Source organism: Pantherophis guttatus, chromosome 3 (assembly GCF_059756535.1).
Source record: "Pantherophis guttatus breed Tessera chromosome 3, ASM5975653v1, whole genome shotgun sequence".
Classification (NCBI taxonomy): Eukaryota; Metazoa; Chordata; class Lepidosauria; order Squamata; family Colubridae; genus Pantherophis; species Pantherophis guttatus.
Window position 1 is genome coordinate 155,155,421 of NC_142065.1, and position 288,358 is coordinate 155,443,778.

Here is a 288,358-nt window from a genome sequence, read left to right on the forward strand (position 1 = left end):
TAACCGGGAGCATTTCACCCCTGCTTAGATACATATAAATACACACACAGGCATACAAACAATATGCAGCAATTTTAATATTTGAATTTGAAAAAAAATTATGTTTAAAATGATCTATTATTATTAATTAATTAAATTCATTGGCTGGGCCACCTCACTGCGAGATGACTCTTGATCTCTTGTCCATTGTACGGATGGGTATGGTTTAAAATGTAAAATAAAAGTTTATCACACAGCATTACTGTAAACCTAATTTACAATTAATGTATGAATGACTAGTAGAAGTCCCCTGGCTCTTCAATTGTTCAATTAAATGCCAAGGGGAGACAAAATGAAATGACACCTTCCACTGAATGTGTTCAGATGAGGAAGTGTGGATAGGCAGAGCTTGCAGAGACTGATGAAGATATGGCTAAGTGAAAACAAAAGACCATCACGAAAGGATCAGGCCTAAAACTTTCATTCAGAGAAATTGTAAAGCTGAACACAAACATCCTGCGGGTAAGTAAAAAGAGGGTTTTTTTTAAAGAAGAGGTGGGGGAAGGAAGCCTATTTCAGCATAGTTTTACATGAGTTCATCTTCCCTTTGGCCATTCCTTAGGAGTTATCAGCCCACTACATAGCTACAAATAATTCACTTTTTATCATCTTAACAATCAACCAGCCTTCAGTTCATTGAACAAGTTTTTGATCCTTCATAATAAGCACTCTCCCTTTACAATAAGCTCTTTATACTAGATTTTTAATGGCATAGATTCAGATGCAGCAACTGATAATCATGGGTTTAGCAGGGACAAAGGGTCCATTTTTAATGTAAACTCTGTGCGATGTGATTTTATCTGAACTAGAAGACAGACACTTTCAATTTTTCAAGGCACGGCAGAGACTGAGTCACATGACAACTATGTACCATTTCCTAATTTGTGATGTTTTTTTCCTATGAAAATTCTTTCCCAGAGTGTAGAAGGTCTCATTCTGAATCTGATAACCACAGAGCAGCTGCTGTTTACAATGCTTTAAAGAGATTATCTCCAACTGATCTTCTTTCTCCACAGAAGCACTGTTGGGGGTAAACTTGGCAATGCCATTGGAGAGTAATAATGTAAAACAAACATCACAATCATACAATGAATCCATTAAAAAGAACGTTGATTGTATCCTTATTTAGTGATAAGCAACAATTTCTTTTTAATGGAAAAGAATTCAGTATTAAACAGAGAGGCACTGATTAGTCATGCATACTGCCCAAAATGGAATTGTTTCCTTTGTCAATAATTATGTGTACTAAAACAAGCCTCTATGTAAAAAGGAAAGCAAGAGAGATGGAGAGAGCACAGGAAATGTGATCTCTGGCAACTTTCCAACTCGTTCCCCCAACTACTCACACTTAACTAATAATGGCTTTGAAATGTTCCCTTGTTTTATTCTCCGGAAACTGGAATGAAAATTCAATAATCAAGCTCACCAGTAAAACAATCTAATGGTACCATCTTTAATGGATGGTGGTCTTCATGGTGCATCAGACTTGTAGTCCCAGTTTAAGTGTACTATTTTAATCATGATCAGAGCCAGTGGTTAGAGTGTAGTATTGCAGGCTACTTCTGCTGCCTGCCGGCTGCCCGCAATTTGGCAGTTCAAATCTCACCAGGCTCAAGGTTGACTCAGCCTTCCATCCATCCCAGGTGGGTAAAATAACGAACCAGATAGTTGGGGACAATATGCTGACTCTGTAAACCGCTTAGAGAGGGCTGTAAAGCACTGTGAAGCGGTATGTAAGTGCTATTGCTATTGCTATGATGTAATTGAGATGCTACCTTCTAGATTTCTATCATCAGAGTTCATTTCTGTGGGATGAGCAACATGAGGCCCATCATAGATATCCTATCTGAATTAATAGAAATTCTTGTTGAGCTGTTCTGTTTGCTTAAATTTCTGGAACTAAAGTATCATCAAGAAAAACACTCTTGCTTCCAATGTCTCATTTGTTTAAAGATGTCAAGCTTAATAAATTCGAATTCCACATCCACACTTGTCTGTTTCTATTAGTCACTTAGTTGGATAATGAATTATGCAACATTTTGCTCAAATGCTCTTCTGATATGAAAATCAAAATTAGGAGCAGGCATGCACATACCACTTAAATAGATATGTCCTGTAAGGCCACCTGATTGGAGGCAGATATACCAGAGACTATCATTGCTAATACTTTCATTCTCACGCACAGGAAATTCTCGAAAGTATGTGAAGAATAAAAAGCTGCATTTCAATTCCTTACATTTCATAAAAAGTTGAGTTAGGAAACAGGGAATCTGCTGAATTCTAATGTCTGTGAAATCTAAATACATTCTCCACTCCAGTTCTTTCCTTCCCTTGAGTTCAGCTACAGGAACATATGAAGACAGCCCTAAGGCAGAGGTGGGTTTCAGCAGGTTCTGACCAGTTCTGGAGAACCGGTAGCGGAAATTTTGAGTAGTTCGGAGAACTGTCCCCATCTATTCTCTGCCTCCCAAGTCCCAGCTGATTGGGAGGAAATGGGAATTTTGCAGTATCCTTCACCTAAAGTGGGGTGGGAATAGAGATTTTACAGTAACCTTCCCCTGCCATGCCCACCAAGCCACGCCCACCAAGCCATGCCACACCCACCAAGCCACACCCACAGAACCGGTAGTAAAAAAATTTGAAACCCACCACTGCCCTAAGCTATGTCTTTTTGAGGAACAATATTATGGACTGCTGAAGGATGCAACTGTTCTGTGATCAAAAGAAACTGTTGGCTTCTTAGGACAGAAGCCAGTGTAAAAAGAAAGAGTGCAAAAAAAGCAACAAAGATGATTAGGGAGTGGGAGGCTGAAACATAGATGAACGGTTGCAGGAACTGGATATGTCTAGTCTAATGCAGAGATGATCTAGAGGTGACATAATAGCAGTTTTCCAGTACTTGAGAGGCTGTCACAGAGAAGACGGGGTCAACTATTCTCCAAAGCACTTGAGGGCAGGATAAGAAGTAATGGATGGAAACTTATCAAGGACAGATCCAATCTAGAGCTAAGGGGAAAAAATCCTGACAGTGAGAACAATTAATTAGGGAACAACTTGTCTCCAGAAGTTGTACTGGGAAGTTTTTAAGAAGAGATTGGACAGCAAATTGTCAGGAAAGGATAAGATCTGCTACTTGAGCAGGGGTCAGACTACAAAGTATTCCTTACAACTCTATTATTCTGCAAGAGAATCTGTTCCTGCTGCTACTCCTGCTAAATAGATTACCTGCCTGATCTTCTCAGTATGCTCCCAGCCTCCTTCCTCAACTCCACTGCCAATCCTGTTCCAACATATTGCCGACTAGCTTCCCCCCCCCCACATCCCAGAACTCGTGTGAAGCATGTGCATAAGAACATGAATTTTGTTTTCTTTACAGAAAGTAGCGGCTAATTTCCCAAATAGCAACTAAGTCCTTTATTTTGGGTTGCTGTCTAAATGAAAGTGTATCCAAAATTTAATGGACATTAAACTTCAAAATTCAAGGTTCATTAAACCTAACTCTGTTAATCCAAGGCTTACTGCAGCTCCTTATTTTGATTTTCTTAAATTTTCGTCTGATGGGTTTGGTTGAAAGGGAAATGAATTTTTAGTATATAGTTTAAAAATCTCATTAAGGGATACATAAGTAACCAACACCAACCATAGCTATGTTTCAGCACTGAAAACCAGAAAAAATTCCAAAACAGAATTTAATCAATCCAAAACTTGTGAGTTTTGTCCATCTTGAAATCACAACTGATTTTTATTTCTGCTATTATTTCCATCTTGAATTTATAACTGGTTTTAATTCAGCCAATTGTCCTGTAGAGAAATCATCTTACCTAAGTGGGGCTACAAAGTAGTGATAATAGCAAGAGATGGTCGGAGGGGAGATTGCAAATTGGAAAGAAAGATTTATTTGAAAATACATTCATGCATTGAATCTTTCCTGTGTACTCGTGATTTTTTTCTCTGTTCTTGGTGTAATTTCATGGCTTGTTTTCCTTTGAGAGAAGCAACATTTGAATAAAGAAGAAGAAAGAAACTCTTATCAGATCCATAGGATGGTTGCTGATCTATGTAGATAAGATAGATAGATAATTCTATTTCTATACCGCCCCTCTCCCAAAGGACTTGGGGAGGTGCACAGCCAAGTAAAAAACACAATACAAATCCCAATTAAATTTAAAAATTATTAAAATTATTACATTTACGGCCAAGATTCGTTAAAAACCCAAAAATTTAAAACTCCGAATTTAAAACTCCTTTACAAAGATAGCCCTGCCTGTCGGAAGAGCTTAGAAGAGCTGTGATGGCTTAGAAGATATTACAGTCTATGAAGTTATGTTAAGTGCTTTCTGCTCATCTGCCATTGTGACAAAGCTTTCCCTTCCCATTTTCTCAGCTGGAAATAATGGAATAATAACTATTATATATCTGATAAAAAGTTTCAAGAGCTTTGGAAAGCATAAAACAATTCCCCACAACAATTGAGGAAACAGAATCCATTCCACAAAAGTGCATTTATCTTCCTTTTCAATTTTTTTTAATGCATCAAGTGTGTGTGTAATGATGAAACAAAGATCAAAGACTTTGAATCATATGTGTGTTTTTATCGTTTTACTCCTTTATAAATTCAAAGTTGCATCTTTTGCAGAAACCTCAGAACAAAACTTTGATTTAACAGACCAATCAAAGAGGAGCGTGTCCATTAAATCCAGATTACCATGAAACTTGAATAGATACCTTCTGTGTCAATTTGCATAATCTGCATAATTACATCACTTGCACAAATGATATCATTTGCAGCAGTGATGGGATTCAAATTTTTTTACTATTGGTTCAGTGGGCGTGGCTTGGTGGGTGTGGCATGGCTTGGTGGGCATGGTTTGGTAGGCATGGCAGGGGAAGGTTACTGCAAAATCCCCATTTCCTCCCGATCAGATGGGACTTGGGAGGCAGAGAATAGATGGGGGCGGGGTCAGCCAGAGGTGGTACTTACTGGTTCTCCAAACTACTCAAAATTTCCGCTACCGGTTCTCCAGAACTGGTCAGAACTTGCTGAGTACCACCTCTGATTTGCAGTAAAGTCTCCATTCCATTAAATGGGGGGTGTAATCTGAATAAAATGTATCCAAGGTCCATTAAATCCAGGTTTTACTGTTAAAGCAAAATTATACCAGTGAATATTGTAGTTCACAGGTGAATCCTCAATGCTATAGGTTTCATTAAAAAAGATAGTTTTCAATAAATACTTCAAAATGTAGCTGCATACACACATACACATATATTGAAGCTCATCATTTGATTTCTTTTCTTTAAAAAAATATTGTCATTTACTTCTGAAACTGCCAAGGATGTACCTAGTAAGTATAGTAGTCAAGGATGAGAAGAATAAAACTGTTTTCGCCAGTGTCTGGGGAGATTCTCAGTCATCCAGGTCAGGGGTGGGTTCCAACCGGCATTACTACCAGTTCTCTTCGTGCACGTGCTTTGCAAACCAGGCCAAACTGGGAGGAACCCACCACTGATCCAGGTCATGGTTGTCCCAAAGGTGCTTTTTCACAAGGCAACTGGACTTCATTTTTCACTTCTCAACCAAGAAGCTGCATCAATTCTGACTGAATGGTGGAAGGATTTGTATTCCTTACAGTCATCTGGTCGTTAGCACTCTTTCTGAGAGTTGTTGAGGCCATTTGGAGGTTTATCTGTGCCCTCAGGATCTCCTGAACAGTGCAAATGGATGTGGAACTTTCTTGGAACTACTGAAAGGACTATGTTACAAAGGGCTGTCCTGTCACCATCAATGGATACTTTTAAAACCTGCAGTTATGGTACTATATTTTTTTCTTTTAGCTTCATAGGAAATTGGTTTTTCACTGTCCTTTCACTCTCTGAATGGTTAGCTGCTCGCGAAATCTATTTTCAGAAGCTCTTCTATTTCCTGCAATCAACTGCTGTCTCTTTTATTATGATGAAACAAATTATCACCATCTTATGGTTAAGGGGTGGGAGAAGAAACCGAGAAACCCAGGTCCTAATCACCCTCAACCACAGAAGTTGACTGGGGTGGCTTTGAGCCAGACACTTTTTCTTCAGCCTGTCTCATGTCATAGGACTGTAATGGTGAGGAAGGACAGGAGGAAGGAGAACTATGTACAATATATTGCTTTGAACTCCCATATGTAAGATGGGATATAAATCAGTATCAACTTCAATATCAAGTCATTCTGGGAAATGGATGGTCTCTAAATATGATAAACACATAAATACATGTATAGATAAATTTCCTTTCTTGTGTCCTTCATTCTTTATTTGAATGATTGAACTAGGCAGACCTGCAAGTATCTGAATGTGACTATCCCCTTTGTATGGTTAGGATGAACTATACCATTTTTTGCTCAACTAGGGGCTTTCAGATATATTTCACTTCAATTTTTCCTCCAACTTAACTGAAGCTTACACAAATTCTTACTTGTAAAAATTCTGAATAATTAAAAAAAAAACAGACACCAGATTCACTAGAATGTCACTAGAAGTGTCATTAGGTATCACTATGTAAGGAAACTACCTGAATAAAACATGGGATTGCAAGCTAAGTTCCATAGAAAATATATTTCTGAGCTCTGGAGCATACCTGGGGTTCAGGTTTGGGGGGGTGGGACATGCTGAATACTTAGGTAAATCAGTAGTGTCACATATGTGAGTCCTTCCTTCATTAGGGTTTACAAGTCAGGTAAAATCACACACAGAGTGATTTCAAGCTATTTTATTTTGCCTTTGTTTCATAGGATGAAAACAAGACACAGGCAATTTATACCTGGTTTTTTTTTTTTTTGGTTTTTGGTTTTTGGTTTTTTACTTAAATGGCATCTTGTTTTAGGAAATCTGATGACAGGTTTTATAAAACACATTTGAAAACCAAGGATCAAACCAAGAATTTTGTAGCTACTGTATCAGGGATGGGTTGCCCCCAGTTCGCACCGGTTCTATAGAACCTGTAGTAAAACCAGCAGGAGGCTCCGCCCACTGACCCCGATGTCATCAGAACGCGCACGGCCCCATTGCAAACCGGTAGTAAAGGTAAGTAGAACCCACCCCTGTACTGTATGCAATTTAATTCATTGAATCCAACCCAGGGCAGAAGTATAATTCTGTAGTTATGTGGTTTATTATTAAATAATTATGGGGCTGATATTAGACCATGCAAATAACTGCCCTGGCATTATGAATTGATTATAAATACTAATGTGTAGTATTTAGTATTTATACTAAATGTGTACACAAAAAGTGCTTGAGATTACAAACTGACCATCCTATTCTGGAATTAAGGCAGGCCAAAAATCTAACCTATAACACTGAAGTAAAAGTTGTAACTAAACTGCACTGTTTTAATTAGGATTATACTTATGTTACAAACCACACCATTTTATCATGGCACTTACACCAAGTTGGGAGGAAGTTTCAGCTCCCTTTAAATGTAACATGACTTGATCTGGGCTGGTAAGCAACTGCAAAGCTTATAAGCAGCAGCTTATGTTAGGAAATTCTAGCATTTTTCGGCAAATATTCTGAGCATTCTGCCAATACACTACAAATATTAGTAATCCATAAATATTAATGTCCGTGTTTATATTTTATAACGTTGACCTTTGCACAGGACAATTCCAGTGTATTTTCGGGATCTTTATAGCATTTGCATCCCACTGTTTAGCATTCTCTTCACTTCCATTTATGTGTCAATAAAACATGGACCAATTAAGGAAAACTCAGTCTGTTCTATGTACAGTACATGTACTTGGAAGAAAGGTTTATTAAGTTCAATAAAACATTTTCTCAAACAAAACTAGATAGTCTTAAAAGCTTATTTCACAACAAAAATCCTAAACACAGTGGGAGTCAGTATGATTCACAATCTATTGTGCTACCAGGATTTGGGAAGGGGAGGGAAGGATCCATGGATTTGGTTTTTGTTTTTTGTTTTTTGTTTTTATGAAACATATGGATAGAGTTTTAGTATCTTAGATTTATAGCATTTATTAGCTAAAAAAATGGGAAGATTTATTTAAAATCTGCCTAACCATATGTCAGCTGCTTTCAACTTCCCAAGCTGTCTTTCAAAAATGGATGATTTGTATTTTACTGCTATTTTATTTCCCAGTAATAAGCAAAATTAGTTTAAGAGAAAATCTAATAAAAAAACAATTGTGAGACATTGATTTTCCTTGAGCTTTCTGCAATGTACTCAGCTTATAATCAGTTTTGTTGCAAACCCCAGAGGAAAACAGGCAATTATTATTATGTTCCCAGTTCATGATTTCTATGAAAAATTCATATTTTGTTTATGTATTGAAATACAGCTTAAGACTATTAGAATTATTGCCTGACGGATAAAGATACACACTTCAGCCTATGTTATAATACCCTCTCAGGCATAAAGCCCACTTTGGCCAAGTTACTATAATCCAGTTTTATCTAATTCAGAGGTTATTATTAAGGGTAAAGTAAAGAGAAAATAGAGAAACAAGTACATATAGTCCTCATCTTATGACCACCACAATTTGGGGTCAGAACTTTCATCACAAAGCAAAACAGTTGTTAAGTGAGTTGCAGCCCATTTTATGACCTTTTCTGCTGCAGATGTTCAATGAATTAGCATGGTCACTAAGTGACTCCTGCAGTTGTTAAGTGAATAAGGCTTCCCCCATTGACTTTGCTTGTTAGAAGCCTCCTGTGAAGGTCACAGATGGTGATCATGTGATCCCAGGACAGTACAACTGTTGTAAAAAAAACATATCAGTAGCCAATTGCCTGAATTTTAATCACATGACTGTGGGAATGTTGCAATGGTTGTAAGAGCAATAACCAGTCATAAGTCACTTTTCTCAGTGCTGTCAGAACTTCAAAGAGTCTTTAATGAATGGTTGTAAGTTGAGGCCCACTTGTATGTTTCTTTAAGGAAATGCAACTTATAAAAATTGTAAACGGCATCAATAGATAGACTACATTTTTTGAGCCTATCAAGGGAAAGTTGGATATATTCTTGTTTGATTTTGTAGATATGATTCTGGAGTTAACAAACTGGAATTAAACTTTGCTCCTGGAGAGGAGCATAGAAACAGATTGACTTCTCATCTCAGTTCCAGTGAATCATGTAAGAGTTAAGTATGTGCAGAGATAGAAATCACAAGACTTCATGCATCCTTTTCCCTCCCTCCAGGTACATTTACAGCAATGGGCTAAGGAGAAAGACTGGCATTCACTAATACCAGTTTCAGAAATGGCATAGCTAAAATGCCTCCATTTTTGCTGGTTGGCATTTGGGCATTCTGCTGTGACAAAAACGACTTCTCACTTGGAGAGTTCACCCAAGCATTAACATCACCAGCAGATGCTGTGTTCTGACCTAGGCTTCCTTTAACTCCCTTGACACGCTGCCAAGACCTAATTGGCGATTAGCTTTGCAAGGTCACATGAAGCACAGAGTCAAAACGGAGCTGCAGAATTTAAACTGACCAGAACAAATAACATTGCTTCCTGCAAAGTCTCATGTGCCTTTCCTCCTCCTTTATGTCTTATGAGAGGGGCTAATCATCTCCAAGCCCTACTCCTGAGTCGTCCCTTTTGTTTTAACTGTTCTTGCCTTCTGGCAGCTCTGCGCATGCTCGCACTGGGAACAGGCTCCCCCTGTTCCTCTGCCTCACTGATGTCCAACTCTGGAGGCTCCGGAGTCTGCACATAACTCCCAGATAGCTCTGGCCCCATCTCTGCCTCTGACGCAGAGCCCTCATCCAAACCTTCCCTGACTTCAGGACTGGTCCATGTTCCTCCCCAGCCTCCTCACTGTTTGACTCTGCTGCAGCTCTGCAGGCTGCCAGTGGACCACAACAAGCTGATAGAGAAGTGTATCCCATTCCCTCCAGACAGCCACATTCAGGATTTAGGACTGTGTTCTTGTTTTTTTATTTTATTTCATGATGGTATTCTGTCCTTCACAGAGTATAAAACTAATGAAAAATTAATTCTTCCATCTGGCAATGCACTTAGTACCCTCTCTCTAGTTTTTCTTGAATGAAGTTTTTCCTGAGATCTAGAGGGCATCCATTCTGCTGTTGTTTAAAAGAGCCACAAAGACCTGGTTCTTCACGCAGGTTTCAACATGGGAGAGGGAGATCCTTCACTTCATTATCCTTGTCATCTTTTATCTTTATCTTTTTATGTCTTCTTGTAATTTCCCACTTTGATTGATGCAGGCCATCTGGAGTCATTGAGAGTTGGTTGGTATATATCAGTGTTGGCGAACCATTTCCGCACCGAATGCTGAAACAGGAGCACGTGCACGTGCGGGGGAGCTCCGGAAGCCAGAAGAGAAGTTCCCTGGTGTGCATGCGCACCGGGGAGCTGCTCTTCCAGTTTGCTGCACTCCAACACTCACGGAGATCAGCTGGCCAGCACACATGTGCGCACTAGAACCCAGAAGAACAATGGCTGATGTGCCTAGAGAGATGGCTCTGTGTGCCACTTCCGGCACGCATGCCTTAGGTTCGCCATCACTGGTATATATCAGGAGTGAAATCCAGCAGGTTCTGACAGGTTCTGGAGAACTGGTAGCGGAAATTTTGAACAGTTCGGAGAACCGATAGTGGAAATTTTGAGCAGTTCAGAGAACTGGCAAATACCACCTCTGGCTGGCCCCAGAGTGGGGTGGGAATGGAGATTTTGCAGTATCCTTCCCCTGCCACGCCCACCAAGCCAGCCCACCAAGCCACACCACACCCACCAAGCCACGCTCACAGGACTGGTAGTAAAAAAATCTGGATTTCACCACTGGTATATATGTTTCCCAACTCCCAACAGCTTTGGACACTTGCAGATAAACAATATTCAAAGCCGAAACAAAAAGTATAAGTAGATTAAAGGATAGGAAGAGACATGGGGAAAACCACATGGGAATTAAAAAGAAAAACGAAAAACCCTTGAGCTCAAAGGGAGACTTTACTCACCCTTGGTGAAGAGCCAGATCTTCAAGGTCCTTCAAAACACTAGCAGTGTGGGGACCTTCTGGACCTTGGAGGAACCTTTTTCCAAAAGGCACATGCTGCTACAGAGAAGTACTGTTTCCAGGGTCCTGAGATATGGCATTGTTCAATCGAAGAAATCTAGAGTGTCCAAACCCTTCCAGATCCAATAATATAAAAGTTAAGGAGATACTGCATTTCATTCTTAAACACACCAGATTCACACTGGAGGGCTATATTGGAAGGGCAACAAGGAACCTAAAAGATTGTTCTGTACAAATGGAGATGTACTCTTTCCAGTTGGGAGTGACTCTTTTAAAACTTAGCTGTTTGTCATCAGACTCCAGGATCACATGTGGTGGACATGCGTAGAAGCAAGGAGATATTGGACTAAGATACACACGTGGTTGGAAAAAATGATAAAGAGACATTTTGATTTTAAACCAGAGGCATTTTTATTAGGGATCTTACCAGACATTCAATAAAGAATTGCAATATTTAATTGTGAATATTTTAACAGCAGCTAGAATTGTATTTGCTAAAAACTGGAAAGGAAAGAAGATATCTACTGATGAAGAAATTATTAAGAAAATGTTGGACTGTGCTGAAATGAGTAAATTGATATTTGAAATAAGAGAACAGGAAGATAAACAATATTATTTGATATGGGATTTATTTTATCAATGGATAGATAATAAAACATGGAGATGAAATATGATATCTGAAATGAAATTAAGATAAAACGTGTAAAAACTTGTTTTTTTAAGGGGAAAAGAACATGTGTCATATATTGATATTTTGAAGATTTTGTGAGCATGAAAGTTTTAACCGACTGAAACACTGTCTGTAATTGTTTGAAACGATGATGCTTTTATGTTGTTTTTGTTTGAAAATAAAAAAAAATTCAAAAAAAGGAACTTAAAAGATTGTTCTGTACAAATGGAGATGTACTCTTTCCAATTGGGGTGACTCTTTTAAAACCTTAGCTGTGCACCAAACAGAAGCCCACTTTATCAGAGATTAGCTTTAAGGCAAGAAAGATAAATAAGGACTCTTGGATAAAGAAAGTGTTCTGATATTTGAGCATTCTGAGTTAGTCCAGATGAGCATTTCTCTTGCCAAAGATTTGAAAAGCAGTTGCAAGGTACTTACAGGCCTTACCTTGTTTGATTTTGATTTAGCTGCCACTGTGAGTCTCAAAGACATTCAGTAAATACCAAGAGTTTTGTCTTTGCATAGTTAATCTTTCATTCTTTATTCTTAATGTAACTCGGGAGTGATCCTAGGGCATGTCTGAAACATGGAATGACATCACCAGCATATAGCAGTCTGGATTTAAACAGATGATCTAACTGTTCAGATAGGCAAATAAAGAATTGATACAGATGTTAATCATTAGTGATGCAATGTATAAGCCTGCCTTATTCGTACATAAATAAGAACTGCTTTTCCTCTCATTTAGATGGCTATAAACTGAAATAAAGGGATTTGGGTTTTTTTGTAAGTCAAGTCAACTAGTCAAGTGTTGGATTTGCTGCAGGTTCAGCAAGCTCCAGGGAGAATTATTGAAGACATCTAAGGACCATTTTGACACTATGTTATTTTTGCAATTGACTTTTATTTGGAAATATATGTCTTGTTCCTTAAATGGCTTTGAGTGTTTGCAAAGATACAATAAGAGTATTTATCAACATGTGCTGTTAGGGAAAAAAAGGAAATACTGGAAACTCACAAATATGGGGCCTACTCTTCTAGCCAGGATCATCAGTATCTTCTCCCTCTATACATGAATCTATTTTATTGACAAATGGCAGAACTCAATGACTTTGGCCAATCTTGCAAATCTGATTAATATTAGCTGAGCACCAACAAATCTGATTAATATTAGATGGTAGAGAAGCAAAAAAATATCAGGATCATAGGATAGCTTGGGAACTATTTTTTTAAAAAGAATTCTTGGGAAAAGAAATGGCAACACACATCCATGGTGTTGCCACAAAAAAATAGATGGAGGATATGAGGAGCTGAGCTTGACTTGAGCAGAGCTTTAGTTTTTAAGGACACAGATCATTTCAACCAGGCAATCACCATCAATCCCTGCTCTGCTTTAGAAATCGGCATGAGTAGGTTTTTGAAATTGCCTATTAGGGAAATGTGTTCTAATTCTGACAGGAAAAGAGAAAGTGTTTTGCAAATTTCAGAAGCTCTGAATTTCCTCTGAGTAGAAAAAAAAAATACATCTGTGACTGACCAAGTCAACCTTCTGCCTTCCTGAAAATTTAATGCACCTCCCAGGATTTAATGTCACTGGAATGATGGACCTATTAAAGACAACACATCCCTTTGTCACCTTTTAACCACATCAGTGCAAGAACAGCAACTTCCACCCATGAGTTTTTCTCCACAATTTTCTTTTTCAAAAAAGAAATAATTTCCAAGGCAAATATTCATTAGAATTAGCGGGGGTGGGGATATATGGAACTAACTCTGCCTAGCACTATATTATTGGGATAGAACTTGCATACGGCCATCACCAATTCCAGATGTGAGGTTTCTGATTCTGGCAGAGTTTGATATTGTAAAATGCTCTTTTTGATAAAACAACAGCAAAAGAAACTATTCTTTTGAAGGTTTCCTCTGGATCCAAGGCATTTGCTATCGAAGAACAAGGACCAGATGGGGCTCTTTTTCAAGATGTTAAAATAGCAACATGCAGTTTTGCAATTAACAGGAAGGATAGAAAGAGGAAATGACTCTTGCATACCAGATGTACTAAACAAAGATAGCTGTTGAAAACCAGTGCCACTTTCTCCTTCTGGTTCTCCTCCTTCTTCCATCTCACCCTCTAAAATTGGGCCAAGGTTCTGACCCTGAGGTATTCAATAACTTGTTAGAGCTTTGTCTCCTACTGTTGTGATAACACCAGCAGAGGAGCGCCCATAATTTGACAGATGCCCAACCCCAAAGAATAGCGATAGCAACAGCAGCTGCATTTAGTCTTATATACTGTACCACCCCATAGTGCTTTACCGCACTCTCTGGATTGTTTACAATGTAGAAATATTATTTGCATATTGCCCGCAACAATCTGGGTTCTCATTTTACCGATCTTGGACGGATGGAAAGCTGAGTTAACTTTGAGCCCCATGAGGATCATACTCCGGGCTATGGAGAGAGTTTAGCTGCAAGGCTGCTCTTTAACCACTGTGCCACCAGGGTTCTGATTTAGAAAAGAAACACCGTTTACATTAGGAACTTACCACATTAGCTCCATTAGGCTTTGCTTTTTATCACATGGCAGTGCCTGCACTGGCAATACTGTTTATATTGGTGGCTCTTTGACAAAAGAGATGAGAAGGCACAAAGGAAAAGATAAAGTTTTCCTTTGTCCAAGCGTGTCCAACTCTAGGGGCAGTACTCATCTCTGTTTCTTAACCAAGGGAGCCAGCATTGTCTGAAGAAACTTCTCTAGTTATGTGGCCAGCATGGCTGTACACTGAGCCATGGAATGCTGGTACCTTCTCACTGAAGTGGTACCTATTTATCTACTCGCATTTGCATGTTTTCGAGCAGCTGGGTTGACAGGAGCTGGGACAAGTAATGGGAACTCATCCCAACACACAGCACTTGGGTCTTCAACCTGGGCTGTCAGCTTTCCAGCTGACAAGCTCAGTATCTTTAACTGCTGAACCATCACATCCCTATAATGGTTTGCCCCCAGTTCGGACTGGTGGGTTGCCCCTGGTTCAGACCAGTTCGCAAGAACCGGTAGTAAAACCAGCGGTAGGCTCCACCCACTGCCCCAGATGTCGTCATAGGCAATCTGCGCATGCACAGAAGCTTTCTTTCAATAGCGCAATCCCGTTGCGAACCTGTAGTAAAGGTAAGTAGAACCCACCCCTGCCCTATAGGATGATGCAAACCAAAATACTGAGACAGTGTCATTGAGCCTTTAGCTATCCAAATGCCTGTTCCATCAAATGTCACTTCTAGCAATGACTGACATGGTTGTAAGTTGCCTCCCTTGGTCTGAGCGACTCTGTGAAGGCTTTCATGAGCCAGCGTCTGATGGGGTATGCACTGTATCTTAGAATAATGGATAGAATGCAAGCAGTCTCAGAGGTTACCTATCACAAAATGCTCCAAAGCCTGAAATTCCTGAAAAGGAATGCTTTATGTATAATTCATTATAGCCAACCTCCACATCATGATTAATAGTCTACTATAACTAACTGTGTCTTACAGGAGCATGGAGTACAAGCCTACATTGTTTATATGGTGTAGGATCCAATCTGGTTTGGTCACCAGGATCAGAGGTTGAATCTTCCAAGTTTATATATTTATATAAGCTTATATGTTTATATACTGTTCCTGCTGTTCTCAGGGTGAAATAATCAAAAAGTGGCAGCCTTGACCATGTCTATGCAATAAAAAAAACTCAAACATCTCACTGAAAGGCTCTACAATTGGAAATGTAGAAGCAGAGGAAAATTAGATGTGCTTCAGCTCTTACATTGTGCTGCCCAAGTACTCTTTACAAACTGGCCAAATCAAGGGATTGCTTGCAGGCACATCAATGGTGTAGCAGATTAATTGATGGGTGTAAGACATGGGTGGAACATGTAACATTGCAGCTTTCCATATAACTGATGATGGCTTGCTGGGAGGAACCTCAGAAGTCATACGGCATGCAGGCAGGGGATTGTAAGTAAACAAGGCCTCCTCAAAATATGTAGTTCTCCTGTGTAGACTTTTACACAACAAAAACAATGATACAATCCAGGAATATTTCAGTTTCCCACAGTGCTAAATGTGAGCCCACAATCTACAAGCAACAATGGGATCATAGTGATCTACCAGTATGTTTCTCAGTGGGCAACATCCATGGATGACAGGTCATGGAAATACTCAGTGTTAAGAAGGAAGGAATCCATCAAGTTCAATTTATGTAGATTTGAAGCAGACTAGCATTTTCAACCATCAAACTACTCTCTGTGACCACTACTGTCTTATCCAGGTCAAATTAGTTGATCAACAATCAGATTGTGACTGCTACTCATTTCTTGGAGGATTGCTTTCCTGAAACAGGATATCATATGTCCTGCAGAAGTTGGCAATCCAACAGATATCAGTCTATACTATTAGCTCTCTCTTAAATCAGCACCCAAGTCCACGTAGGACATCCCACTGCCTCCAGGGAATGGCTTCATGCTGGTTAGTGAGCATTAGTCTGCTTCCAACCTGTGTTAAAGAACTTCAGCTTGCAGTCATAGATGATACTGTGAAAGGCCACAGATGTATTATCCTGAATTTGCTGCAACTGTAGCTTTTTAATCTGTCTCTTCTTCCACCACTAATTCCATAAAACATGTTGATCTCTGCATTCAGAGTTACAGTCACGGTGGCAAATGGCCAATTTAAAGTTCTGTTATCTGTTCCCAACTTGCCTGATGACTTTAGGACATGCTAAGTAGAACACCGGTAGGCACATGGAGTTTGATATCAACAAGGAGCATGCGTTCACAATGAATGTTATCACCTACTGTCAGTAGAATGGCAGTCTAATTTATGGTATTAAATAAACATGCTCTTTGGTTTTCAGGCCCTTCTTCATTATGCAGTTAATACCACAACTACGCACGGCACTGATATAGCACATGACTGAGACCCTCATTGTTAGGGAGTTCATGCTGTTCCCAGCAGCATCTTCCTCTGTGAGAATGCTATCATTTTGACCAAGAAATAGTTGTCACTTCTGATTGCCACCAGCTAAAAATCAAATGTGTCAACAATCCAAGTGTTGACTCCATTTAGAAATACTAGGTTGATTCTGCAAGCATCCAGAAGCACAGGTTTAGCTCCAAGGGGCAAATTGCATGCTGTCATACTACTGTATGGTAGGGTTGATTTTATTTCTCAGCAGCTGCTCAAGTAGTTCTCATGAAGATTAATCAAGCTGAGTGTGAGAGACAGAGGTATATCCTCACAACCTAGGAAAGTATTCAAAAGCACTGCTCAGTGAACTCACTGAAGCATGCCAGTACAACTATTAAGAATTACAGCTGGCACACTGCACATGGCTCCAGAAACATGGGGACAGTTGAGGAACTGATATAAGAAATTGTTGGCAAATTGCTGACATAAGAAATGATTTATGTTTTCTACATGCTTACAAAGCTCAGAAAATAGGATTCACCATTTGACATATTGCAGCCAAGTCTTAGAATACAAAGAACAAGAATGCAAAGCAACGTTCTGCATATGTGGCAATGCACCCATAGGTAATTTGGAGAGTATGTCCAGTTAGCCATGTAAGGATGCCCTGCTAAAGGCTTTTGTTCCTTTGAGACAATCTGTATTGTATTGGCATGCAGGAAGTGATATGTCTGTGTGTTACTGTCATCAACAAGTGACTTCTTTATCCAAGGAAATTATACCAAGAATGCATGAAGAGGGCTCTACTTTAGGGCAGACTGGTATGGTGCAGGTTGTATATGGAATGGATATACAGGGGTCAAAAGGGGAAAATGCCACTGTTTGGAAGATTTCATGCTGGAATCTACACCGTCATGGTACATGGATAAACTACCTGGCCAGGAAGGACTCTAGCCACTGATTTGAATGAAAGGGTGAGCTTTATTCATTTTATGCAGCTGTGGGATGAGACAAAAATATAGGCAGGTACATGAAAAACAAACCAAGACCTCACATGTAAAGAGAGTTTGCATGCTGTAGTAAAATGGGGCCCAGAACCCACCCAGTGTTCTGCTGTGGCACATATGAAGATCATATGGAGACAACATTGCATTTGAACGAACATCTGTTTTATTCAAAAGAAGGTTGCATTGTGTTGATGCAACATTGTTAACATGCCACTATGGTCATATGACAGGAGACCCAAAGAAGAAGCAGGGAATTGGTTCAGGGAGATGGCAAACTCTTTTCTTGAAACAAGTTGTCAATTAAGACATTCCCATTCCACTGAGGAGCTCAGGGAAGAAAACAGTTGTTTTGGGGAATAAAATCTGCAGTGATATAGTTGCCAAGATCCCCAGTTATGGTAGGCCTGAAAGCAACAGTAAAGATACAATACTCCTATGCAGAATTTGTTTGTAAGTAAAATGGGCTGTAAATCTGGGGTGGTTCTTGGAAGCAGTTAAGAACATGCTTATGAATCCTTCCAGCTGCTGCTGGTAGAGATTAAGTCAGGGGTCTCCAACCTTGGCAACTTTAAGCCTGTCGGACTTCAATTTACTTCAGCTTTGCTGAAGTAAATTCTGGGAATTTACTTCTGGGAGTTAAAGTCCACCAGGCTTAAAGTTGCCAAGGTTGGAGACCCCTAGATTAAGTGATGGTGAACTGAGAGGAATTGGTGGCAACCTGTCCTGTAATGGTGAGTCCATGTAGTGTAAATATCTGTGAGAGTATAACATTAATATTATTAGTCCCTGAGAAGTCCTACATTGTATGAAGGTAATGATGCTTGCTCAGACACAGATACATTCCCAAGGAACATTTCTTGCAGAATTTCTGTGGTCACATACAGTATATCCTTCCTTTGGTCCCCCCACTGCTGTCTGACTTGTTCAACAGCTACAGAATGAACTGTATGTCATTCTATATGCTCAGCCACAAACTGTCAGGAGGTCTGTGATCCAACCATTGCAAAAGGCATTTAACTTGTTGGAAGAAATATCCTTCTGAGTTCTGCTCCAAGTGGGGAAAAAGACACTGGAAACATGGAGACTGCTTGGAAAGATGGTTTAATGGTAGACAGGATCACATGGCTTGAGTTCCTGAACAGAAAAAGGGGCAGATACAGCGATTCACCAGGTTTTATGCTCTCTCTGACTTTGAACTTCCTGGGGCCCTGAAAGAGTATCCTGATTGGTTGTCAGACTCCCAAGGGGTGGGGGTCTTAGCTAGCCTTGCTGGCTGATGTAATTTTCCCAGATCACATGTGGTGAGTTTCTGCTGCTATTGTGTTGCAGATGGGTCCTATTGTGTTGTGATCATCCATTGACAAAGATTGAGTTTCTACCTCTGACCCATTAACAAAGGGTGGGGGTGGGGGCAAGAAGGTGGGAGCTGCTTTAAAACATGCTTCTCCATTTCTCATCCAGGGAAACATAATATTCTGCCTTTTTTAATATTTCCTAAAATATTTCATTCTTCCAGGATAGGGGTGGGTGCTAACTTCCTACAATTAGTGGATGGTGTCATTGCAGTGCTAGCTGGGAAATTGGGGACATGAATACCAGATCTCTTGCTTGGAAAAGAAAGTGAGAAATGTCAGGCTATATTGCAATGGAATTGGTCAACTCGCCACAGCCAACTTGCCGCAGCCAACAAGCTACTGCCAGCTCACCGGCACCAACTCATAGGTGCCATCTCGCCACAGGACAACTTGACAGCGCAACACAGCAGGGACAACTCACCATGGGAGCCAGATGAGCAGGTGAGCAAACAGGTATTGCAATGCTCTCGGTAACCAGTTGACAGAACCACAAGAGAGGGATGAATGGAAGATAGGGAAAAGGCAGAACTAAAGTTTGCCAACTTCCCTTGCCAGTTGCCATAACTGCAGTCCAGACCCCAACTTAAAATAATGTCATTGTCTGTGCCCAGGAAAGTGGACTTCCTCTATAATTGTGGCTGTCCTATGAGACTGATATTTTCTCTCAAGTGTATATAGTTTTCATAAAGCTTTAAAAAAAACGTCAATCTGCCAACAGGCCCTGTTTTGGATGCTTATTTATTCTCCTTGTTATTTTTTTGTTGTTTTTGATCCTATATATTTTATCTTCCATAAACACAGATGTTTAGAGCCTGCAGTAATTCATTTCCTTCTGCAGTAACAGAGGGCAAATGCCACACGAGCCATTATTCTGAAAGAGTCTGCCTTTAGGGAGAAATAGAAACAGAATCTATGGCCCACATTCTTCCAAGCTGCTTTTTTTATGAGCAAGCCAGAGGCCAAAGGATTATTTCATTCATTTAGAGACTTCCCTTCTTGGAAACCCACAAAATTCTATCTCCATTTTCTCCTGAAAATGCCCTCTTGATGTTACAGCTCAGGTGACAAGATTATGCTCAGAAGCTAACCAAAGGCAAAAGGATAATAAATAGATAGGGCAGCAGTAGGTCTACATAGCTACATAGCTAAAAAGAATGTATCTTTACTTTTCTTAAATTAGCATCACCTTAATTCTCTTAGCTCTTTTTGTTTTGTATAGATTTTAAACTAATTTTACATGTTATACACTACCTATATCGATTCTACATAGGAACAATATTCTACAATCTTTATGGCGGAAAACACTGTTGGGAAATAGCTATTTAAATTATGAATCAGTTAAATATTAGACTTTATAATGAAGTATTTTGGGAGTGACAAATTCTAGATGGAAATGTTGATTGATTTAGAAACAATTAAGAGAGGAGGAAAATACTCTTTGTCAAGATTATGGATATTAATTGCCATTTAAAAGAGGTACAATATAGACTCGATGTAATGGGTCTTAGAAATGAGGAATATATATGAAATATTGATTGTTAAAATGACAAAGATTTGGAATGATGTCTATTTAGAAATAATTGTTTAGAATTTAGGATGACATAGTAGAATGTTTAAAATCTAAATGTTTAGAATAAGATTTTTTTTCTTTTTTTTTAAAAGAGGTAAATGGATAAAATTTGGAACAAAATTGGTTGAGGGAATGTGAGTAATTGTATTTACTTTATACCGGATCAAATCCTTGCTCTAAAAAGATGTATTTTATGTTTCATGTTTTAAAAAATAAAAAAAACTTTTCAAAAAAAAATATTCTACAATCTTTAAAATGTTGAATGGTATTTATGTATTTTTTTCTTATTTGATTTATATGCCGCCCTTCTCCGGAGACTCAGGGCGGCTTACAATACGCTAAGCAATAGCCTTCATCCTTTTGTATATTTATACAAAGTCAGCTTATTGCCCCCACAACTGGGTCCTCAATTTACCTACCTTAGAAAGGATGGAAGGCTGAGTCAACCTTGAGCCTGGCAAGATTCGAACCTGCAGTAATTGCAGGCAGCTGGTCTTAAAAACAGGGTGCTTTAGACCACTGTACTACCAAGGCTCTTCTATTATATTGTACTATTAAATGACCAAAATAAATACAAAAGTAAGCCAATCCTAATGTGTTATCTGTCTAGATTTACTTTTGTGATAGAAGTGGCATACAAAGTGATGGACAACAAACAAGAAACAAACTAATGGTCTATTCAGTACTCGTTACAAAGAGGTGTGGTGGCTCAGTGGCTTAATGATGCTGGAAAGAGTCTTTGCTCTGGCGGTTCGAGTCCTAGCACTGCGTAGCAGGGTGAGCTCCTGTCAGTTGCCTCAGCTTCTGTCCACCTCATGTTCTATACAAGTAGATAGATAGATTCCACTTCAGTGGGGAGATGAGCTGTTGCTCTTTGCAGTCAGTCAGAATTAGTCAGATTCCTGATGGCTCTGAGCCTTCCCTGTTGCACTGTCTGTTTGCGAGGCACCTCCGGGAAGAGGAGGGGGCTTGGGTAATACTGCAGGAAGAGCCTCTCATCTTTCTCTCTGGTATGAAGGCAGCTTGCCTTCCTGTGGCACACCTTGGGAAGCCTGCAAGCAAACAGGACTGGTACCTTGGCAAGCTAAACTACTACTCAGCACTTGCATGGTGGTCTCCTGGCTACTGTAACACCACCATATGTTAATCATCATCATCATCATCATCATCATCGTACCAAGTGTAAGATGGTTGTGTTGGTACCTCCTCTGGCTGCACAGTGCAGTGCATTCTTGTTGCTCCAATCCTATTGGTAAAAAATAAAAGTGAAGGGACCCAAATTCTGCCATCCCAACAAATTCCATTGAGTGGGGGATGTTGTACTCATCTTCCAATCTATGATGGGCAGATCTCTTGTGATCATGGTTCAGCTCAGGGGGATAAGAGGGAAGAGGGAAGGGCCTTGAGGGAGAGAAGCAAAAGCTCCTACCACAGCAACAGTCAGATAAAAGAGGACTGAGTCTGGGGCAGGAATGTAACCTAAGTAAACATGTCAGACAAGACTTTTCCCTTCTCTCCCCCCCTCCCCAGTTCTCATGAAAATAACAGGAAAGAGAGGGAGCGCACTTGCAAGTTTCTTACTTATTTACCTAATTATATAACTGCCCATCTCATGAGAAGGGATTCTGGGCTGCATATAATAATACTATTGTTTTGCAATAAAAGCTATACTGCTATACTAAGCATTGGATACTTAGTCTGATCTACCTCCAGGGGCTGACGGTGGGAAATTCTGAATTGGCCATCAATAGCTAAATTTGGCTTTCATGGAAGCACTGATATGGGTGCTGGTGTCTGGGGAACAGAATAGGTCATGCAAGTTTTGTCAGTGGATGAGCCATCTACTGAAGTTATGTATCCAAACTTCCATGTGGTTTCTCCCCCCCACCTCCATCCTAATCAATGCTGCATACCTTTGAATGGCCCAAGGAGGAGGAGGTCTTCAATTATGGTTTCCAAATCAGTAACAGAGTTGGAAGGGACCTTGGAGGTCATCTAGTCCAACCCTCTGCTCATGCAGGAGACCTGTACTAGGGTTCGAACCACCGAACTGCCAACCTTTCTGATTGACAAGCTCAGTGTCTTAGCCACTGAGCCACCTAGTTTGTACAGCAGTACAAATGTTGCAAGTTTCTTGGCACTGGGTGGCAGAATGAATGATGGGAAACCAAGAGCTGTTGGATGCTACAAACCACCCATTTTTAGAGCCATGTTAGTATTGCCACGACAGATGTGATACAGCTTATGATAAAATAGGCATTTTTCATGATTGTGCCCAGATCTTGCATTAGGGCATATCAAATTTTCCAACTTTCGATTTCCAAATATTAAGGTTGCTCAAACGTTGTGACATACCCTGTGGATTGTAAAGATATTTTGATTACTTTAATATAATTTAGATGTGCTTGGTAAGTAACTTACCATATCATAACTTTTTAACATTTTGTTTCATTTGTAACCCACCCTTTTCCTGTACTCCAATTAGAGTGCCTTCGTTTTTGTGGCATTGCAAAGCTTGGTAATCTCCTGGGTTGTGTTGTGGTCCACCAGCAGCCTGCAGAACTGGCAGCGGAGTCGAACAGTGATGAGGCTGAGGAAGAACATGGGGCAGTCCTGGAGGCTGGGGAAGGCCCAGATGAGGGCTCTGCATCAGAGGCAGACATGGGGCCAGGGCCATCGGGGAGTGAGGTGCAGACTCCAGAGCTTCCAGAGATTGATAGCAGTGAGGCAAAGGAACAGGAGGAGCCTGTTCCTAATGCATGCATGAGAAGAGCTGCCAGAAGGCAAGAGCAGCTAAAGCAGAGGACAACTCGGGAGTAGGGCCAAGAGATGATTGGCCCCTCCAATATGGCTTAAAACAGACCAGCAATGGTGTTTGGGCTTTGCTGGAAAACAATGTTGGTAGCTCTGTCTTCTTCTTCGTCTACGTCTTGTATTTATTTTTGTATCTGTGACTTCTGAACGTTTGCCAAGAAAGGCCTTTGGAAGTTTGCCTAATTGGACCAAGGTTTGCGATAGGACTGAGGAATTTGTGTTGGGAGGAATTTGTTTTTAGTTGAACGACGCTGGGAATGAAGTCATTCTCAGCTGTTCGAATAAAGTTTGTTTCTTTTTTCACTGACTGATTTTCCTACTACTTACGTGGGCCTGGGTCACAACAGGTTGTAGCTCTGCTGCTATGCATTCAAAATGACTGAGATATCTAAATTGGAGTTCTTATTGAACTTTGGCTTTGCTCCAGAGTTCAGAGAGAGTAAAGGTTTCTCCTGCCTCTATATCAAGGGTGTCAAACTCAATTTCATTGAGGGCTGCATCAGGGCTGTAGTTGACCTTGGGGGTTGGGGATGGGCGGGGGGTGGGGTGGCCAACAGGGTAGATGTGGCCAACTGGGTGGGCATGGCCAGCTTGACACCACTCCCTAAACTGCTGGCATGTTTTCTCTTCGCACTGGGTAGACCAGGCTGAAGCCCTGCTGGCCCGATGTTTTCTCTTCACATTGGGTAGACCGGGACAAAGCGAAGCGAATAGACTGGGCTGACACAGCACAGGCTGGCCTCTTACATTTTCCAGGACAGCCCCACAGGCTGGATCTGACCACATTGCAGGCCAGATCCAGCCCATGGCCCTTTAGTTTGACACCCCTGCTCTATGTGATCCCATGGAACAACAGCTCTTGTAATGAAGCCTGGTTTTGGAACAAGAACAGGATGACTGTGTAACATAGAGCAGAACTGCAACAGCAAATGACAGGCAAATGGATTCGAAGATGAGGCAGCAGAAAAAATTAGTTCAACTGCGGTCATGGGAAATTGAAGGGAGTAAGTGCATATCAGGAAAAGCAAACAATGACCACAGTGTTCCTGTTCTCGAAAATTCCTCAGTGAAATGGCTGTTTAATAACATTTCCATAATCCAATTCTCCTGATATTCTTTTCTTATTAGCCATAGCAATGGTTAGATTTCCTTAACTATTCCTCCTCTGCATAGGGTGCCCCATATAGTAGCAAGTCTGCAGATCAAAACAGTGGAACAAAGCATGAGCAGCAGAGATATTCCCAAAGAATCACCTCTGGCCACTGAGCTTGTCGACTGGCAGCCAGATGCAGTAGGCCTGGGGACTGTGCAATCATCCAGTTGATGGAACCACAGGAGATTGACATCAGTAACTTGCACACAACGAATGTGGAAATTGCAGAACAGCAGTGAAGGTAGCCAGTACTGAAGAAATAAAGGAGAAATATGTGGTTTTCTATGGTGTGACTAGAGTTAACTATAAAAAGGAAGGAAGCAAGGAAGCTGGGAAGCAAAGAAGGAAGAGAGAGGAGAGGAGAGGAGGGGGGAGGAGAGGGGAGGGAGGAGAGAGGAGGGGAGACCAGAGGAGAGGAGGGGAGGGGAGGGGAGGGGAGGAGAGATAGTAAAGTGTTGAGAAAATGATTCCTCAATCTAATCCTCATACAGGCAACTCCAAAAACCAGTAGATTGGGTAGTGGCCATGGGAAGGGATGGGTCCTGAAGTTCAGCTTAACAACCAATTACAGATCTTCAGCATTGCTATGTAGATTGCGTAATCTTTGGATAAGGCTCAATGCACATTAGCACACCATATGATGACCGCATATTGGAATTCACTCTGGGAGAAGATAGACAGTTTATCATTGAATTGGTGCCAGGGTGTCTCAGTCATGGACTGATTTCAGGGCGCAGGTGGGGACATGCAGGCGTGTCATTTCCAAGAGGTTGCAGGAGTGTCTTTGCATTGGGGATGGTAACCGTGTGAATGTGTCCCAAGGATCAAACTGCATCTTTACATAAAGGCATCAGCAAGAAGCACAGTATCTGTAGATATATATCATAGCAGGTGAATTAGAGCTGATAAAGTTGAGAGACATTTTGACTCTCCACGGTAGCCCAAACCAACATCTTGGCCCAATCCTTCAAGTCAACATGTGCTGAACTTACCGGAGGAGACCTCACAGGACTGGTGTTTTAGTACAAAAGAAATGTCTATTTGGTCTTTCTGGTCTCCCGCCTTTTACAGGGAGGCAATGACGCGATCTTGAACTCTGTACTTTTACAAGAGGCGGGAGCCCTTTTCACGTCATCGCGAGCAGGGATTCACTTAATCCAGGAAGCCTGCCTCGCTCTGTTGAGGATCCCTCCTCGCCACTCGACTGAACGGGCCCCACACTTGCCCCAAAGTCTTAACACGCGCGATCCTCCTCCCCCCCCCCCCCCCATTTTTTTAAAAGGTAGCTGTCGACTTCGCATCCCGGGGTCTGGGATTTCTCCCGACCCCTAATCCCCCTACCCCATAAAGAGAAAGTCTCGGTCCCCTTCCCTTCCCCTCTCCTCCCCTCCCGTGTTTACATTCACGCATTTCGCTCGGCTCTTCCTGGTTTGCGCTGCAAATCGTCTGCAGGAGCCCCACCCACCCCTCGGTGCTCCGAGAGCTCCGCGCACCCGGGTCGGCGCGAAGGTGCTTCGGGAGGGAAGGAGCGGAGGGAAGCGGGACCGAGGGCAGCTCCCGGTTCTGGAAAGAGCAGCCCCCCGAGGCCGTCTCTAAGCGCGGGCTAGTGGCGGCAAGCGAGGACATCTGTCATTGTGACGGGCCAGCAGCTGCAAGCACGCGCTCCCCGCGGGAGCCCTTAGATCACAAAGCGCCTCTCACCTGCACGGCCAGGGAGAAGAAATCTCGCTCTCGCTCTTTCCCTCTTTCTCTCTCTTTCTCTCCTTTTCTCCTTCTCCCTCCTCTCTCTCTCTCCCGCCCCCCCTCTCCTTCTCTCTCTCTCTCCTTTTCTCTCTCTCCCTCTCCTTCCCTCTCTCTTTCTCTCTCTCTCTCTCTCCCTCTTCTTCCCTCCCTCTCTCTCTCTCTCCCTCTCTTTCTGGACTGACGAGGCAAGGCAGGTCACGCTTCGAGAGGCGTGAAGGAAAAGGAAGAAGTGGCTTCCTCTGACTGACAACATTTATTGATCGGCAACGTCGGGCAAGCAAGTTGCGGGGAGCCGATCGGCGGGAGATCGCCCCTCAGCCTCGTTTCTTCCGGTAGGCTCCAAAACCTGACCCGCCAAGCTAGCCTGACCTTCCACTTCCCAAAGCACCCCCACCCCTCTCTCCCTCCCTCCCTCCCTCCCTCGAGATTTCCTTCATTGTGTGGCTGAGCTGCGTGGAGGGGAGTCCCCCTCGGTCTCCACCCCCGCTCTTCTGCTTCTCTGCTTTGGCTGGTGGATGCTGAAGATCCCCCCTTCCCTGGAGCAGGCGAGGCCCAATCGAAAAGAAAAGGCAGGGTGGGGGACACCAAGCCTTCCAGCACGCGGGAACATCTTGGGTGCGTTCCGACAACCTTCCTCGGGTTTTGTCCCAGGTTGGTTGTCTCCTCGGTGGGAGTTGCCGGAGGATTTAGAGAAGGAGGCGGAGGGAAGGAGGGAGGCGACGAAGCTGGGGTGGGGGGGGGGAAGACGGTCGATTGTGACAGGCTGCTGAACATCTGGTGCAGCGTTGGCATTAACTGGGATGAGTCTCGGATTAATCAGTCTCCCACGCGTGAAATCGCATATCTCAATATTGTGATCTGGCTTGCGGAAACGGGGAGGAAGCCTTCCCCGTTGTGTAGCCCGTTACTGAAACAATCATAGGCAGAGAAGGCAAGTGTATTGTCTCTTTCCCTCTTGGCCTAAAGGTGCAATAAAGGTTGGTACTTTGCTCTTCTGTGTATGCTTTGGGGCATGGTACTGTGGCATCCCCTCCCTTTTCATCTCACTCTACAGCTAATGTCAGATAACTTGGCCTTGGTAGGAGTACAGTGGTACCAAACATTATGGTTGCATTCACTGCAACACCAAACCAGGTCAAGTGAATGGCTCAATGCTGCATTCACATACCCTAAACTTGGTTGGTGCTGCCATCAAATTTTGTTTGTAGGGGGCATAGCATTTTGCAAAAATCCAGCTGTTTATGGCTCGGTGTAATTCAAGAATGGGTTAATTCAAGAATCAATGTTTAGGTTGGCCATTCAACCTGAGAGTGCCTTGTGTGTACTAGCAGTATGACATCTTGACTTAAAATTGTTAGTAAAGAATTATAGGTGGAAAGACCTTCCAAGTATGTTCATCATGTGGTGGATGGAGCTGAGCAAGGCTTTTCCTATGGCCTAAGTTGAATTAGAGCTCCTCTAACAGTAAGGACTGTAATAATGTAATTGTAAATAACATTTTGTTCCGAAGAAGTGATTCAATCAGCAGAGAAGAGAATTCAGAAGCTGGACAGGGAGGAAGTAGCCCTGATATTATTTTTGCTGCTGATTGCAGTCAAGAAATGAAGAGTCTTATAACTGAGTTGCTTGAATGAATGAATGAATGAATGAATGAATGAATGAATGAATGAATGAATTGAGGGATGGATGAATGAAAATAAACTCTGTGCCCAGCCTGGTGAGATTTCTTCTTACTCAAATGGCAACATTAGAACAATGTGTGTCTGCTTGCAAAGTTGGCATTTCATGATTTCGTGAAAATAAAAGCTGGAAATAATCTTCAGCCAAATTTCATCAAACAGAAAAAAAATTGTTTTGACAGGTGTCATGCAATTGAACCAGAAAAGAGGAATTAAGTCTTTTCCGTTCCTTTTTCCACCACCATTGCTACAAGATCTTTTTTGCTTTGCTTTGGAGTTACAGCTTCCTGTTCTCAAAAGAAAACAACTTAGTAATGCTTCTAACTCAGTAACTTTCTCTAATTCCTCAGTCAGGAGTTCCAGCTATCATTTTTAGCCAATGTGGCAGTGATGCATATTCCTGAAAGAAAAGAACCTTAAACCTGAAGTGCATTAACTTGCAGGCCCTGCAATGCACTGACCGATCTTTATGACTATGCTGGTTTGGAAATCTCTGCTGGTACAAACTTAGCAGTAAATTGGCTTTTCCAAAACACACCTGTGTTGCAGGTATAAATCTGTTCATCAGCAAATTACAAAGTGCTGGTTATGTTTTTTAAAGCTGTGCATGGCTTCTTTCTATGTAGGCTTCCGTACAGTTGCTACTTATTTGTCTTGCCAGAGTTTGGGGTCAAGCCATTTCTGCTGCTGTCAGAGGTTTCTGGAATGCTTTCCCTTGAAGGGATTTACCATTTTGTTGGATTTTTAAAAGGCCACAAACCACATCTTTAAAAAAAAAAAAAACAGGCTCTTACTTAGGCAATTTTTTTTTTTTAATGTAGTATTCTCTAATTTGAACTTTGGTTTTATTACTGCAAACCACTAAGACATTATAATAGTTAGTGGCTTAAAATGTCTTCAGGTGAATTCCTGGATACTTGATGAATGTATTGATTTAGGTATTTTGGCAATAAATGGAAATGTCTTGTGCCTTTTTCTCAGATGTCTGCTGTCACAGTGTCACCTACAGTCTTGGGAGTTCTACTCACATATTAATTACCTTTGATTCTGTTTAACTTTTTAAGATCAGCCAAGGTCAGCAGTCTGCCAGAGTAGACCAATTGATGGTGTAAGAAATAAAATTAACTGATTAAACAAATATGATCAGGCTTTTCATCTTAACTCCTGTACATCCTGATTGGGTTCAAATATCCCATTATGTCATGATTTGCCAATTATTAACAGCAACTTGCACAAAACATTAAACTTAACTCATGGCTTATGGACATAATGCAAGGGGCCAACCTTTCCTTCTGACATGAGAGTCAAAATTATTGGGGTGTTTTGGGAAGGGGGAAAGTGGCAGCAAGAGGAGTAGTGACATTAGAGTCAAGGGTGAAATTCAGCAGGTTCTGACAGGTTCTGGAGAACCAGTAGCAGAAATGTTGAGTAGTTTGGAAAACTGGCAAATACCACCTCTGGCTGTCTCCAGAGTGGGGTGGGAATGGAGGTTTTGCAATATCCTTCCCCCAGGAGTGGGTAGGGAATGGGGATTTTGCAATATCCTTTCCCTGCCACGCCCACCAAGCCACGCTCACCAAGCCACACCACGCCCACCAAGCCACGCCTACAGAACCGGTAGTAAAAAAAAAATGAATTCCACCACTGATTAGAGTGGGACTGTGATTTGCATGGTTTTCAAAGGGGAGTGGTCCTTTTTCAAAACAGCATTCAGACTACTTTAGGATTTACATTAGTTTTTGTATTCAGTGTACACTTTTTATATGAAGGCAGCCAGACACATGAAAAGATAGAAGTGGAATGCTTTTTAGAATAGTGAAAAATCCTCATTTATGATCCATTTGAGCGGTTCAAGACATTGTACAGGTCCTATTCGTGTCTTATGCTTTTTTTTTCTTTCATTCAATTAACTGCTGGGACAAGTTCTTACAGTTTTCTTGACAAGTTTTTTTTCAAGTGGTTTGCCATTGCCTCCTTCCTAGGGCTGAGAGAAAATATGAAGATCACCCAGCTGGTTTTGTGGTTAAGGCAGGACAAAAATTCACGGTCTCCTTGTTTCTAGCCTGATGTCCTAACCGTTACACCAAATCGGCTCTCTCTGTCTTATAAATAGGATACTGTAACTCACATAAGAGCAGCTTTGGGGAACTTAGACATTGTTCATATGTGTGAATATCAGTTCCCAGAATTCACAGCAATAATCATGTTAACTAGGGAATTCTGGGACTTGGCAGCTTGGAGGGTGTTTAGGTAGGGAAGGCTATCTAAGAGCCATGATTCCAGCTCTACATTCTTGTGCAAGCTGTTCCTTCCCTTGGTCTCCTATCTTGAACTGAATTTCTGTTCAAATTGTCTTGAATGTTAGTAGTAGTTTGCAACTGATTGGGGGAGAAAAACAGTTTACTAGTGTTCAAGGAAACATGACTAGTAATTCCACAGCAAACAGAATACACTGAGCTAAAACTCTTACATGTATTCCAGTGTCCTGTTCAGACATATTGATAATCTAAATAATTATAACAATATAAATTGATCACACTTATGTAGGGAGGCATGGATAAGGCTTGGAAAAAACCACCCAGGAGCCATTAAGATAACAACAGGAGCAGGAACATGTCCTAAACCCAGGAGGTAGGAAAGTATTTGAAAGGGACATAGACTGGTTCCCCACTAACCATAGTGGTATAAAGAGGGAGGGAACAGAGGTAGATTTATAGATTCTATTATTACAGTCTATCTCAATAAAGTATATTTCTGGTTTTCCTGTGGAGTCAGTTTCTTGATCAGGTCTAACCCATAGGGATGATGACTTGTATTTTAAGTCATTTGTTTAGTTTTTCTTCTGCTGCTACATATTTGTTGTATGACTGGCTGTTGTTTCACATAGCTGTCATTATCTACAAAATGCAATACTGTGTAATTCTCTTCTTTAAGGTGTCAGAATAAGTGAAGTTGAAATAAATGCAGAGTAGATGTGCTGGCCTTTTCTAAAAACATAAAGAAAAGGTTATTTTACTGTATTCACTGTATTACTTAATAAACTTTTAATGAACTAATATCTACTTTAGCATACATATACTGCATTATCCAGAAACAAAATTGTCAGATATAAATGCCTTATTCTCCAATGTGTAAATAGTGTACAGACAGGGTATCAGGGGTTAACTTATTCTTCACTTCTTAATGTATTCATAATTCACCACTCCCACATATAGCTCCACCCATTGTATATATAAGGAGCTACCCACACCATTTCCCTTGCTTCTATCTGTGAATATTCAGTGAATATAGAATGCCTAATGTAAATAAAAGAATATATAGTTAAATCTTTAACTCTTGTCGATCTTATTGAGTCTGATCCTGAAAATATTGCAACAAACTGGTAGCAGAGGATGGTTAATTGACTCAATAAAAGGCTTTAAAATGTCTAAGAAAGATAGGCCCAACACCAGGGCCTACAGCAAAGAAATGGAAACGGAACAAGAAATAATCAACGAATCCACGAATGCAATTTCGAGAGAATCCGAAGAATACACCACTGAAGACGAAGAAATAATTGATGACCAGGAGGAAATCGAAATAGAAAATAACGAACTCAGGTCAGAGATATTAAAACTATTGAAAAGCCAGAAGAATGATGAAAGCCTCATCGCGGACCTCCAAGATATGCTAAAGAACAGCGGAGCAGCGAGAGAGAAAAACATCACCAATGAAAAACCCAAAGATCCAAAAATAGTGAGTAATATGACTGCGGAGAAAATCATTACAAAGAAGAAAAACGATGATCCCGCGCAAAAATTTGAATGGCGGCCATCTTGGTTTCAACCGGCCTCCAAGATGAACGAAGCAGAGCCAATCAGCAAGCTCAATTCAAAATTTCTGGCGCGAAAAATATTATCGGACAACGAAAACGAAAAGGAAGATTCAAACACCTCAGAAGAATCAGAACCAGAAAGCGAGGAAGATCCAACAAAACACCAAATAAAATCAGCGATGAAAACGCTCTTTGCTGCATTTGGACCAAAACTGAAAATTACTAAAAAGACACCAAAAAAGCGAACGAGCAAGCCGATGCCTCAAGACCTGCCCGCTCCCATCCTGACTACTAGAGCGCTGACGCCGGAACCCAGAGAGCCCTGCCGATACCGCCCCACGCCGCAGACCGAAGCAAGCACCAACGCTTTCAATAGAAGAGGAAGAACAGCCACCGTCGCCAGAACCCCCAAAGTCGAACCAGAGACCGACTCATCTGAAGAAGAGCAGAGCGAGCAAGCCGCAGTGAGGAGAACCTTCCACGACGCCGCCGAAGAAGAAATGAGCATCGCGCATGCGCGAAACTACGCTGACGATCCGGGAAGACATGAACAGGAGAGAAGATCATGCAGACTCGTAGCGAGCATCCCCACGCCGTTTTGCAATTTTCTGCATTTACGAGACCACGGACTACCTCAGGTTGTAAGTAATGGACCCAATAATGTCGGAAATTTACCCAGTGACTTCCCAAAACTAAGGGTTGATGGCATTAATTTACAAGAATGGTATCAACAGCTCCAGGTTGTCTTTATGAAGGAAAACTTACTGTTTTTTATCACTAGTCCCCCAAAAAGACCTTGGACACTAAAAATAGATTGTTTACACCATAGAGCTTTTTTCTTAATAATATCTAGTGTGTCTCCTGCAATGTATCACAGCATTAAGCCAAATTTGACTGTTTCAGAAATTATTCAATGCATGTTTAATTTGTTTCACAGTGACAGTGTAGCCACCACCACAAGGATATCTAAAGACTTCTTTTCATCTAGGATAAAACCAGGGGTTTCCATAAGTGAACATTTAATATCTTTGAACAAAATAAGAGCTGAACTGCATTTGAGGGGGGAGGTGATTTCAGACCAAACAATGAAAAGTGTCATTATTAACTCACTTGACCCATCATGGGACAATTTTATGTCACATTTAGACACAATCAATCTAGGGTATTTATCCATAGAAAGCCTATCTAACAAATTGATAACAGAAGATAATTCTAGAAGAAATCGTTCTAACAATCACACAGAACATAAACCATATAGGAAAGTAGCTTTCCAAGAAAAATATAGTGGAACATTTAAATGTCACAATTGTGGGTCCAGGGAACACAATAGAAGAGATTGCCCAAAATTCTTAAAAGAAAGATATAGATCAGAATACAGAAACAAATACGATTATAGACAACCTTCCATAGAAAGGCATAGATATAGGAGCCCACCAAATCACAGAGAGAATAGAGGGGGCAGAGACAATTCAAAGGATAGAAAGTCTGGTTCACTGAATGGATTAAATAAACAAGACAACACTAACACACAACAAAGTGAGAACAATAATTGGCTTATTGATTCTGGAGCAACTAATCACACCACTAATAACAAAAGTATATTGTCTTCATTTACAGAAGATAAATTTGTAATTAAGGTAGCTAACCAAGAAAAGGTTCAAGTATTAGGTAGAGGAAATGTAACCTTGCCTGGTTTAGGAAAAATAGAGGGGGTATTACTAATACCTGAAATACCTCATAACATATTAAGTGCCATAAAACTAAGCAGAGATTCTGACATTAACATCGTCTTTTCAAAAGGAAAGGCAACTTTGGAAAAGAATAAAATAAATGTAGGCACTGTGGTGACTAAAGGAGGACTACCTTACCTAATAACGAAAGAAAAATGGTTACATAACATTGATTCAAATATGGAAGACTGTATTGAAATAGATGATGAGAATGTTAGCAACAGTGACAATGATGAATGTAAAATATCTCATGATCACACAGATGCACACAACGATAAGAAGCCAAAGATAGGTAAACCAATTCATGATGAGTGTGCTCACATATTGCATAGGAAGTTAGGACATGCCAGTTTTCCTGTAGTGCAAAAAATGACTGAACACGCAGAAGGTGTTAAAATAAAGAATTGTGAAAATTATCTGGAATGCTCAGTATGTAAATCTACAAAACTAAAAACTAGTCCCAGGCCAAGAAAATCTACCAGATCAACTAACAAAATTTTTGATTTAGTACACATGGACTTAGTTGGTCCATTAACTCCATCAATCACTTATAGGAAACGTTACTTCCTGACAATAGTGGACGATTATAGCCGCTATGGATTTGTTTACACATTAAAACACAAAGATGAAACATTTCAAAAATTTAAAGAATTTTACAAACGCATAGAAACACAACACAACATCAAAATAAAACAAATTATGACAGACAGAGGATGCGAATTCATGTCTAAAGAATTCTCACAATGGTTAAAAGACAAAGGAATGTTACATTACACATCTAGTCCATTTTCTCCGTTCCAAAACGGGATTGCAGAGAGAAAAAATTCCACATTACAAACCATGATTAGATGCACATTGGAAGATGCTGGCTTAAGCAAACAATTCTGGTCAGAAGCCTTACATTATTCAAATTACACACAAAATAGAACATGGTCCAGCATTATAAATAAGACACCATATGAAGTGATGTATGATAGAAAACCAAAATTAGCACACATGCATATATTTGGAGTCACAGCAGACGTACACATACCTAAACAATTAAGAAGAAAGGGAGAAAATGTGTCCAGGAGACTCAGATTTATGGGATATGAGACTGGCACTAAAGGATACAGATTCATTGATAGTAACAACAAATTTATAGTCTCCAGAACAGCTGTGTTCCATGAACAAGCTAACTGGTCTAAATTACATCTTAATGAGATATTCCCAAATAAACATGAAGATACAAAATCTCATGAGAAAGGGACTATAGAAAAACAAAATATCAACAAATATAAAAACAAAACCAAAACTTGGACAAATAGCCAACTCAAAATAAAGACAGATACACTAACAAAAAAGGAAGCAAGATATTTGCATGATAACGATAGTAAACCCGAGAAAATCATTAGAAACACCAGAAATCAAATGCCAAATAAATACAAGGATTATGTAATGCACATGAATGGTGAACCAACAACACCCAATACATACGAGGAAGTGTTAAAACTTCCTCACGAAGAAAAAGAAAAATGGGAATTAGCAATGAAGAAAGAGATGGAAAGTTTACAAGGACTAAATGTATTTACACCTGCATCTGCACCTAAAGATAAGACAATTATTGGTACCAGATGGATATATAAAATTAAGAATTTAGAGGGAGGAAATACTCTATACAAAGCTAGATTGGTTGCACAGGGTTATGCACAGAAATATCCAGAGGACTATACTGACACGTATTCCCCCACTGTAAGAACAGAGAGTGTCAAAACAGCTCTAGTGATAGCTTCAGCACTCAATCTAGATGTATTCCAATATGACATACAGACTGCGTACCTACACGCAAAATTAGATAAAGAAATATACGTGAGGGCACCTCATAGTCCATACACAAACAAAAATGAGACTTGGTTGTTAAACAAGAGTTTATACGGGCTAAAACAATCTGGTAAACGGTGGTATGATTGTTTAGTAAAAGTACTTAAGACCATGGACTTCAACGCTACCACTGCTGATAATTGTTTCTTTGTCAAGAGGGGTGATGATTACATTGAATTTGTATTGATTTATGTGGATGACATTTTATACATAGGAAAACATAAAGAAAGAAGAGAAACTTTTGTAACTAAACTAAATGAACATTTCTCATTGAAATCTTTAGGCAAGGTAAACAAATACCTTGGTGTCCAAATTAATAAGACAAAAAGGGGATTCAAACTTACCCAGAGAGATAAGATCATAGATCTTTTAAATAAATGCAACTTAAACAATGCCAAACCTTGTGATACCCCTATGCAAACTGACTTTCTAAGGAATTCTGATGAATCTTCTCCCGAGTTCAAGGACAATACATTCTATAGATCAATCATAGGTTCACTCCTTTACATATCTAATTGGACTAGACCGGACATCGCTTTACCACTCAATTTATTATCTAGGCATGTCAGCAAACCAACAATGTACCACTGGGAAGCTGTTAAAAGAATTTTAAGATATTTAAAAAGTACACTAGACTTTTGTTTAATGTTAGAACCTAATGATATTAAAGAACCAAAGCTTACGTGTTATGCAGATGCAGATTGGGCTGGAGACACCTCATGCAGAAAAAGCACATCCGGTTATGTATTCCTCTTAAATGACTGTCCAGTTTACTGGTACACTGGTAAACAAGAACTAGTAGCTACTTCAACAACAGAAGCGGAATATGTTTGTTTATCCAAAGCCGCAAATAATCTTGTATGGTTTAATGATTTAATTTCAGATGTCTGGAAAAAACCTGCTCTGCCTTTTGTTATGCATGAAGACAATAAAGCAGCCATTGAAATATCTAGATCTGATGCCATTGGACAAAGATCCAGACATATAGATATAAAATTTAAACATGTGAGACAATTATCTCAGGATGGATTTATTAAAGCAGTGCATTGCGACACTTCAGAACAATTAGCTGATATATTAACGAAGCCTTTACCTTCTAAACAGCATAAATACTTAACCTCAAAGTTGTATGTTTTGTATTGTCCTGAATCTGAATGTAACTGGTGTTGTATAACGAATCGGCATTTAGAGGGGGATTTGTCAGATATAAATGCCTTATTCTCCAATGTGTAAATAGTGTACAGACAGGGTATCAGGGGTTAACTTATTCTTCACTTCTTAATGTATTCATAATTCACCACTCCCACATATAGCTCCACCCATTGTATATATAAGGAGCTACCCACACCATTTCCCTTGCTTCTATCTGTGAATATTCAGTGAATATAGAATGCCTAATGTAAATAAAAGAATATATAGTTAAATCTTTAACTCTTGTCGATCTTATTGAGTCTGATCCTGAAAATATTGCAACAAAAATAATTATTTAATGAGAAGAAATTAAATTCTAAAAGGAGCTTAAGAAAGAAACTACCTGCAAGATGTTCAGATAGAACTAAACAGTAACTATTCATATAACAACGTTGAATATATCACAGATATTCATAAAAGAATGAGACCAAATTGAATAATTTGTTGTGATCTTATCCTGCTTTGAAATATATATACATTAGTTTTATTTCTCTTGCATGTGAACATAGATTATATTAATATCAGTATTTGATTCATTCATTACATGCAATCAAGTTGGTGTCAACTCTTAGTAACCACATAGATAGATTTTCTCCATTATGATCTATCTCTACTCTTATCCTTCAAGCCTTCCAACAGTTCACTCATCACCACTGTAACTGAGCCCACCCACCTTGCTGCTGGTTTTGTCCTATTCTTTTTTCCTTTAAGGAAAGGAACTTCCACAATACATTATTGTCCAAAATACAATAATTTGAGCCTGGTCATTACACCAAACTCTGGGTTGATTAGTTCAATGATCCATTTGTTTGTTTTCTTGGGTGTTCAGTAGTGTTTTATAACACAATTCAGTAGTGTTCTATAATACAAAAGTTCTAACACTATAAATACTTTCCTATCCTACTTCTTCAAAGTCCATTTGTCACTTCTATATTGTCATGGGGAAATACCATTTGCTTGCTTGCACTACATACATCTTTGTAGGTATATGGACAGAAGATGGCCTTTGAGTATCTTTCTGAAGGTCTGCATAGCTGCTCTACCAAGTATTAGTCTGTGGAATATTTCTTGTCTGATTGTTCCTTCACTATTTTGGTTGATCCCAAAATGCAGAAACTATCTACCACTTTGATATCTTCCTTGTCAATTTTAATTATTAACAATTAAATATTAACAGAGGGAGAACAAAGAACCCAATTTATATCACAGTTAAAAATAGTTTCTGTGGTTTAGTGATTTAATTGTTTAAACTCTCCTCCCCTCCAGTCTGATTTATGTAGGTGTGTGTCAATTAGGATTTTTATAAAAATCATTAAGGTTACCAGATCTGAACTGCCAAAATAAAGGCAAATATAGATAGATTCCAAGAGATCCAAGAAAACACCAAAGTCTTTGTGGCCAATTTGTGGCTGTCTGGATTTCTATAGTCCACAATTTTATCTTAAGCATGGAGTAGGCATTAAAAAAAATTAACCTCATTCTGTAGGCATATTGTAGTGGAATTTTTTTTTTACAAAAAATAAACTATAACATAAAACAATTGATAGCAATCTCACATGTTTTTATATATTGTAGGCCATACTCTCTTGAGTTTATTTTTTGTTTTATCTTGTAATTTTGCACATATAAAACATCTGTTCTCTTGATGAATAGAAAAATTGGATATACATTGGAGAGAGGAAGCAATTGCAGAGCTGATTAAGGTCAATCATAGAAATCACATTGAAAGTATCACTTATGCTGCAATATATGTCAGATGAATACAGTGGTTTAATAACTAGCTAGGATTAAATCTCTGGCTGATCTCAATGACACTTATTTCTAAGTAGACATAGAGGATTTTAATGTAGAAAAGATCACTTGTACAATTATACAACTGGCCCAAAAATACTTTTCTAATTCATTACTTTATTACTATTAAATTCAGTCTGATAATTCATTTTTAAATATCTGAAATACCATCCATCAGAGAAATGAAAGTGAATTGCTGTTCCAAATACATTAGAATAAGAAAAAAGTTCAGATCACCAAATAATAACTAAACCAAAGAATTTATGACCGAAAGAAACAATTATTTTCCTATCAAATTATGCTGCCACATTTGGATTATAAATCTATTTTTCTTTTTTTGCAAAGTCTCATATTGACAGGTGGTGTTGTATAAATAGCTATAATAATTGAATAATCAACTATGTGAAAAAATGACTTTTGTTTTTACAGTCTGTTTTAATTTGATAGACAAGCAATTGTTTTTCTTTCATTTTCTCCCAAGAGAAGAAAATGCCCGTGAGACAAGCAGTCAGTGAGAAATTGATCCACCTTTGTGTCCTTTTATGACAATGTTTTGTTTCATTATACAGTTATCTGTCCTGGAGTCTGCAGCCTCTTGAACTTCCTGCATTTCATTTAATTCCAAGGAAAAATAATAAAATTCCAGGGAACTCATACAAGATGTATGAGTTTTAGATCAGGAAGTTTGCTGCAAAATGATGAGAGAGGTAACATCTGTGCTCTCTTCCACTTTCAAAGCTGCAGTGAGCTCAAAAACTTAAAATCTAAACATATTCAAAAGTGCCTTGAAAGTGGGGTAGAACAACCGAAGTAATTTTCATTCAGGCTGTTGTATAAACCTTTGGAGCAAGGCTTCTTTTCAATGATAGCTTAACCAGAGCAACTTCAAGGGCTGATTTTCAAACCAACATCATGATATTGCTTCTAAAAGTAAACAATTATATTGCTTCACTTTGTTCACAGATTTTTTTTTTAACAGATACTAAAGGGGATACTGTATGTCATTCCCCTCCTTGTTTGAGAGGTGCAAAGGAGGATGTGCTGCTCATTTTCTGTGGCAGGGGTCTCCAAACATGGCAACTTTAGGTAAAGGTAAAGATTCCCCTCACACATATGTGCTAATCGTTCCTGACTCTAGGGGGCGGTGCTCATCTCCGTTTGCAACTCCCCATGACTGGCTGGAGAATGTTGGGAGTTTGAAGTTCACAAGTCTTAAAGTTGCCAAGTTTGGAGAGCCCTGTCCTACAGTATGGATCACGTCAGCTTTTGATGAGCCATTTTGGAGAGCACATCCTTATGCCATCTCCAGCATGGCTCCTACCAGAGCCCAAAGCAGTTTTCGCTGAAGTACAACACCATTCAGAAGTCTCTTCAAACATTGATAAATGACACACAAGGTTCATGTTTGGAGGCAACATGAATTCCTTCATCAGAGCAAATTGCATTTCTTCTTTGCTTCAGCTGAAAGAATCATGTTGCCTTTGGGATATAATTTTTTTTAATTGAAGCAATTCAAGGTCCTCTTGCTAAAGTTTAATTTTCAAAGGGAATTAATTGAGAAATCAAAAGATAGCTTTCAGCCCAGCCTCACCTCTAACCAAAGTCCGTATGGCCCAGCTACATGCTTGTTTTTCTGCTCAAAACAAAAACAAAACAAAAACAAAACAATAACACAGTAGCTAAAGTTATTAAGGCTTCTAATTGAATTACCTTGTTGGCATATCTGAAAGCTGACTTATCTTTATTGCTTCCCATTTTAAAATTCTGTAAGACCTACCTAGCTAATAATGATAAAAGTATCCTAAAGTAATAATCTGAAATAAGATAGAAGAGTGTTTTAAACATTTTCTGCACACCCCTTTTGAGGCAGAGAAATATGCATTACTGGCTTACTGTATATAGTATCTGGAAGATAGCTGTGGAAAAATATTGTGATTCTTTGAAAATAATGGGCTAATAAAGCAAGCTGTCCTTGACCATGAATTCTGTTGTTCAACTTTCAAAATGGCCATTTTAAAATTGCTTCAAAATGATAAACAGTGGGCTATCAGAACTCCCATCATCCCATTTTAAAGAGCTGACTGAACAATCATCATTAAAAGCATTTGAACAGTACTTGGAAGAATGGGGATGAGATCATTAATAAAAGATGGGCATTCATACTATGGATCTGGCACACAAAGTGGCTTCTAGCCTTTTCCTGGCTACAATTCCTTAACACAGAGTATTCTTTCAGAAGCTTGCTTCATCTATTACCTGAGTACTACAACAACATAAATATATTTTCTTCTAATCATATCTGAATATTACTCTAAATTTTTTTTCTTAGCATTGCAAGACTCAAAATAAACCACTAGTCACATTGATATGTCATGCTAAGCTTGATCAATGAGGCTTGATTTCTTGATCCTGTACAAGTGGCTATGTAAACAAATCAAGAATTATGGCTAGATTTTTTTTTAATTTGATTTATATGCCGCCCTTTTCTGGAGACTCAGGGCGGCTTACAATGTGCTCAGCAATAGCCTTCATCCTTTTGTATATTTATACAAAGTCAGCTTATTGCCCCCACAACTGGGTCCTCAATTTACCTACCTTAGAAAGGATGGAAGGCTGAGTCAACTTTGAGCCTTGGCGAAATTCGAACCTGCAGTAATTGCAGGCAGCTGGTCTTAATAACCAGCTTAATAACAGGGTGCCTTAGACCACTGTACTACCAAGGCTCTTTGGGAGTTATGGCTTGTTTTTGGCTTCTAACTCTTTTCCATCTCTTAACTTGCTTTAGGAGGAAATAAAGCAGAGTTGCCAGTCTACATATTGTACTTATCAACTAAATAATGTTTTTTTCATGATTCATCCACCCATTCCCACTGAGGAGGCAAAATAAGGAGCACACACCAAATAGCATGCATCACAACATGATGCTCTGGGCATATGACAGGAACATGTTATTCTTCTTAATAACTGTATATTCATGTTTATATGAATCAATGTTATACCAGTGAGTACAATCTCTTCTCAGAAAATATACTGAGCTACACATTACCTCCCAAACTTCGACTCTTCTTTGCAAGGTTTGCTGTATTTTTCAAAAGAACGTTAAGGCATTATCAAATGTCTTTGTGTAACTGCAGGCAAAAGTGGTGAGGCTGTTCCTTGTGTTAAGAACTTGCAAGGATTGCAGAAGAGAATGGCAGAGGGAAAAAGAGAGCCTGTCAGTGTGATTGTAGTTTGTCAGGGTAATATAGCCTTCCCGGCCCATCATATTTGAGATTTACAATGGGTAGTGTGGACTGGAAATGCTGGGAGTTGCAATTCAGCATAACTGAAAGGCCCCAGATGCACAGGCTATATTAAGATGTTATCCAGCTGCCAATCAGCTACAGACAAGAAAATTACAACATATTTTGGAATGCACAACACCCTAGAACCACAGTTACAGTACATGATTGAGAGGGTGGACTACAACAATTATCAGAATAAAAAAAAAGCTGCTAAAGTCCACTCTGACATAATTATAAAAAGTTTGATTCTCTGCCAATTGGTCTCTTAATATCACTTCTTACATACAAGGTAAACGTGTGTGTGGCAAACAGCTTTGTATAGCTTCAAATAGCTGGGGATTAGGAATCAGATTATGGATCAAAGTTCCAAGTAATAGATCCATCGCAAGCAAAACTCCGAGGCAGGTGGATTCTTCAAAGAATAGCTTTTTTTGGAATTATCAAATTGGCACATATCTGGTAAAAACCAACTCTGAAGAGCCCCTTGATTTTCACCTAATTAAAAGTAAAAAAAAAAATTCCCCAACCCCAAACAATTAGTCAAATGGCCCAATCAATGCAGCTTCTGCTGGCCTGGTGACATCAGTCCTCTTTCCTCCAGCCAGGTGTGAGAATGTCCTTGGTTCCCAGGTGAAAGAATTTTATTTTGACTACACAAACCCCAGCTATCTCTAATTCCCCCCTCCCTATCCCTTGCTCCAGTGTAGCAGCACTGAAGCTCCAAGATGGCTTCAGTCAGGTCAGCTTCAAGATTGACATTATGACCATGGCTTTGGCCACCATTTTGGTCCCAATGTCAGTAGTGAATGGAGGGGGCTTGTCTCTTCTTTGCAATCTTTTAGCTAAAAATACCTGCTGTGCTAACTACTTGTTAAAACAAAATGGAAGGCAGCCATAAGGGTATCTGCGGGGTGTTTCAAAAAAAAAAGACAAGGTAACAGTTCTGCAATGAAAGTCCCCATCCTTTTTAAAAAAGTCATTGCACACACAATGAATTTTAAGAAGGACTTTTATCACAAGGCCACCATCTTGAGTTGTTCCACACACCCACACACTACAATGTCTCTATTGTTGCTTTATATTTTGCTTTATTAGTAGCTGGCAAGTGGAATCTCCATACTATGTCAGATAATAACCTTGGTGGTTTTAAGACTGGTATTTACCTTTGAGTAAGTTGAAAAACCAGGATGTTCGTTGCAAGTTGTTTATTCCTCCCTGATATGATTTTATTGCAGTTGCCTCCAACTAATTGAATAAAAAAATTCTTAAGCGGTCAATCATGGTATTTCTCTGTGCTTGGTTATTAGTTATTATTTCTAATAAATGATATTTCAGTCTCCATGTTAGCTAGTGAGATACAGATATCTTTCAGGGAATAGAAATACTTGTTTAATGTAACATAGTTCATAAATGGGCAGACTGGATTTTAACTATTTGCTCATTTTCGCTTAGAAGTTTTACAGAATAAATTTTTTAATTACCTTGTAAGTAAAAATGTGGACCTGTGGTGATTTGTGACAAAGTTTGTTTCTAAAATTCATTCATAGATTAGATAAGCTGTTGAAGATTTTGTTTAGTTTTATGTATTATTTGAACTTCAATTACTACATCTGTGTTCTACAGACAAGCTTATCAATCAAGATCAATAAATATAATTGTATCAAAGGAACAGACCTCTGAACAAGGTTGTACTCAAATGGTATATTTATTAAAATAAGGACCACTCAATACAGTGGATTTATTTCCAATAAATGATTGTAGGACATCAAACTACATGTTCTGATCTACTCTGTAAACAGGAAAAAAATGTTATATTTTACACATCCTTTCTTTGCCCGATACCCACACTAGTTTGTATATAGCCCTTTCCATACTTGAAATATGTTTGCTATCTGGAATGTGTTGTCTTTCAAACAACGATTTGCACAGCTAAAGAGCAAGGTTGAAAACATGTTGACTTATTTGAAATTTCTTTGTTGGCCATTTTCAATCGCACATTTTTTAAAAAAAATATACAACTCATTGTAAATAATGTACAAAAATTACAGTGTGGCATCAATAAATTATTGTTGTCATCAAACAAACAGAAACAGCCACCTATTAGACAGATCAAGTGATTAATCCTTCAGTGAGGTTCGTGTGATTGCTGCATTTTAAAATTGTCATCGAAGTCCAGATTCTGTGTGCTTTTAAGTTTAATACTCTTTTCTTCCCCCCAAAAATTGGACCAATTATTTCCATTTCACTTGCTGCTTCCTTTTGTATTTACAGCCTCAAAAGCTATCATTTTTATGTTTTTCCAATGTGATCTGCAGCCGTGCAATATGAAATATTATGAAACGAGCCAACCAAACCGTTGCAAATAAGATTAACCAACAGTCGCAAATATTCTGTTCATTATTATGTTGGCTTCATGTCTGGTTCATCTTCAGTCTCAGGGCTCTAGCAAGTATGCTAATAATCTCCATCTGGCTTTATTTCGCCAACGTCTCTTCCATCATCTGATATCTTTCTTGTATTGCTGTAGGTGTGAAGGTTTCTGCACGAGTCAAAGCACAAAGGAGTATCCTTTTCTTCCCCAATCCTAAAACCTTTCATTCTCATCCTGTACTCGATCATTTAATTGCAATGGGAAAAGCAGAGCATAGTATTGTTTGCCCTTTATTACTTTAAGGTAAAAGAAATACCATGTATTATTTTTTTCATTCTTCTTCATCAAGTATGGTATGTGCAAACGAATTCCTGCCAGGTTTTGGGATTATAACTCTATAACCTTCAGAAAGCAGCCGTCAGGAGATTATGAAAATTGCCATCCCAAATAATCAGAAGTTAGTTGGTAGCCTATGCATAAACCTTTAGTGACTTAGGCAGGCTAATTTTGCTCATTTTTCATGATACCCAGTTCATGAACATGATTTGCCTTTCTCTTTGACCATATTGGGCTTTTGGAATAATATTCACTTTTAATTTACGTACAAAATATATTCCTTTGTATCCAGAAGCCTTCCAATTACTTCCAACAAACATACCATAATCTTGTACCTATCTATTCTCTTCCTATTTGGTAGACTTGAGTCAAACTCTATATTAAAAAATATTAAAGACAAGAATAACAATGAAACTATGATGTTCCACTGAGTAGAAATAAATAAAAGAATGTGAATCTGTGAAAAAGGGATAGATGTGTCATAAAACATCTGAAATGAAGAAAGGATTGAACAGGAAAGATAAGAGAATGTTGTTATTTTGTTACTAAAATGTTGATTAAGGCACAGCTATGGTAGGAATTTTCAGGAAATTCTGAAGAATGGAAGAGATATATAGTGTCATCAGGCTATTTGGCAAGCATTTGATGATAATAAGATGGTTTCTTTTTATACTTTATATTTATTTTCTACAGAAAACAAATGTACATCATTGGCAGAGGCTCAATAATAGTAACTTGAGAAGGATCTTGGAGTTCTAGTAGACAATCACTTGAATATGAGCCAACAGTATGCTGCAGCTGCCAAAAAAGCCAACAGCTGCATTAACAGATGGATAGAATCAAGATCATGTGAAGTGTTAATACCACTTTATAATGCTTTGGTAAGACCAAACTTGGAATATTGCATCCCGTTTGGGCTCCACAATATACAAAGATGTTGAGACTCTACAAAGAGTGTCGAGAAGAACAACAAAGATGATTAGGGGATTGGAAGTTAAAACATATGAAGAACAGTTGCAGGAATTGTGTAAAGAAGGGCTAGGGGTGACATGATAGCAGAGTTCCAATATTTGAGGGGCTCCCACAAGGAAGAGGGGAGTAAATCTACCCTTCAAAGCATCCGAAGATAGGACAAGAATCAATGGATATAAACTAATCAAGGAAGGAACCAGCCTAGAACTAAGGAGAAATTTCCTGACAGTTAGAGCAATTAATCAATGGAACGAGTTGCTTCCAGAAGTTGTGGGTGATCCAACACTGGATATTTTTAAGAACAGATTGGACAATTGTCTGAAATGGTATAGACTTTCCTGCTTGAGCTGGAGGTTGGACTAGAAGACCTCCAAGCTCCCTTTCAACTCTGTTATTCTGTTAAATTCAGATTTCCATTCAATAATAGACTTCATACACTGTATATGGAACTCTTGGCTAGAATTCGGACTGAATTGTATTGAAAATGGAGCGGCATTGAGATATTGTGCCTTTAAAAAAAAAACAGGACTGTTTATTCCATTTGTGGTAAACCCTGTAGCATGTCAAAATAAAACACTCATGCAAAGTTTGTCTGCTCTCCAAAATGTGATCACTTAATTATTCATGTGAACAGAATGTTTGAAGAGAATGTGTAGCAGCTTGTAGCAGAATTGCTTAAAAGAATGTTTTAGCAAGTTTTATTAATGTGATCGCTTCTTGACTTGCATTTGGTGTGGCCTTGTTTGGGATACCAGGGGAAAAAGATCACGGCAGTTGTCAGTGTTTGAGAAAATTTCTGCTTAAGCCCACCTGCTAGAACGTAATATTGTAAGCGGAAAAAACATTTTTCAGCACCAAACTAGCAGAATAGGGTTGCAGGACTAGAAGGCCTGATCAGAGAAAGAACTTGAACACAAAGAGAGAGCAACTGAAGTAGAACACTTCTCAGTACAGATAGTCCTCAGCTTATATCCATAATTGGGATTTGAATGTCCGTTGCTAGGCAATGGAATTGTTAAATGAGTTGTTTCTGATCAGCGAATCACTGAGCTGTTAAGTAAATCATGCTGTTTTTAAGGAAATTTGACTTCTTCTCTTGACTTTGATTGCCAGAAGGAAATGACCACCCTGGACATTGCAACCATCGTAAATATATGCTGGTTGCCAAGCTCCAAAATTTTGATCTCATGACCGAGGGGATTCTGCAATTATTGTTAAGTGCGAAGACTGCTTCTAAGACACTTTTTTCAGTGCTGTTGTGACTTCAAATGGTCACTAAGCGAATGGTTGTAGGTCAAGGATTAACTTTTATATACAATTGATCAGAGAAGGGCCATATGGTTTAGATTAGGATTATAACTATTTTTCTATGGGAAACTTTAAGTTGTGGACATTGACTATGTGATGGCATTAGAGTACATTGTGTCTGAAATATATAAAGTACTTGTTAAAAAGGATAAGGTACATCTTTTCATTTATGTATTTATACCAGATAAATAAAAGGTATGGTTTAATGAATTCTAAAAGGAGACCGAAATATTTGAGCTGGTTTTTGACCTGACTGATAAGGTTTATTTCTTAAATAGATGCATGCTGAGCATTATTCTGCTGATAATTTTAAAATTTCAAAAAATAATGTCACTCTTCTTGACAGTTAAGACTTGACTGAATAGAAAGTTGAACAAGAACTAAAGAACACATGATCCAGAAGTTATTTGGAGGAAAACAGAATTAGGAAGTCATTTGTTTCATTTTCTAATCTAGGACATGTTTATTATACATATATAAGCATCTCAGGTCATACAAAAGAGCAAAATTATCTCAGCAGGAATGTTCAGTCTACTTTATGTAATATGGATGAAATAAAAAGCTTTTCTGGATTCCTGAAACTTATCAACATCAAGCACAAGAATAACTGATTAGACAAAATTATTTTCAGAAGTTGACAATCAGAATTGAATTGTTTAGATAATACAAGTGATGGTGCTTTAAGGTCATTGGCTGTCTCAATTTTCTCTTTTTTCCTCATCCTGAGTATTTGAGAAAGAAATTTGCAAGAACTGCTGCTAGCCCCATAGCCAGCAATTTGGTCAATTAAAAAAAAGAATTGGTTGGCTCTATGGAAAGGAATATAGTGGCCTTGAATGTACATTTTGAAGTTATTTGTATCCTAATCAGTGGTGGGTTTCAAAAATTTTTTACTACAGTTCTGTGGGCGTGGCATGTCTTGGTAGGCATGGCAGGGGAAGGATACTGTAAAATCTCCATTCCCACCTCACTCCGGGGAAAAGATACTGAAAAATCTCCATTCCCTCCCCAATCCAGGAGAAGGTTACTGCAAAATCCCCATTTCCTCCCGATCAGCTGGGACTTGGGAGGCAGAGAATAGATGGAGGTGGGGCCAGTCATAATTTTTACTACCGGTTCTCCGAACTACTCAAAATTTCCGCTATCGGTTCTCCAGAACTGGTCAGAACCTGCTGAAACCCACCTCTGATCCTAATCCATAAATTTTCATGCTGAATACATCTGATACTATAAGAGGACCTCATCAAATCTTATTGGATATGGAGTTGGAATTAGTTTGAAAGAAAAATCTAACTTTGACATATAGGAAAGACACCACTCAGCCATATCTTTCCAAATGCTGATTTTTTAGTTCTGTTATTCTTCATTCCTAGCCAGTGTTATCTAAAGGTTGCATATTTCCCCACTTCTCTTAGGAAGAAATGTGAGTATTCAGCCTATTTTCTTGTCTAGTTTTTTTTTTTTTTTTTTTTTTATGAAATGGGTAGAGAAATTGCCGTGGGGAATTTGAAAAATTGTATGTCTTTTCAAAGTCAGATGTTTGTCCTGCATTTACCCAAATAATATTATGTTGTGATTTGTTTTGTGATTTGATTAGAACCAATCCATCTATAAAAAATGTACATGATGGGAAGTGCTACAGAATTATAAAATGTTAATTATCTAGTAATGAAATCAGATGTTCCCAAACCATATGAATATAAATAACACAGAAAGTAAAGTCTTCATTTTCCCTCTGGAGAATTCTAGCTTTTAGAGAACATCTCCTTTAGCACTGATTTCTCATTAGTATCTTTGTTTTATGCGGAGCGATATGTGTGAGGATCTATAAGTTATAACCATTAATTGGTTATAGTTTGTAATTCTACATGAAACTGGTCAGTTAGACATGGATCCCTATAGTTGTTATCTCTTTAGCTACTAATCTTTTGAGATTTTCATTGCAACCAGCTTTATTTGAATATTATTTATTTATTTATTTATTTATTTATTTATTTATTTATTTATTTATTTATTTATTTATTGTTTAAATTTGTATACCGCCCTTCTCCCGAAGGACTCAGGGTGGTGAACAGCCAAAATTAAAATACATACAATATAAAGTTTAAAATAATTTAAAACAGAATTAAATCGAATTGGCTTCCCAAAAATTAAAACCCATTACCTTTAAAATAACCCATTAAAATTTTAAGCCAGCCCAGCTTGCTGAAATAGGAAGGTCTTCAAAGCTCGACGGAAGGTCCGGAGGTCCGGGATCAGTCGTATTCCTGGGGGTAGCTCGTTCCAGAGGGCGGGTGCCTCCACAGAGAAGGCTCTCCCCCTGGGGGTCGTCAGTCGACATTGCTTGACCAATGGCACCTGAGGAGGCTCTCTCTGTGGGAGCGAATTGGCCGGTGGGAGGTTATCGGTGGCAGAAGGTGGTCTCATAAATAACCGGGCCCTAAGCCATGGAGCACTTTAAAGATGAGAACCAATACCTTGAAGCGCACCCGGAAGACCACCGGAAGCCAGCCAATATTATCGGATGATGCTCCAGGATTTAGTATTCCAGAGGAAAATAATAGCTCTCCATGAAATTAAAGTCTGAAAGGTTTATTATGAAAATTTTAGCTCTCTTATCTTGATGTTTTTCTTCTCAGCCACTCTCCTTCCCTGCCCAGCCCACATGGAGTATTTGCTAGTGGAAGCCCATAATTCTAGTTTTGGGAGTCTTGGTTAAGGAAATGCTAATCATAGCATGGTTTGTCCTTTGTTGATTTAAAGAAGACAATAAACATGTCACCACTGCCACAAACGTGACAAAAAAATTATGATGGTGCAAGCATGATTGAGCTGAGTCATCCTGTTTGGTCTAGTGATTAAGGCACCAGGCTAGAAATCAGGAGGCTATGAGTATGAAAGCCAATTTAACTCTCAGGGCTGTTGTGGGAAAAAAGGAGGAGGAAGAAATATCCGGTATGTTTGCCCCCTTGAATTACTAATAATAATAATAATAATAATAATAATAATAATAATAATAATAATAATAATAATAATAAAATAAGGCAGGATTTTTTTTAAAAAAATCTAAAAATACACTGGGCCAAAATAGAGGCCACAGAAGTAAAATGTCAATATTATGCAAATTAATATATTAGATGCTGATCTGGTCAGAGCTGAATTACTTATGTAACCCTTCTTAAAGCTGTTTATCTATGATTGCATGCATTTATATGTAAAGTTCAGATTTAATGCTACTTTAAGTTCAAATGGAACTTAAGGTATATAATTGTACTTAACTACAACTGATTTTGATAATTCTGTTTATTCAGGTTGAATCTAGATTTCAAGAACATTGTTGTGTGTTTCTTCTTGAGCCATCATGAAACAATGGGCAAATGCTGGAACTGAGCAATGGAATGATGATTTAGACTGATTTAAGATCAATATCTGTCTGTTTAATTAGAATTTTAGCAGTGTACTTTATTAATATGAATAAGTACTTAAAAACTTTGGGTAGCTATGAAAAGGAAAGACCTTGTGTAAAGGTTAATTTAATCTCAAAATTCACAAGGAATATGCAATGGTTCTGCAACTGGAAAATTTATCTGAAGAGAAAATGAATGTCACACATTTTAGCAGAAGTAAAATGTTTTTCTCCGTGTGTCAATTCTCTTGAGGAGACTGTAATTTTGAAAAAAAAAAATCCAGCTTCTAAAATGTCCGATTGAAAAGTTATTTAGTATGTTATATATTTTGTCGAATAACTCAATTGATAACATGTATTTCTTCACAAAAGTTTACATAATAAACTGGCCATTAGCTTTAGCTGATAGCAAAACTAATCCTAATTTTAAAAGATATATTCAAATAGGTAAAATTAAGACATATTCTACCCTGGAGAAAACCTTTCAGATCAGACTGCTACCTACAAATTACCTACACCTTTCATTATCTCCAGTGGGCATACTAGCTAGAGATGATTGATAGTTCATTATAGCTGGAGGCTTGGGACCAGTTTGGGAAAGTCTGCTTTAGCCAAGTAAACATTAGCTTTTTATGTTAGGAATGGAAATATGACCATAAATAGAAATGGCTGGAGTTTATAAAGGATTTAAACATTATGACTGGGCTCTGTCTTTTTCTCAAATTAATGCTAGTAGCTCTAACAATTCAATTATTATTGTTTTTTGTTTACAGTCTTGACAGTTTGCAAAATCTCTTGAAATCAACTCTCCAAAACTAGATTCCCATGAAAGGGAAGGGGGAGATGATCTTGCTGTATCCCATGCTTGACTTGAACACAGGGCTCCTTAAATCCTCCTCTCTTAGCCCAATCTATTACATAGGATTCTTATGGGGATTAAATTAAGATCCCCTTCACCCAGGTAAATTGACTTGACCTCACTGGTGGAAAGGATATATAAATAAATAACTTTAAGTTTCAGTTACATCGGAAAGCCTTTTCCTTTATTAAAATTCATAGTATTGTTGGGGGTTTTTTTTAACAAAAAACATTGAGTAGATTCATGCTCATTGGACTCTCAAATGTATGGATGGGATTATAAGAGAAGACAAAACTACTTTTTAAATTTGCTGATTGACAGTTGCAAAAATAAATAAAAAATAAACAACTTTTTGGAATGGAAAATCATGTATTTTGTGTATGAGAGATTACACTGCCACACAATCCATACAATGTGCAATGGAAAACTAATTTTCCAAAATTACTAAACCATTCAAAAGAATTTTATCCATAACATAAATCACAGATGGGCAGTTTGCAGCCCTTGATTAAATTTTATGTTGAGCTGATTTAAGAAGTCGTCCACACGCAAAGCGTTCAGATGTTTTTTTTTTTGTTTTTTTTTTAATTGATTTATATGCCACCCTTCTCCGGAGACTCAGGGCGGCTTAAAATGTGTTAAGCAATAGCCTTCATACTTTTGTATATTTATACAAAGTCAGCTTATTGCCCCCACAAACTGGCTCCTAAATTTACCTACCTTAGAAAGGTGGTTTAACAGATAATTTCAATATAGAAAAAGGAACAAGGCAAGGTTGTCTCTGTTATTGTTTATTTTGACACTGGAAATTTTACTAAATAAAATACGTGGGACAGATATAATAAAGGGAATTAGAATTAGACAGCATGAGTACAAGCTACGAGCATTTGCAGATGACCTGGTGGTTAATTTAGCCCAACCAGTACAATCGATTACAGCCTTGATGGATATAATCTGCTCATATGGACAAGTATCTGGTTTTAAAATAAATACAACTAAAACAAAGATAATAGCTAAAAATATGGTCAGAAGCCAGAAAGAAGAGATAGAAAGGTTAACAGGATTTGAAATAGTTAAGAAGGTTAAATATTTAGGGGTTTATATTATAATTGCAAATATGAAATTTTATCATAATTATGAACCGTTATGGCAAAAAATACAGAAAGAGATGGATAATTGGAAAAAATTACAACTGTCTTTGCTGGGTAGGATAGCCGCTGTAAAAATGAATATCTTACCAAAATTTTTATTCCTTTTTCAAATGATACCTATACTTAAAAAAGATGAAAATTTGAAGGAATGGCAGAAGGGCATAAACAAGTTTGTGTGGGCAGGGAAGAAACTGAGAGTTAATCAAAAGATAATGCAAGACATCCGAGAAAGAGGTGGTCTTAAAATGCCTAACTTAAGATTGTATTATGAAGCCGCTGCCCTCTCAGCAATTACAGATTGGATAAATTTAACGGAGGAAAAGATATTGAATATTGAGGGATATGGTCTGGTCTACGGCTGGCATGCTTATCTATTGTATGACAAGAAAGTAGATAAGACTTTTAAAAGTCATTTATTAAGAAATGCTCTATTGCGTGTCTGGAAAAAGTATAAATATAAATTAAATGATAAGTTACCAATATGGACAGTACCCAGACATGCGATAGAGAACATAAATTTGGAGCAAAAGCAAGATAAGATTACATATAAGGAACTCCTTTATAAGGAAGGAGTCAGATTACAATTAAAATCTATGGAGCAATTAAGAGAAGAAGGAATTATTAGGACTTGGTTTCAGTATGGTCAGCTGCAGGCCAGATGGAGAGAAGATCAAAAAATTGGTATTTTGCAGCAGGATGAGAATTTGAAAAGCAAATAAGAGATAAAGGTCAAATGCATATAAAAAGGTTGTATAATGTATTAGTGGAAATAGACTCAGAAACAGAGCTAGTCAAGGATTGTATGATAAAATGGGCACAAAACATAAGTGAACGAATAATGATGGAAACATGGGAAAAGATATGGGTTAGAAATGTAAGATTCACACAAGCTCAAAATCTAAGAGAGAACTTTTATAAAATGTTTTATAGATGGCATTTAGACCCAAAAAAACTAGCCTGTATGTACCCAAATTTACAACCTAAGTGTTGGCGATGTGAGTGTAAAGATGCTACATATTTTCATATATGGTGGACATGTAAAAAATTAAGGCTTTTTGGATAAAAATATGGTGGATTATTCAAAATATTTTAAGGAAAAAAATTAAATTTACACCACAGTTTTTTCTGCTGGGAATAGTTACGGATTGTACTGTAATAGAGACTAAGTTGGTTTTGAATTTAATAACAGCTGCCAGGTTACTGGTGGCACAGTATTGGAAGAAGGAAGATCCACCCACCATTGAGGAATGGACACTAAAAGTCGTGCATTTGGCAGAAATGGCAAAAATTTCATCATACCTTAAAGACCATTCAAATGAAAGATATATATCGGAATGGAGAAGATGGATTGACTATATACAAAAAAAGTATCTAAACAAGAAGATACATATAGCTTATGAATGAAATAATATTTAAGTAGTGTATGTTTATAGTTTTTTGAGTTATAAGGAGTTACAGACATAGGGAGAATATGAATGCAATAATTTGTTAGCATATTTTAGCTTTATGTTTGTGAATGCTATACCCTGTGCTTGTTCTGGGAAGTCTAGGGACGGGGGTGGGGGGGAAGGAGGGGAAGGGGGGTGGGAGGCAGGGGGTGGGAGGGGTTGAGGGGGGAAGGGTGGGGGGGAGAAAATGTTTGTATTTCCTATAAAACTTTTCAATAAAAAAAAAGGATGGAAGGCTGGTGAGATTTGAACTTACAAGTAATTGCAGACAACTGGTGTTAATCACAATGCTATCAGTCTGCTAAGCCACCAGGCCCAAATGGACAGATGTTGATCTGTCCATTTCTAGGCAAGTGGGTATCATAAAGAGAACATGATTGTGGGGATGGAAAGAATATCAGATGGGATGGAATTATAATGTAACCCAACCTATTTCTTGGTTTTTGCCTCTGCTACAATAGCTTGCTTTATTTCCTCCCATCAATTCCATGTAGACTTCACTAGATCAACCATAATGGAATGCAACCCATAGAAAAAGAAAAGTTGTTAGCTTATTGAAAAGGATGGATATGAATTGAAATGACTACGTTTAAGATATTTTTATTTATAGAAATTTTAATGATACTTTTGTTAAACTTGCCTCATCCTTTTAGGCATAAATGTCCTTCTTGAACAATCATTGATATGGATGTTATTACAGTTCAGTTCAGGACCTATGGGGGTTTTTTTAACGTATGAATTCTTTATACATCAGGCCTCATTTCCCCAGACCAGATTTCATAATTTTAGTTCATTCTAGGGCATGGTTTGACGCTAAGTAGAACTGGATTTACTTAGTCTAAATATCACTACCATAGCATCACAAGTATGACTCCCTGAGTCCTCAGGGAGAAGGGCGGTATACAAATTTAACAATAAATTTTAGGCTGTATATTCTGGGCTTCAGTTCTCTTCTCATGAGTATAGATGTTTTATGTGGGGTTTTCATGGTGGGTTGGGTTGTGAAAAATCATGAATATGGTTCATGAAGACTATAATTCTACAAATTTTAGGGAGAGACTTGTATGCCAACTCTCTCATGGTTGCCAATTGTTTTTCCTGTGAGACATACAAGTATGTACAGTATGTTGAGTGTAAGATGGAGAAAATGAGGCTGAAGGAGAATGGGTGTGTAGCAGGGGTGTGTTCTACTTACCTCTGCTACTGGTTTGCAGGAGGAGTGTGCACGCACGCTTCTGCACATGCACAGATTATTCATGATGATGTCTGGGTGGGTGGGCAGACCCTCCCGCCGCCGTTACTACCAGTTTGCAAGAACCAAACTGAACCGGGAGCAGCCCACCACTGGTGTGTAGGTACAGTCCTTTTTCAAAGTTGAAGTTGGAACTGTATTACATTTGTATATACTGTAATACATTTGTTCATGAAATGCTAATTGTGAGGAGATTATTTGAGTATTATCTCCTCACACAATTAACATTTCATAAACAAATGTAATACCATTCCAACTTCAGCTCTGAAAAAGAACTGTACCTACACATCCATTCTCTTTCAGCCTCACTTTCTCTGTCTTACACCCAACTTACTGTACATCATATATAAAACAGTATTCAAAGTGCAGACCAAAAAACTGGCTGATATTATTTGTCCTTAAGATTAGAAACAAGCTTGAATTTTAAGAGAATGACTTGTGATAGTGTCAGAAAGTGTTAATGCAGTGACTTGGCTAAATTCCAAATTGATAATTAAGTTCTTCCTATCTAAAATACTTCCTACAGAATGAGATGAAAAAAATATGTCATTATTTGCTGTCCTGGATAAAAGGTAACTCCTCCAGTCTCAGACTTCTGAGGAGAGGAACACCTCTGAGGGACAAACTATTCCCCCCAACTACTCTTAAAAGCAATCAAATGACCCAAAACTGGTTTTTTTCAACATTTGCCCATTTCATTGCAAATTTGAGTGGTGCAATCTTAAAATGGGGAGCAGGGCAAAAATTAATTTGCTGAGATCCATATGCAACCTGTGGTTCTATTCCTGGGTTAATTGACCAAGGAAATCTGATTGTCTTTTTTTTTTTTTCTATGATTTAATACTGTGGTAAGAAGAACATTTGTGTGCAAAACCCGAAACCCTACCAATGCTGCTAAAGTTGAACTATAGTTGTCAGCAACTCAACCAATATGGCTACTAATGGCTAGTAATGAGGGATGTTCTCGGTTCTGCTCAGAACATCTGGAAAGTTATAAGCTTCACTGGTCTGGTTTATATGCACATTCTCTTTTCAAGAAAGCTCAGAGCAGTATGTGAAGAAAATTAGATGATTTTGAAAGACAGTGCACTTACACATCTAAGAGAAACATGTTCCTTCTTTAATACCAAACATGTTTACAGAATCTGATCCAGTTTCTCTCACACACAAGTAATACATGACTTTGTGAGCAGACAGCAGCAAATTGTACTCACCAGATTTGGCAAGTGGTAATGTTTCTGCTGACTATTGAACCAGCCAATGTAAATTACAGAATGTAGAACATGGTCAGCAGGAGAAGCTGAGGCAGGAAATTACTGAATCCAGATGGAAAACAATGTGGGTGAGATGTGCCAGCTGGCATATACAGCATGATCCCCAAGAGCTTTGTCCGAATGTCAGTCTCTGCATGGTGTACTTTAAAAAAAAATAGAACATATAGTCTGTAGATGTCTGCTAAATTCTAGCTGGAGACTGCAGGGAATCATGTGTTGTGCTTAGTACGTGCACAAATGCAAATCAGTTTGACATGTGTCCTATGGTACGACAGCATTGGGCATATTATGTACAATGTCCTCATTAAAGATATGATGATGATGATAATAACATTTTCCCAGCTTGATTACTGCATCATTCATTTCACTCGCTGACTGGTTGCCACTTGAAATTAAACATTCATAAGGTGATGTCAAACAATTTGAGAAAATGCATGTTACATATGTTGTATTTTTTACTAACTTTTAAATGCTACTTTTATGCGGTTTTTCAATTTTTGATAATTCATCCCAACAGCCCTTTCTGTATTGCTACATCTGTCTGCATTATTTAACTATAGCCTTCCTTAGTTGCTGCAACATGTCCCACTCGCAGTATTTCCAAATCTTTGGCATTTATGAGTTGAACTAATACCTATAGTTTGTCAAGAAAAACATAAAATTAAAGTACATTTTCTAGGATAACTGCAATTATTCTAAGAAGCCCCTGCTGTTAACTTTGAAACTATATAATAAGTCCAGAGCTCTTTCCTCTAATTGCAGCCTACTTAGTTACTCGCCATTACTGTATGGGAAATATTTTTCTTGACACCGACTATGTGGGCTTTTATTTGAACCTCACAATTCATATATAGATTATATTTCATGGCTTGCCCAGCCAATTATAGAATAACAGAATAAGAGAGTTGGAAGGGGGTCTTCTAGTACAATATTCTGCTCAAGCAGGAGACCCTATCCCATTCTGGACAAATGTTTGCCCTGTCTCTTCTTGCAAACCTCAACTGTTGGAGCACCCACAATTTCTGAAGGCAAGCCATTCCAGATGTTAATTCTTACTCTCAGGAAAATTATCCTTAATTCTAGGTTGCTTCCCTCTTTCATTGGTTTCCATCATTGCTTCTTGTCCTGCATTCAGATGCCTTTGGAGAATAGATTGACCCTCTGTTCTTTGTGGCAGCCCCTGAGATATTGGAACACTGCTATCATGTCACCCCTAATCATTCTTTTCACTAGATTAGACATGCAATTCCTGCAACTGTTCTTCATATGTTTTAGCCTCCAACCCCTTAATCACCTTTGTTGCACTTCTCCACACTCTGTCTAAAGTCTTTTTAATATTGTGGTGACCAAAACTGGATGCAATATTCCAAATGTGGTCTTACCAAGGCATTATAATGTGGTACTAACATTTCATGTGATCTTGATTCTATCCTATTAATAAAGCCTAGGACTGCTTTAACTTTGCAGCTGCAGCACACTGCTGGCTCATATTCAAGTGATTGTCCAGTTACTACTATTGAGCCAGGTATTACCTATTCTATACTTGTGCATTTGGTTTTGCTTGTCTAAATGTAAAATCTTACTTCTCCCTACATTGAATTCCATCTTGTTAGGCAGGATGGGCAATAAAGTAGCAAAGGAAAGTCTGTTTTATAGAGTTGTCGTTATTGCTTTCTTGGGTAGCATCAGTTAGTTTTGGGAATCTTCTCTGGTATTATTTATCTCTCCACAAACAAATTGCAGTTGGTACAATCATCCAAAATGTACAGATTTATGTGCAGATGAGTGAAATAAAAACCTGTGGATTCCTTCTCCCGGAGTTACTCATGACCCTTGCTAAGAAGTGAGAATTGAAGTCCATAAATCTGGAAGATACGTAGATCCCAGGAGGCTGATTTGGGCTATTGATCTTAATCCTCTGCTCAAGGCTCAATACAATTAAATTGTCTTCACAGCCTGGAATTGTCTCTCTGTGTACCCAGACTTAATTTTTATCTTGTCTTTCACATTCATTGCTCACTCAAAATGCTGGTTGTATTCTTAATCTGAATATGATTATTTTTTAATCTCACCACATTTGAAACTCCTCCCTTGCCTTTATAGCTAACCAAAACCACCCCTCATTATTTTGCCAACATCATAATTGCTCATATCCTGGCTCAACTAATTTGGGGAATTTCCCTTCACGATATAACAATTCTTATTCAACTTTTAGCTCTCAGTAATAAATTAACCTTTTTTCACTCTGCTATCAATTAAGCAAATTGGAGAATCCTTTCTCAGCTCAAAAGCAAAAAAGTTATTCCTTTGACCTTTGATAGACATCCAGACAAAATGTACCATTGGAATGTCTTAATTTTATAGAAATTACCTACTGAATACTGATGAGCAACATTTTTAGTCCTCTTAGCTTCCTAAAATTCTACAGGCTTGCCTTGCTTGAAATTTACTTTACATCAGTGGTGAAATCTGAACTGGTTTGCTACCAGTCCGCTGGCCGCGCATACATGCTCTTAAGACCTTTTTATTTCACCAGGCTGGTCTGGCCTAACCTTTCCCATTCTTTTTTAATGTAAATTTTAATGTAAATTTTAATTTGTTCTTAACCTGGGGTTTTAAATTTGTCTTGGGCTAAATTGATTTAATTCGATTTTATTTCTGCTCTTAATTTTTGTATTTTATGTGTTTTATTCTGTGCCTGTTCACTGCCCTGAGTCCTTCGGGAGTAGGGCGGTATACAAATTAAATAAAATGAAATGAAAATGAATGAATGCTGTGCGCCAAATGCAAGCTGTGCTGCATGCGCATGCACAGTGCACACCAAACACGCGCTGTGCTGCATGTGCATGCACAGTGCGCACCAAAGTGTGCTGTGCACATGCATGCACAGTACACAGCAAAAGGAGGCTTGGGAAGGTAAGTAGAACAGCGCCACATGCTCAGTACGAGCCAAAAGGAGGCTTGGGAAGGTAAATAGAACAGTGAGGGGGGATCAGCTGGGCTGCCCGGTTTAGCTTTGCTAGAAAGCAGGAAATCTGAACTCAAACCAGAGCAAACAGGTAGCATTTCACCCCTGCTTCACACCTGTGGAGTTTGATTATTTTTCATTCCCATAAATAAGGTATTTTTTTTTAAGTATGTTATCATCCAGATGTCTGCATTTATTTCTCTGAATTTTGTTATTAGGCTTCACAGACAGACAGACAGACACATAGAGAGAGATGTGTGTATGTGAGAGAGAGAAAGAATTATAACTTAATTAGACTCAACCAGGTGAACAGGACTGTTTTTGGATTTGAGTAAAAATCTCTTTTTTCTTTCCTCATTCTTTCTTTAATTATGAACTTTAAAATATAAAGGGAGATAAAAAATCACAAAATTGTAAAAGAAAGGATTTGAATCAAAATCTCAATATCGATTATATTTCTCAAGTTTTGTATTTCTCTGACACCAGCCACTACCACAAGTTGCTTTTTTAAATTGTGCATTGATGTAGTTTAAAGAAAAACCTAAGACTCATAGCCAATTCTTTATGCATATCTAAAACAGCATATCTCAAAATACAAATAACAGATATCAGCTTATAACAATGTCAAACAAAACATACAATAACTTTCTGTACCAGTCACAGGTACTAGGATCTCAGCTATGGGTGGCATATAAATTTAATGAATAAATAAATAGATATTTAATACTGACAGAGATAAATTATTTGCCATTTCTCTTCCATCTCCATAAAAGGACTGTTTAGTAAGTGCTTGATTAAAGAGATCTTGGATGGAACTTATAAAACCTAAATGCACGCATGTAAAATCCTAGTTGTCATTTATCCATGAGCAAAATAGATTTGTATAAAATCCCTTTTACATATATGATATGCATAAAATACATAGAAAAAGCATGTGTAAAAACCCATTCTCTTTTGTGGCCTGTATAGGATAGGCATGTGTAAAATCCCATTCAAATTTAACATACATTCTGTTTTAATGCATCTCTTCTATCCCATTGCTCTGGTAAATCAAGGGTTTACTGCATACAGAATATTTTTATTAAATAGCTGCATTCCACTGCAGAAATGGCAATTATCCATTCCTGCTTCAGATTTATTATTCATACAAATATGTATTGAATTAAATGCGTTAAACCACTGAATAATTAGCCATTGCAACACTGATAGAAACCAAGATGCCATCCTGCCTTTGGTTCAACTCCATCTTATCCGAGTTGAATGTTATATCGTTGTTTTGCAATACACATTGTTCAGGACCATTGTTCATTTTGCTGATTTTATTCCCATTGCAGGGTTTGTATTGGCCAATTTAAGTTATTGAGACTAGTGTTTCATGCAGTTGGTCCTTTTCCCTGTTTATCCAAGCTACCACCTTGTTCTGACCTGATTTATAAACACAATTAACAAGACTTTAAAAAAAATTCCAGTTCTCTTTTTACAGATTTCGCTATTCCATTTCTTTGCATATTAGGACTGAAGTCCACAGTTATGAAATTCTCTTCTCCTCTGATCTGGCTCCCTGCATCTTTAGATGTAGATGTATTAAAGATGTGAAAGCTTATTTCATAAAGCAGACTGATTGATAAAAGCCATTGTGAACCCTTCTTGAAATGGAGAGTATTAAAGTTAGCTTTTATTGTTGAAAAGTTATGAGCAAGATTAGATGGCAGGAAATTGCATTTAGTGTTGTGAGTCTTTTTTACCATATAGTGGATGTTGATTTCATTGCTCTTTGATAATTTTAAGGATTATTTGTTTTTACTTATTATTTTGATTGAAGATGGATTATACCAGTGGGTGGGGGAATGTTATAAATATTATTTTTGTTCGTTTGTCTTGAGAATTAACGAAAGAGCCAGTGGTTCTCAGACCAGAAGGGGCAATTCTGTACATTCTCAATAACCATTCAACTTCAAGATCTCCAAGAACTGCACAAACAGTGCATTAATTCATGGGGAGAGCAGAACATTAAAAAAAAAAAAAAAAGGAACTGTAGACTCAAGCCACCATGAGCTTTACAACTGGCAGCAGGCAATGAACTGTTTCATATGGTTTCATTCTTGTCAGCAGTAAAAGATTCTTATTTAACTGAGCCGTATCTGTGAAACCTGCCGTATCTTTTTCTAGGAAACGGGTTGTGTGAAAGAACAACTCTGTAATTTATTACCAAGCTGTGAATAAATAAATAAACCTTACAATGCGGAAATTTAGATGTAGCATTATCATCTAGCAATTTATTTATTTATTTGAAATATTTATATGGCCACCTACATTATATGAAACAACTATTGGCACCTAACAAACACAGCTTAATAATAATTAAAAACAAGTTTGAGACTCGTAACACGCTATCAGTGTCATAACAATACTCTCTTAAATCATCATTTCAGCCGTTATGCAGGATGAAGGCCTGTTCCGCATGTTTCCAACCAATATGGTCCAGAGCTTTCTTTTACATGCATATATACCGGGCTCACCTCCCATCTTCCCCAATGCCTGAGAGAAGAGGCAAGTCTGAACCTCTCTGTTTCAGGGTGGAACAGGGGTGGTATTCACTTACCTTCACTATCGGTTTGCAAAAGTGAGAGTGTGCGCAGAGCATCAAAAACGGGACATGATGACATCCGGATGGGTGGGCAGAGCCTCCCACAGGCACCACTACCGGTTCGCCCAAATCGGATAAAACCAAATGAATACCACCACTGGGGTGGAGGCTATTCTGTGGAAAAGGCTTTGAAAATAATAATCAGGATATCGATAGCTTTGAAAATATTCTTGGGAAAGGCAGTCTATAACTTGGTACAATGCCTACTCTTAAAAATCCTGGTTGAGGATGCAACACCTTTTTGGTGTGCAAATGGATTTTCTCCCTCGACAGAGAGGAGACAGATTTTAATTCTCATACTTAACTGAGAGGGTTGAAATCTTCTTAAGAAGCCTCCCTCATCTCTGTCCATTATGCCATGAAGTGGAATTTATCTATCATGTATGTGCCAGTTAGACCACATCATGTAAATTGCAACAGTTACTGAATAGTAAGTATACGTATATCAGGGATATCTAAAAGGGTTTATTTATTCCAGTCCCTCATAGAAATAGACCACAACTAGAGCATATTGGAAGGATATATGGTCAATGTTCATTGCAACAAAGTACTTATCATTCACAGGCAGTCTGTTTCACTGTCCAAATATTATTTAAAACACTCTAATTGCTTCTTATAAAAGCTCTTTCTTAAAAGTTTAGTACAGAGTTGTTTTACTTGGTTTGAATCATGGCTTCCTATTAATAATAATGGACACAGAATATTTTATAGGCTGCACCTGACCTTCTACAGATGTGTCCCAAGCCCCACCAATCATTTCCCACTGAGCCCTTTAAATATTCCTTCTCTATCTTACATTGTGTTTTAACCCTGCTAATGCATGACTGATATATTTCAATTGACTTTCTGAAGGTTAAGCCAAATTAATGAACGTTATAGCAGGTTTTCTATTAGAATTTCCCAACCCGGTGTCATCATTTCCCAGAACTCACCAGTCTTTATGTCAACTCTGAAGTTAGCCTGGCTGAGGCCATCTTGGAGGCTTCAGTGTTGCCACAATGGTGCTGAGGGATAGGGAGGGGGAGTAGAGATAGCTGGGGTTTTTGTAGCCAAAACAAAATAGTTCCCCTGTGAATCAAGGACATTCCCACAGGTGGCTGAAGAGAGGAGGAGTGATGCTACCTAGCAACCAGAGAGCGCCTTGATTGGCCCATGTGACTGATTGTGTGGGAAAGGGGGGGGCTTTTAATTAGGTGAAAACCGCGGGAACCAGAGTCAGTTTTCACCAGCCTGTGCCAATATGATATATCCAATAAACCTGTTCTTTGAGGAAACTGCTTGCCTTGGAGTTCTGTTTGCTATGAGTGTATTACTTGGAACCCTGACACTTTATCCTAATGGAGTAGAAAATTCTGGAAGATGAATTCCCCAAATGTCCCCAGTGATGATGATGGTCAGGGGAGCATTAAATTGCAGAAGGCTTTATTTAGAACAACAGAAGAAGCAATGCTTTCAATTCAGTGATCTATATTGTTTATTTCATTGTTTATCTTCTTCGGCCTTTTTAACAGGCTAAACAAAATGAAAATCCCACAACTGCATGAAACCAATCTTTTCAATTTCCAATTAATGAAAGCTAGCAATAGGAGTCTTACTTCTGTTTTCAAACATGTCATAAGCTTATGCAGTTAACTGAAAAATCGAGGGATGGTCTGTGTTTTGTGTTTTAAAAGATTTTGTCAAAACAGTGTTGAAAAGCTTCAAAACCACGTGCCTTTGGAGTAAGGCATGTAGAACAAACTGGTTTGTCTGAATCACACTGAGAAAAGGGAAGTGTAGCCAGGAGGTGTGCCTTTGCATAGATAGCAAGCAATTAAATGTTCTCATCCAAGACAGCAAACAGGAACTCGTGTGGTTAGTTTGAGTCTGACTTTCTGTAAAAAGTCAAACTTTAAAAACACAGCCTGCAACAAGTGTAATATGTCTGATGCCAGTGCCATTAAGACCATTTGAAATAATCTGCTAATTTATATAGAAATAAATGACCAGGAAATGATGTGATGGTAAATACAATGAAAGCCATGATAGGTTTATCATAACAAAAGTATGGCTTTATATATTGTATAGTTCCGAACATTAGGACATTTTGTGGTCTTCAAACATTGCTGAAACGCGGATGACTGTGTTTGGGAAAACTTAAGTGATAGAATTGTATTAGGCAATTCGTTTTATTTCCAGATTACTGGAAATAGGTTCGTTTTATTTCCAGATTCCAAAACTACTGATTTGCATCAATACCAGTGTAGTTTAATATACTAACAAAGTGGAAGTGCTCTAGATATTAATATATTGGTAGCAGCAACAATTGATATCTATTATCCTTTAATAGAGTATACTATGGATGGATATACAATTTATTACCTGATACTTGCACCAGGATTTGCATACCTGGTGAAATATGGTGAAATATAAAATTTGTTACTACCGGTTCTGTGGGTGTGGCTTGGTGGGGGGTAATGTGACTGGGTGGACGTGGCCAACTTTTTTTTTTTTACTTTTAAAACCATTTTTTCTACAACCTCTTTGGCCGAAGAGGTTGTAAAAAAATGCTTTTAAAAGCCTTTGACGATCAGGCAACTCAGCTGGGATCGTCAGAGGCTTTTAAAAGCATTTTTCTACAACCTCTTCAGCCGAGTTGTAGAAAAATGCTTTTAAATTTTTTTTAAAAAAGCCTCTGATGATTGCGCTGGGCAGGGGGGCAGGCAGGGATGTTTGCTACCAGTTCTCTGAATCACCTGCTGCCATCGCTACCGGATCGAGCGATCCAGTCCAAACTGGGAACATTTCACCCCTGCCTGAATGGGTCATCAAAAGTTCAAAACCGATTCCAGTGGAATTGGTTCACATGCTTTGTAGTTGTTATTATTGTTATATCTCTATTTTATTTTAGTCAAATACTTATTTTAATAAGTTTTACAGACAGAAATGACAAAATAAAAATAAGGAAACAAGTATATGAAGTAAAAGCTACAAAAGCAAACAAAAAAGAGGAAAAAAGGGAAAGCTTCCATATATGTCAGATACGTCAAACAGATTTCTCAATCTACCTGGGGGAAAGAGTAGTTAATGATTTTCTAACGTTCCAAAATGTGTTTAAAATCTATGCCACAGAAAAAAAACACTGAGTCATTTTTTTGATGAATAGATAAAGTTGCCATTTCAAAAATGAGTAAGTCATTTCATATGCCGGTCAAGAAATGCAATGAAATTGTTGGGATAGAGAGGTACAAATAATCCTGCGATGCGCTGCAAATTGTCCTTCAAATGTACTCTGTTTTGTTTTTGCTGCAAAACGCAATTAGTCTTAACAACAGATTGGGTTAAATTCATTTGGGGAAAATGATGGCATTTCAGACTTGCTTTCATATTTCATGCCAGTTTACCCGAAATGTGTGTTTGGCCTCTGCTGATTTGCATGATTGTGGATAGAACTGTAAAATGTGGTAACTGCACAGTATTGTGGTTCAGTGACAAGAACAGATGAAGGAAGTGAACAGGGCGGTTAAACTGGTTTCAAACAGACCAGGTGGCAATCCTACTATAAAAATATTTTTCTTATCTCTCCCCTATGTGACTGATTGTAGCAACCAACAACCAACCCCTCTGTAATTAAAGGGGGGGGAAAGAAAGTACATGAGCAGAAGGGCAAATGAATCACATTATCCAAACATATTAAAAGTATTTCATTCTTCATATATGTTAATTAGAGATAAACTTTGAGTGCGAGTGTAGAGACAAGCATCTTTGTTCCATTAAATGATGATTGAAAATGCTGCCTTTCTCTGAAAAAAAAAAAAGAACCTTCAATCCTGCAGGTTAAGCATCTGCAGCTAAACCCAGGGTTATGTCTGTTATGAGTTCTAATAATACACTTCTGCATTAATTGTACAGGGGCTCTTCTTTGCATTGTGGACCTGCAGAGGTGGTACTATTATCTTTCTTGAACTTTCTTGTCCGCCTCCCACCCCCATTTGCATATATCAGGAGGCACATCTGCATTGTGGCAGGAGCATGGAAATATGGAGCAAGCATCTCTGTACACATCCCCCTCCCAGTGCATAAAGAACACAAGGATAAAGATAGGTTCACAAGAACGTGATGGCACAAGGGGTCCTATTCTCTCAGTACAATTGTTAATAGCACAAAGATGGCATCTATCTGGAGCTACTTTAACAATGAACAGAGTAGAAATGATAAAAGGTTAGTACAGGTCCTCGACTTACGACCACAATTGAGCCCAACATTTATGTTATTAAATGAGATAAGTGAGTTTTGCCCCATTTTATGCCCTTTCTTGCCACAGTTGTTAAGTGAGTCACCACAGTTGATAAGTTAGCGACCTGGTTGTTAAGTGCATCTGGCTTTCCCGTTGACTTTGCTGGTCAGAAGGTCACAAAACATGACCCTGGGATGCAGCAAAGGTCATAAATATGAACCAGTTGCCAAGCACCTGAATTTTGATCACATGATCATGGGGATGCTACAAAGGTCATAACTATGAAAAACAGTCATTTTTCAGTGCCATTGTAACTTTGAACAGTCACCAACTGTTGTACGTTGAGGACTACCTGTATTGTACAATAACTAGTAAAAAAGGTGGAATGTAACCCTTTCTCCAAGTTCCAGGAAAATGGTAAAATTTCATAGGCTCACTGTGTAGTGAGAAAACTGAATTTATTTGATATAACCAGGGAAAGCTTCCCAAATCTTAACTTGGACACAATTCTAAAACATGGTTCAGCTTTATTAACTCTTGTCTATAACTCCTTAAGGGAAGTGGTGGCTCAGTGGCTAAGATGCTGAGCTTGTCAGTCAAAAGGTCAGCAGTTCAGCGGTTCGAATCCCTAGTGCCGCGTAACGGGTGAGTTCCCGTTACTTATCCCAGCTTCTGCCAACCTAGCAGTTCAAAAGCACGTAAAAAATGTAAGTAGAAAAAAAGGGACCACCTTTGGTGGGAAGCTAACAACGTTCCGTGTGCCTTTGGCATTTAGTCATGCCGGCCACATGACCACAGAGACATCTTCAGACAGCGTTGGCTCTTCAGCTTTGAAACAGAGTAGGGAACGACTAGCACATATGTGCGAGGGGAACCTTTATCTTTACCTTTATAACTCCTTATGCTTAGCATGTGTTTGGAATCAAAATCGATCTTACTTTTGTTGTGGCTCATTAATATGAATTCATAAAGCTATTATAAATTGGACAATGTTCAGTTTGGACTCCAGCCCTAGCTAACTTTACATTGGATGCAAACTAAGTACATTATGTCATTTTCAAACATCTTAATAAATTGTAGTTAGTGTTGAACTGAAAATGCTTGTTCAATCAATAGTTGGAACCATTGAACCTTGAATCCATATTTGCAAGAAAGGAAATGCACAAAGAAAGACTGAAATGTTTTTAATGGCTAAGAATTGCGTTTAAAGACTTTGAGGTACAAGGTGCTCAGAAAATTATAGTCATGGATGGATATGACTTTTTTGGTTGAGGTATGATTTTATTTGGATTGGGGTTTTTTAATGGTTTTGGCCATAGCAAGAGACAATTTCTAGTTGATTTTGGGTTATTTCAAAAAATGTAACCAAGCTTAGATCATGTTCATACTTGGATTGGAAAACCTCAAAGAAACCTGAATTCTGTAGACTAGCCTGGCAAGTTTAAACAAACATAGAAGATAATAACGGTTATAAATAAAAGAAGATAATAAAAAAAACACTTCTATGGGGCTGACAAGGAAACAATGTGGACATGTCCATGAAATCATCAGCTTACAAAGTTGACTCAAGTGAAATGTTATCTTTAAGTTAATTTTGTGTGGGTATGTGATCGGATGGACCTGACTTTCAGTTTTCAGGTTCATGCCACCAGACTGACTATCAGGGCACAGAAGAGGAGATAAAATTAATTTATCTCTGTGCTAATGGATCCATCTTTGAGTAAAGAGAAAATCTAGGAAGGAATGAGAAGAGGGATAGACAAAGTTGATCTACTGAAAGGAAAGTAGAGCCATCTATGATCTGAACCTTGGGACATCCTCCCTCTGTGCTAGACCTTGGAACAGGTCACATAACTTGTCTGAATCTTTAAATTGGTTGGTTGCCTTTGCACCTGCAGAACAATTCATCTGTTTTTAACTCGTTGGCGTTATCTGAATTAATGGGGAAATAGTTTTTTTTCCACCAAAAATAAAATAATGTAATTTGTTATTAATAAATCTTCATTAAAAATTAAAATTCTTTCTGTGGTTTTAGACAGGCTAATGTTTATGACACTATTAAATGCTTCATTTGAATAAAAGAACATTTAAAAGTGATGTGTTTGACTGTTAGAATCCTTACTCTAAGGATTCCTTTATTAATCTTTGATTTTCATGTTAACAATGGAGCAGCTTGTGATGCTGTTAGCATCAGTGCAGAATTATTTCTGCAGAATTCTGTGTTTTGAAATCATCTGATAAATAGCTGGGGTGTCTTGGATGAAGTTCTTAATATTTTTAATGGGCATACAATGCAAATTTATACTTTAGACATTGTTCAGCTTTGGTAATGAAACTCACCACTGATATTTCTCTGTTCTCTCTGCATTTTGCTATACTCTACAAATGCTTCCTCGTGTATTAGGAAAATGTGCAAAATAAAAGTAGGTTTAAAAATGTCCAATTTCAATTATCACATCTTTCAATCATAGTACTGCCATGACCAAAATGGAATGGAATTTGCTTCTATTGCCCTGGCGCTAAACACATTGTTATAGGTAGAAATTGGCAGTATGATAGCATTAGCACTTAGACTTATATACTGCTTCACAGTGCTTTATAGCCCTCTCTCTAAGCGGTTTACAGAGTCAGCATATTGGCCCCAATAATCTGGGTCCTCATTTTACTGCCCTCGGAAGGATGGAAGGTTGAGTCAATCTTGAGCTGATGCGAATTGAACAGCCAAACTGCAGGCAGGCAGCAGGCAGCAGAATTAGCCTGCAGTACCGCATTCTAATCACTGTGCCACCACAGCTCATGATGTCAGGTAGTCATAATTTGCGATCTCCTGTCTGCTTCCCCATTGACTTTGGTTGTGGGAAGCCTGCAGTGAAGGTTGGAAATGGTGATCATGTGACCAAGGGATGTTGAGATGTTGAGATTGAGATCTAGTCACCATGGCCCCTACTGTGACCATGGGGATATTGTGACCACCGCAATTATTTATTTATTTATTTATTTTATTCAATTTGTATACCGCCCTTCTCCTAGTGGACTCAGGGCGGTGCACAGCCAGAACTAAAACACATAACAATACAAAATTTAAAATTATTAAAAGAATTATATACTTTGGCCCAAATTTAAAACAATTCGAATTAAAACCCATTGACAGATTTATTTATTTATTTATTTATTTATTTATTGCAATTTATAATTATAAGGACTGTTCTAAGCTCCACGTTTTCAGCACCGTCATAACTTCAAATAATTGTTGAATGAATGGCGCTAAGCGAGGAATACTTTATAATATCTGGGATGGGAGTTTTTATTGTTCCTTTGTTCAGGCTGCGAGGATGGTATATGTGTTTTTATAATTACTTTAAGCCTATTTCATAGCATGCCTTCCCAGTTTTCCCTTTTCAGGGTGGCAATTTTTTTCATTGAATTTTTGGAAACAGTGCTTCGAATTCATTTTTAAAAAAACCTGTAAGCCACCCAAAAAGCCAAGTCCTTTTGTAGTCAGGCAGTCTTGAAATCCAATGGTTAAATAAAGAAATTGTTGGGCTCAACTTTCATTTGTTTTTGCACTTGTTTGCTCTATCCAGTCTTTTGAGTGCCACCCATTTTTCTCCTTCACCTTCCTCAGGCCTACTATCAAAAATATACTAGATACTTCTTGATAAAAATATGAATCTCTAGAAAGAATCAGATATACTTTTTGAAATTCACTGAGGAAAACAGTGAAAGTTTTCTGGCAAAAGTTAAATATGAGCAATAATTAAATATGAGCAAAGTTGGCCATCATACTTCGTGTATTGCCAACCACTCTCATTTATTGATATTTTAATAGCTCTCTTGAATACTACAAAGACAGAAAATTAACTGCTTAATGTTTTCTTGTCTGCCAACTGCCAGACTTTGCTTACTATTTATTAATTGGTCAGCTGGATCATTCATATGCCAGATTTTGAAAAAATGTAGGGCACTTGATAATTCTTCCTGATAATTAGAAATTTCATAAAATGCACAGATATTGATGGATTTAAAACCACTCTCGCCATGGTTTTAAAATCATTTAATAACTGTGCATTTTATCAAACTTCAGTATCATTGAGCAAGTTAATGAAGAAATAGCTGAGAACATTCAGAAAGATTGTATGCACTATCTCGAAATACAGGTAGTCCTCAATTTACGACCACAATTGAGCCCAACATTTCAATTGCTAAGTGAAATGTTTCTTAACTGAGTTTGTCCCATTTTACGAACTTTCTTGCCACAGTTGTTAAGTGAATCACTGCAGTTACTCAGTTAATAGCACGATTGTTAAATGAATCTGGCTTCCTCATTGACTTTGCTTATCCAAATATAGCAAAATGTGATCACATGACCCCAGGACAGAGGTGGGTTTCAGCAGTTTCTGACCAGTTCTGGAGAACCGGTTGCGGAAATTTTGAGTATTTCAGAGAACTGGTAGTAAAAATTCTGACTGGCCCTACCCCCATCTATTCTCTGCCTCCCAAGTCCCGGCTGATTGGGAGGAAATGGGGATTTTGCAGTAACCTTCCCCTGGAGTGGGGTGCGAATGGAGATTTTACAGTATCCTTCCTCTGCCATGCCCACCAAACCACACCCACAGAACCGGTAGTAAAAAAATTTGAAACCTACCACTGCCCCCAGGACACTGCAACCATCATAAATATGAGTTGGTTACCAAGAGTCTGAATTTTGATCACACTACCATGGGGATGCTACATCAGTGTGTGAAAAATAGTCATAAATAACTTTTTCAGTCACTTAAAAAATTGTTGTAATTCAAAGACTACCTGTGTAAGACAAACCATGTGGCACAACCACCCTTTAGTTACATGAAACAATATTCATTCTTTCTCCCTCCCTCCCTCCCTCCCTCCCTCCCTCCCTCCCTCCTTCCCTCTCTCTCTCTCTCTCTCTCTCTCTCTCTCTCCCTCCCTCTCTCTCGCTCTTTGTGTGCTTGTATATGCATGCGGGCCAGAAACTGCACCTGTATGATTTCTTCCAGTCTCATTCAATTTTATGAAAAGTATTTTCTTTTCTTTTTCTTTTTTTGAGGAAAATAAATGTCAGGTGAAATTCCCATGGGTAGATTATGAGGTTCTTACATTTACCATAGTTACTGTGAAACAAAAAGAAAACCAAAACTTCATGATTTCTTGACACCTTTCATCACAATCTAAATTAAAAGTTTAAAAACACTCTGAAAATAAAAATTTAAAAAATGGAAAGCTTGTCTTAGTTTGGTACAGGTTTTGGTTCACCTTCAATACATTTCTAATATTTTTTGTCATGACAATGCGTCATTTTAAAATATGTGTCCTTGTGTGTAGAGAGCTTTACATTATTGGATTAAAAAGAGGAACATGAAACTGTTGTCAAACATGAAACGCCTCTCATTCTTCTGTAGGTGTTCACTGGATAAATACATTCCTGTACTTTTTTCTACATGGATGAAATTTATCTCCTGTACTCTTCAAAACCAAGTTGTTCACACCAAGGTATAAAGAGATATTGTTGGCTTTTATTGGATCAGTTTAATTTACTGCCATAATGATCAGTATCAGGCATATCAATTGTTAGATTTATCAGTGATCTACAGTTTGGAGAGGTTTTGCCTCAGAAGCATGCTTTGCAAATAACTTGGGACTAACCTCTTAAGCACTACAATTTGCTTTGGTCACTATACCTAAATTTAATTTAATAAGGCAGCATCACAGTATGCTGCCTTATACCAAAGGAGGACATTGATCTCAAAATTGATTGCAATGACTGGGGGAGAGATGGGGGAAAGCATTTTAAGTTGCAGCAGTTTTTCCTAAGCCTCCCCATGTATACTTGAGACTGAGCCTGGAGCATAGTATGAACTATAAAAACATAAAACTACATTTTCCATAATAGTATATATAGACTTAGAGGGGGTATAAATTTTAGGACAATATAGTTGTCTAATTCACACTTAAATCATTGTGATGCTTCTAACCAACTTTTAAAAAATTATTCTTCTATTGTAGCTCTGGAAGGAACGTAGAAATCATCATGGGGAATCAAGTTCGAAAACAGGATCAAATTACTGAGAAGGCAAAGGTAAGGAAAAGCATTATCCTTGCAAGTAGGTCAGTGTTTGGAAATACAGCTCTTTCATTACACGTTATGACATGATTTGTAGGTGAAGCTTTATCATTATGACACCGTGAAGATTGTATTTCCCCAAATCAAATAATAGCTACAAGCTCAAGGATCTCCTTGGATTTCAGATTACCACAATTTTTTCCTATTTTTTAGTATTAAACCATCTGCAATCAAATATACACAAAATTACAAATTTCACCTTACATGAAGAAAGGTAAAAAGCATAATGCATAAAAAAAAATAAAAAGACAAAAACAATAGCAATTACACACATAGTCCAAGTTCGCCTGATTTTATAGATGTATTGAAAGGGTCAAGGCCAATTTTGGGGATTATGGTGTTCCAGGGGGCAGGCACCGCAACATAAAAGACATGCATCTGGAATTCTATATGAAGGGACCCCCAAAAGTGTGATCCTACTGGAAGACTTAATGGGATAGGCACAAACAACTATAGAGAGGCGGTCCCTACAAATAACCTGACTCCATGAAATAGAGGATTTAATAGTGATAACCATCACCTTGAATTCCACCTGGAAGCATGCTGGGAGCCAATACAGCTCACAAAGCAGAGGTATGACATGGGAGTTCTGAGGTTCCTATAACTTCCTGTGCTGCTGCATTCTGGACCAGCTGCATCATCTGAATAGTTTTCAGTGGTGGCTCCAGGTAGATTACATTGCAGCAATCCACTTGGGAGTGACTAAAGGATTACAATGCTGTGGCCTTCTAAAGGCTCTGCACAGGTACCTGTCCACTCTTACGTGTGAATCACAGACAAGCATTCTGCAGGAAACAAGTGTTAAAACATGCTTTATGACACAAGCTCTGCTCTTTAAGTACTTGCATGCAATGTTGCAATGAAAATATAAAGGACAGCACTTTTGTCATGTCAACACAACGCGTTTAGTCATTTTGGCATCATTATAGTTAGGAACAGTTACCTATGACTACAGAAATCAAGATGAGGATAAAAGACAAGGATAAAAGCAGGGTCAGAGTCAACTTCAGCAGATCTTTCTGTAGATTGCAGAGTTTACAAAACCCTAGAAATCTTGTGAAACTCTACTAGGATGAGGTGAACCATTAAGCTAATACATATATACGAGAAAAGAAAAGAAAAATACTTGTCCAAAATACTTGCATTTCAGAGACCATTAAAAAGATGAGTTCCAGGAGCTAATACAATTCTATCTAAATCACAATCTAACCAACAGCAGATCCAATCTATTTAATAATAAATTTGTGAATCTATGGATTTAACTGATGCATCACATAAGATTCACACAAATGCACAGGAGCTTCTAAAAAGCCTGCCCACTTAAACCCAGTTTAAAACGAAACTAAAGGAGGAGATGGGGAATAAGGGCTTGTGACCACCCCAAAACTACTTCCAGCAATTTTGAGTTATTTTTTTGTAATCAGTCTTCTTCAACTCCACTATTGTCAGTTCCACTGTTGCTGAATTTACCAAATCAGTTCAGTATCCTTTGGGTACTCTTAAATCCCAGGATTAAATTTTAGACGGAGAATTCATGACAGGATTCTTTTCTCTGAGCTCTCTTTTTACTTGTCCAGATCAGGTGAATCGAGACACACACACCAATCTTGAAATTGTCAATTTGAAGCTGGTAAACTTGTGACTAGCCTATTTCTAAAGGAGCACTCATTCCCAATTCCGATTAATTCCATTGAGTTCACTCAATGCCTTCACTCTCTTTCAGGTTTGATTATTAGACCTCACTGCATTAATATTACTCAGTATTAGTTTCTGATTTTGTTGTATTCATGTCAGGAATGAAAGGGTTCGGTGAAAAACCATGCTAAGTGATATGTACACATGTACAGTGGGTCTCATGCTGAGAATTATTTAAGATGCGGAAGGATGATTTATGCCAATTACAATTCTATTACCTTTTTAAAAAGTATCAAGCAAATGCTCTCTACATGGGGCTCCCCTTGACAAATTTATTTTAAAAATAAATAAATAATAAATAAATAAAATGCTTTAGGGATTTTTACAGTCATATGAAAATAGTCAAGTTATTTTTGAAGTTAAGCTTAAGAGTTGGTGCCTTACATAGATGTATCCATGCTTTTTTTGGCATAATGTAGAAATGGTTTGCAGTTGCCTTCTGGAGGACATTATCAGACTTTTCTAGACTAATCTACATCCTTATCCAATACTAACTACTGTAGATTTGTCTCTGCTATAATCACACACACACACACACACACACACATAAATTCTGCCTCCCATCTGAACTGATTATAAGTAGCCATGGTGTGATTTTAATTTTAGAACTTTAAATTGTGTAGTCATATAAATATTTTGAATGAGGTGAATATTCCTTCCAAGTTTCATTACTGAAGTATGATTTGAAGTCCTATCAAAATGTCATTAATCTAGACTTGTTGTTTTTAAAGTTTCTTCACAAAGTCTTTATAAAGTCTTCAATCACTTCTTTGTTTCTGAAAGAGTAAAGAAATATTTTGAAGTACTTTGTACTCTTGATAATCACTCAGTGATTAATAATTGTAGTGAAACATGTAATGACAGGAAGTAGCAGCTTCTTTGTGGTTTCAGGTGACAAAACTGGTGGGTAAGAACTAGGAAGGTTGAGTAAATGTTGTTTTCTATATTCAGCAGGCTTCAATATGCCCTCGGTGCTCTTTTTTCCCTCCACATTACCATCATACCTAACACCAAAAAAATAGAATAAACTCTTCAAAAAGAAATAAATTTCAACTGACTGAAGCTGACTTAAACTATTGTTCATACAAATAGAAAGACAGAGTGTAAAATCGATCACAAAATAGAAAAAAATAACAACTTGCTTTTCTTAGATTATTTTTAACATTGATTTTGCTTGTGAGCTCCATGTTATTTAGCAGGCCTTCTGACCCAAGGAGACCATCTCAATACAGTAGAATTTTCTTGCTTTTGACATTTTACCAGGAATTATATGAAAAAGAGTTACTGCAAAACAGTAATATTTGTGTGATATAGCTTGTTAGGTTTCAGGACATCTCAGCAATAAATTACAGCTCACCTATAATTCTTTATTCAATTCTTGTCTGGGCTATATTAGAAGTTTCTCAGAAAAGATTCACAGGATTTAGAAACTTTACTTGATAAAGTATTATGAGTAAATCAGGGGAAAACCACAAACATAGTGTGGCTATTCCTCAGCAAAGCCTTCAATAGAGTCTCTTATAACATTCTTCTTAATAAAAGGGTGAAACTGGGCTAAACTAGATTACTGTTGGATGGATTCATAGTTGGCTAACTCACCACACCCAAGGAGTACACATCAATGGTTCCACTTCAACTAAATCTTAAGAATTTTGCCCGACAATGTAAAATGTGAATGGAAAACAAACTAGGTTTGTGCCAACAGTTCCCTTCCTCTAAATAAAACCTATATTTTCTTTGGGGTTAGGCAAGAAATGGAGATTTCATTTCCTTTTAATAGTGAAATTTTCATCCATATATCAAATGAAGCAAGTTTATAAAATAAAGCCATTTATGGGAATAAGCAACGAAAACAACATTTAAAATTATGCTTTTCATAAAAGGATGAACTCAACTATTTTTGTCTAAGGCCAGAATTCTGGTTTCATTGTGTTTCACAAAACAGCTTGTCTCATTCAGTAAAGTCAGGCAGGAAAAAAAAAAAGAACTGTGTTTCTTTGCTTTAAATCAGCTTTTCTCAAATTGTTTTTAAAATACTGCAACTTAAAAAACATTGGCAAATAGTAAATTGTTTTTGATGCCCCCTTCACAATCCATATCCTTTTTTGATCTAGCCTCCGTTTTGGTACTTGTAAATCAGAGGTCGGTTTCAGCAGGTTCTGACCAGTTCTAGAGAACCAGTAGCAGAAATTTTGAATAGTTCAGAGAACCGGTAATAAAAATTCTGTCTGCCTCCCAAGTCCCAGCTGATCGGGAGGAAATGGGGATTTTGCAGTATCCTTCCCCTGCTATGCCCACCAAACCACACCCACCAAGCCATGCCACACCCACCAAGCCACACCCACAGAACCGGTAGTAAAAAATTTTGAAACCCACCACTGTTGTAAATCCTTTTCCACATTCTTTTATTCTATCATCATCCTCCCTTCCCCTCCATGGTAATTCTCTCTACAGACCAAGGATTTGTCAGATGTTAGAGCAGTGCATAAGCCTCCTGACCTCTAGCATGATTATACCTCCTTTGTAGAAAGTTCTGGAACCAATCAATTGCTTTGAGTACAGTGTACTATTGCATCAGAAGAAAGACATACTCTGGCAAACTCTATGCACCGTTTCATGACCCTCTTAAGGGTTACCACTCACACTTAGAGAAATTATGTACTACATATTCATGCTGATGTGAGAAGAACAAGACTCCTGTGAATCCAACAGCACTTTTTCCATGTACACGAGAGAAGTGAATTTAATTATAGGGGATCTTAAAGATTGCCTGCTTTACAGAGGAATCCTGTTTTAGGTGTGTGGACAGAGGGAGAGTCTGAGGGTTCATGAATTGGTACTGATAGTGGGGTTAAAGAAATGGAAGGTAAGATAGGTTGACTGAATTTTCTGCAGAATAAGGAACTAGCATGGTTGTTTTAAGAATAAAGTGAGTAAAATAAATTTTGCCTCATGAAGAAATACAGTCAAGTAAACAGACTGAATAATGCTTGTGCCGCTCTGTTTTTTTCCACAAGGCTTGACCTCATACGGCCTTGATTCAAAGCTTATAACTTGTGCAGTACTGAAAATTGTCTAAAGCATTTTTTTTAAAAATCAAGGCACATCTCATGAAATAACAATGAAACATCCATTACACTGAACAACTTAAGTGGTTAAGAAGCACACTGCAAAGCTTAACCTCCGTTAGACTCCACTGTTAGTCTAATTATCTGAGAGGGCATCTGAAAGAAAAAGGGAAGGAAGGAAGGAAGGAAGGAAGGAAGGAAGGAAGGAAGGAAGGAAGGAAGGAAGGAAGGAAGGAGCTGCTAATGTCTTCCTGGTTTACCTTATAATTAAAGTGAAAACTCTTGAATTTTGTACACTCACTTCTTAATTTAATTATAATTAAACTTGTTTTAAATATATATTCCTATAACTATATTAGCTAGAATTTTCTTAAACAGCAGATAAGATCAGAGTCACTGATTCAGATTATATAGCCTATTTGTTTATTTCTTAGATGTATACCCCATTTTTCATTCAAAAGCTTAAGGCAACATACAATAGGAATCCATTCTACTATTCCCACACACACAACAACAATCCTGTGAGGTGGGTTCAGGGCAAATGTATAATATATTCTAAAAAGAAAAAAATAAATATAGAAAATTCACATTCTGAACCAAGACAAAGCTAATTCTGCCATCTATAATGCTTAATTTATGCAACTCAGCAATTTATGCAACTTATGAACACTTATTCAAAGTGTTTTCATTAACATTTTTATATTGCTTTGGTTGTCTTTTTGTAGCTCTAAGGTCAACCTTATTGACCTCCAACATTTTCATCATCATCAGAGTCTTGCAACCTGAAGTGGTTTGGTGTTATCTTCTTCTTGTGTGCTATACAGATTAGACAAGTACATGAAATGGGAAATGGAAAACCAGGATAAATTTTGGTGGAACAAATCTCCTTAGTTTGGCAGCATCTTTTGAGTTGAATAAAGAAATGCCGGTATTCTTTATCTGTCTTTCTCCACCTCCTCTGCACTCATTTTATCCTGTTCTTCCACTGATCTTCCTAGCACTTTCTTTCCCTATTCCAAAGACATTGGCAGTTAAGAGGAGACACAGAAAAGAAGACACCGATACAGATAAACCTATTACCATTGGACCATTTGTTTAACAACCATTGCATTCTAAGCTGGTGCTATATAAAGTTATTTATGACCTGTCGTTGAACTCACAACCGTCAGAGCTTGCCGGCAGTCATATGATCAAAATTCAGACACTTTGTAACTAACATGTATTTACCGTGGTTTCAGCATCCTGGATTGGTCACATGATCACCAATTGTGACCACCTTAGCGGGTTTTCGACAAGCAAAATCAATGTGGGAAACCATATTCACTTAAAGGGTTTGTGATTTATTTAACATCTGTGGCAAAATCAGGCACCATTTATTTAACTTAGCAATAGAAATTCCGGTTGCCATTATGGTCATAGGTCAAGAACTACCTGCAATATGAGAGGCTGAAGATGCCACACTCAAAGGCAGGGACAGTATTTGATATTTTACACCCAAACATTTTAGCATTGACTCAAATCCAGTGACACTGATGTTTAAAATGTGTTTTGGAATATTTTAAAATTTTTGGATGAAGCAGAAATGACAGGATTTAGGAAAGTTTCTGGTCTGCATTTACTTAATTCCCAGGATAGCCAATCTGCCAAACTGCCTACCTTCCTTGTTTGACCATACATCAAATGGGAAGATATCAAGTACATGGGGGAAATCAGTGGCAAGGGGCTCATAAAAATATATATATTTCATGACAAACACACGTCCCCAGTGACTGGCATATTTATTTTTCCTGTCCTGGGGTGGAGGAGAAGTAAGGAAGGAGGAAAATCTAATCCATTACTATGGCCGAAGTAGAGGAAAGGATTCTTAAACTGACTTCCTATCCCACTGGTTCATGCACAAAAACCAAGCAGTTTAAGGCTGCAGTGTATGAAATTCCTACGAACAGGTAAACTGAAGAAGTAATCAGACCGTAACAAGAACTGCCAGTATTTGTTCAGAGCAAAAATGAACACTCATACAGGAGTATCCCTTGCTGAATGAAGTGAGAGGACCTTTTCAAATAGATGTGCTCAAGATTGCTCAAGATGTCTTCTCATATAGTCATGGAGAAAAATAAGTAGTCAATACTCGAGATTTTTGCCAATGGGAAGCAGATATGATTTTCCTTCATTTTCAAAAAAATAAACACAGATCAAGTTGTAAAAATAGTCTTCCATGCCATACTAATCACACATTTCCATTAGGTACAGCAAACCATCACTGTTATGTTAAATACAGTTTAAAAGCCATTTTGTGCATGCTTATTACCTCTCATACCATTTTGCAGTCAATTCCCTATTTGTTAGTTTGTTCAATTTCCAGGGACATTAAGGGCTTTATGGAAATTAAAATATCACATTCTTTTGGGTAGAGGGGGTTTATGGGAGACTTCGTAAAACAAATGCATTAGATCTAATGGAGGCTTACTTTGTTTAATTACTTTTTTTAAAAAAAAATGACAATCCACTATTTTGAGGGGGGGTTAACCTCTAAATTCCAGTGATGTAGTCTTGGAAAATTCCATGCAGAAAAAAGAGACCAGGAGTATCCCCCTAAGGTGATTTCTCTTATTGCTTTTTGAGCAATCACATGTTCCGTTTGAAGTGTTAGAGAAACACTTTTTAAGTAGTGTAGACACATACCTTACCTTTTCCTTTTCCAAAATGATTTCTAGCAGAACAGGAATGTTTATTTGGAGATGAATCAGGTGTCACCTGGGAGTGGAAGGCACTCCTTGGTATGGTATTTGAGTGAATCATTTCCTTGTGATTTCAGCGTGCTCATGGGAACTTATAATTGATCTGCCATAGGAGGACTGTAATGGCTTTCAACTTTGTTTCATAGTTGAGGTTCACCAACATTTTGCAAATCTATTGTTATCATTGCACCACTATACATAGCAAATATCATTTTTTTAGTAGTTGTGACTCTTACTACTTTTAAATTATCTGATTATTAAGCAATATTGCACATGCATATAAATACACAGACATTTAAATGTCTACGGGTGGTACATCATAAATATGAAATAATCTCTACTATCTTTTCTGACCTGTCTGATCAACTAAAAACTAAAGTGAGGAATCTGTTGACAAATTATTTAGAGATAAAGAGATAAAGGAAGATATTTGAGGAAGGTTTTAAAGCAGGGGTGTCAAACTCAATTTCATTGATGGCTGCATAAGGGTTGTGTTTGACCTAGGGGGAAATGATGGGCGTGGCCAGTTCAACATCACTCGTGTCAAGGGCATCTGTGGTAGCCCAAGCACCCTGCCAGCAAAAACAGGCTCCTCCATTTTCACTTTGACGGCCTCCTGCAACCCTCTGCCAGCGAAAATGGAGCTCAGGAGGGCCACCTGTGGCCCACATGAACTCTGTTTTCACTGGCAGAGGCACCATGGGCCGGTCTTTCACTGTTTTCAGGGCAGCCCCGCGGGCCAGATCTAATCACCCCATGGGCCGGATCTGGTGCCGGGCCTTGAGTTTGACACCCATGTTATAAAGAGAAAAAGAAAATATCTACGTCTTTTTCAGCTAAATGCAAATTTTGTTTCTTACATAAGCTGTTAATACAGTGGCACTGATGTTTCTTTAAACCTTGCAAAATGTTCTTCCATTATAATATGGCAACGGCTATTACTGAAAGGAAGACAAAAAAATAATAGAGATAATAATGAAATCCTCAATGTCTGTGTAAGTAAGAAAAGCAGAGATGCCATTAGCTTGTTTACTGTTTAACCAGGGAGAAAAAGGAAATCATCTTTTTAAAAAAACTAAAATCTTTTCAGATGATAGGTAATGTTCTGTCAAGTGACTATGTCAGTTGATAACGGCTTAGAACAGTGGTTCTCAACCTTCCTAATGCCGCGACCCTTTAATACAGTTCCTCATGTTGTGGTGACCCCCAACCATAAAATTATTCCAAAGACCATCGAAAATATGTGTTTTCTGATAGTCTTGGGCAACCCCTGTGAAAGGGTCGTTCGACCCCCCAAAGGGGTCACGACCCACAGGTTGAGAACCACTGGCTTAGAATATCATGAATGAGTAGAAAGGGAAAGATTAAAACTCCTAAGACATCATGTGGCAGGAGAGCAGAAAGTCCAAGCAAATTTGTAGCCCAAAGTCTTGTGAATTTATTTCAGAAGTAAATTTAATATTATGGGAAAATTTCAATTAGGTGAAACATATATATTTATTTAACAGCTTAACTGCCAAACTACAAGTAGTGTACTCATATCCAATGTTTGCTGCATCTGCAAGGTTTTCAACAAAGGGGAAGTCAAGGAGGTAGGATATGCTGTGTGTCTTACTTCTGAGAAACTCTCAGGAAACAGAAAGCTTTATCTAGTGTTAATCTAGCTCAGTCTTCTGCCATCTGTTGACATATTACATTCAGTAAATCTGCTGTTCCCTTTCTTCTTTCAAAATATAAGTCTCCATGCAGATGCTGCAGTCCTGTGTACAGTATGCCACTGGCTAAGTCCTTTTCACCCTAGCAAATAAAAGCTGCTTTTTAGAATCAGATAAATCATAATAGTGACATGTACGTAAGCCTTACTATTCCTACTCACCTCCTTGCTGTTCTTAGTATAATAACAGATCCTGATATTGATCCATTGTTTTATAGAATAAACATCTTTTCAGGGTGAGTATGTATGTAAATTAAACTACTGTGGGTTTTAATAAACAGCTTGAAGAAATTATACAGATAGTCAACTTATGAATGTTCATTTAATCATAGTTCAAAACTACAATGACCTTGGAAAAAGTGATGTATGACCTATTGGCAAAGTTGCGACCATCACACCAACCCCATGATTGTGAGATTGTAATTCAGGTATTTGACAACTGGCTTGCATTCGTGACCAGTTGAAGCTTCCACATGATCATGATTTGTGACCTCCCCAGTCAATTTCTGACTCCGGGCAAGTGCTGAAATCTTGCAGCATTTCAAACATTCTTGACTTATGGCTTGAGGGTGATTTTAGGGGGTGAAATAAAAACAAAGCTGAAATTCCTTTTCATAAGGAATAAAAATTCCCTTCCAATCGTCTTTATTAGTTGCCTCAATCTAATTAATGGGTTATTGGCGGTGATGATAGAAAAACACCTCATGCAATATATGCAGTTAATTAATTAATTTATACCTTTTATTTTTCATGATACCTCTGGTGTTTAATGTGAGAGGTTTCTTCCACAGCAGTTTAAGCTACTTCTGATATTTGGAAAATGGGGACAAACCCCATTAAAAACCCTTAGAAACTCTGATTCTCCAAATTCAGAGAAACCACCTATCATACATACAACTTTATAATACTAGTTTTTCCTTACTACAGTCTATATCACAGCTATACTAGTGCCAGATAATCATATAAATAGAGCACCAGGGGAGCGACTATTGTGTTGTAGTAGTAACTAATTCTGTCAGGGATAGAACAGTCTCATTCTGGGACATTGTTATTTTTTATAACAATGTATATGTGAGAAATTCAGAAGGAGCAGGAGGTAAGAGGAAAATAGCTATGATATTTTGCTTGTATCTTCATCTGTAGGCCTGTTTCTCTTGCAAGGTTCCCATTTTTCTTCACGTTTTATAGTCTGATTCAATTTCTTTCCTAAGAATGTTTTTTTTTTAAAAAAAAAAAATTGAGATAGCCTTGATTAGTCTTTATTCTTGATAAACATTCATTTACTTTAAGGTTTAGATTTGCTTCCTAGGGTCATTTGTCATTTTTATACTATTTATTCTTCTGACTATTTTAAACCTTACTGCTTTTTTATATATTTTTAATTGTTGTTGTTGTTGTTGTTTTTGTATTGTTAAAGCTGCCCAGAGTCTAATGGAGTAAGCAGCCATAACAAATTTAATACACTGAACTGAATTGAATTAGGTAGTATACAGTGCCACTGGATGAGTAAACCCTATTATCGTACAAAATTTATTTTCTCTGCTGACATGATGAATTAAGTGTGTCTTAAGATTCGTATGCTGTCTCCAGGCCTTTTGTTTTGACTAAAACAAAGTTCAAAAACATATAATGTCAAAGGTTGCTAAACCCTTTTCCTTTAAAATTCTTTTCTCCTTGTGTTTAAAGGTCAGATATCTGTTGCAACAATGTCAAGGTTATTTATTAATTATAAGTCATATCACATAACAAAAGCAGCCACACTACAGAACAATTTATACGAGTCATATAAGAGTCAGTAGGCTGCATTTAAACAGATAATGCTCAAATTATATCATTTGTTTTTACTCCCGTATTCCAGCCATAGTGCCACAGGTGATTGTCATACAAGAATTCAGATACTCCTAAAGAGTAGAGATAAGTTGCTCTTTTGAAAAAAGACTGCATAAAACAATTGAATGAAAATTCATCTATTTCATCTTTGTCATTGAAAATGTGATTCCACTCACTTTGACAGCGAATCATTTGGAAGGATTGTCTTTTATTTTTATGCTGAAAAATTGCAAATTCTGAATAAGCAAAAGGAGCACTTCAACATCTGAGAACCATCAGAGATAAGACTGGTTCTTGCCAAAAGCTTTCCATAGCAAAATTATTCTTTCTTACAGTATTATTATTATTCAATATATATTCCACCCTTCCACATATATAAAGAGGTAGGAGTTTCCTTGCATTATTTCTGAGACAGTTTTGATTCACCAAACACCCCAATGTCTCTTATGTCCGGTTTCAAGGAAAGAAATTTAAGTCAGGGCGTCAACCTTTATTTCCAGACAATATCTGACCCAACTTGTGATTTGGCTTTCAAAACAGAAAGCCAAATTTTTGGCTTTATTTATTTTTATTTTTTTTCTTTTAAAAATGTTTCTGTTCAAAAGAATGGCAATTTTTAAGATGTTAGGATTTCGCCCTGCATAAAAGCTTAGGGTGGATCCCATGGTGCACATGTGGAAGCAGCTGATGAAAGAATGATTATCCTTGTTTCTCCTACATCTACCCTCATCCCCACCCAGATCACATTTTGAAGCGCATAGAGGATTGTGGAATTTTTGGTGCCCTCTGGGCTTGGTTGCTTGCTTGCAGACATTTCATCACCCAACTAATAAACATCATCAGTGTGAGTAAGTGTTTATGTATAATAGCTTGCTCTGCAAGTTTAGGCAGGGGTGTGCTTTCCTTCTTCGTGGTTCGTTCTTGACAAAAGTATTGTATTCTCCTTGATGGTTTGCCTCGAATTTATCCCAGCTTATTGGCATGTTGGTGCTGTGTTCTAGTCTTGTTTTCTTCCTAAGTTTTTTATTATCTCTTTTGAATGGTATGTAAATGTAGATCTATTGAGAACTGAAAGAGAGAAAAAGCAGAAACTCCCACTCATAAGCACTGGATTTTGCTCTTCTTTCGAAGGGTAAATTGAAATATAATGACAGTACTGATAGTAATATAATTGTAAGGAGAACTTATATTGCATTGGGGGCTAACTGCATTTGTGAAATCTTAAGTTAAACTTTGCTGGTGTAGGAATTAGTCCAAAAGTTTGCTCATTTATACATTCTTTTGCATCGCCTTTCTTTGGTATGGGTATGTAACTTTTCTATCCTCTGGCCTGCACATTTTTATTCCACATTTGTTTAGATAGACATTAGCACTTTGATTGACTCTTCTCTTATAGGTTATATCTGTATTTTGGCTTTCTTATTTAATAGATGGTGGCATGCTGAACTACCATTGCACATAGCTAACTCATAATCAAAATTGGAAATGTTCCTAAACTAACTGTTGGAATATCTGCAATTTATGGGAATCAATTTCCAATTTAATTTGGATTAGAATAAAAACCATATTAATTAAATTTTAGTGGAAATCTCATCGTCATGGTATTTAAGACTCTCATTAAAGTGCACCATAAGCTTGTCATGAGCCTCTCCAGCCCATTGAGTGAGTATGAAGTGAATATTATTTTCTTGCTCTTTTCATTAATTACAAGCAGTGGCAAGTAGTACATCTTAGGGCACCAATAAAGAAAATTAAACATCTGGGTTAAAGTTCTGTTCAATTCATTCTCCCTAGCTGAAAACATTCAAAGTGTCTGCCGAACTCCAGTCCATCTAATATGCCTATAATGAGCATCCCAGTTTATTGCAAATCAGGGACTGAATTGAAATGCAAAATGAAGCACATCAAAATTGCCTGTCAGTGGCACAATCTTACACATAACATAGGCAATTAAATAGCTCCACTTCATCTTTAGAAAGCCAGCAAATTGCTAATATAAATGCTACAGATTAATATCTTTTTTGTTTTCCACACATCAGAAAATCAGAAAATATCACTAATGAAAGAGTTTTAACTTTAATAGCTTGTATGTTGCATTTCCAAAACTTGGAGACTAAGTGGTTGTTTTCTTCTCAACAACCTTGATGAAACGTAGCATCCTTTCCATAGCTGACATAATTTGTTAATGGTTGTAACTTGGTGCAAACATTGGTGAATCACTAGTCTCAAATCACATGCACACATACACCCTGTTATTGCTCCTTGAATTTTAACTGTGTACCAGTCAACATTTGGACACTTGAAAGTTGTTTAGAACGTTGTACATTTTCAGGTAGTTTGATGTGGTCTTAGTATGGAACTTGGGCTGTTTTGACTTTTTATCAGTTAAGTGATACAATGCAGGTAAAGATATATCAATATTATATAGGCAACAGAATTCTGTTCAACTCCATTCTATTTTTCAATGGTTATTCAGTGACAGATGGCAGTCAGCATGGAATTTATCTCAGGATGTCTGTGGCTTGCAGAGATTCAATGCACAAAGCATCGAAAACCAAGAGGTTATCCACAGCTAAGCAATAGTGTGTAACTTTTTATTAATGTGATATGTGAACCCATATCTTATGACTTCTTGGGCTTTGTTGCCTCATCCCATCACCTTTTCCCATCTCTCAGAATATAACGTACTAGCAAATACCACCTAGTTCAGTGCATCTCTTTTCAAATGGCAAAGAAAACATCTGATTATTTAAAATGCTTTTAAGAGAAATAATCCATCAACAGTCCTTACATACAGGGGCGGGTTTCAAAACCCATCACTACCGGTTCACTTGTGGGCATGCATGCGCATGTGCAGAAGCGTCCAAGCAGGTGGGTGGAGCCTTCCACTGCTGTTGCTACTGGTTCACCAGATCCAGGGCGAACCGGTAGCAACCCATCACTGCTTACATATAAATGTACGTTGCCTGAGGTTAAATCTGAATAACTCTTACTAATTATTTTGCCACTGACATGGTTCTAAATTTTTAAATCTAGGAGTTGCTTTGAAAAAAAAAATCTTTAAAACACAATCAATTGTCAAATAATGTTCTTTGAGTGCATGCTTTTTATTGGCATTGTTTAAGAATTGCACATTATATTTTTTAAAAGATGAAAAATTGAAGTGGGACAAAATGAGGTGAATCAGTTTTAATTATACAGAGGTGGAGTTGGTCTTGAAATCTGCTTCATCCAGTCCTCTGATAGCTACTGAACTTACCTGTTGGCCAATTCAAATTGGCTTATCAGTGATAGAATATAATATCCCAAAACAGCTTGAGATTGAATTAGGGTATTATTTTTACAAGACCTACATGCTAGTTCCGGGGTCATGCTGTCCCTTAGTGGGGGTCAGCTCCCATTCACAAGGGGATAAAGAAATATTCAAGAGCATGTGAATAGATATGGCTTTGCCCATCACCTTAAAAGCAAAAAAATAAAATAAAAAACCCACCTCTTCCCTATATTTATTTGTAATAATTTGATAGCATCAATTTTATAGCTATGTCCCAGATCCCATGAAAGTCTGTATTGAAGTTCAAGCAGCTTTCTTCAGCTGAATCATGAAAATCAGGAAGAGGAAGGAATAAGATCAGCATTTGCGCCTCATTCCCTGTCCAAATTGAAGCTGAAAGCCTGAGAAAGATTATGCTTATTACTCCCCTTGAAGAGAAGAAATACAATTTTTTTCATCTCAAACTTACTTGGGATCAAGGATTAAACTTGAACCTTGATATCTTCCTCAGTGGACAATAAATATTGCCTAAGTCAAGGGTCAAAGCCTCAATATTCTTCTATTCAGGGTTACCATCTTCATCTGATCGCAACCAATCCCCTCCCCCCCCAATCTAATCTCAGCACAAACATTTTCGAACCATCTTTGAGACCAGATTCATTTTGTAATCACAAGGGCTGTGAGGTAATTTAGCTTGATACCTGACTTTGAAAGAGGGAGCAGCCTAACTAACAAGGATGGAGATTCCCATATCACTGTGCAAACTCACAACTTGATCAGCAGGTAGATAGCTATGTTTAAACATGGGTTTAGTGCATATCATGAGAGAAAGAGAGACCTCCATTTATGGTGCAGTTCTACTACCCAGTTAGCTGAATAAGCATTAACTGAAAAATAGCCAATTTTTCTTATGGATATCTTTTTAACATCCTTACAATATATCTTTTCAGAATACTAACGCAAATGCTGAGGAGGCTGAACATAAGGATAGTTCCAAAGCAATCCCGTTAACCCAGGAGCCTTCAGAAGACAATGAAGTTTTTGGTAAGTTTCCTCTTGACATTATTTTTCACACCTAAAAAATAATTTGGTATAATAAACATGAGATCCTGTTGCAAGTTAAATAAAGTCTCTTTGTAGAAATGTACAAAACATGGTAAGATCACATCTTGCAAAGAAAACTCAGTTCAAACTAGGAATGGGTAATATTTTGAAGGCTGTACGGTGGCAAGGTTTTTTTTTTAATAATATAGGATTGCTTTATGACTATGGGCAGCATGTTCTCTGCTGGCTTCTGATTTGGCATGGATTTTTTTTCCTTTATTTTATTTTAAACCAAGTTAAGCCGATGATTGGCTGTCCCACAATTTTTCATATTTTCGAAATGGAGTGAAACCAAAATACAGTAGTTTATTCTGAGAAGGTTGTGAAAAGCTAGGAAGGGAGATAATTTTAAACTCACTTGCAGACTCTTTCTTGTAAGGGTTTTCTGTAAAATAACAAGAAGAACAACTCTTCTGAACCATCTAGCCTGTTTGGGGAGTTCTTGTTCTTTCTTCCAATGACTTCTCCCTTCAGCTGTAAGAAAACAGAATTTAAATATTTGGTATTTCTACTTTAACAAAACTAGTGCCAATCCTGACACACAAGAGTAGCTAGGAAATTGTGATTTATTTATCAGTGATTTGATGTGGCACTGCCGAAATCTAGGATAACCCTGGGCAGCTCATAATACAACGAACCGAATAAAAATTATAACAAGAATAAAACCAAACCACTATAAAAGAGGAAATAGAACACTATGTCAAATCTGGCAGGGTATACCGAATGTATACCCCACAATATCCAGCAAGCTGCTCCAACAACCATAGTTCAAGGCCTGAAAGAACACATGGGGGAAATTTTCATAAGACATTGACTTATAAAGTCAACAAAGCCAAATTTCCAGATACAATAAGGAATTTATTGGGAAAACTGAAAATAAAGCATATATAGGGAAAATAAGGGGAGATCACAGGCGGAATTTAATTAAATTAGTTATGTAGCACCTCCTTGAATAAGGTTTTGGGTTTCATCACAGATTCACTGTAGAGAAAATGGCTCAAGACAGATCTTTTAAATGTTCCTATGAAGTCTAATTCCTACTCCCATTTACTGTCTTCTTACTTCTTATTCTCATCACATATCTTCAATGTTACAGAATGTGGAAAATAATTAAAAGTCAGCCTCTTTTGAAGAGAAGAATTGCTGTTTTCTCCAGTCAATGAAAATGTTGTATCTCTAATGTTCTGGATTCAGTCAGAAAATCAGAAATTAGTGGTTAAACCCTAACAACTCTTGAGGGAATTATGAAGGTCATCCCGGCTTTGTATAAATGGGATTAAACAGGAGAGGCTATTCTGAGGGGAAAATACCTGCTAAATTTTGTTTAATCAGGCCTTCCAGCTTTTCATTTAGGTTTCTGACCAAAGCCCAGTCCAAGTATTTTCCTTAATTGTTTGGCTGTTAATCTGGAAGGAAAATACACATTTCTAACTGGGTAAATAAAATAATAAAGAAAGCTAAAATATTCCACCATTTGAGGTACAGATGCTATCTATGTAAATAAAGAAGGATTTTTTTTAGGAAGTTACCGAGCTGTGTTAATGAAGAGTAAGTCAGGAACTAGTCAGAAGGGGGAGTCCTATGTTTACATTTTCTCAAGATCATTTGTGTGTGTCCAGTCGCTTGTTTAAAATAATTCCCACACTAAAATTGATGGAATTTATTCTGAAGGGAATATATACCACTCCACCACACAGTTATTTTGCGGTAGACAACTATCTTGTATCTAGGCAAATCAAAATAGTTATAAAATTTTAGCAATTTAACATTTATTTAGATGATAACATTTAACATTTGCAGTAATGAAATGTGATAACCTATCTGTGTTACCAGCTTTTATCTACATGATAGATTTTCTACTAAAGTAATCTTATCTGGCCTGGGATATTTTTGTTATGAAAGACTGATAACCCTGAGGGCAAATGTAATAGTAGGAGAGCTGCTTTAGTCCATGGTGGCAAAAGATCAGAAAGCTAATAACACCTTTTCAACTTCCAAATTTGTTAAAAGAGTTAAGCTCTTGATTTTTTTATACTCCAGAGGATGAAGAACGCCTGCCACACAAGAACTGGGATGTTAGGCTAGCTATGTTTGAAGGTGGCCTCATTTATTATGTGATAATTGTTTTCTCAGTTCCTACTTTGGGTATGTTTTTATCCTGCCTTTCTTTTAGGAGCTACAAGGTACTAAATTCTCCCCTCTCCCAATTTATTCTCACGGAAATTCTGAGAGGTTTTGCTGAGCTAGTGATTATCCCATTTCACCCATTATAGCATATCACTGAATTTTTTAAGTTATTGAGTAATTGAGTGTGGTTGAAGGGGTAGAAAAAACTCATGATTGTTAATTGAAAAGAAAAAAACATTGCTGTTATTTTGTTATTTGTCTTATCTTCACCTGTTGAAGTTATGTAGGCAGCAGGAACATCAGCAGGCTTGATGCTCCACACTGAATCCTTGGCAAAGGAATAGATGTCTAAATACTGGATAGTAATTTTTGATAAAAGGAGCCGAGTTGGTATGAGTTGATCTCTGGCGACCCCAAATTTATCTTATCATCCTGAAATATTATATCGTCTTTTGCTAGGAGTGTGAGAATAGCTTTATATATTTATTAAAATCATAAGCTCTTTGAATTAAAGTTGAAATGGTGATTCAAATGTCCGTTTGAATACTTGATTTAAGCTTGATGAGAGTCTTCCTGTCTGATATATTTCCATCTCTAGATTAGATTCTGAAAGTTGATTTTTTTTTTCCTGCTAGCACTAACAAGGCTTCCTGTTAATGACTGGAATCAAATAATAAAAAGATCAATCTTTTCTTTCTACTTCAAAAGCTCCCTAACACATTAATAATCTGTAAAAACCCCAACTTCATGGGAAATAATTGTGTTCAAAAGGTATTTTATACATGTATTAGAAGAATGACTTGAGAGAGGAACATAAATGGTAAAGAATATACCAGAAGGGTAGTTTTCCCCACATGGCATTTTCCAGATGTTTTCTGACTTTGGAGAAATCAGATTGAAAAAATGATATGGCGCACACATTCCTTTCTGAATTGGACTACAGGTAGTGTAACAGAAGACTTAAGTATAGTGCAGGAAATCTTACTATGTAGAAAATCACTCGGTATTTAAGGATATTTTACATCTTGCAATACTTTTATTTCAGTTGTACTTCTTTTCAGCAGTGATAGTGGAATAAGATTCAAGAACTGAAATTCAAAAAGAAGACACCAGCTAGTTCTGATGAGATCTCTACCTATAAGTCAGTTATTCTATTATGAGGTGAATAACAAAACCATTTCATAAGACTCATGTCTGAAAATATAATGAGGGCAGAAAACTTATACATTCACCTATCTGACTATCTCTGATAAGCAACATGTAAGAGAAAATAATCTTTTGCCCCTTCACATACGTTGTTCATTGACTATGTATGGGCAATGACCATAGTAAAGTTTAAAAAGGTTTACTGACTTTTTAACTACGTTCTGGCTACTACCAAGCATTTGATGGTTTAAAAAAAAAATCTCTTCATCCTAATTTTTCATAATCAAGTATTTATTACCAACCAAGGCATTATTATAAACTCAAAGACAGATCAAAGACTTTTTTTTTTGTTTTGCTTTCATTTCAGATAATTAAGTAATATTTCTAAAGCAATGCAGGAATGCAAATGCTTCCTGACTATTTTATTAAAAGGAATATTTGTAATCATTGGAAAAACTTTAAATATAAGGTCATCCTTTTTCCTCTGGCCTATTCTGTGTTCCCCAAATAGTATATATACATAGTCATTAATGAATCTTAGGAAATGAATGAAGCCTCACAGATTAAGGCAAAGATTCAATGATTCACCTCCTGCTGTTAACAACATTTCTCATACCAAAAAGACATTTTGCCAAGCTCTATCCAAAATGGACAATATATGTGAACAGTCTGCTTGCAGGAGTTTTGCTGATGCTTCTTTGTTCCTCTCTCAGTGTTCAGACAGATGAGCAAATTACAATGCATAATCATTATGCAAATTATAGTGAAAAGCTATGCATTTAAGCATAACTCTTCATTATAATTGTTCTGAATTAGAAGTTGGGGATCAGTTGCTTCCAAGCAAGCCAGGATCGGAAGCCAAGTTAATTATAAAATCTATATTGTGATAGAAGAATTCTAAATTAGCGCAAACGAAAATTTGGAGAAGTGAATGAAGTCTACCATCAGAGCCTCTGTTTTGGTGATGCAAGTACAGCATCACTTATTTAAAGAATGAATTAAGCATTGGATGTCAGATTTTCACCTGTTGATTTCTTTGTGTTTGTGTGTGTGTGCATGCATGTGAAAGTGAGACAGAGAAATAAGATACAAGAAAAAAATAATTCCAATAAGAGCTGGGAGTTATGGTCCAAGTCCATACCACATATGTACATTCCAACAACTGCTGAAAGAATGGGACATTATCATAATGTTAAAAACTAACCACCAATTAAAAATCTACTTTGCATCTCAGACCTATCAGCTGTGTAGGTATTCAAGCAGTCAAACAGATCAAAAATCAAAGTCAAGGATGCTATCAAGCCATCATTGCAAACAAAATGTACGTTAACATTAGCAAGCTATGCAGGCAGATGAATACAGGAAAATGAATAGAATAGATAACAATTATCTGCTACACACTTTATTTATTTGTTTATTTAAAAGATGTATATATGGACAACCATCCTAGTGGTGAAGACGCTCATCTCCCACACAGACGATTATGAGTTCAATCCTAGTGGCAGATGTTTCTTTCCTAGAGTGCAAAAACAAAAAAATCTGCTGTGAACTCCACGTGGTGTCAGGAAGGGCATCTAGCTGGTAAATGCTCAGCTCCATCCAGACACCCCAATTCTTCCCCGAATTAAGGGATTATAGGAACGTAAAAAGGGACGGTCTTGGTCCAGGAAAAGGGCACAGTTGATGCACAAGACAAAACTGTGGAAAGCCCCCCCCCCCCAGCCACCTACTCATCAAGCAGAAGCTGTGAGTCCAGAAGGACCTCCAAATTGCATACCACCATTGTCCAGCAGCATGCAACCCTATCTAATGTAAAAGATGACAAGCACCAGACCCTAGGGATCCAAGACCCCAAAACAACTCCATTTTACCAGGGTTGAGCCAAAATCAATTCATCCCCATCCAGACCTTTATAGCCTTCAGGTACTTGGAAACACCACATCAACATCACTTACCTGACCAGGGGTAGAGATGTATAACTGGGTATCTGTAGTGTCCTGGGGATCCTGTATCACATGCCATCAAATGACATAACCCAGCAGTTTCATGTTGATGTTAAAGAGGAAAGGGGAGAGACCCCACATTGAAGCATTCCCCAATGCAGGGACCTAGGACTTGATTGCTTCTCACCCACCAACACCAACTAAAACCGGCCATGGAGAAAGGAGAAGAACGACCCAAAACCATGCTTCCCACTCCCATCCCCTGAAGCTGGTCCAGAAAGATACTGATCCTGAAAGCTACTGAAAGATCCAGAAGAGCCAAGACAGTTGCATTACCCCCATCCTCAACCCTCCAGTGTTCATCAGCAAACTCAACCAATGGCATCTCAATGCTCTACTTCAGTGCCATACGTTAAACCTACCTAACTTACTGAGGTGTTCCTAGTTTTATATCCTGTGGTGTTGTTTTTAGAGGACACTGGTTTTTCCCAAGAAGGAGACTTTTTGTAAATCTATATAGATTTAGAATTTAAAAAGTGAGCACCACAACACCAATGGTGAAAAACTAATTAAAGTTCTTTACGTAGCATTAGTGCATGCTGAGTTTTGAAGTATATCATGTGTATTATGCATTCAGTGCATTCTCGGGCAACAACTAACAAGATGAGACAACCAAGCACAAATGAAATGAAGTGAGAACAAGAACAGTTTACCTGGGTAGCCTAATTGGCAAGCTCGGTGGACTTGCTGTGCAGTGGATGTTGGCAGTGAGGTTATTGCAGTTCATGGCAATCTACTTGCAGGGTAGCTTCTATTGTCAATTAGAAACATAATTGTTCCTTGAAAACAAGCCATAGCATTAATGCCAAGTGGTGACAGACTCACACAAAGCTCATTCTGGTTGGAGAGCAGAGAGGGGCTGTTGCCAGATTGTGTCATGATCACAGGACAATCCTTCTCTGTATTTATTCATTTTAAAGATTTTAATAGTACTATCGCACACATTGTCTAAATGTATAATAATCGTTACGCAGAATACAGTAGAGTTGAATATATTTACTTGGGAGAAAGTCCCATTGAATTCATTGAAATAATTGTGTATTTAATTATTTAGCTTTGGCTGTACAGTGCTTATTCATTTTACTCTTATTACTAGTACTAATAATATATATTTTTTTATAAAACATACAAATTGGAGAGAGAGAAAATGTTACAAAATTCACAGTTTGTTTTTTTTTAATTTGATTTATATGCCGCCCTTCTCCGAAGACTCAGGGCGGCTTACAATGTGCTCAGCAATAGCCTTCATCCTTTTGTATATTTATACAAAGTCAGCTTATTGCCCCCACAAACTGGGTCCTCATTTCACCTACCTTAGAAAGGATGGAAGGCTGAGTCAACCTTGAGCCTTGGCGAGATTCGAACCCTGCAGTAATTGCAGGCAGCTGGTCTTAATAAGCTTAATAACAGGGTGCCTTAAACCCCTGTACTACCAAGGCTCCTGGTATGAGTGTATGAGTGACGAAGAATTGATCAGTTTACTAATCAACTCATCCAATTTAAGTAAATATTTGTAAATGTATGTTGTGTGTGTGTGTGTGTACAAAAAATATGTGGGAATCTCTTATTCTTCTCTTGATACTTAATATTTTTTAATATTTTTTCCATGAATTGAAGATATTTCTTTGTTTTCTCAAAGAAGAACCTCTCTCACATATTAAAACTTAAAATTCAAGGGAATTATATAGAATTTAAGATATATCATCTGAAAGAAAGAAATTTTGAATGAAGGAATGTTTTTCCATCTTTGCCACCTGAAAAGCTTCTTTAGAAGGTTAGGAATCACTCCTGATTAGTGTAGGAATGGGAAATTGAACAACAGAAAACAGAGTTTTATCCCATTAACATCTGCCAGTTGAAGAATCCAAACCCTTTTAGTTTTCTGATGCAGTGATTTGACACCTCATCCTAATCTTCCAAAAAGGCTTTCAGGTTACAAATGTAGGTCTTTTCTTATTTATACTATAATTTCATCAATGATTTATGGAAATATCCAAATATTTCATTCCACTTTTTGCAGTTCATCTGACCCTTATAAAGTCCAATACTATTTGGCAGTCCATGGAGTTCATTCTATCAATGTTTTTTAAAACCAGGAAATTTTCTGATTTGGGATTTGTTATACCTAGTTTTCAATGTAATGCTTCCCATTCCATTCCAGCCAACAATAAGCACCTATACATAAAGTAGTGGCCAAAATTGTGGAAACCTTTTGGGGAAAGTGTATTTTATAAAACTAGTTAATAACACCACTGTTTTTGGAGTAGTACCATAACATTATATATCAATGGAAAGATAATTTAATCAAGAATGTAATGCAATAACTTTTATAAACGATTTGCTATTAGGATAGCAGTTACAATATAAAGAAGAAAAGTGAAACGTAGAAAAAACGAGATATACAAAAATTATCACCATGTTACCAGTTAATACTTAGTTGGGTAACCTTTAGCATGAATTACAGCCTTACAATGTCTTCCAATGGAGTGAACCAAGTCTTTTAGTTCTGCAGCTGTTATAATGTGAAACCAAGATTGAATGATTGTTTCTATTAACTAGGTTTTATTGCTGGGTCACTTCTGACTAACAAGTTTCTTTAGTCGGCTCCATAGATTTTCAGTTGGGTTAAGATCTGGGCTATTCCCAGGCCATTCCAGCAGTTTATCTTGAAACTCCCCCAAAAAGTGGTGTTATTAGCCATCAAACCTCAAAAACACACTTTTCCCAAAAGGTTTCCACAATTTTGGCCACTACTGTAGGCACAAAAATAAAACAAAAATCTTTCATTGGACCCAAAACAGATGGAATTAAGCCCATTCCTGTGACTGATATGAGCTCTAAATAACAAAGACATTCTCATGCAGTTTGGATCCTATCTGCTGTCACAGGGATCTTAAATAAATAATTAAACAAACTTGGGATCCTTTACACTTGATACCTAATTATGAGGATTTCAGCTGAGAAGGGCACTGCAGTACATTGGAAAAAATGAATGAGAGACCTTTCGCTCAGGCTCCAGGAAACATCTGTTAATGAGAACAAAGAAAGTCAGCTAGCTTGTATTCTTCTCAAGTAAGGAACATTTTCACTGTGCTGTACTTTGTGCAACTGTACATTCAGGGCAAAACTCAGCATATTGAATATCCAGGATTTCGCTCAGCATGTCGAACAGCTCCAAAATGCAGCTGGGTTGTCCTAGAACATTTTGAAGAATATCACCACCTAAAAAGAGAAGCACATCTGACCATTAAATCCAGATAGATGAACAGAACTCTGTATTCAACGGTATTATTGGTGAGATTGAATCTAAATTTCTTCTTCACTGTTGGTATATATCAGGGGTCAGCAACCTGTAGCTCTGGAGCTGCATGTGGCTCTTTCACCCCTATGCTGCGGCTCCCTGTCACTCAAAATATGCGTCACAACCGCCAATGTGCAACACCTGCCGGCAGGTGATTTATTGAACTTTTCAACCCCCGGTAGGCCAACCATGGATAAATCCAAGAAAAGTTTCAAAAGAAAAAACATTTAATTCAACTACATATGCTAGTTTTGTGGCCGCTCAAGAAATAGTCAGGCACGGGAAGGGTTTTGTGGCTCCTGGTGTTTTATTTTCTGTGGGAAATGGGTCCAAATGGCTCTTTGAGTGTTTAAGGTTGCAGATCCCTGGTATATGTGATTATTATCCATTCATTTTATTAACAGTAATGTTTAAAATTAAATTTAGGTAGCTCATTCATTCTGAATCTCTTGGTTTTTTTCCCAAAAAATAAATCCTCATGCAGCATCACAGATCCTACTTCCTTCTATAAACAGGAGAGACAAAGCATGCTGTGGTTTAAAGCACTTTCTATCAGCCAAGATGCTTAAAGTTTAACAATAATAATTTGAAATAGCAGGATTCCCAAAGTTACAGTTAAGGATCCCCAGGGGTCACAAACAACTTAGAGAGGAGTCATTAATTATTTTTCAACATGCTCAGTCTTACATAGACATTGGGAACATGGCCAAAACTCTTTCCAGGTTTTATTGCTCTCTTTGCTTGTGCAAATCACAGCAGCAATAGTAGTTCCATGAAATTTTAAGATCTCTTGTGATATATTGATCAATGTTTCATTATTAAAAGTAAATGGTACTTTTATCTCTTGTTCAATCATAATTCAAGTGACATCAGTTCTACTCATGTTGGAGGGAGGGATGTCACACAAATTATTTTGGGAAGGATTAGGGGTGTACATTGTGATGTCTGCTTCCTATCCACATCTTGAACATGCATATAACCAACCAGGAAATGGCAAAATGGCAACTTTATAAAAAAAAATGGTGGTAAAGCAGAGCTCTTTACTCCCCCCTCCTCCAAAGGAGGAGGAGGAGGAGGAGGAGAAGGAGGAGGACCATTCTGGTAGATATAGCCTTTTATAGTATAACAGAATAACAGTTTGAAGGGATCTTGGAGGTCATCTAGTCCAACCTCCTGCTCAAACATACCATTTCAGACAAGTGGTTGTCCAATCTCTTCTTAAAACCCTCCAATGCTGGAGCACTCACAACTTATGAAGGCAAACTGTTCCACTAATTAATTGTTCAACTGTCAAGAAATTTCTTCTTATTTCTAGTTCGTTCTCTCTCCTTGATTAGTTTCCATCCATTGCTTCTTGTTCTGCTTTCAGGTAGTTTGGAGAATAGGTTGACTCTATCTTCTTTGTGGCAGCCCCTTAGATATTGAAACACTGCTATCATGTCACCCTAGTCCTTTTTATTTGACTAGACATAACCAATTGTTGTAACCATTCTCCATATGTTTTAGCCTCCAGTTCCTTAATCATCTTTGTTGGTCTTCTCTGCACTCTTTATAGAGTCTCAGCATCTTTTTTTATATTGTGGTGACAAAAACTGGATGTAATATTCCCAGTGTGGTCTTCCTGAGGTATTATAAAACAGTACTAAAACTTCATGTAATCTGGATTCTCTTCCTCTGTTAATGTGGCCTAGAACTGCATTGGCTTTTTTGGCCACTGCAGCACATTGCTGATTTTTAGAAAATGATTAAGAGAATTTCAGAGAATGATTAAAATCCCTTGGCACAGTATTTCGAACCCAGATGCAATCTATACCTTACTATTGTTCCTTTTTAAGACAAGGCGGCATTTTCTCAGAAGATAGTTCAAAAACCACAAATGATTTTCTTCAAATTTCTAGATCAATCTTGGCAACTTGGAAGATATGTGGACATCAACTTCCAGAATTTCTTTGAAATTGAAGCCAATGACTGCCCAAGCAGAATTCTTATCATTACAGTAGAACTACATTTAGGGAGAAGCCTATTTTAAAATAATATCTAGGCTCATTAACAAGTCATTGCATTGCATCTCCTTAAGGATTTTGTTTAGAAAGCAAATTGTAAAAATTGAAATGAGGACAACCAGCAGCAAGGATTCAGTTACAGTGGTGATAAGTGGATTTTTGGAAGACCTGAAAGTTGAAGATAGATCATCGTGGGGAGGAAAATCTATCTATTGCATGTAGTCGCTAGGAGTAGAAAATGACTTGATGACCCATAATCAATATAGTAAAAATTAGTTCCAGGTTATGGTTGGGTTCTTTCTTTTTTATTTGCTTGGTTTAATGAAATGATAGAAAAGAGAATTGAAAGAGACTAGTATTTACAGCTTCATACACTGGCACTTGTGTAGAAATACCCTGGTGGTGACAAGACGGCAGTCTCTTGCAAATCCCTGTGAATCCTTGATAATACTCTTCTTTATTTCAGAGGCATTCAGATAAAGTTTCTCACTCCAGCCCCTTCTTGATGCTGCTCTTGTCTTTGTTATAACTTCAGTGAAATGCTTGATTTATCAGGGGGCTTTTTCTGAATGCACAGCTTAACAGGGTATATAAAGACCCACTATAGTAAAGAAAGCTCAAATATTGCTCTCTTCCCAAACTGGTTTAGTTTGGGGATACAATCAAATGATGGCATTTTCTTTTGGCATTTTTTTTTCTTCGATCAGGGCAGCCTCTTCCAACCATTTTCTAGGGATAGCTTGTTTCAAGTATAAACTTTAATTATATATTTTATAGTTAGGCAAACTTGTCTCTTTGCTGAGTTATCCTATTCCAGACAATTCTGGGAGGCTTTATCAATCTAAAGCAACAACAAATATAAAACAACTCTAGCTATAAAACAAATATCAACTCCAGCTTCCAAATCAATTAACAATGAGAGGAACTTAAGAAATGTATTTTTCATTATCAGTTGTAACTGCCATGTTTTGCCTGTGAAAATGCCTATAAAGATTTATTGAAATCTTCACACTCTTAAAGGAGGCTTTCCAATTTCCGGATATCTCCACACACCTTGGTTGTCTTGATACAATTATCTCATAACAATTTAATTACTTATTATTTCAAAGTAATACACTTCTGCTTTAGGCAGTTCAGTGGGTTTTTGTTTTGTATTTTTTAGTACTGTGGCTTTATAATTATTAAGTTATTGGAATTAAAGTAAATGGGAAGTAATCACATTACTTTTACTAAATTAAATATTAAAATTCCACTTAAATAAAATGACTTTTTCCACTTGTCGGGAATGCATTTTTGACACTGAACTCTAACCTCAGTTATTGTTCTTAGCTTGGAAAAAAATGTACATCCTTAAAGAGCTTCTTCTGTCCAAGGAAAAATGGAAGGATGGCATGCAGATCACAACTTCTGAAATTCTTCCTTTTGGGATGTTTAATCAGAGAGAGGTGGATTAAGACTAGAAAAATCAGCAGCATTCTGAGTCACCGCCCTTCCCAAAGAGAATTATTTCATTTTTTTCTGGATTTGTGTTTCTGCATCAGAGGTGGGTTTCAGCAGGTTCTGACCAGTTCTGGAGAACCGGTAGTAAAAATTCTATTCTCTGCCTCCCAAGTCCCAGGCAAAATCCTCATTTCGGGAGGAAATGAGGTGCCACACCCACCACGCCACACCCACCAAGCCATGCCATGCCCACCAAGCCACACCCACAGAACTGATAGTAAAAAAATTTGAAACCTACCACTGTTCTGCATCCTTAGAACTAGTACTTTTTTACTCTCTAACCAGTTAATTCTGAGGATGAACTAAGTCTAAACATCTATACAGAATTTGTTTCCAACATTCCATTAGATTGAAAAGAATAACACAAGCCTGCAGAGAATGGAAATTTAATTTCTTTTTCCCAAGCCCTTGACCAGAGTGGCCATAGAATGCATCTTTATTTTCTTCTGTGTAATGAAATAACTGGTGTCTGAGTTTACTTTGCTCATGTAGGTGTTTGTCCACAAGTCAACACCAGCAGGTATAGGATGAGTTCCATCTTCATCATTCTCCCATGATGATAAGGACATCATTTTTTGGTGTTAATTCCATAAGGTGCTGTAGGGCTTCATAGAACCAGTCAATTCCATCCTTTTCAGCACCAGTGGTTGGGGCATGGATTTGGGTTACTGTGATATTGAATGGTTTGCCTTGGATTTGAACTGAGATCATTCTGTCATTTTGGGGATTGTATCCTAGTATTGCTTTTCCTACTCTTTTATTGATTATGAAGATTACTTCATTTCTTCTGAGGGATTCTTGCCCACAGTAATATGCCTAATGGTATATTACCATTAGAAGGCAGACTGCCTTCTGCCACTGGTAGCCTCTCACCAGCCAGTACACTCCCGCAGAGAGGGGCTCCTCAGGGTGCCGTCAGTGTCGACTGGCGGTCCCCAGGGGGAGAGCCTTCTCTGTGGGGGCACCTACTCTTTGGAACGAGCTCCCCCCGGAGATACGGAGGATCCCGGATTTACGCACTTTCCGCCGTGCCCTCAAGACTTCTTTATTCCAACAAGCTGGGCTGGCCTAACTCTTTTTAATTGCTTAATTTTAATTTGTTTTTAAAAATGGGGTGTTTTAATTAGTATGGGCCAAATTTGTTTAATATGTTTTAAATTGTTTTTAAATTTTATATTGTATGTGTTTTATCTTTGGCTGTTCACCGCCCTGAGTCCTTCAGGAGAAGGGCAGTATATAAATCCAAATAAACATAAACATAAACATAATGGTGATCTGAATTAAATTCACCCATTCCTGTCCATTTTAGTTTGCTGATTCCTAAGATGTCGATGTTCAGTCTTGTCATCTCTTGTTTGACCACATCCAGCTTGCCTTGATTCATGGATCTTACATTCCAGGTTCCTGTGGAGAATAGATCTTTACAGCATGGGACTTTCCTTTCACCACCAGATGCACCCACAGCTGAGCATCCTTTCGGCTTTGGCCCAGTCACTTCACTCTTTCTGGCGCTACTAGTACTAGCCCTCTGCTCTTCCCCAGTAGCATATTGGACACCTTCCAACTTGAGGGGCTCATCTTCCAGGGTCATATCTTTTTGCTTTTTGGTACTGTCCATGGGGTTTTCATGGCAAAGATACTGGAGTGGGTTGCCATTTCCTTCTCCAGTGGATCACATTTTGTCAGAGCTCTCTGCTACGACCTGTCTGTCTTGAGTGTCCCTGCACGACATAGCTCATAGCTTCATTGAGCTACGCAAGCCCCTTCACCATGACAAGGCAGTAATCCATGAAGGAGTGGCTTATCCTAGTTAAGTAGAAAAGTTACACAACTGCATAGTAGTATATGTTATAAGGCTTATCATTATAATAGCTAACAAGACAGAATAGGTTGTAATTCTATGCATACATACAAGCAAGCAGGTTTCAATTGTTTTAAATTGCTGTTAACTTCTACATTAATTCATATAGTTTTGGTACACAACCCTAGAAAAGCAGAAAATGAAAATAGCTGTTTGCTTCGTATGTTTCAAATTGCTCGGTGTTACAGTTTTCCATTCCTCCTGAAGGCAATTAGTACTCACAATCTCACCTTCATTTTCACTTACTGACTAAAACTAATCTGAAAGTGTACGAATTGCTATCCTATAAATATCACTTAAACATTTATTTTGTCCCAATAACACTAAATTGTTTTGTTTGTTTCAGCCTGTTTTGATGTTGAAGCCAAACCACCAAAACAAAAGTAGCAATTTGTGAACTTTTTTTTAATCTAATTAAACTGATTTGTCATTTTAGTAAGAAAATATTGTGCAAGCAGCTTTGTTTATACCTATTTATTGTAAGAAGATTCAAGCCATCCACTATATAATTACATCTGCTTTTATATAAATTGACTGTTTACTTGGCTTGTTTTCTAAATTCATTTCCCGGATGAAATATTACTTTCTGTGTTCCAAGTGAACATTAGTTAAGGCAGAAAAAAAAAGCATTTTATTATGCATTATTTTTACAAAGCTCTTATCTATTGGACCATCTCCCTGTAGAAACTTAAGAAACTGCCTTATATCAGATGTATTCAAGGACCTGTCCATTCTCATTTTTTATTTTTTTCAGAGGTTTCTTTATCCCACCCCTTAAATAATTGCTTGTGATGGCTTATCAGGCAAAATCAAACTTACAGTAAAAATGCTATTCTTTTAACTCTGTAAAAGCTATCCCAAGACATTAGCAGAATGTCTTCATGGTTTCAGTTATATGCCCTTTGTAAATTGAAGATTTAGTATGTTCTTTGAACTGGTCCCAACATGGTTGACTCTAATTCTCACAGGACCCTGAGAAATATGTGGTATGTGAACACAAAGAACTATTCGCAAACAAAGTGTACTTTAATTAAAATCCTGCATTTGGGGAGAAACGTAACACCTTGGTACACACTGTTCAGTACAGTTTATTGTCTATTACCGGTAGGATGATTCAGAAAGATACTCAAATAGGCATCATCAAAGTCTCCTGCATCTTTGGCAGTGTATCAAAATCATTTTGCTCAATCCCAGTGCATGAAGTTTATACCACTGTGTTGATTAAGTTTGTACCTACTGAACCTGGATTTTTTGTACTTCAAATATTCTGTACTGTGGAGCAGCGACCTTTTTATCTGCTGAAAAACATCAGCTAAATAAAAATCCTTAGCCTTCCAGTATGCCTTCTGTACTTCTGTGGGATGCACATAAAACAACGTTGCTACCTTATTAATTTGATATATTACCTGTTGCTTATCATCATACATAAACCACAAGGCTTACGTATAATTCAGCTTTTAGCATGTTTGAAGTACTTCATGTTAGTTTCTGGTATTGCCTTTAGAAGCATGAGAGCCATTACATTGTTCAGCACAGGGAAAGATGGGGAAATTTTGGAAAAAGAACATCCACATTCCTTTCCATGCCACATGTCCTACTGGATCCAGGAAAGCTTGTGCTGGGTAGAGTAGAGTAGAGTGGGGTAGGGTAAGTAGAGTAGGGTAGGGTAGAGTAGAGTAGGTGGAAGGGAAGGGAGGAGAGGAGAGGAGAGGGAGAGGAGGGAAGGGAAGGGAAGGGAAGGGGAGAGGAGAGGAGAGGAGAGGAGAGGAGGGGAGGAGAGGAGAGGAGAGGAGAGGAGAGGAGAGAAGAGAAGAGAAGAGAAGAGAAGAGAAGAGAAGAGAAGAGAAGGGAAGAGAAGGGAAGAGAAGAGAAGAGAAGAGAAGAGAAGAAGAGGTTTAATTGGCCATGTGTGATTAGACACACAAATAATTTGTCTCCGGTACAGAAGCACTCAATGTACTTGCAAAACAACAGAGAAGATAATAATTTCCTTTCCTCGTGGATTTCTCCTGCTTGACTTTATGAAGTTACCAGAGGAGAATAGAAGGAGCAGTGGCTCCTACACTGTCCAGAATGAACTCTTAATGCCCTTTCCCTGGGCAGCATCCCCCATGCTGCCCGTGTACTAGCAGAGTGTCCCTGAAATGCTAAGTCTGTTCGGCATGTTAGTGATGTAGGTGGCAGTGTTTCCATTCAGCTGCAACAACAACTTTTTGTTTTTTCCTGTGTGTGATGCCTGCTTGGCAAGCCTTCCAGAAGAACATGAGCTATCAGCAAGACAGAAAGACCCAATAATAGCTTAATCAAATGATTTAAATGCAGCCATACACCATTACTCTATAATAGTGCTAAGTTGATGTAGTGTGACTATATTTGCATAAAAAACAGCTTATTGCAAACATGGAATTGGGGGCAGACTGTAGCGTTAATCAAACTTGCATTCATATATACAAAAAGAATCAGGCCAGGCTTCTAAACCCAACTATAGGTGGATATAGTATGTTCTTGTTGGGATATGACATGCTGGGCTGAATAGCAAAGGAAAAGAATACATATCCCATTATGTATACAATAGATACCACATAATAAATGTGATTGTTGTTGTTGTTATAAATCATCAAGAAGACAGTGCTTGTTGACAGAATCAATTTTATAAAATGAAATGCTTTTTTAATTTAGTTAATCCCTGAAGGATGTGAGAAGTGAAGTATTCGCTGAATTGTTTTGATCTCTCTTAAACATTTCACAATGGAATTGTATAACACACAGTGATAACATGGATCATCTCTTGAGTCCTACAACATTATCTTATACGACACACAATCAGCTGGCTATTGCCTTCCAATAAATAGCAGCAGGAGTACAGCAGCAAGAAACTCTTGATGGCCAATATATTTATTATTTTCTTGAATATGCTCTTGGTGGAATGGTTGCAGGCAAATGTAAGAGAATAAATGAATTTCAGTCTCTTCTGAACTGCATAGATTTCTTAAGGAGAGTAAAAAAGGGCAACATTTCTCCAACTGAAGGACCTTTATTGGAGATTGGATCATACCCATGTGTAAATTGCTGTTCATGATTTGTAGGTTTAATACAAGTACTGATGTTGCTACTTTTCATATTTTGGAAAGTCTTCAAAAGATAAAGCTCTGAATAATATTCCTTATAGTTTTTGACTGCTATTAACCCAAGGGCATTGCATAATCAGCAGTTTATGATATTAATAGCTATTTCTGTTAACCAAGACTATAGGCTTGTGCATATACTATTCATTGAATACATCTGGTATTTAACACCAACTATCCTATGCATCTCTGTTTGGAGGAGAAATACACATACATATTTCACATGCATAGACCTAGCTGTTTCAATTCTAACAACTTTGTGATGCTTTACAATATATAGAAGACTGCTAGCGTGCGAGTGAATATTTTAAGTGGCAGTATTATAGTGATATAAGCCAACCCTAGAGGAATAATATTGTAGGTAAATTCTGTCAAAGCTTCAAGATGAATTACAATTCAAGAGAGAATTAAATGATAAATGCAGTTAAACAGTGACTGTACTAAATTTAGCCTGCAATTTAAAATTCATAGTCTTGTCTTCCTCTAGATAAAAATGAGTCATTTTGATGGGGAAGGTTACCATGTCTGCAATACATTTAATATTAACGTTGTTCCTATTCATATATCAAGATAATACATGATTATTAATAGGTTGTCAGAAATGATAACATCAACAGTTATCTTATACAGAGCATTTGTCAACAGAATGCATCTTCTTTTTGATGGTTCATACTTTGGACCGGAAATACAACTGAGTCCAAAATAGAGAAGTTCTACTCAATATGCTACTCAATAACCCAATATATTTAAACCATAAATACCTGCAAGCAGAAGTGTAACTTTAAAGCTAAGAGAGTATTTTAGCCTTGCAATACCATTGTTTTAAGGCAGCCTATCTCAACTGCGGTTCCATGAAAGTTTACAAGGGGTGCCATAAGAGATTGTGGTCGGGGGGAAAAAATTCTGACTTCATGCCTCACACTATATCAGGGCTCACAGCAGTATAAATTTTACCTACTTCCTTCTGCTGCCAGCCTACTGCTTTGTTGGTAAATATAAAGTATCGATCGTATAGTTTAAAAGTGAACTGCATTGTGAAGTTTTTGAATTTTTTATGATCTTTACACAGGGGTTCCTTGAGACTTGAAAATTAGTTCAAGGTTTCTTCAAAGGTAAAAATGCTGCCTTAAGGAAAAGCTTTCCTTGAGAGTAGTCCATTTTATCAAATCCATAAAATAATATCTTTTGACCCCATAAATATTAAGGGGGGGGGCAGCTAGGATTAGTTCAGAACTTGAATCAGGTGCAAATAATGATAATTCATGCATCTGGTTAAATGGATTCCAACATGGAATGTTATATATTATCCAGTATTAATACATTGGACTAATCTTGGTTGCAGATACTTCTAACATTACATTTTAATATTACATTTTATGTAACATTTCAAATATTTTATTGGTGATTGACACATGGTTAGGTTAAGGTGGCAGAGTCCTGTCAATCCCTTCTTGTTACTGAAATCCAGGTCATTGATATGACAGTCTTTCAAATATTTGTGTCCCTCTTTAATGGTCTTTTCTCACTGCTAAATATAACAGAATAAAAGAGTTGGAAGGGACCTTGGGGATCTTTGTCCAACTGCCTACTCAAGCAGAAAACCTTATACTATTTCAGATAAATGGTTGTTCTTCTTAAAAACCTGCAGTCTTGGAGCACCCACAACTTCTGGAGGCAAGTTGTTCTACTGATTAATTGTTTTACCTGTCAGGAAATTTCTTCATAGTTCTAGGTTGGTTCTCTCATTGATTAGTTTCTGTCCATTGCTTCTTGTCCTGCCTTCAGGTTTTTGGAGAATAGGTTGACCCCCTCTTCGTTTTTGAATCCATTCTGATTTCTTTGCATTGTTCTTAAATTTTGATGGCCAATATTTGAAAATATTCTTTAGGAATCAGGTAATAAGACCTGAAAAAAAAAATTGAACATTTTTTGAATTTCAGGGGTTTTTGAACCCTGAAATAAGTGCTAGGAGAAATATTCATCGTGAAGATGAATAGCTTACTCTGTTCTGTAATTATTATTTGGACAGTGGGGGACAATGATAAAAGGAACAGGTATTCTCTAGTGACATCATAATATTTCCTGAATTGATGAGGGTTTTTTAACCTAATGGGAATTAGGGCAGGTAAACACAGCAGGTTTTGTGAAGTATACTGCTGTGTTCCTATCCCTATCGATTTTTCAGTTGTGATTTTTTAAAAAAGCAATTGCTTTGTCAGTATTTAAATTTATGATTTCTTTCTTTCGTTAACTTTCAAGATTTTTTTTCATGCTTGGTTCAGTTATACTATCAAGATATAGCAAGATCAAACAGACAATTTTCTTTTATTTTAGTATGTATGTATGTATGTATGTATGTATGTATGTATGTATGTATGTCATCAAATGCTGCCTTTGAAGAGAAGAAAAAGTACTGCTTGAAAGTCTGACAAAGTCCAAAACGTTTCTGAAATGATAGCTTAATATACTGCATTTTATTATTAGCTCAATAGAAAACTAAAGGGGATTGTTATTTTTACATATTCCAGGCAGATTAAGTTACTCTTAATATAACTTCAAGATCAATCAACAATGCTAAAATGGCAAACTGTTAAGGAGGTTGAGTTACAAGCTTCTCATTTGCTGCAGCACTGCTCGTTCCACATTTTTAACCCATAGCCCTTGTTGGAATTAGTTAAAGCAATGAAATAAAAGCTCTATTCATTACGTAGGTCTCAATATTTCCCCTACTGTGAATAACATCAAGGAAAACCTTGTTCATAATTGTACTGGACTTCTAATAGAAATCAAAGAATTGCATAGCACTTTTAGTACTTCTTCAACAAGGAATTAACAGGAAAACCAGCAATGGAGGTTGCTTCATAAATGAAAATAGGTTTCTTAAAAATCTATTTTCATCTTAAGGACTTTCCTCTCAAGAACTAATAAAACTGGGAACTGTTAAATTGCATTTCTTCTAATTTTCCACCACAACACACACAGTTCAATAATAGTATTTTCTTGTATAATATTCCCAGTAACCCCAGACCCTTTGCAATATTTAGGTAGCAAAACTTTCCAGAAAGTTTCCATAGGAACTATTAGGTGGAATAAATGAGACAGGCAGTTTTGTTCTTGAAAGGTCCTTGGTGCTCTCTGAGCTTGCTTGTTTTTTTGCAACATTTCATTACCTAAACTAGGTAATGAATGTAGGAAGTTTGATTAACAAAGATGGTTGGCTCTTGTATTTAATTCAGGCCATCTAATTTGTTTCTTTAAAAGATAAACTGGTGAATTCTTGATTATTAACCAAATCCACAAATTGTTGCCTAGAATACTTACTCCAAATAGCTCTTATGGTCTATATAACAGTGCGCATCCCAAATCTCTACTGAATATAACTGAATTGTTTAGTTATTTCACATTACTGTTTTATTTTACTAGATTTGATAGCTGTAAAATAAGGTGAGTTCTTAGTTTTGACCTAAAGTTTCACCATTGGGATCCTGTTCACTGGTGCAATTTAGATGAATGCCTCAGGAACAAATTTATATTAAGATCTCCTACCTATTCTAGCTTTGACAATATATGTGCATTATGCAATCCATTTATTCTTCCAGCGAAATAGGTGAGCACATATTCTGCAGAATACAAATTGTTACCTTCTGTTATTGTTACTATTGAGGAGCACCATGTTCAAGTGTAATAATGTGGAAGTTATGTTATTACTTGATTGGATTACATCTGAATCTGCTACCCCATAGTTAGAAGTTTCCCATCTCATTGCTCATTTTAGTTAGCATCTGGTTCAGCATTTAGCAAAATAATTAAAAAATAAGAAATTAGGTAAAATCCTCTAGCATCCATGTGTGATTTGGTTCAGAACACATCTAAATGTTATTTTAAGATTAATATGATCACCACTGTAAAAAGAAGATCTTGATTGCCTATACAAGAAGGCTTAAAACAAGGAAATTAATTCCAACACCATCTAAGAAGAGCGTGTACAACAGGTATCAACTTTATGGTGGTTGGTACTCACATTGTCCACATTTTTTATATTATTTGGGAGAATTGGAAGATATTTTAGAGTCAAACTAAATAAAGTTAGGACTGTATGGCATTAAGGAATCTATTTCACCCTTAATATATAAACTCTCCCTCCTAAAACAGGTTCTGATCCCACCCATTTTTGCAGTGCCGTGTTCCTCCTACCATTCCAGCCCCCAAACCAAAGGAAGCTATGGATTCCTGAACTGCAGAAAAGAAGTACCATTAATCCAACTATTCTAAACCTTACAGCAAATTAGGAGAAAGGAATTTGTCTTCTGTAATTTATGAATATTATCAACCTTTTTTGTCAATTACACTACATGCCATTAAATATAATCATAACCCAGTGTAGTGTTTTCAGCTGGCAATTCGGTCGTGGAAGCTATTGAAAACTAAATTCAAATTATATGTTGCAACAGCAAACACAGTTGGGGGTTAATACAGCTTTGCTAATACTAGCAAGTTGTATTGCTGTAATTTCATGTTCACCTTTCTGTAGGGTCAGGATCCTAGCACTTTTTTTCCTTTGACTGGAATGCTGTCTTGGGTGGTAGAATGTGTGTTGTTTTTGAAAATAGAAGTTCTGCTAAATTTTTATCATCCTCTGCCAATAGACCTTTTAACATGCAAAATTATGTAGCACAGATACATAATTCAGTAACTTGCAGATTTCAAGTGCACAGCATGCTTACGCTGTACAAGACATGATTATTTATTTGTAATACTCATTTATTTCTAAGATGTATGCCTTCCTTTTATAAATATTGTATATTCCAGGGCTGTAGAAAATTAACCCTGCAGAAATTTCTAAAGCAGCAGAATCGAAATGAGCGATGTGAGAATTTCGGAACTGGCATTAAAGGCTTATGTGCTGTGAGATTTGAATATTCACATTCTGTCTGGTGTAGATTAAGAATTCATAGCAGTCACTTGATAGACTATAAGTATGCACTGCACATGGAATTGTCTTTTTATGTAGCCTGGAGACTTCAGTTAATACAAAACTCAGTAACCAACTTGGTCATTCCTAATGAGGAAAGACCTATGTTGAACACACTGCATTAGCTGCCAATGTTTTTTTTGGGCAAAATGCAAAGTTCTGGTTATTACCATGAAAGCTGCACAGAGTTTAGATCCAGGTTACTTGAGAGAAATCTCTTTCTGAGGGAGCCTCCATGTTCATCTGAGAAGATTCGCTTGGGGTTCCACAACTCTGGTGAACACAGAACATTGAGTTTTCTCTTTTGCTGACCAGCATTCCTTGCCGAATTAAGGAACTTATTAGCTTGTGCTTAACATACATTGTTTTTTGTACAGGTGTTTTCACTGTTAATTATTTCTGCCTGTTAATTATTTATTGATAATGTCGCTATCTTGATTTTAAATCTGAGAGCCAGAAATATACCAAGTTCATAAATAAATAAGAGAGAGGTGCACATTTAGCCTTTTAGGTAATATGCTCTTAAGGATTCTGGTAATGATAAATCTTGTGGATAGTAAGGTACTCATTTCTATTATAATGGAAAACTATTATAATTCTGCATTTACAGAATTGCAGGTCAAACTAGTTGGTATTTCTGATGAAGAAAATTGCTTTGGTTACTTAAATATACAGCGGTTTATGAAAACCTTTCACACAAATATTTTCACAAAAGTTAGTGTGTTCCCACCAAAATGACAGTCTACTAATTAGTGTGCATGTGATTATGTGTGTGTTGTTAAAATACCTTGTTCACCATATTAACACTTACCATCTTCTACCAACCTCTCAAACATGCCTGATTTTGAATCATTTTCTTTTCTGTGAGAAAAATGTTGGCTTTAGCACACAAGAAAATACTTATTTACCCCAGAGGCTTTCTTCATTTAGAAACCCCTTTGTGGGAAAGGAGTTAAGCATGAAAATGTGTTCTGGGATGGAAAGAAGGAGAATGATGAGATAATTCTCCAGATCTAGATTAAAGTTTGAAACTTCCAGAAAATGAAGTCCAGTTAAATTGAATCAAAAAGAACATTTGATGGAAGCGTATGTTACTTGAGTAGAAATAGATAAATGGTGTAACTAGAAACTGTTGAGTTTAATCTTCATTTTCTGTGGATTCAGTCATTTTTATTCTTCACACAATGGAAGGACATGATGTTTTGCTGTCAATTTGAATCAGTTCTTCTGATCTGATTCCTTATGTCTTATTCTGTGTTATTTATGTCTTTAAAGCAAATTTTCTTATATTGGTAGCAGAACAGCATTATCATGTACCCTCACTGAATTCTTATCCTGCATTTACTTACATATGTTCTGTAGGATCTTTTTCTTATTATATAAATTTGAGTTGCTGGAACCCCTGATTGGAATGGCTCTGCAATCTATCTTTGTCAATATTACTTATTCCGTTTCAATATTTGAAACTAAAAAGGGTTTGCTTTGCAGGATCCAATCTGGATCGGTCATCAGGACCAGAGATTTTGTCTTCTGAGCTTTCAGACTCATGCTGGAGCCCATCTTCGGATAACTTCTCTCTAGGAGAATGTGCACTTTTCTGTGTGTGGTATTTATACTGCCTGTTGTATGTGGCTTTTTAGATGTTAATTGGGTGTGTTGAGTCGTTAGCTATCATTTGCTTGTGTTGCCCAGACCTCACCTTCTAAGTACTTGATAGGCTGATGGTAAATCAGCACTCCTCTTGATTGATTAGGGGCCTGTTTCCCAGGCTTCAGTCACTTCCCTGGCTGTTTTTGTGCCTGCTCATCCAACAATCTTAGTAGCTGCAAAATTGAATGTATGTCCCAGGGGAAAAATGCACTTGCCTTCGCTACTGGCTCAGAGATGTGAGTGTGCATGCTACACTCGCGTGAGCCTCTTCTGTACATGCACAGAACCTTCTGCGCAAAGGGTCAGCACACGGGATGAGATGACATCCAGGCAGGAAGCCAAGTGGAACATCAGCAGCACTGGGGAAGAGTCGACATGTCCTCTCTCTTCAAGCGGGTCGAGCAGCTTTTGCTGCGGTGTGGTTGCTCCAGCGGCTTTGGCTCTTTCTCTGGGCATGCCTTTCCCAGGCCCTCCCCGGCTGGCCGCATCAATATGGCTGACACTGTCAAGAGGGAGAGCACGGCCGGTCACTTGCTTTGCTGCTGAAACCCCTCAAGCCAACGTGCTGGTGAAACCCAGCCGGCAACGTGCGAAGGCTTGCAGCTTGCTGGGAGGGAGAACCGATTCAAATTATCACTACTGCCTTGGCCGAGCCGGGCCGAGGTGGTTGAATTTCACCCCTGGCGTGTCCTTGTTCATTAAAGTGTGAGGCTACCAATGAGTTCAAAAAGAGTTTGCTACATCACTGATTCCTATTAATCATGTTCACTATTGTTTATTCCCTGTGAAATTAGTTTGCCTCCTAAGGGGAAAGAAATCAGATATACTATATGGCCCACTGATGGCCCTATAGCAATTATTTCATTATTTTGTTTTTATCTTTGTACTTGTCAGTAAGGCAGCATGGTGTTGAAGGCCCAGTTCTCTCCATATGTAAGCTCATATCAGGTAAAGTGCCCCCTAAAGATAAGTGGCGATAGTAAGAACTGCAAAGTCACTACCCCTTGGGCAAAAGGCAGGATTAGAGATTGAAGAACACAAAGGTTCTGGGAACAAAAATTTGAGATTCCCATCCTTTTTATTTAAACATTTTATATAGCCACCCATCATTTAACCAACTCTGAGCAGCTCCCAATCAAAAATTAAAACCACATAACATGCAGCGATGGTATATTTATTGATAGATTGATTTGATTTTTTCTCCCTGTTTTTATTACTTTATCAGCAACTCGAGGTGATGAACATAGCTAATACTCCTTCCTCCTCCTATTTTTCCTACAACAACAACCCTGTGAGGTAGGTTGGGCTGGGAAAGAATGACTAGCCCAAAGTCACCTAAGTCACTTTCATACCTAAGACGGGACTAGCACTCACACTCCTAGTTTCTAGGCCACACCACTACACCAAGCTGACTTTCTCTATACTATGCTCAGTGTTTAAACATTGCTTTTGGCTTAAAAGTCTCCATTTTCTCAGAGGTAATATATTGGCAGCCTTATAACTCCAGGGGTCAGGCCTGAAGCTCATGATAAATAGGGTAGACGCTAAAAATCTTCCCTCTCTTCCCATTAACCTTTTCCCCCAACACACTGCCCAGCAAGCAGTCCAAGATGAAATAGATCATCCTTGCCATAAGTCTCAAGTTTAGTTATTGGCTGGGCCTATTCAAACATATGCCAGAGGCTAAGTTTCATTGTTACAAATTGCCCATCCTTGGCCTTTGAGTTCAAGCCGTATTTCAATTTTATCAAGAACAGAGAAAAAGTGGGAGGAATCTGTTAGACTACTACTGAATTCTGCTGTAGGTCAGTTGAACTTAAAGACTTCTTAATTGATTGTTCGCTGAACATTAAATGATGTTGCCAAAGGCTAAACCCAAGAAGATTATGGCTCTCTGCATACTGATCTATGGGTGTAATTACATATTGCTGGAGAGAAGACATCCATTGAAGCTCTAAAAGAAGAGGAACTTTTTCTGCAGTAGCCCCAGTGGTGGGATTCAGCCAGTTAGCACCACTTCGGGAGAACCGGTTGTTCACTTTCTGAGCAGTTTGGCAAACTGGTTGTTGGAAGAAAACATTAGGGCAGAGAACCGGTTGTTAAATTATTTGAATCCCACCACTGAGTAGCCCTTAATCTATGGAACATCTTCCTTTCAGAAGATTAGAATGGCCCCAACCCTGTTAGCTTCTGTAAAGATCTGGCTATGTCCCAGTGGTGAAATCCAATTTTTTTTTACTTCCGGTTCTGTGGGCGTGGCTTGGTGGGCATGGCAGTGGAAGGATACTGCAAAATCTCCATTCCCACCCCACTCCAGGGGGAGGATACTGCAAAATCTCCATTCTTTCCCCACTCCTGGGGGAAGGATATTGCAAAATCTCCATTCCCACCCCACTCTGGGGCCAGCCAGAGGTGGTATTTGCCGATTCTCTGGACTACTCAAAATTTCCACTACCGGTTCTCCAGAACCTGCTGGATTTCACCCCTGCTATGTCCCCAACCCTGGGGTGCTACATATGCCAAGGGCCCCCGCCTCCTGGCTACATTGTTAACAGGCCAGATGTCTTATATGTACTCGAATTAGAAGTTTTAATGTTTTTTATTGATTTATTGTTTTTGTTTTTATTGTTTTGAAATGATTTAAGATTTTAATTGTAATATATGTCTATGGAGATTCTCAGACATCCAGGTCATGGTTGTCCCAAAGGTGCTTTTTCAAAAGGCAACTGGACTTTATTGTCTTTGAAGATGTTTCATTTCTCATCCAAGAAACTTCTTCAGTTCTGAAGTTGGACAAGAAGCTTCTTAGATGAGAAACATCTTCAAGGAAAACAAAGTCCAGTTGCTTTTTGAAAAAGCACCTTTGGAATTGTAATATATGTTTTTGAATTGTGAACCACCCAGAGTGATTTGCTAAGATGGGCGGCTATAGAAATCACCTGAAGAAATGAAGAAATAGAAGAGAGAGAGAGAGAGAGAGAGAGAGAGAGAGAGAGAGAGAGAGTTGATATCAAAGAAAAGAGTAATGCAAATAGATTTTCACATCTTTATTTTTTGTTGTTGTTCTTAGTGATAATTGAGCCTTAGCTTTCTCTTCTGCTATTGTCTAGATAGAATAAGGTGTTGCAAAAACATAAAGCTAAAACAGTCTTCCCAACTCAAGGATTTATTGTGGCAGGAATTATAGGCAGTTGTAATCCAGTCATCTGGAAAGAATCTAGTGGAACTTGAAGGGCGGAGCTACACCTGCATCACCCACCAAGCTCCAAAGCCCATATTATTTTCTATTCTAGTCATATCTTAGTCTCCCTTCAGGTTCTCCATCTTGATGTATAGAAAGTCAATATAAGTCAACCCTTGGGCGATTCTGCATGGTAAATTTAAATTACTTGCTTCTAATAGGGCTCCAGCTGTTTTTGAGATTGACTAAAAAATTTCAATCCAGATTGCAGTGGACCAGCAGTGGGACTAGATTGGTGCGCAATCCAGATTAAAGCTACCTCATATTGGGATTGGTTGTTCCTCCATTTCTTGCTCTTCCCAGTAGGCAAGCTTTATTGGCTGACCCCCGTGTGTCTCCTAGTACCCCTCCTCTCCTTTTAAAGAATGTGGGTTTTTTCCCCAGTAATCCTTTTTTCCTTGTGCTTTCCCAAATGTTTGCACCACATGGATGCCTTTAGACCCCCTTCCCAAATTCTCTCCTTTGACACTAACGTAGAGACTATTTTCCCTCCTCATTGTATTGTTCTTGCTTCAATAGTACAAACTTTAAAGAAAAGGGAACACGATGTTCCTTCATTCCGCTATGGCTCCATAGAAACATTATGGCAAAAGGGATGATGGTTCAGTTTGTTGAAGCAAAGTAGTATGCACAGAGACCTTTTAGTTTTGTTCCAACATGCCTGTGTTGCAATTTAAACATTGAAACAAAACAAAAAGAAATGGGATTATTGCAGCACAACAGACATGGGATGGGAAAGAAAGGAGAGTATGTTTCACCCAGCCTGTTCGGAAACCAAAAAAGTGTCCACTGAGATACTGTGCTACCCCAAAAATAAGACATCCCCTGATAATAAGCTTAATCAGGCTTTTGAGCGCATGGGCTAAAATAAGCCCTCCCCAAAAATAAGCCCTCCCTGAAAATATTTAACCACATGCACAGCTGGTCCCCGCCATTTCCTCTCATTATGAGACAGAGCTGGAAATCAGGTAAGACAGCAAGAGGAGCCCCGTCTTGTTCCTAGTACCTCAAAATAATAAGACCTCCCCGAAAATAAGGCCAAGCCCTTATTTCAGTGTTCAAATAAATATAAGACAGGGTCTTATTTTCAGGAAAACACGATATATGAAAGCAGTTATGGCAGAAGGTGAAGAAAATAGAAGTGGACTTAATGGTGATTATTTATGAGCATGGTGGGATCAACTGGAAACGGGGGGAAGGAAGCTGATAGTAGCAGCCAGGATGAAATAGGCATTCAAAGTACTAACAAGCTGCTAGAAGACAAGGGTTGTGCCAGGCTCTGGAGATGCCATACACTGAAATGAAGGGTGATAGATCAACTGTTTGGAAGAAGATAAAATGGGTCATAATGGAAAACAGTACATTTGAAACAGTGGTTCAAAATAATAGTGGGTTGTGCAATTGCAGCTCCCTGGCAGTGGGTGGGTTGTCTGTCCCTATTCTTAAGAAACGTTGGGTGGCTCAAACTGGCCATAAGGCAAGGTCATCTGACTTTGTTTCAACTTCCAGTTTTAATGTCATTTTCAGCTTGAATAGTAAGCCTTCAGTTCTGGTTAACAAACTGCATGCAGTGGAATATTATAAGAGCCAATGTGGTATGGTAGCCAAGGACTATATGTGAAGAGACCTAGTTTCTAATCTACCACTCTGGATCAGGGGTCTCCAACCTTGGCAACTTTAAGACTTGTGGACTTCAACTCCCAGAATTCCTCAGCCAGCAAAGCTGGGAGTTGAAGTCCACAGTTCTGGGAGTTGAAGTCCACAGGTCTTAAAGTTGCCAAGGTTGGAGACCTCTGCTCTGGATGATTTTGAGCCAATTGCTGTTCTTCAGCCCAATCTACCTCTTAGCACTGCTATTAGGGGGACAAATAGAAAGAAAAAGCACTGTGTGTATATCCTTGAACTGCTGTACAAAAAGATACGATGTCAGTGAAATAAATGATAAATATAAAATAGTGGTAGGCACCTTCATTAATTCTTTCTTGTAGCTTAGTCAGCCAAAGAACTAGTATGTACAGCAGGTCTGACTGCCATGTTCTAAAAGGGCAAGTTGTGTTTGTTTTCCTGATATTAAAAAATGTTAAAAGCCACTAATCATCTCAAAATTAATTTATCCATTTAGGAAAATGTACCTCATGTATATAAGAAGGCATTATATAAATAAAACTATATGAAATCCTGTTCTGCATATACAAATTCCTGGGTGGGTTTGAAGGGACTACCCTGTGCAGTTTTTCAATGATAAGCATTGGTTCAGAAATTTGGGGAAATTTTTCCTACTGTCCTTTGCCATTAATTCAGGGTAGAGTCGGGATGATTGAATGGAGCTAAGCATTTACTGGCCAGATGCCCTTCCTGACACCATGTGGAGTTCATAGCAGATATTTTTTTTCGTTGCAATTTTCAGGCTGCCACTAAGGGAATTAAAATGTCCATTAAGAACTGAAGGCACCAATCTGCATGACTATATGGTAAAAATCATGTTGTTACTGTCACAGAAGGTTAGCAGTATTAATTTAACACATTGATAGGTAGGGAAAAGAGTTTATTATTGTTTAACAAACTGTTGTAAGCACCTGACTCTATTATTCTTTTCTTCTTGATGAAACCGTTTCTGTTTAATATTATTCTGTTATATTGAGTCACAATTATTTCAAATAAATGGCAAAAAGAAACATTAAAGTTAATCGCATTTTCACAAGGTTGTTTTTTTTTTTCTCCCCTCAAGTGCTGAAGCATCAGAAGCTTCATCTTTCTTACCATTCCTATAGTTTTGTTCTTGGAAAACCCACATCTTTTTCTGCTTGCCTTCTCTGCACAATGTTATACTGAAGAATACTATACATATTTGAAAAGCTAACTGCCTTTTTTGTTGCAAAATGGGTTTTAAATAGCAGTAACACCCACTAGCTGGTACAAAGCTTCGTACTGTGCATGCAGCTTTTCACTCCAGAACGTTCACTCTGAAAAGCTGATATTGTGTTAAGTTGCCATCGATCACTGCTGCTGTTACAATATATATACCATTAGCCACCATTGTTCTTCATGAAATATGGAGTCACATTTAGGACTCAAGTGCAAAAAAAGAAAAGATTTGGTGAGGAAAGGACAGATGGATAGGATTTGTATGATTTCTATCTTATATGGCGTAAAGAGGTATACATAATGTTCCTGATTCTTATTTTCTCGTTAAAAACAACCCTGTAAGGTAGTTTAGGCTAAGAGAATATCTGATCCAAAGACCCCACTGGATTTCATCCCCAAGAGAGAACTAGAACCCACAGTCCCCCAATTTTGTAGCCCAGCACCTTAATCGTTATATCAAACTAGCTAGCTAGATAACTAAACCAAATGAGTAACCAATAAAGTTATTCTGTCAAAATATTGTTCAGAAGTGCAATTTAAAATAGTGCAATACAGCAAGGATGTATTGCTATAAAAAATTATTTAAAATAAAACAGTCAGGATTACAACAAAAAGTTAAGGCATGCTGATAGCCTTTGTAAATTGCAAAAACAAGGGGGGGGATTTATGGTAATGGCTCTCATGCTTAGTCAATGGGACAACTCACCGCAGCCAACTTACTGTGGCCTACTTGCCATAGGACAATTTAAAAATTCAACTTTTAAAAATTTAAAAATTTAATTTTTACTTAAAATAAATAAAAAAAATATCTTAATTTTTGTCATTTACCGTATATTTTGTTCTTTCCCTCCTTTTGCATTCTTTTTTTAATGATTCCGTTCCACCATTTCTTTGATATTAGCGTAACTCTTGTCCCACAGCGAGTTGGCCGAGGCCAGTTGGCCATGGTGAGTTGGCCATGGTGAATTTGCTGTGGCAAATTGTCATAGACCCCTTGGGAGCACTATTTGTGCGTGAGAAGAAAGCTTCCAAATGAACTTTGGAAAATTAAAAAATGTTAGAAGAATCTAAGAGTGGTAATGGGTGCTGTTGGAATGTGAACCATAGGGAATAGGCTCAGAGGGAGATTGTTTCAGAGACAATATTATAGCAATTTCTTAAGCTGATATATTGTGTTACTTCTTTGCATTACAATACCATGAAAATATTGTGCTTCTAGACTATAGAAGAGCCAGCATAAGTGCTGCAGTGGTGTTACTCATTGTATTAAATTTCTGTTAAATATTATAATAACTCAAAATGCAAAATCATGAGGACTAAGATATACAGTTCATGTACTCAGCAGAAAAAAAATAGCCATGGCAGTGTTATGGACTTAGCCTATCTAATCAGCAAAGTGTTTCAGTTTAATTATAATTTAAATATAAATTACAGTCAATCATTGGATGTTTGTGTACTTTATCAAACTTATTTTTGAAATACGTTTCTACAAATCTTAGGAATTCCTTCAGGTGTCTGCAAATTCACTATCTCCAATTCATATTGTAATATACTTAGCTGAAACCGTGATAATAAATTTTGCAGTTAAGACCGATGTCCTCTAATAAGATTCATTTTTTTCAACCTAAATATCACTGCATAATTAGGCTTGCTCTCAGGCAAAGGATTACACCAGTATCACTTAGTGACAGGATCTCTGATTGTCATCAGATGTGTTGCTCTGATGCATAATTTGCCAAACTGCTGCCAGAACACCTTAGAGAAGGAAAAATAATGATTCAGGAAGGACGAGTAGAAAGAAAGGGCATTGTACCAATGAAAGCGACCACTGCTAGATAGCTCACCCTCCAAGAAGTCCTTTGTATACCTGGAATCATCTTACTCCCAAACGTCAGACCTATCCAGAGGTGGGCGTCACATAATGTAACAACCAATTCGCCCAGAACTGAAAATGTGAGCGTGCGGCTTCAATGGGATAGCACCGGGATGAGTGAGTGGGCCTAACTGCTAGTCGGAACTAGTGGTTCACCTGAACCAGCCTGAACCAGCAGTAGCTCATCTCTGGACCCATCCTTATTTCCTTGACCTCCTTTTAGAGGGGACTAAGTACATTTTACTAAAAGGATGAGCCATTCTCAGTAAGTAAATAGAGACCCTAAGCAATAGATCCTGAAAGGGAAAAGATATACATTGTAATCAGAAAAGTTTTTTCAGAGAAGGAAAGAGAAACCACAAGCTCAGCTGCAGTTTAGTAAGCAGCTCTGAAATTCACGTATTCTGAAATGGCTCTTATATCCAGTGACTTTTAGTGCTTTTTTTTTCAACAGAGCTGCACAGTCCTTCAGATTTGCCAACCGATGCTTGGGAGCACATGGGAGAAATATCCTGGCTCTTGTAACAGGAACAGCACCCATCTTTTGTTGTTGTTGTTGTTGTTGTTTGAGGATTGCAGCTGCTTTAAAGAGTTGCAGATAGAGGCAACCCATGTATTTCTGCCTGCCGTGAAGCCTCTTTTCAGAACTAAATCGGAAGCGCTGCAATCTGACAGCTAAAGCCGATTTTACAATTTCATGTCTGAGACCAGAGTATTTGTACAACATTCCTTTATGAGGGGATCAACAGTAATCTTTTTAATTTTTATTTTAATTGAATGTAATGATTGCGGGGGGGGAAGGTTATTAACCAAGTGTGTCTCCAATCTTTATGGCCGTGGTTGATTGTGCCATTGACAAACAAAGGCGTTTTGAAAAGCCAGCGAAGGCCCAGTGCAAATCAGCTTGCCCTTTCCCCCATACAATAGTCAATAGTACCCAGAAGGAGCTGTGCGCTGTGGCGCTGTGCTCCTTGTGCTGCAGCCAAAGGAGTATTTGGGGACATGCTGGAAGATATAATAGGAATTCTACAAGGGTCTGCCAAGGGCAATTTTATCTCAGCCGGTTTTATTCCCTTTGACAGGCTCAAGTATTTATTCGGGCTTGAAATCATAAAAGAGACATTGACCATAACATGAGTGCAAATATGCAGTTATAAATTATCCCCCCTCCCCTTTATTTAAGACAGATTTTTCTATGTCTTTGTCAAATGGCAACATTTCCTCTGAACACTGACTTCCCGAAACTGGCTTCCAGGGAAGTTTGCCAATGGTTTTTTTTTTTCTTTTTTTTCAATTGGATGATCAGAAATGCCAAACAAATTTCCTTGATGGGGCCATTTCTACATCATTAGCAATCTTCCCAAGCAATACATAGGCACATGCTGAGTAAATAAACTTGGCCCGTAGCCCCAAAGTACCAAGCAGGTGGCTTGAGTTATATCTGTCTATGGTTTCTGTGATAGATATGCAGGGCATATCCAACAGCAAGTTACTTGTGGCATTTGGCAATAGCAAAATATATTTCCCCCACTCCTACCCCTGCAATAATTACTTGCTAATCTGAAAGCAGAGGTTCATCATATATTTTTTTTCCTGCAATTAACAGAATATATGTTCAAAGCAAATGAACAGGCAAAACATGCAAATTGCTGCACATCTTACAGACAGTGGTGGGTTGCTACCGGTTCATGAACCGGTAGCGGCAGCTCTGTGCATGCACAGAAGCGTCGTGCGCCCGTGAGCAAACTGGTAGCGACCTACATTGAAACCCACTACTGCTTGCAGATATCACTTGAAAGGGCTGGGCTGAGCCTTGCTTGCCGGGTGATTTTTAACCCCTAGGGTAGTAAAACTCCATGTGTTGTCAGGAAAGGCTTCCAACCAGTAAACACTCAGCTCTATCCAGTCATCTACTCCAAATTAAGGAATTACAGGGTCATAAAAGGGAGTTTTGGGTAGCATCTAAATAGAACTTTTCTTTCTGTTGCTGTTCAGTTACCTGTTCTTGTTTTTCTTCCATTCTGTTTTATCCCTTCTCATTCTCTTTCCAGTGCAATTTTCTTTTTTCTCCTTAATCCTCCACTTATCCCAATTTTTTCCTCCCCCTCCTCCTCTTCCTCCTCTTCCTGGTTTCTTCTAAAATGAGAATGGGCAATGACTGTGTGGAAACGCTTAACATAGCAAAGGATTTTTATTTATATTTACGTGTAGTTTTCTTTTTACTCTTCTTTTCTCTCTATTATTCCAGACTGGGGGAAGAGGTGTCATTTTAAATTCACTCTCATTTTCCTTTTTGATAAATACTGCCTTTGAATAAAAGGGCTGCCGAGAGTTGAATGATACAAAACCAAATGAAACAGAGCTCACTGACATTTTGTAAATGTCTAATTTTTCTCTCTCTCTTTATAAACATGAAAGAATCTAGCTCTTAAGATGACAGAGGTTTGACCATTTTGAATATTTCTTAAAGTAGAGAGGCCAAGTATAAATGAAATAAATGGGGATATTTTGATAACTAGCTTTCAATCCTTTTAAAGTTTTTTGAAATATATTTCTTTTTAGTAATTAAAAAAATTTTTTTAAGGTTAATGGGTCAAATGAAGGGATAATAGAAGATCCAAATATCTGCATTTAAAAATGATAAATCTTCTGTGTTGGAATTCTCCATGCTGTTGCTGTTAAACATAATGACATCAAACTACCCTATTAAATTACAATTATCCCACACCTGTGTAACCCAGTTGAGTGACAAGCCAGAGATGAAAAGTTCTGCAGCTTTTCTAGAAGCTATTCAGGCTAAGCATCGATAAACCTCTGGGGAGAATAATTCTTCAGCTATGTGCAATATATGAAAAAAAGCCTCTGTGTTCCTTTTATGTAGAGTTCCATAAATTATACATAAAAAGTCTGAGAAAGTTCTAAGTGCGTATTTGGAGGGAATAATAGAAGCCAAAGTGCTCTAAGTTTATTCATACTGCATGGTGTACTGAATTTATATTGCTTTTGATGATATGTCTCAGTAAGTCTCAGAAACATTAAATTAAAATGTGACATTTTGTTATGTGCTAGGCTAGTTTTAATCCCTCACAGTTGTATTCCTTTTAAAACTTTTTTTTTTAGTTCCAGCTAGGTAAGGCAGATTTAGTGTAGAGTCTGCTACCCAATTCCATTTGTTTATTATTATTATTTTCAAGGTATTTTTTTTTTCCCTTGCTGTTTTGCTTTAGTGTTGGATTCATTTTTATTTACAGGTTTTGTCTCTTCAGATAGACTTGTAATTTTCTCAGCCCTAGTGATTTTATTGACTATTTCCTTGCCTTTTGTAATTCATCCCTGTTTATTTAACAATATCCTTCTTCTCTTGAGAACATCCACTTGCAGTAGCTGTATAATATGATCTCAGAAGTCAAGCAAAAAATTAATAAAGGAGAATTTTGGGAATTGTAGGCACAACAAAATGGCCTCTCTGTATGTCCTGTTCCTTGGACAGCAAAGGTGATTAACAAGCAACTGGAGCGCATAACAGAGGCATGCCACTGGAAGACAAAAATCACAAAACTACGTCTCATTTATTTTTGCCATGTTATGTGGGCAAATTAACTGGAGAAAGCAATTATGTGTGGAAGAATTAGCGGTAAAAAGAATTGAGGCCACCAAAGAACATGGTGGCTGGATATCATCAAAGCTGACACCACCCAAAACATAGAACAGCTCAAAAAAGTAGTGCAAGATCGGACGACATGGAGCTCTGGTGCATAGAATCACCAAGAGTCGACACAACTGAATAGGTAACATCATCATCATTGTGAGTCCCTGGATTCATTCACAAAAGTTATTGCAGACTGAGAAGCAATTAGGAAACGAGGAAAGAGGTTCCAGCAGATGAGGAAGCCCACTGTGCTGCCTACAAAGAGTTTCACTTAACTGATTCACTACAGGTGACACTATAGCTGTGACATTGAATAAACTGAATAGCATTGGCAGAAAGCTGATTTGGAAAGCTCTACCCATGTAATGGTTAGCTATCCATCACTACCCATGTAATTGGTAACCTAATGTCATCTTTGTAAAATTCAACTTTATTGCCATTTAGCAATAGCACTTAGACTTATATACCACTTCACAGTGCTTTCTGGCCCTCTCTAAACAGTTTACACAGTTAGCATATTGCCTCCAACAATCTGGGTCCTCATTTTACCCACCTCATTTGTTTTATATCTGAGTTTTGAGACACAGTAAGTAGGCAGAGACAATGGTAGGCCATCTTTTTCTGTGATTTTTATTACAGTGTAGGGTGAAAGAATGATTATGACTGGAAAGTGTTTATTAATGGCAGATGGCTCAAGAATGATTTTAGATTTAATCAGAGAACATTCAGTAGTATACAATTCCGCATCCTCCAAATTCAATATGGGTGGGAAACATGTTTCCCAGTAATGTGGGAAATAACTGGATGTGCTCTGGATATAGTGACAAAGATAATCAGACTTAATCTATAATAAAGAATGTGACATATACATTTTCTTAGAGCAATTATCCTATTCACTGTAGAGGGGAGTTGAAGTTTGTAGGTGATTTTCAAAGTCTTAAAAAGAATTTGACAAGGAAGTGAGTGAGATGGGTATCTTCAGTCCACCCTGTTCTATGATGTAGGTCAACACAATAGTTAGGAAGGGAATGTTGCATTTGTTTTTTCTTCAAATACCTGGCAGAGCAAGCTATTAGTTTATTGTGATGACCTGGTAGAAATATCCTAACACAGGAGTGGAGTCTTGGGATTATGAACCAGTTTAATACTTTATGTAAAGATTTCTTATTCCAAAATCAGAATAATCAGAATCCAGATAGTCCTTGACATAACCACAGTTCACTTAGTGACCATTCAAAGTTACAACGTCACTGAAAAAAAGTGAGTTATCACCATTTTTCACACTCGTGACTACTGCAAGATGATTGCTAGATGACTTTTTTGGTACTTTTAAGTATCTAGAGTGAAATTTTGAAATAAATCTTACAAGGAAATTTATCTTGTAGCTATTGATTTTGTAAGCACATTATCCACACATATTTTTTCTTTATATATTTTTTTAATCATAATAGGTAGGCAATTGTTTGTTTTGTTATTGAAGTTTAGAAACTGCTCAGCATAAATTTTTGAGGAAGAGATTCTGAGTTCATCCTTTTACAGCTGCCGTTCCTCACTGGCAGATGGTTCTCACCATACTCTGAAGAATTGAATTCTGACTGTGATGCAGGTAAAAAGGATCTATAGCAGGGGTGAAATGCTCCCGGTTCAGACCGGCTCGGGCAAGTAGGTAGCGATGGCGGTGGGCACTTCTGAAAACCGGTAGCAAAAATCCCTGTCCCCGCCCCCCATGCCCAGCTGAGTTGCGTGATCATCAGAGGCTTTTTTTCTTTTAAATGCCTCTGACAATCCAAGCTCTGATGATCCCAGCTGAGTTGCCTGATCAGCAGAGGGTTTTTTAAAAACCTTCTGACAATCAGGCAATTCAGCTGGGATCGTCAGAGCCTTTTGAAAGCATTTTTTACATGGTTTTACATGTAAAAAATGGTTTTAAAAGTAAAAAAAAAAATTGGCCATGCCCACCCACATTACCCCCACCACCAAGCCATACCCACAGAACCGGTAATAACAAATTTTAGATTTCACCACTGATCTATAGCTTGAGGTTCTTATTTCTCAATTTTTGTTATCTTTCAGTAAAAATGGAGTATTGTGAAGCCAGCTATTTCCAGTTTCTAGAAATTCAGCGTGCTTTTACCATGTTCAGATTTCAAACTATGCCTTTTCTTTCCTTTAACAAGACAGTATTCTAACATTCCTTTGGAAGAATGCCTTTGTGCATATGTTTGCGTTGCATACAAGACATTGTTCATTATTTCTTACATTGTCCATTGTTTAAGGATTTAAGTGAGGTGTCTTTCGTCTGTTATTTTAAATTTAAAGCATCATTACAATAAATCTACTGATCATAAAGGCCATTCCCCTCATACTGCAATATTTGGTCAATTTATAAGAAAACCTGGAAGGTGATTGTTAGCAAATTTAAATATTTTAGATGTTAAATTTCTAACATTGCACATTGTAACCGCCTTTAGCTAAATGGGACAAATAATATAATTCATTAAGTTTATTCTGGTATTAATTTTGAATGGTATAACTTATCCCAGAAATGAACTTTGTATTTTCATTTTCCCTCCTTATTAGTCTATATTTCTTTTGTGTTCCTGCATTCAGTGCTTCTCTCCAAGATCAAATTCTGACCAGGGATCTTGGATTGTAACCAAGAATTAAACTATAGCTTCTGTTTCAAAGCCAAATTTGGGGTGTAGTATGTCAATATAAAAAAGCCAATCATACTTCTAAATTCACTACCATGCTGTAACATGAAATATCTCTCTATTTTCACCCACATTATACAAGTAATTCTCAATTTACAACCAATCAATTAGTGTCTTGTTCAAAGTTACAATGGCACTGAAAAAAGCGACTTATGACCATTTTTCACACTTGCCACCATTGCAGCATCCCTGTGGTCACATGATCAAATGCTTAGCAACTGGCATGTATTTATGACAGTTGCAGTGTTCTAGGGTCCTATGATCATTTTTTGCAAGTTTGTGACAAGCAAAGTCAGTGGGAAAGCCAGATTCGCTTAACAACCATGTTTCTAACTTAACAACTACAGTGATTCCTTAACAACTATGGCAATAAAAGTCGTAAAATTGGGCAAAACTCACTTAACTGTCTTGCTTAGCAACAGAAATGTGGGGCTCAACTGTGGTCATATGTTGAGAGCTATCTGTACTTTTGAACCTGAGGAAAATATCCTTTATCAGACCTTAATATATTTCAAGAAGAGAAGGAAAATGAGTGAAACTATGGAATAATTTAATGACAAAAAATGTTAATATTAGCTTTTATTTCATTTGTGATGAACTTCCAAACAGAGCAGTCAGACAAACTCCTAATGTTAACTATATGTCTGTTTATATGATGTATGTGTGAGTGAGTATGTGAGGCTACATATACTCTTTGACTTATGACCATTTGTTCAGCAACCGTTTGAAATTATAAGGGTGCTTAAAAACTGGATTTACAACTCAGACCTGAAATTATGGCTGTTGCAGTGTCCCTTGCAGTCATGTGATGAAAATTTGGTCACACGGCAGCCCACCTGCTACAAAGGCCCAGGTCCTTCAGTAGCCTCAGCCTTATCCTGAGGCCCTGACTTCATGCCCAGTTTTGGAAGACCTCCTTCTCCAAATTGTGGTTTTCATTTCGTCTCCAAATCTTCTTTCTCACCAGCTTTTGAGAGAACCAGAAGGTTTCCAAAGGATTCACAAGAACAGGGCATGCAATTTGGAGAAGGAATGGTGCAAGAGGCTTGAAGAACGGCCCGAGATGACCTCAGAGAGACAGTCTGGTGCAGTCAGCCATTGCCTCACGGAGGCCAGGCATTCTTGTCAGCAGCAGCAGCAAAAGTCAGGGGGGCATGGCACAACCTATGAAGCGCATAGTGGTGGGGGACAACTGGGTCCTTTCACAATGGTGCTGCAATGGCTGGTCACAATGAGGGGGGGCTTGAGGTGGCATTTATCAGTGACAGCAGTGGCCCTGGGTCTGAAGTAAATGCTTGGGGGCGGGGGCAGCTGGCTGAAACTGCTGAAGGTCCCAGGTCTCTACTTTAGCTCCAGGCCCAGCACTTCTGCTAATGACTGCCACTGTACAGGGTGCCAAAAAGGGCATAGATCAGGGATGGGGATATAAGGAGACACTGCTGGACCAAGTAAGGCAACAAGCAGCTTTAATGCCACACTGCTGGACTGGGGCAGCTGAGACTTCCACAGGCAGCTATGGCTTTGAATTGCATTACAGCATATATCCCCCCCCAACTCATGCGTGTCTTATGTTGGGCATCCCTGGGTCTCCCTCAGCCCCTGCATTTCTTATCTGGGACTCCCACCTCTTAACAATCCCTGTTCTTGGTTTGTGGTCACTAAGCAATGTGATGATGTGATGTCTTGCTTTACTACTTGTTTCATTTAGCAGTAGAAATTCAGGTCTGAATTGTGGCTGTAAGTTGAGGACTATCTACTGTATATCTCTTGGATGGTTCTAAAATAGATTTTTTGCAGAACAATATTCTTTTCAATTTTCAAAATAACTTTGAAGGTTCCTTTCACATTTTTAGGCCATGTTATGATACACTCAGCTGTAACAGCAGAAATTCTTAGTTTTCTCCTTCTTTTCTAAATGTGCAAAAAATGGGATATCCATTTTTAAAAATAATTTATTTCTAATGTTAGAAACTTTTTTAATAACTAAAGAAATTTATTAAACTACCTTCCTCAACTTATATCTTTGTACCACTTTTAATACTTTGGATGTTTCAGGTCCATATTTTTAAAAGCAGTATTTATTTTAAAGACTTACCATAAATATTAAAATTTAATGCAATATTGCAGTCCTTATTACTACTGCTATTACTACTATTTTTATCATTCTTATTTTATTTTTTGTGAGGTAAGATTAGAAACAACCCAGCAATTCCTATTTATATATAATGAAAACTATTACTGTAAACTTAAAAAAAATATTAATACAGCAATTATAAAAACTAACAGCAGAAAATAATCATATAATAGAATTTTTTAAAAGAAATTACATTCTTTAATTAAAGGAAAAAGAGTGTCTAGCAATTCTCCAGGCACACTTTTGAAACAACCACCCATAAAAACAAGGTTTTAATATCTTAAAAGGTAAAATTTATATTGAAATAGGAATTGCAGTTAACCTATACAAAATTACTAAATTGCATCCCCATCCTAAAACCAGTCTTAAAAAGAAACTAACATAATTGACAGGACTCTGTTCTTTATTTATATAAATACTTTTCACTATATTTTCCAATTGATCAACTCCATATCTAAATCATTGTATCTGGTAAAAAAATATATATTATGTCTTCCTATTCTTGTCGGGAGAATGTTTCAAAGTTTCCAGGTAAGTTTACGTCCAAAAAAGTTTCAAGGTCTCATGAAGCCCTAAGACATTCAGTGAAATAAAAATGGGAAGTTTAGGAGATAATTCTTTAATTCTGTGTAGCTTACTGTCACAAATTGGGTTGCCAGTCAGACGGTTTCTGCCATATGTAAGACTGACAATTTAGGTTATTTAATATCAATATCAAAATGAAGCAACATTCCTTGGCTGGAGCATATCTTATAGAAGAAGAAAGTTATATGCTTTCTTCTGAAAAATAGGAGACAAACTCAGGAGTGAAATGCTCCCGGTTCGGACCGAATCGCCCGATCCGGTAGCGATGGCAGGTGGTTCGGAGAACTGGTTGCAAAAATCCTTGCCCCCCCCCCACCATGCCCAGCTGAGCCGCACAATCATCAGAGGCTTTTTTTTTTTACTTTTAAAAGCATTTTTTCTACAACCTCTTCCGACAAAAAAATGCTTTTAAAAGTAAAAAAAAAAAGCCTCTGATGATCGTGCGGCTTAGCTAGGATCGTCAGAGGCTTTTCAAAGCATTTTTTTCTGCAACCTCTTGGCCAAAGAGGTGGTAAAAAAAATGCTTTGAAAAGTCTCTGACGATCCTAGCTGAGTTGCCTCATCGGCAGAGAGGCTTTTCAAAGCATTTTTTAAAAAGCCTCTCTGACTATTCCAGCTGAGTTGCCTGATTGGCAGAGAGGCATTTTTTAAAAAGCCTCTGTGACAATCCCAGCTGAGTTGCCTGATCGGCAAAGGCTTTTCAAAGCATTAGAAAAAATGCTTTGAAAAGTGGGGGGGGAAGTTGGCCACGCACACCCAGTCACATTACCCCTCCCCACCAAGCCACGCCCACAGAACCGGTAGTAACAAATTTTACATTTCACCCCTGGACAAACTCCTACAGGTAAAGAATCCCAGAAAATACATATTATCATTGCACTGTTTATGAACTCTGCTATGAAATGCTAGAATTAAATTTTTAGAAACTACACGTTCCAGAAACACAAAAGATTACATTTACTTGAAATCTGTGGGTGTTTTAATAGAACTTCCTTGTTGAAAAGTCTTGGATTCAGAGTGTGTATGTGTGTATTTGTTTAAGGTCTCTGTGGGGTGATATGGATGGCTGCCACATGCTTTTCATACATTCCAAATTACTGCCATAGCAAATCCCACCACCTATTACCACAGACTTTTGTTTTCTGCTCCTTCTCTCCCTACACCATACTCTAAATAACCAACTTCCAAGCCAAAACTAGTTAGAAAACAAAGATGTGCTGAACATTAGGTGTACACTACAGAATCTCGCTTTAGGGCTGTTTTTTCAATCTCATCTTAGCAGGAATTCATATTTCCCCCACTGTGTGAAAATCTGTGAAGAGCCAGAAGTTTTCTTCCAGATCCTTAAGCCACACTTGACAGATGGTAATTTATTTTTCCTGAATGCTTTTTCATGCCATGTATTTTTGCTTGTAATGAAACTTGAAATAGCACCGCAAATAAACGCAAGGGAGGCAGCAGGTACTGACGTCAAAAGCAATTCAGGGGAATGTGTTCTTGTGTTAACATTAGAAATGTATAGTCTCTGTATTCATAGATTGAGCTTGGATATAATCAGGAGTGGTATTCAGCCAGTTCTATCCAGCTTGGGTGAACCGGTAGCGATGGCTGCGGGAGGCTCCGCCCACCTGCCCGGACATCATTACGTCCTGTTTTTGATGATCTGCGCATGCGCGCAAGGCCCTGCGCACACGTGCTCACATTTGCAAACCGGTAGGAAAGGTAAGTGAATACCACCACTGGATATAATCATTGCTCCTATGGACAGACTAATTTTGAATCCAGGAGGAAAATTTATAACTCATTTTATAAGTTTTATGTAAAACATCTGGAACATGCCACCCTATGCTACTTACAGGGGTATACAAGGGAAGAGAACTGTGTCTCTGTTCTTGCTGGAGATCCCTCAAGAAGCATCTGATTGGTCACTCTGAAAATAACATGTATTTGCCTATTTGTACAATTATTCATAACCCTCCATTTTAGAGAGATGATCTTGAATAAGGAAAACATAAGAACTGTTAAGTACAGCAAATAGCAATTCAGTCCTGAGAAAGAAGAAACTCTACCTTGATTCTGTTTATTATAAGAAGATGAAGAAAGATCAAACTCCGGCAGGCTTTCAAGAGTCTTTTAATATACGCTATAAAAATAAAGTAGACTTCATGTAGTCCTTGTGCTGCCTGTTCCCTGCCTGGCTTTCTGAAAGAGATGACAGCAGTTTATAGTACCAATCAATAGAAATACAATCAAAGACCATTTACAATCTAACTAAGGCAGCCTAGGAGCTTCAGAGCTATTGGGAATAAGTATGTTTTGAAGATCGTCTAACACTCAAAGGATTGGAGATTTTTTCTTAAGTCTGAAGGCAGGATGTTACAAAGAACAGGGTCAACCGCTGACAAGGTACGTCATCTAAAATGTTAGACTGAAGTAGGCCTTGGACTGGTGCAACAGGGCTGTTCTAATGCTACTGTATTAAATTATGTGTATTTCTTCAAATATATTTTCATGGGAATTGATAGGGATTGTTGATAAGTTATCAGCAACTTCACTAATAGATCTTCTCTTACCCTGCATATTCAGAGGTGACCAATTTTGATAGGCACCCCATTGATAGAAAAACCAAGTTGTATTGCTCTGTTTGAATGTAAATTTATTGAGCTGATGGGCATATTTGGAATTCTGAGATCATGTTGTGGACATTGCCATGCAGAAAAGACTCGTGTATCCTCTAGGACAGCAGTCCCCAACCTTTTGGGCACCAGGGATCAGTTCCGGAGGGAGAGGTTTTTCCGGGGACCAGAGGAGGCATGGTTTCGGGTGCTGCCTGTATCCCATCGATAGGGCTTTGCTTATTTATGCGGCCCAGTTTATGGCATGCCGCAGACAGGTGCCACTCCACGAACTGGGGGTCGGGGACCCCTTCTCTAGGATACTTTAACCACCCAGCTTACTTCATATTTTATTTGGTCATCTGGCCATATTTGCAAACAAAGCATTAGATGTGGTTTGAGCCTACTATTCTTATTTCATTAGAACGTTTCAGAAGAGACTATGTTGGAGGTTAGTACTTTGCTTTACAGTAAGCTGGCTTCCCGCTTAATTATTAATTCTTATTTTAAAAAAGAATCTTTAAAAAGAAGTTGGTGGGACTAACTCCAAGCCTCAAGAGAGGCACCTATAGGCACAGTGCCAGGGGGTACTTTTGTGTGGTTAGCATCTTCACTGTCCAAAGTCTTTTCCCATCATAAATAATGCCAGTTTTTTGTTGCTTCACTGCATAGCAATTCATGACAAGGAAAATATTGGTTGACTAGCTACAGTCCTTTGAATTATGCTACCCATCTCTTGTTGATCAGGCAAAACCTTTTGTTCAAAACCTATTTTTAGAATACAATTTTAGTTTCATTTGCAAAAGAGAATCTTATAGTCTTCAGTAAATGTATCTACAGTTATACCATGCCATCACATTATGCTATACCATACCAATTATGCCACTATCACAAGGAATAGGAGAATAAAAACTGTCAGTGTATATCTTCTTTACTGAAGAACAGCGTAAAATATTCTTGCTGGGATTGAGAGAAGCTCCTTTTGTGGCACAAATGTCCTCCATTGTTGTCCAGAATTAAATGCATTCTTACAAAAGCACAACTGTAGTAAAAATATTAGCATGCAGATGCTCTGGTGTTTTGTTAATGCATATAATTAGACACAATATCTTCATTGTTCTTTTTCTTTCTCTCATGTAATGAATGCATATTATGGTATAGAATTTGGTTAGTGTTAACAAGTAAAATTATATTTTTTCATAGAATCTTAATATCTGATTTTTATTTCAGCCTCAAAGTTTCTGTATAACAAAATGTATGCTCAATTATAAGATATTAACATATCCATTCTAATTTTGTACATTTAGAGTCAGCAAAAAAGTGACTGAAGTTAAGGAAAGTAGCAGAAATATTATTAATGAAATGGCCTTTGGTTCCAAAGCCTTAATTGGGGCTGTCGTGATGAAGCAAAACTAATTTTAATGCCATATTTCATGCAATTAAAATTGGCAGCTGTTATTGAGTGAAGCATGCACCTTAAAATATGAGTGACAATCAGAATTTTTAAAAGGCCACTGCTATCTTGATTGGATGTTGTCACTACTTCAAATAGGGCAGCAGTCTATCAGTTCCAAATGAGGAACACATTGTGAAATCACAAGGAAATGTTATATTGTACATTTAGAATGTTAATATAATTTATTGCCATAGGCCAGGTATTAATAACTTGAAATGCTTTCTGCAATGATGAGGGTTCTCACAAATGTTCATCAGTCAGGCTCCATTGCTTCTTCATAACAAACTGAAAAGCACATGAAACCATCAGGAAAAAATGGAACATAGGTAGCAACAGAAGCAACCATATGTGTCTTATCGTTATTTAAAGAAATGTCACATATTAGTTTTCACCCTAGACTAATATTGGTGAAAATCAGGAAAATCAGCATTTGGGAAATGGACAGGAAGCTTCGTGGGGTTTTGTAAAAGGATAAAATCTTGAAATTTAATAAAGAAATATATAATACATTTAAATATGATTCATCTTAAGTTTTAAATTGGGAATCATTAGCAATTTCTGTTAATATTTTACCTAAACAATCACTTAAGGAACGTTGTCTTTCTAACGACTGACTTCAAGTGAATAAATAAATACACATCAACTTGTGTGATACATTGCAATTTATAAGTTTTAATAATTATATATAATCTAATTATATATATATATAAACTATATATGTATATTAATTATATATGTATATATATTAATTATATATATACATGTATATTATAAATTATATATATTTAAGTTCAGTAAAAGGCAGATCTGTTGCAGTTGCATATAATCTATGGTTTTTGTGTGAAGCAGCTAACTCAAGGCAAGGGGAAGAAAGCACCATTGTTCTAACATTCTGTTTTTCACAGGCCTGTATTCATATCTCATCCTTGTTGTTTGCAGGAGAGGCAGATGTGAACCAGAACAATGGGACCTCCACTAAGAGCAGAGCGGTGACAGACTCCAAGGGCACAGCAGATCCAAAGAATACCTGGAAGGAAGCCAACCCAGCTGACACAACTGGTCGCCCCCATTTGGTCCGCCTCTTTTCCCGAGATGCCCCAGGCAGAGAAGACAACACCTTCAAAGATCGGCCCTCTGAATCAGATGAGCTGCAGACCATTCAGGAAGACAGTGCAGCAGCAGCTTCTGAGAATTCGGATTTGATGGCTTCACAAAAACGCTCCTCTTTCCGGCATGGTTCCAAACTTGCAACTGCAAGTGCCATAGACCATGCTAGACATGGATCTCCACGAAGATACAGGGAACCAAGTCTACTTGATTCATTGGGCAGATTCTTTGGCGGTGACAAGCATTATCCAAGGCGGGGCAAGGTGAGCTCAGAGGAAAGGAGAACAGATTAGCAGCAAGAAATCTAAAAGGAGGGTGGGAGAAAAATCACAAGAACTGAATAATCTCCAAAGAGCAAGAATTGGCTTAGCCAAAAAGGATGTTATCTATCAAGTTCTAATACAATGTTGGTTATTTGTTGGTTATTTGTCCAATGTTTAAAACAGTGTACTAGAAAATATCCCTACAAAAAATATAATAACCTTGAGTTGACTAGGAACATTCTCTTGGATGCCTCAGTTTTGATTGTCGGGATTTTTCAGAAGTTAGGATTTTTGTTGTTCACTTGTTGTAAAACTCACCCTATGTATATTGAGAAAAGTGTTAGTGTTCTTTTGATTTATTTTTCCTCCTATCACACTGCTTGCAGAGTTTCTGAAAGCCTGGAGAAGAATCCTAGAATGTTTGTAATTTGATGCAATACTTCTATGATATCTTTCTATGCAGTGACTTTGGTTTAAAATGTATTAGTTTAATGTCTGTTTTTTGTTCCTGTGGGCAATTCCATGGCACTAGGCAGAGTTAGAAGACTATTGTAATGCAGAGCAAATGTGAAACCCAGTCAAAGCCTAATATTCTCTTTTCCCTCAAACAGAATGAAAAGTGTGACGAAATTAGACCATGTCTGTATTAAGTATATTTAACTGCACTTTTGATGAACATCAATTTTGAGGTGGAACATGAGAAATAACTTTTATTACTTTTAAAAGGGGATGGCAATAGCAAATATCATGCCCAATAGGAATGGGTATCTTAATGAGGATAAAGAGAAAGCAAAATGAAAGTGCTGAGATACAAGAAAAACATTTGTTTGCCGGTTATTTGTCTTTTAATGTTATATATCACTGTAATATTTTTTCTAAATCATTTCATTTTTGGCTCTTACTTCAAATTACTATTTAAATTGCTTTCTGGTTGGATAGATTCTTTTCAGTGTAGGTAATAGTGCTAGACGGCCAGCAAAGTGTAGCAGACATCATTTGTATGGAAAAAGTCCAACCAGTAGCATGTCCTGACCAAACTGGAAGGCATTTCTTAACCTATAGCCCAAACAAGCAATGCCAGTTAGTGTGGACAATGTTGAGTTTGCTAATGGCTCAGCAGTCTGAGGAGCAGCAAGGCAGTTTCTTACATTGCTGTAAGAAAAGCCATGTTGATGTATTTTATTCCATTCTATATCTTTAGGCAAAAAATATTTTTTCTCTGCTACTGTATCTCTTTATGTGCTCAACCATTGATTTCCACAATGTAGATTTATATCTACTGTCTGTAAATTAAATTCAATAGTGGTTTTATTGTCGTTGCTTTGCTGTTCTGTTTCAAATCTTATTTGGGGAAAATAGGGAAGCCTTAAGATATTTTAGTGCATCTCAGTTCTAAATACTTCAGCTGGGATCAGAGAGTATGAAACTTAGCACACTATTGAAGATACAGGTGACTATTTCTACGAGTAATTCATTATATTGTGGTACTTGGCAGCCAGAACAAGGAGTTTGGGTGCTATAACTCTCTTTTTTAATAGGATGTTGAATTGCTTCACAGTCTAGCTCTTGTAAAGGGGACTCACATTATATATTGGACAGCCTTGAAAGAGGAGAGCAAGAAAGTAGCTGCAAGAACAATCAACTGTAGTTAAAAAATTTCTCCTAAGATTCTTTTTCAGAGAAATTTTGAAACTCTGTGTATTATTACAGTGTTGTCCAGGCTGATCAATGGCCCCTCTTGTATATACAGAAATGTTTTGAAGTGGCAAAACTGACTGATATGGCATGCTTGTAAAATTACCTATTTATGATCGATGAAAAGAACATTATGATAATCAGTCAGTCACAATTTTGAAACACCATCGTTCACAAAGTTTCATTTCAAGCACTTAGTGGTAGGGAATTAAATCTGCTTCAAGCTGTAGATGGCTCTGTATTGAGCAATAACTGCTGTTTACCTTGTACAGTGGATTTGTATATAGACAAAAACAGTTCTGTATGATATATGATTGTTTTGCATGGTTGATTCATAGCTCACTGTTGTCAGTTTCCATTGCCTTCATATTGATGCATTTCAATTGTCACAACCTAAAACTCAGTGCCTCAAGGACAGAAACTAAAAAGCTATAAACAGTTCCAAATATTGTCTACCTGGAACTGAACATCTGCTTTTAAATGCTGGACTGTCGATATTTGAGACAAAATCATTAACAAATGGCTATGCCATTGTGCAACAGCGTTATTTATTCTCTGAAATAATAATGCTGGTAATGAAAAATTATCCTAGGAATCCATTCCAGGAGAAATTCAATGCTGGAAGTTAATTCAGTAAGTGCTATAAACTTTTGTTAATACTGTATGTGCATGTTTATGCTTTTAGGAAAGCATAGAATTATTATCATCCTAGACTTTCTTGACTTTTGTGAGTGGCAGAAAAGGATTTATCCATAACTATGTCAGAATAGCTGGAAATACACTGTATCCCTCCTATTAAATGTGTCTAGATATTGTATATAAATAGTTAACACAAACAAGCACTGTAAATTTTGAAAGCATCTGGAAAATGAAATCTTGTTGCCCTTGTACTGCATCTTGTATTCAAAGAAGAACATTTCTGGGCAATCAGAATCACGAGGGAGCAAACTCACTGTCAATCCTGAGAAGTAATTCAGACAAGAGTACACACTCCCTCTATATTGTAAAGTTACATTAAGAGCATTCTTGCCTGTCGGAAAGTACATATCTCCCCCTCACTTTTACAGTGCAAGAAGCTAAGGAGGGTCCCTTCTGAGGTGTTTATCATGCATCTCTTCCTTTTGTGGCCTCAGCTGCCTCTTATCTAATCATTCTTCCACCTGACACCCAAGGTCATTCCCACATACCATGATATTCACAGACCTCTCTTCAAATGGAACAAAGAAACTAAAATTATAACTGTATACCTCAGTAAAACTTCAGATCCTATTTACCTGGAAAGTATTTTGGATTTGTAAAGTCATAAGACAGGAAGAGCTTTTTCAGCTACCAGAAATGTTATCTAAAGTCAGTTGGAAACGATTCCCAGAGTAAGTTAGGATGATAGTTAGAGAAATATGCTAAATCTCTTCCCCAAGCAATGCAATCCTAGTTTATATAACTGACCTGCCCACATCAGTGAATGTTGGAATGCAGCAAACACAGTAACCCTTTTGTCCAGAGAAGCTTCTGACATTCAGTGAAAGATCATTATAAATTCTTTGCAGCGGGACATTTTCTTATTAATATCTAGGGATGAAAAAACACATGTTTGAATAATAATATGCTTTGTTTAAAGAGAGTGGGATGGAGGAAAGCCTGAAGAATAGTTACTTTGTATCTACCTCCTCTTCATCATTGCAGGATGCAGATTCTCAGCTACCTTGTTATTTACGAAACGTGAAAGGAAGGGATAGGAAAATAATAAAAGGCATGAAACTGAATATATAACTATAGGCTCCTTTGTGGCAGGATGCAAATCACCTATGTATCATCTTAAATATATGTATAGTGAGAAATTACAGTTAATAGAGAACAAATCTAAGGTTTGAAATTGTTGGTCTGATTGTCATATAAATTGACCCCAAATCACCACTATGACATGTTTTTAGTAAAAATCAAACAACTGCAACATTAACAACCACATTTCCAAAGAAACCCTATGAACTGAATTTTATGGAATGGCAAAGGATAGGCGCTTCCCCAAAGATGCTTTTCACCATTAAGGAAGAGTAACTTGTCTAAGATGGCTATTTGTACCTTGGATGGCAACCTCCAGTCAAATGGTTTTGACAATTGAAAATGAATATCCAGCTGACACCTCTAGAGGAGTATTTTTATAAATAAATATTATTAAAAGATCTTACGCAGATTTTGAAAACTACAGAAATGTAAAATAAATAGAATAAGAAATAGATTATAAAAGGACAAAAGAAAAAGTGAACAATAACAAAAAATGGAAAAAGAAAGGTAGCTAAGGAAGCCATTTCTGATTTTTCTTTGCAGCTGTTGCAAGCATAGCAATTATCACCTCCACCCTCCCATATTGCATATCATAGCTCCTTTCTTCCCATAAACTTAACTTTTTAAATCAATACATCCTGAAATCAGTTCATTTTTATTCGTTTTCAGCAAAACCACGATAAAGAGTTTCCAGTCTTTTATAAATTAATGCCATTGTCTCCTTAATTAAACAATTTAGCCATTTCTACAAACTCAGCCATTCACAATACATTCCTCCATTATTCATGTTTCTATACTCCAGCACAGAGAGACTTTTTATTATTATTATTATAAGCCTGTTTAGTTTCAAAGCCTCTTAATTCCAAATAACATTTTTATAGAACATAGCAGGGGGGGAAATGATACATGTAGTGCCAAACATGGTGTTTCCAGATACTTAAGCAAGCATTCCCCAGGATTCACTGAAGTGAATCATACATTATCATATCAAAGAGTCAGTTCAATGGATGATTTTAGAAAGCTGGATTAGATGCTTGTCCCATTTGAAAAATGATTCTGTTTTCATGATAGAACATAAAATTATTTCTTTACATCAAAGTATTACCTTCTGATACCTTCTTACTAAGATGATTATTTTATTAACCACTTAAAATTAGTTTGTCATTTCAAGCCCATAACAGTTATGGGATGATCCTAAAGGTTTGTATGAGTTAGCTACACAGAATACCAATACAGTCTCTGCACCCCTTCGTAGCATGAAACGTTGAGATCTTTCATTGACCTAATTATTAATACAGCTTCTAAATAACTTACCGAGAGCCAGTTTGGTGGTTAGAAACTGAGGTAGAAACGGAGAGACTCAGTTTGATTTTGTATTTTATTTTGTAACAGTTAACTGGAAGGGGTGGATTTTTTTCTAAGTGGCCCCCTGTTCCTTTTGTAAACGCAACATAAAACCGTGTAGACTGCACTCCAGAATGGCTTTGTCAATCTAGATTCCAATGAAATGTCAACATCGAAACAATTTCAGCTTAGCAACCACATTGCTACTCAGGAGCTATGCATTGGTAAAAACATGCTGGAATTTTTTAGGCTTAATGACATAATAGACACATTTTCTATTTAATGTAGCTTCTAAATATTTTATATAATTAAATTCTCAAAAATAGGTGCATCTAAAATCAATTGAAATAGTTTATGGTTAAGCTTCAGGTACATTTGGTCAATAAGAAACTGGACAGAAATATTTCAGGAATAAAAAGCTTGGGTGTTTTTTTTTTCTCAGAACATATGTTAGATCATTGTTAATATGAATTGAATGATGTAAGGCACATTCAGACGATAATCTCTTGATTTATTAAGCTAAAATATTAATTGTTCTTTTGTAAATACCTTCCATCCTTTACTTCTCTCTTTGCAACGATCTTTGAATAAACCAGAGAGTCTTTGTGCTTCTATCTGGGGTATTCAGAAGAAGCTAAGATCGCACATTATTGTTTCAATTTGCTTAATTGTTATGAATCTTATAACTGTAATTTATTGGTTCAACAATTCCAGTGATGTCAGAAGTTGTGGTTCACCAGGGACTTCTTATTTAATCACAGACCATTCAAGGTGCTATTGCTGAGCACATTGTAAGCCGCCCTGAGTCTTCGGAGAAGGGCGGCATATAAATCAAATTAAAAAAAAAAAAAAAGGTGGAAAGTAAAATGTAATGAAGCAAAGCACCCAGACTTGTTTCAGTTTAATAGTAATAGCTATAATAGACTGTACTTTCAGTGCAACATATTTCAAGAAATTAGCCACATCAATAGGACTTTTTCATTTTCACTCTTAAGTCTTTCAATATGTATATACTTTCTGAAAGAAATGATGTACTGTGACTTTTTCTTCTTTCAAAACATTGTCATGTCTATAACACTCTTGTAGATTTTGTGCGACTGAGATATAAATTGTAGCATTGTAAAATATATAATCAACAGTACTAGCTTTCCAGAGTCTGTGATTAACATGATTTTGTTTCAATATTTGATCTTCGTAAGCATTGATAAAGGACTTTTTAAACACCTTTCTCACTGTAAAATGATGTACTAAGAAGTTAATACATTATGTTAATACATTAACATCTTATGTTCATTGTCATATATTTTCATACTGTATTCTGTTGATCGGGATCAAAAACTGTGGGTTTTGAAAGATAGCTGATTTGAGATGAGAAGAACACCAAAATGTAAAATAGATAACTGTAACAAGCTTCAAATAAAATGGATCATGTTAAAGGGATCTACAGTTCGGCTCAATTAAATAAATAAATAACCCTCAGAATGTATACATCCCTGATATGTGATAATTCAGTCTTCAGAGATTGCTACAAAATGTGCTTGCCTCTTACCGGATTTTTCTATAATGTTCTCTATGGAAACCACTCTTTTCTCCCACTATAGCCATAAATTTTGTTCTTAACTACACTTACTACTGTCCAAACCCAGGTAAAAACCATCATTTTGTCTTCTAAAATGTACAGAGTTGGTGAAATGGCATCTTTAGGTTTGCAGATCAGATTTCTGCAGCAGAGTGGGAATCCTAGGATGTGAGGATTTTGACTAGATTTCTTGTGGTCTTGATCTAATATTCAGATTAGTTCAGACCCTGACAGGTTCAAACTGTTCTTTATTCAGGTTAGTGATTAGAAGAAATGAAAAATAGGGAAAAAATAACATTTTCTGCTTTTAATTGGTAACTACCCCACTCTCAACATGCAAACTCTAACAATTAAATCTGAGGAAATGTATCCTTGGGCAAAAACAAGAGAAGATTCTGCAATCACATTAGCTGAAGTTCAACCAATGTTTTGATATCAAGAAAAAAGGTAAAGATATATATAATTTCCCTCCCACGTGAAATGCTTTACTTCTGACAGCCAACTCTCTAGCTCTCCAAGCAAGCCTGAGAATTAATCCTTTTTTTTTTTAATTAACTAGCAAGCAAGAAATTCTCTAAAGAAAACTATGGTATAAGAAAAGGTATTTCTGTAAACAACACTACCTTTCATTAAGATTCCCTTTTTGAGTTGAATCTGGGGATTCAAATGTCCTGCAGCATAAGATGATAGAATTCATAATAGGGAAGTATTGAATATACACAAATGAAAAACTCTAATACTTCAGGGCATGATTCAAAACAAAAAATGTTAAAAAGTAAATATGCCACCTTTTTAAGAGAAAGTCAAACCAACTAAAGTTGTGAATCAAGATTCTCTTTGCTTATCAACAATTCATTTGGAATCTGCTAATGTTGACATAGACCTCTGAACAATACTTGAAATGTTTTCCAGTATGAAATCCAGGAGTAGGACATGAACAGGACATGAGTACAGTCAGTGGTGGGGATTCAGCCAGTTTGCACCACTTTGGGAGAACCGGTTGTTAACTTTCAAAGCAGTTTGGTTGTTGGAAGAAATCATTAGGGCAGAGAACCGGTTGTTAAATTAGTTGAATCCCACCACTGAGTACAGTGTATAGGATAGGAATGTAGTCTAGAATCGGAATGTAGTCATGCTTTCCTGTTACTGTTGCTCAGCAATTGGTAGAGCAAAGCACATTACTACTGATGTGGTTATACAGCCAAAGTGATTAGTTTTAGCCTCCCTCAAATTAAAACCACTCAAGATGGTAACCACTATTGTATTTTTGGAAGCAACCTCCACTGGTTGGAGGTTGTTATTTAGGCAAATTGCATGACAAATTCCAATCTTTTTTGTTTTCTGAAGCCAAAAATCAAGACATCCAATCAACAAAAAAGGAGAAAGAAGGAGTTTCACTACTAAGCACAATTTCAAATATACGATGAATTTGACTAATAACTGCCCATATGCAGAAGAATACTATAGATTTATTTATTTATTTATTTATTTATTTATTTATTTATTTATTTATTTATTGTCAAATTTATATGCCGCCCTTCTCCCAAGGGACTCAGGGCAGCTCACAGAATAAAACAACCCAACAATAAATAGAATTAAAATGTTAAAATCCGATCTAAAAACCCCAAATCCCCCAAATTAAAATGCACGGCAGATCAAGGAATTTGCTGAAAGAGCCATGTCTTTAGGTCGGCGCGGAAGGTGCGGAGGTCAGGGGCCGTCCATATCTATGTAAAAGATATGGCTTTTACATAGTGATGTAAAATAAGTGACGTAAAATTAAAATTCTTAATAAGTCTGGTAGTCTGCAATAATACTATAGGCTCAGTATTAAAATGTATATTTTGTTATCAAAATTTTGTACAATACCGTATTAAAAAAATCTGCGCAACACCATATAAAAAAACAGGGCAAGGATTCCCTGCTCATCCCAAAAAGTTATTTGTATGTGCCCAATTGTTTATGTTGTGTATTTTAAATGTTTTGTATAATAATTCCAAACAAATATAAGGGGATTCAGCATATTTTTGTACACAATGGTTCATGCCTCCAGTTCTCTACTCACAGACTCAATGTTCTATAAGACCCCAATTCAACCTTTTATATTTGTGAAGCTTTCTGTTGTAGAAGTGAGGAAATACTTACCCAAATTTGAGAGCGCAAAACTCCATGCTTTAATTGCCAATAGATTTCTGATTTAATTTAGACAATTTCTTTAATCCATGGCTTGGCACTTTGATCTCTTCAGGACTGCCTTTTCTAGCCAATTTTGACCCAAACCATTAGATCTAGCAGGAAGAAACCGCTCCTACTCCCACACTTTGGCAAGGTTTAGAGAGTGAGGCAAGGGGAGATTGCTTTATTGCTTGATTGACTGATTGACCAGCTGATTAATTGATTGATTGTCTGACTAATTGATTGATTGATTGACAGAGTGATTGACTGATTGACAGACTGATTGACTGACTGACTGACTGACTGGCTGGCTGGCTGACTGACATTGATTGATGGATTGGATTGGATTGCAGTGTCAATGGTAGTTTAGTCTCCTTGGGACAAATTGTCTGGCTCACTCTTTGCTACTTTTCCATATATTTCTAAAGAGTGAGATTCCTTTTTAGAGACTTTCTCTGAGCTGAACTATTGTTGCCATCTATTTTTTTATATTTCTTGTGTTGCATTTTTATTTTTATAATGAGGTTGTTTTTATGTTGTATTTTTAATGGGAGCTGCCCAGAGTAGTTCTCGTATTGAGGCAGCATAAAAATACGTTAAATAAATGCATAAATACATGTTTCTACTAAATACTAAACAGTGTTTACCCTTTTAGGAAGAAAAAATAATAATGCAAAGCAAACAAAATATCCCCAACATACCTCAGAAGAAAGTCATCCTCTTACCTATCTCAGTTATATATTCATACAACCTGACTCTGGTAAGAACTGTTACGATTAGCACTGATCAATGCAGCCTATTCATTAAGCCCTATTCAGTTTTGCACCATGTGAACTAAACATTGCTTCTGAGAATGCATCCAACAAGGAAGCACACGTCATATGTAAAAGCATCAGAAGGCAGGACAAGAAGCAATGCATGATGCCAGTGAGTGAGTGCGCATTGGCTGTAGCTGAAAATTGTTAATCTGGATGGCCCATAGCCAGTTTAAATCTCTCCCCTTTAATGTGCAATTAGAAAGAGAAGCAGGAAATGCCATCTTCTTTAATGATGTCCATGGGTGAAGGTAGCATATGCAAGTGTACTCCTCAATTTACAGCTATTCATTTAGTGACCATTCAAAGTCACAGCATCACTGGGAAAAGCGACTTATGACCATTTATCACACTTATGTCTGTTGCGGCTTCCACATGGTCGCACAATCAAAATTTGGACACTTGCCAACTGGCATGTATTTCTGATATTGCAGTGCCAGGGGTGGGCGGGGGGTAATGTGATCACTTCTGACAAGCCAAGGAAGCAGGGAAGCTAGATTCACTTAACAACCGTATTGCTGAGTTAACAACTGCAGGGACTCATCTAACAATGGCCACAAGAAAGATCGTAAAATGGGGCTAAACTCAGCCGACAAATGCTTAGCAACAGAAATTTTGAGTTTAATTATGGTTGTAAGTCGAGGACTACCTATATGTGATCACTGAGTTGAAGCTAACTTGGAAAAATAGTTGAAAACTTCACCTGATGTAGAAATTTGCAATTTAAAGTCTGAACAGGATCCATTGTAATGAACATGTAATATTTAACAGTTCTGTTTCCAGGCATACAGTATGTTCAGGGACTAGTTATGAAAATCATAACTATATAGGTAGTGCATCTGAAACAACTGAATTATCCCATACAGGGACTTTGGAAGAAGCGTTTCTCTCAGGCTTATCACTGTGGGAGGCAGTCTTGGTGAAAATTCAGGGCCTTCTCAGTAGCTACTCCTAGGATTTGGAACTTCTTACCCATGAAGCAAATTTGCTCTTTCCCCATTGTCTTTCCAACAGCAGACAAATACATTATATTCAAGAGGGCTCTTCCATTCTCAAAGTGTTTATAAAGACACTATTTTTTATGTTTTCTTCTTCCAAGTATTATTCCCACACTATGGCAGGGTCCACTTATTATGCTTTTATATTTTATGTTTTCAATGCATACAAATTACTTAGGGTAATTTACAGCAGTTAAACTACCACCAAATTTAAAATATTTGAAAGTCAAAAACAAGCACGCTTACAAAAGTATTTAATAAGAATTGTAAATCTAGCAGAGGGATAAAATGGCTTCTACTAACATTTAATGTTACCAGGGGAGAAATTGTTTGCTTATAAAAGGATATCTTTGCCCGTGGCTAAAATACTACGTAGAAGAATATTGTTCTGAAGTAGGGAGTAACAAAAGTTTAGTTTCAGCCACTGAGAAGGCCTTTTCTCTTACCTCAACCATATAAACACATCCAGAAGGATCTCTCCATCAAGACTGACTGGTACTGGAGGAGGAGTCTCCTGAGGAAACTTGAACAAATATTTTGAATTATGCCCAGGAAGAAACAGGTAGCAATTACAGCCCTTGTAGAATGATACAATATGATCAGAGGTGGGTTTCAGCAGGTTCTGACCAGTTCTGGAGAACCGGTAGTGGAAATTTTGAGTAGTTTGGAGAACTGGTAGTAAAAATTCTGACTGGCCCCGTCCCCTCTGCCTCCCAAGTCATATTTTATCTTTGTATAATTGCTAGTTTTCTTCAGCACCATTTTTGGGCAGAAATACTTTTGAAAGATCAATTAAATAAATGTTGGCTATATTAAATTAAAAAGTGGAAGTTAGTTTTGGAAAGAGTTATTTCATTCAGACATGAATACAAATATTGTTCTAAATAAATGTCCAATACAAAGGGAAGTGATAATGCCGTAGAATAACGCAGATAACATAATATTGAGTGGTGAATGTTTACAATTGATTCAAAAGAGGCACTTTCAATCACACAGCCACAGCCACTAGAAGGAGCCATGTTAAAGATACAGTTGCTTTAAGGAGACTAATTGAGAAAAGATGCAGCTGCTTTAAAAATGTGTTGTACTTATGCTTCCACATATTTTGAAGCTTCTCCTCTAAGTCATTTCAAAGTATGCAATTATCCAATTATATAATACAAGAGCTATTAAATGTGGCCTGCAAAACAATGAATCATCACTAAACGGAAACAAAGGTTCAAGATGAATGTACATCGTTGCTGCCGGCTAGTGGTTTGTCAGGTTTCTGCAACCCAAATTTAGTAATCCTACCAGTCCTTTCTAGTTTGACTAAATGTTGAAAGAAATATTATCGGAAATAATAGGTTTTCATTACAGGATATTTTAGCATTCTTTCATATAACTAATTTTCTTTCAGTGAATTTCAGAATTTCAATAGTTCTTTAAAAATCATATTACTTCTAAACCCAGAAGATAACAGCAAGGACTACACTTTTCAAAGTAAAAAAGGGAATTACAAGAATTATTACCGGGCATAAATTGCAGAGAGTCTGAAACTGTCAGTGCACAAACAGGACTTATCTACCAACCTATCTTATTTCATAATGCGCTTGGAAGATTAAATGTATTTCAGTTTAATACTCAATTTTATCAAGAGTATTACAGTTTTTGAATTTTATCACATTTATAAGTGCAAGAAGCCCAGGTTTGAATACATAGTGCCCCCACCCTCAAAAATAGGGTCATTTGTTTTAAATAATACAAATTTTATCTGATTTTTTTTCATTCAGTTTTATTTTATTCAATGTGGGATTTAAAAAATGTATGCTACAATATAACAAACAAAAGCAATAATATCTTCTTCAAAGCTGAAAGACGAATACATTTACCATATTCTGCAAAACCTTGTACTGCAATTATTTGCTAGATTTTCAAATGTGCACCAAAAATCTTTGGTACCCTTTGCAACAAGCCCAATTTTCATTGTGGATACAAAGGTAAATGTTATTTTATATTTACATATAGTAATTATATGGATCTTTTTTAATCTGGAACTTTTTTCTTGCTTTTATCACATCCAGTTTATTTTAATAATTATTTTAATTTCATTTACATTCTTTCTTCATTGTATAATTGCTATCATTTGGGTTGGTGATGTAGGACGTGTATGTCTGTGTGTCTGTGTATCTGCATGTCGATTCACTTTAAATACATTTTTAGAAAAAGACAAGATGTTAAATTTCCTTGAAATACCGTAGACCGCTAGGTGTATGCAACTATCAGTGGCATTTGCTGGAGAACAGCAGGCAAACATTGCATATGAAAAGAAACAAGGCCAGGCTGCAATTCTGTAATTATTTACAAAATCATCATACCTGTGGTGAAAATCATACTTTTTACTTGCAGAAGACTTAAATAGGCTCAGATTGCCCATTTTAAAAACTCTAGCCGAAATTGTAATAATGAAACCACAACTGTCAATGCAATGTTCTTCCTGAGCAGAGTGAGATGAATTTCTCAATATACTTTGGCATATAATGTACTACCCAGATAATGAGCCTTACTAATAATGCACTTGCTTTGGCACTTCTGGGATCTTCTGTTAATGGAGCAAAGCAAGTTTTCAAAGAAACTATCCCACCAGGTTTCCCCCCCCCCCATGCTATCTTTCCCCTTAGAGTTACGTGTTTCTGTTCAGATGCAATATAAGTATTATATTTCCAAGATGCAGGTACTAGAATGACAGTGATTTAAAGAATACAGTTAAAAGAAAGGGCCTAAACATAGCCTTTTCCAACCAATAGTTTCCAGAGTTTGGGATTATAAAAGCTGTTTTTTTCCTGCCAGCTTGGAAGATATCCAAAACATAGGACTGAAATTGGAGAGTAGTTTATGCAACCTATCACTGGTCCTTTCTAAATGACAGAAAATGTCCATTTTTTGTGTCTTAAATTCTTACTTTTAAAAATGTCATTTTCCCTCCTCACAATACCTTTCAGCTAGAACTGATTATTTACAAAGTTCTGTTATTTTAGTAAGATTTGGCAGGAAAGTGGTGCTGAATTCTGTTGTAGTTTTAATTGACTAAGTAAAGGACCCATGGCAGTTATATTAGTGTCATTGGTATCGGAGAGAAATTGCTTACATAGCTGCAACTTACTGTATTTTTTGGAGTATAAGACGCTCCGGACTAGGTAAGACGCACCTACCTTTTTTGGTGAGGAAAACAAGAAAAAGAACTCTGCCTCTGCCTCCCAGCAATTTTGCCTCATTGCAGCAAACAGCAATACTTTCATTTTCGTTTTCAGCATAGCTTGATTAACACAAGAAAAAAAAATCTGCTCCCAGCAATTTACCTCTTTGCAGCAAACAGCAGAGGCCTGCAACAATAGGCAAGGGCAATCCCTGCAGCCTGAAACAGCTGAGAGTCGGGAGACCGATCCAACCGACAATCAACTTGTGCTAATTAGGCTGTGCTGAAGCTGAAATGGGCTGTTTCTTCTTGCTGCTTGCTGCAAGGAGGTAAATTGCTGGGAGCCAGAGGCCATAGAGTGAGGGCCATTGGGTGGGTGGGGCTACATTCGGTCTATAAGACGCACCCAAATTTTCATCCTCTTTTAGGGGGGGAAAAGGAGCATCTTGTACTCCGAAAAATACGATGTATGGTTGGTTAAGAAAAGATGCACCAGTTGAAATACTGTCTTCCCAACAAGTACCCAAGGTCCCCAATGATCATGCTTCGTTTGTTCTTGCAAATGCATCATTGATAGTTCTTCAATAGCAAAAACTAACTCTGTCTTTCAGAATAAGGCTTTGTTTGGCCAAGAAAGAAAAAAAATGGCAATTTAATTTTATTTTTCATTGCTTTTTTAAAACATCTACATAACTCTCTCATATAGCGACTCTGGGGAATACATCATAAAACCGATATATAAAAACCGTTAAACACCTCAATTTCGGTTGAAATAAAAAACTAAGATTTCAGGTTACAAGAGAATTGAGCTGGTTATGCTTCTAAAAAAACAAAAAGGTAATAACTGTACTTTTGATACGGCTACAAAGATATTGGAGAACACACAGCTTTCTGATGTCGGAATCAATTTCAAGGATAAGAACAGCCCTGTCTTTGTAGCCCATCCTCGTTAAGAGAAAAAGGGGAAGCCAGGTGGTTGAAAATAACAACAACAAAGCTTTATAGCCCCAACTTTCTTCTTCATACCCCCCAAGTCCTTTAGTTGGATGACTGGCATGTTTAAAGAGCTTTCAGTCCAGAGTCACCCCACCATTCAGCTCTTATCTACTAGCTTTTATCTACCTGAAAGTGTCTGGTTGCCTTGGTAATTCTTGTTGCTTAGTTACAAAAGCTGGAGATGGAGATGGCCCCGTCTCCTGTGTTTCAGCAGAACTGGTTCCCCAGGCAATTGAGGGCAATCAGGATTTTTTAATTTTTTTTTTTTATCAAGGCACCTGAGACAGAAGTGTGCCAATCTTATTTGTAAAGCCAAATCTGTTCAAACCAAACAGACAGCAAGATGGACTAACATTCAGCTTGAAGCTACCAATTACTGAAGTCTTTCCCCAACCTGGTGCCTTCAGGATGAGAGACATCCCAGAATTTCTACAACATACATTGAGAAAAATCCCACTGCAGCAGGTGCAGGCAGGATGTTTGTATGAGTCCTCCTGAGTTTCATTTTCATTCATGACCAGAATATATCTCTTTTCTTGCATGTGGTTGAAAACTGGCTATTGGAAAAGGAGATCAGGATGTTTAAAATGAATTAAAAACAGAAACTCTTTCCCCAGAGAACACTCTGACTTGAGAACCATTGTATTGTTTGGTAGTAACCTGTCAACAATTCTTTCTTGGCTCTAGCTATCCATGGATAAAGCAGGAATGGCAGGATTTCGTAAACTTTTAGTTTTACATTTACTGCATTTCCAATCTATGTCTTCCTTCCTTCCTTCCTTCCTTCCTTCCTTCCTTCCTTCCTTCCTTCCTTCTTTGAAAACAAGGTGATGCAGCATTAAAGAATTCATTTTCGCAGCATCTGAGCAATCATTCAAAAAATACAGTCATTCACTTGGTTTTAAAAAGACGTTTCTTACATAATTCAGCATTTTCATTCAACAGACTTGGTTTAGTTTACCATGTGGATATGCTTGAATTGCATTTGCTGATTTGATAAAAACTATTCCAACTTGTGATGGTGACTTGAGAGGAAAAATTTTCAGAAATTTGAGGGGGGGGAATACCAAAAACCATTACAATCTGCTCACAGAAAGCCATCTGTAGAATAACTGGTGCAGGGTGAAGATGATTTTTAACTAAAATGCAGCACTGAAAGTTGGGGTCTCCAGCCACGTAGTCAAAGCCCAGTAAAAAAAATATATATCTTTGTTTAATTCTAATGTTTAAAGTTCAATAGATGTAATCGAGACAGCCAGCTTTTATTTTTGCTTGTACGGTTTTGATCTCTCATAGAATATTCAAATCTGCGTCTTTGCCCCAGGCTAATGTTTAACAGGCTTGTTACTTCGTCTCCAAACATTTAACTAATAGGCATCTTTGAACAAGATGGGTCTCTAAATGTATCCTTTATCCTAGCCTGTTAACTCAAATCTATGCTGTGGCAGCACATGATTCAGGATGTATTAAGCAATTATGACCATCCAGCCAGAGCCAAAAAAAAAATTTTTTTTTTAAAAAGGAAGCTGTCTCTTTTCTTCCCACGTCAAGGAAAATCTGCAGTGGCACAAATAATCAAGGACTGTGCTATCGTGAACAGAGCCAGCATATTGTTCCTCCTTCTTTCTTTTTTTTAATTCTCTCCCCATCTACCCCTGGATATAAATTGTAATGGATTCCCACGAGGATTGATCTAGAGTGCCTCATTTTCACAGACCCTCTGTAGAATTTCATCTTAACAATAGACATCAGAAGAGACAACGGACCATCAGATAAACAGTCGACATGAAACAGTGGGAAGTTAGCAGACTCTATTTGTCAGAAATGGTATAAGGTCTCCTCCTTGAACAGGGGGTTGGACTAGAAGACCTCCAAGGTCCCTTCCAATTCTATTATTCCATTATTCTCTTTGGGACAAATCTTTCCTTACAGGAGTGACTGGATCAAATCAATATTGGAATTTGCATTACATGTTAACAGAGACATTGTTTTTTAAAAAATAGAAAATTTTACAAGCTTTCATAAAGAGTAAGCTATGTATCTCAATAAACTGAATTTAAAAAAACCAAAAATATAGTTGTGTAATTTTGAAGTACTTTGCGAACTTTCTTTCAGAGCATCTGAGATCTTTAATGACAAGCCAGCATTAGTGGCAAAGGCAAAGATGACTCATTCAGGCACTATGTTCAAATTTTAATTTAGGTATTCCTGGAACTGAAGGTAAGTATGTGCATATTTTTATGATACCCAAGAAAAAATCACGAAATTAATCTTCTAAAATGCATATATTATTTACTGCACATTGTGTCATATTTTCCCTATAGTCTTCTAGGATATAGGCTGAAGGCAGGGAGCATAATCAGGAGTTCCACCGATGTACAACAATGTGAATTTTTAAGTTACACAAAATTCTTCATAGGGTGGTAGATAGAAGGAAAAACTGTACATCACATATTTTAATTCCCTCCAGACTGGGCTACTAATCATTCTTAAATATGGAAAGTTATTTCAAGAGAGCACAGTGTCGTACCCTCCATTTGCCATCCAAGACATCAAGTAGCACTGGAAGTGACTAATTATATGGATAGCTACAATCACACCTCTCTGAGTGCTAATCTTTATGCAGCCAAGATGACATATTAGTTTTGAAGATTTGCAAAACTAGATGCAATATTATGGAGGAAGAGAGAATGTACTAATTGCAACACTGAACAAATTCATTTCTTGCTACATCATTCTGTGGAGATTCCATTTGTCCTTATGACCTAGCTAGTTCATGGTATGATATATGAAGTCAGTTACAGGTTGCCTGTGGCTTAGGCATGCTCCATATTTCTAGCAACTGACATTATATCAAAATAGCCAAAAGCAACATTTCCAATATTTAGGTGGTATTAAGGCTGAGAAGTGGAGAGACAGGCCCCTGGGAGGTTTCTGTTTCTATCGTCAACCTTAAGTCACCACTCCCTAAAGAAAATCACAGTAAGGACAAGAATTGGCTGTGTCCGTTGTTAGGCTCTCACAGCATAAGTATGAGCTGCAGTGGTGCAGTGATTAGAATGCAGTGCTGCAGGCTACTTCTGCTGACTGCCGGCTGCCTACAATTTGGCAGTTCGAATCTCACCAGGCTCAAGGTTGACTCAGCCTTCCATCCTTCCAAGGTCAGTAAATGAGGACCCAGATTGTTGGGGGGCAATATGCTGACTCCGTAAACTGCTTAGAGGGCTGTAAAGAACTGTGAAGCGGTATATAAATCTAAATGCTATTGATATTGCTATAAGCAGAGGGCCAACTGTACATATGAATATGTATGTGTGTATGTATATGATGTATGAGTATGTGGATGTATGTGTGTATGTGTGTGTACTAAATTTCATCCCAAGGCCTGTCAAATAGGAAGAACGTTCATTATGACTAGTTTAACAACAGGTTTTTCTTATAATTTCATACTTTACTTCATTTTTGACATGCATGTTTTAAACACTGATGCCTAAAGACGATGTCTTCGCAACTTAAAGGCAATTAGGTTTAGAGTAATGCTTGGTTTAATAAAAGATAATTATTTACTCATTTCTTTGCTTTTCCTCTGGTTCATGTTAATCCAGCATTGCTTCTAAAAATTTCAATGGAGACGCGCCATCAGTTCTCACAAGCATAAAATACCAGCATCCGGTCACATTTTAAATGTTGTTCAATCATGTCGCTGGTGACTTATTCTTCATATGTTTACATATTTTCTGTATTGAGTTTAAAGAGATGACCAACTCCTAAATGGCTTTCTGTATCTACCCTGGAATTTAGAGGGCCAGGGAAAAAAAAGCCATTTGGCTAGCCTCATCTGACCTCTCTTTTTTTATTCTTTCCTACTCAACAGAGGGTTAGAAAGGTTAATTGGGTTAAGAGGCTCATGATTCTGCCTGTCTCTCAGCAGGATAATTCCCTGGAAACAGAACAGAAACCTCAAGCTTTAAACTGGCCTAGATCCAATCTTGGGCTGTGAAGAAAAGCGATCCAGGGGGAAAAAAAATCTCCCAATATATCCTGATGGGAAAACAGGTTGGGTAGAAGCTCAAATTCCCTCTGCCTTGCTCCATCCTGTTTTACGTGGCTTAGACCAGGCATGTCCAACCTTGGCAATTAGACTTGGACTTCAACTCCCAGAGTTCCCCAACCTCCACAGGTCTTAAAGTTGCACATCCCTGGCTTAGAGTGTAACTTATGCAAGTTCCTGGTGTACACATATACACAAGCATGCAGATACAACATGAAGGGAGAACAGAAACATAGATAACCATAGAGGCACAAATATGTACTCGAATAATTTGATTAAACCCTAGATAAACTTCGATATACATGAATGCAACATAGGCATCATTTACCTATTAACATTGTAAACCACCCAGAATTAATATTGTTAGCCTCCCCAAGGTGAGATGGGCAGCAAACAAATTTAATAAATAAATAAATGAAATATTTCTTTACATAAAAGAAACTACAGAGCCCTCCTACAGCCATTTTGCTAAAGGAGTTGGAAGGAGTTCTAGAAGCTCTATTCCATATCTTTGCACATCCTTGTGATTCAACAATAGGTAGATGCATGGAGGAAACTTTGGATTGCAAATTAATAACAATATACTATACTTGATCTGCGTACAAACAATCTCAATTTGCTAGAACTCCAAGAGAGATTTTTTGGGGAAAAAAAAAAGTATTTGCTTGAAAACTGGAAGAGTTATTCTTTTTCAAATGAGTTCTTTCCTGTCCATGAAATTAAAGCATAAAGAATTAGTTTTGAAAAGAAATGATCTTTAAGAGATAAATCAATTAAGGCATCTTAGCAATAGCATGTAAATCAGGGGTGTCCAACCTTGGCAAATTTAAGATTTGTGGACTTCAACTCCCAGAATTCTCCAGGCAGCATGTTCCTTCATCTAAATGTAATAATCATTGGAAATATATCTCCAACTTTCAGTTTTTTAAAATGGTTTTGTTTTTATCAAATCAAATGCAATTCTGTGACAATTAAATGGATACATCCATGTTGTTTTCATAATTTGATTTCAAGAGGGGAACATTAATTACTTTCAGAATACATGCTGATCTACAGGTATGACCTACCCTGTGTTTCAGGACTATCACCATGCCTCCAGAGTAGGCCACGTAAGTTCTCTGCCTCATCCAAGATCTTACCATGGACGCTATGTGGATGAAAACCCAGTAGTCCACTTCTTCAGGAACATTGTAAGTTTTACTTTCTTCTAAGTCATTTCTACTTTTATGTCCTGAGGAAACATGAACTGCCAGGCTCTAAGTAGTTTTGGTAGAGAGGAGTTGCAAAGGGATTGTTCTAATCCACAGCTCTCAGTGGGTATGGAAATCTTTTATTTCCAAGAGATGTGGTGGCGCAGTGGTTAGAATGCCATATTGCAGGCTAACTCTGCATTCCCACTGCCAGGAGTTTGATCTTGACTAACTCAAGGTTGACTCAACCTTCCAGCCTTCTAAGGTCAGTAAAATGTGGACCCAGATTGTTGAGGGCAATATGCTGACTCTGTAAACACTTAGAGAGTACTGTGAAGCATGATGAAGCAGTATAGGTCTAAGTGCTATTGCTATTTATCCATAAACCCAGCTCTGTTCTATTCAATAGGAGGATCAGTCCTACAAATTCAAAAGAATATAAGAAACCATCTACTACAGTGAAATAAATAACCACTTTGGGTAGGGATGTGTAAACACACATGTGTGTGCACTCATGTGCCTGTCTATGGATTTAACCTATATATACACGTGGGAGTTCTTTCAGATAATCAATATATTTGAGCCAATAACCTTTTGCAAACTTTTTTTGTACTTAATCATCATTTATAGGATTAGATTATGAACTGCCCCAGGGTTAATCGTAAGATTTCAATTATTTATTCACTTTGTAGTTTATTTTCCCTCTATATCAGATTGATTTGAAAATAATACCTAGGCTACCTCTGCGGTTATGGAATCATATACATATATGTGTGTGTCTAATAGACTATTTGTTTTTTTTAATTGTATAGAGATTTGTAAATCTCTAGTATTCATCTGTATAAACCCAGCCCTGCAGGCATATAGACAGAAGTGTGCCTGAACAGCTGCTGCTGTTACTCGAAATAAATTTCCAACCTGAACTTCTGAAAAAATAAAGACAGACATTCAAACTCCTGAAGATGAACTAATCTGAGATTGTGTAATCATCTCTGATATTTTAGAGGTGAAGTAAATTTACAATGAATACAGGATGAGTGGTGAAAGCAATATGTGTCTTCAGCTCTTTTCTCTCCAGTAACATGCTTCAAAGCAAAGTATGTAATATCATGATTCAAAAGCCCAGGTTTATTGGCTGCTTCTGAGATGAAGAACATGAAGAAAATAATTGAACGTGAATTACTACTTGGTAGCTAAGCCTTACATCCAATTTCTCACTTGGAGTTATAAAACTGATTTTAATGACAGGGTCTGTCTGAGAAGAATCACCTACTTAACAGAATTGGTTGTAAGAGCCGTGGCTTTGGGACTTCAAAAGTGTTCTGAAGAGAACAGCACTGTGCCACAGAGAACCCTTCGAATGTTTGATGTTCCTGTAATGAATTTGAGCAGATTTTAGTGGTTTCCTAGAAAAATGCAAGGGCCATGAGATCCCATTCAAACAGCTTTGATTGAAAGTTTAAAAGCAAGGAACTACTAATTATGTATCAGTTAAAACACATCTAATAGTGATATTGATCACCAATATTTATCAATCCTGAAGTTTTAGTCTGCATTATAACTAGCCAATAGCACATACTGGTAGATATATTTGTATGCATGTCTCTCCCTATGCCCAACAGGCACACACATATATTTCCACCGAACAGACAATGACATAACAACAAGCTTAAGAAATGTTTGTAGAGAGACCTCCAAATTTTTAAAGATGAGGACCCAGATTGTTGGGAGCAATAGGCTAACTCTGTAAACTGCTTGGAGAGGGCTGTAAAGCACTGTGAAGCAATAGCTATTGCTATTATTCCCTGCAGCTGTTTGTGGTGGGATTATTTATGGATAAAGAGCAAGCCACAATGATACGCTTAGCTGAACTGAGTGATGTCTTATCAACGTGGCCTGCCAATGAATCCCTGCTATCTAGGAAGGCTTCTTAATTTGTAATGATAAATCCCTTCCTGGATGCTGATACTATTTGCATATAACAGTGTTTCGCAATCTTAGCCACTTGAAGATACATGGACTTCAACTCCCAGAATTCCCCAGCCAGTATGGCTGATTGGGGAATTCTGGGAGTTGAAGTCCAATATCTTCAACCGGCTAAAGTTGAGAAAGGGACATATAGTAATAGCCATTCAGATTTCAAGAACCTGTCCTATGAAGAAAAGAATTTAATTTAATTTAAAAGTTAAAACAAGCCCCAATACTTGCAGAAATCTGAAAACTTTAGATGGAAAAAGTCAGTGCAACATTCTGTCACCAGTTTCACTCAGATCTAAATATCTCAATGTATTAATTAGCTGATTATGTTGGGAAGAAAATGGAAAAGCAGGTGGGTACCAGGTATGGGTGCAGGAAATTAGATACCCACTAGATAGCAGCAATGAGAAGAAAAACTTTGCCTTTGCTGCCATCTATTGGTCATTTGTAACTTTCAAGAAAGAGCAAGGGGATGCCCAAGAAAATGCTTAAACCAACCATGGAATTCCACACACAGACCTACACACACACACACACACACAGCGATTCTAAACATATAGTATATATTTGCACATTCTTATTTTTTAAAATTGATTTTCAGGTGTCACCCAGGACAACTCCTCCTCTTCAGGCAAAAGTAAGTGTTTGCTGTGAATATTTTATATTAACCTAAAAAACCTGTGGTAAAGAAAAGAAAGAAAAGGTTTCCTTATTTAAAAAATATTTCAATAACCTTCCTAGCCCAATGTAGTCTAAATGATGCATTTATAGCAGGTTTTTGGTTGCTTAAAAAAAACCATTGCTTACACCTGATCATAGTCTGTGTTGCTGTAGAATCCTATCTAATCCTTCATGCCCAACCTCACAAATGAGGCAAAGCCACTGAAAACCACAAGACTCACATGAGTTATAAAATGTCCTGGGGTCGTGGTTGATGCCACACCCAAACTTTGGATGGCCACATTTTGGAGTGGGCTTCCCCTTCTTCCTTGATACCAGCTAGATCTCATTGATAGATGCCAGGCTGCCCCTTCCACCAATTATTAAATTATAAATAAGAGAGGTCTTAGTACAGGCTGATTTGCACTAAGAAACAGCAGCCAGGGCCACCAAGGACTGGTGACCAAGCAAAGGAGTCCAGATAAATGGAAATTAGAAACCGTCTTAAGCACTCAGGCTGTGCTGGCTCCCTCCAGAGGACGGAATGAAATGATTCTTTTCATTCTGTGACTTGTTACAAGTAGTCCTCGATTTATAACCATTTGTTTCGTGACCATTCCAAGTTACAACAGCACGGAAAAAGTGACGTACAACTGTTTTTCACACTTACGACCATTGCAGCATAGCCATGGTCACGTGATTAAAATTCAGCCGCTTGACAACTGGCATGTATTTATGACGGTTGCAGTGTCCCGGGGTCATGTGATCCCTTTTCGTGACTTTCTGACAACCAAAGTCAATGGGGAAGCTAGATTCATTTAACAACCATGTTGCTAAGTTAAAAACTGCAGTGATTCGCTTAACAAGCGTGGCAAGAAAGATCGTAAATGGTGGCAAAATTCACTTAACAACTGTCTTGATTAACAATGGAAATGTTGAGGCTCAATAGTGATCGTAAGTCGAGGACTGCCTGTGTTTCAATATCTCATTTAATCTTTACAAGCACAGGGTCTTTTTAGATTTTTAGCCTGCCCTTTTTTCATATACAACCCAAGGTGACAAACATACCAATTATTTCTTCCTTCTCCTATTTTCCCTAAAACAACCCCCCACCCCCCAGTTTACTTGCTCCATTTTCCTCCTCACATTTCTCTACATCTTTAACTTCTGAATACAGAAAGCCAAACTACCTTGTTTCAAATTCTGACCTAATAAAACATCAGAGACTGAGACTGTGGGCGGATGAAAAGTATTCATTATACAGAACATTGGACCATAGTTCATTGTCCTCAAAAAACCCCTTGAAATGCATTATCGTGAACTATACTGCAATAGACAAGACAACCAGGAAAGGCCCATGTTCTCTCTTTGGTAAAATCTGTGTGCACATCAGACAATGGATTTTATTATGCACATCTGAAATGTGGTAAACTCCTCTAAAGTCCTACATCATGACTGCAATGCAAACATCTTGGATTTTAGATATTTTAATCCACACGACCGACCATGATAATCCTTTTCTAACAGTTGTTGGCATCCTCAGTGTCTTTTATAGTCCATGGTGTTTATCATGTCACTTTGTTTGTTTCTTACATGTGCAGGGGAGAGGATTATCCTTCAGCAGATTTAGCTGGGTAGGTGATAAACATGCTTCCCTTTGCAATTATTTTGTTTTCCCCAGGCCCAAGAGTTATCTTGCTTTTCTGTAGCTAATGCAGAATTCCAGTACATATTTGTTTATTCTTTTATTTCACTTTGGCTTGTTTGCTTTACTCTTACTGATGCATTCCTGGTTCCAAAGTAGTTTCTTTATATCCATGGTTTTATTGCTTGCTTTTATCCTGAAATGAGTCAAACTTAAATTAAGATTCCTTTTGCCTGAGCAGAGAGCATCTTCACTGCATGGCAAATTGCATTCCTTTAAGATTCCCTAAATGTTCTGTGAGTCCATGGGATGGAGGAGGGGGGGGAAATGAAAGTGTGGGTTGCTACCAGCGGTGAAATCCGGCTGGATCTATCCGGCTGCGCGAACCAGTAGTGGCTGGGAGGCTTCACCCATCCACCAGGATATCATTACATCCCAGTTTTGACCCTCTGCACATGCATAGGGTCTGCGCATGCGTAGAAGAGGTGTGCGTAAGCTCACACTACTGAACTGGTAGCAAAGGTAAGTGCATTTCACTGCTGGTTGCTACTATGAACTGTACAAAGCTCCAGTTCTGGATGGATTCGAGAACATGGTACATTATTGGATTTGCCCTATATTTACAACATTGTCATATACTGAGAATTTATGCATTCTTCAACCATTTCTTGAAACTAAAAAAAAAAAAAATGAAGACGTAAAATATATAACAGTATTCTTTCTGTATGAAATGCTGAATTGTTTATGACAATGATGTAGAGCAGTGATCCCCAACCTTTCTGGTTTCACAGATCGGCAGCAGCAGCAGCGGAGGGAGGGGCTGGTTTCACGCACACAACCCAATTCCACACATGCACAAAAGAAATTTCATGTGCTTGCCCGTCAGTTGTGCAGCCCAGTTCCCAATGGGCCATGGACCAGTAGCAGTCTGCAGACCAGGGATTGGGGACCACTGTTGTAGAGAACAAATGATACAGTTTAGTCTTTTTCCTTCCTTGGGCAAATCTTTTAATCTACTTGGCCCCATGTCTTTACCCTGGAGCTAGAGAGGACTGGAATGCTAGCCAGACTTCAAAGGAGTTTAGAGCTATCAGTTCGGACCCTTTTGTTGGATTGGGATATCTATGGAAATTAAAAAGGTCACTTAAAGCGGTCAGCCTGTTCATCACATGTCTGTGAAAATAATTAATTTCTTGCTGAGAAAGAGTAGCAAGCTTATAAAAAATGTACTGTTAGTGACAAGGTTATTTCTCCCTCTTGCTCATAATCCATAATTTTTTAACCTTTATCTTAAAGTGGCTTTTCTTAAGAGTGTTCACATTAAGGTAATGTGACAAAGAATTTATTTAAATCTATATCTTCAGTATAGGGGTGAAATTCAGCAGGTTCTGACAGGTTCTGGAGAACCAGTAGCGGAAATTTTGAGTAGTTCGGAGAACTGGCAAATATCACCTCTGGCTGACCCCAGAGTGGGGTGGGAATGGAGATTTTGCAGTATCCTTCCCCTGCCACATCCACCAAGCCATGCCCACCAAGCCACACCCACCAAGTCACACCACGCCCACCAAGCCACGCCCACAGAACCATTAGTAAAAAAATTGAATTCCACCACTGCTTCAGTATATCTATATCTATATCTACAATCATCTATCATCCATCATCTATCTATTCATATATCTAACTGACAACTCACAGATAGCGACTTTAGATAGCTGACATAAGTTTAAACAAATTATAAATAGAACAATTAATAACAGAAAGCCACAACAACACAACACTACGCCATAATTGAACCCAACATTATGGGTTAATGCTCGGGGGGGGGACCAGGTCTTTAAGACTTTATGAAAGGTTATCAGGGTTGGAGATATTTGGATGTGTGGGGGGGGGGATATATTGTTCCAAAGGTTAGGCACTGTGACAGAAGAGATATGTTTCTTGGGTCCCATTATTTTATAAAAGGACCTCAAAGCATGCCCATTCTGCTGAACCTTGCAGGATGGTCAGAACTGATCATAAATGGGCAATCCTATTGTACTGAGCCCTGTACAATGAAGAGCCCTATAGCTAGAAAGGGCACTTGGAAACTTATAGCCAGTGCGGCACTGTGAGTCCAAACAGACATTCAAATTGTGCAGCATATCTATCTGGAAGATTGTATCCCAAGTAAAAGTTGAAAGAACTCCAGACCTGGTGGATCCCAAAACACTCAGCCACTCAAGTTTGCTTGGGTTAAGCCAAGCTGTTCTTCCCCATTTAGATCCCTCACAGCTTTTCTCCAGGAAGTCATAGTTAACTGGGCCTCAGACAAATCCAAAGGATTTGCATAGCCAGAGTCCAGCTGAGAGCAGATCCAAGCTACTTCATCCAACAGATGCCTACAACAGTGTCAATAAAATGAGGATCCAGATTGTTGGGAGCAAACTGCTCAGAAAGTGCTGTAAAGCAGTATGGAGTGGTATATGTCTATATACCACTCCATATAATTATTATTGCCATCAGAAAGCTCAGTTATAAAATATTAGTTTTATATGATATTAAAATGATAACTATATTGTTCCAATAATTTACACCCAAGTACGATAGAATATTCTGTATTCTGCCTTTGGTAAAAATGGCCACAAGGTACTCATGAAAATTATTGCAAATTTACAAGACTGTAGCTGAAACACCTTGGATTTTGTAGAAGTGCAAGAAAGATATAAACAGAAGGGATTCTCATAGACCAGAAATTTACAATAAGATTGCATTTGGACATGATCATGGAGTGTTGGCAATGCCCATTATGAACTGACTCTTAGAAGTGAATACCAACTGCTTTTTACATCCCCAGTGAAATGCCTTAATTATCTACACAGTAATCCTACTGATTTTTTTCATAATAATTGGAAACCATAGAAAACTTGCCAGATGTGGTTGCTGCTTGGAAGGTTGAGCCAGATCATTACTTTGATAGGAAACACTTAAAAATAAAGACATAATTGTAATGGGTTGGCTGAGGCAATTTTCATAAGTTTGTCATTAAGACTGCATATTACCAATGCTGGAAATGAGGTTTTCGTTTGAAGAACTAGTTACAAAGCAGATTACTATTTGAAAAATTCTTTGAATTACTTGTTCTCTTCATACAGTTACACAATTATGTTGAACAATTCTTTCTTCATTTTTAATAATGCTTTTCAAAAGCGGATAACAATGATCTGTAAGTACTTGTTCCAAATGTCCCATTTTTCTGTTTTTCTGGATAATAGTCAATATAATATTTTCTAGGGATTTCAATCTTTAAAGATGGATGCATTTATTCTACCAGCATCTCCTTCTGATAGTGTGCCGTTAACTGCTCTCATCTGTTACTGTTTGGCAGAATGAATACAAATATGAGTAATTGTAATATAAGTAACTATGGATCATTATCACCTCAGGCAATTTCCAAACAATGGGAATATAGGCTAAGATAAGTTTTATATATAGAATGTCAATTTTAATGGAATTGAATTCCCCTTCCACTATCTCTGCTAGAAATGTTCCCTGGGTATCTCTTTTCTCAATAATTGTTCAAATATTTTCTTTCATCAGTAGCTATTTGCAGAAAACTCCCATTCTGCATGCTATCTATGACACAGAGCTATAAACATCCACACAGAAGTCAGTGGCTTCCATAGGATAACTGACATTAGGCCTGAGGCCATATTCTTTGCTACAATTCAGTCTTTGATCATTTAGTACTCGTTTTCTTGAAGGATGGTTCTATATTTTAATGGCAATCTATGGATATTTGTAATTTTGCTTTTCTCTTTCGCAGGGTGGCGAAACTCACAGGCCTGGATATGGAAGTGGCAAATTCTATGACCACAAATATGCTCACAAGGGGCACAAAGGATACCGCTATGATGGCCAGGGCACACTGTCTAGATTGTTTAATCTGGTAAAGATAATAATTCTAAGAACAGCAAAAGTAACCAACATTGTGCAGGCATAAGAAACTGTTCTTTATCTATTGCTAATATATATTGCATTCATTTAAGCAGTCCAGGAAATAGTCTTAGTGATTGTCTGAAAGATTGGAACGAGGAAAACGGTTTAGATGTCTGATTACAGCATTTAAAAAATCTAAACTAAGGCAAATATCTCTATTAGTATCAGTCTAAATGTAAAAAATCACCCAAGCAGAGAGCAATATAAATAGTATATGTAACAAAATCCAATGGAATCCCATCACATAGAGAAAAATCATGTCAAGTCCATGAATTACTACTGAGGTTTGCACACAGCTCAAGATTAATATGCATTGAGTGAAATAAAGAGGTTTAAAAATTTATAGTTTAATAATTTTGTTTCAGATGCAGAAAAAAATGAGAGTAGTCTCAAACTTGGATCCTCTTCATATCAGTACAATACCTGAATCATAACTCTATACACCAGCTTAGGCATGAAAACTGGATGGGTGACTTTGGGCCTATCACTCTCTCAGCCAAATCTACCTCAAAAAAATGAGAAATAATGATTTGCTGTACTATACAAAATTGAATGTTCATAACAACCATTTTCTAACAACTTTAACATCTTTTTTAAATCAACAATGCTTTTGGTGGTGTTATGCATTTGTACTTATACAAATCGGATATTTTGGAAATATCTGTCCAAATTGCAAATTATGGGGTTTTTTGAGATTTTTCTGAGAGAAAAAAGGAACACCTGCTTCATATTGCCAGAAATTAGATCTTCAAAATGACGGTGTTGGGGAATGAAGTGCCACTAAAATAAATACTGTTCACTTTGAACTATATGTGGAAAAATATTCCATTCTCTTTTTAAAAGATTTTATTATTATTTTCTTATTTTCTTTAGTTTTAAATATTTCCTTTTTCCCCCCGTTTCATGGCAGCTGCACACACCTCCATACAAATATACAAATGTTACTAATTTTGTAAGCCAAGTTTTCCTCCCAACGTTTTCCTTGAGAATCTCACAACCATTGTTGACTATTCTCCTTAGAGTTAGTAAAAGTTAGCCCAGAATAGCCTGGGCTATTAGCCTAGACAGTCAGTTTCATTTATGTTTGAATGAGACAAGTATTTTCTCCTAATAATTTTTATTTATCTATAGACAATTTTATTATTTTCTTTTATCAAAAAAAAGTTCCCTCCCACTTCTTCCTAAACTCCGGCAAAAATGCAGATTTATTTTTGACAGTAACTTAGCATGAAATTATCCCCGTTATTATATTCCACGAGATATATTTTTTAAAACCCTGGTTCCTAAAACCAGAACAAATTTAAGGAGAGCTTCCATGACAAGTTATGGATTTAATAGGACTACAATAACATAGAAATCAGTGATTCATGGAACATAATTAATAAGCCATTAGGTATAATTATAGTGCTCTGTCATTTATGAAACTAAGCAATAATATTATGGCTGAGTAGTTTCAGATTAAAAATGAACAGTGAATTATTGAAATAAGGTAGTACGGTGCCTTCTGAATCAACAAGTAATTATGGAAGCATAAATTTTAGAAATCTAAGGAATGCACCCGGCAACAGGAGATAGGCAGAAGCATGTATTTAAAAATTGAAAAAAACAAGGTTCCTTAATACCCAATCCTTTAAATCAATCTGATAGCTGTTGAGCTAAATCTTCTCTGTTTTTCTGGTCCCTGCCTTCCTTTTGCAGCTCTGCTAGGAAGGCTGCAAATAGAATAAGGGACAGGTGGCAGCATTAATCCTGAAAGGGTTCTTCTGCAAGAAACTGAACTACAGGTAGTCCTCAACCTTACGACCACAATTGAGCCCAATATTTATCTTGAGACATTTGTTGAGTTTTGCCCATTTTACAACCTTTCATGCCCCATTTGTTAAGTGAGTCACTGCAGTTGTTAAGTTAGTAGCACCGTGGCTAAGTGAATCTGGCTTCCCCATTGACTTCGTTTGTCAGAAAGTCGCAAAAGATGATCACAGGATCACAGCACATTGCAACCGTCATAAATATGAGTCAGTTGCCAAGCATCTGAATTTTGATCATGTGACCACGGGGATGCTGCAACGGTCCTAAGTGTGAAAAATGGTCATAAGTCACTTTTTTCAATGCTGTTGTAACTTTGAACAGTCGCTAAATGATCTGTTGTGAGTTGAGGACTGTAGTAGACAGGGTGAAAGTACTCAAAACATGAACTATGAACTGATTTCACGGAATATTCTGGGTTTATGAGAATCACCTTGATTTTCCTATATTTTGAGGAAGTGAGGAAGTATGAAGTTTTGTTTCTGCAATATCTAACTAGGGTAGGAAACTAAATCACAAAATTATTTGGAACTGGAAATATGTCAAAATATGAGATTTGCAGATTTATTCCTCTTTCCCAAGTTTGTGAACATAGGCAAAACGTACAACAGGATTACAAATACAGAGAATATGAACTATTATTGCAAGTACATTACTAATGATTCACTGTTGTGAACGTTTATTGAAAACTTGGAATTCTAGGCAAACATTAGAGTTAACACTATTTCTCCTTTTTCAAAAGAAAATAGTCTGTTTTTCTAGGTATGACAGAGAGTATCCATATGAACTAAATTGAAGATGCTACAAAATGCTTTGTTTACCCTACTACCTTATTTCAATAATCTCAGAAGAATTGCCAAACTGTGAATCAAAATTTATTTGCTATTCTCCATCCATTCTTTATCCAATACATCATCCCTATTGTTCTATTAGTGGCAGCCAATACTAAGAACCGGAATGCAAAGAATTGCAAACATACAATGGCCGCTACCAAGTGAGCCTGGAAAATAGAAGGCTAAGAGCTCCATTACATGGAAGGAAAATAGAGAAAGCGTGTGTTGAATTTGAAATTGAAGCAATATAAACTCCGCTTCATCCTCGGTCTTCTCAGTGGCTGTCCGCGGTTTGTAACAGCTGCCATTTCTGAATTACAATAAAGATGCTACCTCATTGAATTGAATCCTAATTCTACCGTGCCAGTCTTGAGGGAGGTTCAACCAGTTTTGGAGAGCTATTTTGAATCACAGGCTGAATGGAATTGGATATACAAAATATGTACCGGTATATTGTAGTGTATTTCAGTTGCATATGTTAATTTTAATCCTGTTTTTTTTCTTTCTTCTTTCCAAAGGGAAGCTCCGGTTCCCGGCCTGGTTCCAGGTCTGGCTCCCCTGTTGCTAGGCGCTGAAACACTTAAGATGTCACTAAAAGGCTACATTCTCTGCTTCATAACATAGCTACCCCAAGGATTAATAACAAATTGCCGAATTCCTTAGATAAAAAAAAAAAAAACACAATCTCTTTGTTAATGTCAGTTGAGTTATGCATGCAGTAGGAATATGCAAAACTATATTGGCAAATGCTGACCAAGAGTTGAAAAATCAACAACAAAAGCCTCCCAAATTTGCAAGGTAGCTTTCGGTCAGCATTATTTAGGAAAAATAACAAAATCCCCCATCTTATTCCTTCTTCTTCAAGGTGCTCCCCAAGAAATATAAAGCGTTAATTTTTCAGGAACACGCAACATTAATTCCTTTTCAGATTTCTTTTTCACTAACCTTTAATCACATAAAATATAACACCGTCTAAATTAATGCGGTCATTAACGAACCTTTTGAGATCTTTGCTGTAAACAAACAATAATAAAAAAAACACGTGCAGAATGTTGTAAGGGCTGTTTATCCAATATTTTGATTTGGCTTTGATTTATTATTTTTATTTGCTCTTATTTTGTATCCCTTTTCTCTCACACCTTTTGTTTTTCTTTTCCTAACTGGATTAGGCAGTCATGGAAAGGTATATTACATTGGGAGTACAAGGTATGTTGTGATGTGGGAGAAGGCAGCTGTGAATGTTTCAATGGGTCCAAGCAATGGTTATGGAGAAGGATTATACAACTTCTTAGCAACTTTTTGTGCATAACCAATTGCTTGTCACTGCCAACATATTGGGAAATAAGAGTGGTTGGGAGAGAGGCATGAAGATATCAAACTTGAATTAGAGTAGTATAACAATGATAGCAATAAGGAATAATCCCAAAGAACAAAAAAACCAACACCACCTAGACTTAGTTATGTGAAGAGTGGGCTCGCTGCAAAGTAAACATTTTTGCAGTGAATTGTTCTTTTAAAAAAGTCTAATGTTTTTAATACCAGAGAGCCCTTTGGTGATGAAGTTCCAGATTGTAACTGCACACATAGTTAGTAGTTGTAGTTGTCTTGTTACTGCAGCAGAGTTAAACAAGCAGTGAACCAAAATAAGATAGACTGTGTCACTGCAGGTAATGGAAATTAGCACTAACAACTAGAGGTAAAAATATTAACAGATCATATATGAAGATATACGCATGTGGGAATGGGTTTGCCCCTCTACATGAAGAAAAATGCTCTTCTGAATTGCACTATTTTAAAATATATAAAACCTGTTTTGTTGCTTGCGGCCTTCTTTTACTCTTGCAACGTTTTGTTTGAGCTTATATGTTGTAGAATACATTTAGGCCCAAGCCGGCATCTACCTTAAGCTATGCTAAAAAAAAAAAACAACCCATAATATTAGAACTTCTTGACATTTAATGCCACATGGCATGCAGAGCTACTGTGGCTGATAGTTCTCCTTAATCTACCATAGGTTTTAAGTAACAGTCTTAATATGCAGCAATGAAAGATGAGAGAGTAGAAAAATACAGAAGCTAAACAAAACCAAATACCAAACCAATAAACAAACATGAGCATGCACCTACACACAAATACATACATTCCTCTATTACATCTTCTTTCAAAATGTTACTGGCTATGTGTATTTTTCTATGTGTAGCCTTGTCCCGTTGTGTATCCACAACGTAATAGTGAGTTTCATTTAAATGTATTGTTTTAAAGTGTACGAGTACAACTCCTGGAAAAAAAAAATAAAATACTCAACTTTTAATGATATTTGGAGGAATTTTTTAAAGGTATTTCATGCACACTTACAAAGCAGCTAACTGAAGTATATCAAGTTCACAACTAAGTTTGAATGCAAATTATATCCCTTCTAAAATAGTGGTGTATTAAGGAACAGGGGCAAGTTTAAACAGTTTTCTTCTCAACTGTCTTTGTCAGAGATGATGCTTCATTTCGTTGAACGTATAAAGGAGACACATTTTACATTGTACAGATAGTCCTTGACTTACAACCACAACTGTGCCCAAAATTTGTTGTGAAACAGAACAGGTATTAAGTGAGTTTTGCCCCAAAATTTGTTGTGAAACAGAACAGGTATTAAGTGAGTTTTGCCCCATTTTATGACTTTTCTTGGCGGAGTTATTCAGTGAATCACTGCAGTGGTTGAGTCAATAATGCAGTTGTTAAGTGAATCTGGCTTCCCCATTGACAACATCAGAAAGTCACAAAAGAAGATCACATAATCCCCGTCACTGCAACCATCATAGATATGAGTCAGTTGTCAAACATCTGAATTTTGATCATGTGGCCGTGGGGATGCTGCAACAGTTAGAAGTGTGAAAAACCAACATAAGTTATTTTTTTCAGTACATTGTAACTTTTTACGGTCACTAAACAAATGGTTGAAAGTCAAGGACTACCTATATTCAGAACTGGTGCTAAATATGAGAGTTTGGGAACCTAACACTTTCTCTGATCTTCTTGGGAATGGTCGGGCTACATTGAAGATTTGCAGACATTTCTTGCATCTGAAACACCTTGAACTGAATCTTAAGCTCATCGCTTATCACTGATTTTTTCCCCCCAAAATGTGCACCTTGCAACTAAGTGCCCTTTGGAGAAACAATTAATTTATTCTTTTTTAAAAAGAATGTTGATGGATCAAACAAAAATGCTCGTTACAGAACTGCTATAACAAAAAAACTTGTCAATGTTTATCTTCCCACTGTTAATTTCAAGAAATGACACACAGTTTCTAAGTCCTAAGTATTCTTTCAGTGCTTAATGAAAGATTATTCTTAAACAATACACAAGGATGTAATACTTCAGATGGCAATTCTCACATAATTGATTGTTGTTGTTGTTGTTGTTTTAAAAATTTCCCGCTCCAGAAATTAAATGCAATAAGGACAAATTGTACTTTTTTACTATGGGACATATTTTTAGGAAGAAATAAAAGACTATCTATTATTCCACCCAAGCACATCCTTAATATACTACCTAAAACAGTTACATTTGCAATACAATGGATCCTGTTTAGGGAGCAATTACTTTGAATCCACACAGACCAACTCGGATGAGTACATTATATGGTGGCAACAGCAACTTCATTTGAATATCATCGCTCTTAGATCATAAACTCTTAAACAGGCAAGAGTTACCATAGTGAATTATTCAATGGATAAATTCAATAACATGTCTTCTATACTATGCAAATAATTCCACAGTATTGCTACGAGCGAGAAAACACTGAAACAAAAACTGTACTTTTGAAGTAGATGCATTATTCATCTTTGCTTCCACTTTTTAGCTCTCTCCCAGTGGGTCCCTGTTTTTGTACATGAAATGTTTTGTTTTCTGCAACCCATTAATTTTTCCACATTGCTAGGGTGGTATGTTTTCTTCATATGAATTTTAACAAAACCATGCATTAGTCTAGGGACTGGTCCAGCATGCAACATTAATTTGTGTGGCGTAGGAGGTTAATGCCTCCTACTAAGGCAGCATTTAACATCCAGCTGCCTGCAATTACTGCGAGTTCAATTCTCACCAGGCTCAAGGTCGACTCAGCCTTCCATCCTTTCTAAGGTGGGTAAAATGAGGACCTGGTTTGTGGGGGCAATAAGCTGACTTTGTATAAAATATACAAAAGTATGAAGGCTATTGCTTAACGCATTGTAAGCCGCCCTGAGTCTCCAGAGAAGGGCGGCATATAAAAATAAAATAAAATAAAATAAATTAAAAGGCATTCAAATATGGAACCATGATGGGCTTTCATAGTCAGAAATGTAAGATCCAAGTCTTCCTTCTCTTTGCAGAAGAAATATAAAATGATGTCTAAAATTTGTGAGCAAATATATTGAGCAAGCAAATCAGAATATATTCCCAATTAGCTAGTGTTTAGGGACATAAGAGATCAGCCAACCAGCCAATATACCACAAGGATGACATGGAATAACCTTCTAGACAGAAAAATAACCATCTAAACTTAAGCAAATGTTGCTAAAAGATGATGAAAGTAGATTGGTTGGATTCAAAGAACAGTGAATTGAGTTCCGCCCAAACAGTGAAGCATCCTTGCCTCTATTCCACAACCCATTGTTTGTGGACCCAGAAAAAAAAAAAACACTTTATTGTCTAAAGGAAGAATGCATGGAATTAATCTTAAGCGTGGGCAGACTGCAGCAATCAAGTGCCACTCTTTACACAAATGAAAGCTCTTTGGGATTCTTGACAATTCTTGCTTTATGCTCCAAATCTGGTGTGATCTCTCATCTTTGAGCACAGGATTATAACTTTAAAAGCCTGAAAAGCCATTAGGTGATCCATTGTATTTCTGACCTGGGATGCTTGAAGCACAGAGAAAATGTGGTTTGCATAGAACAGGGTGAAAGAAGCGTTTCAGAGACAGAACATTAGAAAGAAAAACCTACTTGCCTTTCAGGGCTGTTGAAATGAAAATGCAAAACAAAACAAGGAACCTGCATGATACAATCAAAATTGCTTTTATCCATAGCAACCTGCATCTTCAGATGCAATTTAAACAGAGGAGGTACCTCTAGAAATTGCAAGCATATATAACATGATGTCTTAAGATAAAACTGTAAGATAGGATTCCTTTCCCTTGTATTAAAATTAGCAATATTTGAAAAGCAAATTTGATAATACCAAGTTTCAAGTGTGTTTCAAATTTCTGAGAGCTAAGGAAGTAGCTCTATAATTGATCATTCTATAATTAAAGCTCAAAAACTCTGCTCAACATTAAATCAAAAACATTTGTCCGGTAAGTATGACTTCAACATACACATTCTTTCGAACCAGAGGTATAATGCGGAACTGTCTAATGAATGATAGTGGTATAGCGATTTTCAAAAACAGGGGGAAAAAATTCCCATATTCTGTTGTCCTAAATGTTAACTTCCAAGGTTTGTTTGTTGTTGTTTTTTTAGCAATTTAAACTATTGGAAAAATGAAAAAAAATGCAAGATCCTGCAGCTTAATACTGTGGGAAAATGTCAGTTATTTTCCTCAATAATTCTCAAAACATTTAGACAGAAAAAGTTACATTGAATGACAATGAGCTCAGTCTACTTAACTTGCCAAGAAATCTGCATAGAACATAATGGAGGAGAGCAATTATTTTACATTCAAATAATATCTTATGCAACAAAGCCTCTGGCTGATTAGACGTATTTAGTTTTTGTAGAATACTATCAAATTTCCCCTGAGACTTGTGTTTCCTAGTTCATCTTAAATCATTCCCTGAGGCAAGTAATATTTTCCTTTCTTTTTCCTAAAACATAAATTAACTGCAAATTAATCAGGCTAACAAAAGAATATGAAAAGTTAGACTAGCATGGGGATAATATATATGTAATCAAATCACAGATCAATATCTGTATGCAAGTTTAGAAATGCTTCCCTCATTGACCTAAACTAGTGGGATAAAGGGAAAATGAGCATTTTTTTCAACTACCTGAAAGAGTTTCTGAGAGAAGCTCACATTTACATTATCTAAATCTAATATTTATTTAATGAGTTATTGATCGTGTTTGAGAGAAAATATAATCTAGCATTACACTAGACCCTCTCTCAAACTGTAAAATATTCTCCTGTGAAATTCATATAATTGAGGTAGATACATTTAAAATTAGATTCAAAAATACCGGAGCTCTATGCAGTAGCTTCTTTTACAACTTTCTATCACTTTCCAGAGATCCAGTATCTAACCGCCACATGAATAGTTAAATTCATGTGGTGGTTAAATATATGGCTGTCCAAACTGAACAGCACAACTCTAGGTGGCTTATAAGAAAAAACATATACTATATGATTTATAGCAGGGGTGGGTTTCACTTACCTTTGCTACCAGTTCGCTCGTGTGTGAGCTTCACTCACATGTGCAACACTTCTGAGCCTGCACGGATCGTATTTGATGACGTCCAGGCGGGTGCCTCCCGCTGCAGCTGCTACTGGTTCGCCATAGCAACCCACCACTGATTTATAGGGCAATACTTTAAAAAGACATGTACTCACATGAAGGTTTGAAAGAATGACATATAGACACCACCTCCCTTTGAAACAGCTTTATAGAGCAGGGGTCTCCAAACTTAAAGTCTGGGAGTTGAAGTCCACAAGTCTTGAAGTTACCAAGTTTGGAGACCCCTGTCCAGTGGTGGGCTGCTGCCGGTTCGGGAGAACCAGTAGTTCCGACCTGCGGCTGGGCCCGCCCACTGGCTCTGGCGCTATCATGTCCTATATAATCGCTGTTTTTCGATGCCACGCACATGCTCACATTTTGTTGTGGCCCGCCAGCAGCCTGCGTGGATTGTGGCTGATCCTGATGACGAGGAGGCTGGTGTGGTGTCGCGCCAGCAGCCTGTGCTCGAGTCAGACAGCGAGGAGGCTGAAGAGGATGTGGTGCCAGAGACAGAGACTCAGCCAGGGCCTTCAGAACCCCCAGAGGCTCCTTCAAGTGAAGAGAGTGAAGTGGAGGAGCCTCTTCTCAATGCATGAGCATGCAGGGCTGCCAAAAGGCAGGAGTGGCTACTCAGGAGGAGGTCTCCTCGAGAGTAAGGCTTGGGGTTAATTGGCCACTCCCTTAGCCTATTTAAGTTCGCACACAGATAGCAAATGTTGCTGGAAACGACTACGCAGAGCATTTTGAGAGTGAGTTTTTTGTTACAACTTGGTTTCTGGGCTGATTGCCAACCCTTGTCGGACTTTGTTTAATCTCTGTAATTCATAGCAGGCTGATAAGGACATTTGTGGTTAAAGCCTGCATTTTGAAAGGGGTCTGTTTGTATTAAACGGAGTTTTTGGAGCTGTGTGTGTGTGCTACACTTCTTGGGACCTGTAGCTGGGGCAGAACACATTTTCGGTTCCGGACGAACCAGTTGTTACAGTATGTGATGCCCACCTCTGCTCCCGCCATAGCGCAACATGGCCTTTCCAATACATAATTAAACTTTAGAATCTGCTTGTATAAGAACTGGGCCTGGCTACCAGCTGGACTGGGTTCAAGAAAAGAGTTGGACAATTCATGGAAGACATGAGGATCAAGGGACGTTAGCTTTAACAGCAGCGTGACAGCTTCCCAAGGCCATCTCCTGGAAGACCTGTGGGTTTCCTTGTGCAGTTTGGTTGGCCATTGTGAGAACAGATTTCTGAACAAATTGATCAGGGGGCTCAATCTAGCAGCATACTGTTTATGTTCTTAATCGATAAATGTTTTCAGCTGGTTCTTGGTTTGAAAAACGAAGAAAACAAGTTACAATAAGGCATACATAATTGTGACAACTGCTGATCTTTTGAATTATTTGTCAGTCTTAGTATTGTTTCCCTGAATTAATTAATTCTTGCCTTCTTGTCAAAAGCAAGGTAGCCTTCTCATTAAAATTTTGATTTAGTAATTCAGTGCAAAATGGTCACTCAAACTACTTCCTATTCAAAATAACAATCTCAACAGTATCAGTCAGGCAAAGTATAATTTGAGCTTCATTTTTCCACAATTATAGCCCAACTTTGTTGCAACTAAAGTAAAGGTGGTTTTCAAGAATAAAATATGGAGAGGTGTGTCTTTCACTCAAGTTCTCATAATCTAGACAGGGTAGATTTCGTCCCTGGTTTGCCATCTACAATTATGCCTCAGTCACTTGGGAGTTGGTGGCATATGCATTTAATATATTATTATTGATGGTGGTTCAGACTAGATTATTATTATTAATTGTACATTTAAGATCGGTTTCCTTAATCTACATAATATTTCTACGTATCTTTTATTTGGGACTTCAAATAGGCCATAGAAAAGAATAGCAAAGTTAGCAGAAAGCTAACTTCATAAGTGTGTGCTTAAAAAATAAATATGGTAATATGTGAATTTAATTTGTGTGCCTGTACTGTTTTGGAACAGATCTAAGCACAAACTTTGTGGGTTCACTTTACACAGTATACATAATACTGTTTCTTCTTTTCTTAAAGATATTGTATTCTTCTAATCACATAAGGATATCAATGAGCACAAAAGTATTTGCAAACAAGCAAAACACTTTCAGTAAGGCTCGTAGAAAAAACCCTTGAAATGGGAAAAAAAATATTCAAAAGAAGAAATAAAATAGCAGAATAGCATGAAATATCTACAGAACCATGATCAATAATCATTTTGCATCAATTCAGACATAATAATTATTTCCATCAATAAGAATACCTACTTAATACCCCTGAAAAGGAATAATGTACCAGACAGAAAACCATGTTTGGAAAAAAATTAATATTATTCAACATGTTTGACTTAAATATTTCCACATAACAAAAGTGTTATTTTCAAGTCACCAGCTATATTACTTATATACATATGTCCAGAGTTAACAAAAGAATTATGAGATGTCCTATCAAAAGCAGTGATTTTTCCTTTTTTTTGGAAATAGAAAGTACTAGTTTTATAATACACAAAATATAAATTATATGTACAGATAGTTTTTTTTTTCTGGAACTGAGAAACAAATTAAAAGCAATAATATTTTCATAAAGATATAACATGTCTACATTACATTAAAATGAATCAATACTGATTTTGAAATGTTTATCTAAAGTTGAAAACTTTATAAACACTTCTTGAAACTGGAATTATTATTTACAAAATATACTCATCAGCCACACAGAGGCTTAAATATCTGTATATATACACACATACATATATATAACATATAAAGAAATTTTAAAATCTCAACGTAAAATTAAGCAAGATCCTTCTGTCTTTGGAATGTCTAAAACAGAACATATGCTTTATTTCCAATGTGGGTGTTTTTGATATGATTATACCTCTTCTGAATGAATGGGACCTTTCAGAGTAATACTGAAAAAGCCTAGGTAGTCTTTAAAAATGTCATAACTGTCAAGACAAATTGATGACAATAGTAACAAGGACTTCTAATCTGGAGCTACCTTTCAGAATGACTGTACTGTTAATTTAACCTGCAGCTAATTTGATCTTCGGGAAATATATAGTCTTATAAGTCCTACCATTTTGAATATATGGCTTATATTTTTAAGGTTATTCAGCAAAAGTTTATCTGCTGAAAGATCCACATGAAAGTATATGTGTTCATCATTTACCTCATGGAATCGCAGTTGTTCATATGTTTTTTTTGAATTATTGCTGTATTTAAAGCTGAGAAATAATAGCACTCATCAAATGAAATGAATGCAAGCTATCATCCTGACACATTTCCCAACACCAATTAATGGTCTAAAACAACCTTAGATCATGGGGAATTCTGGGAGTTGAAGTCCGCCAGGCTTAAAGTTGCCAAGGTTGGAAACCCCTGATTTACGGCACCCATACGATTTTGTTTTAAATATTCAAGACATTCCTCATGATTGGCAGAACATCCAAGAAAGCCTAGTTCAGATTCACTCTTCACTGATTTCAAGGTCTGGGTGTATTTCTGTTTTACAGAATACACTTGTGGTGGAATTAAAAGATAAACAAGTTCCATCTACCTGAGATCACTGATTGTAGACAATGCAGCAAAGTTTGTCTGATGTTTCTCAAATATTCTATATGCTTACAAAAGACAGGTAATTCATTCGGTGTTTCGTAATATTTAAAAAGCTATATCATCCTTATTATTTGCAATACGCTTTAATAGTAAAAATCCACAGGTGACTATTTTTAGGGGGGGGGGGAAGAAAAAAAATTCTAGTCCTGAAAGCATTTGGAGCTTTCATCTTATAGTCATCAAAAAATATTGGTTATACTCTGCCATTCGTTTGAAGATTCTTGAACAACTTCTTCCAAATTCAGGGCACGATTAATGTCTTCGCCTTCCTGTCCTTGATGACTGGTCGATTCTTGCATTGCACCTACCATAGTAAAAAGATAAAGAACAGTAAGAGATACGCCATTAAGTCTTCAGGCAAACAGCAGAAAATTAAATCCAGAAGATTATTTTATTGACTACAGAGCAGTGATTTGCAAGGGGGAGGGTCTGAAAAAAAGGAAGTAAGAGCCTGGGAGTTAGTGGAACTTAGTGAGGCTTGTTTTGAGTAAATACCTATCACAATTTTAATTTAAAAAATATTCATCTTCAAAGGAGATACTCATCACTTTTCTTTATTGCTATCATTTGGACACAGAGCCCTACATGCAGTTCTAGTCTGTGGTATGTCCATTTCTTTTAACAGAGTAGCTTGTTCAAAAAAAAATCAATATTTAATTTATGTCTATTAAAATTTATGTATCAGTCCGCAAAAGTAATGGAGCTCTATATGCATAAATACTCTTTGTGATTAAGAAAGTAACATACAGAAGTTATCATCCGTAAATTCTACTTTCCAACCTAATCATTTAATGCAGTTTCCACAGCTATATTTATTCACAACATAGCCATCAAAATTGCACGATGAATTTTTGTAATTTTGAAAAGATCCTATTTCGTTTTATTGGAGCATTTAGTCTATTAATATTAATCAAAATCAAATTTCCAATCTTTTCCATATCCTCACTTCGCTGTGGTTTTCGCCTTTGTTGTTTGTCTTGTTCCTGGGATTTCATCTTCACTTATATCATTCTTTCCTCCTTTCGTTGTCTCTTTCAGTTTCCCACCCTTTTCCGTTCTGTCACTCTTCTGGTTCTCGCAATTCTTTTGTTCCAGTTCTTCTTCACTACCGGGTTCACTTGCATTAAACTGATTTTCATAGAAATCGTGTGCATCTCAAAGGTTCTCAATCTTCACTCTCTTTTCCTGCCACGTCAATCCCTCTGGGAGCAACCACCGATAAGGAACCCTATATTTCCTTAATTGTTCTGTCAAGAACTGGTATTTCTGTCTTTGCTCACGAACACGTCGCGGGTAAGTATGTACAAGTTAGGAAGGAAATGCTGTAGCGAGGCCCAGATGTGGATGGACAGGCTGGCAGGGGAAGGGTGCTAACATGAAATCCCTGCAATCAGACACTCCGTAGCAAAGATGTTCAGGAGAAAATTGGTGGGAGCAACTAGTAACCTTCCCTGCTGGCTTTGCTTGTAAACTGGCAGAGAAGATTCCAAATGATGACATGATCACAGGATGCCATACCTGTTAAAAATATGAACCAATCGCCAAGCACCCAGATTCTGATCACCTGACAGCAGGGGTGCTGGGACAGCCATAACTTGGGAGAATCAGTTGTAAATGCCACTCATTTAATGCCATCATAACTTCAATGAACAGTTGTTAACCAAGGACACCAATAATAGGATTTGTAAAACAGGAAAAGCAGAGTTATTCCCCTTTGAAGATGAATATGCATGGATCATATTTATATAAACCTTATATAAAGATGACACATGCAGGTTGGGAGTTTGTAACTTCATTTTATTGACTCAGTGATGCTTTTCTGATAATTAAATGTTGGCCTTCCTAGAGATCCCTGTATAAACGGGTAACCAAGCCTTTATTGCTCCAGAATCTTTTTTTTTTTTTTTTTTTTTTAATATATTTTATTGAGTTTTCCAGTATTTAAAAAGACAAAATACAATCTCAATCTTGATCCGGGGTACGGTGTATACACAATTCATAAGTCAAATATTGGATGGATTCCATCCATAACTGTCACTATACATTATATTATACAATACTATATAATTCTCTACATTTCTATACAATTGAGTCCATTTCTGATGTTTAAGCAACTATAGCCTATTATCATACTTTTATCCTATTCTTTAACCAGTTATACCAAATTCCCCATACTTCATAGTGCTTTGAATTTTCTTCATTTTTTAGCTCGTTTGTCAGTTTAGCCATCTCTGCGCACTCTAGGATTTTATTTATTAATGTTTCCTCAGAGGGGGTAGATTTAGATTTCCAAAGTTTCGCAAAGGCTATTCTAGCCGCAGTGATAATTTGGATTGCCAAATGGGTTTTATTATTGTTGAGACCATCTTCCGTCATACCTAAGAGAAAAGATTCCGGGGCCAGGACTATCTCCTGTCCCATTATTTCAGAATCTATCGTACACAAGCAAAGCAAATAGATTGCCTCACATCTTCACCCTTAATAGCCAATACACGTATTGATCGGAAAGCCACTACTGTCAACTCCATTTTAACTGCTGTTGAAATCATTTTGTTTATTTTAATAAGTACAATGTGGTCTGGTAAATCTGAGTTGGATTGGGTGTTGATTGCAACGCTAAGTTGTTGTTAGATAGTTGTTAGTTGTAGCCTGAAGACCAAAAGAGGATAAAAAGCATTGAATGATAATAACTAACTAATCCAGAGGGCGAGTAGGTTCCCATGAGATAATAGAAGATGAGAAAATCAAAGCCTTCCACATAAAGGTCATTTGCAGAGCATCTGAGAATGACAGGGAGAATTTTGTCATCAGTCTCTATAAACCCTTGCTTAACTCTTGAATGGAGACATAGGTAGGTTTGAAAATAGAACTGCACGTGCAATATGGGTTTAAAGTTGCTGTATATTCTCTATTCTTTAGAGTAAAATCTTGAGTTTAATGATGCACCTTCCTGCCTTGGTATATCTACCAAGTTAGTTATGGATTTGTTCCACCTATCTCCATGAGGATGCCATAACCTGGTATCCATTCCCATTTCTCCCAGTCTCTCTCAGATATTCTGCAAGTGGCTTTCATCTGGATGGCTTTGATCTTCTCATCTGGGCTAGTTAGTTATTTTTCCTCAATGCTCTTCATCCTCTTCTGATCTTCAGACTATGCCTAACAATTGTCTTTAGCATTGTAATCATTGTCCAATCCAACTCAGGATTTACCCGATCACACTTATTAAAAATATCTTCAACAGCCGCTACTGTCGACTCCATTTTAAACTGTTAGCCATTTTTTCCAGACCTCCATTCCAATTCCTACAGTTCTGTTTGGTATTTTTTAAGGTTTCCCCCTTCATGTCAATCCAATCCAACAGCTTCTCCTTCTATCTTCTATGAGATAAGCGGTCCTATAAAAATTTAAAATAACGTCTAAATTCATCTACCCATTTTCTGCAAAGCTAGCAGAAATTGGCACCTAAATATTTATTTGCATTATAACACAGAAGTCTGAAGAGGTGACAAGCTGGCTGGGAGACTTGGCTAATGCAGGTACATTACACCCTACTTTCATTCTCATAGCTCACATTTTTGCCTTACATTTTATTTTTCAGTCACAAAAATGGGAAAACTTAAGCAAGTTCCAAAATGCTTTTTCAAATCCAAATACAGAACTGAAATGATTAATTTATGTATTAGTTAGATGCATATTCAGAAGCTGAAAGTAGAATACATGGTGGCACCTCCTTCCAGTTTTACCTTAAAAAACCACCCTGCGAGGTAAGATTTCTCCATACTTCTCAACAACTATGCCACCTATAAAATTGGACTGGAATATAACTGTACTACAAACTGAAAACAATTCTGTTCAATAAGTAACTGAATTACATTAATACCCCTGCCAGGCATTATCTTAAAGATTAAGAGCCAGAGCACAAAGCCCAATTCTTGTAGTGCTTGGTACAATCCAAGAAAATTAGAAATGTTGAGTCTCTTCAGTATAATAATATAAAATAAAGAGATATGCCAAACTTCCTCATAGCAAATATCACATTACCAGAATAGCCATGAGCCCGTTTCATATGAAGCTTCATGTTGCTCTTCTGGGTGAAGCCCATTGTACAGTAATCGCATTTGTACGGCCTTTCCCCTGTATGTTTTTTCATATGAACTTGCAGTGCACTCTTCTGGTTAAAAGCTTTCTCACACAAGGTACACTGAAAGGGCCGCTCACCTATGGTAAAGAAGGAAAGAAACAAGAACAGATGAATTGATCCAATGGCAAATTGCAACAAAAAAACCCTTCAACTTCCCATTTCTGCTAATGTGACCTGAAAATTATCTTTCTAATTTCAATCGAGCTAAGCAATCATCTAGCCCATTGCAAAACACATGGGCTTAGGGCTATAGTAACAAATGTTCAGCAGCCATAAGGCAGTATGCTGGGAATTGCTATGGGAGAATAAAATGGGAAGCTGGTTTTCTTAGCCTGTCTTCATGCAAAATAACCATCATATTATCCAAACAAAAGTCACTTTAATGCATTTCTTAAGGGTCACCTCTGTTAACACATTTTGGAGATGCAGCAATTCTACTTGAACGTTTGTCTAGAAACTTGACCCTCCCCAAATATCACAAAGTGGTTAAAGACTCTTATTTCTCTTCCACCATACATATTCCCCATGTAACGTAGCATTTCCTCCATTGGTTTTCAAATAATTTATTTGATCTGAGCACACTGCAGCTAATTTCAAACAGATGAATATCCATACATGCAACGTTTATATTATGTCCTTTACCAATACAGAGAGAATGGAAAGCTATCAAAGCAGGATACATAGAATATGGAGGAAATCCAATTAATAAAGGAGGTTCTGCAGCTATTCAGAATTGGTTCCACCCCTCTGGATCCTTCTATCCTGAAGTGCAGCACCTACAGATGAGAACTGTCTTGCATGAAGAGGACAGCAGCCCAAGTAGATACCGTGTTTCCCCGAAAATAAGACCCTGTCTTATATTTTTTTGAACCCTGAAATAAGCGCTTGGCCTTATTGCCGTGCGCTCAAAAGCCTGATTAGGCTTATTATCAGGGGATGTCTTATTTTGGGGAAAACAGGGTACCTTAGACACTTTGTTTAATATGTCATGTCTACAATCCATGAATTGTAATAAGGGTGAGCTTTCTCAATATTAATAGCCTCAAAAATGCATGGTGGTTAAAAACAAATGAGACTTCTTTGCCTTTGGTGATTCAGACATAATTAGCAAAATGATTAGAATCTAACCTCAAATACTGCATGGGGTATCACTCAGTACTGTTTAGTTACCTGTATGGATGCGACTATGCCTTTCCAATTGACTTGGTTTAGCAAAGGCTTTTTCACAAGTATCACATTTAAATACTCTTGGCTTTTGGGAACTCGGTGATGGTCCAGCCTGATGCGTTTGCATATGCTCCTAATCAAAGACAAAATACATTTCATTTGGCACATTTTTTTGAATAATAGAAATATATTTGGAGGCTTGTTAATTTAGTTCCAGTTTCTACAACCCTATATTTTGCAGATCTGGCCCAAAGGTATTACATAACTCAGAGCAAAAGGACAAGAAATGTGCAATGATATATGAAATGCAACACTTCAAAGACAGACACTACTGCTACGTATGTCTAGTTTAATGAAAAGAAGGACTGGGGATGACATAATAGCAATGTTCCAATACCTAAGGGGCTGCCACAAAGAAGGGGTCAACCTATTCTCTAAAGCACCTGAAGGCAGAACAAGAAGCAACGGATGGAAACTAATCAAGGAGAGAATAAAGAGAAATTTCCAGCGAGAACAATTAATCAGTAGAATGGCTTGCTGTCAGAAGTACTGGAGATTTTTAAAAAGAGATTCGACCAGCTGTCTGAAATGGTATAAGGTCTCCTGCTTGAGCAGAGGGTTGGACTAGAAGAGGTTCCTTCTAACTCTGAGGTTCCTTCCAACTCTGTTATATTGCTATTTATAATTTCTACATATAATATTAGAAAGGTAAGCATCACATGTGTCTAGATTCCAGATGCTTGTTCATTAACGAACTGCTTGTTCATTAATGTTCAAACATAACAATTTCTAGTTTTTATTGAAGCAAACTATGATTCAGAATGAAATATTTCTTTTTCTCACCTAACTAAGATTTAGTCATCTGGATAACAAGTGGAATTCCTACTTGAAACAATGTTCAAGGTGACATAATAAAATATAATGGTATTTATGATTGCAATATTAAATAAAACAACAAAGCAAGAAAACACAAGCAACTCGGCTAATACTTTCAAACACTTTGTCTTCATAAAATCCTTTTCAAGATTTGAATGAAATACTGAAACACAGTAACAAGGTGGAAGTAGCAAGTTCAGGTTTCCTTAGGGAAAGTCAATAAAGTGCCATGGAATTACACTGCCCATCCTGCTACGGGAAAACAAAATTGTTTCTGAAAAAAATGTGCACCGGGAAGGAAGTTTGCTCATTTGCTAGAAAAAGTGCTTCCTTTCAATTAATAGTTACCATGGAAGTACAGAGCTGAAAGAATGATAATACAGCCCTCCCTTTGAATAAACATGAAAAGTGGAAGCATGGATATTCCAGCAATAAGATCAAACCACCTGAAATCCTGAAGGCAGTGCAAAATCCAATTAAATATCAGGGTTGTGCAAAACCTTCGAAAAAGGTGTTCTGCACTATGCATGGGGTGGTGGGGTGATATGCAAAGAACTCATTTTTAAGTTGTTAAAACAGAGGCAGGTGTATTGCAAAGTCATATGGCTACTTTGGAAGCTGCTCCCAGATATTGTTGAATTATTTTGCTCTGCTGAACAGAAAATGTAGCAAAACCTCTCCTTAAAAGGTTTTGCCCAGTTCTACCAAGGAGTTGGTAATGGTAAAGTCTCCAAGCTCACGGCAAATCCTGTTGACAAGCCCATGTTGTTTTCTTGACAGCAATAAGGTCGCCCTTTATTCTTTCCTTCTTCTGGAGAATGTCTTCAAGTCCTTAAAGTCTGTAAAGATTCTCAGTCATCCAGGTCATGGTTGTCCCAAAGGTGCTTTTTCAGGAGGCAAACAAGGAAGTCCAGCTGCCTCCTGAAAAAGCACCTTTGGGACTTCAAATCCTTAATTTATCCAAATAACCTGATGTTACCTGGAAATCCAACTACCCTGTTTCCCCCAAAATAAGATATCCCCTGATAATAAGCCCAATTGGGCTTTTGAGCACATGGCAATAAGGCCAAGCGCTTATTTCAGGGTTCAAACAAATATAAGACAGGGTCTTATTTTCGGGGAAACACGGTAATAACCAGGCTCAACAGTTAAACCTTAGAGGCAAGACAAGATTGATCACAGGTTCCCATTATTATTTTTTTCCCCTTCTTCCTAGCATCCTCCTGCAAGTGCAGGGTCTCTTCCCCCACCCCTTCTCCCAGATCAATTCAGCATTCGCCTATTGGTTGCAACAGGAACTGACCAATCAGCTCCTCACCCAAGCCTGGTATTGTGAGCTGAGACAGTGATCGTCCCAAAGTCCACCCAGCTGGCTTTTTAAATTTTTTATTAAAACAGTTTAATTTTATCTCGTACCTTCAGATGTGTGGCTCGTTTGAAAGCTTTATTGCAAATATGACAGATGTGGATTCTTTCTTTTCCATGAACTTCCTTACTGTGCTGCATTAGCACGGTGATTGAAGAAAACGTTTGACTACACTCAAAACAATGATGCACGCGGGCCTCTTTTTCAACTTGAATACTTTTTGACAGAGGTGGAGAAACCTCACTCACCTGTAACAGGGACATAAAATACATAGACAAATAATTATGGCAAATACAACCCACAAAATGTTTGTGAGAATATTGAATTGCCTTTTCAGATGAGATACAATTACATCTCAAGAGTGTAGTTTTATTATACAGCTTTGACACACATATTACCCCAATTCTTCCATTTAATAAGGGATTAATAATCTTGTTACCAACTTCCTGCAAGATACATGTATACATATGTGGATACAGACCACACATCACACACAAGTGATCTGGTAAAAGAATGAGGGTGTTCAATATTATTTCAACCCAACTTAGGGATATCAATTTCCCCATGAATTTGTTTCATTATGTGACAAGAGATTATTCTGCTGTCAAATTACCCCTCTCACATGGACTAGGAAGGCAGGATCAGTTTGTCAACCATAACAGGCAACTGCCTCTTCATCTTCTATATAAACTTTTTCTAGGGTGTTTTTTTCCTAGTTTCCCAATCAAGCCTACACTCCTGATATTATTACTATAAAATTATATTATTATTATATTATATGGAGTGGAGCTTTGTGCACGAGCACAAGTGGCCTCCACTCACACGAGTGAAGCTTTGCACACGCGTGCTTGCCCTTCACTCACACAGCCCGGTTTTGAACAGACCAGGGCCCAGGGGTTGGGGACCTCTGCTCTAGACAGTTTTCAATGTCAGAATTATTTGTATAATGCCCCCAACAATTTTGACCCTCATTTTATCGACTTCAGAAGGATGGAAGGCTGAGTCAACCGTGAGCCTCGTCAGGATCAAATTCCAGGCTGTGGGCAGAATTAGCCTGCAATACTGCACTTTAATCACTGTGCCACCAGGGATTCCTATAGTCCAGCATTCATGTATATGTCACTTAATTTCCTCTTTTTCTTTTGGGAAAAGAGATGTCAGCCTTACAGGATAGACCAGACAGGAAACACATCTGGATAAGCTAATTCTACTTTATGGTAAAGCTACATTTATCAAATATTGTAAGTCTGAAAGTAAAATCTCCTGCCATCTCCTTTACAGCCCAAGAAACTAGGGACAATTCCGTCTTTTGCCCCACTCACTATCTAGTTGTGGACTATGCCCTCACTTATCTGACCATTCTCTAGGTAGCCTCTTTTCACCCATCTCCCAAAATCTTTCCCACATACCATTACGGGAGTTTAGAAACTTCTATTCCTGATATGCAATAAGTCTTATGATAATGTCTATTTAAATCCCATAGACTTGCTTTTGTTTCAAACTATGTTTGCTGACTTGTGGCACAATAATAAACCCAGGATGCAAGATTTCTATCTCAGCCAACTTGTTGGATGCATCAAAAAAAATAGGTAGACCCAAAGTTAAAATCATAGTTGTGCTTACAACTATAAAGAGGCACACAGGAACAATTCTGCTTACATTAAGCTGATATTTCCAGGCAATGTGTTTTTATATGCAGAGTTCTGTTATCTGTTATATGGACTTGGATAGTTTGAGTTGCTGCAGATGGTTTAGGCATAACTTAAGTTACCAAGTAAATCTCATAAGTCAGCACTGTAGTGATTATGAACACAATTTAGGTTAGTATAATGAAGATTGAAATCTGTAGTCTTTATATTCCATTTTCTAATTCCTCAAAATAAGATTTTCTATAATTAACAACTTCATGTGCCATTCTGTTAAATTATGCATTGCTGGGGTGAGGACAGGTAAAAGGAAGGGAAAACATGCCAGAGGTATACTTGATGAGATTACTATGAAAATACATGGTACAAGGCCATAGCTTAGTATCAGTTTGCCTACATATTCTGAAGGCATTGGGGATCTGAAAGAAGATTCTATCTACCCAAATAATTTAGAACTGAACATGCCCTACTAGTCATTTGAGAAAACAAACAATACCCACCTGCTACTACCGAGGAATCAGCCTGTCACCCTGTCCACAACTGATTAGAAAGACTAAAAGTTAAAAAGACAAATGCTTTCCAGATGTAAGTAAACCTTTGAATGCAGAAATGTTCTTACCTGATTAATTTTCCTAAGATTTATGTCTCCATCAATCCATCTTTCTGAGTACTCCCACTCTGTGAGCAAAACCAGAGGCAATTCAAGCACTGTGGCTGAAAGCTCTAGGCTTAAGCCCTATCAGCAACAGATGTTCTCTAGAGTAGCATTTCCACAGCCTTTGACATAGTTTACATATAGAATGATAACATATATGTACTCTCTCTTTGTCTCTCTCTCTCTCTCTCTCTCTCTCTCGGTGTATGTGCCTGTCTGTATGTCTTAATACTACATAAATGTTTTACTGCGGTATTCTTCAAGTAGCAAATAAAAAAAACACATCTAGACATCAGTTGCTTGACTTAAGATTGAAAGAGACATTACCCATGAAAAAAAAATCATCAGGTAAGACTTTCCATTCTTTGTCATAATTAGTTACTGTTAAAGCAGTAAAAAGCAATTCTATGGAAGGCAGCAAAGAGGAAGCTTTGTGGTGGACAATGAAAATGAAAGAGGGAAAACAGTCAGGTGAACTATCTGCAGTTTAAGTTTACAGGAAGATATGCAAGGACATAAAATTATTAGTGTGGTGAGAGAAATTAATCACAAACCAAATAGGATTAGTTGAGAATAAGAATGAAAGGAGGGGAGAAAAATTAAGAATGGTGTTTTCAGGAAAGAGAATAGAATAGATAGTAGAATAAGAGTATCTCCTTACATGTGATCTTCAGAAACAGATTTCACAAATAGTAAGAAACAATCAACAAATACCATAGAGCAGGGGTGTCAAACTCGATTTCATTGAGGGCCACATCAGGGTTGTGCTTGACTTTTCGGCCACAATGGCCTCCTGCAACCCTCTGCCAGCGAAAATGGAGCCCGGAAGGGCCCTCCTGCGGGCCAGATCTAAACACCCCACAGGTTGGATCCAGCCTCCAGGCCTTGAGTTTGACATCCCTGCCGTAGAGCACAGCGATACCAAAACTCTATGTTAAAGCATATTCGCTATAAAAAATCAGCTATAATGGCAAAGGGGCTGAAACTGGTATTGAAAGAAAAGCAGAACTTGCTGAGAAGTTAAATAAATTGATAGTACTACTCTTTACTGCAGAGTTACTCATATTTAAGCCATTTTTTTCGCACAGTACATCTGGAAAACGATGTCAAATAGCAATAATAAATTATATATTTGAATATAATATTCTCCTTAAAAGGATGTGAAGGCAATCAACAGAGATATGGGAATTTTTAGTACAGCAAAGTCATAAATATTAAATTGCAAAAATATGAACTGACTTTTAACACTTTATTCTTTTCATTGATGAAATGAAAAGATCATTCAAAGAAAATACTGGCGTATTATGTTCAAAATATCAAAAGTAGTAATATTTAAAATCATGTATTACTGTACATCTTGTACACATTGCAAAATCTTGCTGGCCAGGATTTTAGGTTAACTAGGTAGGCAAGCAGGACTTCCTAAAGAATACTGCACTCATCAGATGGCCCATTATAAAGGGATACTTTAAATTAAATTATTTCAAATGCAATGTTAGCACACTAGTAGGGCATCTGTCAAGGCTAGCAATGCATATGCCAAAACGGAAAAAACAGGGAAGTTGTACATTTTTCTTGCTTTATAGAAATCACATTTAAATTCAGTTATTTTTTTAAAAAGCAAAACGTATGTAGGATCTATCAATTCAACAACTAAACAGAGCCTCCTTGCTCAAAGATTCTTCAGAAGCTGGATGCAAACAACATGGAAATGGTTATCTTCACCATTGCTCATTCAGGGAATCTTATAGGATGCTGTTGGATCTATCACAAGCAACAATCATTAACACTAATGATCATAATTAATTTGAAAAAACTATCTTTAAAAAATCCAAAAAAGCAGAATAATAATAATAGAAGGTTTCAAATAAGTGATGCAAGCGAAAATCAGAAGAATTAAACAATAATGATGAGGTGTTGATGAGGTGCAACCAGAGCATAGAAGAAGAACAAAATAAGTATTAAGAATAAAACAATCATATGAGAGAATCAAATTTTTAAAATAAAAAAAGTTGCATCTGACACCAATATATCTGGGCAAAAATATGCTGTATTAAATTCACTAAGCTGTGAACAAAAATATCTTCCGTCTAAGGCTAGTGTTTCATATGTGAGTTTCTTCAAACAAATTAGATATATTGGACTTCCAAGTTTCAGAATCCATTAATTAGAGGCCACACTGACAGGGGGATTATGACAATTGACAATATCTAATATATTGGAAGAGTACCAGGCTAGAGAACATTGCACTAACTGGAGTAATTCCTATTGAATAACGGGCTCGCTATATAAAGGCCTGTACTTCAGGTCTCATTTAGAAAAATGACAAATACTACATTTAATATAGTGCCATCTCAAATTCTCCTTGGAAGAGCAAAACTTTATCAAATTGAAGTTTTCATAGATACTATCCCTAATGAAATAAATGAGTAAGATAAATGACAACCTCAGATACAGGTCACAAAATGACTGCATTATCATTCAAGAAAGGTTAATGAAGACCACTTACCTGATAAGTTAATTCATCATGGTTTGCAGGTACTGAATGTGGAGTATGGCTGACTAGGATGACCTGCTGTGAGCTTGAATTGGTCTGGCCAGAGAGAGTAGAATCTGTGAGTAAAGCAGGAAACTGTTGACCCTGGCAAAGAAATTTCCAAATGTTTAGAAAAATGTGTAACTGACTCACATCATTGTCTAAACCAATTAACATATTTATTATTTAAACATTCTGCACATAGATAACTAAAAGTTATCAATAGATAAGATTATATGTTATATAATCTGATATCACAGGCTAAATAAAGTTTAAACTATTATTCTATTAATAACCCAAAATATTTAATTTGTCTAATGTTAGAGTTACCCTAAATGCAGTAATATGTAATATGAAATTAATTTACTAATAGCCTATGGACCAGAGGTGGTATTCAGCAGGTTCTGACCAGTTCTGGAGAACCGGTAGCAGAAATTTTGAGTAGTTCGGAGAACCGGTAAACAGCTCTGACTGGCTCTGCCCCCATCTATTCTCTGCCTCCTGAGTCCCAGCTGATCAGGAGGGAATGTAAATTTTAAAGTATCCTTCCCCTGGAGTGGGTGGGAATGGAGATTTTATAGTATCCTTCCCCTGCCACACCCACCAAGCCATGCCACGCCCACCAAGCCATGTCCACAGAACCGGTAGTAAAAAAAATTGAATCCCACCACTGCTATGGACTATATATCCTGTGATCACATTAATGAAAGTTTTATGTAAAATTTGAAATCTGTCCAACAAATCACACTTATGACACCATCAATTTGTTAGTATGTAGTATTAACAAAATTCAAGAGGATTTGTCACTCATTAATTGATGAAAAAAACTAAACATAGGGGAGAAAACCAAAGTTGAGAAGGCTATATAAAAGACTAACAAACATTTATTTCAGTTTTACATACTTGGATTTGGCTACTAAGACGAAAGCAATGAAGATGCAGCATTATATAATGTATTCTGATAAACGATTCAGAAAAAATATATTATCTTTTATTCATAGTTCTCAAAGCCATTGTATGAAAACCCTAAGGCTTAATCCATGATTAACCCCTTAATCCTTGAGGGATTAACTGTGACTTGTGCAGTTAATTGATTTGGGGTGAGATGTATATCCTTGGTGCAAGTTTCTGTATTACCCACTACATTTCTTTCTCTGATCTGTCTGTCACTTAAAAAGTATACTCGTCAGCCAGATATTCAGACTGGATTGGGCATTTTTATCAATTTATCAGGATCCTAAAGACTTGGGATAGGGAAATGTAGATAAGTTAAAGGTATTGTTGTAAGATGTAAGCTGTTCAGAGTAAAGTTGCCTTTTGCAACTGACTGATGGTGATTTTGTCAATGCCAGTGGTGTTCAAGTGGTGCTCCAGTTGTTTTGGGATTGTACTGGTACTACCTTTGCCTTCTTTTATTTCTATTTGCAGGTCTTTGTATATTGTTATCTTCTCCTGTTCCTTCTCTTCTATTCTGCTGTTTCCAGGTACTACCATGTTCACTATCCAAATTTTTTGGTCTTTTTTTTTTTTAATTGCTACGTCTGGGGTTTTACATGGCAGGTACCTATCAGTTTTAATTCTAAAGTCCCAGAGCACTTTAGATTTTTCTTCCTATAATAACTATTAGACTTATTTACTGCCCATCTCCCCTATATGCTACACTTTGTTTTAAGACCATACAACCAAAAGAAGCACCAATTTGTATTATCCATATTCATACTTAAATGTAGAAGTTTGTTAAGGAAGGATATAGAGTATAAGTTATATTCTATATCCATCCTTAACAAACTTCTACATTTAAAATATCTCCCACAGATGTAACTTTCTTCTGCATTTTCTTCTTACTGCAAGGGATGGGTTTATATTCAATCTATGGATACGTTACAGGTAGATAAATTAATGGGAAAATTAAGGGAAAACAAAAGTGCTTTGTAACTGGAGAGCTAATGGACAGCTGGATTCAAACTATTGTTCTGCAAACAAAAATCACAACAGAATTTCTAGTCCCACTAATTCAATGCTTCCTGGGAAGAAAAAAGGGAGCTATATTTGTTAATCTATGCTTCCCCCTGAAGTTCTCATGCCATCTTTAGAATTCCATATTATCTGGAGCAATTTTTAGGAAGGAAAGGGAATAGCAAGAAGGGGGGGAGGGGGAACAACAGAAGTTTGGATGCAAAGCCTAAATATCCCATCTTACCTTTAGGAAATATAAGCAAAAATTCAATTACATAGTGACCCTGAAATATTGCAGCACCAGATATATCATAAAGTTGAAACCACACGAAGAGCAAGGTATATAGCACAATTTTTAAAATATGTTCAATATTCATTGCTATACAAGTAGGATTAACCTATGATTATCTTAATTTTTCCCCCCAAGTTTTATGATTTTAGCAAACATTAAGAACAAGATAGAACAGATAAGAGAAATGACACAAACCTGTGAAGTGATATTAAGTGTCACTGCATCAAGACCAGCAGATAACATACTCTGAGTATCAGCCAGGGTCAATGTGACACTACCATCTCCTCCCACACCTGGGGATGACATTACTAGGTTCTGAGCTGGCTGAGACATGGGTGGTGTCGTTGGAAGGTTTCCGCTTGAAGTGTTAAGTTCTACAAAAAGTATACCACAAGAATTCAAAATCAGAATCGCAATTCATAATTGGGGATGTACTGTACAACATTCTTAGATTCTTCATTATTTAGCCATTTTGTAACCCATGCAAAATTTAAATTCCAGCTACAACTGTAAGTATCTTACTCCAAGATAGTTCTGTGCTACTCACCTCTTTTTTTTGGGGGGGGGGGAGTGCATTCCTAACAATTAAAATGACTCCTGCGGTTGCATATTTTTGGACTGAACTTAAGCCCCTTGGGAAGGTAAATTGTGCCATCTTTGCACCTTGACAAAGTAAATCACATTCTCTCCATGACCCTATTCCTCCAAACTGTGGCTGTCTCACATACTTCCTACTAAAGATAACCATGTGGTCAAGGTGGATAAAAATTGATGATTTTTTAAAAAAAAAAATTAAAAAAGGATTTTTTTTTATTTAAATCGGATTTTTTTAAATTTTTATCAAATTTATTTTAATATAATGCTTTTGGAGTAAAAAATCTATCTAAAGATAGTTTTCTATTTAAGATACATAATTTAGTTTATTCAGCATGAAATGGAGCTTAGTTATGTAGCATGAGGCTGTATATCAGGGGTGAAATGCTCCCAGTTCGGAACGGATTGCCCAATCCGGTAGCGATGGAGGCGAGTAGTTCGGAGAACCGGTAGCAAAAATCCCTGCCCCCCCGCCCATTGCCCAGCTGAGCCGCACAATCATCAGAGGCTTTTTTTTTTATTTTTAAAAGCATTTTTTCTACAACCTCTTTGGTCGAAGAGGTTGTAGAAAAAATGGTTTTAAAAGTAAAAAAAAAAAAAAAAAAAAGGTTGGCCACCCCACTCAGTCATATTACCCCATCACCACCACCACCACCAAGCCATGCCCACAGAACCAGTAGTAACAAATTTTACATTTCACCACTGCTGTATATTCTGCAACATTGGGACAGTTGTTAAATCAACAGGAGGTCAGAGGAGTAGCAGAGATAACAGTTGCTCTTTTAAAAAACAAGCCTTTTTACTAGTGATTTAAATCATGATTTAAATCGACTTGATTTAAATCAAATCCACCCTGCATATAGTTCAAACTAATAATTTATAACATCTTTTCAAATGTAAATTCCATTGAGATCACTGTAAAATAGTTCTAAGTAACTATGTGCAAACTAGCAAATTTGAGGAAAATAAATGAAAACTTACCTGAAGAACTATTCAATGCTGGGTTCTGAGACAGTAACTGATCATTATTTATAGTTAGTGTAGTAGCAGGTGATTGATTAGTGATATTAGGTGTTGCCAATCGTAGGTTCCCATTCAGCTCATTGTTGCCAGAGGAAATGTGTTGAATAAGGTCTTGGCCTAAATGGAAAATGGAATTGTTTAGCCACAGATCTAAGTTCCACTTTCCTTTTACAGTAACAAAGCCCTCAGCAATTAGTGCCATCATGAAACTTTATACATTTTATTAATCTTTAAAATGAACAATTTTTCATTTCTGAAAGAGAACAGTTTATGTAAAAACTTCAGAATGAAAGTTTCAGTATGACTAAGCTCTACTTTTAAAAGGTCCACTGCATCCTACAGTATTTTAATACATACTGACAGGATCAGAATGTACAGAGAGCATACCAATAATGAAATAAAGCACAGAATTATTGTCACTTGTATAACAAATTGAAAGACAAGTATGGTGACTCTTGTCAAGTTCAAAAGTATGTAATTATGAATTATTTCACAATATAAACTGAATATTGTCAAATATATGGAGGAAACGTGTGAAGCAAAATCTGCAGTAAAGTTTTTCTTCACCAGAAGCCTCAAAATTCAAAACAAAAAAAAACATTCTATAATGTATACTCATCAGTTAAAGATCAAGAACATTTGTACAAAACTTACTATAACACTACATTTTAACCCCACCAAATATAACCCCTCATAAATACCCTAAATCCTTTTAATTGAAGATGGGATATTAAAAAAATATATATATTTTTTTAAATACCCTAAATCTTTCACCTAAGATAAACCTGCAAATGAGTATGTTTCATTAAAAAGAGTCAATGGAGAAGAATCAGAATAACTTCACAATTATACTTGCCAGATATAGTAAGGGTGATCTCTTGAGGGGTTCCTGATGAATTTGTAGTGGTTGAACTAGAAGCATGAGTTAAAACATGACTAAGACCAGAACTATTTATTGTCAGTGTAATCTCATGTTGACCATTGGCAGTTGATACCATTCCCTGTGAAGTCATAACTTGAGAGAGATCCTGTGAACCTGAACATGAGTAAAATAAACTAAATAAAAGTACTCCGGTTTTACATTATTCATAGTTAATGTTATTAACGGTGTTGGACACATAACTGAAAAATGTAAGGGAGCTGGCTTTGATACATATCACATATTAATGGTTTCCATATAGATAATCCAAGAATTGGAATCACAATAGTGGAAAAACAAGTGGTCTATCTGGGTTAGATCTGAAGGAGTAAGAAGGTTGTTTGTGACTCTTGGGACTAATCTGAAGAATTTTCTTCCAGACTTCTCCAGGTGACCATTTGTAGAACCATCCTCAATGAAGAATCAAATCTTTGATTTTTCAAAAGAATTAAGCAATCATATTTTAAATTATTTAAGCAAATAAAAGATAGAAAAATATCCCTCAGTTCAGAACTCAGACATAGGCCAGCTTTTTCTCAGGAGGATCACAAGTGATTTCAGGGCGATATTCCTGAGAGAAATGTTGAATTTCTGGCCTGTGAGCATAAGATGGCCCTATCTTGATCTATTTTAGAAATTTTTAGTAATAGAAATATGTCTTTTATCAGATTATAGTGGTGTGATTATAAAATAGGAAAATAAGAAGAATTTAGATCATTTTAATCAAAGAGCTTCCCGATGAATTTGCTTTTTTACTATATTTACCTGAAGTAGTTGTAGCCAATACGGATTCTTGCTCAGCCATAGGCCCCATTGTCATATTTGCTGAAGAAGTAACATTGGGCTGTAAGGACAAGCTTGACAAAGGCTGTATTACCACATTTGCTGCTGACACTGTACTTTCTGCTGTCTGTAGGGAGGAGTTCTGAGACGCCAAACTGGGATCTCCTGTTAGCTGCTGGGTCAGTACATTACCCTGTTGAAGGGTCTGTTGCAAAAGACTGGGGTCAATCTGAAAAGAAACAAGTCCAATAGGGATATATTCCATTTTTATTTTCTAAATCCGAATATAGTAAAACTATAATACCCAAGCAACAAAAGTTGGCTCATCTCATAGATAATAATTTGTTCAATCTTACAAAAGCTGGATAGTTTTAATGTTTTATGGAAATGTTACATTGGCTTATTTCAAACATCAACCAACAATTGGCAGGTATTAAATAAAATACAAATTCTGTCAGAAGTTGTATTTTGTGAATCTGAGCCGCTTCATTTTCCTTTTTAGCATTGAAAGATCTAAATTTTTCATGTCCATTGGCACTCAGCAGACTTCTTATTCCATCTGAAGAATTATTTTTTTAAAGTTGACTTGTTCAAAGCAAAGTGTCAAGTGTTATTTATAAGAAAGCTTTTAAACTCTACATGAACATGATTAACTTTCTTAGAAAATCAAAATGTTGGACAGCTGCAGGTCAAGGGCTTTCTCTTCACAGTGCCTCATCACCTGATAAAAACTTTCAAATATAAAATAGGAGAGATACTGGGTCAGAAAGATGATAAGAAACATTCTCAGCAATATGACATGATAAATATGATTGATTTTTCACATTTATCAATTCAGCTATTCTAAATCCCCTTTTAGAGGGATGCCTATTACGTTCTCTTAGCATTCAAAATTTTTGGGTAATTAGGTAGAATTAGGAATCCATATTCTAAATAAGTGGGCAATAGAATAAATACAATTATGCAAAGAACATTCCTTGTAGAAAGGAGAGAAAAAACAGCATTTAAACACCATTTAGGCATTAAATGAAAGATCTGGAGATTAAAAGCAAGAGATTATGGGCATTTGTCTATGTACAACTTATTTAACAGTTTATGAAGAATAATATAGAATAAACCCACCTGTAAAGTAATGTTGTTAATGCTACTAGGATCTATTCCAGAAATTTGAACGTTCTGTCCAACCAAGTTGGCAGCAAGTTGCAACTGTATTCCTTCAAGGGTGGCCAAGCTACCATCTGTCAAGGATAGAGTTAAATCACCTCCAGCTACCAAAGAAAACAGCCATATTTTATATATATTTCAGTTTTTATATACACAAATTAAGATTAAACATGAATTATTCTACATCAGTGAATAAGCAAGCTATACTACAATAATTAAAACTGAAAACCCAAAAATGCTTACTGAGGAATGCCTTACTGAATAATGAATCTTCCTTTTAAATAAATATGCAATACTGCATAGTGGTAATACTAATAAAACCATAAAATTGGTACTGTGTATTTTAAAAAGTGCCAAATTGATTAATCCTGATTGATTTTGATAGCAATGAAATCAGAGAATGTGTGCATTCTATACATACAAATGAATTTAAGTGAGTGGATGTATATAGAGTGGGAATGACACAACACAAATCCATACATACTAAATGGCTAAAACTATTTATACCAAAATAATTAGCATTCTATAATATATAATAAATCTATCAGAATTTGTGGATTTCAATAATTTTGCTACTGATATTTTAGCACTGTGATTTATTGCTAATTTTATAAAGCAACTGATTGGATTTTTAAAATATTTTATCATTCTCTTTAATTTAGTAGTTATCATATCTTATTTCCAAGATATCAATAATCATATCTTAATGTAAGGAAAGATAGAAATCCTGTAATCATAAAAATAAAATTGATTTTTTTTTCTAATATAACCCAAGCATTTTCCCACAAAACACCACAAATGTTCTCTATGAATGACTTTGAAACACACCTGTAAATCATAAGTTATAAACTACACAAAGATGGAGAGACTCAATTAGATCATCTATGGAAGCCTTTGTTCGGAGAGCCCAAACAGACGTGACTGTACCATCAACTGTCATGAAAGTCTCTCCGTCAACATTAACAGGAGCCGCAGAAGAGTTTGATTTTGAACAGCATGAACATTTCTACATCGCCTTTCCCAAACTGAACCCCAAGGAAAACAGAATGATACACTTCCATGTTTACCTGACATAGAAGCAGGAAGGATAGCCTGACCAACAATACTTTGCTGGAGCAAATTTTGGTCAAACTGGCCTGTCAGCACAGAGTTATTCATGATGAAAACGTTAGGATCATTTGTGGATGAATTCAGAAGATTGACTGGCTGTAGACCTTTGGCTGGAGCACGAGAGCCAGCTTTCCTGGCTTTCTTGGCCTCTGATTTAAAATGGCACTGAATGTGAGTCTTCCTGCGTCCAGAAGTCCGAAACCTTAATTCACAATGAGGACACTTAAAAGGCTTTGCTCCAGTATGTAGACGCATATGAACTTTCAAACTCCCTTTTGTAGAAAATGAATTACTACATACATGGCAGCTGAAAAGTTTCTGACCTGGAGAATAATGAAATAGTGTACAGCGAAATATACATTATTTCTGATCACATATAAATTTATTTTAGATTTTGTTTGGACATTAAACAATCTGCATTAATGTTTTATAGTATTTGATAAAAAATTTGTTTAAAGAAGACTTCCTCCTAAATCATGAATCTATCCTAAGTTTCTGAGTTTTGAAAAAATACCTTTTAGGTCATAACTAGACAAACTCCGCTATATTGGCTTAACCATCTTTCAAACAAATAAGTGGAGGAAGAAATGAATGCGGGGAGGGAAACCAAACTGTATACTCAAGTATTAAAAGCTAAATTGTTAATTCATTAGAAAGTCAAGTATCTATGCCAGTTTATTAGCCTAAAATACAAGGTACAATATATCTGATGTTTATTCACTATTATCTAATTAAGTTGGAAGTGCTCATGATCTTACATACCTGTGTGTGTTTTTACATGACAGTCCAAAGTCGACTTTACAGTAAAACTTTTTCCACATTCATCACATTTGTAAGGTTTTTCTCCCGTATGGATACGCACATGCCTAGCCAAAGATATTTGTTCTAATCATTATAAGGTATATTATGTTTATTAAAATAGCTAAGAAGTTTCAGTTAGGCTTCATTTTCAGTTAGGCCTCATATTCCTATAGAATTACTTTATGGTCTACATTCAATGTAGCTTAAGCACACAGTAAAAAACAATTTTTTTCTTTAATTCGCCTACAATATACTGTACTTTCCAAACTTGATTCTGAGCACAAATTAGGATATACATATTATAAATAATTTGACATAGGGGAAGAAATTGCTATATATAATCCACTTTTCTTTAATTCTGAGTCAATTGTTATGTTATGCCCAGAGTGGATTTGATTTAAATCGAGTTGATTTAAATCACAATTTAAATCATGATTTAAATCACTAGTAAAAAGGCTTGATTTAAATCAACTCGATTTAAATCATAATTTTTAAAGAGCAACTGTCATCTCTGCTACTCCTTTGACCCACTGTTGACTCACCGATAGTCCCAGTGTTGCAGAATATACAGCCTCATGCTACATAACTAAGCTCCATTTCATGCTGAATAAACTAAATTATTTATGTATCTTAAATAGAAAACTGTCTTACGATAGATTTTTACCCCAAGTTTTTTATTAAAATAAATTCAAGAAAAATAAAAAAAATCCGATTTAAATCAAAAAAATCCGATTTAAATTTTTAAAAAATCTGATTTTTTTTATTTTTTTAAAAAAAATCATTGATTTTTATCCACCCTAGTTATGCCATATTCTTCTATACAGCATTAAATGACTTTCACTTCCACTATTGGGCTGAGGGGGGGGGGGGGAGAAATTTCTGTGTTTTTATAACCCTGTATGGTATTTTCAGTTGTACTGACCACCAGGATGTAATATATATCTAGTTTCATCCTTATTAGGACTCATCAGACATACACCTGAGTCTCAATAAGCATGAAGCCAATCACATACTGCCTCCCAGTGGTTAGCATAACTTTGTAAAGAATAAAGAAGGGCAAATTATAATCTGAATAGAAAAGGATGATAAAAAATAATATTTAGCCAAAAAGTCCATAGATCAGTTGTCATTTAAGTAGTCAAAACCAATGCTTTGCTGCAGATGATCACAACTTTTATTTGTACCTATGAGAAAACCATTAAAATCTCAATTATCAGTGCATGCATTTAATTGTATCATTGAATATAAATTCTTCAAAAGTCATAAAACCTATGGCATTTTACTATCACTGCTAAAATCCAAAGAACCCGAGATAATAGACTATATTTTTATAGACTTTACTGCAAAATGCTTTTAAAACCCAGTTTCAGTATGACCAGCTTCTAACTGGAAAATAATGTCATCAAAATATTGACCATGCAGTTGATACTGCATGATAAATGAGATCCTGCCAACATTAAGAAGTCAGACTGTCTTGTAAAGAATTATTCAGAGATAGTACAAGCTAGTTGGTGTGGCAGGTGGTACTCATTTGCTCATGCTTATATGCAGATGATCACTAGAAGGTTGCCCCCCTCTTCCTCTAAATTAAGGATGAAAGAAAGTAAACCGCAAAGTAATATAATTCATATATCAAAACTAAAAAAAAATCTACATTCACTTACCTAACTAAGTCACTAGGTTTTTTAAAGCTTTTTGGGCAGTAAGTACAACAATTGGCATATTTTGGCTCAGCCTCCATTTCTGCTTGTTTGTCTTTGATTTCACTAATCCTGTCCTTTTCTGCTGCAGACTGGACGAGAACTTTTTCAGAGACAGTGGCACTTTCTTGAGGTCTAATTTTTGCAAGTTCGGCTGTTTCCTCCTCTGTGAATGTAATAACTCCTGGCCTAGATTTTCGAGAGCTTGTCTTTTCAGATGCTGTCTCTTCTTCTTCTACATAATAAAATAGGGAAGCAACACTTCTAAAGACTTAGTAATATCAAACAAACTTCTTGGATGTTAATGCAAAATCCAGTTATTCTTAGCAATTGTACAAAAATATAGACACTCCAAGGTTAAAGGGCATCAGAAATGTGTCTACAAGGCCACTACATGTTCTATGTCAACTAACAACATAATATTGTGCTGCATGTTCTTTCAGGCTATAAAACTTATACAATTCCAGGCAAAAAAAATCCTAAACTAATTTACTGCTAATTCTCAATTTACCTATACAATTGGGACCAGAATCTTTTTGGACAAACTAGCTGTTAATGGAGATGCCCATGACTGCTTTGCTCAATGACTGCTATCTTAGCACTCTAGGTTGTGTTTATTACGTGATCTCCCAGGTTGTTAAAAGAGTCAGAACAAAAGATCTGCCTGCTGAAACCCTGATAGCCCACCAAGGTCTTTCCTTCCCCCTCTGTGCACCAAGGATTTCAGTTCCGCTCTCCCCCCCGCCCACCCCCTTGCAACCTTCTCTGCGGGCTTCCCCACTGACTTTCTGGGGAAGCCAGTAGAGAAAATTGCGAACGACAATCACATGATCAGAGGGTGCTTGGCAACTGGTTATAAATGTGAGCCAACTGCCAAGTACTGAAAATACAGTCATGTGATGGGGGGGGGGGGAAGAGAGATCCAATATTTTACAATGGCCAGAAGTGCTTTATGAGCTGTAGAGCACTCTTTCCAAAACTGTAATAACTTTGAATGCTAGTTAAACAACCAGTCGTAAGTGGAGGCTAACTGTAATATGCTTTTCTGCTACACAGAGAAAGTTGCTTACCCCCTCCAGCTACCTCTCCACCTGTTGCTGCTGTTGAAGACACTGTTTGATGCTTTTTCATGTGTTTTTTGCAGTGAACTGTGGTTCTGAAGCTTTCATCACAAAATGGGCACTTGTAGGGCTTCATACTCATATGAGTTGTCATATGTCTAGTAAGGCTTCCATTGGTGGTGAAGGAAGTATTGCAAATACTGCAACTGAATGCTTTAACTCCTGGGGGGGGAAACAGGCAAATGTGAAAACTTATCCTGATGACTTCCACTTACCGTATTTTTTGGAGTATAAGACGCACCAGAGTATACGACGCACCTACTTTTTTTGGTTGTTTTTTTTAAAAAGTTTTTTTTAAATTTTTTTAGACAAACACACATACAAACATACAATGTATTTTCTTTGAACAGAGTATTTGGCTGGTTCACAAATTTAAACAGTGTTTAGTCATTTCAATTAAATTTACAATTTCTATATTTCCTTTTTGCCATATTTATTCCTCATCTATTTTTTTTTTAAAAAACCAATATTACCCTTCATTCTCATCTCTTTATCTTAATCAAATTCAATTTTTCCCTTCTATTCTATATTATACCCCTTCCCATTGTCATCTATTTTTATATCCATCCTCACATTGGTTAATTATTTAATATTACAATTGTTTAATACAAATTCAACATTTTCATATAAATCAATAGTTATAACTATCTTTTTTGTATATTAATCAATATGAATATGAATATTCCAATTATTTCCATGCAATCCAATTTCTTACAAATCAATTAATTATATTTACCAATAATGATAAACCAAATAATTTCCCCCATATATTCCTCCAAACCACAACTTAACCATTTCTGCTTTCAACACAATATAAAATTAATAGTATCTCAATTATTACAATTCCCTAGTTAAATAGAGCTTTTTTTCTTTTGTTTTAAAATCTTGAACTCCCCTCTTTTGCCCTAAATTTCCCATTGTTTGCACCTACCTTTTTTGGTGAGAAAAAAGAAAAAGAAATCTCTCTCTGCCTCATTTTGTCACATTGCAGCAAAGAACCTGCTTTACTTTCAGTTTCGTTTTTTCAGCATAGCTAGGGGAAAAAAATCTGCTCCAGCACTTTTTGCAGCAAGCAGGAGAGCCCTGCACAAAACAGCTGAGAGCAAATCAGCTGAGAATCGGGAGGCCGATCTAATCAACTTATGCTAATTAACCTATGCTGAAGCTGAAAGGAGCTGTTTTTTCGTGCTGTTTGCTTGCAAGAAGGTAACTGCTGCGAGGCACAGGCCAAAGGGTAGGGGCCAGTGGGTAGGCAGGGCTACATTCGGTGTATAAGACGCACCTAAATTTTCACCCCCTTTTGGGGGGTAAAAAGGTGCGTCTTATACTCCAAAAAATACGGTAGTTCCACATATGTATTTATTTTTTATTTACTCACCACATTTTTAATCTACATAAGGTAGATTATAAAGTTACTCCTCCCTTACAAAAGTATTCAAAACAATCCTATAAAATTTGTGTAATAAAGACTGACTAGTTGTCACCAAATGAGCTTCATGGCTGAGTGAGGATTTCAAATGTATTCTCTCATTATTACTTCAGTTTTTTTCAACAAGTCACTACACTGATACTGCTTTTTGTGAATTTATAGAAGACTCTGTAACTGGTAACTATTAATTCCGTTAATTAAATGGAATCTCCATGATCAAAGTGATATACATTCCACTTTCTGGAAATGGTCACGATCACTTACATAAATCTTTTCTTTGGATTGCACAGCAACTTTCAATAGATTATTATTGAAATGGTGAATGAAAGATGAATTAAATACAGATAGTCCTCGACTTGCAACAGTTCATTTAGTGACCATTCAAAGTTACAACAGTGAAAAAAGTAATCTATGACCATTTTTCACACTTACAACTGTTACAGCATCTCCATGGTTATGTGATCAAAATTCAGATGCTTAGCAACTGACTCGTGTTTATGACGATCACAGTGTCCTGGTGTCATAACCTTCTGACAAGCAAAGTCAATGGGGAAGCCAGATTCCCTTAACAATCATATTACTAACTTAACAGCTGCAGTGATTCACTTAACAACTATGGCAAGAAAGGTCATAAAATGGGGGAAAATTCACTTTTAACAACTGTCTCTCTTAGCAATAAAAATGTTGGGCTCAATTATGGTCCTAAGTCGAGGACTACCTGTATCTCCGGTCTTGATCCCATTGTACCGTCCATTTTAAATAAGCTAAAAGGATTTGCAAGGGAACCAAATATTACCAAAATTTCATCACCTGTATGTGTTTTCTCATGAGATTTAAGAACTCCAGAAGAGACAAATCCCCGACCGCACAGTTGGCATTTATAAGGCTTCTCCCCAGTATGTGAACGTACATGCTGCTTCAAGTGGCTAGATTTCTTGAATCCCTTATTGCAATACTCACACCTATTAAAATGAAAGTTTATGTTGGATAAAATGAAACAAAGGCATTGATGAATATCTATATGTGAAAATTTTAATTACAGTTTCTGACAATGCTAGAAAAACTTACATATAACTTTTTGAAATATGACATACCTGTAAGATCTTTTGCTTTGATCATCGTTATCTTCCAGAAACTGGGAACGCTGGGCATGCATCTCAAGGTCTGATGACTGATCTTGAACTAACCGGGTAGCCTGGTTATCAATACATTAAAATAAATCCTTTAAATATATAATGGATAATAAATAACCTCTGATTTAGCCCATAAGGGTAGAAGATTTAAACTCAAGGGATTCCAAAATGCCATAATCCTATTCTCATCCTACATTATTTCTCTGATTTAAATAAATGTTAATTTTGGAGAGAGAGAAAAATTACATATATGTTGCTTTTCTACCCAAATGCATTTTCAAGATGGCTAACTATACAATATAGAACACATAATCAAAATAAATCATGTAAAAGCAAATAAATACGATCTGGAATGAGCTCCCCCCGGAGATACGGGGGATCCCGGATCTACGCACCTTCCGTCGCGCGCTTAAGACTTTTTTATTTCATCAATGGTCTGGCCTAAATCTTCTCCCCTTTTTAAATGCAAATTTTAATTTGTTTTTAAATTATGGGGTATTTTAAATTTGTTCAGCCAAATTATTTAATTCGTTTTTATTCTATTTTAAATTTTTGTATTTATGTGTTTTATACTGTGGCTGTTCACCGCTCTGAGTCCTTCAGGAGTAGGGCGGTATAGGAATTTAAATAAATAAAATAAATAAATAAATAAAAGGGATCAATGAAAAAGGTATCCAACAATTAACTTTTATTTTATCAGTAAGTCAATATAAAAGTCAAAGCATATCTGAAAAGAAGTATGAAGATATAACAGGAAGAGAATTCTATCATCTGGGTTCCAAATGTGGATTTCCAGCATTTGGCAGAAGCAACTGAAAAGGCCTGCTATAGCATTCTTTATGGCAGAAGTATTTTTCAAATATCCTGCTTACAGGTTTTCACCTGTAGTCAAAACAGGGCCTAGACAAAGATTGGTAACCAGTAAAGTTGTAATAAAGGAGTCATAACCTTATTTACAACTGGGTCTGATGAAGAATTTCACTGCAATATAATATAGGAAGTCATCCAAATGAGATGAATTTAGCAGAAATTTGATACAAAATACAACTGATGAATACAACTGGTACATTTAATTATATAAAATAGACACTGCTGAAATATGATGCATCACTGTTTGGTTTGGTGGCAGCCATGCCTCAGATAGAAAGTTCATACAGAGAGTGGTAAGGACAGCTGAGAAGATTATAGGAAGCTCGGTTCCCATTATTCAGGATACTGCTTATAAGCACTATATGCTTAGAGCTCATAGCATTGTTAGAGACCCCACACACCGACTTTAAGGTCTGTTTCTGTTGCTTCTCTCTGGGAGGAGGTTTCGAAGTATTTCTAGCAGGACTACCAGATTCTGAAACAACTTTGTTCCCTAAACCATCCATCTGGTAAACTTGCAAGATTCGTTTTTCTCACTATGTACATGTATACATCCAAACTAGACTGTGTTGTTTCTCTGTGTCACATAATATATGTGGGTATACACATAATTTTGTATTTATTTATTTATTTTGTCACGTTCATGTGGGTATATTGGAGTTGGTGACCCGTTGAAAGCTGTATGCAATGAAATTTCATTTTAATGTATGCCAATCAGTGTACATTGAAAGTGACAATAAAACTATCCTATCCTATCCTATCCTATCCTATCTATCCTATCCTATCCTATCCTATCCTATCCTATCCTATCCTATCCTATCCTATTCTTATTCTATTCCATTCTATTCTAATCATGAAAAGGCAGTTTTTGACACCAGAAATCGAATTCTTCAAAACCACAATAAATCCTCCCAAATAATTCCTAATTTATATCTGTCTTTTTGACTGCAATCTTATCCACATTAAGCTTCTATTAGTTCTCCATTACCAAGCCAATCCATCTAAATCAGCTATTACATTCAGCACAATCTTCTGAAATTGGATCCAAGGATCTAACTGGATTTCTAAGACTTGGCAAAAAGATGCCTCTGAGCTCCTTTCCAACTAGGCATACTATGGCTCTGTTTTTAAATACCAGGCTTCAAGAGACTGACAAGAGACAGACATACAATTCTTTCAGTTCCTGATGATGATCCTCCATCAGAACTATTGCTATTTATTATTAGCCTTGAAAACACATAAAAAACAGATATAAATATCATCTAAAATCTCATCCAGAGCCCCAAATCAGAAAGGGCATAAATACTTTCTTCAATCTTTTAATAAATACTTACTACATTGATAGTGTCGGAGGCAGGAACCTGAAGCAGACTTGGTTGATGGTAGCTTGTTGAAAGAGCCTGAGATTCAAGAGTGCTTGAATCCTGAAGCTGCTGTACTGCTGGAAACTGACTTGGTTGACTGTAGCCATCATTAACTGTAAAACCTGGTACAAATACAAATGAACAAAACAACCCCCTATTTTTTTGTAACACAAACACACCTAAAACAAAACAAAAAAATCTTTCATAACTCAGGTTTTGCTAACTAAATGAGCTCTTTAATGTGATTCATATAAAATGGCATCTTGAAGTCGGCGAACAGGAATGCAAGGAAAATCCCTTTCCAGATATCTGGGACAGATCCAAGTTTGGCCCAAATTATTGCACTGGTCAATGATCCTTCACTGTCCTCTTTCTTGGCAAGATTGTGACATATTGTTTCAAAGTTTATGTAAGTGAATACCACCACAGTATCATATTTTAAAAGCCTGACGCATCACCATCTGGATATAATGGGACAGCTGAATGTTAGTGATCCTGACAGCATTAGCATTAGCTGATCCATACATGTATTACCTCCCATTAGGGTCCCCTTCACCAATAAAATCAAAAGGTGAAGCTAAGGATAATTAAGGTAAGTGTAGGTATGATTCTATAGAAATAGGGGAAGATAGTCCATCTAGGAAAAAGGAAACCAGAAGACGACAATGACAAACTATTTACTGCTGACAAGAAAAGTATATAAACATTGTTCCAATATGCTCAGGTGGCAGATGATGACACATTTTCCCCAGTACAGACTGGCCTTCTCTTTAAATCTGAGATCCAAATCAAAACTGCAAGAAGATTGATTACGTATACTCTCAATCCTGAAAGAGGAACTCCTTATTCCCCCCCGCCCCCTTCCATTCAATCGTGTCGTTTTCAGAGACTGGACAATTCCCTGCGGTTTCTTCAGCAAGTGTCTTTTTAGAAGTGATTTTTGCCATTGCCTCCTTTCTAGGGCTGAGAGAAAGTGACTAACCCAATGTCACTCAGCTGGCTTTGTGTCAAAAGCAAGGCTAGAACTCAGTCTCCAGGTTTCTAGTCTGATGCCTTAATTGCTACACCAAACTTGCTTTCATAGTAATATCCTGAAAGAGGAATTCCTTATTTAGAAGGACACATATAACTGGAACACAGAATGTGAGATGTGTGAAATAAGAGAAACCTGGAATTATGAAGTAGGAAATCAAGCTTTCTAAATTCGAAGCTTCAGAAAGAAGTTAACATAAATAGACAGGGATAGGCCTCTTTAAACCACATTATACATATATTATCCAAAGCATGACACTATATGAAAATATGGAATGACAGATGGCAATCAAGAGATCACTGGAATGTATTTGGAATAGCTACAGATTATCGCTAGAGATAGTGTGATATAAGGAATATGTGATCATGCCAACTTGATGTCATCTAATCAACCCTACATATTTGCTGTAGAAAAACAGGGATCCATAAAATCAGCAATATCAAATGAAGAACAATGTAATAATAGCTCATTATTATAATAATGGCTGTGGAAATATAGAAACTATATTTTCCAAACCTAGAAGAAAAGAACAAATGTGGAAACATTTTAAAAATTTACTAAATAGCCATAGTAAGGTCACTTACCTTTCATTTTCCTTCTTTTTTACAGTCATTTCCACAGAACATAAATTGAAGTTTCCTTTAACTCAGAGCCATTCAAATTTTGAATTCATGTACACATGCATGTGTCTAAGAGGTTGACCCGGTACCCTTTATCTTCCTTATTACCCACCAAATAAAGCAGGAACAAATATTAACATAAGTGTGTGCCCTAATCTAAAGAAAAAATAATCACACAACAATTCTCCTCAAATTGAATCTTCATCCTAGAGCATTGTTTCCTTTTAAATGATGTAATTTACAAATGCGACACTGCACATTGAAAAGCACTCTCTCTTTGAAGTCACTGTTTCCCTGCTACTGCTTCCTTTTCTCAGAAAGAACAGTTCCACTAAAAAGCGGAAAGAACTGTTGAAAATGCAGTGAAGGGAGGATGCAAGAACCTTCCATATTTACTTGTTATAAAATCCATGGCTACCATTGACCTGGAAGTCTTTAAAGCAGATTGGAAAATCATTTGCTTGGTGTTATTATATGGCAGCTGAATCTGAGTGGCTTTTTTTTCTTCACAATAGGCGAATTTGAACAATGAAGTCTTGGCTGCGTAAACCAGGATATGCATGAGCTTTATGTGTACCATCTTTTAATCCCTTTCTGCTCTTCAGATTTATTGAAAAATGAGTCATGAAGCCTCCCATTGGTTCAAACTGGGGAAATTGTGCTTAACAAATTCTTATATCAGGATATAAAATCCATCTTTAAAGCAGATTTAAAAATAACTACATTTAGAAATAATGAATGCCCAATTTAGATTAAGAATCACAATGAGTGGTTACCAGACTGTTAATTGTTAGGTGGTAGTAGTAGTACCAAAGTAGTATTATGACCATGTCAGACAAAATAACATCAAGGTCTATTTCGAAAATAAAATAGGTAGGAGAAAATAATAAAATACATATGTATTAAATACAAAAAATGAACTTTTGAATAAATATATTGCCTTTACATAAAATCCAGATCTCTTCAATATAATGGATTTTTAGCTGAATTGCCTAGTGTTGGCCGTTCTGCTCACAATTTATATATTATAGTCAAATAGAACAAGCTATGATTAAGGGCTCAATGGGATGTTGTTTCAAATCGGGATTTTAAATATCTAAGCCTAAACGGGGTTTAGAGTTGATAGTTGAACAAAACGTGAGCAATATCTTTGATGGCAGGGGCACTCCTTATAGATATCCTTTCATGATGTAACAAGTGATGAAGCATCCAATTTAGCCATGGAATTCAGCAACTCTTGCTCTAGGATAGACTTTGTTAGGAATTGCATGAAATTATTTTTCAATTTGGAAATTGGTTTTGTTTTTAGCCAGCCAATGTAAAGAACTTTTTTTTCTTTTTCTTTCTCTCTCTCTTTTTTTGCCAATACCTGCATGTCTGGGCACTGATATCTAAGACTCTGTTTAAAATTTTCCTTTACTTAGAAGGCGGTTGAGAGTAAATATTTGATGGAAAATCCATGCTGCAAAATTAATTTTGGCAGGTCAACTTACCCAGGAGGTAGGCTGAGCTATTTATTCAGCATGCTTGCATATAACATTAAACCAGAATTTTTAAACTATGGTTTATTGAAAAAGTCATAGAGTTCAAGTTTGCTAAATTGAATAAACTGACAAACCACAATCTGGATTAATGTCCTATCTGAATCAAGTGGCAAAGAAAATAAAAATAAAAATGAGTACATGAAATTTATATTTATATCCTGGTTTATTAAGCCATGGTTCAATAGACCAAATTTAACAGTGTGGTTAATAATAGGGTCAACAGTTAGTGTGAGTCATTTAATTATTGTTCTATGCAGAGAACAATACTAGAAACAGTGAGAAGTTGATTTTGTTCACGTCTAAAGATCAATTGTTTAAAAGAGAACAAAATGACCTGCATTTTAATTCCTAGTATTCATGAAAGAGACAAAAGTATTCAAATCCTGTGTGCTCTGACAATGATTTTATTTTAAAATAGCATGTATATTTCAGCACTTGTATTCATACAAAAATAGTTCCCAGAACTAACAAATCTCCTATGTATTAAACAGAAATACAATAGTTCTCCAAACAAAACTATGTAATGAAAAATATTAATGAAAGAGCCTTTATAATATTTAAAGAAATTGAAACTGATACTATTTTATATGTATGCATCATTAAGATGAGATATGGGTCAAACCTTTTAAGCTGTTAAGATTTCTATCAACTCTTCCTTTATTTTAATGGAATTGTATCACATTTAGATTTAACTGTACTGAAAGGCTCTTGCAGTGAGAAAATATATTCTAACTCTGAAGGGTGCAAAAATAATCTATCAAAAGGTTATAATGTAACAATCATAGTTATAACAGAAGTCATTTATGATTCTGCTCCGTTTTTGTGCTATTTCTGAGTGTTATCCTTATGGATCTAAAAGCTGTCCATCAGGAGGAGCAATTATGACATGTAAAGGAGAACTGTGGAAAGAGCAGGAGAAAAGTGCCAACTTGAACCGTCATCTAATAACAGAGCAAGTAATGTTTTGCAGGTAATGTGGAATCAACGAGTGATACCTTAGAACAATGTTGTCTAGCAGAACAAAGAAGTAAAGAGACAATGACCTGAACTGAATTTTCCTCTCTTGACTAGTAGAAAAGAAAATGGGAAAGAATGAAACACATATCCAGACAAAGGGATAGGGTCCACCATTTTAAACACATGTGTCCATACACACCTACCTGAAATTCAAAATTTCTGAAGGGCTCCAGGAACTTCAAGGAAACTCCAAAGTATGGAAAATCTGTAGAGGGTATTCCAAGTTGAATAGGAATTGTGTACAATATAGACTTTTAATTATTCCATCTTAGTATTTACATTTTAAGGTCCTTGGTCAAATATAATAATAATTTTTTAAAAAAGCAAAAAACTGTACAAATGATTCAGTATGCATTCTAATTCTAAATGCAAAAGGTTGGCAGCAAATTATATTTTACGCAAATTTATTGCTGCTGAAGATCAGTCTAGCTAGGCAGCACAATCTATTTCAGTGTACACAAAGACTGAAAATCTTTAGAAACTGCTCAGGGGGTGGGGTTGGGCAAAGAGGGAAATATAGGAAATTACCATACTTCTCTTGTTGGAAGCTTCTATTCTGTTCTCTTTTTGAGAACAGAAGCAGAATTTTCATCTGCAAAGGATTACCTTTGGATGGAACTCATGGAAGATAAACTTTAAGGTTCACAGATTAGCAATTAAATAAAAATAAATAACTGGACTTTAGCCTCTAGCAATGCAACTGCATAAGTTCTTACTGCCTTCTATATATAACATTTTGGAATTGAAATAAATTGCTCATAAAGCTGACACCTTTAAAATGACTGTATCTTTACCAACCTTGTGATAATCCTTGCTGATCAAACGATTGCTGTACTATTGTTTGCTGCTCAAATTGGTTTATATTTTCTTGCAGTGCATGCTGGGATGTCACAAATCTATCTGAAATTAAATATATATATTTGAAAAGGAAATGACATTAAGTAATTCAGCAACTGCTGCAGAAGTTTAACAAAAAAGAAATCTCTGATTTAACAGACTAATGGAGAAAAGCATAATGTCTGTTAAATCCAAGTGATTTTATCCATCATAAAATAGTGACACACATGGATAGAATGGTGAACAATATTTCATAGAAATATACACTGTATGGACAAATGGTATCCTCACAATATGTATTTTTACATCAATCTAAAGATATCTACATAGGACAAATTCTGGTTGTTGCTTCCCAAGTTCACAAATAAAATCCATTAAATTGAGGATTACTTTAACTGGAAAAAGATGATAAGTAAAACAGGAAATTATAAAAGTCTAATTATTTTCTACTTTGATATTTTTAAAACCCTGCCACTTAACTATTATTTATCTTCAAAGTATCTTTGAATTGTCAAAAAAGTACTGCTAAGGAAAGAAATTCCAAATATGGAATTTGGAAATTTAATATATACCTATCCCCTTTTCTTAGGAAAACCCTTGATCTAGGCAATACAATGCTTATTTAACACTTTAGCTCATTGATATCACCATCAGTGATACAACCCTGAAGATTTTAAACCTGTAATTAGTACACTCAGTAGTTTACCTTCCTCTTGACCTAATGACTGATCAGTCAACTGAGGTCTGAGTCCGGCTTCTTCAGTGTCAACAACCTGCTGCTGTTCTAAATCTAAAATAGCTTCCTGATCTGTTGCAACGGCTTCAGTTTGCTGCAACTCTTCACTTTCAATTTCCACTTGCATTTGAGTAGAAACATGTATATTCTGCTGATCTACAGCTGTGTCATCAATGGAAGCAGCTTGCTGATGTTGCTGAAGCTGCTGGGCGAGCTCATACCTAGAAGAAAAGGAAGAAACATTTTTTACAATGTCAACACATTAGAACTTTGGACGCATTATAGGCGAAGATATAGGTCTCTAAAGAAGGCTCTTCTTTAATGCTGGGAAAGGTGGAAGGAAATAGAATAGGACAATTAAAGTAAGGTAGATGGACTCAAATCACAGCAGCAATAAATAAAGAACTGAAAGACCCAAAGGATTAGGTTGGGGACAGATCATGGAGAAAATCTATTTATGTGTGGTTCCCAAGAACTGACACAAACTTGATATAATATAATCAAATCACTCAATATAGCTACCATACTTTTCGGAGTGTAAGACGCACTTTCCCCCCTCCTAAAAGTGGGTGAAAATCGTGGTGTGTCTTATACACCATATGTTGCTGAAGCCCTGCCCACCCGCTGGCCGTTTTCGGCCTCTGCACACCCCACTTTAAACCCATTCCAGCACATCACCGCCTCCGTGTGTCATATTTTTGGCCTCCACGCATCATATTTACGGCTAGTTCCAGGCAGCGGGGATCGGCGGCAGCAATGGCGGGTCTAAAATGGGGCGTGCGGAGGCCAAAAATGAGATGCACGGAGGCCAAAAACGCGACGCAAGGAGGCGGCAATGGGCTGTGGCAATCCCCACAGCCTGGAACAGCTGATTTGCTGTATTCCAGGAGGCTGATCCAACCACCAATCAGCTGCTCGTGCTGAATCAGGCTACGATAACGTGCTGAAGCTGACCAGGCTGTTTGCTGGAAGGATGCTAGCCAGATGAATACCGATGGATGCTGGTAGGCAGAGGCAGAATTTTTTTTTTCTTGTTTTCCTCCCCAAAAACTAATGTGTGTCTTATGCTCCAGAGCGTCTTATACTCCGAAAAATACAATAATTTGAGCTACTTCCTGAATTTCCGCAACCTGCCCACATTTCTACTTCTGCTATATTATAAACTTGAAAGTACTAATGAAGCTAAGAGAAACTAACAAGGAATTAAAGTTAATAATAGGAAGTTATCAAATTAGCAGAAATATACTTAGCTACTATATCATGCCCACAATAAATATATTTAAAAAACAAGTGATGATTTTTTTCTTTTTCTCATCCTGTATTTTCACTTTTAAACTGATCTACTCATTAAAAATAGTTGTTTGTAATTCAGCCTAGGTTCCCCGTCTCAAAAAATGACTTAAAAGTTCTTTCAACAACTTGAATTTACTGACAGGCCCCATAGAATTTCAAAAGAGCACTGTATAACAGCTGAAATTAATTATAGTTCAGGACTGAATTTCAAGATACACAAACCTGTGCGTTTTCATATGTTTTTTGCAATTTAATGAGGTTTTGAATGTTTTTTGACAATACGGGCACATATAGGGTCGAAGGTCATTATGGATGCCCATGTGCCTCCGTAGACTCCCTCCAGTGGTGAAAGCTCCATTGCATATAAGACACTTGAATGCTTTTAATCCAGTGTGGGTTCGAATATGCGCTTTTAGCACTCCGGCTGATACAAAGCCTCTTCCACACTGAGAACATTTGAATGGTTTTTCACCAGTGTGTGATCTTTGAAATAAACCAAAGAAAAAAGTCAGAGGAACAGATAGGGAAATAAATACTAAAGAAATAGCAATTAAAAGAGAAAAGGAGAGACATAAATAAGTTATCAGAAATGGCACCTGCAACAGTCTCCTGTTCAAATTTTTACTCCATTCCCTTTCCTCTTATTTTCTTTTCCTCTTAATCCCAAATCGGGATTTATCAGTAATTATGCTCAGCAAATTTCAAGTCCTCACGAAGGGTTTATCTTTTGCTTTACTATTTTTTGTATATCCTTGAGGTCCAGCTAATTGAGAACTCCCCTTCCTTGCATTGACATGTGTTTGAATACAATGAATTTCACAGGTGCAGCAGAATTTGTAACGTCATCTTTGGCAGAGAAAACACATTTTCTATAGCAAGATAAGAGGCTTCCTATTTTGAAATATTTACCATTCTTAAACTCTTCTAGTTCAGAAATATGCCTAGGTCTCCTTACATGCATTGCCTGTTTTAGACCTCTTCACAGAGGTGCAACAACATTCAAGTCTGGGAACCATAAAGTCCATTCCAAAACATTTTTTTTCTATAAGTCTTCATGGTTTTTATATATATATATACTGTATATATGTATATGTACTAATTTTATTTTCTTTTTGGTTAAACAAAAATAAGCACAATTGTGCTGTCTTAAAGTTTTAATGCTGAGTATTTCTTGAAATTACCAAAATAAGATTTGCAATAGGGAGCTTGAAAAACAAGAAAAGAATCATTTGTTCTTCTTTAATTTTTATAATAATTCAAAACATTCTATTTTTAAGTAGAATTTACCGGATATGTTGTTTAAGATGACAAGACTTCTTATAAGCTCTGTGGCAGTAATAGCATTTATATGGCCTGTCTGCTTCATTCACAAAATTATTATTGAAATAATTTTGGAAAAATTGGCTATTCCTTGGGATTGGCTGAATAAGACCTGTAGAAAGAATGGCAGATTAATGCTATTTTAAAGCAAAATAATAATAATAATCCTTCCAATGTTTACTATATTCTGGTTCCTAAACAGAAATGAAAATTATACTTTCTTCATAATTTTTTTACTTAATCTATATAAAATTCTCAAGAGGGCAGTATGTTGTACTAGACCAATGATAATGGAGCTTTCAAACACCTGTGCTTATGAATGCAGCAAATTCTTAAAGCAGCCATGCCTTTTCTAGGAGCACATGGATGTCCTCTGCCTCTTCCATGCAGGTCTAGGAACCAGACACATTTAAGAAATTGAAGGCTGGTTTTACATTTGTAAGCACACCTACTCCGAAGCACTATTTTGTCTCCAAAGGTGCAGCATAGCACTACCCTTTGATTTATGTGACTAAAATATTTATAAATATTCCTATGTATCAATTTTAAGAACCCTTTTAAAAAAGAATGTTTCCAACCAAAAATACCAATTAATTTATCCACGACTAAGATAGCCCAATTATTAAAACTTACTAGGCTGCTTAAATATCAGGAGATATTTACAAATGTGAATAATTATTTTCTTATATCTTCCTACACTGAATTTTGAAAAACAGAACCTTTAATAAAATTGTGTATCTGTAAATCTCATGAAAGAAGTTTATCTTATATACAGCACAACATACTGAATTTATACCCTTGATAAAAAGCAGTTTTACTCTAGTGTATCAGCACTGCTTAGCCAAGATAGAAATAAAATGCAGATAAAATACAGTTCCTATTCCGATATAATGTATTTATATTTAATAAGGCTTTGCAAAGCATTTGAAAATAATCTGTATGGAGGAAACTTTCTAAGCTGTCAGAATTAGCACAACTTTTTTAACTCTTTTGAAAATAAGTGCGCTTGTTTGATCAAGTGTACACATTCCTTTCACTTCTACTCTCTTCTAATTAAATAATGAAATCTTTTTCCAGCAAAATTATGTTATACACTTTACCTAAATCTGTGATGAGGATTGGTTCTTGTAAAGGAATATCAGGTACTGGCACATTGCTCTTGCCTATTCGAATTTTTGCAGGTTTCCGCTGATGCCGCATCTTTCTCAGTTCAGTATGTTTAAAGTGAGAAGCAATGTGTGTCTTTCTGTGGCCTGAAGTTCTAAACTTTTTGTCACAATGTGGACAAGCAAAGGGTCTAATACCTACAAAAGACAAAGAGATTACGTCTTTATTTCAACTTCTAAAAATAAATAAGTAAAAAGATAAGGTAAATAATCAAATATGTTTAACTCATTCAAAAGCTTTGCCTTAAAAAATTTCTATTATTTAAAATTTAACTTAATTATTTAAAATTTAATACTACAAATCCTGCTTTCCCCAGCATGTGGACATAGATGGTCTTGTAGGATCACGAGACAGGGTAGACAAAAATTGATTTTTTTAAAAAATAAAATAAAAATCAGATTTTTTTATTTAAATCAGATTTTTTTTATTTTTATCAAATTTATTTTAATAAAATGCTTTTGGAGTAAAAATCTATCTAAAGATAGTTTTCTATTTAAGAAATATAAATAATTTAGTTTATTCAGCATGAATTGGAGCTTAGTTATGTAGCATGAGGCTGTATATTCTGCAATATTGGGACAGTCGGTAAGTCCACGGCGGGTCAGAGGAGTAGCAGAGACGACAGTTGCTCTTTAAAAATCATGATTTAAATCGAGTTGATTTAAATTAAGCCTTTTTACTAGTGATTTAAATCATGATTTAAATCAAGTTGATTTAAAATCCACCCTGACGAGAGAGAACAAATGTTTTCCACAAAATATAAGCTTCACCTACCCAATCCTTGCCCCAATGTGCAACATGCAGAGCAAACAAAGTACAGCTGTATATGTAAGTTGAAGATGTGCTCTGCTCAAAATCTTCCCTCTGAGCATAGAAAGTACTCCAAAAATCCTGAATGGCCCATGCCTTCCCCAAAGTCTAAAAACAGAATTTGCCCAGCACCTTAACTAAGATGCCTGCCTGTATGAAATAAGGATAAGGCTTCAGATAAGACCCCAAAGGTGCTTTTCCAAAAGGCAATCAGACTTTCTTCCAAAGAAAGTCCAGCTGCCTTTAGGAAAAACACTTTTGGGACAATCATAACGATTGAGAATCTCCATAAACATTTCAAATAAGACGTGTTTAAGGCTCCACAGTAGCCAAATTGGATCCAAAGTCTCTACCACTTGTCTGCACAAACACTGTAATATGAACCCAGAGAAAGTCAATAGTACACAATTTATAGTTCTATTGGTCCTTTCTCTCTGGGTTGACATATATTAAATTTAACATAAGTAAGCAACAGTTATATTTTACAATAAAAACATGACACTGTTGGTCCTGCTTTGCTATGTTTGATCTGAACACAGCTGACAAGCAAATAGGGTTATGACACAGAAAATTTTTATTTTTCTTTTTTGCTAAGATTAAACATAAGCAGGGCTTCAAAACATTAGAAGTCCAGTTGCAGGATTTTACCTGTATGCAAGCGAATGTGTACTTTCAAACTTCCTGAGGTAGAAAAGCACTTCATACAGTACTGACACTTAAAAGCCTTAATGCCCGTGTGCGTTTTTATATGTGCTGTGAGAGTACTCTTCACGGCAAAGGCCCGGAAACACTGTGGACATTTGAATGGCTTTTCATGAGTGTGAATGCGTATATGCCGTACGAGATCACTGGGTTTTTTAAATTCCTTAGAGCAGTATGGGCAAATATGCCATCGTATTCCGTTCTCCTCACGTATGGAACCTGAAATATAATTTTAGAGTAAACAATTTGAAAAGGTTGACATGCTAATTGTGAAAGAAAAAAAGACTGGAAATTGAAATGCACTTAAGGTTACATTTTGGCAAATGTCATCAAGCAACTGTGACATTAATTGGGAGACTGAATTGCTCACTATTAAAGGAATAATGTTTCAGTGAAACAGATTATTATAGCTACCCTATGAATTAATCAAAGTAAAGGGTTCTGTAAGTTAGTTTGACTTCAGATCTGACAGCAGTTCCTGTAAAGATATGGATTATATTTTTCTAGATCTCTCTAGAGCAGGTTTTCCAGCCTTGGCAACTTTAAGCCTGGTGGATTTCAACTCCCAGAATTCCCCAGCCAGCAAAGCTTTCTGGACAGACACCCTTTGACAACATTCTCCAAATGATTAAGCAGATTTTAAGGGTTCTCTTTGTATCTAGAGGAGACTGCCCTTTCTCTTAGCATGCATAACTCTGGAATAGAACCTGGGGTAGAAGGGAGGGCTTTCTCCTTATTTTTTTCAACTTTTCCCCACCTGTTTAGAGGTCAGATTGACTAGGAATGGCCCTTTACAGTACAGTACAGTATGCCTTGATCCTACAATTTACTAGATATGCTAGCTCTAAACAGAAAATAGTTACACAACACAATGTCTATAGAGACTTTTTTTTACTTTAGAAACCTGTCAAATAGTGAACAGAAAAGATATATTCAGCTTGTAGTACTGTACAGAAAGGCAACCAGCAGTGATAATGCTACACTATATATTGCTAAATAATGCAACATACAGTGTATGTTGCTGTAAATGTGTGAAATTTGCATTTTACAGAATACTAGGAAATTTATAGAATGCCAACAAATGAGACATCAAAGTATGAAATGCTTAATATTTCACACATTTCATATGCATTCTATGCAATGGCAAAAGGCAAACTGGCAAAGTATAAAATACTCCCGCTAAAATGCCATTCTAGCTTTCCTTGTTGCAACAAGTAGGTCAATAACCCTAACCCAACTCTGACCCTATGTTGGGGTAAACCAGGTGTCTCGATAGAAAAACACTTAATATATATAAATATATATATAAATAACAGCCATTCCATTCTTTGCCTAAAAACGCCATTCATTCTATAAGATTTCCTAGGCATTCTATACAATGCCAGCTTTTCACACATTGACGGTAACATAAATACTAGTAAATAATGCTTATGTATACTGTAGAGGACAGAATTAACCTTTCGCCATTACCAGGTAAAAATGGGGATTTTTTCTTCAAAACCCTTTTCTCTTTTTTATCTACTTTCTCTGGGTTGTCTCGCTCTTTAACTTGTTCCGTATTGCTGGAGTTCACTTGATGGCCGGAAAGATTCTGAGCATTTGAAGCTTCTTCTGGACTTGGAGGAGTCTTTGTTTCACCACAGTCAGTATTTGCTGAAACTGGTATTGAGGATAGCCCACTATTTTCCAAGGCTTGCTAAGACAAACATAATGAATTAAACTGAGAGCAAGATTCATGTGGAACTTTCAAACAGACAAAAATATTTTAAACTGGTTTGTTTTTCAGAGTTGTCTGATTTATTTCACCCTTTCAAATTTTATCTCAATTTCAACACTTCACAGCTTTCTGTTTTCTCTATTCTCTAAGTAAGAAAAGCATAGTAAAAGTGTAAAGCTCTATTTAGATTCCAACAAAAGTAACAACCCAGTTGGCCAAAAGGGGAAAGCATTACTTCTAACACTTTCAATCCAGAAGCAACTAGAAATTTGCTGAAAGGTTTCGTTCTTCAACAACTAAGAAAAATGGTCACCTCATTCATGTTCCCCTGCTCATTTTAAACAGCATTTTGTCACATAATATCATCATTTGTAAGATACATTTTTCTATTTTTATAGTCATATTAATGCTGAAAACTGGAGTTTCACAGGTATTTTGAAAACCCTGAATCCAATAGGAAGAAGTACCAACAGCTGCCAATGGCATTCCTGTAAGAAAACAGCATTCAAGTAGCAATATTTGGGTGAGGATAATGCTCTTGTGGGAATTCAACATTTTTCCTTTCTAAAACAATCACAATCACAACTTAGTCCTGTTTTCAGCCACCGGGAGTAGTCTGAATTTCGAGCACCTCTGCCAAAGTCCCAAAGGTGCTTTTCCAAAAAACAACTTGACTTTATTGGGCTTTTTTCCTCGACAACATTTCACTTCTCATCCAAGAAGCTTTTTCAGAACCGAAAAAACTCAAGAAGGTCCAGTTGCCTTTTGGAAAAGCACCTTCGGGACAACCATGACCTGGATGATTGAGAATCTCCATAGGCAAAGCATTTCCTGAATCCACATGAGAGAGAAATTAGTCTGGGATGCTTTGATTATTCCTTTCTTCCAAGTAAGGAGACTGCAATATGTTAAAAGACAAGGTGAGGATTCCAAACAGGTTACCCTACCTGCAAAATATCTCTGTTGATTCCCACAGCCATACTGAGTTGCTGACTAGATGGCTGGGATGGATTATTTTCCACTGGCTCTGACAATTCAAGCAGTTGTTGAATGACATCAGTTACTGATTGCTGACCTTGATGTCCTGCAGCTGGAGTTATTGGATTTTCTGCCTGTGGATAAGTCATTTGTGAGTATACAAATGTGATTTGCAAACACATGTTAGGTATTACATTTGGAATTAAACTGATATTTTAAAATAAAATTGAACCATACTGTTTAATAATCCAACCACAAGCAAGGAGCAATATTTAAAAGCTGAACAAAAACATTAATTTTACCTTACCAAGGCACTACTTCTGCAACGTTAAATTCAAACATGTTTCACAAACATGAAATTTTTCAGAGAGACGTATTATTTTTAAAAAAGCATATAGGCCTAAATTAATTACCAAAAAAAAAAGGCCAGTTCATTAACTGGAGCTTTATTGCATAACAAAATCAAGAAAGGCACATGTACTGTTTTATAAACCATGTAATCTAATAACTTTAAAATAATGGAAGGAGGCTTGATAATAGCATGAGTGCTCTGCTGTGAGAAAATATTTTATGAAATGTAACTATTCTAGTGCCCTGTAACTTTAGGCTCATTCCATTATAAATGTTTGTGGGGATACTGTTAAAGCTGAACAATTACTAGCAATAAAAAATATTATCCGTGTCTAAAAAGGTAATAAAATCAGTGATGGCCTACATGCATAACCCAAATTTAAAAAATTGATAGAGATAAGATTTATTGTTTTCTTGGGTTTTGCTTTTTGTATTCTTTTAAATTCTTATTATACATACTACTAAGTGTAATGAGGAGTATAAGCCCCTGAATCTTTTGAACTGAGTGTTATAGAAACCCAGTAAAATATATAAATAAATAGTAAGTATCTGCATGTATAATTCTCTGCCAATAGAATAACTAGTCCTTACTGTTCTGGCACTGTAATAAAAATACCTGTTCTGTTAAGTGCCATGAGCTGGAATGGAATTGTGAGCACACAAATTGATAATAAGTAAACGAACCTACTTCCCTTGGAACAGCAGATTCGTAATTTTTAAGATTTTCTGTACTTGGCATACTTTCTGGTTCTGTAGATAGCTGAGAAATTTCAAGTTCTACAGAATGCTGCCATAAGTGCTCTGTTTCCGAAGTACCTCTGAGTGCATTGTTGCTGATTTGTTAATATTTCACAACAGCTAATTATTTGCAAGAACCTTCCTACCTATTACTCCAACCTATTACTTTAAAAATATATTCTAAGTGTGCTGATTAGAAGTTCCCTAATGCGTTACTTTAACACCTACCCTGTAATTTATTCAACTTCACATTTTAACTATTTTAACTGCATAGGGCACTTTGTGAAAAAGTAAAAGCAGAAAAGCAAACAGTTAAAAAAAAATCTCAGATATCTAATACATTTAATCTCTTGTAAACTACAAATACTATTGATTTCATGTCTAATTTTAGGTTATTTTCAGGATCATTTTATTCCTTGCTGATTCCAATGGTGTTTGCTAGATAATCTGTTTCTGGCCTTTCTGGAATTTTTGGTATTCATATTGGCTATTACATCTGAAGTCCACATACTTTTTTGAGCATGATTTTGGCAGCGTTTGTCTTCTATTGGATTACATTTGACTTTTGTTTTAAATAGGCATCCAGTAATGTCATGAATAGCCGTGCTAATCTCCTTTTTGCTGCTAAATTGCAATGGAAGAATGCTCAATATATACCCCCGTTATGAAAATTGGTAGATCACTCAGCATTCCTGTAAATGGCACAAGATTATCCCTATTTGGTAACAGCAAATTCACAAATACCATAAAGTCCTTTAAAATCTCTCAAGGATAACTGTATCTCCCTGAGACAATTAGGTGGAATACATGAAATATATAAAAAGTTCTGCAATGAGTCCCTTATGAGATGTTACAACAATAATAATACCTCGTTAAGGTTAGAAGCTGAATACTTACATTTTTCCATTTATTGTCCACAGTCTGCAGTAAATTAACTGTTGTTAACGTCAATGGCTGAGCCACCGAATCCTATTTTAAGAAATATATATATATATGCTATATAAATCTACTTTTCGAAACAAAACATGGTAAAGTAATAAATTACAGAATTAGTTTCATTTAGGACTATGTTAGGATAAATCTGTTAAAAGTCCTGATATAAAACATCTAGAGAATTTATTGACTGAAATTATTGAATATTTATTTATTTAAGGATGAAAAAACATTAACATGTTTTTCTTTAAGACATGACTAATAAGTGCCAATTATTATTATTATTTTGAAAACTGAAATGTTTTTTTTATGTGTCTGTACTTCTGGTCAGAGAATACCAAGAAAATTTCTGTTTGCTTTTTTCTATCAGTATGTTCTGATCAAAATCAGTAGCGACACATGAAAAAATTATCAGACTACTATTAAAGTGGAGTAAGGCTTTCAGTTGAGGTCAAAAACATCCCTTGAAACAAAAGTTAACACATTTATACATTCTGCAAATATTTACTGGGTCATGAAGATGGTTTTAATTAAGAGAAAATGCTCTAAAAACTCTGCTTTGTAAAAACATTTATGAGCAATACCAAGAAAAGCAAATGATTTCCCTATTGTGAAACTAGTCTATTGTGGACATGAAGAATAACTATTTTCTAGCAGGCTCATTTTGACTTTTCGATAGATTTAGAAGAACATTTTGAAACTGCATTAAAATTCTACAGAAGTTCACAGAAGTATTTTCTGACTCTCCTTCCCCACAACTCTTTGAAGGGTCACTTTGCATATGTCACTTCAACAATCAGTGGAAAGATTTTGTTTTTTTTTTAAAGTAAGTAATAATAAAATTTCTGTACATTTATACATGACCTAATAGTATATAGCGTATTATACCATCTAAGCAAAATTATAGCACACAATATAATGCAAGAAGGCAAAGATATTAGAATATAAAAGTTACCGTTGTAATATGAGCTGTTTCTGTAGTAGAGTTTGTTGTGTTTTGTGTGGAGCTCATATGCATCTTGCTGATATGTGTATTTAAGCTGCCTAAACTTTTGAAAATACAACTACACTCTGTACAATTATACATAGGGCCATTCTTTACCTTTAGAAACAAAAGAAAGAATATATGTTAGTACATATATTCTTATGTACGAAAATTATTACATCGGTACTTAATATACACTATTTTGTTATAATTGGTTTTATTCTGAAAATAATTTAAATAAAATCAATCCTATATGATAAAACATCTCTTTTGTTCTTGAGTTGCAGGATTGTCAAGCACGCTGTGATCAAAGACAGAGGGGTTTGAAAAAGCATGATGCATGGAAAAGAAGGCTAGCTTCAGTATTGCAGTATCTACTTCACATTTATCTGAGAGGGTCTATAAAAATTCACCATAGCCAACTTGCTGCAAGACAACTCGCCATGGCCATCCTGCCACAGAACAACTCACTACTGGACAAGAGTTACACTAATATCAAAGACATGGTGGAACAGAATCATTAAAGAAAGGATGCAGAAGGAGTGACAGAATGAAATGTGAATGGCAAAAATTAAAATACCATATTTTTCAGAGTGTAAGATGCACTTTTTCCCCCTAAAAGAGGGTGAAAATTTGGGTGCGTCTTATACACTGAATGTAGCCCCACCCACCTGCCGGCCCCCACCCTTTTGGAGGCTGCAAACCTTCCAAACAGAGAGCCTCTCAAGCAGAATTTTTTTTTTCCTTATTTTCCTCCCCCCCAAAATAAGGTGGGTCTTATTAAATTATTTTAAATAATTAAATAGAATTGTTAAATTGTCCCACAACAAGATGTCTCCTGGTCAGTTGGCCATGGCGAGTTGTCCTGCGCCAAGTTGCCTGTGGTGAGTTGGCCGCAATGAGTTTACTGCAGCAAGTTGTCCCATTCCCAGCTGAGATATGGCAGTCACCATCCAGCAACAAAAAAGATTTATCATGAGAATGGAAAACTTCAGGGTCCAAAAATTTCCCAGGCACTATATTGCAAGCTCTTGTGGATACATGTTACATAATAGCATAAATAGAAAAGGATGTGGTAGGCTTTCATCAATCAATCTCTTCATTTATCTGACAATATGTAGGAGCACCCAAGGAAGATACATTGCAAGAGAGGGCAAGAAATATACAGGGAAATTCCAGAAGTAAAAATAATGTACAGGTAATCCTCATTTAGCAACTATGATTAGGGCCCGCAGCTTGGTCATTTAAGCGAAGCACTTGCTAAATGAAACCATAATTGTGCTTATGATCTTACTTCAGCTTTCAGGTCAGCTTTACAGACCTGACGTCGTAAATATGAGGACTGGTTACAAAATTACTTTTTTATCACTATCGTAACTGCAAATGGTCACAGAACAAGGCAGTTGCTAAACAAAGACTATTTGTACAGTGATACCTTGACTTGACAGACCCTCATTAATTTGGATGTGACACATTAAACTTGTGTTCAAATTTTATTTTCAAAATGATGTCCAAGTACATATTGCATAGTGCGAATTATACAAATTAACATAAAACCTATAAAACATCAATTACGTAATGTTACAAAGAACATTTGGCTTTTGGATTTAATAGACAGCCATCGACCCAAACAAGGAAAGTTTTATTGTAACAAAGAACGTTTTTCCCTATTTTCACCTTAATTTAATTATGGTCTATTTGTTTGTTTTCCCCAGAAACAACCTTTTATGCATGGAAAATAAAAGAACGCAGTGTAAAATTCAAATTAGTAGCAAACAATATTGTGGTTGCTTGAAAAATCCTGGAAACCCAGAATGTTACTAACAAAATTAAAACAAAAAAAAAAGTAATAAATTTCCACATCACTGAAATCAACGGTGTGATTTACCTCTGAGTGTACTCTTTGAACGTGTGATTGAAGGTTGCCTTTCTGAGAAAAGGCTGCAGGGCAAAAGGCACAAGGATGCGGTTTTTCACCAGTGTGTTTGATCATATGGGTTTGCAATGCACCTTTCTGATTAAAAGCCTTTCCACATTCACTACACTTAAATGGCCTTTCACCTAAAACAATGCACACATCAAACAAAGAAATACTTTCTCATCAATAAAGGCAGCGTTAGGGAAGTGGAAAAAAGAAATCTCTAAAAAGCCTGCATAGTTAAAAGAATATACAATGATTTAAGCTGCAAACTCAACAGGTTATTTTCATCCTATGCCAGTGATGGCTAACCTTTTCTGGGCCGAGTGCCAAACCCGTGCACGAACCCCCAAAATGCAATGTACATGCAGCCCCCCGCATGCGCCCACCTCCGTGCATGCACGGCAGAGGCCCGAAGACCAGCTGGCTGGTGAGAGGCGCGCGTGCATGCGCGGCAGAGCTGAGTTGGGGCAACAGCTCGCATGCCCATAGAGAGGGCTCTGCGTGCCACCTCTGGCACACGTGCCATAGGTTTGCCATCACTGTCCTATGCCATTATAGTGGCTATTGATAGATGCAAAATTGTCCAGATTTATGCCAACAAATTAGATTTGCCTGACATTTTTTTCTTTAATGGGACATATGGGCTGGAGTCACATATCAGGCACCATTCATCCTTCTGGTGCATGGAGTTTTATTTCCCGAAATCCTTTGAATGCAATCCCTATGCAAACAGATAGATATGATTTGCACAGAGCTGTTTAGGAATGACATACATGGAAAAACTCAGCACTCCGGAATTTGCTGAGAAGCTAATTAAATTATTTTCTGATATTTTTTCCAAGGATTTTTTACGATGAAAGATTTTTCATTTTTTTCCCTTACCCTTTCATTAATATTCATCTGAAAAGTCTTACTGTGCTATTACCAAATTTCATTAAAATGTTGGGGGGAAAGGAAAAAAATTGATTGTCAAAGATTTGTAGGAGTGAAAGCTTTTTAAAATATCTTTATTGATAAATTTGAAAAGTAAATTTGCCACAAATAGTAACAGTTATTGCACTGCTTCAAATTTATGTTATACTTGTCACAGTATATATTTACAATTTTGAAAACCGAAATGCTGATTTCTTGCACAAGATTTCTTGTCTGAAGCAGACAAAACCAAAGATTGCTGTAGACAAAATTTCAATTGCCCCATTCTCTCAATAATGAAAATTAATATCTGCAGTGGGAAGTCTCTTTTATATTCATGTGAGCTTTCCATATAGGATAATCTTGACCACAGAAGATTTCCACAAACAGATGAGGCTCATTACTTCAGAGGTTTACCTTCAGCGAAGGGAGAAATGAATATTGGCATGCATTGTCAATGTAACTCACTCATATAATCCTCATCTGTTCTAAGGATTACTCAGTGGAAAGATGTGAATATTTACGTTTTGTAAATAAAATTTGTGCCAGATAATTTTTAAGATTTCTTTTTTATGAAGAATTAGCAAGGGATTACTTGATTTTTTTAAAAACCGTATTACCTACACATACACACAAAGCAAAAAAGAAAAATGTATTTCATAGGGCTACCAATAAATTCAAATACATGTTTTATGCATTTGTTCACCTTACCTGTGTGTATTCGAACATGTCGTGTTAACTGACTTGGTTTCTGGAAAGTCTTTCCACAATGGGGACATGAATATGTAAACCCACTTCGGTCAATATTTCTATTATATGACCTGGTATTTGATACCCTATGAACATAAAAACAATGAAACATTATTTTAACCATACAATCAACAGATCTTAAGGCAAACTAGTTTTCTTATTGTTTCCACTATTAATACACAAAATTAACAATTAAGTAATTAAAATTAAGATATACAGTAAAATAGGTACCTTGTTATTAACATATAATCACAATTATCCACCATTTTTTTTTTCTAATAAGCATTATGTGTGATACTGATAACAAAGAGCAACAAATTCTACACTATTAGTGCCAAAACAGTGATCATCTTAATTATTATCATTTTTTTTTCTATCAATGTTCAGAAAGCTTGGGCTATTCACGACTGCAATTACATTTCTATTTGATCAAAGAGATGTTCTAATTTAAAGAAAGTACAGATAACAAACGCCATATTAAAATAGAAATTCTTATATGAAGCATCTTTACTAAGATTATGCATCTGAGACGTGTACATTAGCAAACAAAAACCCCAAATGCATAATTAACGAATAAATTAATTGATTAATGAATTAAAGTTTACATGATTAATACATTAAAATGTCTCCAAACCAAGCTGCCATCCTTTGTTGAAATACATGCGGTGGGACTGGATTGAGAGACACTGCCCGTCCTTCATAGAAAAAAGAAATGCTGTCTATAGCAGGGATGTCAAACTCAAGGTGGTGTTACGTGACGCATCGAGACTTTTTTTCCCCTTTGCGAAACCGGGCATAGGCGTGGCCAGCATGTGACGTATCCAGCCCACAGGCTGGGAGTTTGACAGCCCTGGTCTACAGTATCTGAGATAAAGAGTAGGGAATTTGCTACATCAGACTAGTTCTCAGCCAATTTTTCACACACAGAAAAGGGGGGAAATGTAGGTAGCAGAGACAACACATAATAAACCACTGAGCATCTGGGCTCCACACGGATACTGCTGGAATGCATGCCCCAGTGAATGCATAAACTGGGCCTAAGAGTATAAGTAAGGTATCTAAATTGCAATTAATTTCCTTTACAGGAAACATTCTCTGTTTCATAAATTCATTTTTTAAACTGAAAGATGTATTCCTGTCAGCTCCTCACTCCAATAAATACTAGGAGGTTATTTCACTTCCAAATTCTTTATCGTTTGTTATGGAAAGGTTTTTACTGATTGAGGACATCAGTAAAAATTTTCTATTTACAAAGGATAAATTGCTGCATTCTTTACATATCCTCCATTTTCTGTTCTGATTATAAGCAGGACAAAACATATCCTCAGAAATCTGGGGATAGCAAGCTCTCAATTACATTCCCTGCCATCATGGGATATAATCTGTTTCCCCTGCCCCAGGATGTTAAAAATCACAAGATATGAAATCTGGAGCCTTTCCAGAACTATTAAAAATCACCCAGCCATGTGTCTGAGAATGACACAGTACAGTACTTACAGTACAGTAAGTCAACCAGAGCAGTTTATTATCATTTAACCTACTTGTGAATATATATAAAGAATCGACGATTTTCACCTTATTTTGTAGTGAGTTTTCATATGTTCCTTTAGTTGGGAAGCAGTTTCAACCTCTTTCTTACAGGTTTTACAGATATGGGTTTTGCTTCCGGACAGCTCTTGGCGATGTTCTTCCATATGAAGGGCCAACTGGCTCTGCAAAGTGAACTCATCTCCGCATTCTGAACAGATAAGATTCTGTAAAGGTAATATCAGCTTGATTACCTTCTGGAAATGGGTAAGTATATTTTATGACATTTAGGAAAGTGAACATTTTTTAAAAAAATTAGAAAACCCAGCAGAGTTATAGTTACCATAGTTCTCAACTTACAACCAGTCGCTTAATGACCAAAGCTATGGTGGATTCTAAAAAAAGGTACTTACAACCTGTCTTCAAAGTTATGAGTGCTGCACCCCTCCCGCAGTCACGTGATTGTCTTTTGGAATATTTTTTGTCATTTTCTGGCAAAAAATGCCCATTGGATAAAATGGGTTTGCACTTATAACCATGGGGCTTGCCTAACAACCAAGTTATTTGCTTAACTATCATAAAAGTAGCCATAAAATTAAGTTTAATCATATGCCTCAAATTATGACCACAACAATTTATGACTGAAATTCCAGTTCCAATTGTGCTTGAAATTTGAGGACTATGTGTAAATGGATTTATCGAATCTTTTCTTACCCCTTCATCAATGTCAAACTAAAGGCCCAGTAAATGCAGGACTTCATTATCAGATGTTGTAAAGCAAATCTGTAAAACCTTTTCAAAACTACAATATGTACAGTACTGATCTATTTATAAAATCCAACGAATCACATGATTTACTCAATTGTAGTTTAGTCAGGGATGTACTTTTCAAACTAACTAACAGGTAAGTATGAAATAGGTATCTAAATGAAAAATCAAATAATGATTTTGCCCTTGAATTTCATGACATTTTGCAGTTTAGATATATATAAAAATATGCTTTTAGATATGTAGCTTGGGAAATAAAAGATTTCAATATGAAGTAATATTGTCAATATGGTCTTGCCATTATTTGTAAACTGTTGCAAACAGTTGCCTGCATTTGCTCCCCTAATAACCATTCTGATGCTGAAGCTATACTTTCAAACCTAATGTTATAAACTAAAATCACAATACATCAATTTGAATCTTAATTCCAAATTGGAATCAACCAAACCAAAATATATAAAGAGAAAAACCAGATCATAGTTACATGGCTAGAGTTAAATCGAAAGTTATTTGACATAAAGTCAGATATATCATCTCTGCTTATAATATTATGATACCAAAAGGCCTTTGATGTAAGACAGAAGAAAAGCTGTACATGCTATTTGGAAGTAAGTACTATTAAATTTATTTAAGAATAAATAGAAATTTAGTAAAAGAAAATATTAGGTTCTTATTAAAGTTAGAAAATATATTCTTTTTTTTTCTTACATAATATTAAGAACCAATTTAAGGACTATGTCAAAATAGACACCTTAACTTCAAATACTCATATTGTACAAATATTTAAAAATAAATACAATTACCTCCTCCTTTTCATGAAGCATAATATGAGCTTTAAGACTAGCCACTCTTGAGAATTTTTTGTTGCAAACAGGACACATAGGATCTTCCCCATTGTGAGTACATTTGTGCAATGTAAGATTGAACTCAACATTAAATGACATTGGACACTGGTCACACTGATGAGGCTGTTTATAAAAAAGAAAAATGAAAAGTAAATTTAATAGGCCTATAAAGGAGGGAATTCAAAGTAATTATTCTAAACTCTCATCCTTGACAGTAGTATGTATATAACTTTATAAAACAAGCATGTTTTATAAACCATCTGCATGTAAATACCAAGTCTACATGAAATAATTCCTATTATCAAACTATTTTTATAATGCCAGTGAATTTTAAATATTTCCTTTTAAGATATTCTCTTTCTATAATCTCAGATTTCTAATTTCCAGTATAAATTTTACAACCAATATATTGTTCTATAATCTTAATAAATTGTCTATAGCAGTGATGTCAAACTCCCGGCCCATGGGCTGGATGTGTCACTCTCTGGCCACACCCAAGACCGGTTTAGAGAATGGGGAAAAAGTCCTGATATGTCACATGATGCCGCTGTGAGTTTGACACCCCTGGTCTATAGGTAGGGAAAAAATTATAAACAAAGTTTAGGCATTTGTGGCATTATTTTTTAGCTCAGAAAAACACTCAAAGGATAGTACAATAGCTAAGAGCTTGTCATTGCTAAAATTGGAATAAAATATTTTTATAAAATGAGGTAGTTTTTTTCCTGTTTTTCTCAAATACATATAAGGGAAAGGAAAAACAAAATTCCATAAATCAAATATTTTGCAAAATTAAGAATCTTGAAATTTGATTCATGAAGAAATTAAACAAAATATGCACTTTTTTGTATCAATTTTCTCATTATTTTTTTTCCAAATTAAGTGAGATACATACCTTGTCATTTTGCTCATGATCCCTCATGTGGCGCCAAAACAGTGTGTCTTTTGAAAAAGACCAAAAGATTCACACTTACAGAAGTCTGAAATTTGCCAGAGATAATTATTATTCTGCATTCAGTGCTAGAACACCATCTACAAACAAAGACAACGCATTTTAATGGAATTATACTTTTCATTAACTAATCGTGCCTAGCAAAAATTACCCATGTCCATTTAGATTGTTCTATTCTCATATTTTTAAGAAGACATATATGGCTGAAATGGTCTAAACTGATTCATCTTTATTTTTTTATTAGATTTCTATCCTGCCTTCACTCTGTATTTTACAATAACAACCCTGTGATCTGAGAAGTAGAAGCTGTCTCAAAGTCAATCATTGAGCTTCTCTGAGTGAGTGTAGACATAACTTCAGTCTCCCAACACTTTAAACACCATATCAGCAACTGTTAAAAAGATCAAGAAATGTTTTAGTTTATTCTATTTTAAATGCTAAGTTTAAAAAATTAGGGAAAGTAATGATAAAATAATTAGGTTAATAACTTCTTATAGTCAGTTCAATAAGTGTTGCAATGAAATATCCTTCATGAAAAGATCTAAAGTTTTAAAGGCCAAGAACAAAAATTAAGAACATCTCCCAAATATTTTTTATTATTTTTATTTTTAGATGAAAATTAACAATTCAGAGGAGGCTGAAATATTTTACCTTACTGAATGAAATATACTTCAAAAGACCATTTTTATTTAATCATTATCTGAGTATGAGATTGGACATTGCCTGAATGTATCGCTAGAGTTATAATTTATGGATTTGAGATAATATAGTATTTAAAAGCTTATCTTTCTCTCTCACACCATACACACATCTCTTTCTCTGTGGGTATATATACATATATAAACCACATCAAATTGTATAATTTGATCATATAATAAATTTATGTCTTTCCGCTATTTTCATATTGCCAAATTTTATAATTTAACTACTGCACTAAAAAGAAGCTAAATTTTTAAAACAACCTGAATATTCATCATTATGATCTGTTATTTAAATGAAATCCAATGCTACATTAGTCAAAGGCTTATTAAAATTATATTAATATGGTATCAAGATTCAGTCAACAAATAACAATGACATAGTTCTTACTATCAATATTAATTATTCAAATGATATTCACACAAAATAAATAATCCCAAATTTTGAATTCCAAATCCAACACTTGTGTAATAGGCATCGATATAGGCTCCTTCACTTCTACAATGATACTTAGTGGGTTCATTTGCAAAGTAAACAATGATTTTTTTAGCCACAATTCCCTGCCTAAATCATAATACAGGTAGTCCTTGACTAATGACCACAATTGAGCCCAAAAATTTTGTTGCTAAACGAAACATTTCTTAAGAGAATTTTGCCCCATTTTACAACTTATCTTGCCAGAGTACTGCAGTTATTAAATTAGTAACATGGTTAAGTGAATCTGATTTTCCCATTGACTTTCCTTTTTAGAAGGTTGCAAAACCTTCAGGTTGCTGCAACACTGCAGCGATCATAAATATAAACAGGTTGCCGAGCATCTGACTTTTGATCAGGTGACTATGGGGAGGTTGTAACGGTGGTAAGTGTGAAAAATGGTCATAAATCACTTTTTTTCAGTGCTGTTATAACTTTGAACAGTCACTAAATGAACTGTTGTAAGTAGAGGACTACCTATAGACTAATTTAATACATTGTTTCCAAAATACAACTGCGAGATTAAAAATTTTGGGGACAGGAATTTACTATGAAGCAAAGTATTAATTTTTAGTCTTTTCAAACTGAATTTGCCAAGTACTAATACAGGACAACAATTTGCCTACTTGTCACAGTATTGACAATGATATGTTGTAAGGAAGTTTTTTGTCACAATCTTTTACCACACTTCATTTTAATCAGAGTTGAGTAAATACAAAAATGAAAAATAAACCTTTTCCCTGTTAAACTTATAGCAACATAATTCACTCATGCTGAATTATTATGTTCACTGGATACACATTTTTATCAATTCTGATAAAATAGCAAACTCTTAAAACCAGATTTAAGGAAATAATTTCTTGGTAAACTGGGAAAATACATGCAGAAATCAGGGTGTTAGAACTTTTCTAGCATCTTATTGTTGTCAATTAGGGCTCTTCATGTAATTTGACCTAGAATTAGCATCAGTTCCAGTGTGAGTCTGTGTCATATAACTGCTGTCTGAATGTGATCCTACATATAATGAGCATACAGCAGAAAATTATCCCGCTATCACAATGCATCCAGCAAGTGGCTATCCAAAATTTACTCAATAGGCACATATTTCAGATGATCAACATCCAGTCTACATTATGAAAATTGTCACGTCAAGGAAAAGGCCACATATTACACATACTATTTGCAGATACCTTCAGTTGGAAAAGGAGGCGGATGGGAGACACAACAATATATGAACAAGCAAAAAACAAGAGTTTGAGGTATCAGTATGTGTCTCAGTGAGGCTCCAGGCTCCTATATATATCTACAGATCTGTTCTTTGAGATATCAACTGCACTATGGAGAAGCAATGGGGCAGCACAATGGAGTAAAAGATGAAGGGAGCTATTATGGAAAGGGTAAAAAGCCATACCTAGGTTCTGACCGGATTACAACTATCCAATTTTGCATTTCTCTAGTTCTGTTTGGAAAGAGTTCAAGGAACAGATGTTAGGGCTGAGTTTAGGGCAGAGAGAAATAAGGTTCCCCCAGCAACTGATTTCAAACTATTTAAAGAAAATCCAGGGGGGAAACAGACTAATGATGCTGAGGAAATAAAAAAGTCTTCCATAGTTTTTTTTGGGGGGGGGGTAGTGGGGGAGAGCAAAGTGGGAGAATCTAGCAAAACAAATTATTAAACATTTTCAGAGATTCCTTGAAGTTTTACAAGCAAGGAGGAGGATGTTGTGGATTCTAACTTCTGATGGGTCAGATCAAATTCGGCCCATATCCTATAATCACGATGGATCAGATGTCAGCTAGAAAGCCGCCTGTTTGGCGACTAGCAGAAGTGTGCTGCCTTGCGATAAATTGTAGGGGATGGGAGTTTGCTCCCCCTTCCCCTTTTTCTGCTCTACAAACGGACCAAAACCAGGCCCAGCCGGGAAGCTTCTCAGCAAAACGGGGTGTAGGGAAGGTTGTTCCTCGTTCACTTTCTCCGTAGCCGAAGTAGGCTGTTTATTTCTTTGCCTCCTCGTCACATTCAAAACAACTCTTCCCTCTACCCGGCCGCCGACCTAACGCAGCTCTGCAAAGGTCTCTCTCTCTCTTTCCTAACTGCACTGCCCCAGTTACTGGCCGCAGTCAACCGGGAGAAAGAAACGGGCAGCCCTCCGTCCGTCCCTCCTTCCTTCCTTCCTTCCTTCCTCTTCCCCGGCTCGAGCAAGGGAAGACAGAAACCGCCACCCTCGCCCCGTCGCGTCGAGAAAGAAGCGGACGGGAACGACACCCCCAACACCCCTCGCCAAGCTCCGAAAAAGAGGAATCAAATACATTTCTACCTACCGCCGGAAGCGCAGCTGGCGGCGGAGGGAGGAAAAGGGACGGACGGTACCTACCGCCGGAAGCGCGGCTGGGAGGGTAGATGAGGGAACGGACCCAGATAGGAGGAAGGGGAGGAGGAGGAGGAGGAGGCGGGGATGTTTCTCAGGGCGGAGGGCCCACGTGACCCGGCACGAGGCGAGCGCGTCTCGCGAGCCGAGGAGGAAGAGGCAGGGTAATGAGTTGAGGAGGGGGAGGGGGTGGGGGAGGCGGTCAAAGCGCAAACTGACGAATCGGAAGGAAGGAGCCTGGTGTTCTCCGAGAGAGGATGGCGGCTACAGCACCTCCCTCTCGACCGTGGGGAATTTTGGGAGTTGTAGTTCCAAGTTTACCTGACAGGCTGGTTCCGCCCATCCTGATAATCGAAGTTGTTTTGATTGACGAGGGGTGGTCCCTGGGTCTCTCACCAAGTGGCCCAGCTGGCGAAACTTCCATCGCTCTTTATTTTGATTTTTGGACACGAAGACTGAAAAGACTTATTTGCCTTATAAGGATACTGCTAAAACTCTATGCAGGGCAATGAATAAGCTGCTTCAACAGATTCAGTAGGAAGTGTGGGATGTAAACATTCAGCCATTAGTTCTGTTGTGACTTACTGAGATCCTATGAAGAGGATTCCCCCCCCCCCATCCTTATCTCTTTGGGATAAAATTCTTTCATAGTTTCTTTGTGTTGCAGATGTAAACATAGCATCGTAGGGCTGCAAGGGACCTTGGAGGTCTTCTAGTCCAGGGGTCAGCAACCTGCGGCTCTGGAGCCGCATGTGGCTCTTTCACCCCTCTGCTGCAGCTCCTTGTCATTCAAAATATGCGTCACAACCGCCAATGTGTGACACCCGCCGGCACGTGATTTATTGAGCTTTTCAACCCCCGGTAGGCCAACCATGGATAAATCCAAGAAAAGAAAAGTTTCAGAAGAAAACAGAACGTTTAATTCAACTACATATGCTAGTTTTGTGGCCGCTCAGGAAATAATCAGGCACGGGAAGGGTTTTGTGGCTCCTGCTGTTTTCTTTTCTGTGGGAAACAGGTCCAAATGGCTCTTTTGAGTGTTTAAGGTTGCAGACCCCTGTTCTAGTCCAGCCCTCCAGGCAGGTCTTCTGGTCCCCCCCAAGGCAGGAGTCCTCATATTATCCAGGGCAAATGGTTATTCAGTCTTTTCTTGAAAACCTCCAGCGATAGAGCATACAACTCCCCTTAATTTTTTTTCATTAGTACAGCAGTGTGTCAATACACAGCAAGTACTTCCAAGTTGGTGGGATCAATCAACAGAAAGTTGACTTCCAAGGTGGCTTTAGAGTGGCCATACAAGTTTTGAGAATAGGGTGAGGATTGGGTACACAGTACTGACTAAAATGTGCCCAAATTGACTGTTACAGTACAGGTAATCCTCAATTTACAACAGCTCATTTAGTGACAGTTCAAAATTACAACGACACTGAAAGAAGTGACTTATGACCAATTTTCACACTTATGACCGAGGTAGCATCCCCATGGTCTGAAGTCTTGTGATCAGAATTCAGACACTTCGCAATTATGTCAGGTTTATGATGGTTGCAGTGTCCAAGAGTCACATGATCCCCTTTTGTGACCTTCCGACAAGCAAAGTCAGTGATGGAACGTTATAGATGTTGGTAAAGAGCATAAACTAATAAATTACATGAAAGAAAAATAGATACATTGCCTGTCTGAAAGAGAAAAAGGAGAAGGGTTTAATTGAACTGAGTGATCTGGGTTTGTTAAAATGGAAGTTACGATGTAGGTTTACTTGTAAATAAAAGGACTAAAATATATGGCAGAAAGTATTGATATAATCTAGATCGGGGGTCAAACTCATATGACGTATCGGAACTTTTTTCCCCTTCATTAAACTGGGGGTGGGGGAGCCAGCACGTGATGAATCCGTCCCGCGGACCGTAAGTTTTGACACACCTGATCTAGATTATTGTGGGTGAATATAAAAGTAGGACACCATAGATTGTGTTATTGCATATTAAGTTGCAGTAAATGGTGATAATGGAAGAACCACATAGGGCCCTGATGGCGAACGTATGGCACGCGTGCCAGAGGTCTCATGCAGCGCCCTCTCTGATGGCACGCGAGCCATCGCCTCAGTTCAGCCTCGCTGTGCATGTGTGCATGTCGTGCCTCCTGCTGGCCAGCTGGTCTTTGGGCTCTGCTGCGCATGCGAGGGGGTGGGGCGTGTGGGGGCCTGTGCATGAATGCGTGGGGCGGGGCGCATGCAGGGCACGTGCGCATGCAGGAGGCCATGCATGCATGCATGGGAGGCAGGGCGCATGCGGGGGCCACACATGCATGCGGGGTGCCATGCAAGCATGCATGGGTGCTTACAAGCATGCGCGGGCGCTGTGTGAGCATGCGCGGGTGCCATGCACACATTGCATTTTGGGGGTTTGGGCGTGTGCTTTGGCACTTGGTCCGGAAAAAGTTAGGCATCACTGACATGGGGGTTTTGAGGTAAACTGCAATAATCTATTATTGCTGTAATCAATGTGTATAAAATATTCTATTAGGTGGAACAGAATCCTAGATTAAGACTTGGAAGAACCTTGCAAATAGCTAATCCATCCCTTTGTTCAGAGCATAAAATTACTATTATAATGTCCTCAACAGATGACCAAATATTTAAACACCTCCTCAAAGGAAAGTCTGCCCTTTCCCAACGCAGTGTATTCCATTGTTGCGTAGCTTGTAATGTTAGGGATTTTTTCCCCTTATGTTCAGCCAATATCAACTTCCTTGTAATTTATTCTACAGTATTGTTTCCAGGATGGATAAGAGGGAACAAGATGAGATAATGTAGAAAAAGTTATTTGGGCCAGCTGGAGACCTAAAAATTAATTACACTTGTGACTGTTTAGCAGCTTTGAAAGAGATCTCTCTCCCTCTCTCTCTTTTTAATAGATGATTTAAAGATATTTATACAAATAATATCCAAAAGCACAATTGTTTTCATTATGAAAAAAAGGACATCGAAGGAAAAAAAGAGAGTAATAGTAAAATGACTATAAGAAGGAAGAGCTTTGTATGAAAAAAGAAGTACCAGATAATCTCCCAACAATGAAAAAGTTAGACTTGAAGAATCGTGTGGATGTTGCTGAGATCAAAGTGAAAATCATTATTTTGAACAGTGACATAAAAATGAATAGAGTTATACTAACTAGAAATATGATAAAGGATGATTGGGAAAAGAGTTTCAGGCGAGAAAATGCTTATAAGAATGATTAGTGAGTACAGGTAGTCCTCGACTTACAACTATTTGTTTAGTGACCAAAGTTACGGCACTGAAAAAAGTGATTTGTGATCATTTTTCACATGACCGTTGCAGCATCCCCATGATTATGTGATCACAATTTGGACACTTGGCAATTGGCTCATATTTCTGACAGTTGCAGTGTACAAGGGTCATGTGATCGACATTTGTGATCTTCTGACAAGTAAAGTCAATGGGGAAACCAAATTTATTTAACAATCGTCTTAATAACTGCATTGATTCACTTAACAACTGACAAGAATGGTCCAACTGGGCAGAACTCACTTAACAACTATATTATTTAGCAATGGAAATATTGGGCTCAATTGTGGTGGTAAGTCAAGATTTGCCTGTATTATTATTTCTTCCTCCATAATCTCATGCCTTTAATTTTTTTGACTTTGAATTTCTTCCTCCATTTATGTGTATAATATTCCTTATCCAAATAGACTAATGTACTGTATGTGTACTTTCATTCTTACTGTGTATTAGCAATGTGCAAATTAATTCCTAACAGATGTTCTAATTTGGGTTTTGCTGAGCATGTACATTATTCTTTTTTAGCTGTGTTTGCATTACACAATCATGGATAACCTTGATTTGTACCATTAATCCAATCATTTGGGTTTGTATGACATAGAACCATAAATTAAATACCTGGCTTAATTTAAAAGTTTGTGGGGCTTTTTTATTTATTCAGAAACTCAAGGTGACATGTAAAGCAATCTCATCATATTTTTCCTCACCCAGCTAGTTTCTTATTACTTATATTATTTGGCAGATGCATGGTATTTTCTTTGGATCTGTGAAGGTAGCCATTTCTTTTCTTATTTTTTTTTTCTTGTGTGGTGATGTTTGTACAATTTCATTAATTGTTGAGAAACAGAAAAATGTGTATACCATTGGGATAGAATGAATAGAAAGGAAAGCCTGTATAGAAATAACATATCAACATTACAAAAATAAAAGCACATGCAATGGACTCTAAAGCTATAAATTCCCAGCATATAACAAAAAGCAGCAAGAATATTGACTAAGAATATTAGTAAAAACTAATAATGAAAAAATAAGAGAGAAGGGAATAAGCACATGCTGTTTCCCTGTTTTAAATAAAATGACCTTGAAATGGCAATGGCATGAGCTTTATATATATTTATCTCACTCATTTTGTTACTTATATATTCAAAATGTAAAGTTTTTATCACCAAGCAGTCACAAAAATATTTAATATAGAAAATTCATTATAGCAGATGTAAACCCACCATATCAAATACCAGGTTATGAACTATACCATAAACTACACAGGAAGGAAGGATACAGGAATAGCAAATAGGTCAGTTAAAAGGTTGCACTGAAAGGATTGAATATAAACAACAGAAAGTAGTCCTATTATTCCCACACACACACACATACACCCCATGGAACTTCAATTCTAATGTAAGCTGCCTGGTCCCAAACCATTTGGCAATTTAAAATTTAATAGAAGCACTTTAAATTAGGTTGGAAATTCAATGAAACTGGTGCAAAAACCCATGTTGAAAATTTGGCACATTTTGCACCAAGTAAAGGTCTCAAGTTGTCTTTTAAAAAATACCGTACTTAAGGTTTAATCTTTGAGTTAACTAATGCATGATAATGAACAAGTCAAACTGCCCCAGCAGGATCTGCAGCTAGAGTAGCAAGTTTCTTCTTACCACTTGTGCCTTTGTAACAAATGTGAGATGCTCCAAATGCTATGTACCTGGGTGTTAAGAAAATGGAATCCAACAAGGACCACATCGCTATCCATGTTTCATAACTCAGAATGTTTCTGTCATCCAGAGATGTATGAATAACAGTCTGAAGTTTATGTCATACATAAATTCCAATCCTGTATTTATTAACCGTAGGACTGAAGAGATATAGAGTGTTCCCCTAGAAAAAGTCTGTGAAAGAAGAAAAGTAATTTTCATTGCTAATGTGAAAATTAAGTCTGTCTAAGAACGTTTGCTGCAACTCATTATAGCATTTATTTGCCTGGATTGGAATATATATATCTTGGACTACAAACTGTAATTAGCCTTAAGAGTTCACTAAATGATAAAAGGGGACATTTAGTCATGAGTACAACCCCCTGTCCAATGCTGGAATATAAATTCAAGTGTTCCAGACAAATGACAATCTAACCTATGCTTGAACACACTCAATGAAAGGAGTCTGCTGCTTCTCTGGTAGTTGGTTCCACTGTCAAACTGTTGATGTTGTTGTTTTTAAAGATCTGGAATCTGATTTTTTGCTACTTCAATCTTTTGCTTTCCACACATCTTTTAAAAAGGTGTGTTTAAAGATAGGTTAGACTGCCATAGCATTTGACTGGTCTATCTTGGAATGGAATTTGGGCAGTTTGCAAATACTCAAAATTGTATACCTCCAGATAGCCAGTGGGGAGCAGTCAAAACGGCTGTTATCTGGAGTCCTCCCATTTTCTTCCCTATAATGATACTTCACAGTGTCTAAAAAGGTAGTAAAATGGCAATCAATTACAGAGGAAAGAAAAGCAAAGCCACTGCTCAGAGTTGATGAAATCAACTCGGTTGATGGAGGAGATGATGAAATTGTGGCAAGGCATCATGGTACTGATTGCAAGAAGTAGAGCGGGACAGAATCTCTGATTCTGGGAAGCTAAATGAGGTGGGCATTTCCATTGGTGACAAATTGATTCCCCCAAAGCTTAGAGGAAATGTTGAAAAGCTATCTTGTCAATGTTCTTCAGTACTCTAGCCAAAGATTGAAGCTAAACGAGCCCCATGGAAGTACTGTGATATTGTAGGGACGTGATCAACATAATCTCCATATGCTGAAGGAGCCTGAATCTAAAAAAGTATGAATCCTTCTCCAAATAAGGACTAGAGGTTGTCTTTTTCTTGCAAACACATACAAACCAGTGGTGGGTTCCTCCCGGTTCGGTCCGGTTCGACCGAGCCAGTAGCGGTGACGATATGACGTCACTGAACCGTCACTTAATGTAGCTGTCATTATAGCATAGTATGATTTCTTAAGAACACCTATGATGTCACAAGATAATGTTTATTATACATTTGTCAGGGGTTTTTTGCATTTGAAGCATGGAAATGTGAAAAAAGGAGTCAAACCACACCAAAAGCAATAAAATCACTTTGCCTACGAATTGAGCGGGTGTATAGGGCAACTAGTAATTTTCTATTTTAGTCTGTTTAATGAAAGAAATTCAGGAATGGGGATGGCTCTGGAGAGAATACAAGGCTGTAATTCACTTAATGGGAGTGGGCTGATGTCATCAACCACAAATATATTGTGTATCTGAGGAACAGAAAACATATTCAAAGCTCACTAGAGCAAAAGGATCTCAGTGGAAATACAACCAGGTGTTGTGTATGGATTTTTAGGAAAACAAATATGCTTGGAGCTGTAACTTTCAAATATATTAAAATAAGTCTCAACATCTTTTATAGCTAGCTCCCTGCTTTCTTCACTGTAGTTACAAGACAAAATAGATAACAAACAAGAGAGTAAAGGAGGAAACAGCTATTCTTAGCCAACTTCTGTTCTGCCACACAGTAAACGGGTGGTTTTTTTCTAAAATAATAATAATAATGGAAGGCAAGTCCTACAGCTATTATGGAAGTTAATAGTTTTTAAATGTTGCCATTTCTGTGCTCTTTGTGTGCTACTTCACATTCTTAGTTTATAAATAGAAATACTGTTTTTATTAGCATTAATATCACAAGAATGTACAACTGAACTAAAGCATAGGGAAATGGCAGTTCCATGCAGCGTTTAACTTAGTAAGTTGAGAGGGAGTAACTGGCCCAAAGTCACCCAGCTGGCTTTCATGCCTTAGGCGGGGCTAGAACTCTCAATCTCCTGTTTTTTTTGCCTGGTGCCTTAACCACTAGACTAAACTGGCTTTCTGTTAGAGTAAAACAAATATGCAATTGGAATTCCTACAAAGGAAAATGTCTGGAGAAGAAATATAGTGAAATTCTAGCATAGCAGAGTCTCAAGCAGGGCACACGTCCACTCCCTTTGGGAAAAAGAATACACTGTAGATGGAACCTTTAAGTCACATTGACCCTTAATGACTGCCTGGACTAGTCCCTGCAGTCTCCAACGCGGGACTTTTAGGGCAGGGCTGTCAAACTCCTGGTCTGCGGGCTGGATGCACCACGCCAGTGGTGGGTTTCAAAATTTTTTACTATCGGTTCTGTGGTCGTGGCTTGGTGGGTGTGGCATGGCTTGGTGGGCGTGGCTTGGTGGGCATGGCAGGGGAAGGATACTGTAAAATCTCCATTCCCTCCCCAATCCAGGGAAACCTTACAGCAAAATCCTTTCCTCCCAATCAGCTGGGACTTGGGAGGCAGAGAATAGATGGAGCGGGACCAGTCAGAAGTGGTATTTATCAGTTCTCCGAACTACTCAAAATTTCTGCTACCGGTTCTCCGAACTACTCAAAATTTCTGCTACCGGTTCTCCAGAACTGGTCAGAACCTGCTGAAACCCACCTCTGCATCACACGCTGGCCAGTTTTTGAAGGGGGGAAAAGTCTCAATATGTCACGTGATGATGCGGTGAGAACATGAGTTTGACACCCCTGGTATAGGGTTTCTTGCCTGAGCAGTGGGTTAGATTAGAAGACCTCCAAGGTCCCTTCCAACTCTGTTATTCTGTTCCATTCTATTCTCTTGGCAAGATTTTCAGAAGTCATATGCCAGTTCTTGAATCCCAGGGCTGATAGCAAATGACTGTGGCCCAAGGTCATCCAGCTGGTTTTGTGCCTGAGGTGAGACTAGAACTCAATTTCTCAGCTTCTAGCCATTAATCTTTATTTTATTCACTACATCATCTCTGTAATAATTATTTTTCTTTTTAACCACCTTTTAATCCCTTTATTCAGGGTGGAGTCTGGGTAACTGAATGGAGCTGAGCGTTTACTGGCTAGATGCCCTTCTTGACGTCTATGCGAAGGTTGCAGCAGGTATTTTCTCTTTGCGCCCTGATAGAAAAACATCTGCCACTGCCTACGATTAAACATTCAACCTGCCAAGTGGGAGGCAAGCATCTTCACCTCTAGGCCACTGCGCCACTCGGTTCTCTGTAATAATAACAACTGTAATATTTATTACACAAATGAAATACACAAAATACCCCGTTTGCTTCCAAATTGATGTGACTTTTTTATTATAAAATGTTTGTTTCTATCCTCTTTTGTGCATTTGAAGATAGATTTTCTTATTCTTATGTCTTATACTATAGTCATTTTTGGTTTCTATTGTTACTTGTTCCATTAAGGTTTTGCTTCTACATGCATTCTTAAAATCTGTATTTTATTTTCTTTACCTTGTAGGTATACCATACCCTCAATTTTGTTTTTTGTACTTCAGTTATATTCTTTTCACTTGCATCCCAGCTGGTCCAGCAAGATTGCCGTTCCTGGTACTCTCAGGAGTATATGATGCTTTTTGGGGGGACCATCATGTCCTTGACTAGATAGGATCTAATCATCTTTATGCTGCCAAACTGCTACTTCTGGCACTTGGTTGCCTTTGGGTCAACTGGGGCCAGTTTCTACTATAAAGTAAAACTACAGATGCTTTTGACTGGTCTTTTGGGCCTGTCAATTTCTCTCTGCACCTGTCCTTAATTCATTTGTTTAAGAACTTTTTACTTCCATGAATAGTGCATTAGATTTCAGGATGTCTGCACAATTCTCTGAAGGAAAGGTCATCTGGGAAAGGTTTTATACAAAGACTTAAGATTTCTTCATTTCTGAATCAGATAAAAAAGGTATAAGAAATTAATTTTGCTTTTATTCTGAGAAAGGATCTATATTTTATATCAGGAATCTGCTCAGAAATTTATTTTGATCTAGTTTACTCTCTTTCAGTATATCTGAATTGTTGTTACAAAAAACCCCAAACCAATTCTGAGTAGATGGAAAGTAAAAAAATCTGTAATTTATTTTCATCTGTGTTGAAGTCTGTCATATAGTACTAAAAACTGAGTTGGAGGCCTGCTTGGATTGTTGCAATAAGCAACTATTGAACATGGATGCAAAATGGACTTGTGTTCCTATGTTTACCATAGAACATAACTGGAACTACTTTACAGTCACTGCTGATAATATTTCCACATTCCATATATTTGCTAAATATACTTTTAAGAACAACAGAGTTTTGTGGTTCATGAATACTATTTCCTAATGTCTAATGTGGGCTAGAATTCACACTATCTGGAATTCTAGCCTGTAATACATTTGTTCATCTTCTAAGATTACAACAAAATTGTTAGTTGTAATAAAGTTGTTCATGATTAAACCATAATGCCTACTATTTCAGTTTAGTTGGTATAGCGTTAAGATCAGTGGTGGGATTCAAGTAATTTAACAACCAGTTCTCTGCCCTAATGATTTCTTCCAACAACCAGTTTGCCAAACTGCTCAGAAAGTTAATAACCGGTTCTCCCGAAGTGGTGCGAACTGGCTGAATCCCACCATTGGTTAAGATCAGTGGTGGGTTGTCCCCGGTTCGGACCGGTTCTATAGAACCGGTAGTAAAACTGGAGGGAGGCTCTGCCCACCAACCCCAACGTCATCAGCTTCTGTGCATGTGCAGAAGAGTGCTCACGCGCAGCCACATTGCAAACCAATAGTAAAGGTAAGTAGAACCCACCCCTGGTTAAGATGCCATGTAACATTTGCAAGAGATTGAAATAGCTCCTTTAATAGATACAAGAAGAAAGGTCTGTTGAACTAGTATTTATAGTTACTTTGCAAATCTAGTGTCTTACGTTAAATAGATCACATTAATTTATTATAGCAACTAGTTATTTATTTCTCTAGGAAATGTATTATAATTAATCCCATTAAGATGGTAAAGCAGATTACAGCAGTGGAAACTACCATATTCTATATTTACTAACTCATGAAAATAAAATATACAAATCCAAATATCTAAATGACATAAAAATAAAAAAATCCCATTCCACTCTCAATAGCCCTAGAAACATTGCTAGTTGTCAAATCCTATAGGCCTATACTGAATGTGGCTTAAGTAAGGACACAAAAGAACTGTTACAGATTTCTTTTGCCTTACTGTATCACGATCTGCCAAAATGAATTTGGCCACAACATGGATGGGAGCAATAAATGGAATTTGCTGGTGTCCATTGTTCTCAGCAAAGAAAGATTATAGCATGAGAAAGTGATATAGAAAATCAGTATAACACACTATACAAAAATCAATATTTATATTTGCCAAAAGTTATTTTAAAAATGCACGCTGTGGAAAATTTCATAGAAAATAAAAGTAATCACTTATAAAACATACTTTATATGTATGTGTATATATATATATATATATATATATATATATATATATATATATATATATATATATATATTGAACAGAAAATATGTACCTTGCAGAAAGAGAAGGGAAAAAAATCCATATAACAGCTGAGAATTTCCTGGACATTTAAAATAGTATTTCTGAGAAATTGATTGGGGAAAAAAATGTGTGAATATGTACAGCTCTAATAGGGAGCAGTTTTACACATTCCTAATTCCAAGTATACTGTAGGCTTTTTACCATATTCAGTGCTTAATACAGATCATATGTTTACTGGGAAAAAGTTTTTTTCTGATTTTCTATACTAGTGGTATTGTTTACTGTAAGTGCAACAAAAGTTAACATTTGGATCACTAACTTATTGTAGAGAGTAAGAGAGATGACCTTGCTGGTGATATGCAGGAACCATTACAGATAGCCCTCGACTTCCGACCACAATTGAGCTGACAATTTCTATTGCTAACATTTGTTAAGCGAATATTGCCCCATTTTACAACCTATCTTGCCACAGTCGTTAAGCGAAACACTGCACTTATTAAATTAGTAACATGGTTGTTAAGTGAATCTGATTTTCCCATTGACTTTCCTTCTTATAAGGTCGCAAAAGGTGATCACATGACTCCAGGACACTGCAGCCATCATAAACATGAGTCAGTTGCCAAACATCGGAGTTTTGATCACATGACTATGAGGATGATACAATGGCCATAAGTTTGAAAAACGGTCAAAAGTCCCTTTTTTCAGTGCTGAAGTAACTTTGAAATGGTTACTAAAGGAACTGTTATAAGTCAAGGACTACTTGTACTTTAGACAAAAGGGAATGGGACATTTTTTGAGACCACAACAATGGAAGCAGCTCAGGAAGAAACCTCCCTAATTTCTTGAACTATAGTGTAAAAAGGGGGAAGAAAGTACAAGCAGAATTCTATTATTGCAGCCAATCTCAATAAAAGGAATTTTAGCCTTCCTGTGAAATTGATTTCGAGGTCTGGCTAACTTAGCGGGCCTGTCATTCATCTGAACTAGTTAGATTTTTTTTTTCTTTCCTAAAATCTAATATTTAATAATTAGAATGAATAATTCTACAATTAACTACTGTAAACAAATAAAACAGGTATTAACATTAGTGGTTGCCTTTAATTTGGAGCTAAACAGAGGAAAGCCTTCAAAATTTTGCTATTGAGGATTATTTATTGATTATTTTGAGATAAGCTAAAAATCTTCATAAAAATAACAATATTTTCCACCAATATTTTCCATCAGTCCCCTCATCTCTTCTGCCCCCATATACACAGATAAATAAGCACAATTTTAAGTGAAAATTTCCACAAAGTTTGGTTTGTATACTTTCGTAATCTCCAATGGAAAAGATTTTCAGAGAAGGTAGCCAACAGGCAAATATATCAGCTGTGATGTCAGTTTGTCTTATTTCAATAACAGTCACCATGGAAACCAACTAACTGACCTATTTCTTTTTGTACCTCTGAATAAACAATACAGCTACCCATTTTCATATATCCCATTTTAGATACTAGCTGTTTACCTTCTTTCTTCATGTTAATTAAGTGCTATTGTGTCCTTTATATATTCCCTGAAGGCTTCTGTTCACAATGTCTATTTCTGGAGCTTTTATAGTTTATTTTCTTGTGCAATGACAATAAAAAGCCCAAGGCTATTATTAGGGAAACTTCTATTCTTCCATGCGCATCTAATATTCTGTTCTGAAACCTCCCTCAACGTTCCAACATTTAATCCCGATATATATGGGGGTGGGACATTGTTACATTTTTATACAGTATGTTCTCTGACACCATTGCTTCAGTTTCATTTGTTGATTCATAATTCAAAATCATTCAATTGCTAACTCAATATTTTAAAACAATAAGATCCCCACACAAACTGAGATGGACTAGCAAACACAATAAAATAGTGGATGGTCAAGTGAAAGCAGCCAGAAGATAAGACTTCAAGGATGCTGGGGAAGGTCAGGGTTGTGCTGCTTTTTGGAGCGCAAGGACTCTAAACTCAGACCCCTCTTAACATAGTCTCCACCATAGTGTATACCAACAATATTATTACACCACAGTAATAATAATATAACATCGTTATATAATGTTATATAATATTAATATTATATAACATATAACATCATCCAAAATTAAGTTAAATAAAATGAGGAGTTATTTATATGAAAGGTGATTTTGATTTGATTTGCTCTGATTTGGTTTGTGGATATAATTTATAGTATACTCCCGATAATTCTGCTGGTTTGCGATAAACAGTTTATATAAAAGAATAAAAGCAATGTCTCAAAGAAAAGAATTCATGAGTAGCCTAGAGAAAGACATATCATAAAAACCTCATACAGCAGGGACTCAACCATAACCTCGCTCTCAATGCAGCTTTATCATTGATCCTCGAACATGTGTCCATCACAGCATGTCTTCAGTCACATAATCACTGATTTGGGTGCTTTACAACTGGAAGGCGGTTATTTTGGTTGCAGCATTCCATGGTTAGAAGATTACCATTTGTGACTTTCAGTGCCAGCTTCCAACAAGCAAAGTCAACAAGGAAGCCATCAGTAAACTGCTTAATGTCCTTGGTGATTCACTTAACAACTTTGTTGGAAAGCAACATCGTCAGGCTGAGTTGCAGGATATCTCACTTAATGTCCGTGTTGCTTAGTGATGGAGTTTGTGGTCCCTATTGTGATCAGTGAGGACTACCTGTACTCTTTATCACTAAGCCAACTTCTATTGTGGCAAAAAAATCAGGAATCTAGTAGCACATTGACTAACAAATCTTATTAAAAGCATAAGTTTTCATGGCCTGTAATTCATCAGATCCTACTCAAGTGAACTGCAGCTCACAAAAGTTTAGGTCTTTTAGTAAGATTTATTAATCTTACTAAATCCTTACTAATCCTTTATCACTTGTTTTCTCACCATCTCAAAATTGTTGTTTAATTCTTTATGCTTCTTGATTATTTTGGAAGGCAGATCAGGGCAGACGGATATACTATAACTGCCTACAGTTTTCTTATTTACAGTTATTGCTGCCTGTAACCCAATTTATGGACTTTTTGTGTAAAACAGAATAAAAGTGAATTTATGTTTCATTTTTATTGGATAGATTATGGGAAGAAGAGAGTCATGATGTAATTTTAGAGAAATAAATACATTTATAATTGTACTTATAACTTCTGTAAAGAAGTTCAGAAACCACTTCTATGTTTTTTCTTTCTTTTCTATTATCTTTCGCTTTTTCTTTCTTGCACTTTTAGCTTTCTTTTTTATTTCTTTTTTCTTCATTACTTTGTATTAGTTTTTATCTTTGTTTTCAAAACTTTTTAATAAAATTATATTTTAAAAAGGGTGTTTTGGAAGGCAGATCTGGAAGATCATTTATTTCTTTTCAACATCTTGTAGAGGAGAGCTGCAAGAAATTAGTTCATGTAAATCTCTACCACAGCTGGATTTGGCTCACAATAACATTAGAATTTTGATAGATCTCCATATAAATGTACAAATTTTGACTAAATACTCTAAGAGAACAGAGGTCTGAAAATCCTTTCTCCACTGTGGCCACTAGGTGCTGTTCATCAACTGGAAGAATTACTGTAACATACCAAATCTTTTTCTTTTCACTTTAAACTTAGTTCACTTTTCTTGATTTAACACCAGCTCCTTGTTCTTTGTTTTGCCTTTTGTTTGAATAGCTTTGGCATTTTCCCTCCCACATCATTTTCCAGACTCTTTTTAATTTCCTTTTATCTGAAATCAGATTTTACTCCAGGCATCTGATCTTGAAGCATATACTTCATGAATTTTCTACTTATTGATTACATTATAACAAATAATTCAAAGTTAGTCATTTCTCTCAGTTTTAATCTGGATGACACTTACCAAATTAACATCTATGTCAGAATTGATCCTAAAAACAGCCAAACTAATAGGTTCTTCCAATGTGCAACATTCTCAGAAGTTAACTGGATCTTCTATAGAAGCTGCTAAGGATTTCATTCTCATTTTCTCCATTGGGGTAATGTCATACCATCAGGCCATACAAAGAAGAGTGGACAATCTGTTTCTTATACTTACGAGACATATCACTTTCCCAAAATTCCAAATATAGAATTAAAAGTTCTACTTAACCAATTTAAAAAAACTAAGCAGTTCAAACCATAGTTTTCAGCAAATCGTGGAGGGAGAAAAAAGCAAACTACAGCTCAGGGCTTCATCTTGACCAAAAATTAAAAATTAGTTGAAGTTCTGCTGTGTCTGAAGCCTGCATGGTCCTAGCAGTGGCATCTACTTGAAATAAAAAGTCTAATTCTGTCTCCTGTCTTCAGCCACTACCTTGCAATCCCCTCTGCCCAATAAATACAGTTACTTATTACAGTACATTGTTAAATCTAGTAGGCATATTACTACAGTAAAGAAGAAACAAGTGTCCATTAAAGATAAATGTCCATTAACTGGTGAATAGATCTTTTCAAATACAAAAACACAACCAGTACTATTTGCTAACAGTAAGTACCAATTCTGAGGTGAGGTAGCAAACATTGTCCAGGCTGATTTATCAAACAATAGATTTAATTTTTGAGGTAAATTCTGTTGTTGGCAAAATCAAAACAAAACTTGAATCTAGCAGGTTTTGTCAAAGCCAACTAAACAAGGATTCATTCAATTTTTGTAACATCAGGTAGAAAATGATCTTCCAGCAACAAAAACCATTGTGTAATAGTTTTGTTTTCTTTGATGTGGGATTCATCTCTCTAGTTCATCTTCCATAGGCAACTGTCAATCAAGTGCTTTTCCAGTCTTTTCCAGTCTTAGATCAGTGGTTAGGTGGTGGAAAGCAGAAAGTTACTTTGCTTCTCATGTTCGTGATGATTCACACCAGTGGTGAAACTCAAATTTTTTTCTGTGGGTGTGGCTTGGTGGGCGTGGCTTGTTGGCGTGGCAGGGAAAGTATACTGTAAAATCTCCATTCCCACCCCACTCCTGGGGCAATGATATTGCAAAATCTCCATTCCCACCCCACTCTGGGGCCAGCCAGAGGTGGTATTTCCCAGTTCTCCAAACTACTCAAAATTTCCGCTACCGGTTCTCCAGAACCTGTCAGAACCTGCTGGATTTCACCCCTGATTCACACCCTTGATTGGACTGATTTAGCTAAGGCTAATCCAGAACCTAGTAACACCTTATTTTGAGTTTGGTAATTTAAGAAAAAAATTCTATGGAAAACTGTTAGTTATGCGTAAGCGGGGAGATATGTTTAGGATCATGGTGCATAGTGAATCAATGCAAATGCTCAGTATTCAGTATCCAAATTGTTGCATATACATTATATTTACCTGAGAATCTCCTAGCAGCTATGAAAGTAGCAACCTCCACCATAAGATAATTGATTGCGACAAACTAATTAAAGTGTTCGCATTAATATTGCATGGAAAAACACAGTATGTTCAGTATTCAATAACACAGCTGCATACTTTCAGTCCTTTAAGGAAAGTGGATTGTTTTCCCACATTTTTGTATACCTCTCTGTATTATCGTTTCCCAATCTGTTACTCTCTGTATATGATGGATTACAAATTGCATAGCTGAGGCTATTACTAACTGGTTATTATCAGAAATTGCAGTGTAACACATGGATAGGACAAGAGTAGGGTAATTGAATTACATCACTGCATTTTATATAACTCACATGCCTTCTTTCGAAGGGATCCTGCATTTAAGAGAACATTGTTCATATTTTTAATCTCAATACTGATACAATAGTAAACTGATTCCTGATTTCTATTTCCTCTTTACAGCATTTTGAAAACATCTTATAAACAGAAGGCTCTAGCTTGTCATTTTGGACTTGCTAAATTGTCTTTCTCTGAACAGGAAACCATCAGTAATCCATAATAAACTGACTGCTGATAGACCAAGTTTGATTTGCTAATCTGTCATGCTGTTATATTCTTGGGGAAATGTATCTTCTTTGTAGATATAAAATCTAAAACTTATCAAAGGCTATAATAAGCAGCAAATAAGCTTTGTTCTGTATCTGAATAAGCCCCTTAGCACCAGACAGTCACATTATAGCTCATTTGCAATGCTTTTCTCCAATATTTATAGCTAAAACATATATGATTTAACAACATAGAAGACAGCTACTGTACTTTACAAGCAACCATCTGATGTTTTAAAATTGCCTTTTCCCCCTTTCACTTGGTATTTTTTTCAGGGACACATAACATTTGTACCTTAATATCAGGAATATAGGTCTACACAGTTTGTGAAGAGGTATAACAATCAGGAAATACGATTAAGTACAACCAAAAATATAGCAGGACTAATAATATCAGAGGGAAAAAAATATAGAATAATAAATAATAAGTGACATTTTAGGAAACTAAAGGTATACCCATAAAACATTATAGAACAGGCTCAGTCCTTTAACATATCATTAAATCTCACCATGTATACCATTTATTGTTCCATCTCCTCAGCTTTAGTACAATATGTTGTTTTGATACAGTAATATTTATATAATATGCTTCAATTAAGAGCCATAGTAACACAGTGGTTAGAATGCAGTATTGCAGGCTAATTCTGCTGACTACTGACTGCCAGCAGTTTGGCAGTTCGAGTTTCATGGGCTCAAGGTTGACTCAGCCTTCCATCCTTCCGAGGTCAGTAAAATGAGGACCCAGATTGTTGGGGGCAATATGCTGACTCTGTAAACCACTTAGAGAGGGTTGTAAAGCACTGTGAAGTGATATATAAGTCTAAGTGCTATTGCTATTAGATTTGTAATGTTCTGTTGTGCATGCGCATATACATTACGTACATCAGGCAATAACACAATGGAGATTTTAATTACAAGTAATTTATATTTTATTGTAAAAATAGTTTATATTAAAACTATGAATATAAAACAGACATATCGATGTATATTCTTTCTTTATTTTTCATTTTATTCATATATTAATTACATTTAATTTTGAAGAAAAGTGAAATAATTATGATGTTTGCAACAGTAATATTTGAAACTATAGCTAATACCGCTATTGTTGGAATATCCACATTTTAGTACCTTGAATCTTGTCTATATTCATACTCTAAGGATAGTTTTCATTCTTGCTGGGAAAGGAATTCAGAAATCGAGTGTAGAAATGCTTTCCTTTCATATATTAAATGGCTCATAAGAATAATTTCTAAATTTGACATTCTAAACATAAAAGATTTAAAATAGTATTTTTAAAATGTTAAAAAATATGTTTATAAAGTATACCATGGGGTTAAATGAAGATAGATCGATATAGGTAGTCCTCGACTTACAACAATTCATTTTGTAACCGTTCAAAGAAAAAAAACTGACTTATGATCGTTTTTCACACTTATGACCTTTGCAGCACCCCCCACTTTTTTGGAAAGAGCACTTAAGCCCATGCTTCCCGGCTTTGTTTACACAGGTTTGCTAAGCATGGCTTTTGTTAACGTTTAAACATTTAAAATACAGTAAGCCATTGGCATTGGGAATGCAGGGGTGATAAATGGGACTATGTCCATTGGATGCAAACTTTTCCCTTTCAACTTGCATTGTGATGTCACAACACACGTTTTCTTCACTTAGGTGAAGACTTCGATTGTTGGGAATACCTATGAGCCTAACTAAAAGCATAATTAATTATAGCATTTAAAATTACCCCACAGGGGCTAATATTTTGATGAGATAGCATTCCAAAACAAAAACAGCTTTTTCTTCTAAATTTGTGTTAATTCCATTGTGCCAAGTGTTTCCAGGATGGTGTTAGAGAATAAATAAAAAAGAGTAGGCTTTCATGTTCATATTCATATCTTCCTACTTCATACAGTCAGTGATCATTATGCTGAATTACATATATTGAAAATGATATCTGTATTGTGCATGACATAAATGGCTGATTGCAAGATACTTTCTGTAGTATTGGGATCCTTGCAAGATAGAACTCCCAATTACCTAGAAACCTACTATGCGAGTAGCTACAGATGAAAATTTTATTTCAGTACAGATGTCCATATCAATGTAGAGAATGGAAGCTAACAGGATGGCAGATAAAATTGTGGTTTATTTTATTTTAGATGATTATCACACCTTTAATATGCTGATAACTAACTCAAGGCCGTCATCATACCTAATATTCCTTCCTCTTCCTATTTTTCCCAGAACAACCCTGTGAGGTGGTTTGGGCTGAGAGTGAGTGACTGGTCCAAACTCACCCAATGGCTTTGAAGTCTAAGCCAAGACTAGAACTCCTGCTAGACTAGGTTTCCTGCTTTTTAGCCTGATGCCTTAACCCACTAGACTAGAACAAACTGGCTATAAATATACTTATATTCCATAAAATGTGACTCAAAAGAGCTTTATTTTACCATAGTGTGTGAACTCATTAATCTGCCTGGCCAAATGCTTGATGCAACAGCCTGATGATTTTGAGTAATATTACTGTAATTTAATGAGTGAGGGATTCTTCTACTGAATCATCCATTATACACACCCCTCCTAAAACTGGCTCCTGAGCCAATGTGGTATTTGCCAGGAAAAGAATGACAATGTATGCAATGATGACATCACCCCATTGCCACAAAGTCATGAGGTTTTTTAAAATTTGTTTTATTTTATTTTTATCACATCATTATTGTTTTGATAAATAACTTAAGGTGGCCAACATATCTAATGCTCCTTTCTCCTTCTATTTTTCCCACAACAATCCTGTAGGTGAGTTAGACTAACGGAGTGATCGTCCCTAAATCATCCAACCAAGGCAGGATTAGAACCCACCATTTCTTGCTGTCTAGCCTGATACCTTAACCGCTAGACCGAACTGATTTGATGATAGCCACTACACCAAAACAGTATTGATTTGATGATATCAGCAGACCCATGTTTATGATTGATGCCACTGAAAGCTAGACTAGGTTTCCTAGGAGTGATGCTGGCTTTTTCTGGTGTTCTTATTCTGGGAATTTCCAGTAACCATGAATCATGAATGGCTGAAGATGTTGTATACCTTATTAATACCTAGGTACATGTCTGTATTCTGTTAAGATGGTGTTAATGATCTGAGGACAAAGGAATGTATTCTAGCTCCATAGTCATAAACAGTTCACCCTTTGGATAACCTTGTTAGGAAAGCCCCTGCTGTTTGAGATTTGTTAATTAGGACTCAGTATGAGACATGGATTTCACCTACTTCACTCACAAGTTAATGGAAAACATCCTCATAAGAACTGTGTGTCCCATTTTTCCCTGTCTTAAGGAAAGAAATTAGGAATTTTTAATTATTTTATGGTTTACTTTAGCTGCGTTAACCTATTTTTCTTTTGAGTTTTTGTGAGCTGTCCTGATCATTGTGCGAGATGGAAAGACAAAGAAACACAAGAAACAATCAATCATTAAAATACATTATTTTTAGATAAAGTCATTGTGGAACATTTGCAAAACCCTCATAAAAGTGAATTCAAAAAAAGCATCTTGTGTACAGAATCTGCAATTTTCTTGATTCCCAGGAGATGGCATCTGACTTCTAGAAAATTACTTGCCAAAAATATCTTATGATTTACACAAGGACAGAAATTTGAGAAACATAGAATTTATACTCTAAAAACTGGATCTTTGGGTTAAAAATAATGAGAAAATAAAATAATTATATATTTAAAATATTTAAATGTTTTGCATTGGATTTACCTTGGAACTAATTTTGTGTGTGCGTGTGTGTATGTATGTATTATGTATGTATGCATGTATGCATGAATGTTTCTATTCTACAGATTCTTTGGTTAAATATAATAAAAAGTCTAAATCCTAGGTATATTTGTATATATTTAATAGGACCAATAATTATATCAAAATATAAGTCCAACGGTAATTGAAAATCTGGAAAACTGAAAGGTCTATTTTCATGTGAAAGGTATAAATTAGGCAGAGAAAACCTAGAGATTTGAGATCCCATAAAAAAATTCCTAGGTCTATTTAAAAATACTTAACAGGAATTAATATAGGCTATTATACACACAAGACTCTATCTATCTATCTATCTATTATCTATTATCTATCTATCTATCTATCTACTATCTATCAGTGGTGGGTTGCTACTGGTTTACCCCGGATCGGGTGAACCGGTAGTGGCGTGGCAGGAGGCTCCACCCACCTGTCCAGATGCTTCTGCACATGCGCAGAAGCATTGTGCACACGCACGAGCGCCCATGACCAACAGGTAGCGATGGGTTTTGAAACCCGCTCTATCTATCATCTATCTATCTATCTATCTATCTATCTATCTATCTATCTATCTATCTATCTAGTTATTCTTCTCCATGAAATCAGAGATTTTTTTACTCATGTATTTATATTATCAATCTGAAGTAGTAAATTGGGGGGGAAAATACTCTCAAACAATGAAAACACCTTAATGTTTATTCCAAGATATTAAAGGTATCCAAAAAACATGTGAGGCCTAGTTTTTTTTACAAAGTTCCATAGGCATTTTAGATCCCACAAAGAATACATTAGACATTCAAATTAATTGAATAACCCGATAAAGCATATTATGTCCATAAATGTTGGTCAAGAACATTGATAATTATCAGTAAGGCATATAACAATAATTTGTGTTCCATTCTACCTGGGTTAGTAGTCAATTTTGTCAGAACTCCAGAGCAGCAAGGAAAATTGAAAATGAACAACCCAGAAAGCCACATTCTAAGCGCTGATTATTTAGATTTAATAAGAAAAGATTATGATCACAATATAAAAATTCTAACCAGTACCTTTGCTTTCAAATGACATATACATATGACATTCAAAGCATTTAATATCCAATTCTCTGTTACACTTTCAGTGAATATAAGGAGCAGGCTTTTGCTCCAGGAAATGTGAGCCAGCTTGTATCTGAGCAATATTTACACAATAGTTGCAATATTTCTTATCAGTGTGTGAGTTCAGACTCACACAAAATGTCTTTAGATTATCCAATAAAACAGGCCAATGGTTCCAAAGTCAAATTAAATAAAGAGGAGAAAGGGTGTGTCCTTCAAAAGTTCAATGTAATATACTAATGACTGAAAAAATAATTCCATTCATCATTAGATATACACATCATTTAAACACTAAATAAACATGGAATGAAAATTGTATTTAGCTGAGGGATTCTAAAAATTTAAATTACACCATATCAAAGGTCTTAGCATCCAACAAGTTAACCCACAATCAAATCCAATTATTCATAGAACTATGAAACTGTGTTTTACCAAAGAAAAGCATTACAATATATAATTCCAATGAAGTTTTTATTTAATGTAATTTATATTCATTATTTTTAAAAACAACTCAAAGCAGCGAACATACCTAGTGTTTTTTTCTCTTCCTATTTTCCTCACACCAACAACAACCTCCTGAGGACGTGAATTGTTTCACATCACTATTCTTCTTTTTAAATGAAGCATAAACAATAATATGATCTTCATTATATTCCTTAAAACGTTTTCTAGATGAAGTTTATTTATTATTTTATTATTTATTTATTAATTAAATTTCTATACCGCCCTTCTCCAAATAGGACTCAGGGCGGTGCACAGCCAAGGTAAAAACAGAGCATACAAAATTTAAAAACAGTATTAAAATAATTAAATATTTTGGCCGTAAATTAAAACAACCCAATTTAAAATCAATTTAAAATTTAACTCAAGCCAGCCCAGCTAGTTGAAATAAATAGGTTTTCAGGGCCTGACGAAAAATCCGGAGGTCTGTTATTGTACGTAACTCTGGGGGAAGGTTGTTCCAGAGGGTGGGCGCCGTCACAGAGAAGGCTCTCCCCCTGGGGGTCGCCAGCCGACATTGTCTGGCGGACGGCACCCTGAGGAGGCCCACTCTGTGCGAGCGTACTGGCCGGTGGGAGGCTATTGGTGGCAGAAGGCGGTCTCGTAAATATCCCGGCCACTAACCACTGTGCCACCAAGGCTCTAATATTAAATTATTACTTGGAGTCCCTATTTAATTTATATGTATAAAATATGAATCATTTAATAACAATTTATTTACATACCATGTTGAAATAGATTTGTTCCCTTACAAGAATTGTTAAGATTTTTGGATCTTGATTAGAATTTGCAAGAGAATCAAATAAAATCCAACAAACATTTTTTAAAGTCCAAATAAAAATGATATTATGAAGAACATAATAAAAAATGTACTCATAGATCAAATCAGAAGATGCCGTATATCTACCAAATTAAAGTCCAATAAGTAAAATTGTACCACTTTTAATCAATGAGAGCTCAATTTACTTAGAACTGTGCTATGATCAACTAAGAATCAAAACTTCATTAAAATCCCCAGCCATAATTATCTGATCAACAGCCAGACTAAAATGATGAGCAAAACATCTATGCAAAACATCTGAATGATCTTTAGTTGAACCATAGTAGTTAAGAAGTGCTAGCCTATCATTACAGTTTCTAATTACTAATATTGAGAAGTAACTTTCTGAATCATTTCTGTCTTCTTCCACAGTAGATTTAGTTAATCAGTGGAATCCCTCTTGGCCCCCATCAGATTGTGAATTACTATTAATATATCCATTTTTGAGCTATCCATTTTTGAATTAATTGGTAAGGAGATTGCGGTTTACATTAATTCAGAATTGAATTAATCCTTCTCCCATAAATTGTAGGAATTTCTTGTATTAAAAAAACAGATTTTAAACCACTCACTATATTAAAATCTTTTTTCCTTTAGAAGGACACTATTTGTGTAGCTATTGATAACCAAATCCTATGGGAAATCTGGAAAAATAAATCTCAACACAGACTGACAAATGAGCAGCCGATTAGACGTCACTTACAGCTCACATGTGAAGAGACCCTATTTGACGCAAAGTAACAATAGCAGCATACATAACAATAGCAACAGCAATAGCACTTAGACTTATATACTGCTTTACAGTGCTTGACAGCCCTCTCTAAGTGGTTGACAGAGACAGCATATTGCCCCCAACAATCTGGGTCCTCATTTTACCCACCTTGGAAGGATGGAAGGCTGAGTCAACCTTGAGCTTGGTGAGATTCCATCTGCCAAATTGCAGGCAGCCAGCAGTCAGCAGAAGCTGCCTGCAGTACTGCAGTACTAACCACTGTGCCACCAAGGCTCTAATATTAAATTATTACTTGCCCAAAATCCTACATATTCCTATACTACATTTTCACCCATTCCTACACTACATTTGCCTGCTGCTGCATAATCTAAGCCTTGATCTGCCCATATTTTGCTAATGCAACACATTAAATGCCTATGAAAACATTACGCAGTACAAGCCCCAATCCTGTTGAGAATGGTTGAAGTGAATACATGATGGCTTGTTTTCATGTTTGGCCTTAGTGTGGTTCAAAGATTCTTGAAAGACAACTACTCATGTTGATGTAGTCTAGAGTCAACTTTAATTGTTCTGGTGGTTAGTGGTATGTTTCTTATTCATCTAACACAAAATTTACTATATAATATAGGCAGAGCGTGGTAATGGTCAGGTATGGTCAGGGACTGGGAACTAGCCGGTTCCATTTGTCCAATTGAGGCAGCTGCATAATCCTTCCCATCTGGTTGCTGGGCTCTGCCTGTATGGCCATTATGGCTTGGGTATTATTTATGTATTTAAGAGATGTATAAAGCCATCTATTTTATGAACTATAAATCTTGGTGGCTCACAGCTATAGTTAGAAACAATAAAAACCAAAAGGAGAAAAAAAGGAAAAATAAAGAACAACTCCTGGCATCCTGAATCAACACTCCTCAGTATATAGCAAAAACACAACCATTGGGTTCCAGACTCATCCTATCCCAACATCTGGGAGAATGCCAGCTTTTTAAGGGTTGCAAAAACATATTTTTCCTTCCCTCTTTTTTAGATTAGAATATCAATCTCCCAGGAGATTGACAGACATGTCACACAGGACTTGGGGATTGTTGTTGTTTTTGTGTTGTTGTTTGTTTGTTTGTTTGTTTAATAAGAGAGCAAGAATAATCCAGAGGAGTTTCAAGATATTTTATTATATGAGTTTGGGAAGGTGGCAGTGTTATTTGGGTGTATGTACCCTGGAGAGATTACAAAGTAGGGAAGGCATTCAAGACATAAACATACAGTAAATATGCAACAGGAGGTGGGAGAAACTGTTTTGCCTGACCCAAAATGTTAGCTTTATCATTAGAAATTATAAATCCCACAACTTAATGGTCCTCAGGAGCCTTAAAATAATATCCTTAGTTCTCCAAACCTGACATGAGAAAGCCTTTTTCACAAAAGAGCATTACTATCAAATTCAAATAATTGCAATAACAGCTTTATCTACTGACATCATTTTATACAATATTCACAAAAGTCAACCTTTTCTTCCATTTCACAGATATTGCACAGAGCAGATGAAATTTCCATTTCCATTACATTGTTTAAAGATCATACTACTTGTTTTGCCCTGTTTGCCAAGGTACAAAACCCATCTTTATAGAGCCTGGTACAACTCAGTAAAAATTTTTTAGTGTTGACTAAACATCATAATCAGCAAAACAACATGATCAAAAAACACCTCACAGTCACTTCATAACCTTTTAAGGTAACGGTAACGGTTCCCCTCGCACATATGTGCTAGTCGTTCTCGACTCTAGGGGGCGGTGCTCATCTCCGTTTCAAAGCCGAAGAGCCAGTGCTGTCTCCATGGTCATGTGGCTGGCATGACTAAACGGCAAAGGTGCACGGAACACTGTTACCTTCCCACTAAAGGTGGTGCCTGTTTTTCTACTTGAATTTTTTACATGCTTTCAAACTGCTAGGTTGGCAGAAGCTGGGACAAGTAACCGGAGCTCACCCCGTTACGCGGCACTAGGGATTCGAACCGCTGAACTGCCAAACTTTCGATCGACAAGCTCAGCTCAGTGGCTCTTAGCCACTGAGCCACCGCATCCATTTTAAATAATCTTTTAATGTCAGCCAAACCAGTTTGTACCATGGACTTTGGTGTGAGGTCGGATATAGAATTAGACGGTTGGATTGAACAGCTTTATCCAAATTGGTATCTTGTGAGGTAAATCATCAGAGTTGCTCATATCAGAATTCCAAATGGACTTTATTTTAATTTTTATCTTCCAAAACTGCTCAAATATCTGGCCATGCTAATTCTTTTGCTGGTCTTTTCCACAAGCCACATATCAAGGGACATTCATGCATCAATTATTCAAGTATCTTTCTGCATGAGCCTCTGCTAAAATAACATCTGATAAAATTTGGAGCATAATCAATTGTAAAGTGCTAACCAACATTTTATATCTTTTAAATAAGGGATCTGAAATATTGCCGTCATTTTCTCCACAAAAATTGTATTTTCTTTTCTATCTATTAAGTATTCAGGGTATTTCAGATGCAACAGTACATTTTCCTTTTTATTTATTTTTTCCTGTTGTGAATTATAAATAGTAAGTGATAAAAAAAGTAACAATATAGATATTTTTTCTTACTGAGCCGTCCTTATTCCAGATCCAACTTGCATGGAGTTTTTATTTCTTAGTAATTCTTTGGATAACAATTGAAAAAAAATCTGAGGTAGTTTAGTTAATTATTTAAAACATAATAAAATATTCATCCCATCATGCTATTATTTATTTATAAAAAAATCTATTCCACATGTTCATTGTTTTGTTTTTTTTGACAGTTACGTTTTTTCAAATAAAAAATCTGTCGAACCTCACCCATACTGTAACTCAAACTTGATTGAGAAAGATAACAGGCAGAGATTCAGGAGCACAGTACTTTGATAAGCTAATTTTATTATAGTTACTAGAAAAATTGTAATAGGAGCAAAATACTAGCTCCTGCTAACTATAAGCATCTAGCCATATATAACATTTACCAGTCCCAAGATACAAATGTTACATGTCTTCTTTTTTGCCTCACTGGTACACTAATGGATAGATGTTTACATAAACCGATCTTTCATGTATCAGTAGTTACGAGTTTTTCAACACACTGATATCTGTTTTAGAGTTTGCAATAACATGTTCCAATTTTCCACTTGAAGAGAAAATGAAGAAGTTTTATTAAATTATATTTCTGATATATCCTTCTTTTCAAAATCTGATCTATACTAATTGAACACATCATTAAAACTAATTAGTATATGGGTTGCTGAAAATGTATATAAAAGACATTTGTTATACAGAAATTTTTTAAAAATGAAAAATATCAGAAAAACGAATGCATATAAAGAATACCTCAGTTTTAAAATTCATCATTAAACCATGATCACACAGTAATATTGATCAGTCTCTAAGTTGATGCCGGTAGTGACTTCATAAACAGACAGTGAACACATATCAATCCAAGATAGTAAATCTGAGGTAGCATTGTCTTTCCATCAAACAAACACATTTTATTGTATTCCTTGCTTGATAAATCCATATTTCTTTATATAAGGTTGACATTCAAATTGGGATACCTAATACAAATTCCAGTATTATGACTTTGAAAGCAAAATCTTTTAGACAAATTTTGACAGGAACTATGAATAAGAAAATTTAGTTTTACATTCATTAAAACAAAATATTCTTTAACACGCTTATCTGAAAAGAAACTTTAAAACTTTTCTTAATATTAGTATTAGCTCCAAACTGCTGTCTAAAAATCTCACAGGCTTTTAGAGAGATCAATGTCTTCTTGGTTATTCACCAAAAGAAATAATAATAATTCATCTGTATTGGGCTATAAATCTTATGCGATCTAACTGATTTTCTAAAATCTTATCAAGTATCCCCAGGGTCTTTTATTTCAGTGTTCAAGAGAATAATAACTAACTTGAGTAAATCCAGGAATGGACTTAAAGGAAAAAATGTAACTTTATTGGGGAGGATTATGAAAGCATGTGGTTTAATATTTGTACACCCTTAATAAGGTGATAAGGAATCCTTTAAAACTAAGTGTGTGGTGTTTTTTTTTAAAAAAACCCTACAGTATCACCGGTTTTTAATTGTCAGAGCTAGTAATCGATTCAACTATTTGTTGAATCGATTGTTTCACTTGTTTGGCTAAGTGAAGACATATGCAAAAGATTAAAAGAATTCAACGAATCAACAAACAAATTTTAATGGATGCCTACAGAATAGCCCTGTCTCAGTCACTGCCCTTTTATACATTTATACATTAGCACATTTTCTTTACTTTCCTATTTTTTTTTCCTGGAAAACAAAAAGGAGGTTGTATTGAGATGGAAAAAGGAAACATTAGCAGCTTCCATTTGGGAGCAGCTTAAAGGTGTAAAAATTGATGTAATTGAAATGTTGGTTTTTAAAGCATGGAATGACCTATGAACATACATAGTTGATGCTTTCATACTTTTTGAGTTTCTCTTTTGTAGAAAGACAAATAGGAATAGTGAAACATTGATTATAATGACAGATTATACTAATTAGGCAATGATGAATTTCACCTGGATTTGATATAACAAGATACGGAAGCCCAACCATTATGATTTGAACTATGATTTCAAATTTAGCATTATGTTTGAACCAGCCAGTGTTTCAAACTTGTTATCTTCCTTGTTTCAAAACTACAGTTTCTAGAAATATATAAATCACAGTTTCTTGAAGGTACAAAAATGGGAAGGCTGCTCTAGATAAGTGAATATGGAACATCTTAAAAAATAAATTGGAAATGTTTTTTGAATCAGAGGATTTCAAACGTTAATTTCCACTTCCTGACTCTACGTGCATAATGATATACAATCTTTGGTCTCAGGGCTGATTTTAGGGTGCCCCCACCAATTGTATCCAAAAATTACTGTCAGATTATACTCCTTAATGTAGCTTATTTCACATTAGTTTATTTATATGTAACTTAACTCGAATGTTTTTGTTCAAGTCTGAGGAAGTTTTGGAGTATATCCTCCAAGCAAAGGTGGAATAAGGCCTTGGCATGAACAAGACTCCACATATGTGATGTAAAATTCTGAAATAGGAAGGAATATACAAAGCCTCTTAAATTGCATAGTAGTTATTGACAGATTGATGTTACGGCATTGAAGAGATGGGCTTAGAATGGAACCTGATAAATTCCTTCACAGAGCTTGATGAATTCTTTTAGGCCTATAAGGAATGATAACCGACCCATATTTGATCTTTTTAAAAAACCATGGACCACACAATCCCAAATGAAATATTATGGACAGAAAATTCAGCTTGTAATGACTGTCATGTAAGTAATGAGAAATTCAAATACAATGTTTTTGATATCTTGTGTTCGATGGGTGAGTGACCAAGTTATTGATCGCCAAATCTCTTTTGCAGTTTTCAACAATAAAGATTTTGATATTCATCTCTCAAGCAAAAAGATAAAAATAAATTAAAAAGTGTGGTTTATGAATGTTACATGACAGAACAAGTGTTTATGTTGAATAGCATTGACAGCCTTATTAAATATGAATATCATTAGTCAGAGAATAATCAATACTTGTCTTTAATTCCAAGATCCCTATAGCTAAGACTATTTTTAGTCAGTTTGAAGACAAATATCTTGGCCAAACTTTTCAGTATATTTTGACCTCTTGACAGATTAACAGCAGTTGAAACACCTTCCCCCCACCCCCCAAATTTAGCATTTTTCATTAAAGAAAACTTTCCTCTCTTACTGCCTATTCATACTTTATTAATTATTTCAATGCATATTCCACCTTTCTAACCATGGGACATTCAGAGTTACCTCAACGAAATGCAAGTAGGAGATAGAATAATATATCACTGCTTGAAAGACTGAGACTGCCTCAGGTTTGCTATCTGTTGCATGAAGGCTCACCCTCTTCATGGTTAGTCCTCAATTTATGACTACAATTGCAACTGGAATTTCAGTCATTGAATAAAGCAGTCATTAGGCAAGATATCCACATGACTGCTTCACTCAATGATCACAATCCCAGATATTCCGGTTGTTAAACAACCATGCAGGTCATTAAGCAGACAGGGCAAAAGAGCTGCCTGCAGAAAGAGAAGAGAACTCCAGTGGCAAGCTGGAAAAAGGAAGCTTGGGTTTTTGGGGGGATTGGAGCCTTCTTTTTCCACCTCTGCAGGAGTTGCTTTCTCTTCCACGTGAGGAAGACAAATCCATTGCTGGACTGGAGTAAAGAAGCATGGATCTTTGTGCTCCGAGCTTTCTATCTCCAGTTTGCCACAGGAGCCCCCCTTCCCCCATGCACAGAGGGGAGGGAAATTCCTTCAGCAGGCAGCAGTGGCTTGCAACCTTTCCTGCAGGCTTCTCCACTGATTTTTTGGGGAAGCCAGCAGAGAAGATTGCAAATGATGATCACATGATTGTGGGGCACTTGGCAACCAGTCGTAAGTGAGAACAGGTTGCCAAGCACCTGAAATGTGATCATGTGACCATGGGGACAGGGCGACAATTGCATCTTCAAGAACAAATTGTAAGTAGTTTTTAATAAGTCCATCCTAACTTTGACTGGCAATTAAACGACCAATCGGAAGTTGAGGATTACTTTATAAGGAAGCTGATCCTGCAATGTCTTAATCTGAAAAATTCCTTTATTCTTTGTTGGACAGCTTTATTCTTTATTTGGATGGATATTGCTAAACTGGGTGCTGGGTGTTTCTTGTTTGTTTGTTGCACTATTTAATTTTTGTGTTTTTATTATTTTTGTTAGCTGCCCAGAGTTGTGTCTCACAAGATGGGCAGCCATGTAAATCATATAAAATGAAAGTATTTTCTCCTGCACTGTGGTGCCCCTTATCCTTCAGAACACATATTAAAAATGTGCTTTATTGTCACAATATACTGTACCCATAGCACCCCCTTGCTTTTTCCCCTGTAACTGTCTTTCAAAAACATCCCTTAACTAATTTTTAAATACATGGGCCAGATAGGAGCCAGCATCTTATATTTATAATAATCAGTTCAGCTATTGTTGGAAGGAATCAAACAGTGAATTTGTGGATTTTACTGAGGCCATTTACATTTCTCTATCATCATTATAATCAATAGTGGGATTCAACTAATTTAAAACCGGTTCTTCCTAATGATCAGGTGGGCGTGGCTGGGGGGGTGTCATGTGACTGAGTGGAAGCAGCCAACTCGATGTCACTCACAGCAAGGTGGGGCGGCACAGGCGGGCTGAAGAGATGGTGATGATGACCAGAGACTTAGACTTACCTTTGTGCAGCAAGAACAATGGTGATTCTCCAACGTCTCATCTCTTGCTGGGTATTGCTGCCCGACAGTCAGGATTTTTAAAAAGATTTTTGCAGCAGGAAATGGCAGGCAGCTACTCCCAATCTTTGTTGGTGCAGCTGGGCACAACTCCGCTCCGAGACACTGGCCTGCCACTGCTACTGCCTCTTTGCTGGCTTGAACGGTCTGCAGCTGCAGCCTCTTTGCCAGCATGAACGGCCTATAGCTGCAGACTCTTTGCCATTGTGAATGGCCTGCAGCCGCTGCCTCTTTGCTGTCATGAACGGCCTGCACCGGCAACCTCTTTTCCGGTGTGAACGGCTTGCAGCCTCAATCTCTTTTGAAAAGTGGACATTTTTGGGATGAGTTTTTGCTCAGAGTTCTACAAAATGCAGTTGTCAACAGTTTTTGTATAGTACAGACTGAAGAAGAGGACTATATGGTTTAGAACTTACAGAGTAAAATAATTGGTTTGTATTTTACTAAATACATATACAAAATGGCCATAGCAGGCCAAGTCCCATGGATGTGAAACTAACAGATTTTTGAAATGGCAACATTGGACCATAGCCATACTTGTTAAATCTGATGAGCCTGGTTAAGTGGATTTTATAGTGGCTTGTATAAACATAGGTCTTAACTTATTCAGATAAATGAAGGTCACATTAGAACTATGAATCCATCCTAAAGCTCTCAGCTGTCATGTGCAAAATCTTTCACTCAAGTAGGAGCAACAATAAACATTTACCTTAACTGTAATAGCTTCGTTGTGTGTCCTTTTCATAGAAGAGCACAAGATTTGCATTACAAGTGGGAATGCTTATTTTCCAACTTTTGAAAGTGATCCAAAAGATATAAGAAGGAACTGAATTCATCCTTTCTAAACGCAAATTGTTTCAAGGTTCTTTGTATATATAATTTGACTTTATAGGCAGCCTCCCAACCTATCTTTCACAAGTTCATCTATTTTCCCACAGAGAGGAAATGATTGAGAGATCTCTAAGAAAAGGACACAATTAGCAAGGCTAGCTCAACTAACAAGGAAACATGTGGTATGCTTTAGTAGTTTAAGGCTATTGGTCAATGATTTCCTTAATGAAAACTTACTTTTGGAAAGAACAGTTGTATCAATATGAAAATCCAAGATCTTGATAGTAAATAACATTAAATATGTAAGAACTTGAGGGGGCATGATTCATTAATTAATGGCACCCTGATGAAAACTGATGGGTTCTGCTTTTCCATTCTTGTGATACTTTAACATCTCAGCCATGTTTTATATCATCTCAACAAGGAGAAATAGATAGATCCACTAAATAGAAAACTTATGTGCATCTTTTTGGAAAACTAACAATAACTGTAAAGCCATATGCTAATTTCATCATCCAGGTGTAAAAAGAAAATTGAAGTGAAATGTAATTTTTAAACAAATAGACGCTGTTCATCCTGGCTGATCAAAGCTCATGTGGTCATGTATGCATGCCTATGGCAATACTTAATGAATACTATTTTACACTTTCTTGACTTACTGTTTTAGTTTGCAAAAGCCCCTGTTATTTGTTCTGAGTGTGCATATACAACCAGGTTTAGAATCCAAAATATCTAGAGTTTCCCCTTTGCTTATTATTTATATAATTCCTTCATAAAACTGAACACAACTTCTATTATGATCCCAAGATGTATCCTATCACAATAGAGGACAAAGCAAAACTAATGTTGCACTGCCAATTTGACTATGCAAAGTGTCCTCTTGCCATGCCTTTCATCCTCTTTTTTAGATGGAGTATTCTGCTTTCTTCATATAAGCATTTTAATATAGTTTTTTTGCAATTTCCTGATAACCTTCAAGGGTATTGTACAATGGGTATGCGTATAATCTTTTTTTTTTTTTTTGTAAATAAATCTGCCCATTATGTAAATCTAGTTTCATTCCAAAAAGACATCTGACAAATTTTGCTGTTTATATTTCAAGAAGATTTTTTAAAGAAAAAAATCAAGATGTATTTAAATCAGTGTTTTGCAACTTTAGGGTGTGGACTTCAGCCCCCAGAATTCCCTTGACAGCTTGCTAGCTGAGAAATTCTGAGGGTTGAAGTCCACATTTCTTAAAGTGACCGGGGTTGAAAAACACTGATCTGAATAATTAACAATATTTTAAACTTACCTTTCCTTTAACTCCTTTTAACAAGGCACAACTGTTCACTTTTTCTTTTTTCACAGCAAATGTGGCCATTTATTTATCTATTCCCCTCTATTAGCTTTGTTGCTTTTAATTTCAATGTGTACTCATTAGGGGTGAGTCTGAGTCTTCAGATTCAGAAATTGAAGACCTTAATCACACTGAGCTCAACCTGCATCGCAAGAATCAGCAGGAGACAGCATACCTGAGAAACTCCAGGTGCAAACTGAGTCAGCTAATCTAGGGCCTCATATCTAGGCAACAACACAAGACCAGCAACACATTGCAAATTAGGAAGAGAAGAGAAAAGGAAGTTAAACCTTCAACTAAAAAAAAAAGGGTGACTCGGCAAATTAGTCAAACTCCTAGGAAGAAATCTATAAAGAAGAAACTTATCAAGAAATCTGCAGTTTGACCTCTGTTTGTAAGTGATCCATGTTCTTTTTCAAACTAATCTGTGTACAATTTCAGAATTCTTAGATGACTCAACTTAGTTTTGGATTACAACCCAACCACATTTAGATCATTTCTGAACTGGTGTCTTGAGTCTCTGAACTACACGAAGAGTAATATTTTGTGTTTTCTCTATAGAAGGATTGCAGATGTCAACATGTTTATGTTACTTCAGCTAAAGATTTTCAAGTGCAAAAAAATCCCTTGAGTTTGAATCAGTAGCTGGCTCTGAATGTCTAATTGGTAGCACAGAACAATGCCCGCTATATAAATTCACATGTTTATTGTCCCATTATTTTCTCAGAATCACTATTTCAGAACTTGTTTAGACCTCAGAAGTACAAGATGATTCCATTATTGGTGTTAATAGATCCAAGGCTCCCCAAAAGCTGCTGATAGCCCGCCTGAGACAATCGTCCAAGGGAATGCACTTCAAGAAAGTCACAGCATTGGATCAATGGAAGAAAGCTTGACTGCTTCATACCCATCAGGATCACTGCCATAACCATAGGAACCAACGTAGCAGATGGCAATAAAACATATGTTTTTGACAGCCCCTCATTAGATGCTCTGAACAAGGGCTATAATGACCAGCTAAGAAGAAATGGAATTCCTATAAAGCTTGTTCATTTGGAGCCTAGACCCTCCCGAAGCAATATTTTCTTGCTCTGATCCATTCTAAATAGTGCTCCCTGGTACCATAGTCTCAATTTACAAGATTACTTCTGGTAACGGTTTGGCAAAACTGATCGGTATAGGATATAAATGATATCCAGGAACTTAAAAAAAAAAAAAAAAAACCTCAGCATTTAATTAAACAAAAGCCATCATCTAACACATTGTAAGGAATCAGAATTAAAAGTACTCTAAACTGGAATAAATGAAAAGGAAACAATAATATTTTGGAATCATTGTTCCCCATGAGGTCTTCCAGGAAACAGCCTACAAGGGGGGAAAAAAGACATGCTGTATGTAAAACTTCTTTCTAAATGAATGGTTTGTGTGTGTGATTGCATGTAGTTGGTCTAAGAATAGAAGGCAGCATTGTGCAAGTTTTTACCATTTCCCTTTTCATCCTTGTGGCATGTTCAATATCATCATTCCACTTGAGCAAGTCAGGTGGATGCAAGTTGCTCCTCAGATTATTTCACCCACTATTACAGAATGTACATCTTCAGTGGGCTAACTGCTCCTTGTTCTTTCATTTCTGACTGCAGCAGTTCTTATATATGTATTTTTTTTTCCTGCTAGCATACTGTAATAACCCAGTGTTAAAAAACCCATTTCAAGCTTCATTTCCTGCTGCTTTGCTAAATCTTTGTTAACACGCTCGTTCAAAGCTATTTTCTTTCTAAATATTTCATAAATGTGGCATCCCCAGTTCTTTTTTTTTTTCATGGAACACCCCGCTTCTTGCACTATTATGAGGGATGTGTGTTACACCTATACATTGTACATTATACATTGTAATATACATTGTAATATTAGATTTATTGCTTTTGTAGGCTTTACAGACTACATTCTAACATTCTAGCCCATCCCCAACAGCAGAGAATGAGATGCGTTGCACTGCATTCAGGATATATAGAAATGGCATTGCTTAGGTTGATCTATATTAGATCCTATCAATTTACTGATTGCTCACAAAACACACCGTATATGTCTTCCAGCATGGCTGGCTGAGGAATTCTGGGGGTTGAAGTCCACAAGTCTTAAAGTGGCCAGGTTTGGAAACCCCTGGTCATGGAGATAGAGCACTATTCCATTCTCCAAAATAAAGGAAAATAGAAGCCTTTCCATTTGCTGTTAATAAGCAATATGGGGGCTTTTTTGACAAAAAAGGGGAAAATTTGATTGAATAATTGATCGATTGATATTTAGTTCAGCTTATATAGTCATCCCTTGACATATGACTCTGGGAGGTGAACAATTAAAACAAAAACATCCACAAAAAGCCAAAAACATACCATACTTGCTGTAGCATTCATCCATAAGCTCCTGAAAAAGAGGTTTACTTAACTTCCTAGCCCCAATGTGTGTGTGAGAGAGAGACAGAGAGAGAGAGGGTGCTCCAAAAGATAAAGCAATGTCACCTCAGCTTTTTTGTTTTTTAACCCCAATCAAGCTTAACAAACAGATGAAATTAAACAGGAGTAAACACTACTGTCAAAAAAGCAAACTTGAAGCATATCTGTCATTTTGTTGTCCTTCCATCAGTTTGGACAGATCCTTTCAGAACCCTCCGCTAATGAATTTAAGGTGGTTGGGGTTTTTTTTTACTCTTTCCTCATTTTGTCCATATGTGTATGTGGGAAGTCGACTTCTACCAAAAATTCAGAGAAAGGAGATAGCAGTGCTTTGATTTTTCTTGGTTTCCTTTTTGCATTTTGTAGCTGCTCTTGCAGCTAATGGAAGTTCTATTTGTCCCTATTCCAAAGCCAATTGTTGTAGTGTTTGAATGTCAAAGGAGAAGAGAGAGAAATTCTGCTGATAGTGGCAATGGTAACAACAGGGCGGTTTGAAGAAAATCATTTGGCCTCATGTTCACAAAAGGTTCTCAAATGTAAATGTTTAACAATTCTTTAAAATATCCTTTCTTCAAGTTGCTTTGTATATTTATGTGTTATAATTTTTTAAAAAAATCTTTTAATGATGATTAGGGACTTTGGAAGCTATAAATGATGTGGGTTTTTTTTTTTTTAACAAAGTAAAATAATTAAAACAGTTTCTGCTATGACCCAAATTCCAAATAATGTAAAGAATTCAATTGCCCGCAAAATTGTGCATTGTTTAAACCATATACAGCATTGTTCCAAAAGTTCTTTGGAAGACTGTTAGTTTTCCGAATTTGAAATCTTTGGAATTATTTATCTACCGAGTCAGCAGCCTCACTTTCACCTCTGATCTAAAATATTTATGAATAAGAAAGTACATTTGGGACTGTTATTTTCAATTAATTCTCTCCGAACAGTTGGTATTTTCAGCAAGAAACCCTGTACACTGTGATTGCTAAAGACATCTTAACATTACTGTATTGATTAATACATTGATTAAATGTGCTTTGCTACCAGCCCTTAAGAGAGATTTTTAAAATGTCATAAATCAGCAACCACCGAATGACAAGGCATCTGGTTTTCTGACTGCAGAAAGTTAGGAAGTACACATACAATGTAATTGCTCAGGATACTTATCTAGGATAAGGAGGATAAAGTGCACACATGTGGGATGATTCCTTAACAAATGTTTTATAAGGACAGAAACTGCCCTGTGCCAGCTCTTAACAGGAGGTGTATATTTTCATTCAATACTCATTCTACCCTTGTAGTGGAGGCAGAGAAAAAAAAAACCATTTTTTTTTCCAGAAATAGGCCATTTCTACAGAGGGACTGTGAGCATATGCAGTACAAATATTTTGACAGTGATATAAACAGCTTTGCTGAAATTTAAACTACTAAATCAAGGGCATAAACTCCTGTACATTTGCAGATTACAATCTTCAGTGAAGATGGCCTAGCATCTGTTTTGCATTTATGATTTCATGGTGTACTGTCTGGGTAGTTTTATTTTTAAAGGGAATATTTTTTGTGATTTATTTGGTTGCCATGGACACCATATTGTCCTTGAAAACACAGACGATGGCAATTATTTAAGGGACTATGGACCATGCTTTTGGCCCCAAATATGATGTATTCAATGAAGTTCATGCCACCTTATAGATAATATTAATCTTTCCTTCCATCTATGATCTTTGGATATTGAGGACTTACATATCTGAAAGCAAAAAAAGAGCTGTCCACAAATAAAATAATATTTCTAAATAGCTGCAGTGTTTCCATAGCACACAGAAAAATATAATTGTAAAGGAAAAGAAAAAGAAGTTCTTAATAACTTTGGAGCACCCAAGCTTTGCAAAATATCGATAGCTGTTCAGCCTGCATAGTTGAGAAAATATAAATTAAAATATTCAATTGACTAAAGAAGCTTTTTATAATTTGCTTCTTTCCCAGATTTTGTTTTTTACCTTTGTCCAGAAACCAAACTGCAGAATAAAGGTTTTTGTTTGCCTGAGCTCATGCTATGATGCCTTCAATAAGCTATAATGAAGTTTTTGTTTTTTACGTTGCTTCATATAGAAATGCTTCATCATTTCCCATCAAACTGAATACCGAATATTATGAAACCTGGAAAGAGACTGAGAGGCTAAATGATTTGTTCAAATCCCTAAAGAAGAAAGGACCAGGATTCAAATATATACACCTTGAAATTCAAGATTGCTCTATTCCACATTTGCTAGAAATACAGTATTTTGTATATTGACATTTCATGAAACGATATATTTTTCACTCCAGAAATAGCCCTGCTTAAGACACACAATTAGATCAAGTTAAGCAGGGCGCTTAAGACCTTTCTATTTTATCAAACTGGCCTGGCCTAAATCTTCCCCCTTTTTAAATGTGGAAATTTTAAATTTTTAAATTTTAAATTCGTCTTTTTTATAGGGGTATGGGTAAGGCATTTTAAATTGGGGAGCCATTTTAGATTTAATTCTGTTTTAAACGTATTTTAATTGTTTATATTGTATGTTTTTAACTTTGGCTGTTCACCGCCCCGAGTCCTTCGGGAGAGGGGGCGGTATAAAAAATCTAATAAATAAAAAATAAATAAAATAAAATTTCATGCTGGCTCTTCATCAGTGTCAGTTATAACCTGGACCATTCTCCGATTGTCAGTTTGGAAGTGAATAGAGTCCACCAATCAATGCAATATAAAATAGCCATCGTTTCATAATAAGCCGTCATTTAAAAACGGGTCTTATGTTTACCGAATCAATGAAATGCCAGACATTAAATTGAAAGTAGGAGGGAAGGGACCCGTGAGAGGAAATTGGTCAGCTTCAGACCCTCTGTTTAATCCTGTTTCCCTGGATTTTATCCTGCCCACCACTCCGTGCTCTGCTACAACCTTTTCTTTTTCAACCTGCCTCCACCCCCCAGTCCTAGTCAGATGTATTAGCAATGCAGAACAAATGCACGATCTTTAAGTCGGAGGTAGAGCCGTAAATGCACAAGTAATCTGATAGCTAACCCCCCAGGAAAATGTTCCCCTCTAGTAGAGAGAGGGCAAAGCAAAACTTGCAGATCAATGTTTCGTGAAAGGAAGAGCAAAGAAGATTAGCTCTGAAAATTGGGCTTAACAACAGGAGGAAAAGCAGCTGACTCCACACTCACATTTTCCTCTTTGTGTCCTCTGGCTTCCTCTTAATATTTGCTCTTCCGTGGAAGTTAAGTCTTTCCTTTTTAAGAACAACAAAAACAAAAACCGAGGAATACTGTAACAGTAAGTGTACTTAAAGTTAACTATTTTCATTGCCATGCTATCTCATGATTTCCCTTTGGAATACTTTTCTCTTAAAAATGTTGCAGGCAGAGAAGTGGCATAGAGGCCATATTACATAATGCGCATATACATACTCATCACACTATTCCCTTTTGCAGGTAGCAGCATAATGCAGAGCCAGAAAACAGGAATAAGAAATATTAAGCAAAAGAAAAGGAAATTAGGCTAAAATAGTTTACACCAACTGCATTCGCTATACCAGATGTTCCCAAACACTCCAGCTCATTGACATTTATGACACGTTAAACAAGTCATAAGCAAACTACATCTATGTTTTAACTTTTATTCAGCTCCGCCATCCATATCTTATCTCATCATTTTTCAACTCTCTCAATTTAGGATTTCCTTTTCATCAATTTTTTTGAAAGCATCATTTGTAGCATTCACTTCTGTTTCACTGTTTGACATATCACTAGCCCGTATTAATCTGTAAAACACTCCTCTGAGCATTTGTTCGCTTTCATCCTAAATCATTTGATTACTTTAATTTTTAATTCCATTTATGGCACGTGGCTTGGGCATTTGAAGAACCGGCTTTCTCCAATTGTTTTAACCCACTCTATAAAATCCGATGAAGTCATCATGCTCTAGATACAGTTGATTAATCAAGAACTGCTTTCTCCTGGAACACAGGAGGTGTGTCTTACTCTTTGGAATAGGATCTCCAAAGAGTTATATAGCTCTGAGTCTGCTGGCTTTTAGGATCCAACTTAAGACCCAACTGTAAATTCTCAGCAAGAATTGAATATGATTCTCCTAATCTTTGGGTATATTGGTATAGGTTTTTAATGTAATATTTGATTTTTTAAATTGCTCTCAAATGTTTAAGACAGTCAGAATCATTTAGCAAGTGGATGCCTTAGAAACCTGGTAAATAAATACAATTAATTCCTAGTTTAGTCACCCACTTCCAAAACACACATTTAAGTTGATCTGCATTTTTAATGTAATCTTATTCCAACATTTACATAAACTATTGTGCTAGAGTGCCATACATTCTCCAATATCTTACATGACCTCGCAGTTTACCTTTGAGATATTGTAAGATTTTCCAATCTTGCAAGACTTCAGCCATTTTTATCTGCAAGGTGAAGACCCTACTTGATGGATATAAATAAGTTTACGGATCTAGTGAAGTATCTTTTAATCAGTAGTACTAGAAGCCTCTGCCTAGTAGTACCCAAAGACTTTGCTTGATCGCTACTCAATCTTTATTACTCTACATCAGTGTTTTTGCTTGTTTGTTGAGTGATATAAACTAATCAAGACAGCAGTAGCAAACTCAGTCCTAGCTGCAAAATGAGTGTCTTATTTTACTGCCTTATGTAGCAAAAATTGTATCATTCATACTTAAAATTGATCTGTGTTTATTTAAAATATTTATAGGACAGTTTCAAGATAATTAATTTTTGTGTCATGTGAATATATTAGCACATTTAAAGAATCTGGCTTCCCCATTGACTTTGGTTGCAAAAGAGGATCACATGACTCCAGGACACTGCAACTGTCATAAATGTGAGTCAGTTGTCAAGCATCTGACCATGGGGATGTTGCAACGGTCCTAAGCGTGAAAAGTGGTCATAAGACACTTTTTTCAGTGCCGTGGTAACTTTGAATGGTCACTAAATAAACTGTTGTAAATCAAGGATTACCTTAATCTCTAGAAAATATGTCTGTGAAATCCTAGAGGTGCCTAATGTTTGGAAAATTTCCGAACACAATGCCTTTCAAATCTGATAATACCTATACATATAATACTTTGGTTTCTCTGAAGTAAATTTTCAACCATGTCAAAAAAAAAATATATCTCACCATTGATTCAAGAATTTCAGTCTTCAGTGTTGATGATATTCTGCTAAATTTTTCTTTTTCATCTGATTCCATGGAAGCTGTAGAAATCCTGAACCAATCATTGCCTATAGTGATGAGCTTAAAAATAATGTATTTTAATACACACCGCAGTCAAGAGAAATACTAATGATAATGTCTTGCCTTTAATGCTGCCCAATTTGTAAAACTCTCTTCAGGGAGATTGGATTGTTTTTATCGCTTCTTTATAGTTTTGTTACATCTGCCTCAGAAGTGTTTTTAAACTGCTCGCCTTTTTAAAATATTTGTTCTTTTTTCCCCCCCTAATTATTGTTCTTAAAATTATTGTTCTTAAAATTACAGTAGATAGGAGCTGATAGGGAGTTCAAAAAGATATTTCAATTAAAATTGAACACATTTTTACTGTAGCTTCTGTGTGATTCCTCTATGGTATTAGAAATACTTTTCAACAAAGCTTTTCCAGAGCATAGAACCCACACTGATTGTTTTTCAGGAAAAACTGGGCAGTAGCTCTTCAAGATAATCATAATTATTCCCTTGCCTCCGATATAAGTAGTAAATAATCTGCATTCAATAAAACAGGGCCTAATGTCTTTCTTTAAAGAAGTTTTTTTTAAAAAAATAATACTGGTAATAATAATAACATGGTAAGTGATTTAATTCATTTTGAAGAATAGCTTAATGCCTTCAAACTCTATACTAATTGGATAAAGATTTGTCATATATGTCTGATTTCAATTCAGGGAAGTTAATGCTACTACTACAACAACTATTATTTATTTTGTGCTCCTACAAAATTATGCTAGTACAACAAAGATGGAGCAATGCGGTGGCTCAGCAGTTAAGATCAGTGGTGGTATTCAGCCGGTTCTATCCGCTTTGGGTGAACCGGTAGGGGCAACTGCAGAATGCCCCGCCCACCAATGCGGACATAATGACGTCCTATTTTTCCATGTTTTCGAGGCTTTGTGCATGCGTAGAAGGCCTTGTGCACGCGCGTAAAAAGGTGTGTGCAAGCAGCGCGCGCACACATTTGCGAACCGGTAGGGAAGATAAGTGAATATCACCCCTGGTTAAGATGCTGGGCTTGTTGGCTGGAAAGCCGGCAGCCCTGGCTCGAGATCTGAGCACCACACAACGGGGTGAACTCCTGTCGTCATCCCAGCTCCTACCAATCTAGCAGTTCGATAGCATGTAAATGTGAACAAATAGGTATCACTTTGGTGGGAAGGTAACAGCACTTCCTGCTGATCACATGACCATGGAAATGTCTTCGGACAGCGCAGGCTCAATGGCCTTGAAACGGAGATGAACACCACTCCCTAAAGTCAACTACAGCTAGCAGAATAAAATCTGCAGGGACTCCTTTAACTTTTATATAGCAAAGAGGATAAACCAACAACAAGCTAATTTCAAATCCATAAAATCAACTTGGAACTCAACAATAATACCTTTCAAACAGTATGTGGCTGGCTGAGGAATTCTGGGAGTTCAAGTCCACAATTCTTAAAGTTGCCAAGTTTGGAGACCCCTGAAATAGACCCTAGTCTAACTCCTATGCAAATAAAAACTTCTTAAACCTCTTTTAAAGACCATCACATAAAAGGAGGAAGACGGGTGATTCCAGAGTTGTGGGTCAGGATACCTAAATGTCCAGAATTATAAACTGGGCTGTGGTTCATATAAAAAGATAGTGAAGAGATCCATGCTATACTGAAATTTCTGAATAATTTATAAATTTTGAAGCCCAGAAGGGCTCAAAAGGATGCTATTTTGGATTAGGATCAGGGGCGGCAGAAGCACAGGGAACAACTATTTTTCAGAAATCGATCCTTCACATTAGCTTTCAAATAATGTAGATTACAGTACAGATTGCAGTTCTTTTCAAGTTATTTTGGAAATGAATGGCTAAAGATGATTACTATAGAAGGGCTTTAATGAAGAATATCAAGAATTCCATTGTACACATGGCATTCTGGTATGATCAGTATCAGAAGTACAGCCTAATAGAACAAGAGCTACTTCTTGAAAATAAATCAGGGTGGTTTTCCTGGATGTTTAATGCTTAATTCTGAACATTTATGAGAAGCACGGGGAATGAATGAAAATATGAGCTTTACATTTTGAAGGTCTTGCTGTGGCTTCAAAACAGAATATCTCTAGTGATTCCATTTATTGTTCTACTGCATTTGAAGGGACCACGTTTTAGCTGATCAGAGTCATCTGATTATAATCTGAGTTATATGCATACATTTTAAAGAGTCTTTAGAGTAAAAGATTCTAGGGCTAATATGTATGCTGATGAATTTGATGAAAAACATGCTTCCATATTAACTATGTTTTAATTTCATTTCCAATTTAATTGAAAAAGTAATTTGTTCCCTTTATTAACTGAAAAGTTCATAATACTTGTCCTTCACTGGCCTTCCGCTCCGATTCCTCCCGCTATTGTCACTCAGGGTCAATTCAGCTTGCTGAGAGTGTTTTCTTGTAAGGGCAGTTTAAGCAGTACATATGCATGGGCTTAGTGGGTATCTGCGGGGCACGCGATGGCTCAGCGGTTAAAGACGCTGAGCATGTCAACTGGAAAGCTAACAGCCTGGGTTCGAGACCTGCATGCTGCACAATGGGGTGAGCTCCCGTTATTTGTCTGTGTTCCTGCCAACCTAATAATTCAAAAGCATACAAAAGTGAGTAGACAAATAGGTACCACTTCGGTGGGAAGGTACCAGCATTCTGTGTGCCTCAGCATACAGTCATACTGGCCACATTACCATGGAAGTGGCTGGCTCCCTTGGCTAGGAAATGGAGATGAGGGGAAATGTTTACCTTTAGTGGGTATCTAATTGGGTTGATAGTGAATGCAGCTCACTTGTACATGGATACCACAGCGGTTAGCTAACCATGGCTCAGATAAATTGGAGTATGGATCACAAGCACTTTTGCCTTTTAGCAAATTGCTTGTAGGCAAACTGAATGGAAGTGGCACAAACCTGGATCTGTTTTTAAGTAAGTTCACAAAAACAAGTTTTATTTCCTACGACTAGCAGGGCCCAACCATTTCTCAACAATCTCAAGTAGTTTCTGTAGAGGTTGTTTTTTTTTTTTTTTTTTTTTTTTTTTTTACAATCAGAAGAACTGATTACATAAATTCTATCCTCTTCCAAAAAGTGCAAAATTGTATACCTTTTCTTTGAGGACTATTTTGGTACTTTCAGAACACAGGCCTAAAGAAACTCAACTGAATTTTCAAATCATTGCTTAGGATAGTAAAACATTTTAGTCTAGTTGCCAAGTAGTTCAAAATCATAACTGGGCTGAGGATAGTTTAATAAAACCTGAATTGTATCATCAAGATTCTTGCCCCACCCACTATCCAGTTGAAGGCTATGCTGTCTCTTATCTGACTATTACTTTGGCAACGTTTTTTTGCCTGGTCTCCCAAGGTCTTTCCCACATATCAGTACATTATCCAGTCTGTGGTCCCAAAAAGAAATATGTTCATCTGTCCTCTGAGAGAAAGGAAGAGAGTGTTTGCTTTCTTGTGAGGTCGCCATTTCAGGTGGCATCAACTTCACTAGCTGTGTTGATCTGGATGAGCAACAAGCCCTCCGGGCAGTGCTGGAGAAAACAAGAGGAAGCTATGAGGTGGAGAAAAGGGAGGAAACATCAGCAATGGCCCCTACACAAAAGAAGATTAAAACAGGAAGTTCTCGATGTACAACTACAATTGAGCTCAAAATTTCTGTTTCTAAGTGAGACAGTTGTTAAGTGAATTTTGTCCCATTTTATGACCTTTCTTGCCACAGTTGTTAAATGAACTGCTGCACTTGTTCTGTTAGTAACATGGTTGTTAAGTTAATCTGGCTCCCCCATTGACTTTGCTTGTCAAAAGGTTGCAAAAGGTGATCATGTGACCCCGGGATGCAGCAACCGTCATAAATATGAGTCAGTTGCCAAGCATCTGAATTTTGATCACATGACCATGGGGATGTTGCACTGGACTAAGTATGAGAAATGGTCATAAATCACCTTTTTCACTGTCGTTATAACTTCGAACAGTAACTCAACTTCATTGTAACTTGAGGATTACCTATATGATAAATTGTGTGACCACCACTGTGAAAACACAAATCCCATAAATACGGAGACCCAACTGTAACATTCCTACATGGCAACTTTCAGATGAGTAGGGTCACCTCAACAAAATGGGTGGCATAGACGTTTAAGAAATAAAATATTTTTTTAAAAAAAAGATGAACTGAACCTTTGCAGTATTATGGATAGGGGGTCATGCTTCATTCACCCTGGGCAGAAACCAAAAGGGTACCCATCAGCCTATGTAAATGTTGAATGGAGCACTAGCTTCTGGGTTAAGCAGGCCGAAAGGCAGGAAGAAATGGCCGACCAGGGCAGCAACTGGCAGCTAGAGGGAAGAGGCATACTAGGCACCACTGCCAATCTGCCCTGGGCCTGCTCCTAGAACAGCCTGATGATGGAGAGGCCATCTGTTCTGAAGGGCTTAAGAGGCTCAGGTTGGAAAACAGCAGCTTTGAATCGGAGCTGGAAAACACCGTCCTCGGGTGTATTTGCAAGCAGCTGAGAGTGGGAGGAGGGCAGGCTCATCTGTTCCTGCACATAGGAAGTGGTGAGTGAACTATTCTGGCAGAGGGCCAGGTAAAAAAAGTGGGGCTCTGCCCTCCTGGTGCTAGAACTGTGATGGCCCAGTGAGTTGCACTAATGTTGCAATACTCAGGTTGTGCAATTCATTTTCAATTTTTCAGTTTTCACTTTTGTAAACATCAACAGCTTGAGCTGGGTGGCTCTAACAGTCAGGTTACCCTGTGGCTCCAGGATGCTGGCATTTTACAGTTGGAGGCCATTTCCTTGCCAGGAATTTCTAGCATCCGAGAGTATCATTCAACTGTCACAGTGGCACTATATCAGTAATGAAGACAGACTTTGTATCTCCATGACGATGGTTGATTGAAGCTGTAAATCACTTGCGAGGAAGTGACCTGAGTTTCAGCCAGTCTAGCTTCTCCGTTAACCCTTTAAGAACAATCCACCTGTTGCAAACTGTGTGAAGCTTGTGGCAACCATAGCGTTTTCTGCTTATCGTTGATCACTGGCAGGCCTGACAACATGAGTAGCCACATATTATATATTACAGAAGTTGCGGAAAGATTGAGAAGATGCTGAATCACCAAAATGCTCAGATTCATCACTAAGCCAATCATGTGCCTGCATGAAAGTTAGATGAGCACAATAAGATCATTTCAAGAGGGGGGGAGTTGTTGTTAACAAGTCCAGACACATCTGTTTATTTCACAATAATACCTCATGTCCTGGCATAATAAAGCAACTGAAATTCCTTACTATTTTTGAAAATCTTTTGGTAGAATCATTTGTTTATCTCGTAGGTTGCTCTTTCGCATTTATTTTCCTTATAGCTCCCACACAGAGGAAGTGCCATTATACAAGCTTTCTTTCTCCTTTTTTGAGCATTTGTAATCCTAGCAATCCACTCCTTTAACCCAAGCTTTTCTTTTTCTGGTCCACTAAACTTAACAAGGAATCAGCTTCAATTTGGGAAAGTTGTTGTTCCTAAACCAGCTGTCCCAAGTTGATGCTTAGGAAATCCCAAGAGGGGACGTTCTTGGCTTTCCTCCAAACTATTCCCCATGTTCAAAAGGTAAAAGCTACCGAAGAATTTTCCTTGAATGTTACCAATGAATAGGAGTCTTTTTTTTTTTCACTTAAGACATTGTAGGAGCAAATGGCAAGCTTTTTTTGAAGTGGATGATAGATTTCACAGCATTCTGTAGGCAGCATTTACAACAAATTTCCAACACTATCCCTATCACAACCTTCATGTCTTCATTTTTGCCTCCTGCCCTTCCAATGACCTCAGACCAGCATTTTGTTTACATTCACTGCAACTTGGAAGACAAGGATAGAATGAAATATAACTACTTATCCACACTGTAGGATTGTGACCCAAAGTATACCCTTTTCTATAAGGATCTGAGATTCAGCTTCTTCAATGTCTAGTTAAGACAACACTACCAGAACGCCTCACAGAATGGTTACCAATTACAGATTGACCCATGCCATGCTTCTGAGTAAGAGAGCTTCAGATGTCATTGTTATTTATGCTTCAGTGAAAATCTGAACTTGGGTTTCTATGGCCTTTGTTTTATTGATTGCTTATTGGCCGATTAAATCTTTATGTTTCACCTAGAACTGCTGGATATAAGATACAGAATCTGGAAAGTAGAAAAGAAAAATGAGAGGGAAGGATAAAAATTAGGCACCTTACCCACCTTCTTGGATTAATTTTGTAGAAGCACCTGATTCTGCTACTTCTGAGGGTCCTTGGTGCTCCCTAAGTTTGGTTGTTTTCTTGTTTCATTACCCAAACTAGGTAACATCATTAGTGCTAGTCAACTAATTACCTAGTTTGGGTAATGAAATATCTGCAAGTAAATAACCAAGTCAGAGAACACCAAGGGCCCCTCATTTCAATCCTGAGCAACAAATATTCTCCTTTATCTGCTATGTGGAAAGAAGTCAAGCAGGTTATTGAGAACCAAAAAGTGCAAGCTGTATTTTGATGTATACTGTGTGGAAATTTTTAAATAATCTCTGAATAAACTCTAAAGGTGATGATGTTAGTTGAGTTAGGGTAGCCATTTGGAATTTTAAGGTCATGGAATTATATTATAATGGTTTGTAACAGGTGGGAGTGGAGGGCTTGCCTAGACCCAAAATGATTCTCCACCATCCTATCTGGATGATTAAGATCCTCTTACCTTCTCAGTTTGCCTCCTTTTCTGGGCAAATAAAATCCTGGAAGAAGGATGGCAAAACACATCCATTTTTGGCTATGAAATCTTCCCGGGCATAACTGTGAAATTACAGGAAGTCCAGCTTGACTCAAAGCAGGTTTTGCCATTTTATCTAGCACTGTAGTTGGGAATATGTCAGCTTTTGATGTATTATTTAAAATGGTCTTTTAGAAAATTGACTCAAGGAGGGAAGAGATTCGAGGGCCCTTTGTTTGCAAAGCCATCCCACTGCTCACCCATTTTGGAGAATAGCCAATCCGGGCCAAAAGGGAAGATAAAAAGATCTTGTCCATTTTGATACAGTAGCTTACCTAGACCAGCTGAGGCACTGAAATAGGGGAAAGTCATTAGATGGATGTGGTGTGAAATGGGAGGGAGAGGAGGGAGCTGCCTCTTTGACATGAATGAAAGTAGCAGCCAATTCTCCTGGAGGTCAATGGGTCAGCAGTTCAGAGCATCTCAAGATTGTTTTAAGCCATATATTCTAGCACAGAAGCCACTTAACCAGAAGGACAGACAAGTAAGGCAAACTGTGGGTGAGGCTGGCTTGCATGCATGGCAATCAGGGGTATAGATCATGATGTTCCCTTGCCTAAAGAGCTGCCTTGAGATAATGTCAAATTTTCATTTTCCGAAAAAGGAATTTCATTTTTGGTGATTCAAAAGATATTCTTTGTTCTTTCTTTTGGCCTTCGAACCAACTTTTATAGCATCTTCGCTTTGCTTGAAATGGCTGCTTCCCCAAACTCACTGTGCTACATTTTTTTTTTTCCTGGAAAGAAATCTTCTTCCATTCCATCATTTTTCTAATTTCATTGCTCAGTACCTCTCCAAATTTCCCAGCAATGTTGGTTATCTCTTTCCTTCACTTATTCCCAACCTCTGTCCCGCCATCCTTTTATGTTCGAACTTCTGTTTTCCTTTGGAGTCTTAGCAAGAAAGATGAAATAGAATTGCTGCGGCAAAGTAACAGAAGTCGATAGATAGGCTTAAGAAGGGCTGTGAAATGTTCTGCGATTTGATACCAAGCCTGATTTCTAGACTAGAGAAAATAATTTCTTGACTCCAATTGACAGCTGATGCTCTTTCCTGGAATTCCTTGTAGTTCCACATTCTCTCCCTGCCTTTCAGTGTTTTATTTGGTTCTTTTAACTTTTCATAATTTGGGGAATAGATTCCAGACAACATCTGAAATCATTGTAAGGGAGGAATTAACTTTATTGCCTCTGAGTAACTGCAATTATGTACTTTTGAAGCAGTATGTCACTGTGACAAACAAAATTACAAAATGATATTTCCATCTTCCTCCTGTGACATTCATTCAAAGAAGAGGCGGACACTTAGGCAACTTTCTGGATGAAAGGATGTGCCGTTCTTAACCAAACTACACTCATCTTAATAATATAATTATTTAATTTTTCTAGCATTGATTCAGGGCATTATATAAAACAAGCCTTTAGAACATGAGGGCCCAGCATCCCATTCTGAACCCATGGACAGGGCAGAAATGTTTTATTTAATTGATTATAAATTATTTGGTTTCAAAATGCCCCAGCAAATTTTTAAATTAATTAAGAAATTTATCTTACAAATCCCTACTCCTCGTCTCATAGGAAAGACTGCATTTTATAAAATAAAAAATGCTAAAACACAAAGAATAAGGGTTGCACTCCAAGTGCCTAACCAGATCTGACAGTGTTAATTCAATTAGTATGTGGTAATGTATAATGAAATAAAGGGTCATTGATTAGCTGTAGAAATTATCTTTACATGCAGAAGACCCATTTCAATCCTGGCATTTTAGATAAGGATAGGAAACGGGAGCTACTGTATCTAGACTGCAGAGACCCAGACAACCAGTAGATGGAAGCAAAGAGTACATATGATTTTCATGGGCACCACCAAATGGTTTTCTAGATTTTTCCAGTCCATAAATTATGTCTTGTGGAGAGCTCTTATTTGTCATTCTAGAGAATCACTGAGTATTAACCATTGTTGAGAGGAATCTAATGCTAGTGCTCTGACTGGGTCTCAGGCCATTTTCTGTTTTCTTAATTACTTAATTGGCTTTTAAAAAGTAATTTTAGGAGAAAAGTCCTTATCTGGAAACCTTTCCTCCTGTGATAACAGTCTGGATCGGTTTCCTTCCTGTTGTTTGCACTGAAACATAAATCCTCCACTGAAGTAAATGGAAGAGCTATTTGTTCAATGTGCAATTGCAGAAGGCCTCAGTATGGTTATTATGCAGTAGCACTGAGGACCGGGACTAAGGAGGTTTAGATTTTACTCCCTATCTCTCACAATAGGATCCCAAGCCAGATCAAGTCCTCATGCTTGCAGTTTTCTTCACTTCATACTAGTGCCAGTAATGGAACATTAGTTGCATTTCATCTTCTTTGATCATGGAATGAAAATTCTCATTCCTCCTCCTCTGTTACCACTTGCTTGTCTCTCCCTAAGAAGGGATTCTCCGTAGGGTTGAGGAATGGTCTTTTTCTGAATAATGTGAGATGGTATTCCAAGGATTGGTAGGGGAAGAATAGAATTACTGAACCATCCCTATCTAATTTGAGATTACTATTCCTATGTCACTCCCAGCCCTCATTATTGATAAGGTCTTCCAGCTCTTCAAAGAGGTTCTTTTTTTCAATACAGGCAGTCATCAAGAGGAGATGAATGCAGGGGTGGGCTTCAAAAATTTTAGCAATGGGTGGGTGTGGCCATGGTGGGTATGGCCTAGTTGGCCTCCTGCACCATGGTGGGGGTGCATTTTCGCACTTCCCGGGCTCTTGGAGGCTTTTTTTGAACCTCCGGGAGGACGAAAACGGCCTCCCCTGTGGTCCGGAGGCCCTCTGGAAGCTGGAAATGGGCCTGTTTCTGGCCTTCTGGAGCCTTTGGAAGGCCTGTTTTTCACCCTCCCTGAGCCTCCGCGCAGGCCCTGAACTTACCTGGCATCCAAAATGGGCCATGTGGAGACTCCTGGGAAGGGCGGGGTGGGATTTGGGGGTTCGCCGAACCACACAGAATCTTCGCTAGAGGATTGCCCAAACCGGGCGAACATGGAGCAGCCCACCCCTGGATTTAGTTGGGTGACTTTTTGCTATAAGTGCTTTGGCATGTTCCATAATGTAGGAACAGCTAGACAGAAGGCTTATCTTCTGGTTCATGACCCTTCATCTTTCTCAGATGTGATACTTTAAGTGGGGCTTCTCTAGAAGACCTCACAGGATAGGTTGCTACATCATTTTGGATGACATAACCCCTGATGTAACTTGATGCTTTATAAAATAAGGATTTAGAAAACTTTGAATTGGGCCCCAGAAGCCTAATTGGCACCCTTTGCAGTGAGCACAAGAGAGGTGTTACTCTGTTTAGGGTCGTTTTCCCTGCTAGGAGTCTGGGCACTGCATTCTTCAACAGTGGTCCTTCCAGGATGTTTTCAAAGGAAGGTCCACACAATCCAAATGCATGATTGTAATATTCTAAGACACACAACACTGTTATCATAGCTTAATGGTATGATGGTATAGGGCAGGGGTCTGCAACCTTAAATACTCAAAGACCCATTTGGACCCGTTTCCCACAAAAAAGAAAATACTGGGAGCCACAAAACCTGGGTGGGCGTGGCCAACTCGATGTCACTCACTTCCACTGGGCATATGACCCCCCCTAGTCACACCTACCCAGCCAGTCATTAGGGCAGAGAACCAGTTGTTAAAAAACACTGTGAACCACAAAATCCTTTTGACATCTCTCTCTCTCCCCCTCCCTCTCTCCCCCACTCTCTGTATCTCTTTGTCTCTGCCCTGGCCGCTTCTCCATCCCCCGCTGTCGCCCTTACCTTCTCAGGCCAGGCGAGGAGTGACTGGAAGGGGAGGGCCAGCCAGTGGTGGGATCACCTGACAGGGAGCCACAGCAGAGGGCCCAAAGAGTCGCATGCGGCTCCAGAGCCGCAGGTTGCTGACCCCTGGTATAGGGCTATAAGTGGGACAGCAAGTGAACTTGGAGAAAGAATTCTATTTTTTTTATTTAATATTGCATTTATAGGATTGCAGAGGTTTGATTAAATCTAGACAATGAATCACTATATCTTAAATCACATGATATTCAACATCTCACATCTTGGGAGTGTCAGGTACTACAATATGTTTAAACTTTTATGAGTAGAGCAAATGTAAGGAATATGTTGAGCCCAGCAAAAGTCACCATGCAAGGCTAATATGTAGTATGTATTAGAAATGGTACATTTAAGCCCACAGAGAGAATTTCCCTTAGGAGAAATAATTGGTGTGTAGAACAACTCTCGCAATTGTCTCCGGTTTGTCCTAGTTTTGCCTTTGGGGAAAAATATATCTTAAGTGCAACTTCTACAGCAGTATTTGGAACATATTAAATTAATCATTAACAAGTAATGTGTTAAATTATCTGTAATAATTTTAAAAGGATCACTATATTTAACACTAAAAAAGGCACAGACAAACATCTCCATCTTCCTTTCTTTAAATCTGTTCCTTTTTAAATATGTTTTATTGGTTTTACTTTAAAAAGAATACAAAATGTTAGGGTGGTGTTGTGATGGCTAATGTGAACCAGAGGACAAAATTTTAAAAAATGAAGAGAGAGAGAGAAGGGGAGAGGGAGGGAGGGAGAGAGAGACAGACAGAGAGAAAGAAAGAAAGAAAGAAAGAAAGAAAGAAAGAAAGAAAGAAAGAAAGAAAGAAAGAAAGAAAGAACATCTACCAATCAGGGCTTGCCTTCTGAGAGAAGAATGGGAGCTGAATAATCCTTTCTTCTCCCATAGATTTCAGCAATTAAAAGCAACTAAATTTAAAATACCTAAAAAAAGATTTTGAGATATTTCTTGAACTGCGGAAAGTACATTTAACAACGAAAATGATTATGCCTGCATTGTACATAATTCTGGGATAAGAAATAAATTGAGAATTACCACATTAAAAGAGAGAAAGTTATTCTAATGAATCAGCCTCTATTCACCAATACATGTTTCCACAGAAAAGAGGAAAAAATGAAGAATAAAAGATCTTTTTTTAAAAAAGCCACCAAGCTTCAGTGATATGGTAAAATACCAAGAAAACCAAATCTTACATTTTCATTGGGAAACATCTTTTACCTTTTCTTATTTCTATAGCAATATAGCAATATATTTGTGTGTGTGTGTGTGTGTGTGTGTGTGTGTGTGTGTGTGTGTGTGTGTGTATTACTAAGAAAAAGCAGTCTCACATAAGTCTATCAGTTTACTAGCATAATGAAATCCAAATGAACAGGAAAGATTTTTTTTTTTATCAGTCAAAAATTATTAGGAACCTCTACACGTATTTCATAAAACTTTACTGGTTTATTGTTCAATTGGTCCAATTTTCTTGAAAGCATTGATGAATCTGAAGGGAATCTCTTGGTTAATCTAGTCTGAACTTTAACCTTATAATCAAGCCTCAGCAAGGAATGTTTGGAAGTGATGACCTCTGTTTTACAAGGTCAAATACTGCCGAAGTCAATAAAGCCCAGGCACAGCGGGGAACACGCATATTCCAACTGTGACCTAGGAACACAGCACCATGGAAGCTATTAATGTGGATCTCCTGAATGTAACAATCCCAGCCTTGTAGTGAGCCAAGCTGGCAAGTTACTGGTCCAAGCGTCTCCTCCTATTGGCAATTATCCCTTATGCATTTCTGATTAGCCAAGGTATATTTTTGGGGCAGGCCAATACGGGTGGTAGTTGCCTCCCTTTATTCCGATACTGGAAATCTAACCCTTTCAGTCTATTCCTCTTGAATTCAACTTGTTCATTCCCCTCCCACTCCTCTGGTTACACTTGAGAGCTGTTCTTTCATAAATTTAGCATTCTAAGCATAGAGAGGGAGAACATGCTACTTGGGTCAGTTGTTTGATTCAAAGAAATACACAACCAAAAACTTTTCAGTAGTATATATGTCCATGAAGAATTATAGATTTCTATATTGGTGCTACTCCTTTTTAAAAAGGGACCTCCTCCCCCGCCCTCATTAATTATTCTAAATTGCCATAGGTCAGGTTGTACCTCCTGACACACCTAATCAGTTCAGCTGCAACTAATAACCCTCCCTCCTTTCAGACAGCTCTAGGGGAAGAAAAAAAAAGGATGTTTTAGATTTTCTTGTCCAAAGCAAGAATTTATCAAAACCCTGTGGAGCATTCTAAGAGCATAGTGGTTAATGGACAGGTTAACAGCCATATCAACCACCATGAGGGGTAGGTTTGCACAAGACATTTCTTTTTAAAACAGCATATCCATGTGCATAAAAAGGAATTTATTTCAGAAAATGAGGAGGATTCCAAATAAAATAAAGCCATTTTAATGTAGTTAGGTCTCTGTGTATTGTAATTACTGAGCTTCGGGGCATTATACATAATACTTTGCTTAGGGATGATCCATGAGAGAACAACTTGGCTTCCTGATTAGATGTTACAAGAAAAACTCAGAATGAGGTCAGCATCGCTTAATTATGGGATTCTGAGGTGAGTGAAAACTCCTTGAAGAAAATAATCTTACATCAGAATATAAGTGTATGTCACACAAAGCACTTAAAATATGAATACTGTAATATTGTGTTATAAACTGTACAAACATCATCTAAATTTCTGAGACCTTTCTCTCTATTAAAAGATAAAGAGAGCCCCAAGACAAGTTTTTGGTTATGTCCATATGATTTTCTTGACAACATCATAATTAGATCCATTAAAGTGATGTCTTCCCTGATTGCATCTAATCTATACAGATCCTGCTTCTAGAAACACAAATGCTGCCTTACTTTACTTTTACTTTACTTTACTTTTATTTGATTTATATACCGCCCTACTCCCGAAGGACTCAGGGCGGTGAACAGCCAACAATAAAATACATACATACAAAATTTAAAAAGCAGAGATAAAATCAAATTAAATAGTTTGGCCCAGACAGATTTAAAACCCAATCAATTTAAAACAAATTTAAACTTTGAATATTAAAAATACTAAAAAATATTTAAAAATATTAAAAATGTTTAAAAAGAGGGAGAAAGTTAGGCCAGGCCCGCCTGGTGAAATAAAAAGGTCTTTAGAGCGCGGCGGAAGGTGCGCAGATCCGGGATCCTCCGTATCTCCGGGGGGAGCTCGTTCCAGATAGTAGGTGCCCCCACAGAGAAGGCTCTCTCCCTGGGGGGCACCAGTCGACATTGTTTGGCCGATGGCACCCAGAGGAGCCCCTCTTTATGACAGCGTACCGGCCTGTTGGAGGTTATTGGTGGTAGTAGGCGGTCCCGCAAGTACCCAGGTCCTGAGCCATGGAGCTGCCTATTGTGTCTGCCTATTGACCACGTATTACAAAATGGATTATGTAATATATAAAATTTTGGAAAGGTGGACCTGCTCACATAGAGGTTCTTCTTTCAAACAGTACATCGTATGCTATGACAGCCTGTCCAATTCTATTCCCATCCTATCTCATCCATCCCATGAGCTGGATTTATGATTTGTGAGAAAAAGAACATAGAACATTTCTATTAAAAAAAAAAAAGTTTCTCAACTTCCGAAAATAAGAGATTTGGGGGCTGAGGTGATTCATAAAGTGACAAAGAAGATTGATTGGATACTGACCTGTTTCTAGTATTACATTGCATATTTGCATTGTGTAACCATGGAATTACAACACGAATGAGATCTTGCACATACTGCCATCTGAGAAATAGCAGAAATAAAGAGCCATAAAGTATGGTAGGGTGGAATGCATTGTCTGGGGAAAACCAAATAGAAAGCAGATTTTATGTATCAGTTAGAATATAGACAAAAGATGGGTAAGAATAGAGTCATAGAAAAGCTCTATAGTTACTTGATACAGTGAAGATTAATTTGCATCCATTTTTTATTTTTTTTTAATGCCATCATAAGATTGCATAAAGATTCTTCCTTAAAAAAAAAATTAGTAAAATGTATTACCGTCATGCTTTCAGGTTCTGCAGATCAGCTATGTAGGAAATCAACCATAACTAAACTCTTGACACCTGCTAAACTGTCTAGGGGATCTGCATACAATTTTTCCTATGCATTTAGTACCGCCCCTTCATATATATTTTTTTTCAGAACACATACAGGACAAGATTAATCACATAATGTTTTCCACAGCTAAATGATACACTGTAATGTTATTGCAGAATATAATCATTGCTTTGTTACTTATTGAATTATAACCTACCTTAAGGTATCATTACGGTGGGATTGAAGGAAAGACAGTTTGCCAGCTGAATATAAAAGTTCTCAAAGGAAGTTTAGTACTAAAAGCCATTTCTGGCCAGGAATCACATGTTGTATTGCAAAAGAGCTATCAGATCTTTTTGATGATAATATATATATTTTAAACATTTTAACTAACAAACTTATAATGACGCGGGAAAACACCCAATATTTTAACTTTTTACATATATATATATATATATATATATATATATATATATATATATATGACTGATTTTGATCTGCTCTGTTTTAAACGAATGCTAAATTGATGAATATAATACATTTTCAGCCCAAATGCACTAAAGTTGCATCAAATAGCAACAGTAATTGGAAAAAGGGAGGTTGTAAATTGTGAGTATTTTTCTCTTGGCATTTATTACAATGAGGATGCTTTTCCTCAACGAGGGGCTCTTCCAATCTGTTTTTGTTGATTGACAAAATCACTTTTCACCAAAAAGTGTACAGACTGGTCATACTGGAGATTAGATAGTTGATATAATCAAATTAGTGGAGTTAAATATGCTTCAGAAGTGGACTATTGCAGCTCATGCCAATATAACTGACAGATAGGTTCTCCTACTGCATATGAGATTAGGATTAGCATTCTAGGGATTAAGAGTACATGACAAACTATCAGGCACACAAAATTGGTTCTTCAACTTTCATCTTCATTCACTGGCCAATATATACTTGGCATCAAATGTATTGTTTACTTAAATCCTGCAAAGCAGCACAGGTGGCCATGTAAACATGAAAGAACCTCAGGTATTAACATCTTTGTTTTGTTATTTTGAATACTAATTTTTAAATTACTTGGATTTTTATTTACAGAATTAGCATAAGAAAGCAATACATAAAACAAACCTGTTAGTTGTAAATAGTGGCACTCTTTCTAACATTTCTTTTTCGGTCTTATTAATCTATCAAATCAGCATTATTGTACTTTCTATGAACAAGCTATTGGAAAAATTCACTCCATCTATCTTTGGGATGTCAGTTCTATTTCTATTTCATGCTAATTGCCTATTTCATTTGCCAAGAAGATGGCAGCTAAGTATGCAGAGAAATGCAGCGATCACATGGGAAGTTAAGAGATTAGCAAAAGGTTGAAGAAAAGATGCACAAATTATTTTAGAGATATAATTCCGCAACATGAAACTAACTGAATAGACCTGACAACCAGGAAATAATTAGGTGGCCTAAATCTGAATAAGATTTAAGGTAACCTAATTAGTACAGGGTCACCACCTTTCCTTTCCCCCTTGAAAATTCAATAAAAGATTACAAAAAATATTTAGTTCCTTGAAAATGTGAGACATTTGATGCAATCATATACACTCCTACTTCAAAGGAAATCCAAATTATTGTACTGGGTTTGAAGCCCTGGTATGGCTCCTATAATTCCCTCGCAG

The 288,358-nt window shown here is 36.9% G+C and overlaps 2 protein-coding genes and 2 long non-coding RNA genes across 9 annotated transcripts; 1 reads left to right on the forward strand and 3 right to left on the reverse strand.

Moving 5' to 3' along the window:
- Positions 1 to 21,217: 21,217 nt before the first annotated feature.
- Positions 21,218 to 25,627, reverse strand: LOC148114875 (uncharacterized). Its single transcript, XR_015733333.1, has 2 exons — positions 25,583 to 25,627; positions 21,218 to 24,841 (listed from the first exon to the last, which is right to left on the reverse strand). It is a non-coding gene; the product is annotated as an uncharacterized LOC148114875 (long non-coding RNA).
- On the forward strand, positions 24,836 to 166,652 carry MBP (myelin basic protein). Of its 3 annotated transcripts, none has more exons than XM_034429329.3 (9): positions 24,836 to 26,665; positions 71,915 to 71,987; positions 87,302 to 87,395; positions 133,215 to 133,645; positions 153,335 to 153,445; positions 156,024 to 156,059; positions 157,684 to 157,716; positions 161,530 to 161,652; positions 164,860 to 166,652. In XM_034429329.3, the coding sequence occupies exons 2-9, from the start codon at positions 71,940 to 71,942 to the stop codon at positions 164,914 to 164,916; spliced, it is 933 nt and encodes a 310-aa protein (XP_034285220.1). In that variant the 5' UTR covers positions 24,836 to 26,665; positions 71,915 to 71,939; the 3' UTR covers positions 164,917 to 166,652. The 3 variants fall into 3 exon arrangements, with proteins under 3 accessions (XP_034285220.1, XP_034285223.1, XP_087746508.1); XM_034429332.3 differs by lacking the exon at positions 24,836 to 26,665 and adding an exon at positions 26,763 to 26,948; XM_087890382.1 differs by lacking the exon at positions 24,836 to 26,665 and adding an exon at positions 71,316 to 71,401.
- LOC117672579 (uncharacterized) lies at positions 56,114 to 62,683 on the reverse strand. Its single transcript, XR_004593287.2, has 3 exons — positions 62,607 to 62,683; positions 61,630 to 61,800; positions 56,114 to 56,201 (listed from the first exon to the last, which is right to left on the reverse strand). It is a non-coding gene; the product is annotated as an uncharacterized LOC117672579 (long non-coding RNA).
- A 6,489-nt stretch (positions 166,653 to 173,141) lies between the features above and the next one.
- On the reverse strand, positions 173,142 to 231,187 carry ZNF236 (zinc finger protein 236). Of its 4 annotated transcripts, XR_015733334.1 has the most exons (34): positions 231,045 to 231,187; positions 227,493 to 227,629; positions 226,559 to 226,723; positions 225,036 to 225,214; positions 223,422 to 223,546; positions 221,766 to 221,938; positions 219,848 to 219,994; positions 218,857 to 218,928; positions 216,840 to 217,004; positions 215,646 to 215,871; positions 214,122 to 214,394; positions 212,597 to 212,800; positions 211,464 to 211,608; positions 210,399 to 210,659; positions 208,854 to 209,104; positions 208,109 to 208,210; positions 203,067 to 203,218; positions 200,824 to 200,924; positions 200,540 to 200,691; positions 198,250 to 198,462; positions 197,144 to 197,414; positions 195,441 to 195,544; positions 194,636 to 195,001; positions 193,527 to 193,672; positions 192,387 to 192,633; positions 191,559 to 191,738; positions 190,661 to 190,819; positions 189,281 to 189,459; positions 186,811 to 186,942; positions 184,266 to 184,324; positions 182,051 to 182,248; positions 179,762 to 179,891; positions 178,492 to 178,668; positions 173,142 to 174,751 (listed from the first exon to the last, which is right to left on the reverse strand). XR_015733334.1 is itself a non-coding variant. In XM_087890385.1 (33 exons), exons 2-33 carry the CDS (start codon positions 227,517 to 227,519, stop codon positions 174,627 to 174,629), a joined length of 5,547 nt encoding a protein of 1,848 aa, XP_087746511.1. In that variant the 5' UTR covers positions 227,520 to 227,629; positions 231,045 to 231,187; the 3' UTR covers positions 173,142 to 174,626. The 4 variants fall into 4 exon arrangements, 3 of the variants coding, with proteins under 3 accessions (XP_087746511.1, XP_087746512.1, XP_087746510.1); XM_087890385.1 differs by lacking the exon at positions 184,266 to 184,324; XM_087890386.1 differs by lacking the exons at positions 184,266 to 184,324; positions 231,045 to 231,187 and adding an exon at positions 230,134 to 231,026.
- Positions 231,188 to 288,358: the final 57,171 nt, after the last annotated feature.

What these genes read in the sequence shown, in the direction of transcription:
- MBP (XM_034429329.3), top strand. Translation starts at nt 71,940, where the DNA reads ATGGGGAATCAAGTTCGAAAACAGGATCAAATTACTGAGAAGGCAAAG. An exon ending in AAATTACTGAGAAGGCAAAG is followed by an intron (nt 71,988 to 87,301) that starts GTAAGGAAAAGC and finishes ATATCTTTTCAG; the next exon opens with AATACTAACGCAAATGCTGA. An exon ending in ATTATCCAAGGCGGGGCAAG is followed by an intron (nt 133,646 to 153,334) that starts GTGAGCTCAGAG and finishes CCTGTGTTTCAG; the next exon opens with GACTATCACCATGCCTCCAG.
- ZNF236 (XM_087890385.1), bottom strand. Translation starts at nt 227,519, where the DNA reads ATGAGGGATCATGAGCAAAATGACAAG. An exon ending in TCAACAGAGATATTTTGCAG is followed by an intron (nt 215,872 to 216,839) that starts GTAGGGTAACCT and finishes TGTTTGTCTTAG; the next exon opens with CAAGCCTTGGAAAATAGTGG. An exon ending in CACTTAATATCACTTCACAG is followed by an intron (nt 186,943 to 189,280) that starts GTTTGTGTCATT and finishes TTTCTTTGCCAG; the next exon opens with GGTCAACAGTTTCCTGCTTT.